Source organism: Moschus berezovskii, chromosome 27 (assembly GCF_049115385.1).
Source record: "Moschus berezovskii isolate FMDL1 chromosome 27, NW_MosBer_1.0, whole genome shotgun sequence".
Lineage (NCBI taxonomy): Eukaryota > Metazoa > Chordata > Mammalia > Artiodactyla > Moschidae > Moschus > Moschus berezovskii.
In genome coordinates this window covers 14,230,959-14,486,993 of record NC_142486.1, presented here as the reverse complement: position 1 = coordinate 14,486,993, position 256,035 = coordinate 14,230,959, and the positions used below count along the sequence as shown (strand labels likewise).

The following is a 256,035-nucleotide window of genomic DNA, read 5'->3' as shown; positions in this document are numbered from 1 at the left end:
AGACACCACATAAGAGAGCTTCATCAAGAACCACATAGCTGAGTGCAGTCAACTCCCAGAATGGTGAAAATGATAGTGTTACTGTCATCTTACTGAACTTGGGATGATTTGTTACACAGCAATAGATAACTGATGCACCGAGTGACCTTCAAATATATATAATATTGTGTGACTTTCCCACTTGACAGCATTCACTGTTTTAGAATTGAGTTTACATTTTATTGTGGTTTTTTTTTTTTTTTTGCCTCACTGTGTGGCTTGCAGGATCTTAGTTCCCTGACCAGGGATTGAACCCATGTCCTCAACAGTGAAAACCCAGAGTCCTAACCAAAGGACCACCAGGGAATTTCCTAGAATTGAGTTTAATGTAAAATCAAAACCAAATCCTAGCATACTCTGGCCCTGTCTTGCCACCTCTCTTCCCTCTTATTCATTGTGCTCCAGCCCTGTAAACACCAAGTGCATTCTCTCCTCAGGACCTTTACACATGCTCTTCTCTGCATGAAACAGACTTCGCATACCTCTCGCCATGGCTGGATCTTTCTCATCTTCCAGACCCCAGTTCAAGCATCACCTCTGCAGAGGATTTCTCTCTCACCCATCCTCCTTTTGGACACAGCACTTTGCTTAGTTCCCTCAGCAGATGCCACACTCAAAAAATAGCTCATTATTTGTTTATTTTAAAAAATTGTGTCTTCTCCCTCCCCCCCCCCCATTAGAACACAAGTGACACATGGCAGGGGTCTCACCTTGTTCATTCTCAGAACCTAGTAGAGTAATTGACACATAGTAGGTATGCAATAAAGGTATTCATCTTTAGAATGAATATCAAGGGAGGGAGATTTTGTGACTTACTTCCTTTATGTGGAAATCCAAGCAAAGTGTTGAAATGTTCCCTCTCACGGCATTCCCTAGTATTGAGTCTAGACTAATTAAAAGAGAATAATTCATTTTTTGCTGTCATCACTTTTTTGATTCATTCATTTACTCATTAAGCACAAGATTCCTTCTCTCAGAAGGAGGAGGTAAACAAACCATTAGTATTAAAGATATGATATAACATTAGGATGTGATACATCTATGAAGAAAAGTGAAGCAGGGCAAGGGGTTAGGGTGTGACTATTTGGGGGGACTGTTTTATTTAATTTATTTATTTAAAAAATTATCAAGTTATACTTTTAAAAATGTTAATTTATTTGGCTCTGCTGGGTCTTAGTTGCACAATGCGGGATATTTTAGTTACGGCATGCCGAATCATAGTTCCCTGACCAGGGATGGAATCTGCACCGCTAGCACTGGCAATGAAGAATCTTAACCACTGGACCACCAGGGAAATCCCCTAAGCTCTGTCTTTTAATCAAAGATGGAACTCTACCAAATGACTACATTTAGACACTTCCAAGTGTTATCTTGCATTGCCTTTTAAATGATTCAGATATCGTTTCTGTGTGTCTAAATGATTAAGCCTTCCAAGCACAATATGATCCAAAAGAGGACACAGTTTTACCCCAAAACACATTAAGTTGTATGTGTTAAATATATACAACTGTCTATATGTCAATCACACCTCAATAAAGTGGGTAGGGGGAATACAACTTTAAAGAAAATGAAACATGTTGTCATTTTTCTTAAACTTGAATTGTTACTGACTTACCTCAACCTCATTGGACTAGAATGAAAATGATCCTTTGTAACTCATTGGATGTTCTTAGACCCCAAAGTTCTTGTTAATCTGTTTTATTCTATCTCCAAGTGGAAAATCATTTTCCATTTCCACTTTAAGTTGCTCCCTGACATACTTAGTTAAGCTTCATTCTGGTTCACCAGAACAAAGGCATCCCGGGTTGCCCTGGAGTGAATGCTTTCATTGTCTGACTTTATTGTGTCCTATTTCCAAGGGGAAAATTCCAGAGGTGGTGAGGGAGCAGATTGTACTAGCTCATAGCTTTCCTCCCTAGCTAAATACTTGAGGAACAAACATGGATTGAGGGATATGAGAGATAAGCCAAAATAAGGCTTGGAATCCCTTCTGGTGCTAATATAGAAGTGGAGGAGAGGGGACTTGCTTGGTAGTCCAGTGACTAAGACTCTGAGCTCCCAATGCAGGAAGGGGGGGTGGGAGGGGGGTGGTGCAGGGTAGGTTCCAGCCGTGGTCAGGGAACTAGAGCCCACATACTGCAACTAAAGAACCTGCTTGCTGCAACTAAGACTCAGTACAGCCAAATTAGGGGGGAAAAAAGGGCTTGGAAGGGAGAGCAGTGAAGCAAGGGCTTGCACCTGCCCCTAACTTTCTGGAGGATTGCCCTAGTTCTCCCTCAAGCCCTCCTTCTTTATCTAACCTCCTTTCCCATCCTTCTCTTCCCACTTTTTTGGTATTCTGGGAACTGTAGGGAATAGATATTAATCTTATTCCCATAGGCAATATTTTAATGGAGGAGAGCCCAATAAACACTATTTATGATAAAAAAAAAAAAAACCTGTTCATCTCTTGAAATGTCCCCTTCTTCACCCTCTACTTTCTCCTTTCCTGATCTCTAGCCCCAGATTTCACTGAACCCCTCTAGATGCAACTGGCTTCCTTCGACTCTTTGGTTTTTTCAATGTGTTGTCTTGCATTTCAGTGCTTTTGTTTTTTAATTTTGCATCTAGAGGTAAAGGTTAGGTTTCATTTGAGCTGAGAGAAATTGTATAGAGAAGCAGACACATTATTTCAACCTTCAAGTAGCATTAATGTTGAAGATCTTTCTCATCTGTTCTCTGCCTGGCGGCCAGTGAATTCTTCTACAGATTTGTAGCATTTCTTTGTTTGTTTGTTTAAATAGTGGTATTTATGGACTTCCCTGGTGGCTCAGATGGTAAAGAATCTGCCCACAATGTAGGAGATGGGAGTTTGATCCCTGGGTTGGGAAGATCCCCTGGATAAGGGAATAGCAACCCACTCCAGTATTCTTGCCTGGAGAATCCCATGGACAGAGGACCCTGGCAGGCTATATTCTATGGGGTTGCAAAGAATTGGACACAACTGAGCAACTAACACTGGTGGCTTACTGGTTAAGAATCCACCTTGCAATGCAGGGGCACAGGTTCAATCCCTGGTCTGGGGAGATTCCTCATGGCTCTGGGTGACTAAGGTGGTGTGCCACAGCTATTGAGCCTGTGCTCTAGAGCCCACAAGCCACAAGTACTTAAGCCTGCCTGCCTTAGAGCCCGTGCTCTGCAACAAGAGAAGCCACCGCAATGAGAAGCCTGTGCACCACAACGAATAGTAGCCCCAGCCCGCTGAACTAGAGAAAGCCCACTCGCAGCAGTGAAGACCCAACGTGGCCAAAGATAAATAAATAAAAAAAAATTTTAAGTAGTGGTACTGGGACTTCCCTCATGGTCCAGTGGCTAAGACTCTGCTCTCCCCATGCAGGGGACCTGGGTTCAGTTCCTTGTCAGGGAACTAACTAGATCCCACATACTGCAGCTATACCTGGTGCAGCCAAATTAAACAAAACAAAACAAATATATATATATAGTGGTATTTATTTATTTTTGGCCATACCATGTGGCATGAGGGATCTTAGTTCCCTGACCAGGGGTTGAATCCATACCCCCAGAAGCTCAGAGTATTAATCACTGGAACACAAGGGAAGTCCCCCCAGAGTAGTAGCATTTGAATATTCTCTTTTACTTCAAGAAGAAAGTAACCTTTGTCCCCTCCTTTTTTTTTTTTTTAAGGGAATGAGCTCTTTTTAGATCGAAGTGCAAGGAAAAACACAGGTTGACACAAGGTGACACAAGTCCCTGCAGGAGAAGAGGGGTAGGCATGGGATCCCTCACGTGTGCAGAATCGTGCTCCGTGCAGAGAGTGAGCAGGAGGAGCACAGGCCCTGCACTAGGGAGGCGCCTGACCGGAGCCTTGCCTGCTCTTGGCTTTGGCCTCTCCCTGGGGGCTCTTCCTGGCCCACAGCTGTCCCCACCGACCCTCGGACAGATCTGGACAAATGTTGTCCTCTTTTACTCCTGTCCCGTGTGCCAACACTGTGTGGGGCTGAGGTTGACCTTGGCTTCACCCTGGAGTTGGGGGGCACCATGGAGGCCCCCACTTGGCACGGCCACCCTCCCCGAGCACTCTGTCAGGACTGGCAGGTGCCTCCTGGGTCAGACCCCCAGGGACCTTGGGCAGTCATTCTGGACGCCCTGGTCCCCACTGCCCACTCCAGCCCTCAGAGGAACCAAGGCAGGGCCTCACAGTCCCTGAGGCTGGCCTGTCCACTTCTGCCCTTCCTCGAGGAGCCTGGTCTCTCCTGATCCAACTGGGAATAGCAAAGGTGTTCGAAAAAGCGGGCCGAACCATCACAGCCTTTGCCCTCAATGGCAAACAGAGTGGAGAGTCTCTTGGTTGAGGAGCTGGCACTGCTCAAGGGTTTGCATAAGCAGGAAGTTGAGAAATCCTGCTTGCTGGAGGGAGTGTGGGAGGCAAAGGGGACTGACTGTCCCTTTAGGAGACAGTCTTCCATAGATGACCCCTTGTGGAACGACTGACCTAAGCCCTCCTCTTCTCTGTCTGCTTGGTGAATTAATTAGGCTCTTTGGAACTTGATTTCCTCATCTTTGAAATTAGGGATAAGGCCACAAGTTCCCCGAGATCCTTTTCTTTGTTTCTTTCCTCGTGGGATCTTAATTCCCCAAGCAGGGATTAAACCGGGCCCTTGTCAGTAACAATGTGACGTCCTAACCACTGGACCACCAGGGAATTCTCCAAGATCCTTTCCATCTTGGCCATTCTGTGAGATAATTAGTGAGACTGGTTTTCTAATAAGCAGACACTCAAAACAGTGCTGTGATCCTTAAGGTAGGCCTTAATGTATTCCTATAACCTTGTGTGTGTGTGTGTCTGTATGCTCAGTCGCTCAGTCTTATCTGACTTTGCGACCTCATGGACTGTGGCCCACCAGGCTCCTCTGTCCATGAGATTTTCCAGGTAAGAATGCTGGAGTGGGCTGCCATTTTCTACTCCAGGGGATCTTCCTGACCCAGGGATTGAACACATATCTCTTGGATCTCCTGCATTGGCAGGTGGATTCTTTCCTGCTGCACCACCTGGGAAGCCCCTATAACTTTGTAATCACCCCCAATAAGGGGGAAGTACTTGCAAAAAGGGACCTTCTTTCCCTTCTTCCCCTTCTTCCTCCCTTCCTTCCTTCTTGGCTTCCATGCTTTTTATAGCCTTAATAACCTTCTTCAATCATATGTCTTTTGACACTAGAGTTACCGTTTATAAACAGCCATTTGAGCCAGGTCTTGTGGATAAGGGAATATCAAATACGATGCTGTAACTTTGGCTGTGACAATTTCCCAGGGAGCGTGCTGCAAACTCTGAAATGCTGTCTGCGAGTCACTGGGCCACAGTTCAGACTTCTTGCCAAATTGAGAATCACACATGAAAAATATCTTTCCTGTCAAAGGAGTGAAGCACCGGGGCTTTCTCTGGATCCATTTATTTTCTCAGTTCTGGAATTTTTAACTGCAGATTTTGATGTCTGGTTTGGTTGTACTAGGCACTCCCACTGCTGTTTCCTTTAAAACTCCCTGATCGGTTCAGCTCCTGAGAGAAATCTTTGCTGTTTTATATGTCAAAATACATGGACTAATAATTGCAGAAACATGCTACATATTCCAGGTTACTTTAAAAATTAGACCAAAGCTTTATTTACCATTTACTTTTCAGCTTTCATGAAAGTGGTTAACCATCATTTAAAGAGAACAGTATTTTCTGACCTTTCCCCCATTTTCACAGGTTATGGGTTGCCTACATGGGCAAGGGTGAACATTACAGGCAGACGGCTTCTTGCCCAGAATGGCTAGGATACCATTTCTAACCATGTCACCGTGCAGATGTAGAACGAAAAGCCACTTGGCAGCGAGCTATATTGGGAATTCAGGCATCATGTGGGTGGCGGGATTTACAGGGCCTTTTCCTTTCAACCAGAAAATTCTACATTTCTGTGATGCTAACTCCTTCCCTACCTTCCACACATCATCTGTGGGCAGCTTCTGACATGACTCCTGATAACCCCACCTCTTGGTATTCACTCCCTTGGGTAATATCTTCCTTTGATGTGTGAGTTGAACCTTATGACTTAAAAAAAAATTTTTTTTAATTTATTATTTTTGGCTGCGTTGAGTCTTCGCTGCTGCACGGGCCACTCTCTAGTTGCAGTGCAAGGGCTTCTCACTGTAGTGGCTTTTCTTATTGCAGCTCCTGGGCTCTAGAGCACAGGCTCAGTAGTTGTGGCACATGGCCTTACTTGCTCCGGGGCATGTGGGATCCTCCCAGACCAGGGATCGAACCCTTATCTCCTGCATTGGCAGGAGGACTCTTTACCACTGAACCACCAGAGAAACCTGGAATTTTTAAAATATTTATTTATTTGATTGCCTCAGGTCTTAGTCGGGGCGTGTGGGATCTAGTTCCCTGACCAGGAATTGAACCTAGCCCCCTGCATTGGGAATATGAAGTCCCAGCCACAGGACCACCAGGGAAGTCTGCTGACAACTGGTTTCCAAGGAATAGAATGCACAGGGATGATCAGATGTCACTTCCATGATTAGGTTACTTATAACACTGGGTCTTCCATCTCACTACCACTTTCCTTTGGCACTCTTTTCCACTGGCACTCTCTTTTCCTCTCTCTTTCTTACCCAGATGAAGCAAGATGTCACCTGGAAAGACTCAGATAGTTCAGAGCTGAGGTTGACCTCTGGGCAGTAGTCATCAAGGAACTAAGGCTCCCAGTCCAACAACCAGTGAGCAGGTGAATCTTGCCAAAACCATGTGGTGGAGCTTTGAAGCAGCCCCTTCTCCAATTTAAGCTTCAGATAAGACTGCAGCCTTGGCTGAAACCTTGGTGCAGCCTTTCAAGAAACTCTGAGACAGAAGACCCATCTGGACTGTGGATTCCTGGAAATCCAGGTTCCTGACTGAGAGAAACTGTGGGAAACAATAACTATTGGGTTTTTGTTGTTGTTGTTGCTGCTGTTTTGTTTTTGGCTGCACCTGAGGCTTGCAGGATCTTAGTTCCCTGACCAAAGATCAAACCCATGCCCCCTGCATTGGCAGCACAGTCTCAGCCACTGGATCACCAAGGAAATCCCACTATTGCTGTTTTAAGTCACTAAAGGTTTGAGGTTTGGGTGCTAATTTGTGATGCAGCAGCAAATAACCAATACATCATTCAATATTGTCAAAAACCCTCACTCGCTTAACGTTTTATTGACCAGAACTCCTTTTAGTGTAGCAAGTGTTTTGCTTTTAGATTTTATTTGACTGAAATTTACTATCAAAGGGATTGGAATCAGCCATCTAGAAAGTGCCCCTCAGCTGTAAATTTCAGAGACAAATTCCTCGTTCCAAAAAACAAAACATTCTTTTTTTTTTCCATCCTTATGAAATAAGCAGGCTTAAGTGGCCACAGTTGCTGGCACAAGATTAACTGGCTTGCTGTGCAGATGGCTGCTGGTGTGAGCAGATTCAGGAGCAGGGTGTGCAGCTGTGACACCTACAAGCTCTTTTGAAACTTCACCCTCTGGAGAAACTCAGGATTCTCAGTGTCAGCCAGCCCTCTCCCACTCTGTGTGGACTCTGACTCACTTTACAATTTTCTCTTATTGTGGGTTCCTGTCCCATGGTTGGTTTAGCCGCTAAGTCATGTCCGACTCTTTGTGACCCCATGAACTGTAGCCCGCCAGGCTCTTGTGTTCATGGGATTTCCCAGGCAAGAATACTGGAGTGGGTTGCATGTCCTTCTTCCGAGGATCTTCCCCACCCAGGGATCAAACCTGGGCCTCCTGCATTGCAGGCAGATTCTTTACCAACTGAGCCATGAGGGAAGACCCATAGCATTTTTTAAAATTACGTATTTATTTACTTATTTGGCTGTGTCTGGTCTTAGTTGCACCACGTGGGATCTAGTTCCCTGACCAGGGATCAAACCCATTCTTTTGCATTGAAAACTCAGAGTCTTAGCCACAAGACCACCAGGGATGTCTCAGCATTGTTAGAGATTGCTCTGAGATTCCTTTCTTCTTTCTTTTTCTGAGAACGAATGCCTGAGTCCTCCCTTCCCTTCCTCCTTTGAGGACATTGAGGCAAAGACAGGTTAAGCGGCCCACCCTTGGCCAGATCCTGACTCCTCCCTCCATAGGCAGGGCACCCCTACCTTCACCGAGAAAGGAATTCCAAGCCTCTTTAGAATGCTGCTTTTGAACTGTGGTGTTGGAGAAGACTCTTGAGAGTCCCTTATACTGCAAGGAGATCCAACCAGTCCATTCTAGAGGAGATCAATCCTGGATGTTCATTGGAGGGACTGATGCTAAAGCTGAAGCTGCAATACTTTGGCCACCTCATGCGACGAGTTGACTCACTGGAAAAGACTCTGATGCTGGGAAAGGTTGGGGGCGGGAGGAGAAGGGGACGACGGAGAATGAGATGGCTGGATGGCATCACCGACTCTGTGGACATGAGTTTGAGTGTACTGCGGGAGTTGGTGATGGACAGGGAGGCCTGGCGTGCTGTGATTCATGGGGTCGCGGAGAGTCGGACACGAATGAGCGACTGAACTGAACTGAACTGAACTTAGAATGCTGATGTCGCTACCAGCACACCCTGAATCGTCTGACTTGAACGTTTCATGCTGCTCCCTAAATTCTCTATAGAGTTCCATGAAAGTGATATCGTCAGCTTTAAACTACTTTCTCTTCTTCCTTTTCTTTCCTTTAAATGAATTTATACTGGAATCTAGCAAGGCCTGGCATTCTGCAGTCCCTGGGCTCGCAGAGTCGGACACGACTGGGCAACTAAACAACAGCATAGTTGCTTTACAATGTTGTTTTAGTTTCTACTGTACCCAGTTATACATATACATACATCCCCTCTTTTTGGATTTACTTCCCGTTTAGGTCAATGGCACCCCACTCCGGTACTCTTGCCTGGAAAATCCCATGGGTGAAGGAGCCTGGTAGGCTGTGGTCCATGGGGTTGCTAAGAGTCGGACACGACTGAGCAACTTCACTTCACTAGGTCACCACAGAGCACTGAGTAGAGTTCCTTGAGCTACACAGTAGGTTCTCAGTTTTATTATTTTATACATAGTATCAATAGTGTATAAGTGTCAATCCCAATCTTCCAGTTCATCCTGCTCCTCTTTCCCCTCTTTCTAATTTCCCTATTTTCTGCTCCTTTCTCCCTCTCTTTATGTCATCTTATATATCATCTGCTGTAAGTAGAGACATGAAAAAGTTTGTTCTTTTAAAAAAAGGAGGCTCCTCTGTCCATGGGAATTCTCCATATATAGATATAAGATGGAAATAAACAATGAATTTCAGAATGCAGCCAAAATGAGGTAGCATGACATTTAAGGTTAGATCACAAAAGGTGGTGTCCTTTTCAATTTGTTTGCTACTGCTAAGTTGCTTCAGGCATGTCCAACTCTGTGCGACCCCATTGGAGTAGGTTGCAATTTTCTTCTCCAATGCATGAAAGTGAAAAGTGAAAGTGAAGTCACTCAGTCGTGTCCGGCTCTTAGCGACCCCATGGACTGCAGCCTACCAGGCTCCTCCGTCCATGGGATTTTCCAGGCAAGAGTACTGGAGTGGGGGGCCATTGCCTTCTCCGTTTTACTGGAACACTTATCCTGCAGCCATGAGCTGCCATAGGAGTGGTTTGAGGCCACCATGTTGCGGGGAAGTTCAAAGTAACCCACATGGAGTGACCTCATAGAGAGGTCATGAAATGACATGAAGAGGGAGAGTGAGAGGTACCAGCCAGTCCCTGCTGCTTCTTCCCCCTGCTGTTCCTCTTCTAAACGTTTTCTAACTTCAACCACATGGGGAGACACTGAGCCAACCAATCCGTCTCAGACTCCCAACCCATAAAAACTGTGAAATATAACAAAACGATTGTTGCTGTTCTAAGCCACTAAGTTTTGGGATAATTTGTGATGTAGCCATAGATAAGTAACAGTAACTTGCTCTCCCCCGTTTTAAGTCAAAGAGCTGAGATTTGAGCTGTCAGTGCCGCGAATAAAAAGACAACACACGCATACATGAAAACACTTTTTTTATCTTCAGGTATAGCTAGGAGGAGAACTGGTTATTACACACTCATCTGGCATTCACAATCCACAAGGCTAAATTATAATTTAGCATAACTTTGTTTGCACATGTTGATGAGGTCTGAGAGATTCAAATTACACAGCAAAGTCTGACTTTTTCTTTTAAAACATGACTGACTTCTCTCTAGCATGTGAATGACCAGAGTTCTTCTCAAAGACTAATTCCTAGAAGGGAAGGGCTGGTTGAAAAAAATGTAGATTCCTGAGTGCCACCCAGATCTCTGAATCTGATTCTCTTGGTGGTAGTGATCAGGAATCTGAATTTTTAACAACTCTCCAGGTGGTTCTGTTTTTAAGTTCTGTTTTTATTTTCTCTTTATTATTGTTATTATTTTTTAATTTGGCTGTGCCAGGTCTTAGTTGCAGCACACAGGATCTTTAGTGGCAACACATGGAACCTTCCGATTGCAGCCCATGAGATCTAGTTCCCTGACCAGGAATGGATCCTGGGCCTCCTGCATTGGGAGCACAGAATCTTAGCCACTGGACCACCAGGGAAGTCCCTCTCTAGGTGCTTCCAAAGCACATTAGAACTTGAAAACAGCTGCTCTGCGGCCAAAATCATTTAACTTGGAGAATATTCAAGGTAGGCCTTCCTAATGAGCCTCTCCAGGAAAATCATGCAATCACTAACCCTTCAATCAATGTAACTCCCTGAATTTGCCTGATTATAAGGATCACCTAGGGGATTTGACAAAGATATACACTCCTAGGTCTCTGCTGGGAATCTGAGAAGAAGCAAAGCCTAGGAATCTGAACTTTATATTAGTTGTTAAGGGAATTCCCTGGTGGTCCAGTGGTTAGGACTCCAAGCTTTCACTGCCAGGGGCACGTCTTCAATCCCTGGTCAGGGAGCTAAGATCTCACAAGACCTTCAGTGTGGTCTAAAAAATAAATAAATAAATAGTTGTTCAATGTTCTTCTAAGTAACTACACAAATTTATGTGTTTCATGGAGTTATTGAAATATAGATCAGCAAGATTTTGGATAGCATTTACCCAAAGTGATAATTTTAGTCTTCAAACAGCAGTGTATTTTAAGCCATCACTTCCGGAAGAATTATATTTCACTGAATGCTTTATTTTTCTTTTATCCATAGAGACGAGGATTAAGATGACAATAGGTAGCATTTGGGCTTCCCAGGCGGTGCTAGTGGTAAAAACCCCAACTTCCAATGCAGGTGGACATAAGAGATGTGGGTTCGATCCCTGGGTTGAGAAGATTAGCTGGAGGCGGGCACAGGCAACCCACTCCATTATTCTTGCCTGGAGAATCCCATGGACAGAAGAGCCTGGTGGGCTGCAGTCCATAGGGCCCACAGAAGTCGGATACAACTGAAGCAACCTAGCACATACACACCCGCTTAGTATTTTGGGGGCACTTACTATGTGCCAGGCACCATATATTTAATCCTCCCCAAACCTTTTGAGGCAGGTACCATTGCTATCCATATTTCGAATTTATTTTTTTGGCTGAGCTGCACAGCTTGTGGGATCCTAATCCCCCCACCAGGGATTGAACCCACACCCCCTGTAGTGGAAGTACTGTGTCTTAACCACTGGACCACTGGAGAAGTCCCACTATCCCTGTTTTATAGATGAAGATTCTGAGGCAGAGGGAGGTTATGTACCTTTTCAGGTACACCCAGCTTGATAAGTTAGAGCTATTATTCCAACCCATGTGTTTAACCCATGCAATACTGCCTCTCTGCCCTTATCCCAGACCAATTCACCTGATGTTCAGAATGTGCCTTTGGGGCTTTCCTGGTCATCCAGGGGTTGAGAATCTGCCTACCAGTTCAGGGAACATGCATTCAGTCCCTGGTCAGGGAACTAAGATCTCACATGCCACAGAGCAAATAAGCCAAAACTAATTAACTAAATAAAAATTTTAAAAATGTCTTTGTTCAATATGCTTTTGTGAAATGGATTTCTTATATAAAACAGAAGGTTTACCTTGTGCTGTGTGTGACTCATGGCCAAAAGATTGCTAGAAGCCTTGTTCCTAACACATAGAGGCCTCTTCTAAAAAAATATTTTCTATACCAGCAAGAAAATCTTGCCAATTTAAATTATGAGAGAAGGTAAAGCCTTTTGTAGGACTTCCCTGGTGGCTCAGATGGTAAAGAATCTGCCTGCAATGCGGGAGACCCAGGCTTGATCCCTGGGTTGGGAAGACTCCCTGGAGAAGGGAATGGCAATCCACTCCAGTATTCTTGCCTGGAGAATCCCAGTGGACAGAGGAGCCTGGCGGGCTACAGTCCATGGGGTCACAAAGAGTTGGACACGACTGAGCGACTAACACATTCACACTTTTAGTTAATTATTTTTGAATGATTTATTCTTGAGCTTCTTCTGAATTGTTGAGTGTCACAGAGCATCTTGGAAAGCCTCTAATTAGGAAGTTTTAAAATATAAAAAATGATGAACACTTATAGAGTTATTGTTGAAGGCAACTGTTTTTAAACTCCTAATCCTGAAACCAAGCAAAGGGCTTATGCAGAAAGCCAAAATGCCCATGGAAGTTTGCAGTAAAGTAAGGAATTACTGCAGTTACAGGGCATCAAGCAAGGACATGGGAACAAGCCTCAGATCCACTCCATCCTGGGCTTTGAGACTGGGAATTTTTTAAAGTGGGAAAACAAAGAGGCTGGAATTAATCATCATTTTGTGACATTTCTGTGACATTTTAAAAACTGATGTACAGTTGATCTACAGTATTGTGTCAGTTTCAGATGTATAGCAAAATGACTCAGTTATCTATATATATCAGGTTTTTATATATGTGTATATATATATATATATATATATATATCAGGTTATTTTCCACTGTAGGTTATTATGAGATACTGAATACAGACCCAGTGCTACACACAAATGCTTGTTACTTTTCTATTTCATGTATAGTAGTTTATATCTCTTAATCCCATACTCCTAATTTGTCCCTCTCCCATCTTTCCCCCTTTGGTAACCATGTTTGTTTCCTATGGCTGCGTGTGCTTCTATTTTGTATTTGTGTTATTTTTTATATTCTGTGTATAAGTGATATAATATGTATCTCTTTCTGTCTGACTTACTTCATTTAGTATATTCTCTAAATCCATCCACATGCTGCAAATGGCAGTGTTTCATTAATTTTTATGGCTGAGTAATATTCCTGTGTGTGGGTGACATCTTCTTAAACCAATCATCTGGTTTTTTTTTTAATCAATCATCTATTGATAGGCACTTGGGTTGTTTGTCTTGGCTATTGTAAACAGTGCTGTGATGGACATTGGTGTGCATGTATCTTTTTGAATTAAAGTTTTCATCATTTCTGGAAATATGCTTAGGAGTGGGATTGCTGGATCATATAGTAACTCTATTTTTAGTTTTTAAAGGAACCCTCCATACTGCTTTCCTTAGTGGCTACAGCAATTTTCTGTGAGATTTCTTTCATTCTTTCTTTTTAAGAAAAGTAAGCCTTTATTTCCTTGTTTCATAAATAAAGCTGGCTCAGTTGGTTGCTTTCTGTGACATTTCTTAACAGTATTTTTGGAAGTCAGGATATCTCTCGTTTGTGATTCTCTGGCCAAGTGGTCTGTGACTTGGGGGCCCATCAGGTTATCTTGTTCTGGAGAACCAACCCGAGTTTGTACATTAAGATGATATCTATAAGAGCAATTATAGCACATTAATGATGTTATTGACAATTGTCATTCTTATCATTGGGCTTTCCTGGTGGCTCAGATGGTAAGAAATCTGCCTTCAATGTGTGAGACCTGGGTTTGACCCCTGGGTCGGGAAGACCCCCTGAAGAAGGGGATGGCTGCCCACTCCAGTATTCTTGCCTGGAGAATTCCATGGACTGAGGAGCGTGGCAGTCTAAAGTCCATGGGTCACCAAGAGTCAGACATGACTGAGCCACTCACACTTTCATTCTTGTCATCTGACTCTGATGAGTGTTCAGTTAGCAGAGGATTGAGGTCAGAGGGGACAAGAAAGGGAATAAAGTTTTGGAGAGAGATTAGTCATAAACTCAGTAAGGGAACTCACTTTTAGAGGGGCTGGATTTCAATCCCACTAGGAATTTGGCAAGTTGGCATGAGTTTATTTATTATGTTTTCCTTTAAATTGAAAGCACGCACGTTGATTAGCTCAAATGTGTTCTCATCCTCATATAGTGTAGAAAACAAATGCAAGAATAGAAGTATGTGGAAACCTGTTGGTGGTCTGATGGTTAAGACTCCATGCTTCCACCACAGAAGACGAGGGTTCCATCCCTGGTCAAGGAACTAAGATCCCACATGAGGCATGATGCAGCCAAAAAAAAAAAAAGAAGAAGAAGAGAAAGTGTGGTGTGGTGTGTAAGGAGGGTCAGGTGCAACTTGTATTTGGCTTCACTGCTGACTGGAGTGTGGCTTATGAGAAATGAACTCATCTCTCTATGGGTGGCACATGATCCCCCTCGAAGAATCTCAGAAATTCTTAGAGAAGGACCCTGCAAAGCCAGGGCTTTCTGCAGTCACATAGATTGAGTATTCAAGGTGATAGGATGTGGGAGAATACAAGATATATAGGTTAACCCAGCAGGATGAAAAACTGGTCTTGAAATTGGCATGAAAATCAGGGAGATGTCCCAACCTGTCTCATGCTGGGACTATGGGGAAAACATTGATTAAGACACTGCAGGTCTCTATGGAGAGACTAGGTTTGGTGAGTGAGAGAATCGAAGAGTTAGAAGGACAGAAGGGTATTTCAGTTATTCTTACTTCATAATTTGTCACTTGAAAACTTTAGAGGCTTAACACAATAATCTCATTTTTTTTTTTTTTTTATGACTGGATTCAGTTAGGCGGTTTGCATGTGGGTCTCTGATGCTGTTGCTATGGCTGGGGCTGGAATTATTTTAAAGGCTTCTTTAGTCCCATGTCTGGTGACTGATGTCGGTGGTCAGTTGAGACCTGAGGCTGTTGGCCTCTCCGTGTGGCCTGGGCTTCCTCACAGCATGGTGACTGGCTTCAACCAGCAAGCACCTCAAGAAGACCACGAGAAGTGGTTTATGACCTGGTCTCAAAAGATACAGAGCATCATTTCTGCCACAGTTAGACTCTCCCTGATTTAAGGGGAAGGAACATAACCCCAAACTCTGGATGGGAGCAGGGCCAATATCACGTGGCAGAAGAGCCTGTTGGGTGGGAGATCTTTCTGCCGCCATCTTGGAAAATGCAATCTGCCATAACAGGGAAGAACAAAGGGCAGAATATAGGTGTTTACGATGTTAGAAACCTGGCCATTCAAAAGGAGCACAAGGACCACTCCTATGGGCAGTTGAGGTAGAATGGCAGCAAAGGTCATCACAGTTGAAGAAGATATGGGACAACTAGTCAGAGGAGTCGCATGGCCATCTCCAAGGACACTGACATCCTTGGGAAAACAGGGGACTTGAGAAGGTGTGCCAAGGGCAGAAAGGTCAGATGCTATGGTAAAGGCTTTCTTGAGTTTTTGCCTGTTGTTCCCAGGTGGTGAAAAAAAGTAATCTCTGGTGGGGAAAACTTCTCTTTTATTTGGAAAAAGATATTTGCTATAGGCTGGTAGCTTGTGCAAATATAGCTAACATTTTTTCATGCTGATACATTCATTTGTTCATTCCAAGTGTACACTTACTGCATACCTGCTCTGTGGTCAGGTCCTGTTTGAGATGCTGAATCAGTAGTTGACAAAGCAGAAGATCTCTGCCTTTGGGGGCATTATATTCTAGTGGGAGAGACAAACATAAAAAAGATTTTTTTAAAATAAGACATATTATATCATGTGTGTGTGCATATTAAGTCTCTTCAGTCATGTCCGACTCTGTGCGAACCTATGGGCTATAACCTGCCATGCTTCTCTGTCCATGAGATTCTCCAAGTGAGAATGTTGGAGTGAGTTGCCATGCCCTCCTCCAAGGGATCTTCCCAACCCAGGGATCGAACCCAAGTCTCTTAGGTCTCCTGCACTGGCAGGTGGGTTCTTTACCACTAGCACCACCTGGGAAGCCCACATATTATGTCATATAGTGGTAAATGCTAAGGAAAAAGAAATCTCAATTCTATGTCTGTGTATTAGCTCATAGCACAGGAGCTAAGAGCATGGATCAGGGAGCCAGCCTATTGGAGCTTGAATCCCAGTTCGGCAACTTATTAGCTATGTGATTTTTGGCAGTTTATTTAGCCTCTCTGAACCTCAGTTTCCTTATCTGTAAAACACAGATAACAATAGTTCTTACATCAAATGTTGCATCAGAATTACATACAGGTTAAGAACCTGAGAAGAAGATGGCAGGGGAGGGGCAAGTCGCCAGCAACAGGGTTCCTACTGGAGCTTTGGGGCCATGCTTAGACTGGGTGGTCAGGGTGGGGTTCATGGATCTTGGAAGCAAGGATCTCATAAGGGGGGCCTCAGGGTGCCCCAGGGCGGTGTCTGGGATGGCAGTGAGCAGATGGAATTTCAGCAGAGTTCAGCATTTAATCCTGGGTCCTGCCTACCACGGGGCTTCCCTAGTAGCTCAGCGGTACCCCGTGGCTCAGCGGTAAAGAATTAGCTTGCAATGCAGGAGACACAGGAGACATGGGTTGAATCTCTGGGTTGGAAGAGCCGCTGGAGGAGAGCATGGCAACCCACTCCAGTATTCTTGCCTGGAGAATCCCATGGACAGAAGAGTCTGGTGGGCTACAGTCCATAGTGTCTCAAAGAGTCAGACACGACTGAGGCAACTTAGCACAGCACCCCAGCCTACCCCATATCACAGGGCTATATTGTTTTTTAAAGTGAAGCGGGAGCAGGGAAAGACCCTGAAACTTGGTTACATGCAGAAAGTAGATGGAAGAGGAGGGTTGGTGAATAATCCATCCATTCTGGGGGAAAAAACAGAGCTTCCATGTCAAATTGAGAGATGCTTTCTCAGAAGGAAGCCACATCGCCTGGTGGAAAGGTGGGAACACGTAAACCAGATGGGCATAGGGACTAATTGAAGGTTTATCTCACAGTAATTGGGCCAGGTACTTAGCCCTCTGAGACTTACTTCTTTCTCATGGAAACTGTGGATAATGATACCACCTACCTTGCATGCTGCTGCTGCTGCTAAGTCACTTCAGTCGTGTCCGACTCTGTGTGACCCCATGGACGGAAGCCCACCAGGCTCCCCCGTCCCTGGGATTCTCCAGGCAAGAACACTGGAGTGGGTTGCCATTTCCTTCTCCAATGTGTGAAAGTGAAGTCGCTCAGTCGTGTCCGACCCTTAGCGACCCCACGGACTGCAGCCCACCAGGCTCCTCCATCCATGGGATTTTCTAGGCAAGAGTACTGGAGTGGCTTGCCATTGCCTTCTCCCCCTACCTTGCATAGAGCTTATGAAAATATATAATATGACATATCAAGAAGCCAACACAGTGCTGGGCATGTAGATGTGTGCATAGTGGATGGCATCTTTGGTGAGTCGGCAGGTCACCTGTGCACATAGCATGTTTTCTCCTCAACCAGTATTTATTTTATTTTTTAAAATATATTTTTTGATGTGGATGATTTTTAAAGTCTCTATTGAATTTGTTACAATATAGTTTCTGTTGTTTGTGTTCTGGTTTTTCAGCCATGAGGCATGTGGTGTTTTAGCTCTCCAGCCAGGGTTTGAACCCCGCCCCCTACATTGGAAGATGAAGTCTTAACCACTGGACCACCAGGGAAGTCCTTCATCCATTGTTTAAGAAAGAGCATTTCCTCTGTACCAGCAATAATGACATGATACCAGAATTCATTATCCCTTGAAAGAAAAATGACACATCCATCTGATCTCAATAGGATATTCACTGTGAGTGGGATTTTCCCAAAGGACACTGGGAGGCTTGGGATTTCACAGACTCTGCTATAAAAAGATTCCTGGGGAATCCCCTGGTGGTCCAGTGGCTAGGACTCTGTGCTTTTACTGATGAAGGCACAGGTTGGATCTTTGGTCGGGGAGCTAAGACCCAAAAGCTGCGGGGCACAACCAAAAAAAAAGATTTCTAGCCAGCTACTGCCACACCTAAAGGGTCCCTCGGTATCCTTGCTGTGACCTTTCTGAAAACTTGGACAGGCTGACCTAACAAGGGTGTCAACACAGCGCCAGGACCCTGTGAGATGATCCTGACTCCTGAGAGAGTCTTCAGTTCAAGAACTGTCCCAGGGCTTCCCTGGTGGCTCAGTGGTGAAAGATCTACCTGCCAATGCAGGAGACGGGTTTCATCCCTGATCCAGGATGATCCCACATGCCCCGGAGCAGCTAAGCCTGTGTACCACAGCTGTTGAACCTGTTCTCTAGAGCCCAGGAGCCACAGCTACTGAGCCCACGTGCCACAGCTGCTGAAGCCTGTGTGTTCTGGAGCCCATACTCTGCAGCGGGAGAGGCCACTGCAATTAGAAGCCCATGTACACCGACTAGAGAGTGGTCCCTGCTCGCTGCAACTAAGAGAAAACCCATGTGTAGCAACGAAGATCCAATGCAGCCCAAAATAAATAAAATTGTTTTAAAAATAAAAATAATAATAATAAAAAAACTTGGACAGGTATCCTTGTTGTGACCTTTCTCAAAACTTAGACAGAAAATATACAGTGTTGTAACCCAGCAGAGCAAGTCTGGGGTCATGAACAAGCCTGTAGAAATCTTTTTGGATTTCTGGTTCTGGTATGATGGATTTAGCCAACATAGAAAATACAGAAACACAAGATAAAGCCTTCTGAGAAAAAAAAGCTGAGGCCATTCCCTGATGGTCGAGTGGTTAGGACTCTGCCCAGGGCCTGGGTTTGATCCCTGTTGGGGAGCTAAAATCTCATAAGCCAAAAACAAAAACAAAAAAATAAATAGGAGAGCTTAGTAGAAAAAAAAAGAAAAAAAAGTTTAAATATATAGCTGAGCTCAGTAGGAAGACAGATTTCCAGGTATGGATGAAAAAGACCTTAAAACCAGCCCTAAGAATGAAGTGCTGCAGCTGTAGTGGCTGAAGGGCATATGGCATGGGATGCTGGCCCCAGAAATTGTGATGATAGAGACTCCTTCCAACCTGAGTCTGTCCTTTCATGAAAGAGAATTGAGGGTGGCTCTTTGGGAGCACAGAGGGGAAGAAGTTTCCAGAATGAGGTGGTATTTAAGCTGGTCCCATTCATTCAGTAACCCATTCATCAAATAACTCTTAAGCACATGTTATTGTGCCAGAACACAACACAACATGTGAGTGGTCAGTTGTGTCCGACTTTTTGCTACGCCATGGACTCTGTAGCCCGCCAGGATCCTCTTGTCCGTGGGATTTTCCAGGCACGAATACTGAAGTGGGTTGCCGTTTCCTTCTCCAGGGGATCTTTCTGACACCGGGATCGAACTCAAGTCTCCTTCGTCTCCTGCGTTGGCATGTGGATTCTTTTCCACTGGCGACACCTGGGAAGCCCACTGTTGTTCTAGGTACTACGTCCTACTGCTGGGAATACAGAAGACCCAGGTACCTTCCCCACAGAATTTACAGTTGGTAGAGGCAGACATTAAGTCAGCAATTATAACACAGAAGCTCTGTGTACACCTTTTAAAAACAAGTTTTACAGAGATATAATACTATAAAGTTCACCCTTTTAGAGTGGTTTTATTCATAGAGTTGTGCTTCCACCATTCTAGTTCCAGAATGTTAGATTACCCTAAAAAGAAACCTTGTGCCCATTAGCAATCACGTCACATTTTCCATCACCCCAGCTCTTGGCTACAAGTAATCTATTTTCTCTCTCTAAGGATTTGCCTGTTCTAGACATTTCATTTAAAAGGAATGATATAGGACTTTCCTAGTGGTCCAGTGGTTAAAAATCTGCCTGCCAATGCAAGGGACATAGTTTCAGTCCCTGGTCCAGGAAGGTTCCACACGCCACAGGGCAACTAAGCTTGTGTGCCACAACAAAGATCCAGTGAACCCAGTGAATAAATGCATAATTAAAATTTTAAAAATACATAAAAGGAATGATACAAAAATAAGCTTCAAGCATATATTGCACAACACAGGGACTATAGCCAATATTTAATAATAATTTTAAGTGGAGTATGTCCTTTAAAAATTGTCAATCACTATATTGCACACCTGTAACATATAATACTGCATTAGCAACTATGTGTACGTTCCTGCTCAGTTGCCTAGGTCGTGTCTGACTCTTTGTGACCCCAGAGACTGTAGCCTGCCAGGCTCCTCTGTCCATGGGATTTTCCAGGCAAGAATCCTGGAGTGGATTGCCAATTCCTCCTCCAGGGGATCTTCCTGATCCAGAGATTGAATCCGCATCTCCTGTGTCTCCTGCATTGCAGGCAGATTCTTTACCACTGTGCCACCTGGGAAGCCCATTAGCAACTATAATTTAAAATAAATAGAAGGAGTGATACAACATTAGGCTTTTATGTCTGGGTCTTTCACTTTGCATAATGTTTTCAAAGTTCATCCATATTGTAGCATATGTCAGTATTTCATTCTTTTTTGTGATTGAATACCAATGTCCCACTGTATACATATGATGCATTTTGTTTATTCATTTACCAGTTGATGGGCATTTTTGGCTATTATGAATAATGCTGCTGTGAACACTCATGGACAAGCTTTTGTGTGGACTTACATTTTCAGTTCTCTTGGGAATATATCCAGGAGTGGAGTTCCGGTGTCATATAGTAACTTGTAACTATGTTTAACATTTTGAGAAATTGCCAAACTGTTTTCTGCCAGGCTACACCCAGCAATGTATTGATATGGTTTCCATCTGTGTACAGTGTGGGTTCTTTATTTTTTTGGCTGCATTATGTGGCTTGCAGGATCTTAGTTTCTCAACCAAGAATGGAACCTGGGCCCTGGAAGTGGAGGCACAGAGTCCTAACCGTTGGATCACCGTGGAATTCCCTATATACAAGTTTTGAAGCTTACATTTTGGACTGGCACAAAGTGACCTCCCAGAGTTGTGCCCATCAAGCACAGAAGGTCAGTTACCACTTGGGACTATAGAAAGGTTGACGAACCACTTAAGAGGCAGAGGAGCTTCTTCTGTACAGAGACAAGGCCTCTTTCCAGTGAGCCTCCAACAATGACAGCCTCACCCAACTTCTTCCCACAGTAGCTTTCTCCTGCTGGGTCTGCCCAGCCATCCTTTCCTGCTTCTGGGAACAGCACTGTATTTTGGGGAGAACTGGTTTTCATAGACTCTCTTGTAGGACTGTTGGGGGCTAAAGTCTCCAGCACTCTTTCTTTCTAGCTACAGGCCTCGTGAGTGACCTGAGTCTGGTTGAGCTGTCTGAATTCTTCATCAGGATTTTATCTTATTTTATGTATTTATTTAACCTGTGCTGAGTCTTCGTTGTAGTGTGTGGGCTTCTCCAGTTGCACCGAGCAGGTTTAGTTGCCCTGCCATATGTGGGATATTTGAGTTCCTTGACCAGGGATCGTACCTGTGCCCCTGCATTGGAAGATGAATTCTTAACCAGAGAAGTCCCTCATCAGGATTTTCAAAGTTGAATTTAAGGGAGGAAAGGCAGTCCTTTCCTGGTAGAGGGAAAAAAAAGAAAGGTGCAAATGGAGAAACAGTGGGATTATTTTTATTCTACAGGCAGAAAACTGGCTTGAGAGAACAAAATTGACACATAGAGGTGAAAGTGGACAGAGAGAGTCTTGATGGGGTTTGAATCCCCAGCCTCATGAGCTGGGTTTGTGTCACCAGAGTCCCAATTATGACAATAGAAGTGGGAAAGTCTTCCAGGAGGAAAAAAAAAAATCTAAGTTGTGCATCAGTTAAGAGTATGAAAGCTCCAAGGTGAAGGTAGTAGAATGTGTATGAGGAATTCAAAGAAGTCTCTTCAGTTGTTTGGCAAAAAACACCATTAACAGGGGAAAAGGGCAAGCCAAAGTATTGGAAACAATATTGTCAATACACATATTGACAAAGATTTGTATCCAGAAAGTATAAACAATAGGAAAAAGACAACCTATTTTTTTAAAGAGCAAACAAGGCTTAAATAGGCACTTTGAAAAAGAGAAAAATCTACATAATCAGTAAGCATATGAAAGGTGCTCAGATTCATTGGTCTTCAGGGACAGACAATTTAAAAACCACCACGATCCCTCTAGAGAACCACATTTTCTAAAACTTAAAGCACTGAACTTGCTGAGGGTTGGTGAGGATGTGGAGTACCCAGAAGTCTCATTCTTTGCTAATAGTTTAAATTGGTACAACCACTTTGGAAAAGTTTTTAACAGTTTGGTGGCCCTGGTAAAGCTGCTACGAACATTCTGTAAATGTCTTTTGGTGGCTGTATGCACTCATGTCTATTGAGAATATATCCAGGAATGAAAGTAGAGTCGTGCAGTATTAGTAAATACTGCCTAGGTCAATTCAGTCAGTCTCCCTTCAAGAGAATCTGCTGCAAAGAGGCTAGATGGCCAGTAGCCTCCAGCTGACACTCCTTTGGTTTTTGTTTTGCTTTTTTTTTAAGTAAGTCTTTTTAAAAAAATTTATTATTATTACTTTGGATGCGCTGGGTCTTTGTTGCCGCACACGGGCTTTCCCTTGCTGCGGAGAGTGAGGGCTATTCTTCGCTTTTGAGCACAGGTTTCTCACTGTGGTGGCTGCTCCTGTGTGGAGCATGGGCTCTAGGTGCATGGGCTTCAGTAGTTTCAGCACATGGGCTCAGTAGTTGCGGCTTTCAGGTTCTAGAGCACAGGCTCAGTAGTTGTGCCACATGGGGCTTAGTTACTCTGTGGCCTGTGGAATCTTCCCTGACTAGGGATCAAACCCATGTTTCCTGCATTGGCAGGCAGATTCTTCCACTGTACCATCAGGGAAGTTCTCAAGCAATGCTTTACTGGGGCCCTTGCTACAGCAGTGGGGAGCAAGAACAAGCAACAGGTTCCCTTGCTCCACACCTTTGGATCCATCACAGCATTCATGCTGAGCCCGTGCTCTCCCCAGGCTGCTCCCAGCCAATGACTGTGCCTGGCAGGATCACTAGATCTGGGTCACTCCTGCCTTGTTCCCTGTCAGACTGGCTAAGACTGCAGAACTTTCACAGTGGTCAGACCTGCCCTGTGATCTGGAGGCTCTCCATGCCTGCTCTTCTTCCCTGTCCCTTTTATTCTTCAGAGACATCGCCTCCTGTAAATATCTCTTATCTGATTCCACCTTGGCATCACCTCTTCAGAGGACATGAATTAACCTATGCAATATTTACTAATACTGTCTGACTCTAATTCCACTCCTGGATGTATTCTCAATAGACAAGAGAGCAAACAGCCACCAAAAGACATTTACAAAATGTTTGTAGCAGCTTTATTCATTATAGCTAAAAACTGGCCAAATGTCCATCAACAGCGGACAGACTGGATAAATAAAATTGTAGTTAGTTGTATAACAGACTATTACACAGCTGTGTACAATAACATGGATAAACCTCTCAGACATAATGATGAGTCAAAGAAGCCAGATAGTCAACAGATCTCATTAAGTGAGCAGAGGAATCCTGAAGGAGGGGGGCTACCAGGAGAATGAGTGCATTCAGTTATATGAAAACCACCAGAGAGTTAGAGTGGTGATCTGTTTGAGGACTGTGGTAGGCAGCCTTTAAGATGATCCCAGTGGTCTGTCTCCTGGTATTCATGCCTTTGTGTAATGCCCTCCCATTCAGTGTAGACTGGACCTAGGGGCTTTTTTTCCCCCCAGTTTTAATGAGATATAATTGACATGTAGCACTGTGCTAAATTTAAGATATACAACATGATTTGATACATGTATATTTTGTGAAATGATTACCACAATAAGATTAGTTAATGCATCCACCACCGTATCTAATTACCTTTGCATGGGGGGAGGAAATGAGAACATTTAAGATTTAGCAACTCTCTAAGCAACTTTCACATATACAATACATATTATTAACTACAGATTCCATTCTGTACATTAGAGCTCCAGAACTAATTCACCTTATAATTGGAAGTTAATGCCCTTTGACCAACATCTCTCCATTTTCTCTACCTGCCAGCCCCTGCCAACCATCAATAAATGTTTCTATGATTTCAGCTTTTTTATTTTCCATGTGTGAGATTATATAGTACAGTTGACCCTTGAACAACACAGGTTTGAACTACACAGGTCCATTTGTATGTGGATTTTTTTCAATACACATATATACAGTTCTACACAATCCTCAGCTGGTTGAATCTGTGGTGGTGAAACCTCAGATGTGGAGGGCTAACTGTAAAGTTATGTGTGGATTTTTGACTTCGCAGTGGGGTCAGTGCCCCTAAACCCTGCCTTATTCAAGGGTCAACTGTAGTTGACTTTCTCTGATTTATTTCACTTAGCATAATGCCCTCAAGGTTTGTCCATGTTGTCTCAAACAGGAGCATTTCCTTCTTTTTTGCGGCTGAATAATATTCCATTGTGGATACATACCACATTTCCTTTATCTGTTCATTCATCCATGGACACTTAGGTTATATAAGTAATAGAATATGTAAAAGTGGTGGGCTGTCTCTTCTAAGAGTAGGTTACAAAGAAGACTGTGACTTTCGTTTCTCTCTCTCTTATCTCTTGCTCTAAGGAAGTTAGCAGCTTCTTATGGAGAAATGCAAGTGGCCAGAAACTCATGAATCCAATCAACAGCCATGTGAGTGGGCTTGAAAGAGGATTCTCCTGCCTTGAGATGCTTGCAGCCCCAGCGAACATCCTGATGGCATCCTTGTGAGAGACCCTGAGTCAGGGAATCCAGCTAAACAATTCCTGACCCACAGAAATTATGAGGAAATAAGAGGTATTTTCCTTTATTTTGGGCTTCCCTGGTAGCTCAGCTAGTAAAGAATCTGCCTGTGATGCAGGAGATCTGAGTTCGATCCCTGGGTCAGAAAAAACCCCTGGAGAAGGGAATGGCTACCTACTCCAGTATTCTTGCCTGGAGAATTTCATGGACAGAGGAGTCTGGCAGGCTACAGTCCATGGGGTTGCAAAGAGTAGGACACGACTGAGCGACTTTCACTTCACTTTAAGTTACTAAGTTTGGGGAAGTTTGTTACTGATCAATACATAATACAAGGACATCAGTTACTCAAAATCACTATATGAAACAAATCTCTTGGACAGTTCAGTTCAGTTCAGTTGCTCAGTCATGTCCAACTCTTTGCGACCCCATGGACTGTAGCATGCCAGGCCTCCCTGTCTATCACCAACTCCTGGAGTTTACTCAAATTCATGTCCATTGAGTCGGTGATGCCACCCAACCATCTTGTCCTCTGTCGTCCCCTTCTACTCCCACCTTCAATCTCTGCCAGCATCAGGGTCTTCTCAAATGAGTCAGCTCTTTGCATCAAGTGGCCAAAGTATTGAAGCTTCAACTTCAACATCAGTCCTTCCAGTGAAAATTCAGGACTGATTTCCTTTAGGATGAACTGGTTGAATCTCCTTGCAGTTACATCCAGGAAAAAACTAGCACTATCTAAGAACAATATGTTTCTTAGAGACAGTGGGAATAACATACATGTGTTTTTCTTTTAGTTTTGGCCACCAAGAAGCTCAGAGCCAGATTTGTGGCTCAGTTTTAATTATTATATGATAGTCTATCGCCTGCTTGTCTATGTTCTTACTCCTGGTCTTTCCTTATATTTTGAATAGGCTTTTTCTTCATTCTAATTTTTTAGTTCATTTTTATATTTTACTGTATTACATGAAGTCTGTTGTTGTCGTTCAGTAGCTCATGAATGCTGGTGACTTCCCCCACCCCTGCCATCTTGTTCTCAAGTTCTTAGTTCAGTTCAGTTCAGTTCAGTCGCACCTGTATGTAATTCTGACAATAACCTCTGATGTAGGAACTACTGTTTTCTATGTTTTCGGTTCAGTTCAGTTGCTCAGTCCTGTCTGACACTTTGGGACCCCATGGACTGCAGCACGCAGGCTTCCCTTCCCATCAGAAACTCCCAAAGCTTGCTCAAAATCATGTCCATAGAGTCAGTGACGCAATCCAACCATCTCATCCTCTGTCATCCCCTTCTTCTCCTGCCTTCAATCTTTCCCAGCAGCAGGGTCTTTTCTAATGAGTCAGTTCTTCGAATCAAAGTATTGGAGCTTCCGCTTCAGCATCAGTCCTTCTAGTGAATATTCAGGGTTGATTTTCTTTAGGATTGACTGGTTTGATCTCTTTGCAGTCCAAGGGACTCTCAAAAGTCTTCTCCAACACCACAGTTCAAAAGCATCAATTCTTCGGCTCTCAGACTTCTTTAGTTAAGCCATCTCAAATTCAGCTCACAGGGAAGTGAGGCATTCAGAAATAATTTTAAAAAATAGTTCAGCTTGCACTTGTTGAATACGAAGTGCGTGGAGGTGGTGATGGAGAACATCAGGGAACATAAGCGTGGCTCTAGAGCTTGGCTCTGGAGTTCTGGCCAAAGGCCAAGGTTAATTTGGATTGGGTGAGAAAATAACAAGTGATGACAAAAAAAGGCGGAAAGTATGGCCATTGACTAGCCCCCCAGGAGGTGGGGCCAAGGGCTTATCCAGTCACACACGTTCATATCTTTGAAATTTATCCCTCCCACCCAGTCCTATAGGACCCGCCCGCGCCACCCTACCCCTGCTCGCCCCTCCCACCCCTGCTCGCCCCTCCCCTCCAGCCCCAAAGCCCCGCCCTTCATCCATGGCCCCGCCCCTTCTTTGGCCCCGCCCGCTGCGCGCGCCGAGCCGCCTCTGGCTCCGCCCGCCGGCCGGCCTCTCGGGCGGTTGCGCGCTCCGCCCCCTCCCTCCGCGCCCGCGCGCGCCTTCCCTGCCCGGCCGGGCTCTCTCCTTTCGGGGCGGTTGGGCCGCGCGCCTGTGGGGGCGGGGCCCGGAGGAGGCGGTCGAGCCAATGGGGCGAGGCGGCGGTGGCGGCGGTGGCGGCGGCGGCGGAGGCGGTGGCGGTAGCGGCAGCGGCTGGGTCGGGCCCCGACGGGCGGCGGCGGCTGAGGTGGAGGCGGAGGGAGGCGGCGGCGGCGGTGAAGGAGGCGGCGGCGGCGGCGGCGGCGGCGGAGGGGGGAAGATGGCGGCGCCCGTCCTGCTGAGAGTGTCGGTGCCGCGTTGGGAGCGGGTGGCCCGGTATGCAGTGTGCGCCGCCGGGATCCTGCTCTCCATCTACGCCTACCACGTGGAGCGGGAGAAGGAGCGGGACCCCGAGCACCGGGCCCTCTGCGACCTGGGGCCCTGGGTGAAGTGCTCCGCCGCCCTTGCCTCCAGGTAGCCCGGCTGGGGGGAGCGGGCCGGGAGCGGCCGAGCGGGGCGAGGGCGGAGGCTGGGGGTGGGGAGCGCGCGGCGGGAGCTCGGGCCTGGGGGTGCGGCGGCGGGGACCGGGCCGCGAAGGGACCGACGGCGCCGCGAGCCGGGCCGGGGGCCGCGGCCGGGGCCGGCGGGGAGCGGCGGCCCGGGGTTGGGGGCGGCCGGAGTGCAGGCCGCCGGGGCTGAGGTGGCGGGGCCGCGAGACCGACGAGGAGGGAGGGATGAGGTGGCAGAGTGCAGCCGGGGAGGCCGGAGCGGACCGGGAGCGGTTGGGGAGGCTGCGAAGGAGCGAGTGGGGTTCACGGAGGGTGGGTCCCGGCGGGCTTGACAGATTTCCTGGTTCTTGCCCCGGGAGGCGGGTCGTGGGTGCGGGACCCTGCTCGAGGGAGCCGTGAGGTCAGTGTCCACCCCTCGTCCGGGGTCGCCGCTGCTGCCCTAGGCTGTGCGGCCGGCGTGGGCTCGGAGGTTGCATTTCCCAGTGTATTCCCGGTGCTAGGACAGGTGTTTCCGTGGTCAGGCCTCTTTGTACTCTGGAGCGCTGATGGGAATTTTGCAGACTTCTTGAGACAGTGACATTTGTGGGCAAACACGAATTTGACCCTACTCTGGAAGAAGATACCGGCACTCAACATATCTGATTTCTTGGATTCCCTCTCGTATATTTAAGGGTGCCCGGTGGCCTGAGTTTGGGTCTAGTCTCAGCTGAATTTCAGTAAAATATGTCATGTGTGATGACGATGTTTGGGGAGTAAGGCTGACTTTTAGACATTGTCGGTTATTATAATGAAATACCCACCGAAGATTAAAAATACATAGATTGCTAAACTGGCGGGATTGGTTTGTTTTACTGATAATCTTAGGTTTTTAAGCATGTTGTAGTTGATTTATCTGTTACACTTTATTTTCTGCGTTAGATTTTCCTAGGCAAATTACTTTGAAAAAAAGAGGAATTTATATCTTTAAAGGGGCGGCTCTTTTTTTTTTTTTTTGAGAAGGGTTCCTTTTTTAAAAAGTCGCAAAAGTAAAAGAAATTATTTTACAATTGCTAGGTTACACAGGTTGCACTGTTAATAAAGACATACTGTGCCTAATATTTTGAGTTTGTTAGCGGTAGTCACGTTTGAGCAGTTTCTTCCTCCTCTGTTGATCTGTAAATTACTAGGCAGACAGTCATGTATATAGCTCACTAGTTATTTTGACCTACATATTGGTGATTATATGAACAACCTAGCATTGGAGTTTCTGTCTTGTTACTATTTACAAGCTCCAGGCTGAGGATCTTTTCCCCTTAATGTTCTTAGTGAGCCAGGTACTCTTTCTCATCTGTAACTTTTTAGTAGGAAAATAGTTATCATTATTGCTACATTAGACACAATGTGTTTAAAATGTAGATACCAGTTAACAGTTAAAATACAACAAAGTGACAAAAAGTTTACATTTGTTGTTGAGTATTTTGAACCAAGTTAATAGACCTAACAGACTCTCAAATACCCTTTTGAGGACCGCTGAGTGTATGGGGTCACACAGAGTCGGACACGACTGAAGTGACTTAGCAGCAGCAGCAGCAGCAGAGTGTATTTTATGTAAACATTTGTATATTATTTTCACTATCCATTGGGAAGGACTTTTATACTTAGAGTACCTTGCACCCAAAGTTAGCTGAATAAATATATAATGAAAAGACTGTGCAGCAGTATATATCAGGTATTTGAAAAAAGAAGAAATAAAATAAGTTTTGATATTAGATTAATGTGGAATTTAAGGAGAATTATTGCCAGTTTTTAGCTTTTGGATACATTATAGTCTGTAATAAATTTTACTAGATCTTTTAAGTTTTGGGCATGGAAAGAGTGATTTATGTTATCCAGACTGTATGTTTAAGTTCTTAAAATTGGCTCTTCTTTTAAAAAGAGTGGTTTTGAGTCATGTAGTAAGTACAGATTTTAAATATTTTCCGTTATGTGTCCTGCGAGATACAGGTTTTTGTGCTTTGATTTCATTTTAATAAGGCACCATAAAATAATATAAATAGCATCAAGTGAGATTAAAAGTTTATGTGTAAGACTGAAAAATCTAGATCTCTTTATAATTTTAAATGTGAATTTAATATGTTGTGACTGAAACTAATATTTAATTGTGTAGCTGTGTACATAGACTATTTTAAATTTGCTCACCAAAGGAGGTAAGAAACAAGACATGCTAATAAGAGAAGTAAATAGCTTATTTGCCATGTATACAGTAAAATTCAATAAATTTATCTAGTTTGACCAACTTGTTGGTAAACTACTTGCAAAGCCATATATATATACTATATCTATTTATATACATTATATATGTGTGTATATATATATATATATATTCACAATGGAGATAGAGAAATTTGGAAATTTGCTTGAGTCTGATTTATAGATCAATTTTCTTTTGGAAATAGTAGTCTAAACCTAATTAAAAGTTTTTATTTTGTCAAAGTGAAAGAGGCTTTAAATAAAAGCAAATTATTGGAGGCCTCAAGTAGTAGCTCTTTTTATTTGACTTAAGTATTGATTGCCAGTTAGCAGTAATAGTAAAGAATGTGACTAATTTAGGAACAGAAAGTTTGAGCCCAGGTTTGAGTGAGTAGAATTGAAGATAAAGAATGAAAAAAATCAACCAGTAAAACAAATCCTGAGGAAAGTTCTTTGCCCAAACCCAACATTAACTCATGTAATTTTGGATTGCTGAAACTCACTTTATTCCCATTTCTCAATCCTTCAGTGTCCCAATCCAAGTAAATAGAGATTAATGAGAGAGTCTTGAGGGGTGTGTGTGTGTGTGTGAAGTCCTCTGTTATTTTGGGAGGCATCATTGTCTAAGGAAGTAGTTCCTCAATTTTTTGGATTTCAGAAGTATTCCCCTCCCCAAATTGGGAGGCTGCAAGAGAGGTGCCGGGCTTCTTCCTCGTGGTAAAGAATCCACCTGCTAATGCAGGAGACAAAAGAGATGCACTGTCTATTGTCACTGTCATTTTCAGTAAGGATATTTTAACTCAAATAATTAGAACCGAATCTCAGCGTGAAAGACCTTTAAATTGAATCAGTTAGCTTTGTTGAAAAATTTACTTTCTTTTTGCTTTTCCTCATTTACATTTAAATTACTAAAAAACATCATTGCAAGTCTGCACCAGCCTGCCAGCTCATCCCTGTCTAGTGCACTGAGCTCAGGTCCAAAGATTTTTGGTGGACTCCTAGCTCTTCACTTGTTAGACTGTGACCTCAAGCTAGTTGTCATCTTCATGGAGTCATAGTCACTTCTCCTGTTAAATGGGGATATTAAAACCTACTTTGCCAGATGAATGGTAGGATTAAAAAGGATACACGGAATGAATAAATGGATGATACTTGGAATAAAGTATGTACTCAATTAGTTACAGCTGTTATTGACTGGAGATGGAATGATTATTCTTTTTGCAGTGTCTCATCATAAATGTCTTTAAATAGTACAAGTTTCTTGCTTTAGGTGTAGTATTTATGTATTTTAAATGTAGATTGTTCTAGTATACTTTATTGCTGGAGTTTCCCAGGTGCCTCAGTGGTAAAGAATCCTGCCAGTGCAGGAGATAGGAGATGCTGGTTCGATCCCTGGGTTGGGAAGATCCCTTGGAGAAGAAAATAGCAACCCAGTATTATTGCCTAGAAAATCTCATGGACAGAGGAGCCTGGTGGGCTGCAGTCCATGAGATCACGAGGAGTTAGATACAACTTAACAACTGAGCATGCACACATGCACTTTATGGCATAGTATAAAGACTTTAGTATAAAAACTTAAAGTCCAGAGGTTTCCCTGGTAGTCTAATGGTTAAGACTTCGCCTTCCAGTGCAGGGGGCATGGGTTCAATCCCTTGATCAGGGAGCAAAGTCCCACATGCCTTGGGGTCAAAAAACCAAAGCTTGATACAGAAGCAGTATTGTAACAAATTCAATTAAGATTTTAAAAAATGGTCCATGTTAAAAAAAACACACAAAACTTAATAAAATCCATTTAAACAACTCCAAAGGTATGGCAAGAGACAAAATAATGTGCAGAATATTCTTTAAAGGTATTTCCTGTAAGTTGTATTAGACCCCTTCTTCTAAGAAGAGCTTTTATGTAAGACAGAAATAATCTTGAAAGATTAATAAGCTTGACAATTCATGTTCTCAGAAAGTTGCCTTACTTTGCAAAATGTTGAACTAGTACCCCCTCATATCTTAAAGATAGTACCATCTGTTTAGTACCCTCCTCTTTGAGATACATTTTTGGAATTAAATTAGAACCTAGAAATCTTTGCTGCCCCTAGCTTGGTCCAGCTGTACTCACAGGTTAAACGACTTGCCCAGGGTAACAGAGTTAGTGGCAGTTTGGGACTAGAAGACTAGCTTCCAGAGTACTTGTTTAGAGGGACCACCACCCACCACCTCCATTTTTAAAATTAGATTCTTATACAGATAATATGGGCTTCCCTGGTGGCCCAGACGGTAAAGAATCTGCCTGCAGTGCAGGAGACCCAGGTTTGATCTCTGGGTTGGGAAGATCATCTGGAGAAGGGAATGACAATCCACTCCAGTATTCTTGCCTGGAGAATTCCATGGACAGAGGAGCCTGGCAGGCTGCAGTCGGTGGGATTGCAAAGAGTCGGACATTACAGAGCAACTCAACTAACACACACATAAATAATATGTTCAATGCTTCAAACTTGAAAGATACTAAAGTATATACAATGGATCACCCCTTTCATAATCCTTCTCCCAGGTTTGTACTTCTCCCTTTCCTTAATCAGATATGAAACTTTATAGAGCCATCTTATGTGTATACCAGCATAAATATGACATTAGTCTCCCCGTTTTTTAAACATAAAGCTGCCGTATTCTGTGTTCTGATCTGTACTTTCCTCTTTGCTAGCATTCTTTCCATCACCCCTATACTTTTAAGTGCTTACATTCATGTTTGGTGGAATGTTAATAGTAACTGCTTCTATGTAAGAGAAAATTTGTTCTGCTAGTTAGTTTTGATCAAGATGAATTTAATAAATAAAACAGATTCTTATGTGACCATTGTTTCTTGGGTATGGAAATCTCAGGAGCAGTATGAACATCAGAGTGTAAGCGGAATAGATGTCACAAAGAGGTGAAACTGGATTGCCATATGGTTAGAGATAATTGTTAATACTTGGATAATGTTTACTGTGTGCTAGGCAGTGTTCTGAATGCTTTACATATGTTATTTAATTCTTGAAACTGTCCTGTGAGGCATTTTTATCACCATTTTACAGCTGAGAAGATTGAAGTACGCAGAAGGTAAATGAAACTTGATTTAGAAAATACAATGGCAGAGATCACATTTTTACCCAGGCAAGCTGGCTCTTTACCACTACTTTATTTTTAAATTTTTTGCTCTGCAGCTTGTGGGATCTTAGTTTCCCAGCCAGGAATCAAACTGGTGCTCCCTGCAGTGGGAGCTCAGTCTTAACTGGACTGTCAGGGAAGTCCCTCTTTACCTCTACTTTAAATTCCATTTGATCTGATAGTGATACAGTAATACCAATATGAGCCAAATTTTAAAAAACATACATGCATCCATGCTTTTTTTTCCGTCTGTGCCTAGTTTTGTGTTTTAGCTTTTACTTACTGAGAGTGATCTTTTTGGAAAAGCAAGGACATTACTGTGAAGGCATGATGTTCAAGAAGTAACTCCTTGGAGTGTTTGCTTTCTAAGCCTAAACTTGTAAAGATACGGCTGTTGTCACAACTAGTTAGTGAACAGATTCCTAGTGGGGTAAGGATCAGGAAGACCTAACAGAATAGCTGAGAGAAGAAACAGAAGGTGGATCTAGGTACCTGGAGGTATAGAGGGGAGGGGAAGAGTTTGAATTTGTACTAGGGTCGGGTAGTCCTTTCTGAGAGAGGTGTTGATTCACAAGGACTTGGAGACTAGAGAGTTGGGCCTAGGGTGTGGTGGAGGTAAATCTAAAATCTCCAGAACCAAGAATTTGAGAGAGATTCATTTCCTGGCTGGTTTGAAAGAATTCTAAATATGTGGAAAGGCAAAAATGGTGACCATTCTGTGGGGGAAACAAACAGTCATAGCCTCACATAACAGAAACTTACCTGGGTCAGGAAAGGACTGGAATCTAGAGGCTGGGCAGAAAAATGCACAGCCAGGCATTCTTGTAAGCCACGTGTTCTTGTAAACGTAGATAAGACTTAGAAGCACTGTGCCATGGGTTTCTCTTCTGTACTGTGTTTGTGCTAGATTGCACTAGATTTGTACCAGATTATTAATTTAAAGAATTCATTCCCCAGAATCCTAGTTTTATGGTAGTACAACATGGATTTCATAAGCATTTGAGTCACATTTTTAACATTGTAAACTTTAACACACTGCCTGGAGAGTCCCAGGGACGGGGGAGCCTGGTGGGCTGACGTCTATGGGGTCACACAGAGTCGGACACGACTGAGGTGACTTAGCAGCAGCAGCAGCAGCAGCAAGCATTGTTAACCAGGGCTTCCCTGGTAGCTCAGCTGGTAAAGAATCTCCTGCAGTGCAGGAAACCCCTGTTTGATGCCTGGGTTGGGGACATCTGCTGGAGAAGGGATAGGCTACCCACTCCAGTATTTTTGGTCTTCCCTGGTGGCTCAGACAGTAAAGAATCCTCCTATTTCCACCTGCAATGCGGGAGACCTGGGTTCAATCCCTGTTTTGGGAAAATCCCCTGGAGAAGGGAACGGTTTCCCACTCCAGTATTCCGGCCTGGAGAATTCCGTGGACAGAGTCTGGCAGACTATAGTCCATGGGATCGCAAAGAGTTGGGCACGACTGAGCAATTTCCACTTCACTTCAAACGATACACATTCAAATGTTATATCATGCTAAATTTTAACAAATTAAAGACGGCTGATTTGTACTGCCAGGTTATCTAGGTTAAAAAAAAAATCAGTCTTTAAAGGTTACATTCTATACAGTTGCATTTATATAACATTACGGAGGTAACAAAATTATAGAGATGAAGAATAGATGTTGCCAGGAGTTAGGAATAGGGGAAGGTGTGGTTAAGAAGGCAGCATGAGGGAACTTTGTGGGGAGGGAACAGTTGTGTGTCTCAACTGTTGTTACTCAAAGCTACAAGTGTCAAATGTGATAAAATTGCATAGAACACACACATGAATGTAAAAGTGGTGAAAATATTAATAAACTCTGTGGATTGTACCACGGTCAGTTTCCTTGTTGTGATCTTGCACTAGAAGTATGTAAGATATTACCATTGAAGGAAGTTAGGTGAAGGGTCCTTGGGACCTTCCTGTAGGTTTTTTTGCAAATTCCTGTGATTTATAACTATTTTTAAATGAAACATAAAAAAATAAAGAAAAGGCAATGTATTTAGGATATTTGAGGGAAAATAAACAGAAAAAAACTAAAATTATCCATAATGCCAACAGCCAGGTAACAATTCTTATAATGACATTTCTTGCTTTCTTTGTGCATGTACTTGAATTTCTAAAAATTCTGTTGATTGGAAAAATTGTAGCTTTATATTGTTCTTTTAAAAATTCAGACCAGTGCTTATCTGTTCATGTAAAAGTATAGGAGTAAATTTGCTCCTATAGACAGCTCTCATTGCATTGTGCAGCAACATGTGACTGCTTTGTATATATAATGTCTTGATGTCAGATTAGTATATATTTTAAGCTTCATGTTTTTTTTTTACCAAAATATTTGTGGTTACCACATATTCTCATTGATATTATTAGAGATTTAACTTAGAATTTTCCTACTTGGACTTCTGGACAGGTTTAATAAATCCTTAGAAAGCAATAATGTGCTATTTTTAAAAGAATGACAACTTATTTGTAACTGCTGATCTCTGTGAATCATGTTTTTTCCTTTTTTTTTTTTTGATACTGGGCAGTAAACAAAACAGATTTGTCCCAGTCTTCCAGAACTTAGAGTTTGTGTTCATCAGAAGAATTTCACTGTAAATATTATAAATTTGAGCTTTTCAAATACACTTGTAGAGTAAAATGCTGCTTTAATTTCTCAGATTGTAGGTCCATACAAAATTTCACTTAGAAGAGCATTCCTTTGATTAAAAAAAATTTTTTAAATCCCCTGGATTATGATCTATAAAGTTTCTTTTGTCATTAGCACCTGAAACTGTCAGCATTTCAAGGATGCTGTTGTCACTGTTGTGTGATTATTGACCTTTTGAAAGCAGCAGTGTATTTAGAAGTAAAATAATGAAATATCCACGACAAAATAGGAAGTAAGAGGAGTATATTCAACTCTTAGGAGTTTGGTTTATTTCCTCCTGTCCATTGTACTAGTAGTTACAGTCACAGACTAGAGCAGATGGATCTAGGTTGAAACCTTGGCTCCATGACTTGATCTCTCTTGTCGCAGTTTCTCCATAAAATGAGGATAATAAAGCATCTAACTCAAGATTATTGTAAAAATGAAGTGCACCAATGCACCAATAACCTGTAGACAGTCTTAGCTCAGTGTCTGGCAGAGAAGTAAGTGTATATAAAACTTAGCTATTATTTTAAAATGTGGTTGAGATCATACTGTATGTATTTGATGTCTATTTTCCTCATTTAACAAGTCACAACTCTTTTCTCATGTCATTAAAAATTCCACCTGTAAGGTAAATAGGAGAACATCAGGTGCCCTGTACCTCTGCCAGTATTGGGCATTCTCATTTTTTTACCCCTTTATCAATTTCATGTGTGAAAAATGTCATCTCATTGTTTTGACTTCCTTTTCCCCTCAAGTATAAGCAAGGTTTCATGGTTTTCACATTTGTTTTAACTGTTTGCATTTTATCTCCAGTCTTGCTTGTGTAGATCTAAGAATTTCTATATTGATTTAGATAATGCTTTCTATATTTAAAGTATATGAATAATTTATTATATTTGATAATATTTTTGCCATTTTCTATTTCATTAATTTTTGCAGTACTAGGGGTTTTTTAAAGTATATAAAATTTATTTTTCTTTGTAAGTTTTTCTTAGGTTTTAAGTTTGAAAGGGCATTTCTCATTCTGATATCAGATGAATATATATTTATAATTTCTTTTAGTTTTGAAAAAATTAATTTCTTAATCATCTAAAATGTAGCTTATCAGACTTTAGATGAGTCTGTAACCTAACTTTTGTGCAGACATGTTAATGGGCATTCATATTCCTTCTGGATATTGCCTGTTCATGTCTTTGACCATTTTTTTCCCTTCAGGGTTGTCTTTTTTTTTCTTCTTATTGATTAGCGGGAATTCTTCAGATATACAGTAGTTAATCCTTTGTTGTATACATTACACATATTTTTCAACTAATTTCTTCTCACTTGTCTTTTAATTTCATTTATGGTGTTTTTATTCATATAGAAGTTTACTTTTTATGTGATCCCATCTTTGATTTCTTTGTAGCTTTTGAGGTTTTTTTTTTTTTCCTTTAATCTTGTTTAACAAAATTTCTACCATCCCAAGATTTTTTTTTTAAACTCTCATGTGTTTGAAATTTGTTTTTTTATATCATATTTCACTCTTTCGGTTTGTGTGGAATTTACTTTTTGTCTGCTGTGGGGTAGAGATCTTTTTTCTAAATTGACAGGCTTTTCCTAATTGCACTTATTGACTTGTCCATGTTTGAAATGCTGCAAGAATTTCTTTATATACATAGGGCCTCTGCATTCGCTGTTCGGTTCCCCTGGTGTGTTTGTGTATGTTTCTGCAGAATGCTATTACACAGTCCCCCTTCCCCCTGCAACTTTATATACTGCAGTTTGATATCAGATAGAGCAAATATGCTCATTTTCGGTTTTTTCTTGGCTGTTATCATGCATTTACTGTTTCAAGTGAATTTTAAATTTTATTTAGATAAACTCTAAAAAAAATCCCATTGAAATTTTGATTAAAGTTGTACTGACTTTATAGGTGAATTTGGGAAGGAGACAGCCTTCACTAAAATCTTTTTATCAAGGAACAAACATATTTTGACTTTCTGCTTCTTCTGGAGTTGCTAATCTCAGGCACATTTAACCTAGATGCCCATTGTGTTTTGTTCTGTATGTGATTGATGTGGTACTAGAAATTGAGAAATTTTAGGATGGCATTCTGTTGGGATCCAGGAATATTAGAATTCTCTCCAGTCCACAGCCACAGTTTTCAAATCTATGGGATTCCTAAGGGAGAGATTTATATTAAGTATTTGTACTGGCAATAAAAACACCCAAATTTTGCCTCTTATTCTTGACTAGGACTTGAGCACCAAATCCCAAGACAGAAGACTCAAATGAGCCCCACTGCTTTTATGTGGAGTTTCTGTTTTTCTCAATTTAGTTTAGCTTCATTTGTTTGAAACTGACCCAGGCCATGAGATGAATGTCCTCCATCTCCCCAGTTTTCGAGCACAGCTTGGTCTTTCCCCTGTGATGTGGGCAAAGCTGGCCTGACTCATTCCTATCAGTGCTCAGGGCGTTGTAACCAGAGAGAGCCCATTTGCTCTGGCTGACTGCTGATCTGGCCTTGGCCTCTTGCCTCTGGCCTTTTCTGCCCAAGTAGGTTTAGCCCTGGCCTCTCCCTTGGAGTAGCAGAAGTCCTCTCTTGAAGGCGTCTCATGCTACTTCAGTCACATGGAAGACATGTAAAAGTGAGCCTGCACCTGTGTGCTGACCTTTGCATGGCGATTCTGCCCAGTGGTGCAGACCTAACACTCTCCAATCTTCTTCCTTCCTGAGAAGCAGGGAGAAGAGTGAGAGGGGCCTTCCTTTCCCACTTCTAAAGACAACACGAAAACTTAGAACCGTTCTCGGAAGCATTGGTTTTCTCTTGGTTGTTGCTTTTCCCCAATCAGCCAGAGAGAGGTGGACTAAAAACTGGCTTGCTGAGTATTGCGCATAACCCGTACGCTTTCTTCACTCCGCACCAACCTGCAGTGAGTGACTTATTACTCAGGAGACCTTCTCTTCCTTTGCTTAATGGTTCACCACACACTCTTGATAGTCCTCCCACCTCTTGGGTCCTTCTCAGTATTTTTTGTTTTTTTTTACTGGCTTATCCTTCTGGACCTGCCCGTTCAATGTTGGCATACCCGGGATCAGCCCCGCACCTTCTTGTCAGTCTTCTTTCCCCAAACAGTCATCTCCCTGTCCATGATTTCCCTGACAGGCGAATCCAAAATGTGTCTCTCACCTGGACCTCTCCTTTGAGCTCGAGATTGGCATATCTAATTGCCCACTGGACATCTCTGCCTGGATGTCGCAAAGGTACTATAAATTCACTGTGTCCAAGCTTTAATTCATATCTTTTCCCTGAAAATGCTGTTTTCTTATCTCAGTGAAAGGCATCCCCACCCAAAGTGGTGTGCAAGTCAGAAATCTGGCAGTTTCCCTTGGCTGTCTCTTTATTCCTCTCTTCCCCCAGCAAACCCCATCAGCTACCAAGTCCAGCTGACTTTTTAAAATCTTTGTTTTTTTTCCTGATTTTTAACCTTTTCAGTTTTGTTCTGATACATACAGAAAAATCATTGGTCTGTGCATCTTTCTTTGACATAGTGATTAAGAAGCATAAGCCTTGTAACAAACATTTAGGTCACTAAGTAGACAATTGTCAGCATCGCAGAAAGCCCTCCTGAAAATTCCTGCTTATGAACTATACTTCTGCTCCTTCACTAGAGTGGTCTCTGTCCTGATTTTGTATATATATATATATATATATATATATATATAATTTTATTTATTTATTTTTAGCGATGATGTCTCTTCATTGCTGTATGGGCTTTTCTCTAGTTGCAGCGAGCAGGGTTACTCTTCATTGTGGTGCGTGGGCTTCTCATTGTGGTGGCTTTTCTTGTTGCAGAGCACTGGCTCTCGGGTGCGTGGGCTTCGTGATGCAGCTCGTGGGCTCTAGAGCGCAAGCTCAGTAGTTGTGGTGCACAGGCTTAGTTGCTCTAAGGCATGTGGGATCTTCCTTGACCAGGGATTGAACCCATGTCTCCTGCATTGGTAGGCAGGTTCTTTACCACTGAGCCATCAGGGATGCCCTCTGCCCTGACTCTTATGATATCATAATCACTTTCTTACTTTTCTGCCTAAGTGAAGTGAAGTCGCTCAGTTGTGTCCAACTCTTTGCGACCCCATGGACACCAGGCTTCTCCGTCCATGGGATTTTCTAGGCAAGGTTGCACCCAAATTTGATAGTTTAGTTTTGCCTGCTTTTTCAACCTTATATAAATGGAACCATTTATTTTTTTACTTTACTCTGGCTGTTTCACTCAACATTATTTTGTGAGATTCATCTTTGTGTGATGGAGCTGTAGTTGGTTCGTCATTGTGGAATGTTCTCTTATACAAATATATCACAGTTGATTATTTTGCTCTTTTTTTCATATGAGTTGCACCGGTTTAGATTTCTATCAGCAGTGTATGAGAATTCCTATTATTCCACCTCTTTGCCAAGGCTTGGAATTGTCAATCTGTTCGTTAACCATTCTGGTTTATATATAATGGATTTTTGTTGTACTGTGAGGTATATGTCATATCCAATAAGTTGCAAAAATTTTAAATGTACACCTTGAAGAATATTTTACATATGCATGTACCATATTCACATGAAAATATAGAGCATTTCCATCACTCCAGAAAGTTTCTCATACTCCTTTGCTTACAGAATCTGTATTCTGATAAAACTGTTTTGACTTCTGCTGGTACAAATTTGTTTTGCCTGTTGTTGAACTTCATGTCAGTGGGCTCATAACAGTATGCACTCCTTTGTGTCACACTTCTTTTGCCCAGCATAATAATGTTTTTTGCAGTTTATCCAAGTTGTTGGTTTTATCAGTTATTCGTTTTTCATTGCTTAGTCCCATTTTTGGAGACGGCAATGGCACCCCACTCCAGTACTCTTGCCTGGAAAATCCCATGGATGGAGGAGCCTGGTAGGCTGCAGTCCATGGGGTCACTAAGAGCTGGACATGACTGAGCGACTTCACTTTCACTTTCATGCATTGGAGAAGGAAATGGCAACCCACTCCAGTGTTCTTGCCTGGAGAATCCCAGGGACGGGGGAGCCTGGTGGGCTGCCGTCTATGGGGTCACACAGAGTCGGACACGACTGAAGTGACTTAGCAGCAGCAGCAGTCCCATTTTATGATTATTGTTTTTTTATTGATTGTTGTTTCTAGGTTTGGCTATTGTGAATTAAGCTGCTGTGAACATTCTCACGCACATCTTTCTATATATACATACATACTCATTTCTCTTGAGTATATATTGAGGAGTGGATTTTGGGTCATCAGGCAGACATTTAATTTTATTAGAAACTGCAGAATAGTTTCCCAAAGTGGTTGTACTATTTAACACTCCTTGTTGGTTTTAATTTGCATTCCCCTGATTACTGCTGTGATTGAGCAGCCTTTCATTTATTTATTGACCGTCATCTTTTTGAAGGACTCACTAAAATCATTTGCCCATTTTCCTATCTGCTGTTCTGTCTTTTTCTTTTATGTATGTGTGTGTGTGTGTGTATTTTCGGTATATTGCAGGTATCATCTTCCACTCCTGGCTTGCCTTACCTTTTCGTTTTCTTAAAGGTATTTTTGGATTAACAAATTTTCAATTTTAATATAGTTAAGTACATCAGTCTTTTCCTTTATAATTAGAACTTTTTGTATCCAGGTGATGAAGATATATTTGCTATTGTTTTCTGTTAGGTTTTGCTATTCACAGATCAACAGTCTATGTGGGATTTTTTTAATGGTGTAAGATAGGGATCAATTTAGTTCTTTTCCTATATGAATATCCAATTACTATTGGGTTGACCAAAGTGTTTGGGCTTTTCCCATTACATTGTACAGAAAAACCTGAACAAGGTTTTTGGCCAACCCAGTATTATTGTGGCACTGCTTTTTAAAATGTCCGCTCTCCCCTGCTCTGTAGAGTCCCTTTGGTTGTGAGTCAGCTGGTTGTATAGACAGGGATTTGTCTGGGCCCTCCTATTCCATTTCTCTGTTTTGTCTGTCCTGAGTTGGTGATGGACAGGGAGGCCTGGCGTGCTGTGATTCATGGAGTTGCAAAGAGTTGGAAACGACTGAGCGACTGAACTGAACTGAACTGAACTGATGCCAGAATGCCATTGCATTAAGTAGTCTATATTTCAGTAGTTCTCCTGGGACCATATAGAGTCCCTGAGCCCCTTTAAGGGGTCTCTGAGGTCAAAACTGTTTTCATGGTCATAATAAGATGCTATTTGCTTATCCACTCACTGTCTCATGAGTGCGCAGTAGGTTTTCCAGAGAATGTGTGACGTGTGATATTGGAGTTGACTGAATAAAGGAGCAGATTTGAGAATCCAGCCATCTCCTATTAAGCTAGATGCTAAAGAGATTTATAGAAATGTAAAACAGAGTCACTCTTCTCACTAAATGTTTTGTTTTGGAAAACAGTTGTTTTTCATAAATTTATTTCTGTTAGCATGTGATAAGCTTCTTATTATTTTAAAATGAATTTTCTGTTTAGTTTCAAAGGTAAAATATAAACTCCCATAAACTAAAGCTCTTTAGAGTCTCAATAACTTGTAAGAGTATAAGACTAAAAAGTTTGAGAATTACTACTCTGAGCGACTGAACTGAACTGAACTGAACTGAACTCTAGTTTGATAAATCTTGATATGCAGTAGATAATTCTTGGTTATTTTGGGCTCCTTGCATTTGCATATACCTTTTAAAATTAGCTTGTAAGATTCCACAATGATATGTTTAGGTGCGATTGAAATCTTTATACCAATGAGTCTTCTAGTTCATGAATATTCTCTCTCCATGTGTTTTGATCTTCTTTTGTTTTTTTCCTCAATAATGTTTTATAGACTTCTAGAGGTATTGCATATCTTCCTAACAGAATTTTTGAAGAGAAAAAAGTAATTTAACAATAGGCATAAAATAAAAATCATCAGCATTATGCCATCGCTGGGCAATGTCTTTCTTTTTTTAGTGCTACATAAAATGATTGTATCTTTTTAGAAAAATTTTTATTGGTGTATACTTGATTTATAGTGTTGTGTTTCATATTGAAGGTATCTTGAAGTTCATAAAATATAATCTGTAAACCCATGTAATAACAATATCTCAAACAAGATTTTCAAAACTTGATTCTGAAGTTCATATGAAAGGACAAAAGTGGAATTTTTCATAAAAAGTATGGAAAAGCCAGTGTTCATGAAGAAGAGATTAATGCTATGAGAGTCTGTGTTGAAGCTGAAGTAATTAAGAGCACCAGAGTAGACAAGTTACACTGGATAGAGTTGAGAGGACTGAAGTGACCTCATTTCGAGAAATGTCAAATGTGATAAATATGAAAACAAATTTTTAATAAATAGCATTGGGTAAACTGAGTAGCCATTTGGGGGAAAAAAAAAAAAGCTAGCTTGTGATCTCACTCTAAAAGAGAAAAACCTTGGAGAAGGAAATGGCAACCCACTCCGGTTTCTTGTCTGGGAAATCCCATGGACAGAGGAGCCTGGTGGGCTACTGTCCATGGGATCACAAAAGAGTCAGACATGACTTAGCAACTAAACAACAACAAAACCACAAACAACTTGGTCTTCCTGCCTCTCAGAAAATAAACATTTTTTTTTTAATGAAAAAGAAAAACTTTTATTGAAATTCTATTCACAGGAAAGTACACATATTTAAAGGATCAACTCAACAAATTTTTATGAATGTATACACAAAGTACTCACTGCCTTGATCAAGATGTAGACTATCTCCAACACTTAGAAATTCTCTCTTGTGTTCTTCCCAGTTAATATGACCTCCCCTAGTGATAACCACTATTCTGACCTTTGTCCATAGATTAGTTTTGCCTGGTTTTGGTCTTCACATAAATTGAATCATATGGTAAGTCTTTTGGGTCTAGTTTCTTTTGCTTAACATTTAGGTATGAGATTTATTTATGTTGCACATAGCAACATAATGAAAGCATTTTTAATATGTATGATTGGCAAAGAGAAAAAAGTTCGATTGATTTAGCTAACATGTAGGGGAATAGCTACTTCCATTTTAGTAATAGTTCTTTTTTAGTATTGTGTTGAATTATATTGTGTTAATATGTCACACTTTATTCTACTGTTGATAGAAATTTTGGTTGTTTATATTTTGGGGGGTAAAACTGCTGAGAACATTCTTATGCCTGTTTGTGGGGAGAGCACAAGTGCTCATTTTCTGTTGGAATTGAGAGCAAATGCTGGGTCATAATGTATGTTTGATTTTAGTATGTATTGCCAAACAGTTCTCCCAAGTGACTCTACCAGCTTGTATCCACCAGCAAAGTATGAGAGTTCTGTTTGCCCTAAGTGTTGTGGAACACCAGAAACTACAAGGAAAAAAAGTTGATGGGTTTGCGTAGAGACAGACAAAACCCATGCAGGGCAGCAACTAACATAAACAAAATTAGAACTCCAAAGACACACCAGGAAAAAACCCGCCATGCATCATATTTAAGGAGCTTGTTGTTCAGTTGCTCAGTTGTGCTGACTCTTGGTGACCCCATGGACTGCAGCACACCAGGCTTCCCTGTCCTTCAGTGTCTCCTGGAGCTTACTCAAACTCATGTCCATTGAGTCAGTGATGCCATCCAACCATCTCATCCTCTGCTGTCCCCTTGTCCTCCTGCCTTCCATCTTTCCCAGCGTCATGATTTTTTCCAATGAGTCGGCTCTTCGCATCAGGTGGCCAAAGTATCAGAGCCTCAGCATCAGCATCAGTCCTTCCAATGAATATTCAGGACTAATTTCCTTTAGAATTGACTGGTTGGATCTCCTTGCAGTTCAGGGGACTCTCAAGAGTCTTCTCCAACACCACAGTTCAAAAGCATTATTTCTTCGGTACTCAGCCCTCTTTATGGTCCAGTTCTCACATCTGTTCATGACTACTGGAAAAAACATAACTTTGACTATATGGACCTTTGTCGGCCATGTAATGTCTCTGCTTTTTAATATGCTGTCTAGGTTGGTCATAGCTTTTCTTCCAAGGAGCAAGTGTCCTTTAATTTCATGGCTGCAGTCACCATCAACACTGATTTTGGAGCCCAAGAAAATAACATCTGTCACTGTTTCCATTGTTTCCCCATCTATTTGCCATGAAGTATCAGAACCAGATGCCATAATCTTAGTTTTTTGAATGTTGAGGTTTAAGAAGCTAATTTTCTTTTAAAAAAAACTGGGAGTCCATTTAAATCAATACAGAAAAGGCCAACAACTCAGTAGACAAATAGACACAGGACATTCAGGGGCTTCCCAGGTGGTAAAGGAGCTGCCTGCCAATGTACAGGATGCAGGAGATGCAGGTTCTATCCCTGGATCAGGAGGGTCCCTTGGAGAAGCAAATGGCAACCCAGTATTCTTGCCTGGAAAATCCCATGGACAGAGGAGCCTGGCAGCTTATAGTCCATAGAGCCACAGAGTTGCACACGACTTAGCAACTGAGTATTCATGCACAGGACGTTCAAAGATGGTTGAAAGTAAAAACAATTTTTAAACAGGAAATAATTCTCAGGTTCAGTCATAATAAGAGAAAAGCAAATGGAAAGTATATTGAAAGCATTTTTAATAAATATGATTGGCAAAAAGAAAAAAGTTTAGCTAACATATAGGGTAATAGCTACTTCCATATAGTAACAGTAGGATTTTAAACTATGGAGAGAAGATGGTATCCATTAAAATTAAGAATGCACATATCTCAAGAGTAGTATGGATAAGTTGTGATGTATTAAACAATGAAATATTGCAGAGAGCAAGAATGAATGAATTATAGGACTTCCCTGGCAGTTCAGTGGTTAAGATTCCATGCTTCCAATGCAGGTGGCATGGGTTCAATCCCTGGTCTGGGAATTAAGATCCCACATGCCATGTGGTCCAGCAAAAGAAAAAAAAGGAATGAATGAATTACGATTCACACATCATATAAATGATTCTCTCAAATATATTATTGAGTGGAAGCTGCTGCTGCTAAGTTGCTTCAGTCGTGTCCAACTCTGTGCGACCCCATAGATGGCAGCCCACCATGCTCCCCGACCCTGGGATTCTCCAGGCAAGAACACTGGAGTGGGTTGCCATTTCCTTCTCCAATGCATGAAAGTGAAGGCCCTCAGTCGTGTCCGGCTCTTAGCGACCCCATGGACTGCAGCCCACCAGGCTCCTCTGTCCATGGGATTTTCCAGGCAAGAGTACTGGAGGGGGGCTGCTGTTGCCTTCTCCGATTGAGTGGAAGAGCTCGACACAGAGGTTCAAAAGCAGACACAATCTACGGTGTTATAAATAAGGGTCGTGTTACCCTTGATGGAACTCACTGAAAGGGACACAGAAGGGCTCTGAGGGCTTGTAATGTCCTGTATCTTGATGTGGGTGCTGGTTACACAATTGTGTTTACATTGGGAAAATTCATCAAGCTATAAATCTAGGATTTGTATATTTTTCCTGAATGTATGCTATACTTTAATAATAATTTTTAAAAAGTGTATATACATAGTCATAAAGCACATGCCTTTGTTTTAGCAGGTCCCTTCTATGCTTATAAGTACACACATATGTAAACATACACGTTTGTGTATATGGGGATGAAATAGTGTGAACATATTCCCTGCTGTGTTTATAACAGCAACAATTTGGACAAAATCTATTTACCCATCAGTTGGGAGCTAGTAGTATAAGTAATGGTTATAGTCATACAGTGAATTACTAGTAGCTCTCAAAAGTTCTATGTGCACTCCTTTAGAAATATCTCTAAGATACATTAAATGAAGAGACCAAGGTGCATGAACACTATTTGTAGTTTGTTGTCATTTCCATGTGTGTATTTTTTAAGGCATGTACATACAGACTTATATAGAATATCTCTAGAAGGATAGAAAATATACATATATATGTATATAGACAGAAGAATATATGTGTGTGTGTATACTTTTTTTCCCCTCTTTGAGAAGTGGGTGAGTGGGGGACATGATGGGAAACACTCTCCCATTATTATTTTGTGACTTTTAAATTTAAAAATATTCAAATTGCCGCAAAATACACAAAGCATAAATTTTACCATCTTAACCATTAAGTATGCAGTTCAGTATTTACTGTAAAGTATATATACTTTGTTGTGCACTCAACCTCCAGAGCCTTTCGTATCCATTACTCTAAAATTTCGTATCCATTACTCTAAAATTTCCTACCTATTTCCTCTTCACCTTGATCCCTAGCTGTTACCATTCTACTTTTGTTTTTTCCTGTGACTTTGACTACTCTGGATGCCTCATAAAAGTAGAGTCATAAAGTATTGGTCTTTCTGCAATTGGCTTATTTCACTTAGCATAATATCCTCAAAGTTCATTTAAACTATTTTGTGACCTTTGAGTTCTGTACGTTGTTCATTTATTACTTAGTTTTAAGAGATCATTAAAATAAAAAGTTATGACCATATTGTTCAGAGATGGCTAATCAGATGGTAAAAAGTTGGTCCTGTGTATTACTCACCTAACCAACATTTAATACCGGTTTTGGCAGCAAAAGCACTTTGTGCGAAAGTGCTATTTGAAGCTTTATCTCACCTCTCGCTTCTCCTGTTTTCATCTGTAGGTGCCAGCCAAACTACAGCTCATGAGGTTCTGTCTCTTGACCATCAGCCTGCTCAGTAGTTTTTCCCCTGGGCTTACTGTCCAACTTTGATCTTCTCAAAAACTACCTCTTCACCCCAGGCACAGTCTGGTTCTGTGCCAAGGGAATTGCTTTCTCTTGGCAGCTTTCTCCCCTATTTCTGACCTATCTTAAAGGGGGTTTTCGTTCTGCTAGGTGTTAGTACTGCTTGAGATCATTAGTCTAGAGTAATATTGTTTCATTGGAACCTTTGACTGGGGGAATTGATGTGGAAATAGAGGAACAAGTTGAAATGGCTTTGAAGTTTATGGGAGGACCTTGTCCCGTTAAATAGAACAGAGGGGTCAGGCAGGTCCTAGGTGTAAGATATATGATTTGGGGAAATATTGGCTTGAGATGCTGGCCTGTGAAGCAGCAGGAGCTGTGACGTAGAAATGGGGATTTAGAAAATAAACTTATCATTGTAAATTTAGTGTTTGTGTATGTGTGTGTACATATATAATGAAAATAGAGAAAATGTATAGAATAAAAAGTATTCATAAAGAAAACAGAAAATGTATAGAATAAAAAGTATTCATAAAACAATTATTCTTAACATTGAATTAACTTCTGTTTTTTTTGTATGTGTGGTTACATACATATAAATGTACATATATAAATTCAAATTTCAAGATGTAGTTGAGATTTTGCATTTTGTATTCTGCTTGTGTGTGTATTCTATTCATGAATGAAGAAGTCCAAGGCCAGTTACATATGGTGCTTCTCTTGTATTAAGAGTCAGCAGCAAAAGAGGTCACGAATGAAACTGTGGGGCTTATTGAAATTACACATGGTAGTATCCTGCACAGATGGAGAAGGAAATGTGGCAAGCACAGGACTTTGGAAACTTGCCTGTATTTGAGGATTCAAGAATAAATCATAATCAGAGAAATAGAATTAAAAGAGTGTAGTGTCAAATTGAGAATGGAGCAAATTCTGAGAAAAAAATAAATTTTTTTTTTTAAAAGAAGGAGGGGGCTGGACGAAGACAAAGGCTTTAGGAAATTGTAGACTCGATAGTTGATATACCATATTTTTACCATATTTATTCTGTCCAGCATTGTATGGAATAAAAAGGACTGAATTTACTTTGCTACCTTAAGCAATTATAAAACTAGGCAATATATGAAATAACAGACAAACACAGGAATGTGATCACTGAAAGAAGGGAAACAAATCTAAGGAGCCTCTGTGGTTGCCCACTTTATTATCTGGAGGTAGTTTTTGGGCTGCAGAGCATGAGTGGGTAACCCAAATAGAGCCCAGTGATCTCACTGAGTTGAGAAGACAGAGAAGTTTGAAGGGACCAAGGCAGCTATAATTTGTGGGGCTGACAGGAGGAAGTGGCACAGAAAACACCAGAGATATACAGAGGTGTCCCCTTGAGTCTGGCTGAGTACTGATCTGCACATGCATGAGAGGAAATCATCTGAGGCCAGAGAAAGAACCGTGCTGGAAAAATGGTGAGCCGGAACTCATCCAGGTTGGGAATGTCTGTGTTCTCACTTGCCAGAGTATGCACAGGGCATTAAAAAGGTATTGCCTTGGTAATAGGGCTCTGTTCAGTTCAGTCACTCAGTCGTGTCCGACTGTGCGACCCCATGAATCACAGCACTCCAGGCCTCTCTGTCCATCATCAACTCCCAGAGTTTACCCAGACTTATGTCCATCGAGTCGGTGATGCCATCCAGCCATCTCATCCTCTGTCGTCCCCTTCTCCTGCCCCCAATCCCTCCCAGCATCAGGGTCTTTTCCAGTGAGTCAGTTCTTCGCATGAGGTGGCCAGAGTATTGGAGTTTCAGCTTCAGCATCAGTCCTTCCAAAGAACACCCAGGACTGATCTCCTTTAGGATGGACTGGTTGGATTTCCTCCAGTCCAAGGGACTCGCTAGCCTTAAATTAAAGGCTGCTCTGGACCCACTCCAACAGAGCACAAAAGCAAGACTTGGAGGATCCAACTGATTTCAAGAAACTTAGCTGTACACCAGAACGAAGTCAAGCACTATTTAAAGGAATATAGCAAAATCCAGCACCCAAAGCATAAAATTCACAATCGAATCAAGTTACCAGACATGCAAAGAACCAGAAACTGTGGGCTTCTCTACTTGCGATGCGCGGAGTTAGTTGTCCCATGACATGTGGGGTCTTGGTTCCCCAACCAGGGATCAATCCACATCCCCTGCATTGGAAGGTAGGTTCTTAACCACTGGACCACCAGGGAAGTCTCTGTGGTTTTTTTTGTTTTTTTTTTAAGAACAAAATTGAGACTGTGCTCTTTGTTTTCATTTAATTTTGAATTGTAAGCATTTTGACTTATAATAAAATATTTGAAAGCAGCTTTCGATGTGTGTGTAAAATTCCACTAAATGGCCAAAATGTAATTTGTTTCGTCCTAGATTGTTTCCCATGTAGGTTTTTTCAGTTTGTGGATTTAAATGCTATGATGAGCACCCTTGTACACTTTTATGTAAACCTTTACCTCATTGGTTATTTTTCTATAACCAACCATTTTCAGGCTATATTCCTGGAGGTAGAATTGTGAAATTTATTTCTAGACAATTATAGCAATTTATGTTCGCTCTGTAGCATGTAGGAATGCTGAATTAACGTCATCCTTGTCCACCTGTAATAGTAGTTAAACATTGCCTAAATGTTTAACATTAAGCATTAAAACAGTTTTTTTAATTGTAGGTAACTTCCACTCTGAAGGCTTATAAGGATACTGTTTCTCTGAAGTTCGAAAATTCTACCAGAATGTCTTTGTATTAAGTGTGGCCAGAAGACAAAATTGTACATTTATTTTTCCTTCTCCTTCCTCCTCTTTCTTTTCTTCCTTTCTCCATTCCTCAGCAGTATATTGTTTTCATTTCTTTGGTTATTGCTTCAGCCTCATTTGTTCCAGAAGATGAACTTTTCCATGTCTCTCTTGTTCACTATTGCTTCCTCACTGCCTGACTATATGATACCATATGCTCCATAAATCTGTGGAATAATGAACTCTTTTCCTTTCTACAGCTCTTATTGGTAAAAGTTGATCTGTATAATATTCCTAACTTTTAAATTTCATTGATCTGTTTTGTCCTTTCTACTAGAGTTGTGGGATAATTTGTCCATTTGTGTTATCATGTCACTAATTTTCATTTGGTAATACTTCATCTGCTGTTCACTGCTTCTGTTGCTGTTTCAAATTTGGCAAATCATGTTTTTCATCTCAGAAAATCTTTTCTGTGAAATTGTTCGTCATCTTAGATTATTCTCACTTCATGATTATTTACATATGCAGAATTCTCTCAAATTCTTCTAAAACATTAAATTTTTGCCTCAATTTATACCAGCTTTTTTAGACTCTTAGCTTTTTATATCTTTTTTTTTTTTATTACCTCTAGGGAATTTAAACCAGTAGGAAATAAAAGAAAATGGAGTATCCATTTGTTGATTAGTTTTGTCATTTGTTTCTTTACCTCACCCACTTCAACAGACAATTTAAATGTGGTATCACAAGATACTTAGTAGTAGAAATTTAGGCTCAAGGGTTATTAGCAAATAGTGCTATGTGGGACTATTCTAGAAAACACCTACTTCTTGAGCTATATTTTTGAAACCTCCAAAGGTAGAGAGCTGAATCAAAGAAACAGGTAATCAGAGTTTGAATACAAACTACCTATTTTTGAGAAGACCACAAATTCAGAACTTGAAAGAGTTGGAATTATTCCTCTCCTTAATTACATACACTTTGGAATTTGACCTTGGGAACTCAGAAATGAATAAATAAGAGTTCCTGTCCTCCAGGAGTCCATTGCCTGTGTCTTACATTAGACAAAATTGTGGTGGTGGTACCAGATGGTGAAGGAGCTCCATAGTTCCTGGTTTCTGTTTTCTTCTGAGAGAAGCCAGGAGACATGCAGAGTGAAAGAGGTTTCAGATTGCATTTTGGAGTAATAGACTTGAACCTGGGATGAGTGAAAAAATTACAAATTAAGATTAAAAAATTTTTTTCTTAGTATGAGTCCTCACATAAGGGTAGAAAATGATAGTAAAATTGACTCAAGGTAATTTGAAGGAGAATGGGACTGAGTAACAAGTGCTTGACAAACTCAGTTTTGTATATATAACTACTTGAATCCTTGTTACTTTGCATATTTAATGTGAAATTAATTGCTAAAGCCTCAAGTTAGAATGGAAGTTTAAAATGTTTTTCCTCATACCTGAAAACTATTCCTGGTAGCGCTATTTCTGATGATCTCAGGCATCCTCTTTCCCAATCCTGATAACTGTCTGCAAAGAATGGCTTTGCTTTCACATTACAGAATGACCCACAGTAGACTTCCTGGTGTTCAGTTTTGATTACTGGCAACATACACCACTGTGAACACTACTGGTTTTGTGGTTTGTTTTGTATTTTAATCGTGGTGGAAAGGTCTAATATTTTCATCAATATTAGGTAGGTTAATGATCTACCAATCTCTGAACCAGGTGTTTAATTAGTTTTCTAGTTCAAATTCACTTAAACTTCAGGGAGTCTGAGATTAAAATCAGAACACTTTGATATTTCCAAAGACAATTTTGTTCAAATTATTACGCTAAACTGGATAGGTTTTGTTCTTTGGAGAATCTTCCTTGTCCCACCCCCCACCCCCCCCACCCTGACATCAGAGACATCAGTTTCAATGGATTTTGGATTAAATATGAAAATGTGCTCTAGTCCATGCTTTCATTATTTATTGTAAAAACAGGCAAGCAATATGTCAGGACTAATAACTCCTCTGCTACCTGGGGTCCATGAGTACTTTGCACGTAAATACCCATAGCTGGTTAAAATATTTTCCTCTACCCATCAGATTTCAAGATATTTAAAAATTTAGGTTTACTTTAGGTGTTTGCAAAATCTCAATAAAGATATGTTCAGAATTTACGTGAATTTACTCTGTTGACACAGACTCAGGACACAAGTATTTATTCAAAGTGAGCCCAGTGTTTTGCAAACTGTGGTGAAGGAAGAGTGAGGTTTCCAGTCAATTATGGACCAATATTTGTGCAAAGTAAATTATTAAAAAATAGGTGAAAACAACAAAACAACAGATATGCTAAATACAAGCTCATGTAGTTTAATCCTCTTACAAAATTATATTTTAATGATTAATATAAGCAGTAAATAACAATACAAAGAGTTACAAAAAGTGTAAAAAACAAAAACTACCTGTACAGTCAATGTGGTGAATTTCTCTGTTATGTTCTTAATGTAATTTTGTAGTTGTAACTGAAAGAAGTTATGCAATAGCAATTAGTTATTCTAAATACCTAACATACACCTTGAACAAACACTGTTTGATCAATATTTAAAGTTTAAAAAAATTTTTTTATCTATTGTTTTTGTCTGAGCTGAGTCTTCATTGCTGCATGTAGGTTTTCTCTAGTTGTGGCCAGCAGGGGCTACTTTCTAGTTGTGGTACGTGGGCTTCTCGTTACAGTGGCTTCTCTTGTTGCAGAGCACAGACCCTAGGGTGAACAGGCTCAGTGGTTGGGGCACACGGGCTTAGTTGCCCCATGGCATGTGGGATCAACCCTTCCTGGGCCAGGGGTTGAACCCATGTTCTTACATTGGTAGGTGGATTCTTAACCACTGGACCACCAGAGAAGTCCAGTGTTTAAAGTTTTAATGTGATAAGCTCACTTCTTGCTTGTTAACTTATCTAGGTTGAAGACAGCACTACTTTCAGGTAACAACATATAGCTAATCTGCTGTGCTTTGATTTAACAATAGTAGAGAAACCATCGGAGAAGGCAATGGCAAGCCACTCCAGTACTCTTGCCTAGAAAATCCCATGGATGGAGGAGCCTGGTGGGCTGCGGTCCATGGGGTCGCTAAGGGTCTGACACGACTGAGCGACTTCACTTTCACTTTTCACTTTCACACATTGGAGAAGGAAATGGCAACCCACTCCAGTGTTCTTGCCTGGAGAATCCCAGGGACGGGGGAGACTGGTGGGCTTCTGTCTATGGGGTCACACAGAGTCGGACACGACTGCAGTGACTTAGCAGCAGCAGCAGCAGCAGCAGAGAAACCATCTTTACTGAGTTACAGTGTTGGGACTGGAAGAAGAGATACTGAAGGCAATGTCATCAAGCTCAGGATTTTCATTTAGAATTTCACCCAAAAACAAGTGCTATAGTCTCAGATGTATCCTTTACCATTCAAGAGTAGCCAATTCCAGTATGGTGAACAGTTAAATGTATTTAAATGAAAGAAATAGGTTTAGTTCTATTGCATTTACTATCTATGGATGCTATTGGGTTGGAAAATCAAATTTAAAAATTTCATTGGAAAGTGTGGATTGAGGCAGTATTTCCAAGCAAATATCTTTGATGTAATTGTTCATTTGTCTTTTAACAATTGTATTTAGTGTTTTAGTCTTGCAATCCAAAGTGCAAGAATAGGAAGCCTCTAAAACCAGCATTTATTAAGAAAATACTGAATATGTGCTTTTGTTAGCCTAATTCAGTGCTCTTTCTTTCAGAAAATTCTTTTGGCTCTGAGCTTATTTTTGTGTATTTTTGTAGGTGTTGTTCAGTCACTCAGTCATGTCTGACTCTTTGAGAGTCCATGGGCTGCAGCAAGCCAGGCTTCCCTGTCCTCCACTATCTCCCAGAGTTTGCTCAAGTTCACGTCCATTGAATCGGTGATGCTCTCTAACCATCTCATCCTCTGCTGCCCTCTTCTCCTTTTGCCTTCAATCTTTCCCAGCATCAGGGTCTTTTCCAATGAGTTGGCTCTTCGCCGACTTTGTGAGTGCTCCTTAAATTTTGATATTTTTGTTGCTCCATTAACTAGTATATCTCTGCAGTTAACACACATGATGATAACACTTTACCATCAGTTGCTGCTGCCAATTGATTATATGGGGCTTCCCTGGTGGCTCAGATGGGAGAGAATCCATCTACAACGCAGAAGACCTGGATTCAACCCCTGGGTTGGGAATATCTCCTGGAAAAGGGAATGGCTACATACTCTAGTATTCTGACCTGGAGAATTCCATGGACAGAGGAGCCTGGCAGTCCATGGGGTTGCTAAGAGTCGAACACAACTCAGTGACTTAAAGGCTACAGAACTGAACTCGGTATATAAGGGATCATACTCCTGAGTGAAAGCAGGCCTCTTTTGATCTACATCTGTTTGGAATCACTTCCTTTACCCTCATTTGCTTTGCAGATATGGGCACATTCAGAAAAGATGTGTCTTTTCCAGTAAAATGTTGCTGAAAAATCTACTGAAGCTTGTTTATCCACGTGTAAATTCGGTCAAAAATCATATAAATTTCACTTCTCTCATTTAGCTAATGATATTATAATTTAAAAAGCATGATTAAGAATAAACTGTTATAAAATTACCTAGTTATAAAAATGAGTAAACCTGTATATTTTCTCAGTTTTTTATAAATCTTTTAGGTAGTTGACAAAGTAACCTTAAAATATCACGTGAAACTTTGTTATACTGTGCTTCACTAGTGCATGTCATGCCAGATGCAATTCGTCACGTAAGTCTGATAACACTTGGATCTGTCTGTATTTTCTTCATCAAGACAGATCTGCTAATCATGTACTTTGATGTCATGCCAATGTCAAATGTCTATTAGAATTTCTGAGTGCTTACTTTCAGTTTCTAAACTGATCCCATCACAGACCCATAGCACTGATGTGTGATCCATGCTTTTGGAAGCAGTGGACCTCTAGCAGAGCTGTAGGCTTTGTGTGCACTGATACTTAAATCTGTAGGAAATAACCAGCCTCATTGCATCCTTTTAAAGATTTACTTGATACCCATTACATGGCATAGCAGAGCCTATTATGCACTGTATGTGCTTAGTTGCTCAGCTGTGTCTGACTCTTTGTGACTATATGGACTGTAGCCTGCCAGGCTCCTCTGTCCATGGGATTATCTAGACAAGAACACTGGAACAGGTAGCCATACCCTTCTTCAGGGGATTTTCCCGACCCAGGGATCGAGCCTGAGTCACCTGCATTGCAGGCAGATTCTTTACCAACTGAGCCACCAGGGAAGCCCTATTACACACTGTTGAGGTGTAGTTCCATAATGTAATATTAAGGCAAGAAACACTGTACTTTATATTTAGTGATTATTGTATTATAATTTTCAAATATTTGCAGTGCTTTCATGAAAAGATGTGCAGGCATCTTTTGTTTTAACTGGAATTTCAGAACCCTTAAAAGTACATATAAGCTGTTCTCTTGGCTGTGCTGGGTCTTCTTTGCTGCCCATGGGCTTTCTGTAACTGTGGTGTGTGGGCCTCTCATTGCGGTGGCTTCTCTTGATGCGGAGCATGGGCTCAGTAGTTGTGGCTCATGGGCTTAGTTGCCCCATGGCATGTGGGGTCTTCCCAGACCAGGGATCAAACCCAAGTATGCTTCATTAGCAGGCAGATTCTTAACCACTGGACCACCAGGGAAGTTCTGTGAGCTGTTTATAGGGCATGAATTTTCAGATGTAACTTCTTAATGTTGGTGGAGCTGTTTCTTCCCCAAGAAGCCATCAAGAACCACTGTGTGGTGTAACCTGTGGCTCTTCCCAAGATCACAGTGCTTACAGCTGACCCTTTTTAGTGCATACTTAACCCCCATGTTTCTGAACTGGCGGCGCCTCCGGCTGTGTTGTGATTTATGTAATCGGTAAGAATGTGTGATGAAATGGGTGAGAATAACCCACCGTTTTATTACAAGAATTTTCAAGCATTCAGAAAATGTTAAAAGAATTTTAGAGTGCCTTTATACCCACCACTTAGATTCTTCCATTAACATTTTACTATACTTGTATTTATTACATGCCTGTACAAATGTCTACACTTCTATCCAACCATCAGTAAAACCTTTCTCCTAAAAACTTACACATCATTAACTGGAATTCATTGTTTACAGTCTGTTTTCTTTTGAGCTAAGATACAGATACAATGAGATACACAGATTTCAAATGGATATTCTCTGAATTTTGACAAATGTATATGTCTATGTAAGTCAAATCTGTCAAGATATAGGACAGTTGTGTTCATTTAGCGGCTGTTTTGCCTCCAAGGGGAGATTTGACAGTTTCCGAAGTTATTTTTGGTTGTCCAAGCTGGGCGGCGTAGTGCTGACATCTAGTGGGTAGAGTCCACTCACAGTTCTTTGTCACTAGTGCCCCATTTAAGAAATCATGTCGAGCATTACCTCAACCCTGGAAAGTTTCATCGTCTCTGGCCAGTCAACCCCTTCCCTAACCCCCAACATTCCAGAGATAACCATTGGCATGGGTGTTTTTTTTTTTTTTTACTGTAGTTTTACTTGTTCTAGAATATCAATATATTTGGGACCAAACATTATATACTTCACGGCAGTCTTGCCTTAAAAAAGTAACACAAAACATTACCTATAACTCATCAAGGGAGGCAGTTTTCTCCCCCATTAACTATAAAAGAAATCTTTTGTAGGACTTCACATAAAGGATGCAGAGATATGTAGACAGTATTCTCAGCACCATGCCTGTAAGAAACAAATTACAGGTGTTCCCTCAGTATACACAGGGGATTGGCTCCAGGACCTACTATAGACTGTAAAACCTGCAGATGCTCAAGTCCCTCTGTCAGCCCTTTGCAGTCATGCTTCCACATCCTCGGATTCAACCAATCTCAGATCATGTGGTACTGTATGTATTTATTGAAAAAATGTCTGCGTATAAACCTGCATAATTTAAACCTATGTTGTTCAAAGGTCAGTTGTAAAGAGGAGTTCATATGACTGTTCCCTTCAGACATAATGCCAACATGAAACTCAGTGCAAGCAGCTTTACATAGAGACAATATTGTCCAAAGACATAGGTTTCTAATAGTCCGGTTTGATTTCAAATTAAAAACCTTAGATGAATGTTTGGGATGATCTTCAGATACTCCCCATAAAAGGTACTTTGTTCAGCCAGGATTTGACAAGACATGTACAGCATCCATTTCAAGGTATATACACACTGCAGATAACATGATGCCAGTTAAGGGGAAATCTACCAGCTTTGGAGAACCAGTAAGAAACTTGCCTCACATATAATGTTACCTATACATTATCTTCCTTGAAGGTCGTATTTGAGAATATCTGAAGGCAAAGAAAGGAGGTTTTAAAACCCAAATAACATAGTTGTTCCACTCTAACAAAAGCTCAGGTCTCCAAGTTAACTACCACTTTTTCATCCTTGGTGGCTCTGATGACTAACAGTTATGTTTATCAGTCACTGATTGATGAATTGATTCATTTATGTCAGAAGTCACTTGGTGATGTCTCATTGTCTCATGAATTTGAATGCCACGTATGTGCTGACATCTCCCAAATTCCTTAAACTATAAACTCATAAATGCCAACCTGACATCTCCACTTGGATATAAAAAAGGCAATTCAAACTTGATGTTTCCAGAACTGAAGTCTCTCTATGATTATTTCCCTAAAGCCTTCTCGTTCACATCTCAGAAAATAGCCTAAGCTATTTTTCCTAATAGCCTTGAGCTTTCCAGCAGCTCAAGTCAAAACCTTGGTATCACCTTAGACCCTTTTTATAGCACACTGCACATCCAACCAACTCTTTATTTATTCAATTAGGTCATGCCACATGGCTTGTGGGATCTTAGTTCCCCAACCAGGGCTGGAACCTGGACCCTTGGCAGTGACAATGTGGAGTCCTAACCGCTGGACCGCCAGGGAATTCCCTGAAGAACTCATTTTAGTGTGGGTCTTCTAGTGAACATGTTGAGGTTTTAGTCATCTGAGAAAGTATTTTCCCTTCATTTTCAAATAATATTTAGACTAGATATAGAATTGGAAATTGGCATTGTCTTTTAGCTTCCCTTTCTGTTGGTGTTATCAGTCAGTCTTAATGTTGCTGATTTAAGAGTAATGTGTCTGTTTCCCCCTCTTCTGTGGCTGCTTCTTTCATTTTTCTGGAGTTTTACTATAATATTCCTGCATGTGTTTTTCTTTAAATGTCCTGTTTGGAATTCAGCACCTCTTGAATCTGGCTTGGTATCCATCTTCAGTTTTGGAAGATTCTTAACAATTACCTATTACTTCCAATATTGTTTATGTCCCACTTTCTCCTCTGTCTCTGGTGACAGCAAAGTGGAAGGTTTGATCGTGGGAATGGACAGCTGACTTGGGGTTGCTGAGTGGGTAGTTGATGTGGTGGGATGATTCACCTATGTGGTGTCCAGGTCTCTTAAAAAGATGATAGGAGCTGGGGAGGAGAGAAAGACTATGAACCAGGAGCCAAAGCCTCCCTTGCTTATAAGGGTGTGAGAGTACAACCATCCGTATGATTATAAGGTTGGTGGGTGGAAATGGCTGGGCTTGTGTATTGAAACACAACTGCAAGGAGCAGGGAGTTTTGGAAGAGGGAAAGAGAAGCAAAGCCCTGAAAGCAAAAAGTAGAAGAAAGGAGCATATTTTCCTTCCTGGCTCTAACAAATGAATATGAGACAAAACGATGTCAGCATTTGAATGGGCTGTAAAGGATTTGTGTTGTCAGAGAAGAACTAAAGAAGGCAGAAGAGGGTCTTCTAAAAGTCAATGAACAGAATTTCAGAAGACATAATTTGAGAGGTTTGGGAGGTAGGGGAGAAGAATGAGAAATTAGAGTTTAATGGGAAGTACAGAGCAGTGTGAGATTCACGTGATGATTTAGAAAGTTTGACCTTCTGGCACTGACAGGTACAAGAGGCATAGTGAGAAGGGTCCTGAGAGTTTCTGAGATAAAGATGGACTATCACGTTTTTTCTCCTGATTATGAAGGCTTCCCCTTCAGTTATGGAGAAGTGAGATGGTTCTTAATATATCAGTTCTTCTGAGCTTTTTGGATAGGATGACTTAGCCAGGGCAGGCTTCCCAGTAGAGACTCAGTGTGCTAATATTTTCATATTTGGCTCACTGAGGCTGGAAATAGTAGCTTCTCAAGGCTTTTCAAGGTTTTGAGATTTTGAAACCCAAAGCCAGGCCCTTGACTTTGACCAGTGAAAGCCAGACCCTTGGCTATGACCAATGCACCAAGCTAAATACCAATTTGTGAGATGTCTGGCTGCCTCACGATTGGTATTTTTCTTTTTTTGCTTAGTCTTTACCCTCTGTTAAGCTGGACAATTTATCTTTACATTCTGTAACTGTATGATCTTCATCAGTAGTGACATTATTCTGGTTAAATACAAAGATTGGCTTTTTCTTCTTTTTACAGTAGGCCCTTGTTGGTTATCTGTTTTAAATATAGCAGTGTGAATGCGTCAATCCCAAATAATTTATTCCACACCCCACTTCCTCCTGGTAACCATAATTTCATTCTCTAAATCTGTGAGTGTGTTCCTAACTTGTAAATAAGTTCATTTATATTATATAATAAGTTCATATATTATATATGTATGTGTGTGTATATTTAGATTATAGTTTTTAGTATACAGTATATGTATACATATACTATATATACACATACATATATAGTATATGTATATATACATGCACATATATACATATATTTAGTATATAGTATATGTATACATATATGTATATTTAGATTACAGTATTTGTCTTTTCCTGTGGCTGACTTTTTCTTTAAGGGCCAGATAAGCAATTATTTTAGATTTTATGGGCCACATGATCTCTGTAGCAAGAGATAATACAGATGAGAGTGGTCATGTTCTAATTAAATTTTATTTACAAAAACAGGCAATGGGACTGAATTTGGCCCTTGGGTTGTAGTCTTCCAGCATTTGGTCAAATGAAACCTCTAAGGATATTTTTCCTTGGAACCATTGTAACTTTGACAGTACACTTTAGTAAATTTTTTGGGCCATGTGGTGTTCAAATTTTGTGAAAATCTATCTAGTAATTTTTGCAAATGTGGTAACAGACAAATGTTCAACTGCTTAGTTTTATTTATATGAATTTGCTGGGTGGTGATTGACAGCTGTACCTACCCGTTATTTTTAAGTCATTGTTAATCACTAGCTTAATTGCCAACTCTAGGAAGTATTTTTTACTCTATTTTGCTAATCTTTTCCTCACGATTTGATATTGAATATTGTATTTTCCGTCGATTCTGTCTTCCTGTTACTGCATTCTCCTGGTTCTCCTACCACTCTTGTCCATGTTCAGTCACCCTCATGGATTTCTTCTCTATATTCTTTTTTTTCTGACTACGCTCCCTGAGCTCTCTTACTTGTGGCTGTGGTTTTCAGAGCCACATTTCTAAACCCACATTTTAGACCAGTTTATAAACCTTCAGATTTTTACTTTGGGCTGCTTATTAACCATATTAATTATCTGTGTAACTCCGAGATACATGAAAACTCAGAATGTCAAAACTAAACGCAGCCCTCCATCGTTCTCACTGCTGTGTTTGTCTCACAAAGAGCCTCACCGTCTACCCAGTCATCCCGGCAACTTGGGAGTCGGTCATCTTTCCTCCATCATTCAGTCCATTATCAAATCCTCTCAATTGTGCTTCCTAACTAGCGTTTGGATCCACCCTCAGTGCTCTGAGTCCTAGTTCATAGCATATTTCCCCTAAATTATTATAGTGGTTTGCTAATTGGCCTTACTCTTTTCAATTCTGACTCCTTTGATCTTTGATTGGTGCTGTATTTGATAAAATTTGAGTAAGTGAATTTTAGATTTCCAGATAAACATAATGGATTTTCAGTTCAGTTCAGTTCAGTCGCTCAGTCGTGTCCGACTCTCTGCGACCCCATGAATCACAGCACGCCAGGCCCCCCTGTCCATCACAACTCCCAAACTCATGTCCACAGAGTCAGTGATGCCGTGCACGTTTTTATGTGTTTATCTCTATACCCTCAGAGAATTCCAAGGAAAGGAGAGTAAAGGAATAAAAGAAATTATATAAAAGCACAAGGACAGAAAGAATGGGAAAGTAGACGCAGCTCTAAGAACACTAGCAGCCAGGCATCTTCACCATGTCCTTACTAGCAATAGGAGACTGGAGGAATATTTTTTTTCTAAAGAAACATTTCTTTCCTAATATGTTTAGGAAACATTTATTCCTAATATGTTTAGGAAACATTTAAAAAAAAATTTCCCCAGTCTCCTACTGCTTGTAAGGATATGGTGAAGATGCTGGGCTGCCTGGCATGCTGCAGTCCATGAGGTTGCAGAGTTGGACACGACTTTGTGACTGAACAACAATGATTAACTCTGTATTTTATAACCCATCTATAGTAACATCTCATGTTAACAAAACCATACCCAATAATAGAAATTCCATGCTTCCCTGATGGCTCAGATGGTAAAGAGTTTCCCTTTTTATCGGAGACACTGGTTATATCCCTGGATAGGGAAGATCCCCTGGAGAAGGGAATGACTACCCACTCCAGTATTCTTGAGCTTCCCTGGTGGCTCAGACGATAAAGAATCCACCTGCAAGTCAGGAGACATGGTCCCTAAGTCAAGGAGACATGATCCCTAAGTCAAGAAGATCCCCTGGAGTAGGAAATGGCAACCCACTCCAGTATTCTTACCTGGAGAATTCCCATGGACAGAGGAGCCTGGTGGGCTACAGTCCATGGGGGTCACAAAGAGTCAGACATGACTGAGCAACTAAACAATAACAATCTTGAAATTAATGTGTTCTCCATTTGCATTATTTTTTAAAAATATTTTGGCTTTCTCTAGTTCCTCTACCTTTCTATACAAATTTTTGTCACTATAAAAAAATCTCACTGTTATTTTTATTAGAATTGAGTTGAATCTGCATTAATGTCTGAGCAGAATTAGTATCCTAACCATTTTGAGTCTTCCAGTCTTTCTCCATCTATGTAGGTCTTCTTTATATCATAACTTTCAGCATGTGAAAGTCGCTCAGTCATGTGTGATTCTTTGTGACCCCGTGGACTATATAGTCCATGGAATTCTCCAGGCCAGAATACTGGAGTGGGTAGCCTTTCTCTTCTCCAGGGGATCTTCCCAACCCAGGGATCCAACCCAGGTCTCCTGCATTGCAGGTGGATTCTTTACCAGATGAGCCACAAGGGAAGATCTTCTTTATTTTATCATAATTTTCAGCATACAGGTACTATTAATACACGTATGTTGTTAGATTTGTACCTATGTACTTTATTTTTGTGTATGTACTATTGTAAACAGTCATTTTAAATGTTTTATTTCCAATAATTAATCTCTAGTATATAGAAATATGGACTTCTTCTCAGTGAGTAAAGAACCTGCCTGCAATGCAGGAGATGCTGGAGGTAAGAGTTCAATTCCTGGGTCGGCAAGATCCCCTGGAGGAGGGCACAGCAACTCACTCCAGTATTCTTACTTGGAGAATCCCCATGGACGGAGGAGCCTGGCGGGTCATGATGTTATCCTTCATGTATTTTTCTGGATAGAATTTACTTTGTTTTGTTGAGGATCTTTGAGTCTGTTTTCAGGAGTGTAGTGGTTTTTTGGTTTGTTTGTTTTGATGTTATTGTCTGGCTTTGATATCACAGAATCCCCATGGACAGAGGAGCCTGGCAGGCTACAGTCCATCTGTCATAAAGTTGGACATGACTGAAATGACTGAGCACAGCGCAGCACAGCACAGTGTATAGAAATACAGTTGATTTTTTTTTTAATTTTGATCTTGTGTTGTATAACCTCATAAACTTACTCACCTGTTAATTCTAGGAATTTCCTTTAGTAGACTCCTGATATGGAAATAAAGGAAGACCACCCAAAAGAAAAAGTAGGGCATCAGCCACCATTTCTTGCATTTGGCACAGAATCAGAAGGAAACTAAAAGGAGAGCATGAAAACTTTTATAATGAACCTGAAGGGAAAACTTCAGGTTGCCTTAATTGAAAGTTGTTGGCATAGGGAAGCTGGAAGCGGGCCTAACTAGAAGTAGGGCATCCTGTGTGGTTGGTTGGAGGAGCTTATTTGACTTTGGAAGTGGGGGCAAAAGTTAGGGAAGCCAGCAGTTATTGATGAAGGCCTGGCTGTTTGGAATTAGTTGCTACGGAAGCTGCGGTTTGCCTTCCTGGACCTGTTGTTGCGGAGGGTGTGGGTCAAAGTTGTTTTTGGATGTGATCTTGCTGTTGTCCTTTTGTATATTCAGTCTCTCACTTGGGATTTTCTATGTAGACAATCACGTGGTCTTGCAAATAGAGTTTTATTTCTTCCTTTCTAATTGGTATGCCTTTATTTTCTTCCCTAATTGTACCAGCTAGGACTTCCAGTACAATGTTGAATAGGAGTGGTGAGAGCAGACATCTTTTTTTTTTTTTTCCCCTTTTGAGAGCAGATGTCTTTGATTTTGTTCCTCGTCTTAGGCAAAAATATTTAGTCTTTCCTTATTGAATGTGATGTTAGCTGTAGGTTTTATGTAGGTGACTTTTATTAGATAGAAGAAAATCCCTTCTCTTCCTAGTTTGTTAGGCATTTTAAAAATCACGAACACTGGTGGTCCAGTGTTCAAGACTCCACACTTCCAATGCAGGGCACAAGGGTTCCCTGTGCCCTGGTCGGGGAACTAAGACCCCTCATGTCACACAGCATGGCCAAAAAATAAGTAAAATAAGAATAATAAAATAATTGTTTAAAAAATCATGAATGGATGTTGTGTTTCATCAAGTGCATTGTCTGCATTTACTGAGATCATCATGTGGTTTTTCCCTTTAGTCTGTTAATATGATGAATCACACTGATAGATTTTTGAATGTTGAACTAGCTTTCCATTCTCACAATTCATCCCCCTTGGACATGATGTGTTATCCTTCATGTATTTTGCTGGATTGAATTTACAGTGTTTTGTTGAGGATCTTTGAGTCTGTTTTCAGGAGTGTAGTGGTTTTTTGGTTTGTTTGTTGTGACATTATTGTCTGGCTTTGATATCACGGTAATTCTGGTCTCATAAAACGATTGAGAAATGTTGCATCCTCTACTGTTTTCTGGAAGAGATTGTATAGAATTGGTGTTGATATAATATTGGTATTGTACATGGTAGAATTTCCATATATATATAGTGCAGCCATCTAGATGTGGAGAGTTAAGTTGTCAAATTTATAGGCATAGAGTTGTTTGTAGCATCATTTTAATGTCTGTACCTGTCTGTAGAGATACATGTGTGATACACAACAGTCACATAGTTGTGTCCAGCTCTTGCAACACCCTGAACTATGGCCGGCCAGGCCTCTGTCCGTGGAATTTTCTAGGCAATGATACTGAAGTGAGTTGCCATTTCTTCCTCCAGGGGATCTTCCCAATGCAGGGATCAAACCTGCATCTCTTGAATCTCCTGAATTGGCAGGCAGATTCTTTACCACTGAGCCATCTGGGAAGCCCCTATAATGATATATACCCTCTTTCATTTCTGATTTTGATGCTGTGTGTGTGTGTGTGTGTGTGGCCATGGCACACAAATTGTGGGATCTTAATTCCCCAGCAAGGGATGAAACCCAGGCCCTTGGCAGTGAAAGCACAGAGTCCTAACTACTGACCTGCCGGAGAATTCCTTGATACTGATATTTTTAATCTTCTCTCTCTTTCTTTTTCTCTTTGTCAAGTATAGCAAGAGATTTATCAATTTTATTGATCATTTCAAAGAACCAGCTGAGCCACAAGGGAAGACCAAGAATACTGGAGTGGGTAGCCTATCCCATCACCAGTGGATCTTCCTGACCTAGGAATCAAACCGGGGTCTCCTGCATTGCAGGTGGATTCTTTACCAACTGAGCTACCAGCTTTTTATTCCATTTATTGTTTTTCTGTATCAGTTTCATTGATTTCTGATCAAATCTCATTTTCCCCTTCCTTTTTTATTTTTATTTATTTATGGCTATGTTGGGTCTTAGTTAAAGACCTGGAGTCTTCATTGCGGCATGCATGATCTTTCATTGTGGTGCCCAGGGTATTTGTTGTGGACCATGGGCTTCTCTCTAATTGCAACTGTCAGGCTCTAAGGCTCTGTAGTTGCAGCAGGCATGTTTAGTTGCCCCACATCATGTGGGATCTTAGTTCCCTAATCAGCTATCAAATCCGAGTCCCCTGCATTGGAAGGTGGATTCTTAACCACTGGACCACCTGGGAAATCCCCTTTACCATTTTTTTAAATTAAAATTTTGTTTTGGTTTTGCTGGGTCTTCATTGCTGCACATAGGCTTTCTCAAGTTACGGTGAGAACTTGAGAACAGGGGCTGCTCTTTGTTGCAGTCCACGGGCTTCTTGTTGCATGGCCTCTCTTGTTGTGGAGCACAGGGTTTAGGCACAGGGGCTGCAGCACGTAGGCTCAGTAGTTGTAGCTCGAGGGCTCTAGAGCACGGGATCTGTAGTTGTGCGCACAGGCTAAGTTGTTCCTCGGCATGTGGAATCTTCCTGGACCAGGGATTGAACCCATGTCCTCTGCTTTGGCAGGTGGATTCCCATCCACTGTAACAGGAGGGAAGACCCCCAACATTGGATAATTTCTATTAATCTTTCAGCTCACTGAATCTTCCCCTTTGCCATCTTCATTCTGCTTTTGACCTCCTCTAGTGGATTTTTAATTGAAGATAGTGCATTGTTTAGTTAAATAATTTCAATTTAGTTTCTGTTTTGTAGTTATTCTTTTTCTTCTGAGAACTTCCATCTTTCCAGTCATTTCTCATTACCTTCACCTGTGGAACACAGATATAACTGTTCTAAATCTTTTTTTCTGATAATTCTGGTATCTAAGCAATTTTAGGATTGACTTTTTTTTCCTTTGAGAATTGATCAGTTTGGGGGTTTGGTTTTGTTTTTGGATTTTTTGTTCATCGTATGCCATGTGATTTTGAAAGGTATCTTCAGCTCATTGTATTTTGAACATTTTGCTTTTAGACTCTGGGTTCTGTTCAGATCTCCTGAGAATGCTGATTTTTGTTTTGTTTCAACAGATAATCAAGTTGTAGATTAAACCTACAAGTTTTGTCTCCTCTGTGGGTGATGGTTTCCATTTCACTTCCATTTTTAAAACCTTTGCCCTCACATGCCCCACCCAGTAGTCAGTTTGCCACTTGAGTGGTGGTTTAGGCAGTTTCGGTTTCAAAGACTTGGCTGGGCTTCTCTGATTCTGTTACATGCATGTGGAACTCAAGGGTGAGGCCGGGACTTTTGTAGTTGTTACACAGCATCAGGAACTCCTTTCTCTGACTCGCCCCTTGCTGGGATGTTCTTCCCAACCTCTGGTTCCAACCCCACCCCCTTAACCCCCCACTCCGTGTCTAATTCCTCTGGCTAGAAAGACAGGTTTTTCACAGAGCATTTTAACTCCCTCACTGTCTTAGAGTTCCATGTGGCAGATTTCACCCTCAGGGTAAAGTAATGAGAACAAAGAGGGAAAAAATGACAGGGATTCCCTTTCCATGCTTAAGAGTGTGGGGCCCCTTTTCTGATTTCTTCCAAGCCGAGACAAGTTTTCGGTCAGTTTGAGGTATGTGGACTGTCATCCCTGAGATTCAATTTCAGAACTCTTGCTCACTTTTAAGCAAGGCCAGGAGAGAAAAAAATAAATATGGGAGCAAACTGTGGTTGCCCCCACACTATTCAGCTCACATGGGTCTTTTTCTTCATCTTCTAGCCAGAAAGAGGGGCTCTGGGGCCATCTGCCACCCCTGGTCAATTCTGCAACTTGAACTACTCTTGGTTCAAAGGCAGATGGCAGAAGAGAAGAAAAACCCCAGAAAACTCCACAGTACTGATTGTTCAAGTTTCAACTTCTCCTCTCACCTGTCCCCTTGCAGGTTTTTACTTTTTAGAGTCCTCAGGTGGCTGGTTTTTGTATTCTTTCCAATTTTCAGTTGTAATCAGTGAAGGAGACAGGCTGTGGTGGGCATAATCTCTTTTGCCCAGCACTGAAATTGGCATTCATATTTTTAATGCCTGTCTAAAAGTGAACTAAAGGGTCCTCAGACGTTTGAGAAAAGTTCAGTATGGGAGACAGACAAACATAGACATCCATCAAAGAACTCAGAGGAAACAGAAGAGAAGGACTGGGACAAAAGGCAGGAATGTTACCCAAACAGAGGTATCTCCATGTGGAAATTTGAAGAACAGGGAATAATTCAAATATCTGTGTATGTGTTTGTATATAGAGAGAATTTTAAAATTGTTTTTAAAGAATATTGATATTGTTAAAAAGCAAGATGATCACACATTTATTGGTAACAGAAATTTAAATACCTAAGAAAAAAGCAAATAATTTCCAAAATGTCAGTAAAGCAAGTAAATAAAGGTAATCAGAAGTTTAAACTTGGGAGTATATTTTCCTGTTTAAATGTAAAGGCAGGTATATCCTTAATTCAGTTCTAGTTGTTTCAAAGAAGATATTTCGGGGACTGAAGTATAAATTGGTGTAACTTTTATGCACAACTTTTTGCTCAATAACAATACTTTTTAGGATGCTTCTGTCACCAGATCAAGTGATTTCTTTCTTTGTAGTTTAACTTATAGAAATAATGCAATATGCAGTCAGACATTTTGCACAATATGTTCATTTAATGGTTTTTATAACTGAGAGGCAGAAACAACCCACCAACTTTTACCAAAAAAGGATATTTTCAGTTAATTGTAAAACAAATATACCTATAAAATATAGAATATTTTACAATATTTAGGATCAAAATTTAAAAGTGTCAATAAAGTAAGCATATATTTATGGATGGAAAAATGCTTTATATAAATGCTATTTCAAAACAACTGCCTTGAAGAGAGAATGCCAGGTAGCAGAATGTCTTCTGTATAACATAGCTGTAAGCAGAAATTAAATACAACATTGTAAATCAACCATGCTTCAATAAATTTTGTTTTAAATGGTAAACCACTACATAATTATTCTCAACACTGTTATTTCTCACAACAGTCCCGTGAATTGGCTGCCATAATCATCTCCATTCTAAAAATGAGGGAATTCAGAGTCAAGGTTAAGTGACTCACCGAAAGTCATCAAACTTGTTGGTAGTAAAACCAAGTTTGTCCGACTCTGCAACTCTCACTCTTGGCACTGCTGTCTCTGGATGCCTGGCAGGAAGCAGGTCAGCAGTGGGTAGATGTTTCCTTTGTGTAAATTACATTTGTAGGATTATTTTAAAGCTGCTGTAAGACAACCTTATTTTTCTTAAAGATGCCCAACTTTTTGCCATATCCCTTCATAATGTCATAATGCCCCCAGCCAACTTTGGAAGTCACTTAGATTTTTCTGTGGGTTGCAGCTTATATAGATTGGTTGGTTGGTTGTTTTTTTCAGTAAAGTGTACTTCCCAGAGTTGTATAACATCAAAAAAATAGTTTAAAATGCTAAAATAAACTAATACCAATAGGCTTACATCATGCTTATAAGATCTAAAAGTAGAAAATTGTAGGTAAAATATACTTCATTAACCAAGCTGGAATTTAAGAGGGAGAACAAGCAAGAGTCCAGTTGTCTTGGGTATATTTATAAGCGAAAAATAATTTTTAAGTGAGGTATGTAAGCAGGCATCTCAGTGAAGTCTCCCTCAGAGTGAGGCAGATACTAGGGGAGCGCTTATATTCTCATATTCAGTCATTTCCTCTTACTCATTGTGTATTCCCGAATGTTTTGGTCATGATCATAGAGCTTTGGTGGATTTTCTGATGAAAGAGATTGTTTGCAGTAAAATTTATCATACGCTTTTTATGTATTGAGATTATATGATTTTTTTCTTTCATGCTACTAATGTATCACATTGACTGATTTGCATAAATTGAATCATCCCTGCATCCTGAATGTAAATTCCGCTTGATTCATGATGAATGGTCCTTTTAATATGCTGCTGACTTTGGTTTGCTAGTATTTTTTTTTTTTTAATTTATTTTGGTTGCTGCACTGAGTCTTAGTTGCAGCATGCGAGATCTTTTTAGTTGCAGCATGTGGGATCTAGTTCCCTGACCAGGGATCAAACCCAGTCCTTCTGCATTAGGAGCTCAGAGTCTTACCCACTGGACCACCAGGGAAGTCCCGGTTTGCTAGTATTTTATTGACAGTTTTTGCATCGATATTCATCAGAGTACTGACCTGTAATTTTCTGGTAGTGTCTTTCTTTTTGCTTTGGTATCAGGGTTGTGCTGATCTCATAAGATGAGTCTGGCCTCTTCACATATTTTGGAAGACCTCAGGGAAGATTGTTGCAAAGATAACCATTTTAAAGAGTACACTCAGGAACATGTAGTACACTTGCAGTGTTGCGCATCCATCACCTCATCTAGTGACAGAACATTTTAATTACCCACAAAGGAGATATTGTACTCGTTAAGCAGTCACTCCTCACTGCCCCCCTCCCCTAGCCTCTGGCAACCACTAGCCTACTTTCTGTCTCTATGGATCTGTCTGTCCTGAAACTCTCATATGGATGTGATCTTCTGTGTCTGGCATTTTTCACTTAGCATAATTATTCAAGGTTCACCCATGTTGTAGCATGCATCCGCACTTTATTCCTTTGTATGGATATACCATGTTTTGTGTATTGAGCTGTTTTTACCTTTTGGCTATTGTGAATAGTGCTGTTGTGAACAAGTATACTTGTACTTGCTTGAATACCTGTTTTCAGATATTTGGGGTATATACCTAGGAGTGGAATTGCTGAATCACATAGTAATTCCATGTTTCACTTTTTGAGGACAGAACAAATTGTTTTCCTCTGTGACTGCACCTTTTTATCCACCAGCAGTATACAAGAGTTCCCAAATCTCCACATCCTCACCAACATGTGTTAGTTTCTTCTTTAAAGAAAAAGTTACAGCCGTGGAATCTTTTAAAAATATAATTTATTATAAAAATAAACTGAAAATATAATTTATTGAAAGGTATAATATTTATTTTATTGAGGTATAATTGACATATCATTTTAGATGTACCATGCATTGACTTGATATTTGCATATATTGCAAAATGATCACCGTAATAAGTCCAGTTAACAACCACCGAACACAAGTATACAACCTTTTTTTTTCTTATGATGAGAACTTTGAAGAGCCACTTACCGCTACTTTCAGATATACAATACATTATTCTTAACTGTAGCCACCATACTGTACATTACACCCTCAGGGTTTATTCATTTTATAACTGGAAATTTGTGCCTTTTGACTCCCTTCACCAATTTTGCTCACTCCCTCCCTGAGGGAACCACCAATCTATTCTCTGTATCCATGAACTCAGTTTTTTGGTTCATTTGTTATTTGTTGTTTTAGATCTCACATATAAGTGAGATCATACAGTATCAACCTTTTTCTGACTTATTTCATTTAGCATAATGCCCTTAAGTTCTATCCATGTGGTTACACATAGCAAACTTTCATTCTTTGTTATGGCTGAATAACCTATTATATGCCACGTTTTCTTTACTCATTCACCCACTGATGGACATTTTAGTTTGTTTTCAGGTCTTGGCTGTTGTAAATAATGTTACAGTGAAGATAAGGGTACTGTCCTTTTCAGTTACTGTTTTTGTTTTCTTTGGATAAATACCCAGTCGTAGAACTGCAGGATCATGTGGTGGTTCTAGTTTTAGTTGTTTAGTAAAGCTCCATACTGTTTTCCATAGTGGCTACACCAAAAGCATTCCCACCAGCAATGTACAAGGGTTCTCTTTTCTCCACATCTTTACCAACACTCATTTCATATCTTTTTGATAGTAGCCATTCTAATAGGTGTGAGGAGATATCTCACTGTGGTTTATTTGCATTTCCCTATGACTAGTGATGTTGACTGGGAAGGCAATGGCAAGCCACTCCAGTGTTCTTGCCTGGAGAATCCCAGGGACGGGGGAGCCTGGTGGGCTGCCGTCTATGGGGTCACACAGAGTCGGACACGACTGAAGTGACTTAGCAGCAGCAGCAGCAGTGATGTTGAACACCTTCAAATACCTATTGGCCAACTGTGTCTTCTTTGGAAAAATGTCTGTTTAGTTCCTCTGATCAGATTGTCTGATTTTTTGCTATTGCACTGTATGAGTTCTTTATGTGTTTTGGGTATTAACCCCTCATCAGATACATGATTTGGAAATATCTTCTCCCACTCAGTAGGTTGCCTTTTCATTTTATTTAACGGTTCTTTTTGCCCTGCAGCAGCTGCTTAGTTTAATGTGGTCCCACTTGTTTATTTTTGCTTTTGTTGCCTTTGCTTTTGGTGTTAAATCAAAAAAATCATTGCCAGGACTAATGTCCGGGAAGTTACTGCATATGTTTTCTTCTAGAGTTTTACAGCTTCAGTTCTTATATTCAAGTCTTTAATCCATTTTGAGTTAATTTTCACGTGTGGTGTAAATAGTGGTCTAGTTTCATTCTTTTGATGTGGTTGTCCAGTTTTCCCAACATTATTTACTGAAAAGACTATTCTTTCTCCATTGTATATTCCTGGCTCTTTTATCATAAATTAATTGGCCATACATGTGTGGGTTTATTTCTGGGCCCTCTGTTCTGTACCATTGATCTCTGTGTCTCTTTTTATGCAACTGCCATACTGATTTGATTGCTGTAGCTTTCTGTATAGTTTAAAATCAAAGACTGTGATGCCTCCAGCTTTGTTTTTCTTTCTCAAGATTGCTTTGGCTATTCAGGGTCTTCTCTGATTCCCCGAAGACTTTAGGATTGTTTGTTCTATTTCTACTTTATCTCATCCCAGTTAATACAATTTTGTCTGATTTGTGATTTGGGTTTTTTTTTGGGGGGGGGGGGGAAACTGGTCAGAAGCAGTGATTCTCAAACTTTTTGATAGGAGAACCCCTTTATACTTTTAATAATTATTGAATACCCCTAAAAGGCCTTGTTTATATGGGTTATATCTGTATTTTGAATTTTGGTATTTACTGTATTAGAAGTTACAAACTGAGAAATTACTTAAATATGCATCCATTCATTGAAACATAATAAGCCCATTATATGTTAACAAAATATTATGAATAATAACTCCCCCCTACCCCACACACGCACACACACGATAGTGGAAAGACTTGCATAGTTTCTGTTATTGCAAGTCTCTTTAATGTCTGCTGTGAGGTAAGACTGTTGATTCTCACCTAAGGTCCTGAGATCTGCATGTAGCCTTTGGAAAACTCCCCTATACACTTGTGAGAGAATGATACTGAAGGAGGCAAATAATGTCTTAGATTTATCCTCAGTGACTGAGGATACCCACGTTGGAGAGCAATTGGTTTTAAGAGTTCTTGTTTCTGGCAAAACCAGGAGTGTTTAAAAACCTTTCAGCAGTTTCTTATCATATCTGAGGGAATGGTATTGGTTGTTTTGAACCCAAATACAAAATATTCAAGGAACTTACTATTTGGGTCAAAGATGAACCTTTTTTTTAGAGTCAAAGATTAAAGAGAAGTTACCAATTGCATAATCTCTTCTATTATGTTATCATACTGAAGCAAAATGAACAGCTATATGTGTAATACTTTCAGAAAACATTTCTTTTTGCTCAATTGGTTAATATTCCATCTTGTTCCATAAGGTCCTTGGGGCAACTCTGCAGATAAGTGGTGTAATAGAATTTTGAAAACAGATGGGACAAGGAGAAAATGGTTAGAAACTAAGACAAAGCCAACTGTAAAGTTAGCACATACACTTTTGTATAACTTTTAGAAGTGGGAGAAAACTACAGTATTTTCAAATGTTCCAACTTGAAAAGAAGACTCACTAAGGGTTTTTAATGACGCACACCATCCTTTGCAATTGTGCAGCATAGTATCTTTAATGAAAATCTGTTCTTAGCTTTCCAAGGAAAATAATTTTACATATTGCCAATCTACTTTGCTAGTTAGTTGACTTACTAACAGTTATTACATCAGCTTTATCAAAATGTAGTAAGCTAAACTCAGCATTATTAATCGTATTTGTATGTGTGCTCAGTCATGTCCAGCTCTTTGCAGCCCCATGGACTGTAGCCCAGCAGGCTCCTCTGCCCGTGGGATCCTCCAGAAAAGAATACTGGAGTGAATTGTCATTTCTTTCTCCAGGGGAATTTTAGTTACAGCATGTGAGATCTAGTTCCCTGATCAGGGATGGAACCTGGGCCCCCTGCATTGGGAGCATGGAGTCTTAATCACTGGACCAACAGGGAAGTTCCGGTAATTGCATTTTATAATGTTATGCAGGATAAAGGAAAGAGCACAGCACTGCAATCCAGGAGACCAGAGATCTAACTTCGGTTCCGAGGCTGGATTCCTACAAGCCTTGGCAGTCACGTACTTCTTGCTCGTGGGCAGAGAGAACAGGTTGCTGGAAAGGGCCTAACAATTTAATTTGGGAGGTGGAAGCACTCTATAGTGTTGAGGTGGTTTTTGTTTTTTTTTAATGAAAGGTACTTACATTCTCACTTCACACTACTAGAATTACTTCACGCTCCAGAATTGCTATACCACGATTACAATTTGTATACCAGGGTTGCTGCTGCTGCTGCTGCTGCTAAGTCGCTTCAGTCGTGTCCGACTCTGTGCGATCCCATAGATGGCAGCCCACCAGGCTCCGCCATCCCTGGGATTCTCCAGGCAAGAACACTGGAGTGGGTTGCCATTTCCTTCTCCAGTGTGTTACTCAGGTATTTGTATTGGTCAAAATTATACAGTTAAGATTCGTGCATTTATATACATTTTAACTTAAAAAAATTAAAAATAATCAAGTGGTTAGTGGGTAAAGGTGGCAATAAAACAAAGGCACAAATTTCAAAACTACGTGATAGGGACGTGAGGTTACTACCCAGCTCTGTTCACTTTGTGTACGTACATTTGAAGCTTTCCATGTTAAAATGGTTTTGTTTCAGCAGTTTTCTACTCTACCATATTAGAATGTCAAAGGATAGCATTTAGAATTGATAAATCAAGAAATAGCAATGTAAAGATATTCTTTAGAAATGTGGAAATAAATAAAAGGGGAAAATAATTAAAAGGCATCAAAGTGGTTTCCTATGGGGATCAGAGCTGAGTGTAGAGAGGGCTGGAGTAGGAAATATCTCAATTTTGTTTTATAAGACTTTCAGTGTTATTTGATTTTTAAACCTTATGCATATTTTCCTTGGATAAAATGGTATATTCATTCTGTGGATTACTGCATTGTTTTTGAGGAACATATCCACAGGATCATATGTGGATAGTTAGTATTAATTCTAAGCACAGACCAATACTTAGAATAAAAATTGTTTACTTATGATAATTTTGGCAGTATGCCCAGTTATTTCCATTGCCAAAGTTGATGATTTACATTTGAATTCCTACTTCGGATGCAGAGGGCTCCAGAGTTTGATTCCATAGTTTGTCCCTGCCCTCCTGCAATTTGTTCTTGACACCATAGTCAAGAGTGATCATTATAAAGCTTCTATTACTCTCCTGTTCAAAAGCCACTGAGTGGCTTCCCATGGCAGTTAGAATAGAATTCAAAGTCTTCATCATGGCCCACAGACAAGGCTGTAAGTTACATAAGTGATGGGACGGTGCCTTATCTTCTTGTCACTCTCCCTCCTCAGAGTCAGCTGGGTGGCCTTTCACACACTCTTGAGCTCTTGCCTGCCTCCAGGCCTTCATACTTGCCATTGCTCCTGAGACTGGCTGCTTCTCCTCATTCAGGAATTAATTCCTGAAAAAGGCCTCCCCTGACCATCTGGCTATAGTAGCTCCTCCCACCCTTTCTCCATGTAAAGCGGTGGCGCCGAGAGTGGTCCTCAGACCAGAAGCATGAGTATCACATGGGAACATTTTGTTTTGTTTGGAAATGCATCATAGACCTGCTGAAATAAAATCTGCATTTTAACAAAATCCTCTGGTATGCAGGGCAAATTTTTCAAAAGTTCTGATCTAAAATAACCACCCTTCTCAATTTTCCTGTTAATAGCTCATTTCTGAAGATAGCCTAATCATTTACCTGTCCATTACTTCTCCCTAAATGAAATAACAACAGTCTTCATGGTGTTCACTTATTTGTAAAATGGGGGCCATACTATCTCCCACCCTCATCATTATGAAGAGATTCACTATTTCTTGGACTACTGAAGTCATGCAACTAATAAAGAATCACTCATTTATCCTTATCTTCAGGTAGTTTGTCTTCAGAACTGAAGTTTAGGTTTCATTGAGCACTTTGCTACAGACTGAAAACACTTTCTTTTTGGTATTTTATAAAGCACTTCCATTCAGAGTGCTGACTTAAAAAAATGCACAACGTGAGAGTTGCAAGTTAAGTTTTCCTTGTGGCAAAGTGAGGACTGTAGCCTGGCAGACAGCATTTCAGATCAGCAGGGGAAAGGTCAGTATATACATGACCTTGGTTGGGGGCAGTCCTTGCAGTCAAGCACGTATTTTCTTGCAGGTTTCTTCTAGTCAGGAGCAGCAATTGTCACTGCGAAGGGTTTTAGTGCTTTTCTAGATATGAGGAGATACAGAAATTGGGTTCACAGAATCAGCTCCTGAACATATCTGACTATCTGAAAACCTGTCCTGTGGGGTACTGAAAATCAACTGCAGCAGCACAGGATTTAATCCTTGTAGAGGTAGACGGCAAGTGCCCATTTGGAGTTGACAAGGGTTAAAGTTATCGTTAAAGGTTTTTATCCAAACTAAGTGTTCGTCTACTATTTGTATCAAATTTTATTAAATCAGAATTTAGTAATTTTTTAATAAGAAGATTCTGAAAATGGAAAGTCAAATACAAAATTTTCAGTTAAACTAAAATAAAAACTGATGGGGCAAATAATGCATCAACTTTTAACTTGTGAGGTAAGATTCTAGGAAAAACTTTAGTTTTGGATAGTCTACATTTAAAGATAATGTTCCCAGGATATGTTTCTTCATGCATGTCCTGGGTCAGGAAAAGTTTCATTCTATGTACTTTGAGTGAAGAAATAGGACAGCTTACATCAGTGACTTTCAACTGGGGGTGATTTTTCCCCCAGGGGACATTTGGCAATGGCTGAAGACATTTTTGGTAGGTGCAGCTGGTGGAGAGTGGGGGTGTAGAGGCCAGGGACTTCTAAATACCATGTAGTGCCCCCCACTGAACAGCTGTCCACCACAAAGAATGATTTAGCCCAGAATGTCAGTGGTGCTGCTTCAAAGAGACCCTGGCTTAAATTCAAAGAGCCCTTCCTCTGCAAATACTAATGCTATCAGAAAAACAACACTTTGTTCAACCTTTTGGAAAAGAGACTATATAGAAACTGGCAATTTAGAGATTCAGATGGGTATGTGGGCAGGAAATGCTCAGATAGTTCTCATTTTTTAAAAAGAAGAAAACTCAAATATAGGGTTACTGGTTTTCTTTATTTTACAGATGGGGTCGAGGATTTGGTCTTTTGGGTTCCATTTTTGGAAAGGATGGTGTATTAAACCAGCCAAACAGTATCTTTGGACTTATATTTTATATACTACAGTTATTACTTGGTAAGTATTTATATGGCAATACCTAAATAAGTTTGTTTTGTTTTATTTCACTTAGTACTTTGTCTCTTTGCCCTAATGTGTCTTTATAGTAAATAAAAAGCAGATGTTGATGGTAGAACCACTAGTTTGTAACACATTTTTGTGTTGTGAAAACTTGGTTCACTAAGATTTTGATGACACTCAGCCTGAACTTGGTATCTGTTGGTATTTAATCAGGGATAGGAGCATCCCAGGATGCTCAGAAAAACAAGTCCCATTCAGGGAAATTATTACTCCAAACAATTTGCCTTGGAAACCTTGTTACCTTGTTATTTTGTATACTCTGTAGCTATTTTAAAATATATGCATTGAGAAAAGATTAATGCTAAATGATATTCAGTCATAATTCCATCACCTTTATATAGCCACTATTGCCATTGTTCCTTACTTTTTTTACTTAATTTTATGTGAACTCTCTTATACTGTCTATCCTCTTAAGTGCTTTGCTGTTGTGGATATCAAGGCTTCAGATTTTTTAATGTTCTAAATAATACTACAGTGATTAACTTTGTTTAAAGTTCTCTTCTCATACTCCCTTTTCTCTTTGAATTATTTCTACAAAACAGATATCTAAATGTAGGATGAATGAGTCAACATAGATTTTTGGGGGGTATTAATTTTAATAGGTAGAAACAAACTGATTTTCCCTCAGTTGTCAGGTTTTCCCAAAGCTTCAACCATCCTCATTTTTTTTTTCTATAAAATTTCTAATTCAGTAGTTACATATTAATTTTATTTTTAATTTTATAGTATTTTAATTTCCTTTTATTGCCAATTGAGTTATTGGGATCCTGATAACAGTACATTTCATATTTGTTACAAACATTTCACTCATTCTTTATTCTTGTTTCAGAAATATTGATTTTGTGAATTTTGATTATACAGAAGGTTTTATACTTTCAGAGTTAAATCCACCCATCTTTGTCCTTGCCTTTCAATTGTTAATATTTTATCCTGTTATCTGGCAGGTCTCCTTTCTAGCACCAATAGATTTATTCTAAGGCAAACTGTGCACCTAAATTTTTCTTAATAGCCCTATCAAGTTTGCCCTCTTCCGTATCTGTATATCCTGCAGAAATAAAAATCACACACAAGGATATTAATAGCAGTACAGTTTAAAATAGCAAAAAATTAGATAGCTTGTAAGGATTGAATAAATTAGGTTACAAGCACGCTAGAAAATACTATGTAGCCATTAAAGGGAAAAGTAGGTCTACAAACCCTGGAAGATCAAAACCTAGTTTAGCAATTAAAAAAAAAAAGCAAATTGTGGTATAATAAAGAGGATAAGTATATGTTTATATATGGGCAGGGTTGAGACTTTCACCTTTTATTCCATTTAATTGTTTGGGTTTCTAAAGAAGAATATAAAGTATAAGTTCACAATAAAATAAGCTAAGAAAAGCTTCTGACTATGTTAATTTTGGGAGATAGGGTTGAACATCTCCCAAATGTTATAATATTTAATTTGTTAATTTCATTATATACACATTTAAAATCGTGTATCGTATGTATTTTTTCTAGTCACATTTTAGGCATTCACGTGTATTGTTAGTGTTTGTGTCCTTACCACTGGAGGCACATTTGAACTCTCCAAACGTGGTTTTCCAGAGCACATCAGGTTCACTTCCTTCTAAGTTGTTCAAGATAGAGCCTTTTTTTTTTGGGCAGCGCTGTGCAGCTTTGTGGGATCTTAGTTCCCCAACCAGGAATTGAACCCAGGCCACCACAGTGGAGTCCTAACCACCGGACCGCCAGGGAAGTCCCATCCTATTAGCTCTTTAAATCTGCACAACAGTCTTAAGAGGCAGTCATGATTATTATCCCACTTTTACAGTTAAGGAAAAGAGTTGCAGAAAGAGAGTAAATAACTTGTCTATATCATTTTGAAATTAACTTTCATAGATAAAAATTAAGGTGCCAGCATTCATTTTTGAAGTTTGAGATGTTAGCATAAATAAGGTCACCCAACCGGGTGAGGGCCAGATAGGACATCATTTAGGCTTTGCTGACTATCACAGCTACTCAACTCTGCCACTCTAGTGCCAAAGCAGTCACGGTCATTACATATGTGAATGAGTGTGGCTGGGTTACGATAAATCTTTGTTTACAAAAGCAGGTGGCATAAGTAATTCAACGGTATCTTAGTCTGGAAGGAGCCTTGTTAAAGCATCAGGGATGTCACTGGCGGTCCAGTAGTTAAGACTCTGTATTCCCAGTGCAGGGGATGCAGGTTCAATCCCTGGTCAGGGAACTAAGATCCCACATGCCGCACAGTGTGGTCAAATAAATAAATAAATACTCCTCTGCTTTAAAAACAAATGATTATTTAAAAAATATGTACTCTATTAAGTGGTCTCTAGGCAAGCCGGTCCCCATGGCTAGGCTACAGCTCAGATGCAACTTCTCACCGTACTGGCAGTGTGCTCTCAGCTTCTTAATTAACTTCTTCAAACCACTACCACTTATTTATTTCTATCCTGTTTCTGTGATCCTTATCCATTAGTTGTTGGGTAGGAGGGTAGGTAGTTTAACATGCTCTGCTGTCTCCTCTTGTCCTTGAAAATAAATGCACATGTTCTCAATACTGTTGGCTACAGGAAATTACAAAACCAAACATGTGAAGATGTCAGACGATAGCATCAAGAGTTCAGGCAAGTCTTTGTCTTGAGAACTCAGGTTAGCACATATAACTGCCTTTTTTCTCCATCTGGTTTGATCCACGTGTGGCCAACTGGCCAAATGTGGTTTCCTTATGCCCCAGGGTGAGCCCTTTCTGAAATGTTTATCATGATTTTTTTTTCCCTTCAACAGCATGTTGATGTAATCATCTCCCATTATGGGAATTTTTGATAAATTTGATCTAAACACAGGAAAGCAAATTTTACTTTCCACAGGTGGGGAGCCTGCCTATAGTGAAAAGGGTCTGGATGGTCTCGCCAAATGTGTCCTGCTTGGAAGAGAAGGTTGTGGTCCTCACATTACTTTTTTTTTCTCCTCTTGTTACTTTATTCATTACAGGAGGTAGGGCTGTCAGTTTTACAAATCTGCTTCACTGCATAATGTGATTGCAAAAGTGCATATTTTCTTTACATACCTTAACTAAGGCTAGTTTATAAAATACGTAATATTTCATCCAGAATATTTACCAGTCAAAAATAGTGCAGCTATGGGATGGACATGTACACACTGCTATATTTTAAGTGGATGACCAACAAAGACCTACTGTATAGCACAGGGAACTCTGCTCAGTGTCATGCAGCAGCCTGGACGGGATGGGAGTTTGGGGAAGAATGTTGTTGTTGTTTAGTGACTAAGTCATGTCTGACTCTTTTGCAACCCCATGGACTGTAGGTCACCAGGCTCCTCTGTCTGTGGGATTTCCCAAGCAAGAATACTGGAGTAGGTTGCCATTTCTGCTCCAGGGGATCTTCCTAATCCAGGGATCAAACCTGCGTCTCCTGCATTGGCAGGTGGATTCTTTACCACTGAGCCACCAGGGAAGCCCTTGGGAGAGAATGTATACATGTATATGTATGGCTGAGTCCGTTTGCTATTCACCTGAAACTATCACAACATTACAACATTGTTAATCGGCTATACTCCAATACAAAATAAAAAAATTAAAAAAAAATAACACTGCAGCTATAAAACTTAAGAAAATAAACCTGTAGGTCTTGTTCTCAAATTTCAGAGTGTTTTGTCTTAAGATCAGTATTCCAACCCTGAAGCAAATCACAAATGTTAACCTTTGAACTCGGAAACTTGTTCTCCAGTGTCAAGGTCTGACTGAGCCAAGTGTCCCTTTCTCTTGCAGGTCTGACAGCAAGTGCAGTTGCAGCTTTAATCCTCATGACATCCTCCATCATGTCCGTAGTGGGGTCTTTGTACCTGGCCTACATCCTGTACTTTGTGCTGAAGGAGTTTTGCATCATCTGCGTCATTACATATGTGCTGAACTTCATTCTTCTTATCATCAACTACAAACGACTAGTTTACTTGAACGATGCCTGGAAACGGCAACTGCAGCCCAAGCAGGACTGACCGCCTGACGAACTCTTTAACTGACAGTCTGAAGTCCCTTTTCCATTAAGTTTATTTTGCAACAGTTTGGGTTTTTTTTTTTAATTATTATTATTATTATTATTCACAGCAGACACTTTCCCTAAGAATCTTAAACTGATTTTTTAAAATCCTGTAAATTAGAAGGGGCTCTAGCTATTTTCTGTGTCAATCTTCATTTTAAATATGGATACAAAAAAAAGGATACACCGAGCCAATCAAAGACAAGCTTTAACTTTACTTTGGAGATGTTTCTGAAATGGTAAAATGTAGCCCTAGCCCCTTCCCCTCAGTTGTAAAGTGAGCAACCATTGCTAGTAATTCTCTAATGTGTATAAATTCAGTTTCAGGTATAACAAATGTGATCATGACATGAAAATATTTTAGAATAGATACTGTATTCAATATTGCCATGTTTACAATATGTAATATGTTTTTTAGCCGATGGATTTAAACATGTAGATTCAACTAGAATCCATTTATGTGATATTTGTAAATAAAGGTAGAGATATTGGATCCAGCCCTGCAGAAACTTGCTGTACAGCTTAGTTGGAGTGTAGCGATGAGGAAGAATCATCTCAACGCTGACTGAAGATACAGTGAAAGTACTAAGTCCACACAGAGCATCTTGTGGAAAGGACCGGCAGCTGTGGGTCCAGCACTGACAGCAAAAATAATAGGGTGACTGGTTCCCTTTCATCTCCTTCCTTTGAAAGGAAGAAACTAAATTTGAACATTCAAGTCAAGCTTGTACCTAGTCATAAAACTGGATCAATTAGAAACTTACAGCGTGAGTCATGTGACCAGACTTTCAAGGCCTTCAGAACACTAAAGGTGGGAAAATGGGTAGATTTCTCTGGCAAAAAGCTGGAAATAGTACTATGGCATTTCATAGTCTCTTACAACAGGTGAATTTTCATGCAGATAATTTTCCTTCACATTAGTGCCAGTCAACCAAACAGTATTGGCTTGGAAAATCATCAGTATAAGCCCCAGTCACTCCAGAGTAGGATTACTCTTGGGTGGCTCCATAGTGTTTCTCCTGTTTGTTTCTTCACTAACTAACCGGACATCTAGTTTAATTGTTTTAGAGTCAGATATTAGATTTGTACACTTTAGGGCTGACATGCTGCTCAATTGGCTTAACTGGGAGGAGTACTAAAGGGAGAATCTCAAGGTGGAACATAGTACTCTTTCTAATAACTACCCCAATGCAGAGTCTTTGAAAGCGATTTGAATAAACCCAAATGAAACAGTGACAGTATGTTTCTCTGGTTAACATCTTCTATCAGAATGTTCAAAGTGCCTTCTGTCTTAAATCTCAAACCAAATATTTTGTGTGTTGAACTTGGGCAGAAGTGTCCTTCCTTCCTTTCTCAGCATGAAGTAGGAAACTTGCATTCTATAGGAAGGTTCTGTGTGATCTTTTCATTCCTTAGGTTGAGAAGGAGTAGCCATGGTTTTGCTTCTACTTCTGTTCATCGTTACGTTAAGAAACCGGTAACTATTGAGTGTTCTGTCTTCTTTTGTAGGGATGGACAGGCTCTGCTCTGTAAACCATAATGTGTAGAGTCATCAACTGTCCAGCAGTTTCCAACCAACTGTCATAATTGATGCAGTGTATTCTTCTAGCCCAAGGCAGGTATCAAATTGCATTGTAATGTACTTTTAACCAGTTTAAACCAGTTTTGTAAAAGATAGCTTAGTTCTGATTTCATCCAGGCTTATGTTTTTTCCCATGAATGTGAATATTTCAATGTCTGTTTTATTATGTATGTATTGTTCTTGTTTCTCTAAAGAACTCTAGAAAGCGTTGATTAGATGTCTGGTATTTATGGAGAAATGAGTTCTCTGGAGAACTGCACAATGAGCTCATCTGGCAGCAGAGCTTCCCCTCTACCCAGCAGATCAGCAGTTCACTGCTTCTCTTTTCTCCACTAGTCTGGAGACGGCTTCACCGTGATGACATCGTGGTATATAGATATATAAACTCTGGTCGTGCTAAACAAATTCCTTGTGTCCCCATTTAAAATTGTTCTTTGCCTTCCTCTGTATTGGTCAGCGGAGTAGAGTTAAAGCTTGTCTCGATGTTGCGTTCTTGCGAACGCCTGCAGTTCTTTCATGAGAAAACATCAGAGTGTTCAGCCAGACTCTTCATGTTTTTCCTTTGCTTTTCTAAGCCTTGGGGACACCACTGTTTCAGATGTAGGAAAATTGTTGCCACATTCCTACGACCCCAGAATTCATGTCCTTCTCACTGAGGGACGAACATGTGCTGCCTGAAATAACCACGTGGTGATGCCCATCTCTCTCTAAGCAAAGGACCCCCACCCTGGTGTGTGTGATTTGGTATTTTCCCCTGGGAAGAATTTAGGCTTCCCTCTACATCCTCAATTCTACCCTAGAAGAAGGGGAAAACCCCCTGTTATAAAAGTCTGAGGGTTATTATTTCAGACTGAATATTTAGACACTGCAACATTATTAGCTACCAGTGTTGAAGAACAGGTTGGGGAACATGTGAATTTCTGCTTCTCAGTTTTCAAAATGATTTTTAACAGATGGAGCCTCTTATTTACTTGACAGCCCTATCATTTGAAGAAATAAGAGAAGTTGTGGTTACATGATAAATTTTAGGAAAGCTCGGTGGTTTGAAGGGTTTCAATTTTTTTTTTCATTGCAGCTAGTTGCTATCAGTTGAGGGTCAACTTCTGGTAAAGTGTCAGGTTTAACTAGCTGTGTGCCCTGGGTGTATGTAGCCCCTCCTTAAATCCATGACTTTTAAAGATGTTGATCGCATTGACTATTTTCATTCAAAGAGACAAAGATCTCTCATTTGATACAAGAGATCTTTGGACCTCCTACATAGAATACAGGACCAAGACTACAATGAATTTAAAACTGTGAGTTGGCTTTAGTTTTCTTATACTTCATCTAAGACTATCAGCAGAAGTACAAAGTTGTCTTCAGCAAAGCTTGACATCAGTAACTGCTGACAGACCTTACCCTGGACATCAGTACTGGACAGCTGCCAACAAGAAACCCACTCTCATTTTTGGTAACCTATTTGGGAAAGAATACCTAATATTCGGTCTTCGTCCTCGTGTATTTTTGTGTATTTTTCCCCAGTGGGCAAGTACTGGCGAAACACTGCTATTTATATATTTTCGGCAGCACTTATGAGTCCTAATTAGTGAGAACTACCCTTCAATAAATCAAAAAGGTGGGGGTGGGAGTCCAGGTGACTTGGTTAAACTTTTTTTTTTTTTTACATATTAGCCCAGAAAAGGTGAACTGTTTTGTTATAAAGCTGTATTAAGCATGGCCTAAGTATTAGGTGTATGATCTGTATAGTATGTTCCATCCAAAAATATTTATTACTAGCGCTTTAAGCTCCAGAGTAAACATTCATCTAAAATGGAGTTCACTGGGCAGATTCCCCTTTAATATAGATAGGAATATTCTTTATCAGAGATTTAGGACACAGTTTTGCTAACTGGTAAAAACAAATGTAAATATGTAAGAATGTTTATTTGTTGCACATAACTTTTTTGGTATAAAATAAATGTAGAAGTTACCTGTGGAAGTTGTGCTGCCCTCATTCTTATTCTGCAGTGTTACATTTCAAAAAAGAAGCAGAAATGAATTCAGTCTTAGAAACGATTTTAAGTTTTGGTCACACTCTGAGGTCAGGACCTTAGTTCCCCAAACAGGGATCAAATCCGTGTCCCTTGCACTGGACCATCAGAAGTCCCCATAAATAATCCTTGCAATTAATACCATAGCCTCATTTCTATGGGTATAGAGTTGAAGTGGGCCTCTACACCTGTCTTTTTCTCTTAAATTATACGTAACTTATGGAAGACACAAGCAGAATTCTTAGTGATTCTAGTTCTTGGAATTCTGTGGGTTTATGATGTATGTGGTTGTCAAGAGTTAATGAAGATGATGTTACTGCTTACAGTTCTGTGAGCACATAGATTGTATTAATCAGCTGTTTCTCCACTGCTGTACTGTAGCTCACCTTGAATACTCACTCCTATAATCTCCTAAAAAGTTAATTTCTGCAAGAAGGATAATTTCATTGGAAATGCAGTTAGCCATATTTTATTGAATAGAACAAATGTGTCCTTTGTTAGGACCTTAGGACTTGAGAAAAGAATTTTACCCCTAATTTGTAAAACATTTAAGTGTGTCTGTCATGTTTCATTTTTTTTTATTGTTTGTCAGGTAAAGAATTTTATATATTATTCCTTGACATTAAACTGGAACATAACTAGATCACTTCACGGAACTTAGAAGTTTCAGTGGTAACAAAAGAAATATACAGCCCCTAAATTCCTAACTTATTTGAGTGGATGACACTCTCATTTCTTCATGGAGCTTGGAAAGGGAGGTTTAAAAAGGGCACGAGTTGAGACATGAAATCCCCTACAAGTGGATCAAACTCTGTATTAGGAACGATATTGATTTACGGTCTTCATTAAATTTGATGGGACGGTATTTTCCAAAGCTTTCAGCTTTAAATCAGGGTTGATGAACACTGAAACCTTACAAATAATGTACCTTACTTAATGGAGCCTGCGGAAGAGGGGCAGGAGGCCAGATTCCTAAGGAAAGACCGTCCTCGGGAGCAGAGCAGGTGGCGGCACCAGGTACGGAAGCCTGTCCTGTCTGCAGCCCGTCCATTCAGAGGCCGCATCTCCACCTTCAGTGGAGTCGGCTGCGATGGTCCAGTGGGCGTCTATACCCGTCTATCCCTTTCAGTCCAGAAAACACGACGGCTGCGCTGGTAACCGCAGAAGCACTGGTAACCTCTGAGCTCCCTTCCAGTTCCGACATTGCTCCGTTCTTACCTTTCTTCTGCTTCTCCGTCAGCTTAGCTCTGCTTCACAGACCCTGTGCCTCCTTCTTCATGCACAATACTACTTTCTGTGAATTTGCAGAAACTTCAGCCCTTCTGTGGAGTTCCTAGCAGTGGTTTTCTACTGTCACCCACTCAAGTCAAGGCTGGACCAAAGTGCAGGCCGCAGAGCTGGTTTGGTGGCAGCAGAGTTTGTAAGCAGCAACTCTGACTGGGGCATGAGTGCTGAGGCAGAGTTCCCCAGGACTCTGTGCTTGGTTAGGGCTATGGAGATGGAGAAGCTCTACACAGTCAGCAAAAACAAGACCAGGAGCGGACTGTGGCTCAGACCATGAACTCCTTATTGCTAAATTCAGACTTAAGTTGAAGAAAGTGGGGAAAACCACTAGACCATTCAGGTATAACCTAAATCAAGTCCCTTATGATTATACAGTGGAAGTGACAAATAGATTTAAGGGACTAGATTTGATAGAGTGCCTGATGAACTATGGACGGAGGTTCGTGACATTGTACAGGAGACAGGGATCAAGACCATCCCCAAGAAAAAGAAATGCAAAAAAGCAAAATGGCTGTCTGAGGAGGCCTTACAAATAGCTGTGAAAAGAAGAGAAGCAAAAAGGAGAGATATACCCATTTGAATGCAGAGTTCTAAAGAATAACAAAGAGAGATAAGAAAGCCTTCCTAAGTGATCAGTGCAAAAAAATAGAGGAAAGTGATAGAATGGCAAAGAATAGAGATCTCTTCAAGAAATTAGAGATACCAAGGGAACATTTCATGCAAAGATGGCCTCAATAAAGGACAGAAATGGTATGGACCTAACAAGCAGAAAATATTAAGCAGAGGTGGCAAAAATATACAGAACTATACAAAAGAGAGCTTCACGACCTAGATAATCACAATGTGTGATCACTCACCTAGAGCCAGACATCCTGGAATGTGATGACAAGTGGGCCTTAGGAAGCATCACTACGAACAAAGCTAGTGAAGGAGATGGAATTCCAGTTGAGCTATTTCAAATTTAAAAGATGATGCTGTGAAAGTGCTTCACTCAATATGCCAGCAAATTTGGAAAACTCAGCAGTGGCTACAGGACTGGAAAAGGTCAGTTTTCATTCTAATTCCAAAGAAAGGCTATGCCAAAGAATGCTCAAACTACCACAGAATTGCACTCATCTCACACGCTAGTAAAGTAATGCTCAAATTTCTCCAAGCCAGGCTTCAGCAATATGTGAACCATGAACTTCCAGACGTTCAAGCTGGATTTAAAAAAGGCAGAGGAACCAGAGATCAAATTGCCAACATCCCCTGGATCATCGAAAAAGCAAGAGAATTCCAGAAAAACATCTATTTCTGTTTTATTGACTATACCAAAGTGGCTGTGTGGATCACAATAAATTGTGGAAAATTCTTCAAGAGATGGGAATACCAGACCACCTGACCTGCCTCTTGAGAAACCTGTATGCAGGTTAGGAAGCAACAGTTAGAACTGGACATGGAACAACAGACTGGTTCCAAATCTGGATAGGAGTATGTCAAGGCTGTATATTGTCACCCTGTTTATTTAACTTATATGCAGAGTACATCATGAGAAATGCTGGGCTGGAGGAAGCACAAGCTGGAATCAAGATTGCTAGAAGAAATATCAATAACCTCATATGCAGATGACACCACCCTTATGGCAGAAAGTGAAGAAGAACTAAGGAGCCTCTTGATGAAAGTGAAAGAGGACAGTGAAAAAGTTGGCTTAAAGCTCAACATTCAGAAAACTAAGATCATGGCATCCAGTCCCATCACTTCATGGCAAATAGATGGGGAAACAGTGGCAGACTTTATTTTGGGGGGCTTCCCTGGTGGCTCAGAGGTTAAAGCATCTGCCTCCAATGCAGGAGACCTGGGTTCGATCCCTGGGTCAGGAAGATCCCCTGGAGAAGGAAATGGTAACCCACTCCAGTAATCTTGGCCTGGAGAATCCCATGAACGGAGAAGCCTGGTAGGCTACAGTCCACGGGGTCGCAAAGAGTCGGACACGACTGAGCGACTTTACTTTAAAATCACTGCAGATGGGGACTGCAGTCATGAAATTAAAAGTCTCTTGCTCCTTAGAAGGACAGTTATGACCAACCTAGACAGCATATTAAAAAGCAGAGATATTACTTTGGCAACAAAGGTCTGTCTAGTCAAGGCTATGTATAGATGTGAGAGTTGTACTATAAAAAGCTGAGCACTGAAGAATTGATGCTTTTGAACTGTGGTGTTGAAGACACTTGAGAGTCTCTTGGACTGCAAAGAGATCCAACCAGTCTGTCATAAAGGAGATCAGTCCTGAGTGTTCATTGGAGGACTGATGCTGAAGCTGAAACTCCAATACTTTGGCCACCTGATGCAAAGAACTGGCTCATTTGAAAAGACCTTGATGCTGGGAAAGACTGAAGGCAGGAGAAGAAGGAGATGACAGAGGATGAGACGGTTGGATGGCATCACCGACTCGATGGACATGAGTTTGAGTGAACTCCAGGAGTTGGTGATGGACAGGGAGGCCTGGCGTGCTGCGGTTCATGGGGTCACAAAGAGTCGGACACGACTGAGCAACTGAACTGAACTGAAGGCTACAAAAACAGCCCGAGACACTGAAAACAAACGCAGATGCTTCTCAGCAGTATAGATCACTCAGGTTACGGATGGTCACTTTTAAGCCAACTCTTTATTCTCATATGACAAAAGCCTTTATTATCTTTTTTATTATTATTATTATTGGTCATGCTGTGCGACATGTGGGATCTTAGTTTCTCAACCAGGGATCGAACTCAGGCCCCCTGCAATGGAAGTGCAGTCTTAACCACTGGACTGCCAGGGAAGGCCCTGCAGGTCTTTATTTTCACCTCTAATGTTCCCTTCTAGCAAATGACCACAAAATCCAGGTGAGAAGCCTCTAGGTCTGCCATGCACAGTGCAGGAAACACTTGCTCTGTGTGCGATGGAAATAGACCCCTTCCCTGGGGAGGAGGAGCTGACCGAGCCAGTGTCTGCAGAGAGGTAGTTCTCGCTTTAAACAGTGAACAGGCTGCTTCCCACACACTGTGACTTCACAGCTGACCGGTGGTACCTGGTTTCATTGGCAAGTTTCCAGTATCTCTCTCGCAACAGGAAAGCTGCACTCTTTGGTTGTCTTTGCCGAGTGAAGATCCCTTTTCTGTTCCCGATCATCCGACCTGGTACTAAAAACAAGGCAAAAGGTGTTTCAGATGACTTCTGATGGGGAAAATCAGAACCAGCCTGGAGCCAAGCTGGGCACTCAACAATGTTTTCATGCTTTAGAGCTGCTTGGCCTGCTGTGGACTTGGAAGGGGCTGCTTAATGGGTTAAAGACTTAAATACCAGTGCTCCCGGAAACACTACAGCTTTCATCCATTAGGGGAAGAATCCAAAATTGTTTATCTTTTCCTTGCAAGATAACGTTTAAGACATTTCGAGTACCCAACTGCCTGGTAACTGGAGCGGGGCTGGGACAAAGTTACCCTTGGAAGGGCTGGAGCCCTCTCTGAAAGGACTACTCTCCTAGTAGGAGCCAGAGTCTCGACCACTCACAGGCGCACAAGGAGGATCTACTAGTAGATGTTAAAGTCCTCCCAGGCAGACTTCCAGCTGGGTCCCCACCCCTGGAGGCAGGTCTGCCGGAGAGGGAGGTGGAAAGGGCAGCTATGCTCCCAGCAAATCTCTCCACCCCCAAGAGAAACCACCCCTTCTGTGAAATGGAAAGGTCTCTCCCACTGAACAGTTCAAGGCAACAATCATTTCTTCCATGAAAAGCAAATACCAGGCACCGTGCCAGGCACTTCAAGTGGAATCCCTATGTCAGCCTGCGAGGTGGTGGGCATTATCCCCACGTCACAGGCTTGTCAAAAGGTAGGTTCCTTGTCTAAGGTCACACAGCTAATTCCTTACTACACAAAGCCAGTGCCTCAACTCACAAAACTAGGCTTCCATCCAAGTTTGTTTCCAGGAGCCACTAATCTCATTTGCCAAGCAGAGTGGAGGCTCGTGTTCTCTTTCTTTCTCCTCTTTCACTCTTGCCATTCTGATTTTCTTTTTTTTTTTCTTATTTTGAATTTTTTGGCCATGCTGCGCAGCATGAGGAATCAGTTCTCCGACCTGAGTTCAAACCCACGCTCCCTGCATTGGGAGTGCAGTCTTAACCACTGGGCCACCAGGAAGCACATGCCCCCATTCTGATTTTTAATTGAACTTTAACCTTCCAAAAACCTGTCTTTGCCCAGAAGTAATAAAAGGTAATTCCCACTCTTATCAGTTCTTCCCTACCTCCCGCAGCTTGCTCTCCTCAATTTACAATGTATCAAGAAGCTAGTAACCTAGAGGAGTAAAAAGATACAGGAGACAGTCATTTGGAAGTTTCTCATTGTCCTCACTTGCTAAAGTACAGACCATGTTCACTCTGAAGGCTTTTAAACACTCCTACATTCAAAACCCTTTGACGATACTTACCTGTTTTTGATGAACCTGCCTTTCATAAAGAAATCATATAAAACAGACTGAAATGTCTTAGGTTTCTCAGGCTTTGTACCTTACCCTAGAATCATGAGTGTATCCCAGTAAATCCAGTGCAAGATCCATGTTTTCCTCATACTGTCATGAAACAGAAAAGCTGGCCACCTCTGCCTTGAGACGGTCACCTCTCCCATTTACTTCAGAAAATTATTTGCCTTACTTGCAGCACGCAAGTATTTGCTCAAAACAACTGACTTTTTCCTAGGAAATCCTCTGTGTAGCCTGCTTTGATGATATCAGCCTTCCCCTGCTTGTTTCCAGGGTTCTTAGAACCAAATATCCTGAACTAACACGCCCACCAGAAACAATGAGAAGGGGTACATCCCGTGCACCCAAATGCCACTTACACTGATCAGTCATGAAATCGGCAAAATTCCAGATGAGCTCGCCAACCACATATTCTTTGCGCTTTTGGTCCAGAACCACATGATACTGCTCGAGCAGGCCTTTCTGGTACTCTTCACTGAACATCAGCGGTGGGTCCTGGAATTCAAGGCAGAGAGAGGCTAGCAGTTAGAACCAGCAAAACTGTGAACATTAGATGCATATGAAGATCCATGGGATGATGACCAAAATATGTGTCCTTGTGGTGGGCTACAGTGCCTGCAGGACTTGCTGATACTGCTGAAGGGACTAGACACTGTGTGATGTAGCCCGGGGATGAAAAAAAAAATACCCTTAAATAGTAACTGCTTTATTTATAAACAGAATTTTTTTTTTTTTTTTTGGCTGCACCGAGTGGCTGGTGGAATCTTAATTCCTCAACCAGGAATTGAACCTGGACCCGCCGCAGGGAAAGCGCCAAGCGCCAAGTCCTAATCACTGGACCACCAGGGAATTCCCATTAAACAGAATTAAATATTTGCTTTAAGTTTTTCAACCCCTATTCCCCACTGCAGTCTTACAACTGAACTACACTAGGAATAAAAGTACGTCTCTGGATAATAAATTTAAAACCCAACGCTGGAGTAGCTGCCAATGCATAATTTGAGCACTGGTGTGACTCAGATTTAACTTCCCTCCAATTCCCCTGTATCTCATCTATGTAAGGAGCTGCCGTTTAGCCCACTGACTAGTCAACAAATCATTATTCAGCATCTGCTTATATGCCAGGCATTAGGGACAAAGAAACTAGAAAGATAGGGTCCCTGCCCTCATGGGCTTTCCAGCCTGGCAAGACACAAGCTCTAAGGGTAACAAGGGTGCAGTGGGAGCGTGTAGCCTCGGGGGTGGGTAGGAGGCAGTGAGCAGGGGCGAGACTGAGGCAGGGGCCACAGAAAGCTGCAGAGGCTGAGGCCTGCCAGGGGAGGAGGAGACAAGCAGAGGCCGCGTCTGCGGATGCCCTCTCCACGACGCGCTCACTCTGTCGTGTGCTAAGACGGAACAATCTGTGAGACGTTCTTAGAGCACAAGGTCTGTGCTTCCATCTCATGGGAATTCGTGCGGGGCGCTGAGTCTCTGATGCTCAAGGGTGCAGCACTGCAGTCATCTTACGAGGGAACCGACCCCTGTTGGCTTCGCTCCTCCTTCCCAACGAGAAGGATGAAAATGCTGTTATACAGGATGCACCGCACATACAACTGCGGAGTGCTTAGGAAGCCAAGGGAGACACAGTTTAATCTCCCTCCTGGAGCCCCTGGTCTGGTCAAGGAGAGCACCAAAGAGACCATGGTAGCTCACGGTGCTCCTCTGCCCAGGGAGGCGGGGTCCTCCTCGCCAAAGAGTGGACATCCGAGCGGAAGCGTGAACGTGGAGTCAGGTTCCACTAGCTGGCGATCATGGAGCTAAGAAGGGCTTCCTGAGCAGAAGCAAGAGGCCAGGCCAGCACAGGAGCCACCAAACAGAACAGACCAGGATCCAGGACTGAAGGCCTGGCAGAGGGCAGAGGACACGGACAGCCCGACCACAGATTAGGGCTTCGTCCTGTGGGGTCAGGGGAAGCCAGGGACAGGACTTTTGATTTGTTCCAGGGACCACTTGGGCAGCCTGTGGGAGGCTACCTGAGGAGCATGCACATGGAACAGAGGCTGAGTCCGGGGCGGCCGTGAGGAGGGGCAGTTTAGGGCAAGCCTGGTAAGCTGTGGGAGGTGGCCAGGACAAGGGAGGGACGGGGAAGGGGGCAGCTCTCTAGCCTGGGGCAGTGATGACTGACATCACTGTCCGAGAGAAGGAAAAAATAACCCCCATCTTTGATGCAACTTGCCTGGTGAAACCCTGCAATGGCATCTGCTCCATATTCGCTCTGAATTATCGGCTTCTGGTAGGCCTCATACCAGTTCTCAAACTGGGTTGCCAGTTGCAGCTGAATCACCTCCATGTGCCCATAGTCATGGTACCAGGAGTAGTAACTGTTCACACAGATGACGTCCACGTACGGCGCCTGCAAGAGAATGGGGGCGAGTCCACCAACCAGGAGAGTGGAGGGCTCACACTCGGGGGGTGCTTCTAGAGAAGGTAAGAGGGTGCGGAAAGCATGTTAGATGTGCACGTGTAGGAAATAATAGAAGGGACCTGAATGGAGCGAGTGAACGGAGCAAGTCTCTTGTTCTGGGCCGGCACCCCTGACCTGGCTGCAGCTGGGCTCTGGGGAGGGCGATGAGAGGCAGAGCTGGCACCACGCATGCCGGCCCCAGGGGAGCCCATCCAGACTGGGCTTCATCTCTAGGCTGTGCTCCTGTCACTAGTCATCCCCTTGGCCCAACTGAGGGCCGAAGGCAGTGTTTCTCCTCACAGAGCCTCCCGAGTCCCCTTTCTGAGCTACTGTCATGGGCCCTGAAGAGAAGGGACAGTTCCCTCCTAGGAGGGGAGCCCGGGTTGGGGGACAGCACCACTGCGAATCTGAGCAATGTGGTGCTCGGTGGACCGCAAAGCTCACCTGAACCCACACTCGCCTGCAGAGTCTGCAGTGGGACCCATGCGGTCTATCTCTCCCAAGGGACTGCAGCACCCTTCTGAACTTGGGGCAGAAAGATGAAGCTGGGAAGCGGTACCTCTCGGTGGGCACGTGGCCACAGCTCACACATCCCAGCGGGTGAGCCTGGCAACCTTCTGGGGGGACCAGCATGGGCTCCCTTGCCCACTAGAGCAGGAAGGGATGCCACTGAGACTGAGACGCCCAGGTCTGCCATGCCCCGCTGGTGTACCACCACAGTCATGTTCTTTGAAGAGATGGCACCGGAACACTGGGGCTGCAAACCATCCAGTCCATGTGCAAATGACAGTGCTCACATCTCACACTTGAACACAGTGTTTTCTTATCCTCTCTTTCCTGAGAGGATTTTGCTTTCTGGAGCACTTTTTAGTACTGGCCTCACTTCCCGAGTGAAGCATCTTGCTCCTGTGTTTTACAGCTTTTGTGCAACAACTCAACACAGTTTGTGAGGGGCAGCTGTGCCCAGGGACCGTGAGAGGAGCCATGGGGTCCAACCGGCTGGGTGAGCGTCTCCCTTCAATTTTCAGTCCCCCCGACACTGGATCTCAGCTGTGGTTCCCAAAGCTGACTGATGCCTGGAATCACTGAGGAGTTTTTTTAAAAACAGATTCCTACCCTGGACCTTAGTAAATCGGAATCTAAAATCCAAAGCTCCTTACTTTCAAAAAGCTTCCCTTTGTGGCTCCAACGATCAGCCAAGTTGGAGAAACACAAGTCAATGATTACTTTAAGCTCCTTTAAACCTCTGCCCTTTTCTGAGCCTATTAAACTGGGGGGCATAAAATTAAATCAAGGTGCAGAGAAACCGATGAATTGAAAATGAACTGAGAAGGAATTCAACCTCTCTACGCCTGACCTCCTTAGCTTCAAGAAGCTACACTGCCTGGCAAATCACTCCCGGGCAGTTCTCTTTAACCCAAAGGCCATCTGTGGAAATGGTCTGACTGGTTGTTCGTGGTCCCTCCCAGCAGGTCATGTCAGCAAGCATCAGGGCAGGACAAGAGGACAGGCAGAGGGAAGATGTGCAGAGACCCCCAGGCTCACCCCCAGGTCTGCATCATATTTGGTGTTGGTCACAAAGGTCACAGGCCGGGAGGGGTCCAAGGCTTTAGTGTGGGCAATCAGCGTCCTGTCCACGGAGGGCAGAAGACATGGTGCCGTCAGTCTGGGGAGGGCTCTCAGGTTCCCCTCCTGAATCCTCTCCTTCCCATCTTCCCAGACAAAAAACCCCAAGACACGGCTCTCGTCCCTGCCTCTAGGTTATTTCAGGTAAGCAAACGCGTTCCTTGAGATATCATGTTCCCTGACATCATTCTCTCTTCCTCCCTTCCCAGATCTTAGCCCCCCACCACTCCCCTAAAAGGGGCCATCCTCAAGAGATGAGAGGCACAGCTGAGATCTTTGAGCCGGGCACTGCCTAAAGCAAGTTTCCGCATCTCTGACAAAACTAGGATGTGGTGCAGGTTAGGATGAGTATTAATTTAACACATCACTAGGGAGCATGTCCTGGGAGGCAAGCTGTGAACTGGGCACAATTTTGAACAATGTTATAAAAAAACCCAAATGAACTCTTTGCCCAACCCAATCTCCAGCTGTGTGTCCAGAGCTCATCTTTGCCCAGGAAGGTCCACTACCCAGAGCCTCCATCGAGGACAGGGGGATGCAGGCAGTGTCTCCTAGGGAGTATTTCCATGGCCTCTGCTGCCTCCGCAGTAAGTGAAATAATTCCCCACTCCAGGCTACGCTACAACTGCAGGATGGTAAGAAAGAGAAGGAACTGAGGAACACACCAGGAGGCTGGCCCACTGTGGGGAGATGGCCCCTGTGTGAGGTTTCTGCCCACAGCAATGCCTGCGTGGTGGGGAAGTTATTGGTATGCAGTGAATGGACAGTGAACTTCAGCTGACCTGGTCCCGTCCAACAACGAAACTTTAAGACAGTCAGAATATGCACGTCTTTGAATATCTGTTCATAATTATATGCCTAGGACAGTCAGCTTTATAAAGCTTAACTCCCCTTTACAGGTGAACTCAGAAGCACTGCAAAGTGGTTTTGTGCAGTTATAACATATACTAAATTTCCCAGGAATGGAGACCCCATAAAAATCAAGGGAAGACCCAGGTGGCTTAGTGGTTAAGAACCCGCCTGCCAAGCGGAAGATGCGGGCTTGATCCCTGGGTCAGGAAGATCCCCAGGAGAAGGTAATAGCAACCCACTCCAGTATTCTTGCCTGGGAAATCCCAAGGACCGAGGAGCCTGGTGGGCTACAGTCCATGATGTTGCAAAGAGTCAGACACGACTTAGCAACTAAACAAGAACAGCAGAGCTTGGTTTTGACTGGACCTGTATCAGCCATGGCTCAGTGCCTTGGAAAAGAGCAGAACAGAAGGAAATGCTGCTCGCGGCACCAGAGTCGCCGGCTATGCTTTCCAGCCCTGTCATCAGCTTCTGTAGCTGTGCTTTCAGGGAGTTTCCCAGAACGTGCAAAGCGCCTGACTCCTTCAATGGCCCTTCTGGAGAGTCAGGCTCACACATTTATGTATTCTTTGACAAATGTCTCTTCCTTATGTCAGTCAGGCTACGTCACTATCTTGTTTAATCGGACGTTTTATGTATAAGTAGGTTAGGTTAACTCTGCATTTCAGTTCAGGTGTGTCAAGGAGACACTCGGCTGAAATCATAATCTGGGTGGGTGGGTACCTTGTCCCCTGAATTGACCATGGATGGATGCACCTGGGCTGGGAGCAGCCCACACCTACCCCAGGGCCCACCGCCGCTCTCCTGTGGCTGCCAGGCAGGGCTGAGCTGGGCCAGCAGGCTGCAGTCTCACCCGGGACCGGCCCAGGCAAGGCAGGAGCACTCACTTGAAGTAGTAACCAGCCGGTTTCAGGGAGGATGCGGGCTCGTTGGCCACGGACCACATTACAACGGCCGGGTGATTCTTGTCCCTGCGGATCATTTCCTCCATCACCTGCAGGTGGTGCTGCAGAGACACGTTGCTGAAGCTCTCGCTGCGGGCCAAGGGAGGAAAGGCAGCAGGTCAGTCCTATTTTCTTCCCTAAGGAAATGGCAACCCACTCCAGTGTTCCTGCCTGGAGAATCCCAGGGAACGGGGAGCCTGGTGGGCTTCCATCTATGGGGTCACACAGAGTCGGACACAACTGAAGTGACTTAGCAGCAGCAGCAGCAGCAGTAGAAACTCTGAGCTTCCCTGATGACTCAGTGGTAAACAACCCGCCTCCCAATGTAGGAAACGCAAGTTCGATCCCTGGGTCAGGAAGATCCCCTGAAGAAGGAAATGGCAACCCACTCTAGTATTCTGTCCTGGAGAATCCCACAGAACCTGCCGGGCTACAGTCCATGGGGTTGCAGAGTCACACATGACAGAGCGACAGCACGCACGCACAGGCAGCTGAGCTGGGGGTGCCGCGCAGTGCAGGCAGCGGGCACTCACGCCAACACGATGCCCACGCCGGGGCTCTCGTCGATGACCACGATCCCGTAGCGGTCACAGAGCTGCAGCACCTCCTCCGCGTAGGGGTAGTGGCTGGTGCGGAAGGCGTTGGCGCCCAGCCAGCGAAGCAGGTTGAAGTCCTTCACCAGCAGCGGCCAGTCAAAGCCCTTCCCTCGAATCTTGGGGACAGCAGAGACGGGTGAGCCCCTGCCCTCGACTCCATCCCAGACACGTTTCTTCCGAGAAGCAGGCCCCCCAGAGTCACCCCATCAGCCCTCTATCCAGGCCAAGCACAGCCAGTGGTATGGGGCGGTTTGCTCTGAGCTGCCCTTAGCCACTCCAGGGGCCACAGGGAAGGGGATGCCGAGAAACAGGGACCCAGGAGCCACTACTCACATCTGCATCCTCATGCTTGTTGACCCCGTGGAAATAGAACGGCTTCCCATTGATGAGGAACTGGCTCTCGGTGACGGCCACGGTGCGGATCCCCACCGGGAGGGTGTAGAAGTCAGACACGGGCCCCACGGCCGTCTGCGCCGTCAACTTCACCTGTGAAAGCCGAGCACTGGGCGTGACGCAATCTGACCGGCCTGAGCCCCATGCAGCCTGAGCTTCGCAGGACAGTGCCTGGCCAACCACGGCAGCCCACCTCTAGGACTGCAGGTGGAGACAGGCAGAAATTATATCTACCCTGAGCAAGAAGAAACTTTAACCCACACTGCCACTGCCCTGGGGCCTCCTCTTTCAACTCGGCCTCCCCACCAAGGGTTGAAAAAAAGCAGACTGGACACTCTTCAATCCAGTGGACCAGGAAGCTGAGGGGACCAGGCCTGCTGAAACTAGGGCTGCCGGATGGGGGCACACGGCCTCCCCCCGCCCAATCCTCACCATTACCTCCAACGAGTACAGGTAGGCAGGGTGCTCGTGCATCAGGTACGGCCACCAGAGGTGGGCACTGGGCACCTGCAGCTGGCCCTGGGCCCCTGCCCCCTTGGCCACGACTTTGCCTTCCTCATCCAGAAGACACACGTCGAGTTGGAAGTGGTCACTGCCCTGGACGACGATCTGGTAATTCACCAGCCCTACAGGCGAAGAGAGATCAGATGAGAGAGAAGTGGGTGGGGATATGACCTGGGGTCCTACAGGTGAGAGCACCCTGGGGAGGTGGACGGGACAGCCCGTCTCCAAGGGGATCTTTCCAAACAGGAAACCAAGCCACTCTGGGCCTGGCTGAGGGCAGATCCCGGCAGGAGCCTCACCAATGTCTTGGTCCACGTCGGTGGTGACGGTAATGTCATCGATGTAGGTGGTAGGCGTGGTGTAGAGGAGCACGGACCGATGCAGTCCCGCGTAGTTGAAGAAGTCAAACTTTGTGTCCTGGACAAAGTAACCCTTGGGGTACCTAGGATGGAGCAAGGGGACAGTGGCCTTGTCCCAAATCCTTCGATCTCAACTCACATGTGTCCCTGGCCTCCCAGAGCCAGGGCCTCACCTCTGCTGAAGCCACCCGTCCCCTGGTGGGAAGACCTCTGGGCAGGGTGGGGAGTGGGGGTGGGAGCGGGGGGTGTGCAAGCTGCTGCTCACTTGGAGGGGTCCGTCTTGTAGAGGATGGTCCCAGGCGGCAGGGTGTGGGGGGACAGCGTATTGTTGATGGCGATGGTGATGCGGCAGGAGGACAGGGGCCCGCTCTGGACCAGCTTGCTGACGTCAGCCTCGAAGGGGAGGTGGCCCCCCTCGTGCTCGACCACGTGAACCCCATTCACCCACTGCAGATACAGGGAGACAAGTGGGGGGCCCGACTGTTTCCAGCACACCCTCACACACAAGTGCAGGATGAGGGACGCGGGCGGAGTGGGGCGGGCTGAGGGTTCTGCCAGCTGCCACCGACCCCGGGAGTGGAAGAATGGGGCTCCAGTGGGATAGAGGAGACCGCCCTCCGCCACCCAGGGCACAAACGCCAGTGTGGGGCTTAAATGTGCCCCCGCCCCACCCCTGCAACCCCAAAGGCAGGCTGCCCCCCGCCCGGCCACCGCTCTGCCTGCCGGCCACTGCACTGACCACGATGGCGTAGTAGTGGGCGCTGCCGATCCTCAGCACCACTCTCATGCCCAGGTCCTCGGACCACCGCTGGGGCAGGGTGATCTCCCGTTCATACCACACCCAGCCGACAAAACTCCGCAGCTGCCCGTCCTGGCCCACGTCATTGAAGCTGGAGGGCACCGGCATGTCCAGGATAGGGCCCGACTGAGGAGACAAGAGCGGGAATCAGGTCCAGACCACCTGGGGAACTAAGGGGCCGGGTCCCCCAGCAATTCCGCCTGCAGGACAGAGCTGGACAAAATGACTTCTCACTGCCCTGGATGACGATGTGGTAATTCACCAGCCCTACAGGCAAAGAGAGATCAGATGAGAGAGAAGTGGGTGGGGGAGGTGACCTGGGGTCCTACAGGTGAGAGCACCCTGAGGAGGTGGACGGGAGAGCCCATCTCCAAGGGGATCTTTCCAAACAGGGAACCAGAGCCTTTTCTGGTGGCCCAGCAATAAGGAATCTGCTTTGCAATGCAGGGGATGCAGGTTCGATCCCTGGTCTGGGAAGATTCCACATGCTGCAGGGCAATTAAGCCCAAGCACCATAAAGACTGGATGCAGCCAAACATTCATTTGACTGCACGTTAAAATATTAAAAAAAAAAAGACTTCTCCCAGACCCCCCCAGATTCCAGACCACTCTACCAGCAACTCACCAATGTCTTTTATGGACTCTCTTAATTTTTACGACTCCATGAAGCAGACCCACTCACTCACTCACTCACTCGAGGGTGCACAGCTAACACCTACATGGTGCTCTAGGCGCTGGGAATAGAACACTGAACAAGGCCTCTGCTGTCAGTGAGCAGCTCTATGGAGAGGGTGTGGAGAGGGGCAGGGAGCTATTTTGGGGTCAGGGAAGGCCTTTGGGGGCCACGGCCCACAAGATACAACCTCTGGACATGCTGGCAGAACCTGAGCCCCACAGGGAACCCCTTGAACCTCTTGACCCTTCAACACCTCAGGAAGAAAGCAAGGCAGGAGCGGACAGTGGGCTCAGTGAGTCTGGAAGCAGCTTGGGGATGAGCTTCCTGAAGACACAGATGGGACACAGGAGCTCGGAGGAAGCAGGATTCCCTGCCCCTCACAGCTGTACGCCCAGTGGCTGGCCCAAGCCCTGCCACACAGTGGGGACCCAGTAAATACTGACTGAATGAATGGATAACTTTCTGATGACACCAACAGCTAGGATTTTTTAAGTGTCCGAGGTCTCCTGGGAGCAGAAGTTCTTTCTCAGGGCAGCGGGCACTCGGGTCTCCATGGAAAGTGGTGTGCCCACAGCCAGCCTGGGGCAAGAAGGATGTCCAGAAATCAGACCCTGACGAAGAGGAAGATGATCAACTGACTGCCCCAGGGAGGAAGGCTGGCCGGGGAGCAGGGGCCGCTTTCGGAGGAAACTGTGAGTGGGGCACGTGCCCGGCTCCCCCGCCCCTCTGATGAGGGCTGAGCCCAGACTGGAAAAAGAGGATGTGAGGAGGTGACTGCTGGATACTCACGGCCGACCCCCGCCCCAGTTCTCAGCCCACCCGACCCAAATCAGAGGGGACACCTAGCAGGGGGTGCTCGGCTGGATGCCAAGCCCCGTTCTCTACCTGAACCTTGGAACCCAGGGTCCTTCCTGCCACGGCAAAGGTGCGGGCCCCAAATGTCCAAAGACCCCCCTCCAGCCACGGGGCGGCCACCGGCCCTAGCTCGCGGCAGACACACCGCTCCGGCTCCGCCTCCCCTACCGAAGTCCGGCCCGCCCATTTCCTCCTGCCCGTCATTCTCCGGGGGGCCGACCCCACGGCCTCCCAGGGCCGTGCATCAGTTCCGAGGGCGCGAGGGCCGGCTCCCCACGCGCCCCACACCGGGCTTCCAGGAGCTCCCCGGCCCCGGCCCAGGTCCCGTCCCCCGAGCGCGCACCTCCCGCAGCGGCGCCCGGTACCACTGCTGCTCGAAGCCCTGGCGCCGGTTGTCGGAGAAGTCGGCGCGGAAGCGCCAGAGGCCGTCCAGCTCCTTGCGCTCCCGCGACCGGCTCTCCCGGGGATAGAGCATCCCGCCCTGCAGCAGCGCCAGCCCGCAGCCCCAGAGCAGAGGCCCGAGCACGGCCCAGGCGCCCGCCGGTCCCCGGAGCATGGCAGCAGTGCGGCCGCGAGCAGCCGGCTGCCGGGCGCCCCGGGCCGCGCGCTGATAACGGGGCGGGGCGGGGCCTGCGGTCACGTGTCCAGCCCCCGCGCCATCTTGGCCGGCCGGGACCCTCTCTCCGCGAGGCCCGCGCCCCGCAGGCCGCGCTCGGTGCTCCTTCCTGCCCGAGGGCGGCGGCGGCGGCGGGCCCGCGGGGAGCCCGGACCCGGAAGGGCGGAGGTCGCAGCTCGCAGGCTCCGCACCCGGGGTCGCCGCCCTCCTCCACCCTCGCGTCCCCAGCTGCTCGCGCCCAAGGCCGCGTGTCCAGGCCCGCGAGCCAGAGCCGGACCTGAGAGACTGCCGGGTTCCCCCCACACACCGATTCTTCAGGGAGACCGGGTGGAGACACCTCCACTCGCTTATGCCTGCGGGACACCGGTAAGCTCAAGCGAAGCCTGTATGCCTAGTGCCGTCCGGCCCGCAGGCGTGATCACCCGGCTCTTAGCCTTGACCCTGGACCTCCACCAGCAGTCCCCTGGTCCCCGAGCCCCGACCCAGGGGCCCTGCGCTCCTTGGTATTGCGGACGTACATATAATGAGTTGGGGTCTATGGTACCAGGATCCTAGCCTGGATTCTTTTGTTCCTACAATTACTTGATTTTTAAATTATATTAATTTTTGCTCTGATTTCATGTTCACCAAAGCAACCTTCTGGCTTGAACCTTGACACTGTAAACAAAGTAGATCCTGGGATAGTACAAATAAATAAATTGCAAGAATTGGCAAGGCCTAAAGATTTTTTTCCCCCTAAATGCTTACAATATAAAAATAAGAAAAAGATGCAAAAGTTTATACTGTATGATCCTAGTAGTAGTAAAATAAATCCACACAGCTGTAGATAGATGTGAAGTGTTGTCATCAGTGTTAGCGGTGATTTCCATTTTCTTCTTCATATATTCTGAGTTTTTGAAAATTTTTGTCATGAACATGCATTAATTTTGTAATCAGAATCAAAACAGTGGGAACTTGCTTGAAGTTCCAGTGGTTACGACTTCCTCTCCAATGCAAGGGGTTTGATCCCGGTCAGGGAGCTAGTATCCCACCTGCCTCTAGGCCAAAAACCAAAACATGAAACAGAATCAATAATGTAACAAATTCAATAAAGCCTTAACAATAAAAAATGGTCCACATTAAAAAAAAAAAAAGAAAGAAACCAGTGATCTTAAAACTAGCACGTTCTCACAAGTAAGTAACCTTGATCTGCGTCTGTGTGTGTGTGTGCACGGGCTCGGTTGCTCAGTCGTGTCCCCTTCTTTCTAACCCCACAGGCTATAGCCTGCCAGACTCCTCTCTCCATGGGACTTGTCAGTGAAGAATCTTGGAGTCTGTTGCCATATTCATCCAAGTGCATATTCCTGACTCAGGGATCAAACCCTGGTCTCTTGTGCCACCTGCTTCGGCAGCCTCCTGCTTCGGCAGGCAGACTCCTTCCCATTAGCACCACCAAGAAAGAAAACAATAACCATTTTAAAGCTCGCAAATGGGAACAAATAAGTCAAGGTTGTTCTGCTTCTATAAATTAGTAAATTGATTTTCCATTTGAGAGTCAACCTGTATATACTTAGTTGAAAGTTGATTTTCTACTGTTTGATGGAGTTCAGAGAACACTTAGTTCCCGAATGTGTGACCCTGACATCCAGACCCTGAAGGGTAAAGTCCATTGGCCAGTTTCCTTCCCCTTCATTTTGAAGCCATACATAAGCTGTATCTGGAGATGAAATTTTGGGAGTTGCCAGCAGTGAGAATGGATAGGTCAACAAAGAATGGAGGGCAGGTGGATAACAGATCCCAAGATTAGCCCTAAGACACCCTGTGTTATGAGTAGAGGGGACGGAGAGGAGGAATGAGCAGGTCACCGTCTCCCTGAGGATAAATGCAGACCCCTTAGTATAGTCTCTTGTGGTCTGACTGGTCCCCCTGATCCCTGGCTCTGAGTTCCAGAACACACCATGTTCCTGTTGCTTCTGGGCCCTGGCTTAGGACCTTCCCTCTGTCTGGAAGCCCTTCCGCCCTAACTAGTTAACTCTTCCCTCTTCCCCATCACTGTCTTCAGTGATCAATTCAGAGTTTTGTTTGTTTGATTGAATTTTAACCACACCATGTGGCTTGTGGAATGTTAGTTCCCCAACCAGGGATGGAAACGAGGCCCTCAACAGTGAAAGGGCAGCGTCAAACCATGAGATCATGAAGGAATTCTCTTTCCCAAATACCTTTATCTTCACATCTCTTGGCCTCTGGTTCATTCCCTTCACATACACCCAGGCCCCGAGTTCACTGAGCAGTTTGGTCCTTGGCTCAGGTCCCCTCTCCATCATACCTCCTGTCCCTATCAGTGGCCTTCCTATCCTGGGCCTTTGTTCTGTGACCACCTGACTTTATCTACCTTTCCATTACCTGTGGTGACTCATTTACTGGATCATGTTCTAGGTTCTTTTCATTTTCTGTTACCCCCGACTTCTGAGACTCCTCCCAGCCTACCATCTCCTCTAATTTTCATCATCCCCATTTACTCTTTTACCAGATCCAAGCTCAGTTTTTCTCTATCCTCGCCACCCCCTTTTTTTTTTTTAATGTTTGGTCGCACCTGGTGGCATGTGGTATCCTATTTCCCCAACCAGGGGTCGAACCTGTGCCCCCTGTATTGGAAGGCAGAGTCTTAATCATGGAACTGCCAGGGAAATCCCTGTCCTCCCCACTTTTCTGAATTGAGCTCTCCTCCCCCAGTTTTTCGGCCTGAAAGCCATTCTAAAACCACACCCTGACCCTCGCAGGGGTCCCCCACCATTCTCTAGCTTTTCTTCTGGAACCTCTCCACTCCTGTGTCCCCTTTTCTTTTCCTTAAGATTCACCCTTGGGAGAATCTTCTCCCCAGCCCCCAACCCTGACAGGAATGAAACCAGTTTCCTCTTTGCTGCTCACGAAGGTAGGCATACAGACTCTATCCTAAGGACTCGTCTACACAGGGAGAAAGGGGAGACCAAGCTAACAAATGCAGGGAAGTTACTGAGTTCCGTCTCTCATGGGCACTGGTCTCTAGTTACTTACTTTTTAATAGTTATTTGTTTGTTTTTTTGTTCCAGGTGACTATGCCAAAGCCTTTGACTGTGTGGATCACAATAAACTGAAAAATTCTGAAGGAGATCGGAATACCAGACCACCTGACCTGCCTCTTGACAAATCTGTATGCAGGTCAGGAAGCAATAGTTAGAACTAAACACGTAACAATAGACTGGTTCCAAATAGGAAAAGGAGTACGTCAAGGCTGTATATTGTCACTCTGCTTATTTAACTTATATGCAGAGTACATCATGAGAAATGCTGGGCTGGAGGAAGCACAAGCTGGAATCAAGATTGCCGGGAGAAATATCAATAACCTCATATATGCAGATGACACCACCCTTATGGCAGAAAGTGAAGAGGAACTAAAAAGCCTCTTGATGACAGTGAAATAGGAGAGTCAAAAAGTTCGCTTAAAGTTCAACATTCAGAAAACTAAGGTCATGGCAGCTGGTCCCTTCACTTCATGGCAAATATGGGGAAACAGTCTAAACAGTGGCTGACTTTATTTTTTGGGCTCCAAAATCACTGCAGATGGTGATTGCAGCCATGAAAATAAAAACACTTACTCCTTGTTTGGAAAGTTATGACCAACCTAGACAGTATATTAAAAAGCAGAGACATTACTTTGTCAACAAAGGTCCATCGGGTAAAGGCTATAGTTTTTCCAGTAGTCATGTATGGATGTGAGAGTTGGACTATCAAGAAAGCTGAATGGCAAAGAATTGATGCTTTTGAACTGTGGTGTTGGAGAAGACTCTTGAGAGTCACTTGGACTGCAGGGAGATCCAACCAGTGCATCCTCAAGGAGATCAGTCCTAGGTTTTCATTGGAAGGACTGATGCTGAAGCTGAAGCTCCAGTACTTTGGCCACCTGATGCGAAGAGCTGACTCATTTGAAAAGGCCCTGATGCTGGGAAAGATTGAGGGCAGGAGGAGAAGAGGACGACAGAGGATGAGATGGTTGGATGGCATCACTGACTCAATGGACATGGGTTTGGGTAGACTCCGGCAGTTGCTGATGGACAGGGAGGCATGGCGTGCTGTGGTTCATGGTGTCACAAAGAGTTGGACACTGAGCGACTGAACTGAACTGAACTGATCTTAGTTGTGGCATGTGATTTCTTCCTACTTGACTAGGGATATACGCACAACCCCCTGCATTGGAAGCATGAAGTCTTAGCCACCAGACCACCAGGGAAGTCCCCAAAACTTTCCTTTAAAGATCTGTGAGATGACTTGCCTGCGTTGGCCAGCAGATGGCTAATTCATCTGCTCTCCAGTGAACTGCTGAAAATCTGAAATGGTCTTGAGGGAGGGATTCTTCCTTGACAGGTAACTAAGGCCCCTTTCCCCCACCCCACCCGCCCAGGGCATTGCTTCCTGTCTACAAATTGCTAACTCCAGGCTTTTCCCCTTCACTCTAGTTTATCTATCAAGACAACTGACATGTGAACCAGCCTTCAAACTCAGCAAGATCCTAGTAAAGCCCACAGCAAGACTGGTGTTTCCCAGTTGCCTTTCACTTCACGCGTGGAATACTGGAGAGCCAGAGAAGCAGGCAGGATGTGCCTGAGAGAGATGTTGGAACTCCAAGTAGTGGGGGACCAGGGAAGGAGGATACACCCTTGTGTGGAGAGCTGATTGCCTCAGCCATTCCCTCCAGGACAAATGTGAGTTCCTCCACAAAGGCAGATTAAAGCCTGAAGCTCAAAGCTTACGCCGTTGGGCACCTCACTAGCTAGAGCCCCTTCTGAGGTCCTCAGGGGGATGGGAGCGGTTGATTGCATGGTACAGCAGATGCCTGTGGTGCCACGGGTCCCATCGTCTTTGGCAGCCTCTGATTCCGTCCATGCTGAGTTCCCTGAAAACGCAATTACCAATGACCAATTCCCTGAAAACAGAGGCTCACCGCCTACTGGCTCTGAATGGCTCAATTTTGCTTGTTCAATAGAGCTGAGAAGTGAATGAAATAGGTGTTAATAATCTAGAGACATCATCATTCAAAGAGAGATAGGAACCATTGCATAAGTGTTTCAGCCTTTCCTGCAATAGGAAGGAAACCTGGGAGACATTATGTACCATCAAGGTGTGACCTTGATTATGCACTTTGATATTAGCTTTTCATTCTTCTCTTTCTTCTTCTTCCTGCTACCATACTTCTGGGCACATTTGTGAAATCAGTGCCTGAGTGGAATAGGCCTTTGTCCTGGGACTTCTCTGATCGTCCAGTGGGGAAGACTCAGCCCTTCTACTACACAGGGTGCTGGTTCCATCCCTGGCTGAAGAACTAAGATTCTACATGCTTCACAGGGTGGCCAAAATAATAATAATAGGCCTTTGTCTTCAGCTCTGCTTTCAAGAAAACCCAACTGGAAGTGGCTCTGGGAAGTCAGCCCTTAGAACAGGATTCTGGAAGAAGACAGCCTTTGCAGTCATTTAGAAACAAGGGTCCTACTGTCACTCCAGTGGGGGGTGGTAGCTGCTGAGACTGGAATCACTAAGATTACCTGTTATGAATTGAGATAAGGTACAGGTGGAAGGGGAAATAATAGGCCAGGCAATAGAACTGGAATGAAATGTGAGTAAGGTTAATTTTAAGGACTGTAATTTTAACCTGGCTGGGTTTTAAGATCCCAGAGACACTTCAAGAAAAAGAATGACAGGCTATCTCCAGCCAACTAGCAGTCCAGTGTCCAGTGAAGCCAGAAGGCCTACTTGGCACTGTTTACAGAGACCTTCATCTCCTGCAGAAACTTGGCCCGGCATTTAACCATAAGCCGCCAGAGCTTATGATGTGAGTCCTATGAGGCTCATAGGGAAGGACTGAGAGCAGGTATGTAGCAGGAATGTGGACCTTGGAGTGGTTGAACCTGAACCTCTTGAACCCCAGCTTTACCTGAATCCTCTAACCAGTTAAAGAAGCCCCTACCTACCTTGAGAGTGGCCTCCTCTTGACAGAAACCACAGATGAAGATCTCACCTGAGGGGACTTCCCTGCTGGTCCAGTGGCCCAGACCCCATTCTCCCAATGTGGGAGATAGGAGTTCAATCCCTGGTCAGGAAACTAGATCCCACATGCTGCAACTAAGACCCATAGCAGACAAATACATAAATAACTTGGTTTAAGAGAAAGGGTCTCACCTGAGGAGGCTGCCTCACAGGACGTCCTGTAGATCGTAACCCCCCTCCCCTCTGGCCCCAGACCAATAATTGGGTCAGGTCTCAGTGCTGGATGATCAGGGAGGTACAAGCACTGCTCCGAGCAAAGAGCTCAATCATGGAGCATTGCAGGAGCTGCCGCACATGTCCTGACAGCCAGGGTGAGCGTGTGAAATGCAGAGCTCAGTGTATGAGACCAACATGTGGAGGTAAAGGTAGATAGGGTTTATTGAAAGAGGGTGGGGCTACTGGTCTGGGACTCAGGACATAATGTTCTGGAAAGATCTGGACTCAATCCTATGATACTGCTGGGAAGTTTCCTCTGATCTTGATTACAGTGGTGGTGAACTAAATGATGGGGGATGTTGGAACTGCCTTGGAGTATTAACAAAGGCCAAGTGGAAGCCCTGGCAGCACCCCAGTCCGCCCCGCATCCCACCCTCTTAGATAGTAAGCCAGAAGCAGTACTTCGCCCCCCCTGGAAGTGTGGAGTGGAGCCACCTTCCAAGACAGGGTGTGCAGGGCGCTGGTCACCACTGTGTCCTCCTCCAGTCCCCCTCCATGGCCCCTGCAAAGTTGTCACTAGTGGGTCCAGTGTCAGGAGCCTTCCAGGGGTGTGCCTGCTACTCACTGTGCCAGCCTGCTTACCCTCTACCCTGATGCCCAGGTGCAGGGCCAAGATTACCGCTTGCTACATTGTCACTGGATGTATGTGGGTTGTGGAGGAGAAACATTACAGGAAGGTACAGAGAAGTACAACTGCAAGCAGATAATTCCTGCTGGTTGATCCCCAGTCATAATGCAGGATCATTCCTTACCCGGAATAGCCTCAGTAATTGAGAATACGCTCTCATCATTATACATGGGCTTCCCTTGTGGCTCAGCTGGTAAAGAATCCGCCTGCAGTGCAGGAGACCTGGGCTCCATCCCTGGGTTGGGAAGATCCCCTGGTGAAGGGAAAGGCTACCCACTCCAGTATTCTGCCCTGGAGAATTCCATGTCCTGTAGAGTCCATGGGAGTCATAACGAGTCAGACACAACTGAGCGACTTTCACTTCAGTTTATCGTTATACATATGTATGTATATACACACACACCCTGTTTTCTTTTCCTTAAGGTATATGTAATAGAATTTATTCCAATGCCTGTGTCTATAGGGTACAAACCTGTGCCAGTACCTTAAACAGAGGTGGTATCTATTTTGTGAACTCACACCCTAGTGTATCAGCTCACACCTGAGCACTGCTGGTGCATCTTGTTCTGGAAGGTCTTGTACTTCCAAACAAAATAGTGTGCTAAATTGCTGTAAATAGAGTGGAATGGCCTGAAGAAACAGTGACAAGACTCCCCATCAGGCAAGGACTTGTTCTCACAGTGAGCCCTCCTCTGGCATGGACACTATTTGCCCTGCTATTGAATCACTAAATCCAGTGTCCAATGTTTGTCTCTCAGTCGTGTCCGACTCTTGTGACCCCACGGACTGTAGCCCGCCAGGCTCCTCTGTCCATGGGACTTCCCAGGCAAGAATACTGGAGTGGATTGCCATTTTCATCCAAGGGCATCTTCCTGATTCAGGGATCAAACTATTGTCTCTTGCATCTCCTGCTTTGGCAGGCAGATTCTTTCCCATTAGCACCACCATGAAAGAAACCAATAATCGTTTTGAAGGTTGCAAATGGGCACGGATTAGTAAAGGTTGATCTGCTTCTATAAATTAATAAATTGATTTTCCATTTGAGAGTCAACGTGTATATAGTTAGTTGAAAGTTGATTTTCTACTGTTTGATAAGAAAACACAGAAAACTTTGTTTCCGGACACATGACCCTGACAACCAGACCCTGAGGGGTGAAGACCATTGGCCAGTTTCCTTCCCCCTTCATTTTGAAGCCATGCATAAGCTGAATCAGGAGATGAAATTTTGGGAGTTGCCAGCAGTGAGAATGGATAGGTCACCAAAGAAAGGAGAGCAGGTGGATAACAGATCCCAAGATTAGCCCTAAGACACCCTGTGTTATGAGTAGAGGGGACGAAGAGGAGGAATGAGCAGGTCACCATCTCCTTGCGGATAAATTCAGACCCCTTAGTATAGTCTCTTGTGGTCTGACTGGTCCCCCTGATCCCTGGCTCTGAGTTCCAGAACACACCATGCTCCTGCTGCTTCTGGGCCCTGGCTTAGGACCTTCCCTCTGTCTGGAAGCCCTTCCACCCTGACTAGTTAACTCCCCTCTTCCCCATCACTCTTACTCTTCAGTGATCAAGTCAGAGTTTTGTTTGTTTGTTTGATTGAATTTTAGCCACACCATGTGGCTTGTGGAATCTTAGAACGCCAACCAGGGATGGAACTGAGGCCCTCAACAGTGAAAGGGCAGAGTCTCAACCATGAGATCATGAAGGAATTCTGTTTTTTCCCAAATACCTTTATCTTCACATCTCTTGGCCTCCGGTTCATTCCCTTCGCATACACACAGGCCCTGAGTTCACTGAGCAATTTGGTCCTTGGCTCAGGTCCCCTCTCCATCATACCTCCTGTCCCTATCAGTGGCCTTCCCATCCTGGGCCTTTGTTCTGTGACCACCTTGACTTTATCTACCTTTCCATTACCTGTTGTGACTCATTTACTGGATCATGTTCTAGGTTCTTTTCATTTTCTGTTACCCACGACTTCTGAGATTCCTCTCGGCCTACCATCTCCTCTAATTTTCATCATTCATATTTACTCTAAAGTTGCTCTTTTATCTTTTACAAGATCCAAACTCTTTCTTTATCCTCCCTTTTTGTTTTTAAACGTTTGGTCCCACCTCTCAGCATGTGGTATCTTAGTTCCCCAACCTGGCATTGAACCTGTGCCCCCTGCTTTGGAAGGCAGAGTTAACCACTAAACCACCAGGGAAATCCCTGTCCTTGCCACTTTTCTGAATTGAGTTCTCCAATGGCAAGCCACTCCAGTACTCTTGCCTAGAAAATCCCATGGATGGAGGAGCCTGGTAGGCTGCAGTCCATGGGGTCACTAAGGGTCGGACACGACTGAGCGACTTCACTTTCACTTTCACACACATTGGAGAAGGAAATGGCAACCCACTCCAGTGTTCTTGCCTGGAGAATCCCAGGGACGGGGGAGCCTGGTGGGCTGCCGTCTATGGGGTCACACAGAGTCAGACATGACTGAAGCGACGTAGCAGCAGCAGCTTCTAGTTTTTCAGCCTGAAAGCCATTCTAAAACCACACCCTGACCCTCGCAGGGGTCCCCCACCATTCTGTAGCTTTTCTTCTGGAACCTCTCCACTCCTGCCTCCCCTTTACTCTTCCTCAGTTGCTGCCACCACCCACTTCACCCTTAGGAGAAGCAGCGCCTCCCCAGCCGCTATCCGTGACGGGAATGACACCAGCTTCCGTTTTGCTGCTTGCGAAGGTGGGACACAGACTCTTCTCCTAAGGACTCATCTACACAGGGAGAAAGGGGAGACCAAGCTAACAAATGCAGAGAAGTTACTGAGTTCTATCTCTCATGGGCACTGGTCTGTAGTTGCTGCTTTTCTTTTGAAACTTTCTTCTGGTTACTTATTTTTTAATATTTATTTGCTTGTTTATTTGTTCCAGGCCTTAGTTGTGGCATGTGGGGTCTTCCTACTTGACTAGGAATCAAACCCACACCCCCTGCATTGGGAGCATGAAGTCTTAGCCACCAGACCACCAGGGAAGTCCCCAAACCTTTCCTTTAAAGATCTGTGAGATGACTTGCCTGCATTGGCCAGCAGATGGCTAATTCATCTGCTCTCCGGTGAACTGTTGAAAATCTGAAATGGTCTTGAGGGAGGGATTCTTCCTTGACAGGTAACTAAGGCCCCTTCCTCCCCCGCCCCAGCCGCCCAGGGCATTGCTTCCTGTCTACAAATTGCTAACTCCAGGCTTTTCCCCCTCACTCTAGTTTATCTAACAAGACAACGGACATGTGAACCAGCCTTCAAACTCAGCAAAATCCCAGGAAAGCCCACGGCAAGACTGGTGCTTCGCAGTTGCCTTTCACTTCACGCATGGAATACTGGAGAGCCAGAAGAGCATAGGATGTGCCTGAGAGAGACGTTGGAACTCCAAGTAGCGGGGGACCAGGGAAGGAGGATACACCCTTGTGTGGAGAGCTGACTGCCTCAGCCATTCCCTCCAGGACAAATGTGAGTTCCTCCACAAAGGCAGATGAAAGCCTGAAGCTCAAAGCTTACGCAGTTGGGCACCTCACTAGCTAGAGCCCCTTCTGAGGTCCTCAGGGGCATGGGAGCAGTTGATGACATGGTACAGCAGATGCCTCTGGTGCCCTGTGTCCCATCCCCTTTGGCAGCCTCTAATTTCTGTCCAAGCTGAGTTCCCTGAAGATGCAATTACCAATAACCAATCCCCTGAAAACAGAGGCTCTCCGCCTGCGGGCTCTGAATGATGGCTCAATTCTGTTTATTCAGTAGATCTGAGAAGTGGAGGTAAAATGGGTATTAATAATCTAGAGACATCATCATTCAAAGAGAGATAGGAACCATTGCATAAGTGTTTCAGCCTTTCCTGCAATAGGGACATTATGTAAGATCAAGGTGTGACCTTGATTATGCACTTTGATATTAGCTTTTCCTTCTTCTCTGTCTTCCTCTTCCTGCTACCATACTTTTGGGAACATTTTCCAAATCAGTGCCTGCATGGGATAGACCTTTGTCTTGTGGCTTCTCTGCTCGTCCAGTGGGGAAGACTCAGCCATTCCACTACACAGGGTGCGGGTTCCATCCCTGGTTGAAGAACTAAGATTCTACATGCTTCACAGGGTGGCCATAATAATAATAGGCCTTTGTCTTCAACTCTGTTTTCAAAAAACCAACTGGAAGTGTTGCAGAAACCATTACTCGAGAAACCAAGCACCACACCGGAGAGTTGGAGAACTCTGGTTTATGACGCCAGTGGGCCCAGAGGAGTTAACACTCCAAGCTCTGAGCCCTGAACAAAAGGACTAGAGAATTTTTAGACAGACTGTAGTAGGCAACACTAACTCTTAGTAGGCTGGTTAAAAGTAAGGGATTTCACGTGTATAGGAACAGTGATCCAGGTGGGAAGGGGGATGCCTGACCTGGACAGGCATGATTAAGCAGGTTTGCAGGGCCTGGGAAAATGCAAAGATCAAGACAAGAGTGAGTGAGATAAACTCCAGTTCCTAGTATTGCAAATCCCCACTTTCTGAAACTATGTGACCTATGTGATCTAAACTTAGCAAGGGGTAAGCTGAGCTACAGAGGCAGAAGGAAATGGAGGTTCTGTAAAATTTTAACTTTTCCTCTTCATTCCCCACTCTTGATGCTTCTTTCTATCACTTATTGTAGAAGGCGTCAGCTCATGTTTTTGATAGGACACTCAGAGGTCCCCATCGTTTAGGGGGCTATATTGAACTATTGCCATTTGTAACTTTATGGATTCAATCCGAAAGGTTATGAACTGGGTAATAGCATTGAGAATACAAGGGCCAAACAAGAGCGCTGCAAAGAGCATGAAGAGAGAACCTGTTAGAGGGAGAAGCCACGATGCCAGCTCCAGATATTGCTCTGATTACCCCAGGAATTAGCTAGTTTTTCTCTCCTTTTTATGATTTGTTCCCTTAGCTGTTGGGCCATGTCCCTGACTGTTTCTGATTGGTTTGCATAAAAGCAGCATTCTTCATTCAAGAAGAGGCAGAGTCTTCCCTTTTCAGCTGTCAGGAGGTCTGCTGCTAAGTCACTTCAGTCGTGTCCGACTCTGTGTGACCCCATAGATGGAAGCCCACCAGGCTCCCCCATCCCTGGGATTCTCCAGGCAAGAATACTGGAGTGGGTTGCCATTTCCTTCTCCTATTAGCCCTCTCCTATTCTGTAAAACCACCTCAGCCAGGGAGTCTAGTTGCTCCTGTAATGCCACTGAAGATTTGGCCATTCTCTCAATGTCGTCTGTGAAGTCTTTGAATAGTGTATGGTAAAAGGTGTTTGATGAAGCAGTTCCTTCTATTCCCATGCCTAGCCCAGCCGTGATTCCCAGATCAGCTAGTAGGGTTATAAACTGGATGGCTCTTTTTGACCACGTATATGCTACCAGAGGTACGGTGAGAGTCTGGTTGTTAGGGACAGTGTTCATCTGGGGAGTGAGGAAAGCTAAGGTGCAGATACCCATCTAATTGACAGGTAGACATAAGTAAGCATTTGTCCCACAAAGAAAAGGCCTTGATGGGGTGGCACCATCTGTTACAGCAAGGGACACCAAAAGGCTGCAAAGCAGCCTACACATACCAGATAACTGAACACTAGCAGAAGGTTTTTTCCCCATCTTTGGGTTGTCACAGCTATAGCAACTGAGCCTGTCGTGAAGTGGGGGTCAGCTATACTGTGGAGCAGTTTAGTTAGTAGGGAGAATTGATCATAAGAGACTTTTAATAAGAATGAGGCTTCCTACTACAGTGAGATAACAGACAGCTAACTGCAGCTTCTGACCCAAATCCCAGTCCTAGGGTGCAACTAAAGCTAATCCTATAGTGAAGAGCACAGAAATAATAGCAATCAGGGATAGAGTCCAGGGTTGACAATGAAAATCCATTGATATTTTGATAGCCAGATCCTCACGCTTCAGCCCTGCATTGAGCGAGCACCCAGCCAGCTGCCGGAGCGTGGCTGGAGCAAGGTTGAAGAATCCTCAAGCTTCTGCCGTGCATTGACCAGTCAGCTCCTGGAATGACTAGAGCAGGGCTCAGAGTCCTTGGAGGGTGAGGGTCGTTGTTTTTGGAACCAGACCTTGAGGGGGTTTTGGGGGTCCTGAACTGCTTTCCAGGTGTCCTCATTACAGGAAGCTGCTGCCTTCTTGACTCTGGTATGACGGATCCAAGGGATGACACCTATAACTCATCTCCTGGCTGATAGGGATGAACCCAGTTGCCCAGTGGAATGGGTGTCCTTTCTCAGGTTTCTCGGGCAATATGGTGGAAGACTTTCCCAGGGCCTGGAGGTGTTGGGACATCTCCAGGTCAGCTAGTTGTTGATGATCTCCCTTGGGCTTTTTTATCACTGGGGGTGGTCTCCTGTATAAGATCTCAAAGGGAAAATAGCCTGAGGACCTTGGGGTGCATTTATGGAGACCGATGAGAGTCCACAGAATAAGGCAGCTTGTTCTAGCATTGTCTGGGCGTTGGCCAGGGGATATTCTTGTTGTACTACTACTACTTGGAGAAACAAACTTAAGAAGACAGTTAAAGATATACGGCCCAAAAATTAATAGAAGTAGGAATGCTGCTGAGGCGCTAGCTGGGAGAACCAGGTCCAGACATTGGTTCATGACATTAGTGTTTCTCTAGGTATGAGAAGATGCAAGAATTTGGACTCATAAAAATTTTTATCTGAAAACATCTGACTATCTGAAGGCCTGTTTTTCTGGGTTTTCCCAGAGCACAGAGTGCCTTATTTTTTGTCTCCACCCTGAAGTCCTTTCAAGGGGGTGTTGAAGGTCAACCTCTTATAGTAGTCATGATTTAATCTTTGTAGAGGCAGCTGGCAAGGGCCAGCTTCCAGTCAGCAGGGCCCTTTCATAGCCATATATTTGACCATGTTTTGGGGCATTTCAAGGTCATTGTGTCTCACGGTGCTAGGAAGGCTCATTCCCAGATTTAACAAAGATTCCATTGACAGGCCACTCAATGTGTTGTCACTTGACGAGGCCTTGTAAGTAGCAAAAGTCTCTGGACCATACCTGTCTTACTAGCCTCTTGGTCCAGGAAAATATTTCCTCTTGTTGCTTCTTCCCACATCTAGAGATACATTATTACAATCATTGATCTCATATGGAACTGCATATCAGCATTTTATCACAGGCTCAGTGACATCTTCCGTGGCATAAGAAATAATCTTCTGAAGCAAGCTACATAGAAAATAGTATAGCTAGCAGTTATTAGTAAGGTCACAAGCAAGAATTTAAGTCAAGAACTTTCATTGCATATAGCCTGGTATACCCCAGGTCATCTGTCTCAGTTAAATGATTGTCACCAGGTGTTAATCTCCTGGTTGTACCTCATGGAGCATCTGAGCTTTGTCCAATGACTGGTTACTGAGATAAACTTTAGAAACCATCTTAAGAGTGTCCTTTTTAATAATTAAACCTTTTAGCAATATAACATAACAAGGAACTGTCTCAGAAGTGAGTCTTAGTAAGTACAGACCTTAATTAACAAAACTAGAACTTAATATTTAGTGAAACATAATGTTTTCTCTTTTTTAGAGAACTCATTCTGAGGGCATTAACACTAGCCAGGGAAGGCTTTAACCCATCAAATAAAAATGAGGTCTGTCAGGGAGCTGGGAAAAGCCATGCAGCCGTCTTGGATTTCCCATAGCCCTGGCTCTTCGATTTTTAGCTGTTGTTTATTTATTTTTAATTTCCTGATATAAGAGCAGACTATCACCTTGTTTTAAGGACATCAAGATAGCAAAAGTCTAACCATGAAGGATTATTTTTTGTAGAAGCAGAATGAGCTTTGTCTACATGTACCATAATGTTAAATAATGTTTATTTAGTTTACCAAGGTAATTTTTTCTTTTTTGGAGAACTCATTGTGAGGGCATTAACACTGTAGCCAAAGTTAACAAAAGATTTCAAAGGTAAATATAGAACAGATCAATTGAGAGGTTAAAAAAAAAACTTAAATCTATTATTAAAAGCAGTTCAACATCTGAATAAAGTATGTCCTCTTAACAGAGAGAAAGGCCGAATTTAAATTTTTGCACCAGCTTACTTTAAACTCATTTAGGTAAACTGAATTAAATTTATTTTAAACTTAGTCCTAACCATGCGCAAAATTTTTTTTCAGGTTCCACCTTCCAGAAACTTTTTAATCACTTGCTGTAACAGCTATCTGTAAGTCAGATCTACTTTCTTTTCCTTTTATAAAATGCAATTTTATTTTTTATGTCTTCTTTATTAAAAATATACATCCTACTTTCTTATTAGATAAGCAAATAAACATTAATACCAGGTATTTAATACTGAATATTTTCCAGTTCATAGGAATCTGAAATTTATTTAGTTAATTTTTCTTGTTTGTATTGTATTGTTTGATTCATAAGTGCTTACTTTTCTTTAGGCCAATTAAATTAGAACTCATTTACAACTTCAACAATATTATCAGAAAAAAGACATAAACTGAGACACATAAATCCAGACAGACAGACTGACAGAGATCTTATAGTTTTCTGTTTGAGATTTAAAATATCTCTTTGACCCCCCCTTTTTTTTTTCTTTGCTTGTAGTTCTAATTTTCCCAAAGCTAAGGTCTCAGGCAAAGCTGGCTTCGTATTTCAAGAACACGGAAACGGTTAACTTCAAGCTTTACCATGGGCAGGCCTTTTACAAGTTAGTTGTTTTTATTGTATATGCAAAAAAGAATTGGCTTTGTAGTTTCCAAAAAATTTCTCTCACTCCATTCAATTAGCAATCACACACTCACAATCATTCAGAGGCTATCACAATGCCTTCCTTCTCCTGAGTCCCCTAGGTTTCCTTGCTCCCTTCCTGGGAGCCCCACGGAGGTTATCATTCACAATGCCTCCCTTCCTCCCCAGTCCCCAGTTCTCCCTATCTGATGCTCCCTTCCTGGGAGCCCAAGGAGGTGATCAGTCTCCTCTTCTACCCGTTGGTGTACGTTCCTGCCTGGAGACTGACCCCGGAGCCTTACCTTATCCTGTGGCCATTCCTGGCGAGTTGGTCCGTCCCTCCAATGAGTCCAGTTGGGGCTCGGCCAAACAAAGTATCAGAACATGGGTCTGTAGAGAACCTGGAATACCATCAGGTGGCACACCTCCTGCTTCGTCTTGGGGTTCCTTCGCTCCCGTGCAGCCAAGCCACCAGTCTGGCAACTCAAGGGGCCGGTGTGGTTGGAATCTCACTGGGGCCTCCAGAAATGTTGCATAAACCACTATTCAAGAAACCAAGCACCACACTTGGAGGTTTGGAGAACCCAGGTTTATTATGCCAGCAGGCCCAGGGGAGTTAACACTCCAAACTCTGAGCCCCAAACAAAGGGATTAGAGTTTTTATAGACTGTAGTGGGCAACACTAGCTGTTAATAGGCTGGTTTAAACTAAGGGGTTTTGCGTGAGCAAGAACAGTGGTCAAGATGAGAAGGGGGATGCCTGACCTGGACAGGCTTGGTTAAGCAGGTTTGCAGGGGCTGGGCAATTACAAATAGCAGGACAAAGGTAAGTGAGATAAGCTCCAGTTCCTAGTATTGCAATTCCCCATTTTCTGAGACTACGTGACGTACGTGATCTAGATTGTGCAAGGAGCAAGCTGAATTATAGAAGCAGAAGGAGGAGCTTTTGTAAAATTATAACTTTTCCTCTTCGAAAGTGGCTCTGGGAAGTCAGCCTTCAGAACAGGATTCTGGAACAAGACAACCTTTGCAGTCATTTAGCAACAAGGGCCCTACTGTCACTGCAGTGAGTGGAGGGCGTAGCTGCTGAGGTGCCCTAACACTGGAATCACTTCATATTGAGATAAGCTACAGGTGGGAGGGGAAATAGTAGGCCAGGCAATAGAACTGGAATGAAATGTGAGTAAGGTTAATTTTAAGGACTGTAATTTTAAGCTGGCTGGGTTTGCTAAGATCCCAGAGACACTTCAAGAAAAAGAATGACAGGCTATCTCCAGTCAACTAGCAATCCAGGGCCCAGTGAAGCGAGAAGGCCTACTTGGTGCTGTTTACAGAGACCTTCAGCTCCTGCAGTTGTAGGAAGACTGTACTGAAAACTGGGCCCAGCATTTAACCATAAGCTGCCAGAGCTTATGATGTGAGTCCTATGAGGTTCATAGAGAAGGACTGAGAGCTGAGACATGGGATGTGGACCTTGGGATGGTTGAACCTGAACCTCTTGAACCCCAGCTTTACCTGAATCCTCTAACCAGTTAAAGAAGCCCTACCTGCCTTGCGAGTGGCCTCCTCTTGACAGAAACCACAGATGACAATCTCACCTGAGGAGACTTCCCTGCTGGTCCAGTGGCCCAGACCCCATTCTCCCAATGTGGGAGACAGGAGTTCGATCCCTGGTCAAGGAACTAGATCCCGCATGCTACAACTAGGACCCATAGCAGACAAATACATAAATAACTTGGATTAAGAGAAAGGATCTCACCTGAGGAGGCTGCCTCACAGGACGTCCTCCTCTAGATCGCAGTGCCCCTCCCCTCTGGCCCCAGACCAATAACTGGGTCAGGTCTCAGCACAGGATGAGCAGGGAGGTACAAACACTGCTCCGAGCAAAGAGCTCAATCAGGAGCATTGCAGGAGCCACCGCACGTGTCCTGACAGCAAGGGTGAGCATGTGAAATGCAGAGCTCAGTGTATGAGACCAACGTGTGGAGGTAAAGCTAGATAGGGAGGGTTTATTGAGAGAGCATGGGGCTACTGGTCTGGAACTCAGGACATAATGTTCTGGAAAGATCTGGACTCAGTCCTTTGATACTGCTGGGAAGTTTCCTCCAATCTTGATCACAATGGGGGTGAACTAAATGAGGGGGGATGTTGGAACTACCTTGGAGTATTGACAAAGGCCAAGTGGAAGCCCTGGCAGCACCCCAGTCCGCCCCGCATCCCACCCTCTTAGATAGTAAGCCAGAAGCAGTACTTCGCCCCCCCTGGAAGTGTGGAGTGGAGCCACCTTCCAAGACAGGGTGTGCAGGGCGCTGGTCAGCACTGTATCCCCCTCCAGTGCCCCTCCATGGCCCCTGCAAAGTTGTCACTAGTGGGTCCAGTGTCAGGAGCCTTCCAGGGGTGTGCCTGCTACTCACTGTGCCAGCCTGCTTACCCTCTACCCTGATGCCCAGGTGCAGGGCCAAGATGACCGCTTGCTACATTGTCACTGGATGTATGTGGGTTGTGGAGGAGAAACATCACAGGAAGGTACAGAGAAGTACAACTGCAAGCAGATAATTCATGCTTGTTGATCCCCAGTCATAATGCAGGATCATTCCTTACCCAGAATAGCCTCAGTAATTGAGAATACGCTCTCATCATTATACATGGGCTTCCCTTGTGGCTCAGCTGGTACAGAATCCGCCTGCAGTGCAGGAGACCTGGGCTCCATCCCTGGGTTGGGAAGATCCCCTGGTGAAGGGAAAGGCTACTCACTCCAGTATTCTGCCCTGGAGAATTCCATGTCCTGTAGAGTCCATGGGGTCACAAAGAGTCAGACACAACTGAGCGACTTTCACTTCAGTTTATCGTTATACATATGTGTGTATATACACACACACCCTGTTTTCTTTTCCTTAAGGTATATGTAATAGAATTTATTCCAATGCCTGTGTCTGTAGGGTACAAGCCTGTGCCAGTACCTTAAACAGAGGTGGTATCTATTTTGTGAACTCACACGCCAGTGTATCAGCTCCACCTTAGCATTGCTTGTGCATCTTGTTCTGGAAAGTCTGGTGCTTCCAAATAAAATAGTGTGCTAAATTGCTATCAATAAAGTGGAATGGCCTGAAGAAACAGTGACAAGACTCTCCATCAGGCAAGGACTTGTTCTCACAGTGAGTCCTCCTCTGGCATGGACACTATTTGCCCTGCTATTGAATCACTAAATCCAGTGTCCAGTGTTTGTCGCTCAGCCGTGTCCGACTCTTGTGACCCCACAGACTGTAGCCCGCCAGGCTCCTCTGTCCATGGGACTTCCCAGGCAAGAATACTGGAGTGGGTTGCCATTTTGATGCAAGTGCATCTCCCTCAACCCAGGGATCAAACCCTCGTCTCTTGCGTCTCCTGCTTTGGCAGGCAGATTCTTTCCCATGAGCACCACCAAGAAAGAAACCAGTAACTGATTTAAAGGTCACAAATAGCACAAATAGGTAAAGGCTGATCTGCTTCTATAAGTTAATAAACTGATTTTCCACTTGAGAGTCAACCTGTATATACTTAATTAGTTGAAAGTTGATTTTCTAGTTTGATAGAGATCAGATAAAAGTTGGTTTCTGAACGAGTGACCCTGACAACCAGACCCTGAAGGGTGAGGTCCATTGGCAAGTTTCCTTACCCCTTCATTATGCAGCTGTGCATAAGCTGAATCTGGAGATGAAATTTTGGGAGTTGCCAGTAGTGAGAATGGATGCGTCACCAAAAAACGGAGGGCAGGTGGATAACAGATCCCAAGATTAGCCCTAAGACACCCTGTGTTATGAGTAGAGGGGACGAAAAGGAGGAATGAGCAGGTCACCATCTCCTTGCGGAGGAATGCAGACCCCTTAGTATAGTCTCTTGTGGTCTGACTGGTCCCCCTGATCCCTGGCTCTGAGTTCCAGAACACACCATGCTCCTGCTGCTTCTGGGCCCTGGCTTAGAACCTTCCCTCTGTCTGGAAGCCCTTCCACCCTGACTAGTTAACTCTTCTCTCTTCCCCATCACTGTCTTCAGTGGTCAATTCAGAGTTTTGTTTGTTTGTTTGTTTTTTAGCCACACCATGTGTCTTTTGGAATCTTAGTTCCCCAACCAGGGATGGAACTGAGGCCCTCAACAGTGAAAGGGCAGAGACTCAACCACGAGATCATGAAGGAATTCTCTTATTTTTCCAGATACCTTTATCTTCACATCTCTTGGCCTCCGGTTCATTCCTTCCACATACACACAGGCCCCGAGTTCACTGAGCAGTTTGGTCCTTGGCTCAGGTCCCCTCTCCATCATACCTCCTGTCCCTATCAGTGGCCTTCCCATCCTGGGCCTTTGTTCTGTGACCACCTGACTTTATCTACCTTTCCATTACCTGTGGTGACTCATTTACTGGATCATGTTCTAGGTTCTTTTCATTTTCTGTTACCCCTGACTTCTGAGACTCCTCCCAGCCTACCATTTCCTCTAATTTTCATCATCCCCATTTGCTCTTTTACCAGATCCAAGCTCAGTTTTTCTCTATCCTCGCCACCCCCTTCTTTTTTTTTTTTTTTAATGTTTGGTCGCACCTGGTGGCATGTGGTATCTTATTTCCCCAACCAAGGGTCGAACCTGTGCCCCCTGCCTTGGAAGGCAAAGTCTTAACCACGGAACTGCCAGGGAAATCCCTGTCCTCCCAATTTCTCTAAATGAGCTCATCTCCTCCAGTTTTTCGGCCTGAAAGCCATTCTAAAACCACACCCTGACCCTCGCAGGGGTCCCCCACCATTCTGTAGCTTTTCTTCTGGAACCTCTCCACTCCTGTGTCCCCTTTTCTCTTCCTTAAGTTTCACCCTTGGGAGAATCTTCTCCTCCCCAGCCACCAGCACTGATGGGAATGACATCAGCTTCCTCTTTGCTGCTCGCGAAGGTGGGCACACAGACTCTTTCTATCCTAAGGACTTGTGTACACAGGGAGAAAGGGGAGACCAAGCTAACAACACAGGGAAGTTACTGAGCTCCATCTCTCATGGGCACTGGTCTGTAGTTGCTGCTTTTCTTTTGAAACTTTCCTCTACTTATTTGTTTTTTAATGTTTATTTGTTTGTTTAATTTGTGCCAGGTCTTAGTTGTGGCATGTGGGGTCTTCCTACTTGACTAGGAATCAAACCCACACCCCCTGCACTGGGAGCATCAAGTCTTATCCACCAGACCACCAGGGAAGTCCCCAAACCTTTCCTTTAAAGATCTGTCAGAGGACTTGCCTGCAGTGGCCAGCAGATGGCTAATTCATCTGCTTTCCGGTAAACTATTGAAAAATTTGAAATGCTCTTGAGGGAGAGATTCTTCCTTGACAGGTAACTAAGGCTGCCCCTCCCCCACCCAGGGCATTGCTTCCTGTCTACAGATTGCTAACTCCAGGCTTTTCCCCCTCACTCTAGTTTCTCTCACAAGACAACTGATATGTGAACCAGGCTTCAAACTCAGCAAGATCCCAGTAAAGCCCACAGCAAGACTGGTGCTTCGCAGTTGCCTTTTCACTTCATGCATGGAATACTGGAGAGCCAGAGGAGCAGGCAGGATGTGCCTGAGAGAGATGTTGGAACTCCAAGTATCGGGGGACCAGGGAAGGAGGATACACCCTTGTGTGGAGAGCTGACTGCCTCAGCCATTCCCTCCAGGACAAATGTGAGTTCCTCCACAAAGGCAGATTAAAGCCTGAAGCTAAAAGCTTAAGCTTTTCGGCACCTCACTATCTAGAGCCCCTTCTATAGTCCTCACAGGAATGGGAGCAGTTGATCACAGGGTAGCAGATGCCTCTGGTGCCGTGTCCCATCCCCTTTGGCAGCCTCTGATTTTAGTCCAAGCTTAGTTCCTTGAAAACACAATTACCATTCCGTGTGATCATTCACCTAGAGCCAGACATCCTGGAATGTGAAGTCAAGTGGGCCTTAGGAAGCATCACTACGAACGAAGCTAGTGGAGGTGATGGAATTCCAGTTGAGCTATTTCACATCCTAAAAGATGATGCTGTGAAAGTACTGCATTCAATATGCCAGCAAACTTCGGAAACTCAGTAGTGGCCACAGGACTAGAAAGGTCAGTTTTCTTTCCAATCCCAAAGAGAGGCAATTCCAAAGAATGCTCAAATTACTGCACAACTGCACTCATCTCACACACCAGTAAAGTAATGCTCAAAACTCTCCAAGCAAGGCTTCAGCAGTACGTGAACCAGGAACTTCCACATGTTCAACCAAGTTTTAGAAAAGGCATAGAGGAACCAGAGATCAAATTGTCAACATCTGATGGATCATGAAAAAGCAAGAGAATTCCTGAAAAATATCTTATTTCTGTTTTATTGAATATTCCAAAACCTTTGACTATGGATCACAACAAACTGTGGAAAACTCTGAAAGGGATGGGAATATCTGACCACCTGACCTGCTCTTGAGAAACCTGTTTGCAGGCCAGGAAGCAACAATTGGAACTGGACATGGAAAAACAGACTGGTTCCAAATGGGAAACAGAGTACGTCAAGGCTGTATATTGTCACCCTGCTTATTTAACTTATATGCAGAGTAAATCATGAGAAATGCTAGGCTGGAGGAAGCACAAGCTGAAATCAAGATTGCCACGAGAAATATCAATAACCTCAGATATGCAGATGACATCACCTTTATGGCAGAAAGTGAAGAAGAACTAAAGAGCCTCTTGATGAAAGTGAAAGCGGAGAGTGAAAAAGCTGGCTTAAAGCTCAACATTCAGAAAACTAAGATCATGGCCTCCAGTCCCATCACTTCATTGCAAACAGATGGGGAAACAGTCTAAACAGTGGCTGACTTTATTTTTCTGGACTCCAAATCAGAATTGATTTGAAGATGCAGATGGTGACTGCAGCCATGAAAATTAAAAGACACTTACTCCGTGGAAGGAATGTTTTGATGAACCTAGATAGCATATTAACAAGTAGAGACATTACTTTGCCAACAAAGGACTGTCTTGTCAAGGCTATGGTTTTTTCCAGTGGTCATGTACAGATGTGAGAGTTGGACTATAAAGAAAGCTGAGTGCAAAGAATTGATGCTTTTGAACTTGGAGAAGACTTTTTTTTTTTTGGAGAAGACTCTTGAGAGTCCCTTGGACTGCAAGGAGGTCAAACCAGTCCATCCTAAAGGAGATCAGTCCTGTGTGTCCATTGGAAGGACTGATGTTGAAGCGGAAACTCCAATACTTTGGCCACCTCATGCGAAGAGCTGACTCATTTGGAAAGACCCTAACGCTGGGAAAGATTGAAGGCAGGAGGAGCAGGGGACGACAGAGGATGAGATGGTTGGATGGCATCACCAACTGAATGGACATGAGTTTGGGTAACCTCCAGGAGTTGGTGATGGACAGGGAGGCCTGGAATCTTTGGTCCATGGGGTCGCAGAGTCGGACACAACTGAGCAACTGAACTGAACTGAAATCCCTGAAAACAGAGGCTCACCGCCTGCTGGCTCTGAATGGCTCAATTCTGCCTCTTCAATAGAGCTGAGAAGTAGAGGTGAAATGGGTGTTAATAATCTTGAGACATCGTAATTCAAAGAGAGATAGGAACCATTGCATAGTGTTTCAGCCTTTCCTGCAATAGGAAGGAAATCTGGGAGACATTATGTACGATCATGGTGTGACCTTGATTATGCACTTTGGTATTAGCTTTTCATTCTCTGTCTTCCTCTTCCTGCTACCATACTTCAGGGCACATTTTCCAACTCAGTGCCTCCATGGAATAGGTCTTTGTCCTGGGGCTTCTCTGCTGGTCTAGTGGGGAAGACTCAGCCCTTCCACTACACAGGGTGCGGGTTCCATCCCTGGTTAAAGAACTAAGATTCTACATGCTTCACAGGGTAGCCAAAATAATAATAATAGGCCTTTGTCTTTAGCTCTGCTTTCAAGAAAACCCAACTGGAAGTGGCTCTGGGAAGTCAGCCCTTAGAACAGGATTCTGGAACTAGACAAGCTTTCCAGTCATTCAGCAACAAGGGCCCTTCTGTCACTCCAGTGAGTGGAGGGTGTAGCTGCTGAAGTGCTGTGACACTGGAATCACTAAGATTACCTGTTATGAATTGAGATAAGGTACAGGTGGAAGGGGAAATAATAGGCCAGGCAATAGAACTGGAATGAAATGTGAGTAAGGTTAATTTTAAGGACTGTAATTTTAACCTGGCTGGGTTTGCTAAGATCCCAGGGACACTTCAAGAAAAAGAATGACAGGCTATCTCCAGCCAACTAGCAATCCAGGGCCCAGGGAAGCCAGAAGGCCTACTTGGCACTGTTTACAGAGACCTTCATCTCCTGCAGAAAACTGGGCCCAGCATTTAACCATAAGCTGCCAGAGCTTATGATGTGAGTCCTGTGAGGCTCATAGGGAAGGACTGAAAGCAGGGATTTTGCAGGGATGTGGACCTTGGGGTGGTTGAACCTGAACCTCTTGAACCCCAGCTTTACCTGAATCCTCTAACCAGTTAAAGAAGCCCTACTTGCCTTGAGAGTGGCCTCCTCTTGACAGAAACCATAGATGAAGATCTCACCTGAGGGGACTTCCCTGCTGATCCAGTGGCCCAGACCCCATTCTCCCAATGTGGGAGAATGGAGTTCAATCCCTGGTCAGGGAACTAGATCCCGCGTGCTGCAACTAAGACCCAGATCAGACAGATACATAAATAACTTGGTTTAAGAAAAAGGATCTCACCTGAGGAGGCTGCCTCACAGGACGTCCTCTAGATCGCAACCCCCCTGCCCTCTGGCCCCAGACCAATAATTGGGTCAGGTCTCAGTGCAGGATGAGCAGGGAGGTACAAGCACTGCTCTGAGCAAAGAGCTCAATCAGGAGCATTGCAGGAGGCGCCGCACATGTCCTGACAGCAAGGGCGATCGTGTGAAAGAGCAGAGCTCAGTCTGTGAGACCAAAGTGTGGGGGTAAGGCTAGATAGGGAAGGTTTATTGAGAGAGGGTGGGGCTACTGGTCTAGGACCCAGGACATAATGTTCTGGAAAGATCTGGACTCAATCCTATGACCCTTCTGGGAAGGTTCCTCCAATCTTGATCACAATGGGGGTGAACTAAATGAGGGGGGATGTTGGAACTGCCTTGCAGTATTAACAAAGGCCAAGTGGCAGCTCCCAATCTGCCCCGCATCCCGCCTTCTTAGATAGTAAACCAGAAGCAGCACTTCATCCCCCTGTAACTGCAGAGTGGAGCCACCTTCCAAGACAGGGTGTGCAGGGTGCTGGTCACCACTGTGTCCTCCTCCAGTGCCCCTCCATGGCCCCTGCAAAGTTGTCACTATTCGGTCCAATGTCAGGAGCCTTCCAGGGGTGTGCCTGCTACTCACTGTGCCAGCCTGCTTGCCCGCTACCCTGATGCCCAGGTGCAGGGCCAGAGATGACCGCTTGTTACACTGTCCCTGGGCGTACATGGGTTGTGGAGGAGAAACAAGGCCAGAAGTTACAGAGAAGTACAATTGCAAGCACATAATTCATGCTTTTCATACTGGTGATAATGCAGTATCATTCCTTACACAGAATAACCTCAGTAATTGAGAATACACTCTCATCATTATACATGGGCTTCCCTTGTGGCTCAGCTGGTAAAGAATCCGCCTGCAGTGCAGGAGACCTGGGTTCAAACCTTGGATTGGGAAGATCCCCTGGTGAAGGGAAAGGCTACCCAGTCCAGTATTCTGACTGGAGAATTCCATGGACTGCAGGGTCCATGGGGTCACAAAGAGTTGGACACAACTGAGCAACATTCACTTCACTTTATACATATATATGTATACACACACACGCCTCGTTTTCTTTTCCGGAAGGTATATGTAATAGAATTTATTCTAATTCCTGTGTCTGTAGGGTACAAACCTGTGCCAGTACGTTAAACAGAGGTGGTATCTATTTTGTGAACTCACACCCCAGTGTATCAGCTCTCACCTTAGCATTGCTGGTGCATCTTTTTCTGGAAAGTCTGGTGCTTCCAAAAAAAATAGTGTGTTAAATTGCTGTCAATAGAGTGGAATGGGCTGAAGAAACAGTGACAAAACTCCCATCAGGCAAGGACTTGTTCTCACAGTGAACTCTCCTCTGGCATGGACACCATTTGCCCTGCTATTAAATCATTAAATGCAATGTCCAGTGTTTGTTGCTTAGTCGTGTCCAACTTTTGTGACCCCATAGACGAGCCCGCCAGGCTTCTTGTCCATGGGATTTCCCAGGCAAGAATACTGGAGTGGGTTGCCATTTCCGTCTCCAAAGAATCTTCATTGCAGGCAGACTCTTTACTGTCTGACAACCAGGGAAGCCCATTAAATCACTATTGTGAAGTATTCCAACACATCCCAGAATCATCCATCATGGAGCATAGTCTTTCATCCCAAGTTCCCCTCCACAGCACAATTTATCAGAATTTTCTATGTTCTGGGTCACCAGATTCTTGCATCCCATTTACTCTCACCCTACTCCAAACAGGATTAACACTCCATGGAAACTATTTAGGTTGGCCAAAAAGTTTCTGTAACATCTTTCCAAAAAGCTTGAATGAAGCTTTTGGCCAACCCAGTACTTGGCATGATCATCAATTCTGTGTTCTTAGATCCAAATTCCCTTGCAGTCTTACTCTGGGTAACCTTTGGCTTGGTTGTTCAAGGAAAAGCGCTTACTTTTCCATGAAGCTACATCCTCTTCATTTTCCTCCAACCTCACTGGCCATTTCTCTGCTTTCTCTTCTGGCTCCCTCTCTTTTGTCCCATCTTCAGATGTTGGGAGTGTCTCAGGGTTCTCTGTTCTATAGCCTCACCCCACCAAATTAACTCATCCATTTCCGTGACTTAGTACACTATATGCCAAGAGAATCTTTTGAAACTTGTATCTCTTTATAATCTCTTCTCATATCATATGAGGGTTGGTCTATGTGAGATGAACAATGGCAGAATTGATGGTATGTTGCTTCCAAGACAAGGTCATTGTGTAACTTCTGCCTATTGCTGTTTCTTGGATCGCATGCTTCAGGGGAAGCAGCCTATAGAAGTGGCACAGGGTGAGAAGTGGAAGCCTCCTGCCAATAGCTGTGTGGGTAAACCATTCTCCAGCCCTCATTAAGCTTTCAGTTGACTTCCATTCCAGCTGACATCTTGACCACAACTTTATGAGATCCCAAACCATCATTACCCAGCTAAGCCACTCCCAATTTCCTGACCAACAGAAACCAGGAAACGATAAATGTTTGTTGTTGTAGGCTGCTAGATTTGTGGGTTTCTTGTTATGCAGCAGTAGAACACTTATACAATCCCCAAGTTCATATCTCCAGCATTTTCCACTCCACAGATCTCCAAATTCATATACTGAAGTACTAGCTCCATGATCAATTTCCCTGGTGGTTCAGTGGTAAAGAACCTACCTGCCAATGCAGGAGACTCGGGTTCAATCCCTGGGTCACAAAGATCCCCTGAAGAAGGGAATGGCAACCCCCTCCAGTATTCTTGCCTGGCAAATCCCATGGACAGAAGCCTGGCAGACTGTAGTTCATGGGATCTCAAAACAATGAGACATGACTTGGCGACTGAACAACTACCTGGTATCAACCCTGAAATATTAAAAGTGCCTCATTATTAATATGGACAAATCAAAACTCTTGATTCAGAAAACTTTACTACCACCAGCTTCTACTCCAGAAGAAATCTACGTCTCAAGAGCCACTCAGCTTCTCGGGCCAGAAACCTAGGAGTCGTTCTCGATTCCTTCCTTCCCCTCACCCTGCACAACCCAACCATCAGCTCTACTTCCAAAACTGATCTGTGTTTGCTCCTTTCCACCCCTATTGCTGCTCTGCTGGTCCAGACCACAGGCATCTTTCACTTGGACTATTGCTTCTTAACTGAGTTCCCTTCCTCCATGCTTACCCATCCCTCAGAGCAAGCAGAATGAAGGGTCTTTATAAAAATTACACCTTGTTATCTGGTTAAAATCTTCCAGTGACTTCCCAGTACACCTTGGAGTAAAATTCAGACTCCTTACCATGGCCCTCAAGAATCTGTGTGTCCCAGCCCTGCCACCTCTCACTCTTATTCACCATTTTCCAAACATCTGAGTCATTTTCCTGTTCCTCAAATGCTTCAAGCCCATTCCTGCTTTATGGACTTTGCATGCAATGCTCTCATAGTTTCTTCTACTCTGTGATCCAGGTCTTGGCTTAAATGTTACCTCCTCACTGAGTTCTCTTATACTTACTTTAAAGTTGAATTATAATAGGTAACCATGGTAATCTTTAGTGTTTTTCACCAAACATTTTTCTGGTACTGCCCTTTTCTAGACACTTGGTCCATGCCCCTTGAAAGTTAGGTGTGACCATATGACTATTTTTGCCAAATGAGCTTTATTGATTGATTGATTGATTCTTTTTTTTCTTTTTTTTTTGCTGTGGCATGTAGTTTCCAGACCAAGGAGCGAACCCCTGCCCCCTGCAGTGGAAGCATGGAGTCCGAACCACTGGGTTGCCAGGGAGTTCCCCCCAAGGAGATTTAGATAACAGAAAATTTAAGAGCCAGTGCCTGAACTGCCACATCCCTTATTCCTGCCTTGTGATCTTGGAAGCATGTGTCCAAATGGAACTTCCATTGGCCTAAATTCCTGAGTGACTTAGGGTGATAAATGCCTCTCTTCCAACTTCTGATGGATGTGTGGCATGATGAGATATAAACCTTTATTGTTTCTACCACAATGCATTACTTTATTCATCCTCATAATACCCTCTTAAGAAAGGCAGTGTCAAGTATAATGACCACAGTTTTATAGATGGGAACACAAAGACAAATGGAAGTAGTGACTTGCCAAGATCAGAGAAAAACCTGTAGCAAAATTAAGGAGTAGAACTTGTGTTTTTATAAATTCAAACTTTTCCAGTTTCTTCTCAATGATATGGCTCAAATTTAACTTTGGCATTACTTTACCTATAAATTAGCATATTTAGAATCATGCTAATGATTATAATCTAATTTTATTTGAGAAATGTGCACCATAAACCTGGCAATTTCTAATTGAATAAATATACAAAATGGCACAAAAAAAAATGCATGCTTATTACTGTTTCAAACAACTGAGATTGTTGTTAGTTATTCCAGCATAACTAGCCTGACTATCATGCCAGGTACTTACCTGGGTGTTTTACATGAATTAACTCATTCACTTCTCCAACAACTGAAATTCTCATGTTAGAATTAGAGTGACTGAGGCACAGAAAAGTTAAGTAAGGAACAGAGGTAGAATCTGACTCTGGTAAGAGATTTATGCTCTTAGTCACTCTGCTATACTACCTCCCAAAGACATTCAAACTCATGTTCAAACAAGGAATTGCAGAGTCATGGGTTTCATTACACATTCATACATATATAGAGAAGAGGGAACTGCCAGTTTTCATCCTTAGAATGTGTGTGTATTTTAGGAATACAGGGATGTCACTAGAAATATCAATTACTATTTTAGTGTCAGTACCAGGACAACAATTATCAAGTATAACAACCAATTAAAATAACAAATATTTTAGACGTTAAAGATTATTTTTACAAGATCTAAAGACAAGTCTGAGTGTCTGAAAAGAACCTTCCTCACCTTGTAGAAATAGTTGCAAGGACTTTTGTCCCAATTGTTTAAAACAAATTCTCTTGAGGTATAGTTTACAAATGATGAAGTACACACTTGTTCTAAGTGTACAGTTTGATAAGGCTTGACAAATGTGTATACCTGAATACCTGCCAGCACCATCAAAATACAGAACTTTTGGATATCCCTGGCTTTTCCACTGCAGGGGGCCCAGTTTTGATCCGTGGTCTGGAAACTAAGATCCAGCAAGCGATGTGGTGCAACCAAAGAAAAAAGAACTTTTCCACCACTCTGCCCAGTCTGTCTTGACTCCACCCCTGGCCTCAGGCAACCATTGATCAACACTGTGTCACCATAGAGTAGATCTGGCTTTTCTAGAGTTCCACATAAATAGAATGATACAGTGTGCTTTTTGTGTCTCATTTCTTTTGTTCAGTACCATGTTTTTGAGATACTCCATGCAATTGCACGTGTCAGTATCTCATCCCCCAGAACAGTTTTTAGTAACAGAAGATAGAATAAGTTTCAACTCTGGGCAGAACTTTCATGTTAGGTAGTTAGAATAGGAAAAAGGAGTTCAGAAGGGCAGTGGCTAAAAGACAAGGAAACTGCAATACTTTGGCCACCTCACGCGACGAGTTGACTCACTGGAAAAGACTCTGATGCTGGGAGGGATTGGGGGCGGGAGGAGAAGGGGACGACAGAGAATGAGATGGCTGGATGGCATCACCGACTCGATGGACATGAGTTTGAGTGAACTCCGGGAGTTGGTGATGGACAGGGAGGCCTGGCGTGCTGTGATTCATGGGGTCGCAAAGAGTCGGACACGACTGAGCGACTGAACTGAACTGAAAAGACAAGGAAGGGAAAAGCCCACAAAATTGGGCAAAGGAAGATCTGAGGACTGGAGTGAGGATCTCAGGTAGAACAAACAGAACTCCAGGCTGGCCCGATTTACATAGGGCAGGAGGGGAGGGAAAAAAAACCATATAAAAAGAGGAGCCAAAGGGCCAGGGGTTGGTCTCTCCCGTGCTCACACACACACGCACTCTCTCTCTCCTCTGTGTCTTTTGTGTTGGCATGCCCTCACGCCTCGAGGATGTATTTTCCTTTCATTTTCTAAATAAAACTGAGGTGTAACATGGAGCTGTAACACTGATCTGTCCAAGAGCCGAGAGCTGTAACACGGTCTGTCTGAGAGCTGAAACACATTCTGTCCGAGGGCTTTAACATCCGTCACTTCAAATTTTTGTGTGACGAGACAGAACCGAGGAAATTACACACTCTCCTGACATCTTTGGTGCCGTGGTTCAGATTTAACCTGGCTGAAACAACCTCAGCGTGGCCCCCGCAAGGAGGAGGCCAAGTACAGCAGGAGCCCAACTCGGTGAAAGCTCCTTTGGTGGGAGCTGAACACGAAGAAAACCCAGTGCAGGGGAAGTGACAAGCCCAGCGTGCTGGAAACCAGGACAGCTAATAACAAACTCAGCAGAAAGTTCATGTAGCTCAGTCTCAGATTCCAGAAGACCTCCAGTTAAGGTAGGAGGTCCTCGCTCCTATGGCTGGAGGGACATATGCCTAACAAAATCTGAATTCCTTTACAACCTCTCGTTTCTTGTTTCCTCAAACCCCCATGAACAGTCGAGCGGCAGTAGGCGCAATTGAGGGACTCCAGGTAGGCTACTCCTGGGTATGTCCCAAAGACACTATCTGCAGAGCCCCAGTAACTGTTACCCAAGCCAGTGGGAGTTCTTCTGTCCTTAATCTTATTTGTGCCAAGGATCAGGCCAATGAAAACTGTGAGCACAGGTCAGGTATTTAGCAGATTTTCTGACAGGCTATGAAGGGGATACATCAAAGGTAAGAGAAACCCCAGTAAGATGGTAGGCACTGAGAGAGGGCATCAGAGGGCAGACAGATACAAACCACAATCACAGAAAACTAACCAATCTAATCACATGGGCCAAAGCCTTGTATAACTCAATGAAACTAAGCCATGCTGTGTAGGGACACCCAAGACAGATGGGTCATGGTGGAGAGTTCTGACAAAATGTGGTCCACTGGAGAAGGGAATGGCAAGCCACTTCAGTGTTCTTGCCTTGGGAACCCCACGGACAGTATGAAAAGGCAAAAAAATGGGACACTGAAAGATTAACTCCCCAGGTCAGTAGGTGCCCAAAATGCTACTGGAGATCAATGGAGAAATAACTCCAGAAAGAATGAAGAGATGGAGCCAAAGCAAAAACAACACCCAGTTGTGGATGTGAGTGGTGATAGAAGCAAGGTCTGATGCTGTAAAGAGCAATATTGCGTAGGAACCTGGAATGTTAGGTCCATGAATCAAGGCAAAGTGGAAGTGGTCAAACAGGAGATAGCAAGAGTGAACATTGACATTTTAGGAATCAGCGAACCAAAATGGACTGGAATGGTTGAATTTAACTCAGATGACCATTATATCTACTACTGTGGGCAAGAATCCCTTAGAAGAAATGGAGTAGCCATCCTAGTCAACAAAAGAGTCTGAAATGCAGTACTTGGATCAATCTCAAAAATGACAGAATGATCTCTGTTCATTTCCAAGGCAAACCATTCAGTATCACAGTAATCAAAGTCTATGCCCTGACCAGTAACACTGAAGAAGCTGAAGTTGAACAGTTCTATGAAGACCTACAAGACCTTTTAGAACTAACACCCAAAAAAGATGTCCTTTTCATTATAGGGTACTGGAATGGAAAAGTAGGAAGTCAAGAAACACCTGGAGGAACAGGCAAATTTGGCTTTTGAGTATAGAATGAAGCAGGGCAAAGGCTAATAGAATTTTGCCAAGAGAATGCACTGGTCATAGCGAATACCCTCTTCCAACAACATAAGAGAAGAGTCTACACATGGACATCTCCAGATGGCCAACACCGAAATCAGATTGATTATATTATTTCCAGCCAAAGATGGAGAAGCTCTATACAGTCAGCAAAAACAAGACTGGGAGCTGACTGTGGCTCAGATCATGAACTCCGTATTGCCAAAAATCAGACTTCAGTTGAAGAAAGTAGGAAAAACCACTAGCCCATTCAGGTATGACCTAAATCAAATCCCTTATGATTATACAGTGCAAGTGAGAAATAGATTTAAGGGACTAGATCTAATAGAGTGCCTGATGAACTATGGACAGAGGTTCATGACATTTTACAGGAGACGGATCAAGACTGTCCCCAAGAAAAATGCAAAAAAAGCAAAATGGCTGTCTGAGGAGGCCTTACAAATAGCTGTGAAAAGAAGAGAAGTGAAAAGCAAAGGAGAAAAGGAAAGATACACCCATATGAATGCAGAGTTCCAAAGAATAGCAAGAAGAGATAAGAAAACCTTCCTCAGTGATCAGTGCAAAGAAATAGAGAAAAACAATAGAATGGGAAAGACTAAAGATCTATTCAAGAAAATGAGAGATACCAAGGAAACATTTCATGCAAAGATGGGCTCAATAAAGGACAGAAATGGTATGAACCTAACAGAAGCAGAAGATATTAAGGTGTCAAGAATACACAGAAGAAATATACAAAAAAGATCTTCATGACCCAAATGATCATGACGGTGTGATCACTCACCTAGAGCCAGACAGAATGAAGTCAAGTGGGCCTTAGGAAGCATCACTACGAACAAAGCTAGTGGCGGTGATGAAATTCCAGTTGAGCTATTTCAAATCCTAAAAGATGATGCTGTAAAAGTGATGCACTCAATATGCCAGCAAATTTGGAAAACTCAGCAGTGGCCACAGGACTGGCAAAGGTCAGTTTTCATTCCAGTCCCAAAGAAAGGCAATAACAAAGAATGCTCAAACTACTGCACAATCGCACTCATCTCACACACTAATAAAGTAATGCTCAAAATTCACCAAGCCAGGCTTCAACAATGCATAACTGTGAACTTCCAGATGTTCAAGCTGGATTTAGAAACGGCAGAAGAACCAGAGATCAAATTGCCAACATACATGGGATCATCAAAAAAGCAAGAGAGTTCCAGAAAAACATCTACTTTTGCTTTATTGACTATGCTAAAGCCTTTGACTGTGTGGATCACAATAAAGTGTGGAAAATTCTGAAAGAGGTGGGAATACCAGACCACTTATATGCAGAATACATCATGAGAAATGCTGGGCTGGATGAAGCACAAGCTGGAATCAAGATTGCTGGGAAAAATATCAATAACCTCAGATAGGCAGATGACACCACCCTTATGGCAGCAAGCTAAGAAGAACTAAAGAGCCTCTTGACAAAAGTGAAAGAGGAGAGTGAATAAGCTGGCTTAAAGCACAACATTCAGAAAACTAAGATCATGGCATCTGGTCCCATCACTTTATGGCAAATAGATGGGAAACAGTGGCAGACTTTATTTGGGGGGGCTCCAAAATCACTGCAGATGTGACTGCAGCCATGAAATTAAAAGACTCCTTGGAAGGAAAGTTATGACCAACCTAGACAGCGTATTAAAAAGCAGAGACATTACTTTGTCAACAAAGGTCTGTCTAGTTTTTCCAGTAGTCATGTATGGATTTGAGAGTTGGACTATAAAGAAAGCTGAGTGGTGAAGAATTGATGCTTTTGAACTGTGGTGTTAGAGAAGACTCTTGAGAGTCCCTTGGACTGCAAGGAGATCAAACCAGTCCATCCTAAAGGAAATCACTCCTGAGTGTTCATTGGAAGGACTGAGGTTGAAGCTGAAACCCCAGTTCTTTGGCCACCTGATGGAAAGAGCTGACTCATTTGAAAAGACCCTGATGCTGGGAAAGATTGAAGGCGAGAGGAGAAAGGGACGACAGAGGATGAGATGGTTGGATGACATCGCCGACTCAATGGACATGAGTTTGGATAAACTCCAGGATTTGTTGATGGACAGGGAGGCCTGGAGTGCTGTGGTCCATGGGGTCGCAAAGAGTTGTACACTACTGAGCGACTGAACTGAACTGAACTGAATGGAACTTTGTGGTGACACACCTCACCACTAGGCGGAGCTTGTTCTATAATTTTCTGTTCTAAACATTAAAAAGTCTTCTGGATAATGTGCTGTCAACAATGGTAAATGTAGGGAACTCCCTGGTGGTCCAGTTTTTAGGACTTGGCACTTTCACTGGCAGGTCCTGGCTTCAATCCCTGGTCAGGGAACTAAGATCCTGTGTGCATGTGTACATGCTATGTTGTTTCATTCATATCCAACTCTGCAACTCTCTGGACTGTGGCCCACCTGGCTCTTCTATCCATGGATTCTTCAGGCAGGAATACTGGAGTGGGTTTCCACGCCCTACTCCAGGGGATCTTCCTGACCCAGGAATCAAACCCATGTCTTATGTATCCTGCATTGGCAGGCAGGTTCTTTACCACTAAGAGACACCTGGGAAGCCCACAGGATCCTGCAAGCTGTGTCAGAAAAAAGAAAAATGGACAATGTAGTTTTGGGTGTGTTTCCCTGAGCAAGTCATTTCACCTTGCCTCTCATTCAGCTTTGTTTCCTCATCTGTAGCAGAGAACAAATAAGTTCACTTTACAGTCTTCCAGAGCCTGTAAGAATCTCTTAGCAGAAATTCTGCTGGGAGCAGGTGAGGTCCATGTCACCGTGGTTATGAAAGGAGGATTGGCTGCCAGACTCACAGTTTGGCTCATGCCAGGGCTCCAAGTCAGGGCCCTGACTGCAAATGTGGTTGACAGTGGCTATCCCAGGAGGAGGTTTTGTCCCATCTGGAAACAAAAGAGCTGGCATCTGAGCCAGACTTAGAAACATGACCCAGAGAACAGGAGAAAGAACTATGCAGCCTCCAATACAAGCCTGGGAAAGTATTTCTGGGGCCCAGGAGCAAGAATACCAGTATATAAGTTACAGGGAAGAACTGACTCCATGTTAGATCTGTTTCTTTTACTTTAACCTTTGCTTCTCATTGCTCTTGTTCAGTAAAAGGATACTGTCCATACAAAACAGCCTGCCTCAGGGAACCCAGCCCCTCTGCCAGAATGTTAAACCAAAACATCTTTGTTCAGGACCCTGTCCACCTATGGATGACTACAGGAAGGAAGGAATTAATTCATCCCCTCCCCAAGATTGGCCATTCTAGGACACAGCTGCAAGATTGATGGCCTTTTTACTTTAATCCTCCCCTCTCCCCACATTCTATAAAAGAACCTGGCATCCAGACTCAGAGAAAGATGGTTATCTTGAGACATTAGTCTGCCATCTTGTCAGTCAGCCAGCTTTGCTGGTAAAGTTGTATTCCTTGCCTTGACATCTCTCTCTGTTAACTGGACTTTTTGTGTGGTGAGTAGAGAGAGCTTGGACTCGGTAACAGAAGGGTGCTGAGGGATGGGAGAGATGCTTAGAAGAGTCGCTTAGGGCAGACTTACAGTCAAAGAGCATCATGACTCCATGCTTTAGACATACAATGAAGATGAAACACAAAGAGAAAAGATTCAGAAAGATCTAGTCAAGATGAAAATTAGCAAGACCTCTTTGTGAAGCAGACACAAGCAGAGGTGGTCAAAGGGGAGAGGCATGGACCTGGGCTGGGTCCAGAGAGGGGCTGGTGGCTGGGCGATTTTCTTTAGCTTTCATGTAGAGTCAGTTCAGTTCAGTCGCTCAGTTGTGTCCGACTCTTTGTGACCCCATGGACTGCAGCGCGCCAGGCCTCCCTGTCCATCACCATCTTCCGGAGTTTACTCAAACTCATGTCCATTGAGTCGGTGATGCCGTCCAACCATCTCATCCTCTGTCGCCCCCTTCTCTTCCCGCCTTCAATCCTTCCCAGCATCAGGGTCTTTTCAAATGAGTCAGCTCACGTGGAGTAACTGGGACTAAAAACAGCAGTGTGCACAGCCTCATGGAGAGTGCCTGGGGAAGATGAACAGGGAAAGGGACAGGGAAGTCGAAAAGGGGAAGGTGAACACTCTCCAGTCCCAGCAGCTCCATCTTGAGGAGACACCTGGGGAAAGTATCATGTGTGAGCCAAAGGTCAGGAGGCATGTGAGGAATGTGCTGATGGTAAAGTGAAAAGGGGAAACCACCTCAGTGCTCAAAGGAAAGGGTGAAATCAACACCTCTGTGTGGTAATTCACACAATGGGATACTCTCCAGCCATTGAAACGGACAGAGCAGAGCTGTACATGTCAGCGTGACTGGATCTGGCCAAAGCATGTGCCCAGCTGTGCCTGGCTTGCTAGGGCTGGGAGCAGGAGATGTCTCTCCTGGGGATGCCGATGGTAGTGCTTTGTTCTTCAGTCCACCCCAGGCATTCCTGAGAGGAAATAGACAGGGTTGTTCCGGACTGTGAGAAGTGTCAGGGTAGATCAGGGAGAGGTGAGAAGGTGACCTGAAGGTGCTTTTAAAAAAATTAATTAAATACACCTTTTTACTTATTTACTGCACTGGGTCTTAGTTTCAGCATTCAGGATCTAGTTCCCTGACCAGGGATTGAATGCCCCCGCCCCAGCCCCTGGCATTGGGACCATGGGATTCATTGGCCACTGGATCATCAGGAAAGTCCCAAGGGTGCTAAATTCTATCAGGTGCTTCAAGGAAGAAGTTACATGTCCCTTACTCCTCTGGTTTAGAACTAGCATCTGCCTTTTTCCTTTCCGTAGGCTGGGTTTTGAGGTCCCTAGGCTGGAATCAAGATTGCTGGGAGAAATATCAATAACCTCAGACATGCAGATGACACCACCCTTATGGCAGAAAGTGAAGAGGAACTCAAAGCCTCTTGATGAAAGTGAAAGAGGAGAGTGAAAAGTTCGGCTTGAAGCTCAACATTCAGAAAACAAAGATCATGGCATCTGGTCCCATCACTTCATGGGAAATAGATGGAAAAACAGTGGAGACAGTGTCAGACTTCATTTTTTTGGGCTCCAAAATCACTGTGGATGCTGATTGCAGCCATGAAATTAAAAGACACTTACTCCTTGGAAGGAAAGTTATGACTAACCTAGATAGCACATTAAAAAGCAGAGACATTACTTTGCCAGCCAAGGTCCATCTAGTCAAGGCTATGGTTTTTCCCGTGGTCATGTATGGATGTGAGAGTTGGACTGTGAAGAAGGCTGATCGCCAAAGAATTGATGCTTTTGAACTGTGGTGCTGGAGAAGACTCTTGAGAGTCCCTTGGACTGCAAGGAGATCCAACCAGTCCATTCTAAAGGAGATCAATCCTGGGTGTTCATTGGAAGGACTGATGCTAAAGCTGAAACTGCAATACTTTGGCCACCTCATGCGATGAGTTGACTCACTGGAAAAGACTCTGATGCTGGGAAGGATTGGGGGCGGGAGGAGAAGGGGACGACAGAGAATGAGATGGCTGGATGGCATCACCGACTCGATGGACATGAGTTTGAGTGAACTCCGGGAGTTGGTGATGGACAGGGAGGCCTGGTGTGCTGTGATTCATGGGGTCACAAAGAGTCGGACACAACTGAGTGACCTGACTGAACTGAGGCCTTCCTTTTCTGTAGGTGCTAATGGAAAGCAGGTATTGAGTCTTGAGAATGTTGCAAGAGAAAAAAAAATTTCAGGAATTTCCTCTTTCTATAGAAACAGAGGATAGACACCACTCCAGGTCATTTAAAATTGATTTAAAGGCTCTTATCTGAATAAAGTGTAGAATTGAGACTACTTATGAAATGTCATGAAGAAGGCAATGGCAACCCGCTCCAGTACTCTTGCCTGGTAAATCCCATGGGCGGAGGAGCCTGGTAGGCTGCAGTCCATGGGGTTGCTGAGAGTCAGATATGACTGAGCGACTTCACTTTCACTTTTCACTTTCATGCGTTGGAGAAGGAAATGGCAAACCACTCCAGTGTTCTTGCCTGGAGAATCCCAGGGATGGGGGAGCCTGGTGGGCGGCCAACCATGGGGTCCAACAGAGTCGGACACGACTGAAGAGACTTAGCAGCAGCAGCAGCATGAAATGTCAGGGCAGTGTGTAATTTCCTCAGTTCTGTCTCGTCACAACAAAAATTTGAAGCGATGGATGTTAAGCGAACGTGTCTCAGCTCTCAGACAGATCAGTGTTACAGCTCCGTTTTATTTATAAAATAAAAGGAAAATACATCCTTGTGGCGTGAGGGCATGCTGACCCAAAAGACGTGAAGAGGGGAGAGGGAGGGGAGGGAGAGAGCATGCACGCAAGCAGGTGAGAGAGACCCCCGGCCCTCTGGCTCCTCATTTTATGTTTTTTTCCTCCCCCTGGGCCTGCCCTATGTAAATTGGGCTAGCCAGGAGTGCTGTTTGTTCTACCCAAGGTCCTCACTCCAGTCCTTGGACCTTCCTTTGTTCTATTTCTGTGGGCTTTTCCCTTACTTGTCTTTTAGCCACTGCTCTTCTGGACTCCTTTTTCCTATTCTAACTACCTAACATTCCTCCCTCAAGAGATGGGAGGCCTAATTCTTTGGGAATATGGGCGTCGAGGTCTTTCTGGATGCTTCCTGCTGAACTGGCACAGCGAGGGGCATTGGGCCTCCCCCTCTTGCTAGTCTCAGGCCTCAGAGTCCTTCTTATAGCAGTATCCATCTAAGGAGGAGCAATATTTTCCATGGTCGGCTGTAATTTTATATATCCTTGTTGAACCAGCACTGCATGTTGTAGTTTGTTGACCTGGGCATAGACAAAATGGGTTAGACAATTGATAACACGTGGAGCAATCATAAGCAGCATCAATATGGCATAACAATGGCTAGTAGGGGCATTCAGTTCAATTCAGTCGCTCAGTCGTGTCCGACTCTTTGCGACCCCGTGAATCAATGCACGCCAGACCTCCCTGTCCATCACCAACTCCCAGAGTTCACTCAACCTCATGTCCATCGAGTCGGTGATGCCATCCAGCCATCTCATTCTCTGTCGTCCCCTTCTCCTCCCGCCCCCAATCCTTCCCAGCATCAGAGTCTTTTCCAGTGAGTCAACTCATTGCATGAGGTGGCCAAAGTATTGCAGTTTCAGCTTTAGCATCAGTCCTTCCAATGAACACCCAGGACTGATCTCCTTTAGAATGCACTGTTTGGATCTCCTTGGAGTCCAAGGGACTCTCAAGAGTCTTCTCCAACACCACAGTTCAAAAGCATCAATTCTTTGGCGATCAGCCTTCTTCACAGTCCAACTCTCACATCCATACATGACCACTGGAAAAACCACAGTCTTGACTAGACGGACCTTTGTTGGCAAAGTAATGTCTCTGCTTTTTAATATACTATCTAGGTTGGTCATAACTTTCCTTCCAAGGAGTAAGCATCTTTTAATTGCATGGATGCAATCAGCATCCACAGTGATTTTGGAGCCCAATAGGGGCATTAGCCAACTCCAAATTCCCATCGCCAGGATGGCTCAAGTCGCTCCTTGTTCAGGGATCAGAAGATCTATCTCCTGTCTGTTTTGGAGTACAACCCCTGCCACACTGTGTTGGTTCTTTAGAGCTGTCCTGAGAAATCTTATCCCCAGAAACTAGAGTGTTCATTAGAATGGCACTCATTTGTAGTTCTGAATAGGCATCTGAGATCTCCCAGGGGCTCACAGGTGTATTGAGTGTCCTCTTCTGTTTTCTTCCACGGCTTGAATTGTGAGTAGTGAATCTAGGAGTCGTGTCCTGGTACCTTGACTGCTGTGGGGGTAGAAAGTATTACAGGGTAGGGGCCCCTCCGTGTGGGCTGGAGTTGAGCCTTTGGGGACCCATCTTTCCAGACTTTAATTAGGACTTGAGTCCCTGGGGCATATAGCAGTGACACCTTAGAATCTTTTGGGTCCTGGTTGACACCCCACAAGCGTATATCCTGTTGGAATTGACCAATGGCCATGGTATAAGACTGGAGGGTCTGAGACTCTAGATCTAGGAAGAGGTCATTGACATAAAGAAAAGGTCCCCATAGAACATCTCAGAAGGACTAAGACCAACCTGTTCCTTAGAGACAATACTGGTGTGGAGGAAAGCTATTGGTAAAGCCTCCTTCCATCCCAGAGAGGTCTCCTGGGTTATCATTTTTATTGCTGATTTTAAGAATTGGTTGGCTCTTTCTACTTTTCCTGAAGACTGAGGCCTCCAGGCACAATGGAGATAATAAGTAATGCCCAAAGCTTTAGAGACCCCTTGAGTGACCCTAGAAGTAAATGATGTCCCATTGTTACTTTGTAATGACCTGGGCAGACCAAATCTCAGAATGATTTCATGGAGCAGTTTTTTTTACCACCTCCTCAGCCCTCTCAGTCCAGGTAGAAAAGCCTTCAATCCATCCTGTGAATGTATCTATCATGACTAATAGGTATTTATACCCTTGAGAAACTGGCATCTGGGTGAAGTCCATCTTCCAGTCCTCTCCTGGATAGGTCCCACGTCTTTGGGCAGGCTGGGCCAGCTGGAGTCTTCAAGCTCCTTCGGGGTTGTTTAATTGCCAAGTGGGACAAGAGGAGACCACTTGCCTTATAGTCGTTTGGAGGCCTGTTCCTCTGAAAGACCTTTCTAGTAATCTTTGGAGGGCCTTTCCCCCAATGAGTGGTGGCATGTAAGGAGTTAACCAACTTCCATTGGAGGTTCCCAGGCAGCAAAAGGAGTCCCTCCTTTTAGAACCACCCCATATGATCTTCTTGAAAGTCCTCACTCTTAGCTTTAAGAGTCTCACCTTCAGTTTATGACGGAGTTTCTGGCAAATCTGTCTGTGAAATTAAGGTGGCAGCCCCTATTAGGTCATGGTTCTGTAATGCTGCTCTCTTAGCTGCCTGATCAGCTGCTTGGTTCCCTCGTGCCACTTCTGTGCTCCCTTTTTGGTGTCCTTTACAGTGGCAGACTGAATCTCGGTGGGCAGATGGACTGCCTCCAAGAGTCTAAGGATTTGATCACCGTATTTGACTGGGGACCCTCGGGTGGTCAAGTGGCCTCTTTCTTTCCAAACAGCAGCATGCGCATGTAGCACCAGAAAGGCATACTTGGAGTCAGTGTAAACGGCTACTCTTTTTCCTTTTCCCAGGTCTAAAGCTCGAGTCAGGGCTATGAGCTCAGCTAATTGGGCTGAAGTACCTGGTGGCAAACGTTTAGACTCTATGGTCTCAAAATTGGAGACTGCTGCATATCTGGCTCTTCTTTTTCCACCCAAGACAAAGCAGCTTCCATCAGTGTACCAGATTTCCTCAGGATGGGTCAGAGGATCTTCCGACAATCCGTCTCGGGGTTTTTTCAAGTGGGCCAAGGTTTCTAGGCAAGAGTGAAAGGGGAGAGAGCCCTCGGGGGTAGGCAGGAGGGTGGCTGGGTTAAGAACCTCACAAGGGGGTATAGTGAGGCCTGGATTTTCCATCAGCATCACTTGATATCTGAGGATTCTTTGATCAGACACCCATAAATGGCCTCTCCCATTTAGAAGTTGTTTCACTCGGTGGCTGGTAAAAATAGTTTGCCCCCAAAAGAGAGTTTTAAAGCATCTTCTATCAGGACTGCAATAGCTGCAAGATTTTGAAGGCAGGGAGAAATTTCTTCCCAAACGGCCTGCAGGGCTTAACTCCCAAAGTGGCAAACATTATCCCTGGAAGCCCAATTGCCTTTGACGGGATGCCAACAGATGGACTTCTAGCAGGCACTGTGTGCCTTTCACCTGCCCTGGTGGGTTCACTGAGAGATGCTGGTGTTGCACATGTTGCAGGAAACACTCTTTGGCTAAATAGCCCACCTGTTGGAAGATGAAGGTCTGAATATCTAGAGGAACTGGATATTATACAGTGTTTCCCTTCCAAGGGCCAGCTATTTTCTGGTTGTCTCTCCAGAAGATTGTAGAGGCAACATTGTGGGCCCGGATGGGGATAAGGAAAAGAGCATGAAACAGGAGGGAAGAGGGCAGGGCACAACCTTTCAAAGAATGACATAGTGCAAGGGCATTAACATAAACTGATTAAAATCAGTTGGGTCCAAGATGATAAATCAAATTGAAGTAAACCTTAATCCCCAATGTGTAAGCTAAATGACACACCCAGAGGTGGCAGGACAGCTCCAAGACACTGTCAAAAGAAGAGTGGGTGGTTTCTTAATGTCTGGGATGATCCTTCCACTCATTAGCATATGAATTCACCCAGCTCACAAAACCTAGCCCAATCACATTCTAAGGCCTAAGCCCTTGCACTCTGCAATGGCCCACACCCTGCAGGGTGTACTTCTCTCTGAATCCTAACAAATCCATCTCTTACCTATTGCTGTGTCTCTAACTGAATTTTTGCAATCATTCATCAGAGCCTGAGCTTCATTAGGTCCTGAAGCCAGGCATCATGGGTTTTGGCTGGGCTCAAGTCCCAGGAGAAAGGAGCTGAAGGACAGGAGGAAAAAGCAGTGGGAAAAATGTCCCAAGGAATCCCCTTCATCAGTTCAGTTCAGTTCAGTTGCTCAGTCATGTCCAACTCTTTGCGACTCCATGGACTGCAGCATGCCAGGCCTCCCTGTCCATCACCATACCAACTCCTAAAGTATACCCAAACTCATGTCCATTGAGTCGGTGATCCCATCCAACCATCTCATCCTCTGTTGTCCCCTTCTCCTCTTGCCTTCAATCTCTCCCAGCATCAGGGCCTTTTAAAATGAATCAGCTCTTCCCATCAGATGGCCAAAGTACTGGAGTTTCAGCTTCAACGTCAGTCGTTCCAATGAACACTCAGGACTGGTCTCCTTTAGGATGGGTTGGTTTTATCTCCTTGCAGTCCAAGGGACTCTAAAGAGTCTTTTCTAACACCACAGTTCAAAAGCATCAATTCTTTGGCACTCAGCTTTCTTTATAGTCCAACTCTCACATACATACATGACTACTGGAAAATCTAGACAGACCTTTGTTGACAAAGTAATGTCTCTGCTTTTTAATATGCTGTCTAGGTTGGTCATTACTTTCCTTCCAAGGAGTAAGCATCTTTTAATTTCATGGCTGCAGTCAACATCTGCAGTGATTTTAGAGCCCAAAAAAATAAAGTCAGCCACTGTTTCCACTGTTTCCCCATCTATATGCCATGAAGTGATGGGACTGGATGCGATGATCTTAGTTTTCTGAATGTTGAGCTCTAAGCCAACTTTTTCACTCCCTCTCCCTTTCACGTTCATCGAGAGGCTCTTCTTCACTTCCTGTCATAAGGGTGGTGTCATCTGTGTATCTGAGATTATTGTTATTTCTACTGGCAATCTTGATTCCAGCTTATATCCACATATATCTTAAGGAAAAGAAAACGGTGTGTTTGTATATACATACGTATGTATAACGATAAAGTGAAGTGAAAGTCGCTCAGTCGTGTCTGACTCTTTGCAACCCCACAGACTCTACAGTCCATGAAATTGTCCAGGCCAGAATACAGGAGGCGGGTAGCCTTTCCTTTTGCCAGGGGATCTTCCCAACACAGAGATTGAACCCATGTCTCCTGCACTGTAGGTGGATTCTTTACCAGCTAAGCCACAAGGGAAGCCCATGTATAATAATGATAGACTTTTCTCAATTACTGAGGCTATTCTGTGTAAGGAATGATCCTGCATTATGACCAGGTATTAACAAAAATGAATTATCTGCTTGCAACTGTACTTCTCTGTAACTTCTGGCCTCGTTTCTCCTCCACAACCCATATACGCCCAGTGACAGTGTAGCAAGCGGTCATCTTGGCCCCGCACCTGGGCATCAGGGTGGCGGGCAAGCAGGCTGGCACAGTGAGTAGCAGGCACACCCCTGGAAGTCTCCTGACACTGGACCCACTAGTGACAACTTTGCAGGGGCCATGGAGGGGCACTGGAGGAGGACACAGTGCTGACCAGCACCCTGCACACTGTGTCTTGGAAGATGGCTCCACTCTATAGTTCCAGAGGGGGTGGAGTAATGCTTCTGGCTTACTATCTAAGAGGGTGAGATGTGGGGCGGATTGGGAGCTGCCAGGGCTTCCACTTGGCCTTCATCAATACTCCACGGCAGTTCCAACATCCCCCCTCATTTAGTTCACCACCATTGTGATCAAGATTGGAGGAACCTTCCCAGGAGTGTCATAAGATTGAGTCCAGATCTCCTTTCTAGAACATTATGTCCTGAGTCCCAGATCAGTAGCCCCACCCTCTCTCAATAAACCCTCTGTATCTAGCTTTACCTCCACACTTTGGTCTGACAGACTGAGCTCTGCTCTTTCACAGGCTCACCCTTTCTATCAGGACACATTCGGCAGCTCCTGTAATGCTCCATGATTGAGCTCTTTGCTTGGAGCGGTGCTTGTACTTCCCTGCTCATCCTGTGCTGACACCTGACCCAGTTATTGGTCTGGGGGCCAGAGGCGAGGAGGCTTGGGATATAGAGGAGGACTTCCTGTGAGGCAGACTCCTCAAGTGAGATCCTTTTCCTTAAAAAAATTTATTTATGTACTTCCCTGGTCTGGGTCTTAGTTGCAGATTGTGGGATCTACTTCCCTGACCAGGGATCAAACCCAGTTCTCCCACATTGGGAGCGTTAAGTCTTGGCCACTGGACCAGCAGGGAGGTCCCCTCAGATGAGAGCGTCATCTGTGGTTTCTGTCAAGAGGAGGCCACTCTCAAGGCAGGTAGGGCTTCTTTAACTGAAGTTAGAGGATTCAGGTAAAGCTGGGGTTCAAGAGGTTCATTTCAACCACCCCAAGGTCCACATCCCACATCTTATCTCTCAGTCCTTCCCTATGAGCCTCATAGGACTCACATCGTAAGCTCTGGTGGCTTATGGTTAAATGCTGGGCCCAGTTTTCAGTACTCTTCCTGCAACTGCAGGAGATGAAGGTCTCTGTAAACAGCGCCAAGTAGGCCTTCTGGCTTCACTGGGCCCTGGATTGCTAGTTGGCTGAACACAGCCTGTCATTCTTTTTATTGAAGTGTCTCTGGGAAGTTAGCAAGCCCAGCTACCTTTACAGTCCTTAAAATTACCCTTATTCATGTTTCATTCCAGTTCTATTGCTTGGCCTACTATTTCCCCTTCCACCTGTACCTTATCTCAACGCATAACATGTAATCTTCGTGATTCTAGTGTTACGGCACCTCAGGAGCTACGCCCTCCACTCACTGGAGTGACAGTAGGGCCCTTGTTGCTGAATGACTGCAAAGGCTGTCTTGTTCCAGAATCCTCTTCTAAGGGCTGACTTCCCAGAGCCACTTCCAGTTGGGTTTTCTTGAAAGCAGAGCTGAAGACAAAGGCCTATTATTATTATTATTATCTTGGCCACCCTGTGAGCATGTAGAATCTTAGTTCTTCAACCAGGGATGGAACCAGCACCCTCTGTAGTGGAAGGGCTGAGTCCTCCCCACTGGACGAGCAGAGAAGCCCCAGGACAAAGGCCTATTCCATGCAGGCACTGATTTCAAAAACATGCCCAGAAGTATGGTAGCAGGAAGAGAAAGAAAGAGAAGAATGAAAAGCTAATATCAAAGTGCATAATCAAGGTCACACCTTGATCGTACATAATGTCTCCCAGATTTCCTTCCTATTGCAGGAAAGGCTGAAACACTTATGCAATGGTTCCTATCTCTCTTTGAATGATGATATCTCAAGATTATTAACACCAATTTTACCTCCACTTCTCAGCTCCACTGAAGAAGGAGATTGAGCCATTCAGAGCCAAAGTAGGCCTTCTGTTTGCGGTGAGCCTCTGTTTTCAGGGGTTTCAGTTCAGTTCAGTTCAGTTGCTCAGTCATGTATGACATTTTGTGACCCCACGGACCAGAGCAAGCTAGGCCTGCCTGTCCATCACCAACTCCCAGAGTTCACCCAAACCCATGTCTTTTGAGTTGGTGATGCCATCCAACCATCTAATCCTCTGTTGTTCCCTTCTCCTCCTGCTTTCAATCTTTCCCAGGATCAGGGTCTTTTCAAATGAGTCAGCTCTTCGCATCAGGTGGCCAAAGGATTGGAGCTTCGGCTTCAACATCAGTCCTTCCAATGGACACTCAGGACTGATCTCCTTTAGGATGGACTGGTTATTATCTCCTTGCAGTCCAAAGGACTCTGAAGAGTCTTCTCCAACACCACATTTCAAAAGCATCAATTCTTTGGTGCTCAGCTTTCTTTATAGTCCAACTCTCACATCCATACATGACTATTGGAAAAACCATAGCCTTGACGAGACAGACCTTTGTTGGCAAAGTAATGTCTCTGCTTTTTAATATGCTGTCTAGATTGATCACAACTTTCCTTCCAAGCTGTAAGCATCTTTTAATTTGATGGCTGCAGTCACCATAGGCAGTGATTTTGGAGCCCCAAAAATAAAGTCAGCTATTGTTTAGACTGTTTTCCCATCATTTGCCATGAAGTGATGGGACCGGATGCCATGATCTTAGTTTTCTGAATGTTGAGCTTTAAGCCAGCTTTTTCACTCTCTGCTTTTACTTTCATTAAGAGGTTCTTTAGTTCTTCCTCACTTTCTGCCACAAATGTTGTGTCATCTGCATATCTGAGGTTATTGATGTTTCTCCCAGCAGTCTTGATTCCAGCTTGTGCTTCATCTAGCCCAGCGTTTCTCATGATATACTCTGCATATAAGTTAAATAAGCAGGGTAACAATATAGAACCTTGACGCACTCCTTTTCCTATTTGGAAACAGTCCTGTTGTTCCATGTCCTGTTCTAACTGTTGCTTCCTGTAATGCAAAGAGATTTCTCAAGAGGCAGGTCAGGTGGTCTGGTATGCCCATCTCTTGAAGAATTTTCCATAGTTTATTGTGATCCACACAGTCAAAGGCTTTGAGATAGTCAATAAAGCAGAAATAGATGTTTTCCTGGAACTCTCTTGCTTTTTTGTGATCCAGCGGATGTTCGCAATTTGACCTCTGGTACCTCTATGACTTTTCTAAAACCAGCTTGAACATCTGCAAGTTCAGGGTTCACATATTGCTGAAGCCTGGCTTGGAGAATTTTGAGCATTACTTTACTAGCCTGTGAGATGAGTGCAACTGTGTGGCAGTTTGAACATTTTTGTCATTGCCTTTCTTTGGGATTGGAATGAAAACTGACCTTTTCCAGTCCTCTGGCCACTGCTGAGTTTTCCAAATTTGCAGGCATACTGAGTGCAGCACTTTCACAGCATCATCTTTTAGGATTTGAAATAGCTCAACAGGAATTTCATCATCTCCACTAGCTGTTTGAAGTGATGCTTCCTAAGGCTGACTTGACTTCACATTCCAGGATGTCTGGCTGTAGGTGAGTGATCACATGGATTGGTCGCTGGTAATTGTATTTTCAGGGAACTCAGCTTGGACTGAAATCAGAGGCTGCCAAAGGGGATGGGACACGGGGCACCAGTGGCATCTGCAATACTGTGTGATCAACTGCTCCCATACCCCTGAGGACGTCAGAAGGGGCTCTAGCTAGTGAGGTGCCCAAAAGCCTAAGCTTTTAGCTTTAGGCTTTAATCTGCCTTTGTGGAGGAACTCACGTTTGTCCTGGACGGAACTGCTGAGGAAGCCAGCTCTCCACACAAGGTGTATCCTTCTTCCCTGGTCCCCCACTACTTGGAGTTCCAACGTCTCTCTCTGGCACATCCTATGCTCCTCTGGCTCTCCAGTATTCCATGCGTGAAGTGAAAGTCAAATGGGGAGCACCAGTCTTGCCGTGGGCTTTACTGGGATGTTGCTGAGATTTAAGGCTGGTTCACTTGTCAGTTGTCTTGTTAGATAAACAACAGTAAGGGGGAAAAGCCTGGAGTTGGCAATTTGTAAATGGGAAGCAATGCTCTGGGTGGGTGGGGGAGAAGCAGCCTTAGTTACCTGTCAAGGAAGAATCCCTCCCTCAAGACCATTTCAGATTTTCAGCAGTTCACCGGAGAGCAGATGAATTAGCCATCTGCCTGCCAATGCAGGCAACTCCTCTGACAGATCTTTAAAAGAAAGCTTTCGGGACTTCCCTGGTGGTACTGTGGCTAAGACTTGATGCTCCCAATGCAGGGAGTGTGGGTTTGATTCCTAGTCAAGGAGGAAGATCCCACATGCCACAAGTAAGACCTGGCACAAATAAACAAACAAGTGAATACTATAAAATAAGTAACTAGAGGAAAGTTTCAAAAGAGAAGCAGCAACTACAGACCAGTGCCCATGAGAGACGGAGCTCAGTAACTTCCCTGCGTTTGTTAGCTTGGTTTCCTCTTTCTCCCTGTGTACACAAGTCCTTAGGATAGAAGGAGTCTGTGTGCCCACCTTCGCGAGCAGCAAAGCGGAAGCTGGTTTCATTCCCGTCAGGGTTGGGGGCTTGTGAGAAGATTCTCCCAAGGGTGAAGTGGGTGGTGGCAGCAACTGAGGAAGAGTAAAGGGGAGGCAGGAGTGGAGAGGTTCCAGAAGAAAAGCTACAGAATGGAGGGGGACCCCTGCGAGGGTCAGGGTGTAGTTTTAGAATGGCTTTCAGGCTGAAAAACTGCGGAAGGAGAGCTCAGTTCAGAAAAATGGGGAGGACATGATTTCCCTGGTGGTTCTGTGGTTAAGATTCTGCCTTCCAAAGCAGGGGGCACAGGTTCAATCCCAGGATGGGGAACTAACCCACCACGTGCTGGGAGGTGAGACCTAAGATTAAAAAAAAAAAAAAATGGGGAGGATAGAAAAAAACTGAGCTTGGATCTGGTAAAAGAGCAACTTTAGAGTAAATGGGAATGATGAAAATTAGAAGAAATGGTAGGCCGGGAGGAATCTCAGAAGTCAGGGGTAACAGAAAATGAAAAGAACCTAGAACATGATCCAGTAAATGAGTCACAACAGGTAATGGAAAGGTAGATAAAGTCAAGGTGGTCACAGAACAAAGGCCCAGGATGGGAAGGCCACTGATAGGGACAGGAGGTATGATGGAGAGGGGACCTGAGCCAAGGACCAAACTGCTCAGTGAACTTGGGGCCTGTGTGTATGCGGAAGGAATGAACCGGAAGCCAAGAGATGTGAAGATAAAGGTATTTGGAAAAAAAGAGAATTCCTTCATGATCTCATGGTTGAGACTCTGCTCTTTCACTGTTGAGGGCCTCGGTTCCATCCCTGGTTGGGGAACTAAGATTCTTCCAGCCAAATGGTGTAGCTAAAGAACAAACAAACAAACAAAACTCTGAAATGATCCCTGAAGAATGAGAGTGATGGGGAAGAGGGGAGTTAACTAGTCAGGGTGGAAGGGCTTCCAAACAGAGGGAAGGTCCTAAGCCAGGGCCCAGAAGCAGCAGAAGCATGGTGTGTTCTGGAACTCAGAGCCAGGGATCAGGGGGACCAGTCAGACCACAAGAGACTATACTAAGGGGTCTGAATTTATCCGCAAGGAGATGGTGACCTGCTCATTCCTCCTCTTCGTCCCCTCTACCCATAACACAGGGTGTCTTAGGGCTAATCTTGGGATCTGTTATCCACCTACCCTCCTTTCTTTGGTGACCTATCCATTCTCATTGCTTGCAAGTCCCAAAATTTCATTTCCAGATTCAGTTTATACATGGCTGCAAAATGAAGGTGGAATGGAACTGGCCAATGGACTTCACGGTTCAGGGTCTGGTTGTCAGGGTCACGCATTCAGAAACCAAGTTTTCTCTGATCTCTACCAAACAGCAGAAAGTCAACTTTCAACTAATTATGTTCAGGTTGACTTTCAAATGGAAAATGATAAATTTATAGAAGCAGATCTACCTTATTTGTGCCCATTTGCGAACTTTAAAACGGTTATTGGTTTCTTTCTTGGTGGTGCTAATGGGAAAGAATCTGCCTGCTAATGCAGGAGGCGCAAGAGAGCATGGTTTGTATCCTGGGTCAGGAAGATGCACTTGGATAAAAATGGCAACCCACTCTAGTATTATTGCCTGGAAAATCCCATGGAGAGAGGAGTATGGCGGGCTATAGCATGTGGGGTTGCAAAGAGTTGGATAGGACTGAGCGTGTGTGTTTACACATGGAGACACACACACACACAGACACACATACAGAAGCAGATCAACTTTAGTTACTTGTGCCCATTTGCTAGTTTTAAGAAGATCATTGGTTTCTTTCTTTTTTTTAATGTGGACCATTTTTTATTGTGAAGGCTTTATTGAATTTGTTACATTATTGCTTCTGTTTCATGTTTTGGTTTTTCTGCCTAGAGACAGGTGGGATAATAACTCCCGGACCAGGGATCAAACCCACACCCCCTGCACTGGAGAGGAAGTCTTAACCACTGAAAATTCAGGCAAGTTCCCACTGTTTTCATTCTGATTATAATATTAATGCATGTTCATGATAGAAATTTTCAAAAACTCAGAATATATGCAGAAGAAAATGGAAATCACCTGTAACACTGATGATAACACTTCACGTCTATCTACAGCTGTGTGGATTTAGCAGCAGCAGCAGCAGCAGGATCGTACAGTATAAACTTTTGCATCTTACTTTTACTTATTTTTATATTGTAAGCATTTAGGGGGAAAAAAATCTTTAGGCCTTGCCAATTCTTGTAATAAATATTTATTTGTACTATCCTGGGTTCTACTTTGTTTACAGTGTCAAGATTCAAGCCAGAAGGTTGCTTTGGTGAACATGAAATCAGAGCAAAAATTAATATAATTTAAAAATCAAGTATTTGCACGCACAATTGAATCCAGGCCAGCATGCTGGTACCATAGACTGAATCTCCTTGTATCTTTATGTGTACGTCCGCAATGCCAAGGAGCGCAGGGCCCCTGGGTAGGGGCTCGGGGACCAGGGGACTGCTGGTGGGGGTCCAGGGTCAAGGCTAAGAGCCGGGTGATCACGCCTGCGGGCCGGACGGCACTAGGCATACAGGCTTCGCTTGAGCTTACCGGTGTCCCGCAGGCATAAGCGAGTGGAGGTGTCCCCACCCGGTCTCCCTGAAGAATCGGTGTGTGGGGGGAACCCGGCAGTCTCTCAGGTCCGGCTCTGGCTCGCGGGCCTGGACGAGCCGCCTTGGGCGCGAGCAGCTGGGGACGCGAGGGTGGAGGAGGGCGGTGACCCCGGGTGCGGAGCCTGCGAGCTGCGACCTCCGCTCTTCCGGTTCCGGGCTCCCCGCGGGCCCGCCGCCGCCGCCGCCCTCGGGCAGGAAGGAGCACCGAGCGCGGCCTGCGGGGCGCGGGCCTCGCGGGGAGGGGGGCCCGGCCGGCCAAGATGGCGCGGGGGCGGGACACGTGACCGCAGGCCCCGCCCCCGCCCCGTTATCAGCGCGCGGCCCGGGGCGCCCGGCAGCCGGCTGCTCGCGGCCGCACTACTGCCATGCTCCGGGGACCGGCGGGCGCCTGGACCGTGCTCGGGCCTCTGCTCTGGGGCTGCGGGCTGGCGCTGCTGCAGGGCGGGATGCTCTATCCCCGGGAGAGCCGGTCGCGGGAGCGCAAGGAGCTGGACGGCCTCTGGCGCTTCCGCGCCGACTTCTCCGACAACCGGCGCCAGGGCTTCGAGCAGCAGTGGTACCGGGCGCCGCTGCGGGAGGTGCGCGCTCGGGGGACGGGACCTGGGCCGGGGCCGGGGAGCTCCTGGAAGCCCGGTGTGGGGCGCGTGGGGAGCCGGCCCTCGCGCCCTCGGAACTGATGCACGGCCCTGGGGGGCCGTGGGGTCGGCCCCCTGGAGAATGACGGGCAGGAGGAAATGGGCGGGCCGGACTTCGGTAGGGGAGGCGGAGCCGGAGCGGTGTCCCTGCCGCGAGCTAGGGCCGGTGGCCGCCCCGTGGCTGGAGGGGGTCTTTGGACATTTGGGGCCCGCACCTTTGCCGTGGCAGGAAGGACCCTGGGTTCCAAGGTTCAGGTAGAGAACGGGGCTTGGCATCCAGCCGAGCACCCCCTGCTAGGTGTCCCCTCTGATTTGGGTCGGGTGGGCTGAGAACTGGGGCGAGGGTCGGCCGTGAGTATCCAGCAGTCACCTCCTCACATCCTCTTTTTCCAGTCTGGGCTCAGCCCTCATCAGAGGCAGCAAGGGGCGGGGGAGCCGGGCACGTACCCCACTCACAGTTTCCTCCGAAAGCGGCCCCTGCTCCCCGGCCAGCCTTCCTCCCTGGGGCAGTCAGTTGATCATCTTCCTCTTCGTCAGGGTCTGATTTCTGGACATCCTTCTTGCCCCAGGCTGGCTGTGGGCACACCACTTTCCATGGAGACCCGAGTGCCCGCTGCCCTGAGAAAGAACTTCTGCTCCGAGGAGACCTCGGACACTTAAAAAATCCTAGCTGTTGGTGTCATCAGAAAGTTATCCATTCATTCAGTCAGTATTTACTGGGTCCCCACTGTGTGGCAGGGCTTGGGCCAGCCACTGGGCGTACAGCTGTGAGGGGCAGGGAATCCTGCTTCCTCCGAGCTCCTGTGTCCCATCTGTGTCTTCAGGAAGCTCTTCCCCAAGCTGCTTCCAGACTCACTGAGCCCACTGTCCGCTCCTGCCTTGCCTTCTTCCTGAGGTGTTGAAGGGTCAAGAGGTTCAAGGGGTTCCCTGTGGGGCTCAGGTTCTCCAGCATGTCCAGAGGTTGTATCTTGTGGGCCGTGGCCCCCAAAGGCCTTCCCTGACCCCAAAATAGCTCCCTGCCCCTCTCCACACCCTCTCCATAGAGCTGCTCACTGACAGCAGAGGCCTTGTTCAGTGTTCTATTCCCAGCGCCTAGAGCACCATGTAGGTGTTAGCTGTGCACCCTCGAGTGAGTGAGTGAGTGGGTCTGCTTCATGGAGTCGTAAAAATTAAATGAATCCATAAAAGACATTGGTGAGTTGCTGGTAGAGTGGTCTGGAATCTGGGGGGTCTGGGAGAAGTCTTTTTTTTTTTTTTTAATATTTTAACGTGCAGTCAAATAAATATTTGGCTGCATCCAGACTTAGTTGTGGTGCTTGGGCTTAATTGCCCTGCAGCATGTGGAATCTTCCCAGACCAGGGATCGAACCTGTGTCCCCACAGATTCCTTATTGCTGGGCCACCAGAAAAGGCTCTGGTTCCCTTTTTGGATAGATCCCCTTGGTGATGGGCTCTCCCGTCCACCTCCTCAGGATGCTCTCACCTGTAGGACCCCAGGTCACCTCCCCCACCCACTTCTCTCTCATCTGATGTCTCTTTGCCTGTAGGGCTGGTGAATTACCAGATCGTCGTCCAGGGCAGTGAGAAGTCATTTTGTCCAGCTCTGTCCTGCAGGCGGAATTGCTGAGGGACCCGGCCCCTTAGTTCCCCAGGTGGTCTGGACCTGATTCCCTCTCTTGTCTCCTCAGTCGGGCCCTACCCTGGACATGCCGGTGCCCTCCAGCTTCAATGACGTGGGCCAGGACGGGCAGCTGCGGAGTTTTGTCGGCTGGGTGTGGTATGAACGGGAGATCACCCTGCCCCAGCGGTGGTCTGAGGACCTGGGCATGAGAGTGGTGCTGAGGATCGGCAGCGCCCACTACTACGCCATCGTGGTCAGTGCAGTGGCCGGCAGGCAGAGCGGTGGCCGGGCGGGGGGCAGCCTGCCTTTGGGGTTGCAGGGGTGGGGCGGGGGCACATTTAAGGCCCACACTGGCGTTTGCGCCCTGGGTGGCGGAGGGCAGTCTCCTCTATCCCACTGGAGCCCCATTCTTCCACTCCCGGGGTCGGTGGCAGCTGGCAGAACCCTCAGCCCGCCCCACTCCACCCGCGTCCCTCATCCTGCACTTGGTGTGAGGGTGTGCTGGAAACAGTCGGGCCCCCCACTTGTCTCCCTGTATCTGCAGTGGGTGAATGGGGTTCACGTGGTCGAGCACGAGGGGGGCCACCTCCCCTTCGAGGCTGACGTCAGCAAGCTGGTCCAGAGCGGGCCCCTGTCCTCCTGCCGCATCACCATCGCCATCAACAACACGCTGTCCCCCCACACCCTGCCGCCTGGGACCATCCTCTACAAGACGGACCCCTCCAAGTGAGCAGCAGCTTGCACACCCCCCGCTCCCACCCCCACTCCCCACCCTGCCCAGAGGTCTTCCCACCAGGGGACAGGGTGGCTTCAGCAGAGGTGAGGCCCTGGCTCTGGGAGGCCAGGGACACAGGTGAGTTGAGATCGAAGGATTCGGGACAAGGCCACTGTCCCCTTGCTCCGTCCTAGGTACCCCAAAGGTTACTTTGTCCAGGACACAAAGTTTGACTTCTTCAACTACGCGGGACTGCATCGGTCCGTGCTCCTCTACACCACGCCTACCACCTACATCGATGACATTACCGTCACCACCGACGTGGACCAAGACATTGGTGAGGCTCCTGCCGGGATCTGCCCTCAGCCAGGCCCAGAGTGGCTTGGTTCCCTGTTTGGAAAGATCCCCTTGGAGACGGGCTCTCCTGTCCACCTCCCCAGGGTGCTCGCACCTGTAGGATCCCAGGTCATATCCCCACCCACTTCTCTCTCATCTAATCTCCCTTCTCCTGTAGGGCTGGTGAATTACCAGATCGTCATCCAGGGCAGTGACCACTTCCAACTCGACGTGTGTCTTCTGGATGATGAAGGCAAAGTCGTGGCCAAGGGGGCAGGGGCCCAGGGCCAGCTGCAGGTGCCCAGTGCCCACCTCTGGTGGCCGTACCTGATGCACGAGCACCCTGCCTACCTGTACTCGTTGGAGGTAATGGTGAGGATTGGGCGGGGGGAGGCCGTTTGCCCCCATCCGGCAGCCCTAACTTCAACAGGCCTGGTCCCCTCAGCTTCCTGGTCCACTGGATTGAAGAGTGTCCAGTCTGCTTTTTTTCAACCCTTGGTGGGGAGGCCGAGTTGAAAGAGGAGGCCCCAGGGCAGTGGCAGTGTGGGTTAAAGTTTCTTCTTGCTCAGGGTAGATATAATTTCTGCCTGTCTCCACCTGCAGTCCTAGAGGTGGGCTGCCGTGGTTGGCCAGGCACTGTTCTGCGAAGCTCAGGCTGTATGGGGCACAGACCGGTCAAACTGTGTCACGCCCAGTGCTCGGCTTTCGCAGGTGAAGTTGACGGCGCAGACGGCCGTGGGGCCCGTGTCTGACTTCTACACCCTCCCGGTGGGGATCCGCACCGTGGCCGTCACCGAGAGCCAGTTCCTCATCAATGGGAAGCCGTTCTATTTCCAAGGGGTCAACAAGCATGAGGATGCAGATGTGAGTAGTGGCTCCTGGGTCCCTGTTTCTTGGCATCCCCTTCCCCGTGGCCCCTGGAGTGGCTGAGGGCAGCTCAGAGCAAACTGCCCCAAACCACTGGCTGTGCTTGGCCTGGATAGCGGGCTGATGGGGTGACTCCGGGGGCCCTGCTTCTTGGAAGAAACGTGTCTGGGATGGAATCGAGGGCAGGGGCTCACCCGTCTCTGCTGTCCCCAAGATTCGAGGGAAGGGCTTTGACTGGCCGCTGCTGGTGAAGGACTTCAACCTGCTTCGCTGGCTGGGCGCCAACGCCTTCCGCACCAGCCACTACCCCTACGCGGAGGAGGTGCTGCAGCTCTGTGACCGCTACGGGATCGTGGTCATCGACGAGAGCCCTGGCGTGGGCATCATGCTGGTGTGAGTGCCCACTGCTTGCACTATGTGGCACCCCCAGCTCGGCTGCCTGTGTGTGCGTGCTGTCACTCTGTCATGTGTGACTCTGCGACCCCATGGACTGTAGCCCAGCAGGTTCCTCTGTCTATGGGATTCTCCAGGACAGAATACTAGAGTGGGTTGCCATTTCCTTCTTCAGGGGATCTTCCTGACCCAGGGATCGAACTTGCGTTTCCTACATTGGGAGGCGGGTTGTTTACCACTGAGTCATCAGGGAAGCTCAGAGTTTCTACTGCTGCTGCTGCTGCTGCTAAGTCACTTCAGTTGTGTCCGACTCTGTGTGACCCCATAGATGGAAGCCCACCAGGCTCCCCGTTCCCTGGGATTCTCCAGGCAGGAACACTGGAGTGGGTTGCCATTTCCTTAGGGAAGGAAAATAGGACTGACCTGCTGCCTTTCCTCCCTTGGCCCGCAGCGAGAGCTTCAGCAACGTGTCTCTGCAGCACCACCTGCAGGTGATGGAGGAAATGATCCGCAGGGACAAGAATCACCCGGCCGTTGTAATGTGGTCCGTGGCCAACGAGCCCGCATCCTCCCTGAAACCGGCTGGTTACTACTTCAAGTGAGTGCTCCTGCCTTGCCTGGGCCGGTCCCGGGTGAGACTGCAGCCTGCTGGCCCAGCTCAGCCCTGCCTGGCAGCCACAGGAGAGCGGCGGTGGGCCCTGGGGTGGGTGTGGGCTGCTCCCAGCCCAGGTGCATCCATCCATGGTCAATTCAGGGGACAAGGTACCCACCCACCCAGATTATGATTTCAGCCGAGTGTCTCCTTGACACACCTGAACTGAAATGCAGAGTTAACCTAACCTACTTATACATAAAACGTCCGATTAAACAAAAAAGATAGTGATGTAGCCTGACTGACATAAGGAAGAGACATTTGTCAAAGAATACATAAATGTGTGAGCCTGACTCTCCAGAAGGGCCATTGAAGGAGTCAGGCGCTTTGCACGTTCTGGGAAACTCCCTGAAAGCACAGCTACAGAAGCTGATGACAGGGCTGGAAAGCATAGCCAGCGACTCTGGTGCCGCGAGCAGCATTTCCTTCTGTTCTGCTCTTTTCCAAGGCACTGAGCCATGGCTGATACAGGTCCAGTCAAAACCAAGCTCTGCTGTTCTTGTTTAGTTGCTAAGTCGTGTCTGACCCTTTGCAACCTCATGGACTGTAGCCCACCAGGCTCCTCGGTCCTTGGGATTTCCCAGGCAAGAATACTGGAGTGGGTTGCTATTACCTTCTCCTGGGGATGTTCCTGACCCAGGGATCAAGCCCGCATCTTCCGCTTGGCAGGCGGGTTCTTAACCACTAAGCCACCTGGGTCTTCCCTTGATTCTTACGGTGTCTCCATTCCTGGGAAATTTAGTGCATGTTATAACTGCACAAAACCACTTTGCAATGCTTCTGAGTTCACCTGTAAAGGGGAGTTAAGCTTTATAAAGCTGACTGTCCTAGGCATATAATTATGAACAGATATTCAAAGACGTGCATATTCTAACTATCTTAAAGTTTCCTATTTAAGTCTCTAGTGAGTGCCCAGTTCACAGCTTGCCTCCCAGACACGCTCCCTAGTGATGTGTTAAATTAATACTCATCCTAACCTGCACCACATCCTAGTTTTGTCAGAGGTGCAGAAACTTGCTTTCGGCAGTACCCAGCTCAAAGATCTCAGCTGTGCCTCTCATCTCTTGAGGATGGCCCCTTTTGGGGGAGTGGTGGGGGGCTAAGATCTGGGAAGGGAGGAAGAGAGAATGATGTCAGGGAACATGATATCTCAAGGAACGCGTTTGCTTACCTGAAATAACCTAGAGGCAGGGACGAGAGCCGTGTCTTGGGGTTTTTTTGTCTGGGAAGATGGGAAGGAGAGGATTCAGGAGGGGAACCTGAGAGCCCTCCCCAGACTGACGGCACCATGTCTTCTGCCCTCCGTGGACAGGACGCTGATTGCCCACACTAAAGCCTTGGACCCCTCCCGGCCCGTGACCTTTGTGACCAACACCAAATATGATGCAGACCTGGGGGTGAGCCTGGGGGTCTCTGCACATCTTCCCTCTGCCTGTCCTCTTGTCCTGCCCTGATGCTTGCTGACATGAGCTGCTGGGAGGGACCACGAACAACCAGTCTGACCATTTCCACAGATGGCCTTTGGGTTAAAGAGAACTGCCCGGGAGTGATTTGCCAGGCAGTGTAGCTTCTTGAAGCTAAGGAGGTCAGGCGTAGAGAGGTTGAATTCCTTCTCAGTTCATTTTCAATTCATCGGTTTCTCTGCACCTTGATTTCATTTTATGCCCCCCAGTTTAATAGGCTCAGAAAGGAGCAGAGGTTTAAGGGAGCTTAGGGTCTCATTGATTTGTGTTTCTCCCACTTGGCTGATTGTTGGAGCCAAAACGGGAAGCTTTTGAAAGTACAGAGGTTCGTATATTGAGATTCCGATTTACTAAGGTCCAGGGTAGGAATCTGTGTTTTTAAAAAACTCCTCAGTGATTCCAGGCATCAGTCAGCTTTGGGAACCACAGCTGAGATCCAGCGTTGGGGGGACTAAAAATTGAAGGGAGATGCTCACCTAGCTAGTTGGACCCCATGGCTCCTCTCATGGTCCCTGGGCACAGCAGCCCCTCACAAACTGTGTTGAGTTGTTACACAAAAGCTGTAAAACATGGGATCAAGAAGATGTTTCACTCGGGAAGTGAGGCCAGTACTAAAAAGTGCTCCAGAAAGCAAAATCCTCTTAGGAAAGAGAGGATAAGAAAACACTGTGTTCAAGTGTGAGATGTGAGCACTGTCATTTGCACATGGACTGGATGGTTTGCAGCCCCAGTGTTCCGGTGCCATCTCTTCAAAGAACATGACTGTGGTGGTACACCAGCGAGGCACGGCAGACCTGGGCGTCTCAGTCTCAGTGGCATCCCTTCCTGCTCTAGTGGGCAAGGGAGCCCGTGCTGGTCCCCCCAGAAGATTGCCAGGCTCACCCGCTGGGATGTGTGAGCTGTGGCCACGTGCCCACCGAGAGGTACCGCTTCCCAGCTTCATCTTTCTGCCCCAAGCTCAGAAGGGTGCTGCAGTCCCTTGGGAGAGATGGACCGCATGGGTCCCACTGCAGACTCTGCAGGCGAGTGTGGGTTCAGGTGAGCTTTGCGGTCCACCGAGCACCACATTGCTCAGATTCGCAGTGGTGCTGCCCCCCAACCCAGGCTCCCCTCCTAGGAGGAAACTGTCCCGTCTCTTCAGGGCCCATGACAGTAGCTCAGAAAGGGGACTCGGGAGGCTCTGTGAGGAGAAACACTGCCTTCGGCCCTCAGTTGGGCCAAGGGGATGACTAGTGACAGGAGCACAGCCTAGAGATGAAGCCCAGTCTGGATGGGCTCCCCTGGGGCCGGCGTGCGTGGTGCCAGCTCTGCCTCTCATCGCCCTCCCCAGAGCCCAGCTGCAGCCAGGTCAGGGGTGCCGGCCCAGAACGAGAGACTTGCTCCGTTCACTCGCTCCATTCAGGTCCCTTCTATTATTTCCTACACGTGCACATCTAACGCGCGTTCCGCACCCTCTTACCTCCTCTAGAAGCACCCCCCAAGTGTGAGCCCTCCACTCTCCTGGTTGGTGGACTCGCCCCCATGCTCTTGCAGGCGCCGTACGTGGACGTCATCTGTGTGAACAGTTACTACTCCTGGTACCGTGACTATGGGCACATGGAGGTGATTCAGCTGCAACTGGCAACCCAGTTCGAGAACTGGTATGAGGCCTACCAGAAGCCGATAATTCAGAGCGAGTACGGAGCAGATGCCATTGCAGGGTTTCACCAGGCAAGTTGCATCAAAGATGGGGGTTATTTTTTCCTTCTCTCGGACAGTGATGTCAGTCACCACTGCCCCAGGCTAGAGAGCTGCTCCCTTCCCCGTCCCTCCCTTGTCCTGGCCACCTCCCACAGCTTACCAGGCTTGCCCTAAACTGCCCCTCCTCAAGGCCGCCCCGGACTCAGCCTCTGTTCCATGTGCATGCTCCTCAGGTAGCCTCCCACAAGCTGCCCAAGTGGTCCCTGGAACAAATCGAAAGTCCTGTCCCTGGCTTCCCCTGACCCCACAGGACGAAGCCCTAATCTGTGGTCGGGCTGTCCGTGTCCTCTGCCCTCTGCCAGGCCTTCAGTCCTGGATCCTGGTCTGTTCTGTTTGGTGGCTCCTGTGCTGGCCTGGCCTCTTGCTTCTGCCCAGGAAGCCCTTCTTAGCTCCATGATCGCCAGCTAGTGGAACCTGACTCCGCGTTCACGCTTCCTCTCGGGTGTCCACTCTTTGGCGAGGAGGACCCCGCCTCCCTGGGCAGAGGAGCACCGTGAGCTTTCATGGTCTCTTTGGTGCTCTCCTTGACCAGACCGGGGGCTCCAGGAGGGAGATTAAACTGTGTCTCCCTTGGCTTCCTAAGCACTCCGCAGTTGTATTTGCGGTGCATCCTGTATAATAGCATTTTCATCCTTCTCGTTGGGAAGGAGGAGCGAAGCCAACAGGGGTTGGTTCCCTCGTAAGATGACTGCAGTGCTGCACCCTTGAGCGTCAGAGACTCAGCGCCCCGCACCAATTCCCATGAGATGGAAACGCAGACCTCGTGCTCTAAGAACGTCTCACAGATCGTTCCGTCTTAGCGCAGGACAGAATGAGCGCGTTGCGGAGACGGCGTCCGCAGACGCGGCCTCTGCTTGTCTCCTCCTCCCCTGGGAGGCCTCAGCCTCTGCAGCTTTCTGTGGCCCCTGCCTCAGTCTCGCCCCTGCTCACTGCCTCCTACCCGCCCCCGAGGCTACACGCTCCCGCTGCACCCTTGTTACCCTTAGAGCTTGTGTCTTGCCAGGCTGGAAAGCCCATGAGGGCAGGGACCCTATCTTTCTAGTTTCTTTGTCCCTAATGCCTGGCATATAAGCAGATGCTGAATATTGATTTGTTGACTAGTCAATGGGCTAAACAGCAGCTCCTTACCTAGATGAGATACAGGGGAATTGGAGGGAAGTTAAATCTGAGTCACACCAGTGCTCAAATTATGCATTGGCAGCTACTTCACCATTGGGTTTTTTTTTTTTATTTTTTTTTTCACCATTGGGTTTTAAATTTATTATCCAGAGACGTACTTTTATTCCTAGTGCAGTTCAGTTGAAAGACTGCAGTGGGGAATAGAGGTTGAAAAACTTAAAGCAAATATTTAATTCTGTTTAATGGGAATTCCCTGGTGGTCCAGTGACTAAGACTTGTGCTTTCACTGCAGAGGGTCCAGGTTCAATTCCTGGTTGAAAAATTAAGATTCCACCAGACACTCGGTGAAGCCCCCAAAAAAAAAATAAAAAAAATTCTGTTTATAAATAAAACAGTTACTAATTAAGAGTATTTTTTTTTTGAAAGTTATAGCACTATTTTAGCAAGAAAGATTTTTTTTTTTTTTTTTTTTTTGAACAGAGGAAAATTTATGCGTCGAACCTGGACTGGTCACTTATGATAATATACATGCTACAATTCCATTCTCCCCAATCATTCCACCTTCACCCTCTCCCACAGAGTCCCAAAGACTGTTCTAAATGCCTATGTCTCTTTTGCAGTCTCTTATACAGGGTTCAGGTTACCATTTTTCTAAATTCCATATATATGCGTTAATATACAGTATTGATGTTCTTCTTTCTGGCTTACTTCACTCTGTATAATTGGCTCCAATTTCATCCACCTCATTAAAACTGATTCAAATGCATTCTTTTTGATGGCTGAGAAATACTCCATTGTGTATATGTACCAAAGCTTTCTTATCCATTCATCTGCAGATGGACATCTAGGTTGCTTCCATGTCCTGGCTATTATAAACAGTGCTGCAATGAACATTGGAGTACATGTGTCTCTTTCAATTCTGGTTTCCTCGGTGTGTATGCCCAGGAGTGCGATCGCTGGATCATATGGCAGTTCTATTTCCAGTTTTCTGAGGAATCTCCACACTGTTCTCCATAGTGGCTGTACTAGTTTTGCTGGTTCTGACTGCTAACCTCTCTCTGCCTTGAATTCCAGGACCCACCGCTGATGTTCAGTGAAGAGTACCAGAAAGGCCTGCTCGAGCAGTATCATGCGGTTCTGGACCAAAAACGCAAAGAATATGTGGTTGGCGAGCTCATCTGGAATTTTGCGGATTTCATGACTGATCAGTGTAAGTGGCATTTGGGTGCACGGGATGTACCCCTTCTCATTGTTTCTGGTGGGCGTGTTAGTTCAGGGCATTTGGTTCTAAGAACCCTGGATACAAGCAGGGGAAGGCTGATATCATCAAACCAGGCTACACAGAAGATTTCCTAGGAAAAAGTCAGTTGTTTTGAGCACGCAGCTGATTACTTGCATGCTGCAAGTAAGGCAAATAATTTTCTGAAGTAAATGGTAGAGGTGACCGTCTCAAGGCAGAGGTGGCCAGCTTTTCTGTTTCATGACAGTATGAGGAGAACGTGGATCTTGCACTGGATTTACTGGGATACACACACTCATGATTCTAGGGTAAGGTACAAAGCCTGAGAAACTAAGACATTTCAGTCTGTTTTATATGATTTCTTTATGAAAGGCAGGTTCATCAAATACAGGTAAGTATCGTCAAAGGGTTTTGAATGTAGGAGTGTTTAAAAGCCTTCAGAGTGAACATGGTCTGTACTTTCTCAAGTGAGGACAATGAGAAACTTCCAAATGACTGTCTCCTGTATCTTTTTACTCCTCTAGGTTACTAGCTTCTTGATATATTGTAAATTGAGGAGAGCAAGCTGCGGGAGGTAGGGAAGAACTGATAAGAGTGGGAATTACCTTTTATTACTTCTGGGCAAAGACAGGTTTTTGGAAGGTTAAAGTTCAATTAAAATCAGAATGGGGGCGTGTGCTTCCTGGTGGCCCAGTGGCTAAGACTGCACTCCCAATGCAGGGAGCATGGGTTTGAACTCTGGTCAGAGAACTAAGATTCCTCATGATGCGCAGCATGGCCAAAAAATTCAAAATAAGAAAAAAAGGAAAAGAAAATCAGAATGGCAAGAGTGAAAGAGGAAAAAGAAAGAGAACACGAGCCTCCACTCTGCTTGGCAAATGAGATTAGTGGCTCCTGGAAACAAACTTGGATGGAAGCCTAGTTTTGTGAGTTGAGGCACTGGCTTTGTGTAGTAAGGAATTAGCTGTGTGACCTTAGACAAGGAACCTACCTTTTCACAAGCCTGTGATGTGGGGATAATGCCCACCACCTCGCAGGCTGACATAGGGATTCCACTTGAAGTGCCTGGCACGGTGCCTGGTATTTGCTTGTCTTGAAGTTTTCAGTGGGAGAGACCTTTCCATTTCACAGAAGGGGTGGTTTCTCTTGGGGGTGGAGAGATTTGCTGGGAGCATAGCTGCCTTTTCCACCTCCCTCTCCGGCAGACCTGCCTCCAGGGGTGGGGACCCAGCTGGAAGTCTGCCTGGGAGGACTTTAACATCTACTAGTAGATCCTCCTTGGGCGCCTGTGAGTGGTCGAGACTCTGGCTCCTACTAGGAGAGTAGTCCTTTCAGAGAGGGCTCCAGCCCTTGCAAGGGTAACTTTGTCCCAGCCCCGCTCCAGTTACCAGGCAGCTGGGTACCCAAAATGTCTTAAACGTTATCTTGCAAGGAAAAGATAAACAATTTTGGATTCTTCTCCTAACGGATGAAAGCTGTAGTGTTTCCGGGAGCATTAGTATTTAAGTCTTCAACCCATTAAGCAGCCACTTCCGAGTCCACAGCAGGCCGAGCAGCTCTAAAGCGTGAAAACATTGCTGAGTGCCCAGCTTGGCTCCAGGCTGGTTTTGATTTTCCCCATCAGAAGTCATCTGAAACACCTTTTGCCTTGTTTTTAGTACCATTGCGGATGATCGGGAACAGAAAAGGGATCTTCACTCGGCAAAGACAACCAAAGAGTGCAGCTTTCCTGTTGCGAGAGAGATACTGGAAACTTGCCAATGAAACCAGGTACCACCGGTCAGCTGTGAAGTCACAGTGTGTGGGAAGCAGCCTGTTCACTGTTTAAAGCGAGAACTACCTCTCTGCAGACACTGGCTCGGTCAGCTCCTCCTCCCCAGGGAAGGGGCCTACTTCCATCGCACACAGAGCAAGTGTTTCCTGCGCTGTGCATGGCAGACCTGGAAGCTTCTCACCTGGATTTTGTGGTCATTTGCTAGAAGGGAGCATTAGAGGTGAAAATAAAAGACTCGTAGGGCCTTCCCTGGCAGTCCAGTGGTTAAGACTCTGCACTTCCATTGCAGGGGGCCTGAGTTCAATCCCTGGTTGAGAAACTAAGATCCCACATGTTGCACAGCATGGCCAATAATAGTAATAAAGAAAATAAAGGCTTTTGTCATATGAGAATAAAGAGTTGGCTTAAAAGTGACCATCCGTAACCTGAGTGATCTATACTGCTAAGAAGCATCTGCATTGTTCAGTAGCCCTAACCAAGCCCAGAGTCCTGGGGAACTCTGCCTCAGCACTCATGCCCCAGTCAGAGTTGCTGCTTACAAACTCTGCTGCCACCAAACCAGCCCTGCGGCCTGCGCTTTGGGCCAGCCTTGACTTGAGTGGGTGACAGTAGGGAACCACTGCTAGGAGCTCCACAGAAGGGCTGAAGTTTCCACAAATTCACAGAAAGTAGTATTGTGCATGAAGAAGGAGGCACAGGGTCTGTGAAGTGGAGCTAAGCTGACGGAGAAGCAGAAGAAAGGTAAGAACGGAGCAATATCGGAACTGGAAGGGAGCTCAGAGGTTACCAGTGCTTCTGCGGTTACCAGCGCAGCCGTCGTGTTTTCTGGACTGAAAGGGATAGACAGGTGTAGAGGCCCACTGGACCATCGCAGCCGACTCCACTGAAGGTGGAGATGCGGCCTCTGAATGGACGGGCTGCAGACAGGACAGGCTTCCGTACCTGGTGCCACCACCTGCTCTGCTCCCGAGGACGGTCTTTCCTTAGGAATCTGGCCTCCTGCCCCTCTTCCGCAGGCTCCATTAAGTAAGGTACGTTATTTGTAAGGTTTCAGTGTTCATCAACCCTGATTTAAAGCTGAAAGCTTTGGAAAACACTGTCCCATCAAATTTAATGAAGACCGTAAATCAATATCGTTCCTAATACAGAGTTTGATCCACTTGTAGGGGATTTCATGTCTCAACTCGTGCCCTTTTTAAACCTCCCTTTCCAAGCTCCATGAAGAAATGAGAGTGTCATCCACTCAAATAAGTTAGGAATTTTAGGGGCTGTATATTTCTTTTGCTACCACTGAAACTTCTAAGTTCCTTGAAGTGATCTAGTTATGTTCCAGTTTAATGTCAAGGAATAATATATAAAATTCTTTACCTGACAGACAATTAAAAAAAAATGAAACATGACAGACACACTTAAATGTTTTACAAATTAGAGGTAAGATTCTTTTCTCAAGTCCTAAGGTCCTAACAAAGGACACATTTGTTCTATTCAATAAAATATGGCTAACTGCATTTCCAATGAAATTATCCTTCTTGCAGAAATTAACTTTTTAGGAGATTATAAGAGTGAGTATTCAAGGTGAGCTACAGTACAGCAGTGGAGAAACAGCTGATTAATACAATCTGTGTGCTCACAGAACTGTAAGCAGTAACATCATCTTCATTAACTCTCGACAACCACATACGTCATAAACCCACAGAATTCCAAGAACTAGAATCACTAAGAATTCTGCTTGTGTCTTCCATAAGTTACGTATAATTTAAGAGAAAAAGACAGGTGTAGAGGCCCACTTCAACTCTATACCCGTAGAAATGAGGCTATGGTATTAATTGCAAGGATCATTTATGGGGACTTCTGATGGTCCAGTGCAAGGGGCACGGGTTTGATCCCTGTTTGGGGAACTAAGGTCCTGACCTCAGAGTGTGACCAAAACTTAAAATGGTTTCTAAGACTGAATTCATTTCTGCTTCTTTTTTGAAATGTAACACTGCAGTATAAGAATGAGGGCAGCACAACTTCCACAGGTAGCTTCTACATTTATTTTATACCAAAAAAGTTATGTGCAACAAATAAATATTCTTACATATTTATATTTGTTTTTACCAGTTAGCAAAACTGTATCCTAAATCTCTGATAAAGAATATTCCTATCTATATTAAAGGGGAATCTGCCCAGTGAACTCCATTTTCAATGAATGTTTACTCTGGAGCTTAATGCTGCTGCTGTTGCTGCTAGGTCACTTCAGTCGTGTCCAACTCTGTGTGACCCCATAGATGGCCTCCTACCAGGCTCCCCCGACCCTGGGATTCTCCAGGCAAGAACACTGGAGTGGGTTGCCATTTCCTTCTCCAATGCATGAAAGTGAAAAGTGAAAGTGAAGTCACTCAGTCATGTCCGACTCTTAGCAACCTCATGGACTGCAGCCTGCCAGGCTCCTCCGTCCATGGGATTTTCCAGGCAAGAGTACTGGAGTGGGGTGCCATTGCCTTCTCCGGAGCTTAAAGCACTAGTAATAAATATTTTTGGCTGGAACATACTATACAGATCAAACACCTAATACTTAGGCCATGCTTAATACAGTTTCATAACAAAGCATTTCTCCTTTTCTCGGCTAATATGTAAAAAAAACAAAACAGTTTAACCAAGTCACCCAGACTCCCACCCCATCCTTTGATTTATTGAAGGATGAAGTGAAGTGAAGTGAAGTCGCTCAGTCGTGTCCGACTCTTTGCGACCCCTGGACTGTGGCCTACCAGGCTCCTCTGTCCTTGAGATTCTCCAGGCAAGAGTACTGGAGTGGGTTGCCATTTCCTTCTCCAGGGATCTTCCCAAACCAGGGATCAAACCTGGGTCTCCCGCATTGGAGACAGACGCTTTAACCTCTGAGTCACCAGGGAAGCCTTTATTGAAGGGTAGTTCTCACTAATTAGGACTCATAAGTGCTGCCGAAAATATATAAATAGCAGTGTTTCACCAGTACTTGCCCACTGGGGAAAAATACACAAAAATACACGAGGACGAACACTGAATATTAGGTATTCTTTCCCAAATAGGTTACCAAAAATGAGAGTGGGTTTCTTGTTGGCAGCTGTCCAGTACTGATGTCCAGGGTAAGGTCTATCAGCAGTTATTGATGTCAAGCTTTGCTGAAGACAACTTTGTACTTCTGCTGATAGTCTTAAACGAAGTATAAGAAAACTAAAGCCAACTCACAGTTTTAAATTCACTGTAGTCTTGGTCCTGTATTCTATGTAGGAGGTCCAAAGATCTCTTGTATCAAATGAGAGATCTTTGTCTCTGAATGAAAATAGTCAATGCTATCAACATCTTTAAAAGTCATGGATTTAAGGAGGGGCTACATACACCCAGGGCACACAGCTAGTTAAACCTGACACTTCACCAGAAGTTGACCCTCAACTGATAGCAACTAGCTGCAATGAAAAAAAAATTGAAACCCTTCAAACCACCGAGCTTTCCTAAAATTTATCATGTAACCACGACTTCTCTTATTTCTTCAAATGATAGGGCTGTCAAGTAAATAAGAGGCTCCATCTGTTAAAAATCATTTTGAAAACTGAGAAGCAGAAATTCACATGTTCCCCAACCTGTTCTTCAACACTGGTAGCTAATAATGTTGCAGTGTTTAAATATTCAGTCTGAAATAATCTTAATAACCCTCAGACTTCTATATCAGGGGTTTTTCCCCTTCTAGGGTAGAATTGAGGATGTAGAGGGAAGCCTAAATTCTTTCCAGGGAAAAATACCAAATCACACACACCAGGGTGGGGGTCCTTTGCTTAGAGAGATATGGGCATCACCACGTGGTTATTTCAGGCAGCACATGTTCATCCCTCAGTGAGAAGGACATGAATTCTGGGGTCATAGGAATGTGGCAACAATTTTTCTACATCTGAAACAGTGGTGTCCCCAAGGCTTAGAAAAGCAAAGGAAAAAATTGAAGGTTCTGGCTGAACGCTCTGATGTTTTCTCATGTAAGAATTGAAGGCTTTCGCAAGAATGCAACATCGAGACAAGCAATTAATAATGCTGAGTATAGCTTAATACATTTTGATAAAGCTGATGTAATAACTGTTAATAAGTCAACTAACTAGCAAAGTAGATTAGCAATATGTAAGATTATTTTAGGTCATATCTGAATGGTCTAGTGGTTTTCCCTACTTTCTTCAATTTAAGTCTGAATTTGGCAATAAGGAGTTCATGATCTGAGCCACAGTCAGCTCCTGGTCTTGTTTTTGCTAACTGTATACAGCTTCTCCATCTTTGGCTGCAAAGAATATAATCAATCTGATTTCGGTGTTGACCATCTGGTGATGTTCATGTCTAGAGTCTTCTCTTGTGCTGTTGGAAGAGGGTGTTTCCTATGACCAGTGCGTTCTCTTGACAAAACTCTATTAGCCTTTGCCCTGCTTCATTCCGTGCTCCAAGGCCAAATTTGCCTGTTACTCCAGGTGTTTCTTGACTTCCTACGTTTGCATTCCAGTCCCCTATAATGAAAAGGACATCTTTTTTGGGTGTTAGTTCTAAAAGGTCTTGTAGGTCTTCATAGAACCGTTCAACTTCGGCTTCTTCAGCATTACTGATTGGGGCACAATTGCACTCATCTCACATGCTAGTAAAGTCATGCTCAAAATTCTCCAAGCCAGGCTTCAGCAATATGTGAACCGTGAACTCCCAGATGTTCAAGCAGGTTTTAGAAAAGGCAGAGGCACCAGAGATCAAATTGCCAACATCTGCTGGATCATGGAGAAAGCAAGAGAGTTCCAGAAAAACATCTATTTCTGCTTCATTGACTATGCCAAAGCCTTTGACTGTGTAGATCACAATAAACTGTGGAACATTCTGAAAGAGATGGGAATACCAGACCACCTGACCTGCCTCTTGAGAAACCTGTATGCAGGTCAGGAAGCAACAGTTAGAACTGTACATGGAACAACAGACTGGTTCCAAATAGGAAAGGGAGTGCATCAAGGCTGTATATTGTCACCTTGCTTATTTAACTTATATGCAGAGTACATCATGAGGAACGCTGGGCTGGAAGAAGCAGAAGCTGGAATCAAGATTGCTGGGAGAAATATCAATAACCTCAGATATGCAGATGACACTACCCTTATGGCAGAAAGTGAAGAGGAACTCAAAGGCCTCTTGATGAAAGTAAAAGAGGAAAGTGAAAAGGTTGGCTTGAAGCTCAACATTCAGAAAACAAAGATCATGGCATCTGGTCCCATCACTTCATGGGAAATAGATGGAAAAACAGTGGAAACAGTGTCAGACTTTATTTTTTTGGGCTCCAAAATCACTGCAGATGCTGATTGCAGCCATGAAATTAAAAGACGCTTACTCCTTGGAAGGAAAGTTATGATCAACCTTGATAATATATTAAAAAGCAGAGACATTACTTTGCCAACAAAGGTCCGTCTAGCCAAGGCTATGGTTTTTCCCGTGTTCATGTATGGATGTGAGAGTTGGACTGTGAAGAAATCTGATTGCCGAAGAATTGATGCTTTTGAACTGTGGTGTTGGAGAAGACTCTTGAGAGTCCCTTGGACTGCAAGGAGATCCAACCAGTCCATTCTAAGGGAGATCGATCCTGGGTGTTCATTGGAAGGACTGATGCTAAAGCTGAAACTGCAATACTTTGGCCACCTCATGCGATGAGTTGACTCACTGGAAAAGACTCTGATGCTGGGAAGGGTTGGGGGCGGGAGGAGAAGGGGACAACTGAGAATTAGATGGCTGGATGGCATCGCCGACTCTGTGGACATGGGTTTGAGTGAACTCCGGGAGTTGGTGATGGACAGGGAGGCCTGGCGTGCTGTGATTCATGGGGTCGCGGAGAGTCGGACACGACTGAGCAACTGAACTGAACTGAAGATTATTTTCCTTGGAAAGCTAAGAACAGATTTTCATTAAGGACACTATGCTGCACAATCGCAAAGGATGGTGTGAGTCATTAAAAACCCTTAGTGAGTCTTCTTTTCAAGTTAGAACATTTGAAAATACTATAGTTTTCTCCCACTTCTAAAAGTTATACAAAAGTGTATGTGCTAACTTTACAGTTGGCTTTGTCTTAGTTTCTAACCATCTTCTCCTTGTCCCATCTGTTTTCAAAATTCTATTACACCACTTATCTGCAGAGTTGCCCCAAGGACCTTACGGAACAAGGTAGGATATTAACCAATTGAGCAAAAAGAAATGTTTTCTGAAATTACTACTTATACAGCTGTTTATTTTGCTTCAGTATGATAACATAAAAGAAGAGATTATGCAACTGATAACTTCTCTTTAATCTTTGACTCCAAAAAAAAAAGGTTCATCTTTGACCCAAACAGTCAGTTCCTTGAATATTTTGTATTTGGGTTCAAAACAACCAATACCATTCCCTAAGATATGATAAGAAATTGCTGAAAGGTTTTTAAACACTCCTGGTTTTGCCAGAAACAAGAACTCTTAAAACCAATTGCTCTCCAACATGAGTATCCTCAGTCACTGAGGATAAATCTAAGACATTATTTGCCTCCTTCAGTATCATTCTCTCACAAGTGTATAGGGGAGTTTTCCAAAGGCTACATGCAGATCTCAGGACCTTAGGTGAGAATCAACAGTCTTACCTCACAGCAGACCTTAAAGAGATTTGCAGTAACAGAAACTATGCAAGTCTTGAGGAACGCTGGGCTGGAAGAAGCACAAGCTGGAATCAAGATTGCTGGGAGAAATATCAATAACCTCAGATATGCAGATGACACCACCCTTATAGCAGAAAGTGAAGAGGAACTCAAAGGCCTCTTGATGAAAGTGAAAGAGGAGAGGGAAAAGGTTGGCTTGAAGCTCAACATTCAGAAAACGAACATCATGGCATCTGGCCCCATCACTTCTTGGGAAATAGATGGGGAAACAGTGGAAACCGTGTCAGACTTCATTTTTTTGGGCTCCAAAATCACTGCGGATGCTGATTGCAGTCATGAAATTAAAAGACGCTTACTCCTTGGAAGGAAAGTTATGACCAGCCTAGATAGCATATTAAAAAGCAGAGACATTACTTTGCCAGCCAAGGTCCATCTAGTCAAGGCTATGGTTTTTCCCATGGTCATGTATGGATGTGAGAGTTGGACTGTGAAGAAAGCTGATCGCCGAAGAATTGATGCTTTTGAACTGTGGTGCTGGAGAAGACTCTTGAGAGTCCCTTGGACTGCAAGGAGATCCAACCAGTCCATTCTAGAGGGGATCAATCCTGGGTGTTCATTGGAAGGACTGATGCTAAAGCTGAAACTGCAATACTTTGGCCACCTCATGCGATGAGTTGACTCACTGGAAAAGACTCTGATGCTGGGAGCAATTGGGAGTAGGAGGAGACGGGGACGACAGAGAATGAGGTGGCTGGATGGCACCACTGACTCGATGGACATGAGTTTGAGTGAACTCCGGGAGTTGGTGATGGACAGGGAGGCCTGGCGTGCTGTGGTTCATTGGGTCGCTAAGAGTCGGACACGACTGAGCGACCGAACTGAACTGAACTGATGCAAGTCTTTCCACTATTGTGTGTGTGCGTGGTGTGTGTGGGGGGGTGGATGGCGTATTATTCATAATATTTTGTTAATGTATAATGTGTTTACCAGAAAAACATAGCTATTTGTGCTTTATTGACTATTGCCAAAGCCTTTGACTGTGTGGATCACAATAAACTGGAACATTCTGAAAGAGATGGGAACACTAGACCACCTGACCTGCCTCTTGAGAAATCTGTATGCAGTTCAGGAAGCAACAGTTAGAACTGGACATAAAACAACAGACTGGTTGCAAATAGGAAAAGGAGTATGTCAAGGCTGTATATTGTCACCCTGCTTATTTAACTTAATGCAGAGTACATCATTAGAAACCCTGGGCTGGAGGAAGCACAAGCTGGAATCAAGACTGCCAGGAGAAATATCAATAACCTCAGATATGCAGATGACACCACCCTTATGGCAGAAAGTGAAAAAGAACTAAGGAGCCTCTTGATGAAAGTGAAAGAGGAGAGTGAAAAAGTTGGCTTAAAGCTCAACATTCAGAAAACTAAGATCATGGCATCTGGTCCCATCACTTCATGGCAAATAGATGGGGAAACAGTGAAAACAATGTATGACTTTATTTTTCTGGGCTCCAAAATCACTGCAGATGGTGATTGCAGCCATGAAATTAAAGGACGCTTACTCATTGGAAGGACAGTTATGACCAACCTAGACAGCATATTAAAAGCAGAGACATTACTTTGCCAACCAAGGTCCATCTAGTCAAGGCTATGGTTTTTCCAGTGGTCATATATGGATGTGAGAGTTGGACTATAAAGAAAGCTGAGCACCGAAGAATTGATGCTTTTGAACTGTGGTATTGGAGAAATCTCTTGAGAGTCTCTTGGACTGCAAGGAGATCCAACCAGTCCATTCTAAAGGAGATCAGTCCGGGGTGTTCATTGGAAGGACTGATGTTGAAGCTGAAACTCCAATACTTTGGCCACCTCATGCAAAGAGCTGACTCATTTGAAAAGACCCTGATGCTGGGAAAGACTGAGGACAGGAGAAGATGGGGACGACAGAGGATGAGATATTTGGATGGCTTCACCGACTCGATGGACATGGGTTTGGGTAGATTCCGGGAGCTGGTGATGGACAGGGAGGCCTGGCGTGCTGCGGTTCATGGGGTTGCAAAGAGTTTGACACGCCTGAGTGACTGAACTGAACTGAATGGGTTTATTATGTTTTAATGAATGAATGCATATTTAAATAATTTCTCAGTTTGTAACTTCTAATACAGTAAATACCAAAATACAGATATAACACTCATAAACAAACCCTTTTAGGTGTATTCAATAATTATTAAAAGTATAAAGGTGTTCTCCTATCAAAAAGTTTGAAAATCAGTGATTTTGACCAGTTCCCCCCCCAAAAAAAAAAACCCAAATCACAAATCAGACAAAATTTTATAAATGGGTGAGATAAAGTAGAAATAGAACAAACAATCCTAAAGTCTTCGGGGAATCAGAAAAGACCCTGAATAGCCAAAGCAATCTTGAGAAAGAAAAACAAAGCTGGAGGCATCACAGTCTTTGATTTTAAACTATACAGAAAGCTACAGCAATCAAATCAGTATGGCAGTTGCATAAAAAGAGACACAGAGATCAATGGAACAGAACAGAGGGCCCAGAAATAAACCCACACATGTATGGCCAATTAATTTATGATAAAAGAGCCAGGAATATACAATGGGGAAAGAATAGTCTCTTCAGTAAATGATGCTGGGAAAACTGGACAACCACATCAAAAGAATGAAACTAGACCACTATTTACACCACACGTGAAAATTAACTCAAAATGCATTAAAGACTTGAATGTAAGAACTGAAGCTGTAAAACTCTAGAAGAAAACATACGCAGTAAGTTCCCAGACACTAGTCCTGGCAATGATTTTTTGGATTTAACACCAAAAGGAAAGGCAACAAAAGCAAAAATAAGTGGGACCACAACAAACTAAGCAGCTGCTGCAGGGCAAAAAGAACCATCAAATAAAATGAAAAGGCAACCTACTGAATGGGAGAAGATATTTCCAAATCATGTATCTGATGAGGAGTTAATACCCAAAATACATAAAGAACCCATACAGTGCAACAGCAAAAAATCAGACAATCTGATTTTTAAAATGGGCAGAAGAACCAAGTAGACGTTTTTCCAAAGAAGACACAGTTGGCCAGTAGATATTTGAAGGTGTTCAACATCACTAGTCATCAGTTCAGTTCAGTTCAGTCGCTCGGTCGTGTCTGACTCTTTGCAACCCCACGAATCACAGCACACCAGGCCTCCCTGTCCATCACCAACTCACGGAGTTTAGTCAAACTCATGTCCATAGAGTCGACGATGCCATCAAGCCATCTCATTCTCTGTCGTCCCCTTCTCCTCCCGCCGCCAACCTTTCCCAGAATCAGAATCTTTTCCAATGAGTCAACTCGTCACATGAGGTGGCCAAAGTATTGCAGTTTCAGCTTTAGCATCAGTCCTTCCAATGAACACCCAGGATTGATCTCCTTTAGAATGGACTGGTTGGATCTCCTTGCAGTCCAAGGGACTCTCAAGAGTCTTCTCCAGCACCACAGTTCAAAGCATCAATTCTTTGGCGCTCAGCTTTCTTCACAGTCCAACTCTCACGTCCATACATGACCACAGGAAAAACCATAGCCTTGACTAGACAGACCTTGGTTGGCAAAGTAATGTCTCTGCTTTATAACATACTATCTAGGTTGGTGATAACTTTCCTTCCAAGGAGTAAGCGTCTTTTAATTTCATGGCTGCAATCAGCATCCGCAGTGATTTTGGAGCCCAAAAAAATGAAGTCTGACACTGTTTCCACTGTTTTTCCATCTATTTCCCATGAAGTGATGGGACCAGATGCCATGATCTTTTTGTTTTCTGAATGTTGAGCTTCAAGCCAACCTTTTCACTCTCCTCTTTCACTTTCATCAAGAGGCTTTTGAGTTCCTCTTCACTTTGCCATAAGGGTGGTGTCATCTGCATATCTGAGGTTATTGATATTTCTCCCGGCAATCTTGATTCCAGCTTGTGCTTCTTCCAGCCCAGCGTTCCTCATGATGTACTCTGCATATAAGTTAAATAAGCAGGGTGACAATATACAGCCTTGACATACTCCTTTTCCTATTTGGAACCAGTCTGTTGTTCCATGTACAGTTCTGACTGTTGCTTCCTGACCTGCATACAGGTTTCTCAAGAGGCAGGTCAGGTGGTCTGGTGTTCCCATCTCTTTCAGAATTTTCCAGTTTATTGTGATCCACACAGTCAAAGGCTTTGGCATAGTCAATGAAGCAGAAATAGATGTTTTTCTGGAACTCTCTTGCTTTCTCCATCTGCTGAGTGGGAGAAGATATTTGCCAGCAGATGTTGGCAATTTGATCTCTGGTGCCTCTGCCTTTTCTAAAACCTGCTTGAACATCTGGGAGTTCACGGTTCACATATTGCTGAAGCCTGGCTTGGAGAATTTTGAGCATGATTTTACTAGTGTGTTAGATGAGTACAATTGTGCAGTAGTTTGAGCATTCTTTGGCATTGCCTTTCTTTGGGATTGGAATGAAGACTGACCTTCTCCAGTCCTGTGGCCACTGATGAATTTTCCAAATTTGCTGGCACATTGAGTGCAGTTCTTTCACAGCATCATCTTTCAAGATTTGAAATAGCTCAACTGGAATTCCATCACCTCCACTAGCTTTGTTCCTAGTGATGCTTTCTAAGGCCCACTTGACTTCACATTCCAAGATGTCTGGCTCTAGGTCAGTGATCACATTACTGTGGCTCAGATCATGAACTCCTTATTGCCAAATTCAGACTTAAATTGAAGAAAGTAGGGAAAACCACTACACCATTCAGATATGACCTAAATCAAATCCCTTGTGATTATACAGTGGAAGTGAGAAATAGATTTAAGGGACTAGATCTGATAGAGTGCCTGATGAACTCTGGACGGAGGTTCGTGACATTGTACAGGAGACAGGGACCAAGACCATCCCCATGGAAAAGAAATGCAAAAAAGCAAAATGGCTGTCTGAGGAGGCCTCACAAATAGCTGTGAAAAGAAGAGAAGTGAAAAGCAAAGGAGAAAAGGAAAGATATAAGCATCTGAATGCAGAGTTCCAAAGAATAGCAAGGAGAGATAAGAAAGCCTTCCTCAGAGATCAATGCAGAGAAATAGAGGAAAACAACAGAATAGGAAAAACAAGAGATCTCTTCAAGAAAATTAGAGATTCCAAGGGAACTTTGCATGCAAAGATGGGCTCGATAAAGGACAGAAATGGTATGGACCTAACAGAAGCAGAAGATATTAAGAAGAGGTGGCAAGAATACACAGAAGAACTGTACAAAAAAGATCTTCACAACCAAGACAATCACGATAATGTGATCACTGACCTAGAGCCAGACATCTTGGAATGTGAAGTCAAGTGGGCCTTAGAAAGCATCACTACGAGCAAACTGGTATATGTAGAATCAATAAAACAATGCTATACAGTAGGACTTTACTACTGTATAGCATGGGGAACTATATTCAATAAATAAATTGAATATAGAGATAAATCATAATGGAAAATAATATGAAAAGGAATGTATATATATGTTGTATATATAGATGTACAGTCACTTTGCTGTACACAAAGTGTACACAACTATTAACACAAAATTAATACAACACTGTAATTCAACTATTTTTGTTTAGTTGCTAAGTCATGTCTGACTCTTTGCGACCCCATGGACTGTAGCCTGCCAGGCTCCTCTGTCCATGGGATTTCCCAGGCAAGAATATTGGAGTGGGTTGCCATTTCTTCCTCCAGGGGCTCTTCTCCGACTTGGGATCAAACTAGCCTCTCCCACACTGGCAGGCGGATCCTTTACCACTGTGCCATATGTCAATAAAAATAAATAAATAACAATATGACAGTGGAAGCAGAGGATCCAAGAGAGATTTGGCAATGTTACATTGCTGGCCTTGAAAATGGAGGAAGGGGCCACGAGCCAAGGGATGTATGTGGCCTCTAGAAACTAGAAAAGACAAGCAGATTCTCCTCTAGTCTCTGGAAGAAGCCTAGCCCTGCTGACATACAATTTTGCTTCCATAAAACCCACTTCAGACTTCTGATTTCAAGAACTGTAAGATAGTGTTATTTTGATTTAAGCTGTGATTTTTTTGGGTACTTTGTTACAGCAATAGGAATTCAATATAAGGTCACAGTGGGCTTTGGTGTAAACAGCTTCTGAGATTAAAAATAGACAAGAGGAAAGGATGTAGCCAGTTGGTAGCAGAACAGGAAGAGGCAGACCTAGGCAGTAAGTACAGAGTCTGGAGAAAAGCTGCACAAACCCTTGCTCTCCCTGAGCTGCTGCTGCTAAGTCACTTCAGTCGTGTCCAGCTCTGTGTGACCCAGCTAGGACAGGCCAATCCTTCTGGTCAGGTCAGATCACACGTGACCAGGCTCATGAGTGGGAAGCCCCATGAGGCTGAATGCAATTCAGTTAAGAATTTAACAGGACCATCTGGAAACAGAGTTCCCATTGAGGCTGAGGTGTCCCCCTTCAATGGAGACAGTAGATACAGATGGAGAGAGGTGTCACAGCAACTTCTGCCTCACTGTACTCCCATTCTCCCTCTGCCAAGTGCATTACAGTTATTTTAATCCTGTCTGTGGTCGGATGGACATAAAGCCCTCCTTCATTTTGAAAACTAGGTTTTAGGCATTCTCTAGATTAGCACTTTTTTTTTTAGTCCGACAATTTTGTCTGTCTGACCCCTCTGGGTTTATTTTTTATTTTTAAAAATTAAAATGTAGTTAATTTACAATACTGTGAAGGCGATGGCACCCCACTCTAGTACTCTTGCCTGGAAAATCCCATGGATGGAGGAGCCTGGAAGGCTGCAGTCCGTGGGGTCGCTAAGTCGGAAACGACTGAGCGACTTCACTTTCACACATTGGAGAAGGAAATGGCACCCCACTCCAGTGTTCTTGCCTGGAGAATCCCAGGGACGGGGGAGCCTGGTGGGCTGCCGTCTATGGGGTCGCACAGAGTCGGACATGTCTGAAGTAACTTAGCAGTAGGAGTGCTAGTTTCAGTTATACAGCAACGTGATTCAGATACACACACACACATGTATTTTTTTCAAATTTTCTTCCATTATAGGATATCGCATGCATGCTGTCGCTAAGTTGTGTCCGACTCTTTGTGACCCCATGGACTGTAGCCCACCAGGCTCCTCTATCCATGGGATTCTCCAGGCAAGAATACTGGAGTGAGTTGCCATGACCTCTTACAGAGTATTTTCCCGACTCAGGGATCAAACCCACAGCTCCTACACTGGCAGGTGGATTCTTTACCACTGAGCCACCTGGGAAGCCCATTATAGGATATGACAAGTTACCAAATATATAGTTTCCTGTACTATAAAATAAATCCTTCTTTTTTATCCATAAATCAGCATTTCTGACTCTTAAAAGTGTGTATAGGAATCACCTGGGTAGTTTGTTAAACTGCAGATTCTGAATCAGTAGATCAGGGCAGGCCCCAGGTGAGGTGGATGTTGCTGGTCTGAAGCAACTTTGTGTATGTAACAAGATTAAGATCAGTGCCTCTCAGACCTGAGCACACATCAGGATCACCTGAAGCACTTGTTAAAACAGATTGCTGGACCCCACCCAGAATGATTCAGTAGGTTTTGCTGGGGACTTCTCAGGTGACTCAGTGGTAAAGACTTTCCTGCCAAGCAGGAGATGTGAGTTCAGTCCCTGGGTCAGGAAGATCCCCTGCAGAAGGAAATGGCAACCCACCCCAGTATTCTTGCCTGGGAAATCTCATGGACAGAAGAGCCTGGCAGGCTACAGTCATGGGGTCACAAAAGAGACACAACTTAGCGACTGAAGAAGAACAAGTCTTGGTGGGGACTGAGAATTTGATTTTTAACAAGTTTGAAGGTGATGATGATAATAGTCAGGAACCCCGGCTTTGAGAAACACTGCTATAGAAGATGCTGTGACCCATAGCTTTGACCCTTTTTGGAATTTGGTGTAGTGTCCCCCAATGCCAGAGTTTTTGTTCTTTAATTTACAGAATCTTTTTGTTGCTCCCAGACTCACTTGGAGGACTTAGTCATACTTTATGTTTAGCTTGCTTATCTTTGTTAAGAAATGTCTGAAATTTATGTTTTATTATCAGGATTTTGGTGAGATTTGTGTATTAATACAAGAGATCTCTGCTGACTCCGGGACCCACTGTTATTGAACACTGACCACGTGCCAGACCTCACCTCAGGCTCTTTGCAGCCTCAACATGGCCATCCTTTCCCTTGACCACAGAATGGGCAGACCCCTCTGGCACCACCTGTCTGTGGGCCTCACCTCAAGGTCAGTGCTTGCAAATTTGTACATTACTCTCCAGGGTGGAGAAAGGCATCGTCTTTACCCATGGATGGAGCTCACCTAGTGCCAGGCATCACTCACTATCCGGATGACCAATTTTGCTACCAGATACACCATTCCCTTTAAGAAGGTACAGGGCACCCTGCAGTGCTGCCCGATGGTCCAGGGAAGGGTTGGGTTAACCCAGAGGAGAATGGGAGCAGGGGAGCCTAGGGAGGGCCCCAGAAGGAAGGGGATGGACGGGGGCTGACTGGGTGAGCCAAGCCGGTCAGGTCCCACCAGGGATCCAAGGAGGCCAGTGCTGCCTAGACACCCAAGGCTGGAAATCACTGTGAGGCGGCGACGGGGGCGGGGCCTGCGCGGGGTCGGTGACGGGGCGTGGCCTGTGTGGGTCGGTTACGGGGGCGGGGCCTGCGCAGGGCGCTGGAGATGCCGGTGAGACCCACTTGGGCCTTCCGCATTCGTGACTCTAGCTATGTCACCCGGTTCTTCCACCTCCCTGATGGCCTCTACTGCCCGCTCAGTAGACCCCCCCACCCGCCAGAGCCCGCCACTGAGGCAGACAGGCTGGGCAGGAAACACACAGCCTCCTCCAGGGTCCACTTTATTTGGGAGAGGCGTGGGGAGGGCTCTTGGCCTGATGTGCCCGGAGGAGAGCTCGCAGCTGGCCGATCTGCCAGTCGACGCTAGAGCGCGCGGTGCCTCCCAGGGCCTTGTACTGCTCCACGCTGTGTGCGTAGTCCCAAACGTGGCTCACGTCGCCCGAGAACAGGGGGCTGGCGGGGAAGGCGGAGGTGGGCCAGGACCTCTCGGGCCCCCCCTCCCAGCAGATGGGGGGAGGACAGGAAGGGGGACGCACCTGATGGTCTGCAGCTCCTGCAGTGACAGCTGATTGAGGGCGACCCCCTTGGTCTCGGCCATGAACACGGCTTTCCCGGAGGCCTCGTGGGCCTGGCGGAATGGCATCTGGGAGAGCCAGGGAGGAGGGCGGTGCTGACACAGCTTTCTCCACCCCTTGTTCTGTTGGGGTGCTGGCGCCCCCATGCCCCCCCAACTCCAGCCTGGGGAACATCCCTGTCCCCTGGCCCCAACACCCTGGCTGCCCCACACTCACCCCTTTGCGGACCAGGTAGTAGGCGAGGTCAGTGGCCAGCATGTCAGGACTCAGAGCCCGTCCCATGTTCTCATGGTGAATCTGGGGACAGCAGGGCAATCCGGCAGTGAATCCGGGGGCCCGCCCCAGGCCCACCCTGCTCAGTCAGGATGTCCCCTGCCTTGGGCAGACCCCCTCTCACCCACCCTGTCCTGCTCTCTGCTTGAGCCACCATTTCCTAACTATTGATAAGTGTTAGCTGTGTTACCAGGGTTGCCTCCTGATCTTTAGAATGCATCAGAATCACCTGCAGATTGATTAGACTATAGATCGTATGGTCTGTACCCTGAACTATATTTAGAAATGAAATTATATGAGGGGGATTTGCTTAAAAACAATGGTGGACGGGGTAGTGGGTAAAGATAGTTGCATCGAGAATGGCCATGAGCTGATTATTGTTTAAGCTGAATGCTGTTACTATGTAGGGGTTTGTTATGCATGCATGTGTGCACGCTCAGTCATGTCCGACTCCTTGTGACCCTTTGGACTGTAGCCCACCAGGCTTCTCTGTCCATGGGATTCTCCAGGCAAGAACACTGGAGTGGGTTGCCATTTCCTCCTCCAGGGGATCTTCCCAACCCAGGAATCGAAGCCAGGTCTCCTGCATTTGCCACTGTGCCACTGGGGAAGCCCAGGGGTCATCATACATCCTCTCCACTGTTGTATATTGAATTCTCTCATGCTGCTGCTGCTGCTGCTGCTAAGTCACTTCAATCATGTCTGACTCTGTGCAACCTCATAGACGGCAGCCCACTAGGCTCCTCTGTCCCTGGGATTCTCCAGGCAAGAACACTGGAGTGGGTTGCCATTTCCTTCTCCAATGCGTGAAAGTGAAGTCGCTCAGTCGTGCCTGACTCTTAGTGACCCCATGGACTGCAGCCTGCCAGGCTCCTCCACCATCCATGGGATTTTCCAGGCAAGAGTACTGGAGTGGGTTGCCATTGCCTTCTCCATGAGTTCTCCCATAGTAAGTGGTTAAAAAAGAAATCTGGTCGGGCCAGTTGAGGGGGCTCCTTGGATCTAACCCACTTCCATTCTCCTACAGCAGCTTAACTGTGTCTCTTCACTGTTCCCAGGGCAGGACCAAGCACATACCCCCTCCCTCTGCCCCAGGTCTTCCGAACCCACCCACCCCTGCCTCCTCTCAAGATCACCCTCCTGGCACACCACCCCCAAGTTTAAGAGCCTCAGGGAAAAGAGGTGTGTCTTGCCTGCAGCGTAGAGATGACGCCAGTGGCCACTTGGAGGACGGCGCTCATGGTGTCGGACACCTCAAACACGGCTTCTTTATCCTCCTGGGAGACACGTGGCAGGAAGTAAGGCCCCAGGAGCTGGGTCCCCACGGAGGCACCCCCACTGTGAACACATAGCACCTCGTACACCCCACATTGAGGGAGAGAAGAGAGTTCTCAGGGTCGTCAAGGGCTGGGTGTACACGATGGGAGGTGGCAATTCTATGAGGCCCCTGCCCGAATGAGCCAGGACCCTGAGAACTGGTGTGTGAGGTAGAACAGGTGGGTCCCAAACCTGTAAGTCCTTGTTGTAGGTACTTGGAAGTCCCTTGAGTGTCATCAGGAGCCCAGCACACTGCGGGGAAAGGGAGGACTTCGGAGCCTGTCCGGGACGTTCCCTCTGGACCCTCGGGTCAGCGCTTAGGCCGTGCCCCCTTCCCTGCCCGGCTCACCCGCCCAAACACTCGCCCCGCCTTGCTCCGGATCAGCTCCAGGCTGTCTGGATTTTTCTTCTGGGGCATCAGGCTGCTTCCGGTGCTGGAGACACAGATGTTGGAGCTGAAGGGTCTCCCACGCCACTTGGCTAGTCTGCTGGGCAGCTCTCCCCTGGGTGGGGGTGGGGAGGAAGCAAGCCCTCTGCAGAAGGGTGCAGAGCTGGGCAAGGGCAGGCACAGCCTCACCTGTAGGCATCTGAGAGCTGCACGAAGCTGAATTCCTTGGTGCCATAGAGGATGAGATCCTCAGCCATCCTACTAAGGTGGGTCATGCACAGCGAAGCCCAGAACAGGAACTCGGCTTGTGGGAGAAAAGAGAGAGCAAGCTGTCTGCTCACCAGGCCTGTCTCGCTGCTCACCCAGCCTGGAGAGGCTCCAGGTGGGCCATACAGGGGTGGCAGGAAGCATGGACTGCAGCCCAAAAGTCTCTTCTGTCCATGGGATTTCCCAGGTAAGAATACTGGAGTGGACTGCCATTTCCTCCTCCAGGGGGTCTTCCCGACCTAGGGATCGAACCCGCATCTCCTGCTTGGCTCCCAGGACTCACCCACAAAGTCTCGCTCACTGGTGGCATCCATGCTGTTGAGAGTGATGGCCCCAAAGTCCAGTTCTGGGTAAGGAGGGAAAGGGAAGGAAATTGGGCTGGGCTGGAGGGCTGGGACAGGCCTTCTCCCTTCCCTGAATCATGTTGCCCAGCCACCTCCCCCTGGACCCCTTCTCAGGGAGGCAGAGTAGGGAGGGGCAGGAGTTGGGGAGGTCTCTTGTACAGGCCCCACGAGGGAGGCGGGAGTCCTGAGTCTCCCCAGCACCACGCGCCCCTAGCATGGCCTCCCCAGACCACTCTAGCCTCGTATCCACAGAAACAAACCAGAGTTTCACCCGGACCCCTGCCCTCTCTAGGTGTGTGTCTGTGGGACCTGGCAGGTGCTGAGGGTGGTCTCCCAGGAAAGGAGGGGCAGGGTGCCTCACCTGCTCGGAGCAGTTCCCGGTCCACGCCCAGGGGGTTGCCTGCGATGGCCCCACTGCAGAGCGGGGTGGGGTACTGAGTGACCAGGGCTCCCGCAGGCAGGCCCTGGCCGTACACACATGCACACGCAGGCTGCGCGCTGGTTGCCAGGGCCAGAGCCTGGTCAGCTTGGGAGCCAGACACCTGTCCCCACAGGTGGGGAAACACAGCTGGCTGGCTCTCCAGAGAGCACTGGCTTTGCTGTGACATACTTGTTGTCCTCACCTTAGAGCTGAGGGCCCATGTATGGTCCCGTTCCCACCCTGGACAGGGAGGCTGATCGCCTGGCTTCCTGTCCCCCTTTGTCCTTCCTGGCTCCTCCTCTTCTGCTGAACCCCTAGGACCATGCTAACTAGGTGGCAGGAACCCCACCCCACCCTCTGAGCACTGGGCCCTGCTCACCTCCCCAGAGGCAGGACGTTGATCCGCTTCCGCACCTCCAGCAGCCTTTCGGAGTCTCTGGTCAGAGCCACGGCATGGCTGTGGAAGGCCAGGAGGCCAGAGGGTCAGGGCGGCCTGGCCCGGCCCCTCCCCTCTGCCACACCCCCTCATCACCTCCTGCATGGCATCTCCATCATGACCCCTCTGACCTCAGGATCCAGTGGCTCCAGCGGATTGGCTGAGCCCTTTGCAGGTGTGTGTACCCTGGGAAGAGGACATCACGTTCCCTACAGGGAAGAGCAAGGACAGGCTGTCTGAGGGGCTCTCAAGATTCAGGTGAGGCCTGCCTGTCATACTTGGGACCCTGCAGGCCTGGGCCCCTCTCAAGCAGCAGGGCAGGCTCGCCAAGGATCTGCCTTTTTGAGGGACCAAGTGACCTCCTGAAGACAAACATGGTGTCAGCGAAGGTTGGGACGCAGGTAGTGTGCTGGGCCATGGCTGTGGGGCCTCCAGAGGGTGAGTGTAGGACCAGAGGTAGATCACACCTTCAGCTCCCGCCTCTGCACCTTGGCAGCAGACCTGGGCAGGGGCCAGGGCAGGCAGGAAGGTGCATGGCCTGTCCCGCTGGCACCAAGTGGCTGAGTTTGTGAGTGTGAGAGGAGCCCAGAAAAGCTGGGAGCACTTTCATGTAGGCTGCACAGTAGCAGAGATGCTGTGGGTGATGGTTCTGGTTTGTTAATATTAATGGCTTTATTGAGATATCATTAATATACCAATCACCCATGTAAAGTGTACCATCACCCCAAGAGAGAAACCCTTACTCATCAGCAGCCACTCCCCATTCTCCCAGCACCTGTCTCCCACAGGATGACATTTCCGGGCCCTTGTTTTCCCCTAGTTGTGAAGTCAGTGAAACCGGGGTTACCGGGAGTGGGGACAAGGAAGGCTCAACACAAGTACACTCTTGTCAGCTGTCATGTCACAGAGCTTTGGGATGAGATCAGTGGGAGGCAGCCCTCCTCTCTCTCCTTTCCCTGCGGTGCTGGGCAGGGACAGGGGACCTGAGGTGCAGGTGGCTGAGAAGGGACTTTCTGGTGGCCCCAGCAAGCCAGCGCCCCTTCCTCAGGCTTCAGGGTACCTGCCTGGTGCCTTAGCCTCCAGTCTGTGAATCCACAAAGGGTGAGCTCCCCTCTCTATCAGGCTGGGCTGGCTGGGGGTAGGTGATGCTGAAAGAAATGGCCCTCTGCTGGCTGCTCTGCCTCACTTGACCCAGGAGTTCGGGGGCTCCCAGTACCCTAGAGCCTGGCCCCCCTGCCCTCTTCACCCCTGCCACTTAGGTCTGGCATTTAGGCTGCCCGTCTCAGGGGAGCAGAGACCTTGGCTGCCCTCCTGGCCCTTTCTGCCACCTGGTGACCCCGGGACTCACGCCTCTGCCCGATCCACCATGGTTCTGATGAGTTCGCAGAGGAGGGCTGAGAGCGTGGAGCAATTCTGCCGCATCCACAGCCTGAGGTCAGTGACCACCTGGGGGGAGGAGGAGCTGGCACTCAGGGACTCAGCCCTAACTCTGCTCCCTTGACCCCCCAAGGTTGGGAAGGCCCCGGGTCGGGGGGCAGGGAGGTGGCGGCACCTGGTCGTTCCGACTTCGCCCCGTGTGCAGCTTCCCCGCGGTTTCACCAATGAGCTCCTGGGGGTGGAGGGAGGCATGCGGTCAGGGTCTGCCTGCTCACAGCCCAGTGGGCTCAGCCCAGGCAGCTGCACTTCCTCCCTGCCCTGGGGTCCCCTGGATCTGCCCAGTCTCTGCCATCTCTGCTGATGCCTCCTGCTCTGAGGTCCCAGTGATGAGGCGAACAGAATGGTGGCGCTTATGCTCCAAGTGGCCCCGGGCAAGGCAGAAAAGGGAGGGGTAGGGGATGAGGCAGTGAGTGTCGCACCTTCAGACGCCGCTCGTTGGCCGTATGGATGTCCTCATCATTGGGGTTTAGTTTGAAGGTGCCCTGAGCCCACTCCTCAGCTACCTGCAGAGATGGCAGCAACACAGGGGGTCAGGAGGGCGGGTATCTGCAGCTGAGTCCTGGCAGCACTCTGCCCTTGCGAGCATCTCAGGTCCAGAGCACCTTTCTCAGGAGCCACGGGACCACAGGGACATTGAGGGATGAAGAGAGACGGTCAGCGCTGCACGTGGTTGAAGGGCACCTCTCTAGGCATCTGATCACTACGAGGGGAGATCCCAAGCCTGGCATCTCAGGATGTTACTGCAGCCTGTACTCAGGGATTTGGTGAAAGCCTGGGTCCACAGCAAGGGGTGTGCTCTGGGGTGGGCCTGGGGGTGTGGAGAGTACCTTGTCCAGGCCATGAAGTATCTGGTCCATCTCGGCTTTGGTGAGGAGCCCCGCCTTCTCCAGGCCCCGGCTGTAGGCTTTGCTGCCTTGCACGTCCGCCTCCCAGAGGTGCTGGTCGTACGTGATGGATGAGTTGAACTTTTCCATGATGGGGTCCACTGCGCCGACAAACCGGCCACCCCATAGCTTCCCGCTCTGCCAGAAGGGCAGAAGCGATTAATCTCTTCCCCTGTTGAGAACAATGCCTCCCACAAAGAGCCCTCAGGAGAGTTACCCAGTCTGATGGCAGTGGGAGCTAGTGGGCAGGGTTATTCTCACTGGACAGATAAGGAAACTGAGGCTCAGAGAGGGTCAGGAACTTGCCCAGAGTCAGTCAGGGAGTGAATGTGGGAACTTGACTGGTCACTGAAGTTAGGGTTCTTTCCCATCATGAGCCAGTACTCTGGGGAGATGGTGGCAGGCCACAGCAAAACTTCTAGGACCCCGCCTACCAGTGACCAAAGTGAGAAGTCACTCTAGAATCCAGCTCTGATGTACCAGGGGCAGTGACAATAATACCGGGTAACGTAAGTCACATTCTCACTGTGCACCAGGCACCGTTCTTGTTGCTTGGCACACACCAACTGCAACCCTATGAAGTGGGTACCCAAACTGTCCTCCTACAGAGAGGGGAAACTGAGGCCCAGAGAACCTCTGTACTTTGTCTTTCCTGAGCGTGGCAGAGCCAGGACTGCAGCCCCACAGCCGGAAGTCAGAGCCCTGCTCTAAACCCCACACTCACTTCACCAGGGCCTCTCCGCTGGCTCTGCTGTTCTGAACATTCGCTGCAGGGACAGGTGAGGAGGCACCCAAGGGGCCGTATCAGTCTCCAGTGAGCTGTCTCATGCCTGGGGAGGGGCCTAAGGTCCCAACCCCCACCTCACCTCTGGAAGGCACCCCCAATACACTCATCATCACTGGCCTTCTAGGAAGTCAGTAGCTGACCCTCTGAGTCCCAGGAGCCAAGGGTAGAGGGATGGGGCAGAGGGTGTAGGCCAGAGCATGGGACAGATCGGAGAGGAGGTGCAGAACCCCTGAGGGGCACACCCTAGTCTGCCAAGAATGGGAGGAGAGTGGTCCGGGGTGGAAGGGGGCATGTTACTTCACTGGCATCTTTTCTGTTGGGGGGGTGGTTTACAGTGGCCGCTGAGGACATATATTCTCCTCTGTCCCCCTGCAATGTCCCAGACTTCTGTTATCCACCTAACCATAGGCCTTTGTAAACCTCTTTAATCTCAGGGTTGCCCCTCTACACAATAGGAATAATAATAGTATTTATCTGGTGGGGTTGTTGTGAGTATTCAATTAGATTAAGCTAATTGCATACACAGCACAGTGCCTGGTACTCAGTAAATTCTAAATATTACTCAGGGAGGGGCTGAGGACTACCAGGGGTTAGGGTGTGCCTTAGGTCCACTCTTGTTATTCTGCATGTCCCCCTGGACCCTCCACCACCACCCCAGGCTGGGAGCTGACAGTTCAGTGCCCAGCAACCTCAGCTGCCACAGGACTCTGCCCTGCAGAGTCTCCCTGTGAGCTGAACCCGCCCCTCGCCCTCATGCTTCCCTGCCAAGCCCAGATCAGCAAAGCACCACGTGGGGCCCTGGTCCTGACCACTGGGGCCCGAGGGCCTCGGCCAGCCAGTCAGGATCCTGAGCCAGGCTGCCCTTCAGCTAGGCGTCACCTGGCATCCCCTCCCCCAGCAGGCCCCTGGACTCCCTTCATGGCTTGTTAGTAATAACAGCTATTTAACAACTGGGGCTGCAGCCAAACCAATTAGTGCCAACCCACAGGACAGCCTGGGGCAAGCAGAGGTCGCCCAGCACCCTGGTCTCCTGAAGGCAGCCCATTCTGCAGTGGAGCTTGGGTCCAAGCTCCTACGCCACTGGCAGGCTTAAAAGGACTCCAGGAGGATGTCACAATGAGATGCCACCACCTGTACACCAAGGGAGGGGCGAGGTGGCAGGAGAGGGCACTGCTATGAACCAGGGCACAACTGGATGTGAGGGGTGAGGGAACAGGGACATCGGTTGGCTGAGATGAAAGAGCAACAGCTATTATTATTTTTAATTTTGCCATGCATGCAGCTAGTGGGATCTTAGTTCCCTCAACGAGGGATTGAACCCTAGCCCTCAGCAGTGAAAGCCGGGAGTCCTAACCACTGGACCGCCCGGGAATTCCCAGCAATAGTCAATTTAGAACACACACAGGAAATACCAGTGTTATCCCTGTTAATGTCATTAGCCATGATTTATTAACACCTACTATTGCTTGGCCCTGTGCTAGGCATTTCCAGATGCCATTATACCCTCTATAAGGTTACCCCTATTTTACAAATGAGGAAATAGGCTCAGGGAGGTTGAGTGACTGCTTCAGAAACCAAGTCTGTTTGGCTGCAAAGCCCAGGCCCTGCCACAGGCCCTCTGCCATGACCCAGAAGCTAGCAGAACAGACAGTCTTAACCCATTTATTCAGTAAACAAACTGAGGCCCACAGAGGAAGTGACTTGCCAGCTAATGGGTCCCAGAGGGGTCTGGAACCCACACCTTGTGCTTCCCAGGCCCAGGGTTCCCTTCTCGGCATCGAGCAAACATCCCCTTTTACCTGAAAGTTTCAAAGCAATGACCTTACCATCTGGTACCTCACAGAGGAGGCAGACAGCTAATATTCTCCCCATAAGCCAGGTAAATCGAGGCCAGGGAAAGGGATCTGTGCCTCAGACTCCTGCCACCCAGTCAGGGAGAGAACCCAGGAGTCCTCTGGCTATGAGGGGGAGAGGCCAGTGGGACAGGAAGCCACCAGGTCCTGGAGCCACAGGGCACGATTCCCTGCCTCCTGGCTCTTAACAAACACAAGAGTCCTGTGGACTCGGCTGCACAGGGACAACTGCTAAGGCAGGGGAGGGACACAGGATGGGGAGGGGTGGGGTGGGGGTAGGGGGTGAGTGGGAGGGAAGAAAGGAATGAAGAGGTGAGGAGGCTGAGTGAGTGGGCGGCACCTTTCCCCGCCAGGCCTAGAGCTCTGTCAGGTCAGGTGAGGTCAGAGCCGCTTTTCCCAGGAGTGCGGGTTTGTCACAGGCTGGGGAGGGGTGAGGGACGGGGGAGAGCAGATGGTGGTGGAGACACCGGGAAGAAGGAACAAAATTCTCTTCCGGGCTCTGGCAGGTGCGCTAGGAGGTACCCACTGCCTGGAGCCAAAGAGGACAGTACTCCAGGGCGGCAGGCGCAGGTCACGACCCGGCTGGCTCCCAGGGCGCCCCTCGTCCCTATTTGGAGGCTTGGAGGACGGGCGTCCCCGAGGTCCCTCTCACCTCCGATGCCATGTTGGGCGGTTCCTTGTCCTCCGGGAGCCTAGGTCCTCCGGGTCTAAAAAACAAGGCGTGACTGACGACCTCCTAGGCCACCGGGCGGGGTCCCCCGGGCGGATCCTGCACCGGGTTGGGGCACCGCGCCTGGCCGAGGGCAGTCGGTGGAGGAGGCGGGCGTGGGCAGCGCCCAGCGCACTCTCCCAGGTCGTCTGCGCCCTCCGCTCCCGCCCGTCCTGCCAGTCCGGCCGCCGCACACTTACGCCGCCTGGCCGCGCCGCGAGTCTTGCCCAGCCACTGGGCCGGGCTTTTCTGGCTGGGAAATCGTCAACAGCGGCCCGGCGCTGTCCCCGCCTCCCATCGGCGGACGCACCAATCCCAGGCGGCCCCGCCAGGTGGGCGTTGCGTCCTCCCTCCAATCCTGGTTGTGGGAGGAGCCGTCTCCGGCGCGGATTTGGGCTGAGCGGCCCCAGTGAGAGGGTACGGGACTAGGAGGGTGGTGCCTGGGCGACAGTGCTCAAGGCTGCAGACTGTTCCGGGCCCTGGAGGGAGACCCGGGATGGTAGAGGTAAAGACTCTGGGCCGCGCCTGGCGGGCTCACAGGACAAGGAAGGTGAAAAGCCACGCCCGATTCTTCATTCATTCAACAAACTCGTACTTGGCACCTCCTATGTGATCAGTTCAGTTCAGTCGCTCAGTCGTGTCCGACTCTTTGCGACCCCATGAATCACAGCACGCCAGGCCTCCCTGTCCATCACCAGCTCCCGGAGTTCACTCAAACTCATGACCACCGAGTCGGTGATGCCATCCAGCCATCTCATCCTCTGTCGTCCCCTTCTCCTCCCGCCCCCAATCCCTCCCAGCATCAGAGTCTTTTCCAGTGAGTCAACTCGTCGCATGAGGTGGCCAAAGTATTGCAGTTTCAGTTTTAGCATCAGTCCTTCCAATGAACACCCAGGATTGATCTCCTTTAGAATGGACTGGTTGGATCTCCTTGCAGTCCAAGGGACTCTCAAGAGTCTTCTCCAGCACCACAGTTCAAAAGTATCAATTTTTCGGCGATCAGCTTTCTTCACAGTCCAACTCTCACATCCATACATGACCACGGGAAAAACCATAGCCTTGACTAGACGGACCTTGGTTGGCAAAGTACTGTCTCTGCTTTTTAATATGCTATCTAGGTTGGTCATAACTTTCCTTCCAAGGAGTAAGCGTTTTTTAATTTCATGGCTGCAATCAGCATCCGCAGTGATTTTGGAGCCCAAAAAAATAGTCTGACACTGTTTCCCCATCTATTTCCCATGAAGTGATGGGACCAGATGCCATGATCTTCCTCTTCTGAATGTTGAGCTTCAAGCAACCTTCTCACTCTCCTCTTTTTGTGATAGGTGCAGTTTATTAGACACTGAAGAAAAAGAAATGAGCATAAGAAATGATGCTTGCCTCAAGAAGTTCATAACAAAGCATGGACAAGGTGTGCAGCGGGGCACAGAGGACAGCGCAGAGTGGGGCGTTTATCTTGGAGTATTCAAGAAAGATTTCCTTGACATGATTAATTATTCAGCAGAAACAATAGCCTGGGTTCTAGGGATTAGGGGGCCTCGAACTTCTACTCTGGAAGTTCTACATTCTGGGGGAGATGTCCCCTGAGGTGGGTCTTGGAAGATGAGAGTTTGTTGTTCACCTGCGAAGTTCCACTCTTTGGGACCCCATGGACTGCAACACTCCGGACTGCAGCACTCCTGCCTCCACTATCTCCCGGAGTTTGCTCAAATTCCTGTTCATTGAGTCGTTAGCTCAGCGAAAAGGGGAGAGGTTAGAACATTCCCTTTAGGGGATGGGCAGCCTGGGCAAAGTTCGCGAGGCCAGAGGCCAGAAAGTGAAAGACCTGCTTGGAGAACATGAAACCATTAGTGGCTATAACAAAGGGTCAGGGGCTTGAGGATGGGGGTGGGGAGGAGAAGTGGGAAGTAGGTTGGGGCAAGTTTGTAAATGGCCTGGAAAGTCAACTGAGAAGTTTTGGACCAATAGCTGGAATACCTCGTGGGTTGAAGATTTTTAGCCCTCACTCAAGTGTGGGATTACTTGGAGTTCCTAGAATACATAAAGCTGTTGCAAGTTTTCCTAAATGCTCTTCGCTATGCCTGGAAAACCCTTCCCTCACTGTCTTGCTACTCTCTTTCATCCATCAATATTGGAGCCAGTGTTGGAAAGACTCCCCACTGATCGAGATGCCTAGCTCTGGGCTCCTGTATGCTTCCAGGAAAAGAGGGAGACTGGGAGGGAAAGGAAACATTCTTACATCATCACATCTCCTGAGCATCTTCAGAAATCCAAAGCACTGGCTCTTGCCCAAGGGAAGAAAAGGTTAAGGAAGAAATTTGGAGATAGCCTGAGGCATTTCCAGTATATAAATAGAACAACAAACAAAATGACAATGATAGCTAATACTTCTTGACTTCTAATTGTGTGCCAGGCTCTATCTATGCTGAACATATTATATAGTGATTATGTACTTAGATCCTCACAACCACCCTCTGTGGTCAATGCTATAATTATTCCCATTCTGCTGATGAGAATACTGAGACTGGGAGTTCCAAAACACCCAGCTAGGAAGTAGCAGAGCTGAGAATGACCTTCAGGAGTATGACCACAAAACCTGTGTTCTGTGTAGGCAGCAAGGACATCCATCTGGGGAGCCTTGACCCCAAGCAAATCTGTGTTCATTTTCTTTGCCAGCTTGGCGGTCCAGGACTGTTCAGAAAATGAATCATACCCATTTTCAGCTGAGAGCTAAGTGCTGTATGGAATTTACCTTCCTTGGGAGACTGAAGACTTTGTCTGGTCTCTCTCCCCTGAGGATGTCCAGGGGACATCCTTTTGGTACAGCAAAAGGGTCTAGGAAGAATTTAGTGTATGTAGAACAGGGAGAAATCCCTAATGTTGGCAGGAGACAGGCAAAGTTGGAGTTGACCAGAGAAGAGAGCCCTGGCTTGGACACTTCCTGACCACTCTGTGAGCTTCACTGTCCTCTCTGTGACTCGGGCTGATCACAGAGAACTTAATTCTGAGAACTCCTGAGAAAAGTGAATGAGACCATGCTAACACCATGCCTGGTACATATCCTGAAGGAGATTTAGTCAGGATTCGATGAGAGTACAAATGTGAAAGGCTCAGATCAGCTCTGTGGCAACTTGTAAGCATCAAGCAAATCTTAGTATTCTAGACCCTCCCTGGGTGACTTCACTTTAAAGACTTCCATTTCTACTTAAACCTTCAAATCTCTATCTGTGATTTTCTTCTGAGCTTTAAACCTGAAAGCTTTAATGTTCAACAGAATATTTCTCCTTGGAGGACATACATGAAGCTTTGCTCATGTTCTAGCCCTTTGTATGCTAAGTCACTTCAGTCGTGTCCGACTCTGTGTGACCCCATAGACGGAAGCCCACCAGGCTCCCCCTTCCCTGGGATTCTCTAGGCAAGAACACTGGAGTGGGTTGCCATTTCCTTCTCCAAGCCCTTTGTATATCCAGTACTTAATACCTCTGCCTAAAAAGTTAGCTGTTAAGGAAAAAAAAAACAAAACACTATTTTCTAGGATAATGTGCTTTTGGGGGGGAACAGCAGAGACTCCATAGGCAGCCTCAAGTTAGGAAAGTTGCCGGGAGGTTCTGAGTGGGGACAGGCCAGGCAGGAATTTCAGCTATGTTGCCTGGGTTACCTTTTCATGCAGGCTTCTTGTGGGCAGCCTTCCCTTGGGGTTGGGCCTCTCTCCTGACTACTTGGCTGTCCCCATGGGATAGATTGGGTGGCTGCACATGGCCCACAAAGTCTTAGGGGAGCATCTGTCAGAGAAACAAGTTTAGCCATCTTATCATGGGGCCCTCAGAGGCACTCACCTCTTCTGTGGAAGCCCATCCTTGAAGCCTTGGACTTGTGTGTGTTCTTCCCTGCGCCCAGTTCAAACACCCCTGGCTTTGGGACGCCTCTCCACCTCATTACTCATCCCCTCCTCTGTTCCATAGCGTCTAAACACAGGGTATCGTAGTTATTGATGTCCAGAGCTCGTTCCCAACTCGGCTGGCAGCCAGCCAGGGCACGAGGTGTGTATCATTCCTATTTGTATAATCACTACCCAGTGGGCCATCAGTCCATGTTTGTTGAGTGAATAACACAACGGGGAATCTCCATATGAATTAGGCCACCTGGGTTTAGGTTGGCATTTTATTTACTTGTTGATTTTTAAAGTAAATTAATTGTTTTAAAAATACTTTTGTAGGGAGTTCCCTGGTGGTCCGGTGGTTAGGACTCAGTGCTTTCATTGCTGTGGCCCTGGGTTCAATCTTCAGTAAGGGAACTAAGATTCCGCAAGCCATGTGGCTTGGCCAAAAAAATTTTATTTTCTATTTTGTAGTTTTAAAATAACATGTAAAAAAAATAAAAATAAATAACACGTATATTGAAAAACATTTTAAAAATTGCAAATGTGTAAAGTTAAATGTTAAAAATTCCACTCCCCTTCCAATGCAGGTGTCACAGGCAAATACCAGTAAAAACCATTTTAACAACTTCATTGATATATAATCCAAATATCTTACAATTCACCTATTTAAAGTGTACACTTCATTTTTTTTTTAGTAAATTCACAGGAATGTGCAACCATTACCACAATCTAACTTTAGGACATTTTTGTATCTCTCCAAAGAAACTCAGTACCCATCAGTTTCCCATCACCACCTCTACCCGCTCCCAACCCTAAGCAGCAACTACTAATCCACTTCCTCTCTAAAGGTTTTTTTTTTTCTTTTTGCCTATTCTTGGACATATCATATAAATGGAATCATATGATATGCTGTCTTTTGTGTCTGGCTTCTTTCACTTAGCATGTGTTTGAGGGTCATTCATGTCGTAGCATGTATAAGTACTCCATTCTTTTTTATTGCTAAATAGTATTCCATTGTAGTAATACTGCATGTTGCATTTATCCAGTCATTAATCACTATTAACAATTTAATACACTTCATGTATTTGTTCAGATTTGCCTGGGTTTAAATCCCTACAGGCCTAGATGAGTGACTCTGGGTAAATTATAATCTCTCCAAGCTTGGCTCAGTTTCCTCAGTAGTAAAATGTGGATAACAAAGGAAACTACCTAATAGAGTGTCATGACTGTGCCGTCACAGTAATTATTATTTGTTGAGCACTTAGTGTGTGCTAGGCACTTTAGATATCTAACAGATCCATGATTTACACATTAGGGAATTAAGGTTAGAAGTTAAGTAAACTCCCAAGGTTAAATGGCCCCTAAGAAAGTGATGGAGGTAAATAGAATCACAGGCTGCCTGGAAAGCCTGCACTGTTTACTGTTAAAATCGTGGAATAGCAAAGCACTTATCAAGAACCTTGAAAAGAGAATGTTTAGTAAATGATAATTGTTATAACTATAAAAAAGTGGGAAAAAATTAGCAATTGACTCCTTGTCTAAAGACACCAACCTCAAACTTCCCTGGTAGTCCAGGGGCTAAAACTCCATGTTCCCAGTGCAGAGGGCTCTTGTTCCATCCCTAGTTTGGAAACTGCTGCTGCTGCTGCTGCTGCTAAGTCGCTTCAGTCGTGTCCGACTCTGTGCGACCCCATAGACGACAGCCCACCAGGCTCCCCCATTCCTGGGATTCTCCAGGCAAGAACACTGGAGTGGGTTGCCATTTCCTTCTCCCACATTTCGCAAAAATCACCCAGAGAAGTCGAATGAATGAATAAATAAAATTTTAAAACATAGCATCTTAAAAAAACAAAAGACACCTGTCATTCGCATTTTTGGCATATTTCCTTTCAGTCTTAAAGGAATATTTCAAACATACCGAAAATCCAGAAGATAATAGACACTGACGGTTCTGTTGATGTCTTTTTTTAAGAACACAAAACTTAGTAGATTAGGTGGTTCTAGCACCAATACTCTTAAGATATTTTTCCACCATGTTTATTTTTCTTTAAATTACTAGTCATACCAGATCATTTTCCATCTTTAAAAAATCCTATCTTGAGCATTTCCCCAGCATATAAATTATGCTACATGATTTCTCATGTTACATATACTGTATGGATGAAACAAAATTGATCAATTCCTCATTGCTGAGCATTTACGCTCTGTCTCAGCAACATTATCATTACACATCGATCTTTTTTCAAGTATTTGATAATTCTCTTTGGGCAAATTCCTAGAAAGGCCGAAAGGTCGGAGACTGTACTTCTCATTAAGGTTCTTTACACTTCCCTGCTAAGTAACTCCGATGAATGGGAAATGGAGGGAGGCTAAGGTTTGGTTTTTTTTCCCCCCATCTTTTAGAACGTTTTATTCAAATATAACACACATACAGAAAAGTGCACCCATGCATGCAGCTCATTGGATTTTCAGAAACGGAACGGAACACACCGCGTACCCAGCACCCAGGTCCTGAAATAGTGCGTTTCCAGCAGCCTCAGGCCGCCTCGCCCCTCGCCATCGCTACTATCCGAGGGGTCTTTAACGCCGTAGAGACGTGCTAATCCGATTACGTCTTTGGAAACTTACTAAATTAATACTACTTCTATACAACCCAACGAAAACGTGAGTTTACTGTTCTCGCAAAAGCTTAACATTCTGATCCCGAGCCAGGCAAGAGCATAGGGATTCAAATGGCTAGAGGGACCCGCCCCACTCGCGGCCCCGCGGCGGTCGTCCAGGCTCCCGGCGTGCATCGCGGCGATCCCGGCGTGCATCGCGGCGCGCGGAGCCGGCTCCAGGGCGTTCGGCGCGGAGCGAGGAGCCGCGTTGCGGCGGCCTGGAGCTCGGCGTGTGCTGGTGACCAGCGGAGAAGAGGCGGAGGCGATATGGAAGTGTAAGTGGTTCGCGGGCGTGTAGCCGGCTTTGGGCCGACGCTCGCAGCTCGGGACTTCTCGGCCCTGGGAGCCGGGAGACGTGGGCCTGGGGCGACCTCTCGTCGCGGCGCGCCGGGAGGAAGGGGCTCTCGCTCTGGCCCGCTGACCTTCGCGCCCACTCCCACCTCGTGCCCAGGTCGCGGGGCCGCGTGCCAGTTGGCCCAGCTGCCTTTAAGTGCCTGTTCCCTCCCTCATCCACTCACTCTTGTTGCAGGGGTCACCGTGGGGAGCCAGGCTCAGTGTCGGAACCGGGACTTAGGTATAAAGCCCTGGGTCCGGCCTGGAGGTACCAGGAGGAAAGATGGGTAAATCCTGGGGTGGAGCTTTGTTTAGGGGCCGTGGGCTCCTGGGGAGGCCTTACTCAGAAGTGCTCTCCGAGTTCGATGGGAAGTTTGTGTGTTTAGCCCTGTGTGTGTGTGTATGTGTGTGTGTGTCGAGGGTAAAAGCCATTCTAACAATTTTAACTCCGCATAGCCTTTTCCGTGTCTGCTCATTGTTCCGCGTGCAAATGGAAGTTTTTGCGCCTATTGTGTAATGAATTTTTCCATGGTTGACGTTAATTTATTTTGTTGTTTAGTCGCTCAGTCGTATCCGACTCTTTGCAACGCCATGGACTGCAGCACGCCAGGTTTCCCTGCCCTTCACCATCTCCCAGCGTTTGCTCATACTCATGTCCATTGAGTCGGTGATGCTGTCCTACCACTTCGTCCTCTGTCGTCCCCTTCTGCCTTCAGTCTTTTTCAGTATCAAGATCTTTTCGAAAGACTCGGCTCTTCACATCAAGTTGCCTGAAGTATTGGAGCGTCAGCTTCAGCATCAGTCCTTTCAATGAATATTCAGGGTTGATTTCCTTTACGTTAGCTTATAGTCATCCCCATATTGTGTTTTCTTTGGCACTGATACTTATATTTTCCTTATGTTTTTGTGCCTCATGTTTAATGTCTACATGTACTAGTGTTTTTCAGGCTTAAAAAAAAACACAGTAGGTATAAGTAAATGAAAGCTTCCTAAAACAATACCATACACTCTGATGCTCTCTTCTCTTTTATTAAAATAGAATGTTAACCCACTGAATTGATTTTGCAATCCACTAATGGGGTTTAATATGAAACTTGAAAAAACATGCACGTATATTACACTAGTCCAAGCCATTATCAGTTTTTCCCTCTTCACTAAGCATTTCCTGTCAGCATACAAACCTGTTTTAATTTATCTGTCTTAAAAAAAGATCCCTTGTCTTACTAAACTCTGCCAGTGGATGGAGGCAATCCTGGTCCCCTTGCTGTGACTCAGTTGGGAAGCCAAGGCAGGCATGGACAGGTGAAAAGGGCTGGATGGTGACCTGGAGTAATTTATGAGTCAGTAACACGGAGACTTCATTTCACACATACACATTTTTAAAAATACTAAAGGTATGGCCAGACCAGGGGGCAGGGGCTGTAATTCTCATACACTACTGATGATAGTATAACTCGATTCAGTTCTTTTAAAGACTCACCTGTATCAAGAGCCATAAGAATGGCCATGCAGTGGTGGGACCACATGCCATGATCTTAGATTTTTGAACGTTGAGTTTTAAGTCAGCTTTTTCACTCTCCTCTTTCAGCTTCCTCAAGAGACTCTTCAGCTCTTCTTCGCTTTCGGCCATAAGGGTGGTGTCTGCATATCTGAGTTTATTGATATTTCTCCCAGCAATCTTGATTCCAGCTTGTACTTCATCCAGCTTGGCATTTCGCAGGATGTACTCTGCATATAAGTTAAATAAGCAGGGTGACAATATACAACCTTGATGTATTCCTTTCCCAATTTTGAACCACATTTCCCAATTTTGAACCAGTCTGTTGTTCCATGTCCAGTTCCAACTGTTGCTTCTTGACCTGCATACAGGTTTTTCAGGAGGCAGGTAAGGTGGTCTGGTATTTCCATCTCTTTAAGAATTTTCCACAGTTTGTTATGATCCACACAAAGGCTTTAGGATAGTCAAGCAGATGTTTTTTGAATTCTCTTGCTTTTTCTATGATCCAGTGGATGTTGGCAATTTGATCTCTGGTCCTTCTGCCTTTTCTAAATCCAGCTTGAACATCTTGGAGTTCTGGGTTCACATACTGTTGAAGCCTAACTTGGAGAATTTTGAGCGTTACTTTGCTAGCATGTAAAATGAGTGTAATTGTGCATTAGTTTGAACATTCTTTGGCATTGCCCTTCTTTGGGATTGGAATGAAAACTGACCTTTTCCAGTTCTGTGGCCACTGCTGACTTTTCCAGATTAACACTTGGTATGCATATGAAAGAGAATGCCAAAGAATGCTCAAACTACCGCACAATTGCACTCATCTCACACGCTAGTTAAGTCATGCTCAAAATTCTCCAAGCTAGGCTTCAGCAATATGTGAATCGTGAACTTCCAGATGTTCAAGCAGGTTTTAGAAAAGGCAGAGGCACCAGAGATCAAATTGCCAACATCCGCTGGATTATGGAGAAAGCAAGAGAGTTCCAGAAAAACATCTATTTCTGCTTCATTGACTATGCCAAGGCCTTTGACTGTGTCGATCACAATAAACTGTGGAACATTCTGAAAGAGATGGGAATACCAGACCACCTGACCTGCCTGTTGAGAAACCTGTATGCAGGTCAGGAAGCAACAGTTAGAACTGGCCATGGAACAACAGACTGGTTCCAAATATGAAAAAGGAGTACGTCAAGGTTGTATATTGTCACCCTGCTTAACTTATATGCAGAGCACATCATGAGGAACGCTGGGCTGGAAGAAGCACAAGCTGGAATCAAGATTGCTGGGAGAAATATCAATAACCTCAGATATGCAGATGACACCACCCTTATGGCAGAAGTGAAGAGGAACTCAAAGGCCTCTTGATGAAAGTGAAAGAGGAGAGTGAAAAGGTTGGCTTGAAGCTCAACATCCAGAAAACAAAGATCATGGCATCTGGTCCCATCACTTCTTGGGAAATAGATGGGGAAACAGTGGAAACCGTGTCAGACTTTGTTTTTTTGGGCTCCAAAATCACTGTGGATGCTGATTGCAGCCATGAAATTAAAAGACGCTTACTCCTTGGAAGGAAAGTTATGACCAGCCTAGATACCGTATTGAGGAGCAGAGACATTACTTTGCCAACCAAGGTCCGTCTAGTCAAGGCTATGGTTTTTCCCGTGGTCATGTATGGATGTGAGAGTTGGACTGTGAAAAAAGCTGATAGCCGAAGAATTGATGCTTTTGAACTGTGGTATTGGAGAAGACTCTTGAGAGTCCCTTGGACTGCAAGGAGATCCAACCAGTCCATTCTAAAGGAGATCAATCCTGGGTGTTCACTGGAAGGACTTATGCTAAAGCTGAAACTGCAATACTTTGGCCACCTCATGCGATGAGTTGACTCACTGGAAAAGACTCTGATGCTGGGAGCGATTGCGGGTAGGAGGAGACGGGGACGACAGAGAATGAGGTGGCTGGATGGCATCACCGACTCGATGGACATGGGTTTGAGTGAACTCCGTGAGTTGGTGTTGGACAGGGAGGCCTGGCGTGCTGTGGTTCATGGGGTCTCTATGAGTCGGACACGACTGAGCGACTGAACTGAACTGATGCATATGAATAAAGGTAAAAGTTGCTGAGTAGAAAAAAATCGCTTGTCTGCCCCACATCTTGTCTACCTGTGGCTCCTTTTCTGCTTCCTGTCACCAGAAAACTTCTTAGAAGTGTCGTTTACTCTGTTTCTTTCCATCATTCTTTGAGTTTCCATCCTCACTGGTCTACAGAAATGGGTCTTATGTAGGTTTACCTATCTTGTCAAACCCAGAAGTTGATTTTCTGACCTCAGCTTTCTCTTCATCCCTTAGCAGTAATTGATACAGAAACTCTTGGCTTTGTGACATGCTTTCCTGGATTTCCTCCTCCCTCAAGGACTATTAGTCTGTCTTCTTTCCTGGAACCCCCTTCCTTGCTTGGCTTCTAAATGTTGAAGCATTTTAGGGCTCAGTCCTGGGACCCTTTCTCTCCATCCTCTCTCCCCTGGTCATTTTACCCATCTATATGAAAATGATTCCCTAGAATATATTTCTAGCCCTTCTCTCTTAGCCATACACTTGTCTTGACCAGAAATCGAGCCCTGTTTCCTCACCGCTAAATCCAGTCCATCAGCCACTCCTGTCATCTCCAGCTTCAGAATGAATTTTGAATGCAGTAACTTTTCACTGTCCCCACTGCTAATTTTGTTGTCAGTCTTCTCTGGTTCGGATTAAACAATAGCCTTTGGTTTTCACTCTTGCCCTGCCCCCGCCATTCTGTTTCCACACAGCAGCCAAAGTGAATTAAAATAATAGATCAAATCACTCTCTGTGTAAAAATCCTTCATTGGTTTTGTGTTGTGCTTAGAGGATATCCGCATTTCTTAGTAGGACCACAAGACCCTGTTTAACCTCACGCACTCCCCAGCGTGGTCTCTAGTCATATACCCTCCCCTGAACACACACACTTTCCACTGGTAGGCAAGTAATTAGAGTAACCCTTCAAGCCCTTTACTACCTCCCGACCTTTGCATTGCTATTCTTCTTTACCACTTCTTCCTGGTATACTTTTCCTCCTGTTCTGCCCATTTCTTACCTCTTTGACAGCTCAGGTTGAGTATCCTTTTTCAGTGTTTTTTCCCTTTGGTAAATCTGAAGTCAGTCCTGTTTTTGTCTCTTATAGAGCCTTGGTTTATTTTCCCCTTATAATTACAAGTTATCATAATAGGTGTATGTTTACTTGTCTAGTGCTTTGTCTTCCTCGTGAGAGTGTAGGTGCCATGAAGGCAGGGACCAGTGTCTGTTCACCTAGTGCTTAGTTCTGCACCTGGCACACAGTAGGCCTTCGACAAATATAGTTGGCCTTCTGTATTTACTAGTTTTGTATCTGTGGGTTTCACATCCACGGATACAGAGGACTAGCTGTACTTGTTGAGTGAAGTAATAGTACTTCATTAGTTTAAGAAGTTACATTAATTAAAATAAATATAAATTAATTAGCTAGTTTCTTGATTACTTAGCATCTCAATTTTCTGATTTTCCTAAGTGAAATGATTTCAGTCAAGAAGTTTTTCTCCTGTAGTAACCTGCCCACTTCTTCCAAGAAGTCATTGATCAGTCAGGAATTTTGTGGCTAGCAGTTTTGGGAAAATGAGGTTTTCTGAGGTAGACGTGTGGTTTGGGGGTGGTAGGGCCCCTGGAATGGGATGATCTGAAAGCCTAACTTCAGGTCTTACCTGGTCTCCAGCATGAGGTGTGATCTCTGACAGTGGGGTCCTCAGGATCTTCAGGAGACCCCTGGGTTACTGAGAGTGCAAATGTATTATACCTCTGCCAGGAATTCCTAGGACCTGCAGTGAGGAGGCATGGATGGAAGACTCCCGAGAGTTTTTACCACTTTTTTCCCTAACAACCTAGTGTATGTGAATGATACATGTAATATACACTAGAAGTTTTATAAGGTTAAGAAATATTTATGCCTTATTTGGTTGAAAGGTAGAGTTTAAAAATAAAAACATTTTCACCATCACATCAGATAAAAGGATACCAAATATTCATAGCAAGATTAAGTATTTGTATACATAAGGTATTTGTTGTTTGATTGACTTTGTCTAATGCCTCTGGGTTATTTATATGCCTGGAAAACTTTGTTCATCCTTTTGTTCTTGAACTTAATACATGTAATTAGGGGAAATGGACTTTGTTCTGTATCATCTTTTTGAAAGAGTCAGAATTTCCTTCATCTTTCAACTGGAAATACTGATGTTTAAAGACATTAGCTAAGAGGTCCTACAGCAGGTCAGGAACAGGGCTGCAAAGAGGATAATTTGTTTGCTAGCTCCCAAGTACATGCTACACTTTAACTTGTTCATTGACTTTGAAGGTTGCTCAGTTTTCTTGGAGCAGAGTTTAGTTTTTCTGAACAGGACTTGAGTCAGTAACATAGATTAAACATAGGAGAATTTGAGCAATTCCATTCGTCATTGTGTTCGTAAGAGTTAACTGTGTGACAGTTACTAGGCACTGTTTGCTTGGACTTCTTTGTGCGTGTGTGCCTCTAAGGAACACCTGTCAATAGATCATTTTGTTCTGTTTATTCAGAATTTGGTTTTCCAGAGTAGTTGTTTATGTCCATTAAATTGATTCAGCAAGTTAAGCAGATTTTACAGGTTAAATTTCAAATAGCAAGTCAGCTAAGGAGCTTAAGTGACTGCCCTCTTGTAAGTATAGATTCACACAGTCTTTAAAATTCACTTGGAATATTTGCTTTAAACATAAGTAATAACAAAGATCATGGCATCTGGTCCCATCACTTCATGGGAAATAGATGGGGAAACAGTGTCAGACTTTATTTTTTTGGGCTCCAGAATCACTGCAGATGCTAATTGCAGCCAGGAAATTAAAAGATGCTTACTCCTTGGAAGGAAAGTTATGACCAACCTAGATAGCATATTAAAAAGCAGAGACAGTACTTTGCCAACCAAGGTCCGTCTAGTCAAGGCTATGGTTTTTCCCATGGTCATGTATGAATGTGAGAGTTGGACTGTGAAGAAAGCTGATCGCCAAAGAACTGATACTTTTGAACTGTGGTGCTGGAGAAGACTCTTGAGAGTCCCTTGGACTGCAAGGAGATCCAACCAGTCCATTCTAAAGGAGATCAATCCTGGGTGTTCATTGGAAGGACTGATGCTAAAGCTGAAGCTGCAATACTTTGGCCACCTCATGCAACGAGTTGACTCACTGGAAAAGAGTCTGATGCTGGGAGGGATTGGGGGTAGGAGGAGATGGGGACGACAGAGAATGAGATGGCTGGATGGCATCACTGACTCGATGGACATGAGTTTGAGTGAACTCCGTGAGTTGGTGATGGACAGGGAGGCCTGGCATGCTGTGATTCATGGGGTCGCAAAGAGTCGGACACGACTGAGTGACTGAACTGAACTGAACTGACTGAATATCAGTACTATTCTAAGTCCTACAAGAGAGTATGAAGGAAAAAAAAATTGGAAGAGAGGGTCCTTAATTAAAGTTATACTGATGTCTTTTTTTAAAAACCTGGAATTTTTTAGTTTTACATCTCCATTTTTCTCAAGTTTTTACCTTGAGAAATGTTAAACCCATGTAGCAGTTGCAAAAAGAGCATCACAAGTACCTGTATGTCCTTTTTCACACACACCCACACACTCTCTCTCTCTACTGAACTATTTGAGAATTATAGCTGTGTCATGTTATCAGTCTTAAAAAGGCATTTTCTTATGTATCTGCAATACCACCATCATACTTGGGGAATTTAGTGCTGATATAACCACTATTATTAAAATGCAATCTAATTAAAATTTCATCAGTTGTCTTAATAATGTTTCAGCTAGATTTAGGATTAGGATCCAGTCAAGAATCACACATTGCCTTTGTTGCCAGGGTTCTTTAACCTCCTTCACTCTAAGACAGTTTCCTAGCCTCTTTTTGTGACATTGGTATCAGGACAAATGATAGTGATATTTGAAGAATCTGGGCCAGTGGATCTGAAGAAGGCTCCTCAGGTTGCATTTGTCTGATTATATCCTCCTAACTAGGTTTAAATTGACTGTTTTTGACTGGATTGCTGTAAGGCGCGTTTCTTCTCAGTGCATCACATCACATCATCATTGGTGCTGTTGAGTTAGATAACTTGATTAAGATGTTTCTCAAATCTCACCATATCCTGTTCTCAGCAGCCTGCCAGTTAATGGTGGTTACAGTAACTTCTTCAGGATAAAAACTGCATTAAAAAATAATTTCCCCAATACACACAATTCATTTAGGACTTAGTAGAAACAGACACTATATTCATTGATTCCCCCCCGCCCCCACACCAATCGGCATGTGAAACTTCCCTGACCGGGGATCAAACTTGTGCCTCCTACAGTAAAATTGCAGAGTTTTAACCGTGGACTACCAGGGAAGCCTGATATTTTATTGAATGAAGGAATGTCTAGAATTATTTGCATTTACTCCATTAGTATTTAGCTGGGTTAAAAAAATTAATATTTTCCTAATAAAAGATCAGTGGATAAATCAGCTGTGCCCACCAGAGTGCAAGATGCAGTTAGATCCGTTGTTCTCCTGGCCCCAAAACACAGGTTCATTACAATACACCTGGAAGGGAGCACCTGTCCTTTGTATATTGACTCTAGAAAAGGCAGGAGATGTTCTTAGGATTCTCTCAGTTAACAGCATGGACTTGGGTAGTGGGGCAATACTTGAACAGCCAGGACAGATTTCCCAGGGCCTGGCATAGTCTGCAATGACCGAGGAGGGGCTGGCACTTGGAGATGAACTTGTCACGGTGGTACCTGGGATAGATCCATTGGCCTTGAGAAAGAATAGCATTTGTAATTCTTTACCACCCTGTTCCAGGAAGGGTTGTTTTGGTACCCCTGAATGTTACAGCACACAGGGAGTTGTAATTCAATTTCAAGCAAAGATCATAGGAAGGCTCTTGGGCTGACTTCCTGATTAAATAGTCAAGGATGACATGTGGCTTGATTTGTCATATCCAATTTTAAATGAACCATGTCATGGCCCCTAATTATGCATTATCCTTCCTGTGTGAGTTTCCTTTTAAATATATTCTTTGTGACCTAAATGCCACTTTGGTCATTTGCGCAAAGCCTCGCCTGATGAAAGCCTGGCTCTCCTTTGAATGCCTGGTAACCTTTGGTAAGCCTTGTGCTGATTTGATTACGGTGCTGACAGCACTGTGTGATGACCTAAGGTCTCGGCTGAATGCTGTGTCAACCTCTTGCTTGTTTTGCTTTATTTATTGACTGGGGAAACCGCCCATGTTTTTGAAATTTTGTGTCCTCATTTTCACCTTACAGCCCCTCTCCTAGTTTAAGAACAGACAGTAATCTTTGTTGCACATTATATCAAGTACAAACTCCTTGGTGAATTGATTCTGTATTACTGATTTCCATCCAGTTGTATTTTTTGCAATCCCATAGTTATTGTCCACTTCAGTTAGTTTTTTCTTTTTTACTGTGTGCCCTTGAGCACGGTTTATAATCTTTGCACCTGTTTCATCATCTATGAGGAAGGAATCATAATAGCTTCTACATCACAGGCTTTTTAATGAGAATAAAAGTGAAATGATGTCTTACAACTTTCCTTTAAGGCAATCCTAGTAAACCACAGACTGTTAAACTTTTAAAATTTGTTGTTTTCCTTTTATCCTCAGAACAGCTTTTTGAAGTAGGAAGAAGTGGTGGTGGTAGCACAGGTAGAAGTGATAATAGATGGTGTTTATTGAGTAACTGAGTACTTACTGTGTTTCAGGTATTTCACATGTTTCAGTTCAGTCCTGTAAAAATCTTATGAGGTTGGTACTATAATTGCCGCGTTATAGATGAGGAAATGTAAGCATAGAAGGGCTCAATAACTTGCCCAAATTCATATATCTAATAGAGGATGGAGCTGGATTTAGAATCCAGGCTACACTTCTGAGTACTAGTTTTATCCTCACTTTTTGATTTATATGGGGGTGCTTAGGGGGGTGGTAATTAACTCATTAAAACTCATGTAACTGGTAGAGCTGGAACATGAACCCAGATTTGTCTGATTTCAAAACTGTGTTTTTTGGAAGTTGAAGTAGAGTTGATTTACAGTGTTTCAGGTATTCAGCTGTACATACATATGTATTCTTTTTCAGATTCTTTTCCATTATAGATTATTACAAGATATTGAATATAGTTCCCTGTGCTATACAGTAGGTCAAAACTGAATTCTTAATTGTTGCTAATAAAACTGCATTCTTATTATAGACCATTAAGAACAATATGTACTTTTTGATGCGATACTATAGAATGGATCAGTGATTATTTAATACAAGTCAAACTTCTGTGCTCATTCATACATGAAAGTGACATTTTTCCTTGATTGACTGTTGCACAGGGGTCAGGGTTTTGACCACTGCTCTACACGTGAACTCTGCCTGTTGAGTTGACAGTGAAGATAAACACCTTGGGAGTTTTATGCCTGTCTGGCAGGATTCCTGACATTGTTGGGATTTCCAGGAGTGATGTTAGTGTTAAGGGTCTCATTTCTGGTGGTGCAGCAGGAAAACTTAGCTGCCCCGAATGTGGATAGCTGGTGGAAGGCAGAGGCGCTGGAGAGAGGATGTGGCTGTGGGAAGAGGGGCACTCTGTTTCTCCAGCTAATGCTCGCACCCTCTGTTTATTGCCGTCCCCCTACTCCTGTGGTTTGGCCCACGGGTTCTTCCTACTACTAACTTCCTCTAGATGTCTGACTTCTCTTTAACTTCTGTCTACTTGGACCATGGATAAGTAGAATATTTTAGTAACGTACCAGATGATAGATTTGTGCTATACCTCAGTTTTAAAGAGAATTTGCTCTGATTTTGTGTATCTCCAGCTAAACCAGTGAGATTTAGGACATTTCTCAATTTGGGGATGTAGTCCCCAAGTTTCTGAACTGGACTACTGAATCTTAACAGAGGGATTATTTTATATATTTCATTCCCACAGAGGTATCGGAACCCAGACTAATGGCAGTTTACTTTGTTTTGCAGGAAGGATGCCAATGCTGCGTTGCTCAGTAACTATGAGGTAAATTGCTTTGGACTGTTGTGTTTTCCTCTCTGATTGTTTGCCCTCTGCTTCTGAAGCCTGTTGAAATAGTTTTGGTTAGAAATGACTGAATTCACTTGGATTTGCCATTTAAAATAAGAGAGATGGCACCATCTGGTGGACTTTGGAGTACTCTTAGCTTGGTAAATCACACACAGTAATTCAGGAAAGCCGAGAAGACTTTAGTTCATGTAGGCAACCATCTCCAAATGCCAGAGATTTTAGATCTTCATTTGTGATGCCTTCATAGGATGGAAACATCTATTTTGGAACTGTTCTGTTTGTAAAAATTTTCTGTTAAAAAATGTATGCCTTTTCCAAATTAACACTCTTTAGCTATAAAATTCTTTTGTAAGTTATTATTTTGATCCTCATAATGGTCTCATAGGTATTAACACCTTCATTTTGGAAGGGAGAGTTTAGTTGACTCACCATTATGAGTAATTGCCTTGAGAACCCCATGAACAGTAACAAAGGGCAAAATGATAGGATACTGAATGAGGAATTCCCCAGGTCGGTAGGTGCCCAGTATGCTACTGGAGATCAGTGGAGAAATAACTCTAGAAGGAATAAAGGGATGGAGCAAAAGCAAAACCAGTACCCAGTTGTGGATGTGACCGGTGATAGAAGCAAGGTCCGGTGCTGTAAAGAGCAATATTGCATAGGAACCTGGAATGTTAGGTCCATGAATCAAGGCAAATTGAAAGTGGTCAAACAGGAGATGGCAAGAGTGAACATAGACATTCTAGGAATCAGTGAATTAAAATGGACTGGAATGGGTGAATTTAACTCAGATGACCATTATATCTACTACTGTGGGCAGGAATCCCTTAGAAGAAATGGAGTAGCAATCATGGTCAACAAAAGAGTCCGAAATGCAGTACTTGGATGCAATCTTAAAATGATAGAATGATTTCTGTTCGTTTCCAAGGCAAACCATTCAATATTACAGTAATCCAGGCCTATGCCCCAACCAGTAACGCTGAAGAAGCCGAAGTTGAACGGTTCTATGAAGACCTACAAGACCTTTTAGAACTAACACCCAAAAAAGATGTCCTTTTCATTATAGGGGACTGGAATGCAAAAGTAGGAAGTCAAGAAACACCTGGAGTAACAGGCAAATTTGGCCTTGGAGCACGGAATGAAGCAGGGCAAAGGCTAATAGAGTTTTGTCAAGAGAACGCACTGGTCATAGGAAACACCCTCTTCCAGCAACACAAGAGAAGACTCTACACATGGACATCACCAGATGGTCAACACTGAAATCAGATTGATTATATTCTTTGCAGCCAAAGATGGAGAAGCTGTATACAGTTAGCAAAAACAAGACCAGGAGCTGACTATGGCTCAGATCGTGAACTCGTTATTGCCAAATTCAGACTTAAATTGAAGAAAGTAGGGAAAACCACTAGACCATTCAGATATGACCTAAATCAAATCCCTTATGATTATACAGTGGAAGTGAGAAATAGATTTAAGGGACTAGATCTGATAGATAGAGTGCCTGATGAACTCTGGATGGAGGTTCGTGACATTGAACAGGAGATAGGGACCAAGACCATCCCCAAGGAAAAGAAATGCAAAAAAGCAAAATGGCTGTTTGAGGAGGCCTTACAAATAGCTGTGAAAAGAAGAGAAGCGAAAAGCAAAGGAGAAAAGGAAAGATATAAGCATCTGAATGCAGAGTTCCAAAGAATAGCAAGGAGAGATAAGAAAGCCTTCCTCAGTGATCAATACAAAGAAATAGAGGAAACCAACAGAATAGGAAAAACAAGAAGAGATCTCTTCAAGAAAATTAGAGATTCCAAGGGAACATTTCATGCAAAGATGGGCTCGATAAAGGACAGAAATGGTATGGACCTAACAGAAGCAGAAGATATTAAGAAGAGGTGGCAGGAATACACAGAAGAACTGTACAAAAAAGATCTTCATGACCAAGATAGTCACGATAACGTGATCACTGACCTAGAGCCAGACATCTTGGAATGTGAAGTCAAGTGGGCCTTAGAAAGCATCACTACGAACAAAGCTAGTGGAGGTGATGGAATTCCAGTTGAGCTATTTCAAATCTTGAAAGATGATGCTGTGAAAGTGCTGCACTCAATATGCCAGCACATTTGGAAAACTCAGCAGTGGCCACAGGACTGGAAAAGGTCAGTCTTCATTCCAATCCCAAAGAAAGGCAATGCCAAAGAATGCTCAAACTACTGCACAGTTGCACTCATCTCACACGCTAGTAAAGTCATGCTCAAAATTCTCCAAGCCAGGCTTCAGCAATATGTGAACCGTGAACTCCCAGATGTTCAAGCAGGTTTTAGAAAAGGCAGAGGCACCAGAGATCAAATTGCCAACATCCGCTGGATCATGGAGAAAGCAAGAGAGTTCCAGAAAAACATCTATTTCTGCTTCATTGACTATGCCAAAGCCTTTGACTGTGTGGACCACAATAAACTGTGGAAAATTCTGAAAGAGATGGGAATACCAGACCACCTGACCTGCCTGTTGAGAAACCTGTATGCAGGTCAGGAAGCAACAGTTAGAACTGGACATGGAACAACAGACTGGTTCCAAATAGGAAAAGGAGTACGTCAAGGCTGTATATTGTCACCCTGCTTATTTAACTTATATGCAGAGTACATCATGAGGAACGCTGGGCTGGAAGAAGCACAAGCTGGAATCAAGATTGCCGGGAGAAATATCAATAACCTCAGATATGCAGATGACACTACCCTTATGGCAGAAAGTGAAGAGGAACTCAAAAGCCTCTTGATGAAAGTGAAAGAGGAGAGTGAAAAAGTTGGCTTGAAGCTCAACATTCAGAAAACAAAGATCATGGCATCTGGTCCCATCACTTCATGGGAAATAGATGGAAAAACAGTGGAGACAGTGTCAGACTTTATTTTTTTGGGCTCCAAAATCACTGCAGATGGTGATTGCAGCCATGAAATTAAAAGACGCTTACTCCTTGGAAGGAAAGTTATGACCAACCTTAATAGTATATTAAAAAGCAGAGACAGTACTTTGCCAACCAAGGTCTGTCTAGTCAAGGCTATGGTTTTTCCCATAGTCATGTATAGATGTGAGAGTTGGACTGTGAAGAAAGCCGATCGCCAAAGAATTGATGCTTTTGAACTGTGGTGCTGGAGAAGACTCTTGAGAGTCCCTTGGACTGCAAGGAGATCCAACCAGTCCATTCTAAGGGAGATCGATCCTGGGTGTTCATTGGAAGGACTGATGCTAAAGCTGAAACTGCAGTACTTTGCCCACCTCATGCGACTAGTTGACTCAGTGGAAAAGACTCTGATGCTGGGAAAGGTTGTGGGTGGGAGGAGACGGGGACGACAGAGAATGAGATGGCTGGATGGCATCACCAACTCTGTGGACATGGGTTTGAGTGAACTCCAGGAGTTGGTGATGGACAGGGAGACCTGGCGTGCTGTGATTCATGGGGTCGCAGAGAGTCGGACTCGAGTGAGCGACTGAACTGAACTGAACTGAACATTTGGAATTGGGGGCTTGAGGGTTGGGTTGCTGGGGAAAGAAAGGAAGGAAGGAAAAAGGTTGGTGAGAGAGGAGATAGACCATTGTTTCTGCCTACTTTCTATTATACCTGGGTGTTGTTTGGTAATAGCAAAACCATCTGATAGGTTAACTCTGGGCATAGAAAGAACAATTCATATATTCATCAACTTTTCTTATGTCAGGGTCTAAACTCCGGAAGACTTAGAGGAGATTTAAGTCTTTATTGTATGATATATGTAGAAGGTAGTAGAATTAACACAGTGGGCCAATATTCTTTCCTTCCTAAAGGTTCATCTTAAATGGGTTCTAGTCATCACAGGAAGGAGATGGTCAAACCATTGGCTTTTAGAAATCTTCTCATCCAGTTAGGCCTCTGGACAAGGTGTTTAGTGTTTTATCCATTTGCGAACGTTGCATTAATGGGGTCTCAAGCCACTATTTCTGAAAGGACCGACAGGCAGGGGACGATTGCATTGTATCTAGTCATTACTATGTCTGTGATAGTATACTTCTCACAATTTTCTGGTATAATCTCTAAAATAGGAGAGAGATTTCCTCTCCTGACCCTTCTTAGCACTAATACACATGTGTTTCTTCCTTGTGGGAAAAGTTTACTTCTAAAGTTCTATAGCATTTCTGTCCCTCCCCCCCTTTTTTTTGGTAAACCACTTTTATTACTTGCCTCATCATTTTTCTTTTCCAGAAATAAAATAGATTTTCATATTGGAGAAGAAGCAAGATCTTTTTTTTTTTAATCGTTTTCAGAAAATTTTTTAAAATTCAGGTACCATCAAATATGTTATATTAGTTTCAGGCGTATGATATAATGATTTGATATTTATGTATATTGCAAGATGATTTCCATAATAAGTAATTAATAAACATCATAGTTATATAATTCTTTTTTCTTGTGATGAGAACTTTTTAAGATTTACTCTCTTAGCAACTTTCAAATATGCAATACAGTATTAACTAGAGTTGCCATGCTGTACATTATATCCCCATGGTTTATTTATTTTATTATTGGAAGTTTGTGACTTCTGACCATTTTCATCTATTTTGTCACCCTCCCTACTGTCTCTTGCATCCATCTATTCTTTATGTCTATGAGCTTGATTTTTGGTTTTGTGTTGTTTTTAAGATTCTACTTGTAAGTAAGATCATAGAGTATTTATCTTTCTCTGCTTTATTTTACTAGCATAATGCCTTCAAATTCTATTCATGTTGCAGTTGGCAAGATTCCATTTTTTATGACTGAATAATATTCCTCTGTGTGCATGTATGTATATGTGTGTGCATATAAATGTATATATATATGCACACACACATGCCACATTTTCTTTATCCATTCATCTGTAAATGGACACTTTAGGTTATTTCCTTACCTTGGGTATTATAAATAATGCTTCATATATCCTTTCAAATTAGTGTTTCTGTTTTCTTTGGATAGTTATCCAGAAGTGGAATTACTGAATCGTATGGTAGTTCTAGTTTTAATTTTTTGATAATCCTTCACTATTTTCCATAGTGGCTGCACCAGTGAACATTCCCAGCCATTGTATGCAAGGGCTTCCTTTTCTTCATATTCTCACCAGTACTTTTTTTTGACCTTTTGATAATAACCGTTGTAACAGATGTGAGGTGATAATCTCATTGTGGTTTTGATTTGCATTTCCCTGATGATTAGTGATGTTGAACATCTTTTCATGTACCTGTTGGCCATCTGGATGTATTCTTTGGGGAAATGCCCATTTTTAAATTGGATTATTTGTTTTTTTGCTTTTGAGTTGTATGAATTTACATATTTTGGATATTAACCCCTTATCAGCTACATAATTTGCAGAAATTTTCTCCCATTCAGTAGGCTGCATTTTGTTGATGATTTCCTTTGCTGCGCAGCAGCTTTTTAGTTTGATATAGTCCCACTTGTTTATTGTTGCCTTTGTTGCCTTAGCTTTTGGTGTTGAGTCCAAAAATTCATTGCCAAGACCAGTGTCAAGTAGCTTGCTGCCTGTGTTTTCTTCTGGGAGTTTTACGGTTTCAGATCTTCCATCAAGTCTTTAACCCATTTTGAGTTAATTTTTGTGTATGGTATATGTAGTGATCTAGTTCCATTCTTTTCCATATGGCTGTCCATTTTTCCCAACACCATTTATTGAGACTGTCCTTTCCCCACTGTATATTCTTGACTCTTTTTTCATAAATTAATTAACTGTATGTGTGGATTTATATCTGGACTCTATTCTGTTCCATTGATCTCTGCATCTCTTTTAGGCCAATACTTGATTACTATAGCTTTGTAATATAGTTTGAATCTGGGAGTGTGATGCTTCTAGCTTTGTTGTTCTTTTTCAAGATGGCTTTCACCATTCTGGGTCTTTTGTGGTCCATACAAATTTTAGGGTTGTTCTATTTCTGTGAAATGTGCAATTGGAATTTTGATAGGAATTACAGTGAATCTGGTTTGCTTAGGGTAGTACAAACACTTTAACAATATTCTTCCCATCCACGAGCATTTATTTGTGTCTTGACTTTTTCTTTCATCAGTGTCTTATAGTTTCCACTGGACAGGTCTTTTGCCTCATTGGTTAAATTTTTTCCGAGGTGTTTTGTCTTTTTTGTTGCAATTATAATGATTAGAATTGATGTTGGCCTTGTATCTTGCAACTTTACTGAACTCATTTCTTAGTTCTAACAGTTTTTTGGTGGAGTCTTTAGGAGTTTCTGTAAATAATACCATGTAATGTGCAAATAGTGACAGTTTTACTTCTTTACGTCCCTTTGGATGCCTTTTATTTCTTATCTTGACTGATTGCCCTATCTAGGTCTTCCAGTACTAAGTTAAATAAAAGAGGCAAGAGTGGGCATCCTTATCTTATTCCTGATCTTAGAGGAGAAGCTTTTAGCTTTGCACTGTTGTGTACAATATTAGCTCCGGGCTTGTCATGTATGGCCTTTACTGTGTTGAGGTATGTTCCCACTATACCCACTTTGTTTAGAGTTTTATGGTTTATATTGATAGGAAACGCTTGAAATAGTTTATGTAAACAAATGAATTTATACTGTTTGACTTAGATAAAAGAACATCTTTAAAAAGTCAAATGCTTTTTGGATTCATTTGCTCTAATGCAAGAGTTTGGGGGAGGGTTTATGAGAAGAAAGAGATGTTCTATTTATCCTTCAAGATCATTGACCTTGGAATAGATACATTTCTCAAATTTATTTATGAAAATTTTTTGTATATCTCTTCCTAGGTGTTCCAGTTACTAACTGATCTGAAAGAGCAGCGTAAAGAAAGTGGAAAGAATAAACACAGTTCTGGGCAACAGAACTTGAATACTATCACATATGAAGTAAGTCTAGGTTTCCAGAGGGTCTGTCCAAACTACTTTTGAAGGGGGTTGGTTTATCTTGCTACTGACTGGCCACTGAATCATGACTATCTGTTACCTGATTTGAGTAGTTTTACTGTAACTCAGTTTTATTCTGTTTATAGAAGTGGAAAGAGTTTGGGTAATTGCAAGTGTTGAGCAACTGCAAAGTTCAGAGGGGGGAGTAATAAAAAACCTGTCCTCACTTCTAATACCAATTGCAAGTCAGAGCGCCCCAAGAGAACCCTCAGGTTCAATAATTCACTGAAAGTACTCATAGAACTTGCTAAAAGCTATTATATTCACAGTTACAGGTTATCACAAGGAAAAGATAACAGATTAAAATTGGCCTAGGGATGAAGCAGTTGGGGCAGGTGCCAGGAGAAATATCATAGGCAGAGCTTCCATTGTTCTCTAATGTGGAGTTAGAACATACTTCTCTGAAGTCAGTGTGTGTTAATACACTCAGAACATTTTCAACCAAGGAAGCTTCTCCAAGTTTTGGTCCAGTTTTTATTGGGACTCCATTACCTAGGCATGATTGAGTGATTGATTGCCTGTGTAGTTCATGTCAGTCTCCAGGTCAGTTGATTCTGCATGACCCAGAGGCCCTACTCTCAATCTTATTGTTAAGACTATCTAGTAGGATGTCAGGCTCCCAGACAAACATACTCCTATTAGGTGTAATGTTCCAAGCATATGAAGACTACCTCCTGGAAGCAGAGGGCAAAGGCCAGATCATCTATTTTGGCAAAGACAAATTCTTTATTACAGAGGAAGTGATACTTTTTTATGATAGAAAACTTAGAAAGAACCAAAATGTATAAAGAAAGTATTAAAAGTAATTTATAATCTTACTATCTGATAGTTTGTTGCATTCTCTCCCATTCTTATGCTTTGTTCTTAAAAAAGAGCATTTAAGCTGTTATATGTTTGATTTTGTATCTGTCATTTAAATTTATTTTTCCTTGTTATTTATTTGCTTTCAGTTTTCATTTTGTTTTATAAAGATTTGGATTTAACTATCTTTTAATTTATCTTTTCAAAGACATTAAAAAACTTGCCTTAAGTCATCATAATCTCTTTTAAGGAAAATAAGGGATTTAACACTTTTGTCACCATTGCTTCCCATCTGATTTTGTTCATTTGATTATGTGTTTATAATCCTAGAATCATTTATCAATTGTGTTCTTTTACTTTATATAGTTCATCTCTTTTAACGTCTATAGTTCATTCAGAGCTATTTGTCTTATGCTTGCTTTTTCCTTTTTTTCTGTAGACATTAAAGTACATATCAAAAACACCATGCAGGCACCAGAGTCCTGAGATTGTGAGAGAATTTCTGACAGCAATGAAAAGTCACAAGTTGACCAAGTAAGTAAAAATAATCTTAAGTGGGAAAAGACTGACACATAATGAAAATGATGGCTTGCAAAAGTCATCCTTTGCAACTGTGTGTTTATATTTAGTTGGGTTTTGAATTATAATCAATACACAGTGCTCTTTTACAGTAGGATCCTAGGGTTGTATATGAGACAACTGAGACTTACACTCTGGGATCCTTTTAGAGCCAGAAATAGAACACAGTGGGCTTTTTAATCTCAAAAAATCTCCCCCAAATCTGTCCCTTAACCTCTTCTCAACATTCAGACTAAATTGGTTGAAAAATGGGATTTATAAATTATGAGCTTTTGATCAAGTTGGTGAATTAAGTCATTTGACATTTGTGTTTGTGGGGCAAAAATGGCTTGATGATATTCTGTCTGCTCTTCTTGTGCCCAGTTACTTTCTTGATGACTTTCCTGAATAAGTTAGGTTTGTAGAAATTAAAAGCATTATTAGCAATTAGAGCAAGAGTTTCCATGAGAAAAAAATAGCCCTAGTCTTTTAGAATTAATAACACAGCTGATAAATCCAAAAAAGGCATTTGTCATTCCTTCAAAACAATCAGAAATTTTCTTTTGGAGGATACATTTGGTATTGTTTCAGGCACACAGCTGATGCATTGTCAGTAAACTAGTGCCCTTCTCCCTTGTTTCTCTTCTCTATGAAGACAAATTTTTTCAAATGTGTGCCTGTATGTGTTTGTTTATTTATAGTTTTACTTTTGTGATAAACATAACATAGAATGACCATTTCAACCATTTTTAAGTCTAAAGTTCATTTATGTTAAGTATAGTATTCACACTGTTGTGCAGTCAATATCCAGAACTTTTTAATCTTATAAAACAAACTATACCAATTAAACAACTCCCCGTTTCCTACTTAACCTAGCCCCTGACACCACCGTTCTGTTTGTATGAATTTGACTACTCTAATACCTCGGATAAATAGAATCATACAGTATATGTCTTTTTACAAAATCTGAATATTTTAAAATATTGTGGTATTTTTATTTTAACCATTTTTTAAAAAACATTTGTTTGTTTATTTTTGGCTGTGCTGGGTCTTTGTTGCTGTGCACAGGCTTTTTTCCAGTAGCAGTGAGCAGGGCCTGCTTTCTAGTTGTGGTGTGTGGGCTCCTCATTGCAGTAGTTCTCTTGTTGCTCTAGGTGCATGGGCTCAGTAATTGGGGCACATGTGCTTAGTTGCCCTGAGACTTGTGGAATGTTTCTGCTCCATGGATCAAACCCATGTCCTCTGCATCGACAGGTGGATTCTTAACCAATGGATCACCAGGGAAGCCCTATTTTTAACCATTTATAAGTGTGCAGTTTAGTGGCATTAGATAGAATCAGTTTTACAATCATCTCTGCCATCCATTCAAAGGATAGTTTTTCATCATGCAAAACTCTAACTGTATACCCATTAAACAGTGACTCCCCATCCTCCCTTCTCCCTCTGGTAACCACCAGTCTGCTTTGTATCTCTGACTTTGGCTACTTTAAGTACTTCATAGGAGAATTATACAGTATTTGTTCTTTTGTGACTGGCTTATTTCATTTATAATGTCTTCAGAGTTCATTAATGTTGTAGTGTGTGTCATGTTTGCCTTCCTTTTAAAGGCTGCATACTATTCCATCTTGTGTATACATGACATTTTGTTTATTCATTTATCCATTAGTGTATATATATTTAGGTGGTGTCTGCGTTTTGGCTGTTATGCAAAATGGTACTGCTGTGAACACAAGTATACAAATACCTCTTGCAGATTCAGCATTCAGTTCTTTTGAGTATATACCCAGAAACCAAATTGCTAGATCTTAGGATAATTCTGTTTTTCATTTTTTGAGAAACTACCATACTGTTTTCTATAGTGGCTGCTCCATTTTACATTCCCACTGGCAATGCACAGGTTCTTATTTCTTCACATCCTCATCAGCACTATTGCTGCTGCTGCTCAATCACATCAGTCGTGTCCGACTCTGTGCGACCCCATAGATGGGAGCCCACCAGGCTCCGCTGTCCCTGGGATTCTCCAGGCAAGAACACTGGAGTGGGTTGCCATTTCCTTCTCCACATCAACACTATTGGGTAGGCCAAAAAGTTAATTCCAGTTTTTCGTAAGATGTTATTGGAGACCCTGAGCGAACTTTTTGGCCAATCCAATACATATTTTAAAGAAGGTTAAGAGGAAAAAAATAGTCCTTTATGTTTACTTAGAATTTTACTGTTTCTTTTGCTCATCATTCATTCCTGTTCATGTTTACTTTTTAAGCATTTACTTCAGCCTTGCCTGGAGAATCCCAGGGACAGAGGAGCCTGCTGGGCTGCTGTCTATGGCGTCGTACAGAGTCGGACACGACTGAAGCGACCTAGCAGCAGCAAAGAACTTCTACCAGCACTTCTTTTAGAACAGGCCTGCTGGCTACAATTTTCATAGTTTTGTTTCAAATGGGAATGTTATATTCTTTGATTTTGGAAGGATAGTTTCATGGGGTCGAGTGATCTTTTCTTTCAGCTCTTGAAAGATGTTAGTTTAAAAAAGAAGTCGTGTGACTGCTTTCAATACTTTTCTTTATATTTTGTCTTTGAATGATGTGATTTTTTTTTTTAAGTTTATCTTTGCTGAACTTCTTGGTTATGTAAACTTTTATTTCTTACCCCAGTTCATGAAGTTTTGGGCCATTATTTCTTTAAACATTGTTTTCTGCCCCAGTCTCTTCCTCCTTTCATTCCAGAACTCCAAAGATGCAACTGTTAGAACTCTGATAATTTTTCTGCGTATTCCCAAGGCTTTGTTTTTATTGTTGTTGTTTTTTAAAGACAAAGTAAGTTTTAAACTGAAGTGTGGCTGATGCACAATGTTGTGTTACTTTCAGGTGTACAGCGTGTTGATTCAGTTATCCATATATATAGATACGTTCTTTTTAGATTCTTTTTCATTACATGTTATTGCAAGATACTGAGTATAGATCCCTGTGCTGTATAAGAGGTCCTTGTTGTTTATTTGTTTTGTATATAGTGAATGTGTATCTTTTAACCCCAAACTCCTAATTTATCCCTCCCTTCCTTTGGTGATCATAAGTTTGTCTTCTGAGTCCGTGAGTCTTTTCCTGTTTTGTAAATAAGTTTATTTGGGGCCTTTTTTTTTAAGATTCCACATATGATATAATATATTTGTCTTTGACTTACTTCACTTAGTGTGATAATCTCTAAGTCCATCCATGTTGTTGCAAATGGTATTATTTCATTTTTGTTTATGGCTGAGTAATATTCCATATTGTATTTGTGTGTGTGTTTACACACCATATCTTCATTAACCATTCGTCTCTTGATGGTCACGTAGTCCCTTTTGGGACTCCCAAAATGTATATGTTGGTTCATTTCATGGTGTTCCACTGACCCCTTAGGCTCTATTCACTTCTCTTTAATCCTTTATTCTGTTAAGTTTACTGATTCTTTGTTTGGCCTGTTCAGATCTGCCTTTGAATCCCTCTAGTCATTTTCATGTTAGCTATTGTGCTTTGCAGCTCCAGAATTTCTTTTTGTTTCTTTCTATCTCTTTATTGATATTTCCATTTTGTTCATACATTGTTTTCTTGATTTTCTCCACGTCTTTTAATTCTTAGAGCATCTTTAATGTTTTATTTATTTTTGAGATGGTTGTTTTAAAGCCTTTGTCTCATAGACTTTCTATCAGGTTTTTTTCAGAGACATTTTCTGTTAATTTATGTATTTGCATGGGCTATACTTCTTGTTTACCTTGTGAGTTCTTTGTTGAAAACTGGATATTTGATCTAATAAAATCGTGGCTCAAAATTAGATTTTCTTCCTTTCCCTAGGCTTTCTGACTTTTGTTTAGTGTTTACTGTTTTTGCATTGTAGTGGGCTGTTTCTGTGCTGAGAGTCAGCTTGAGGTATAAACTCAGGGTATTCTCAGGTCTTTTCTGAGTGTGCCCCTTTCCCGAGACATGCACAGTCTCTCTCTGATTTTCCCAACATATGAGCTTTAGGGGAAAAGAAAAGAAAAAAGGTGGAGGAGGGAATGAACACCGGATTTGTAAACTCCTTCTTGACCCTCTAGTGCCTACTTTTCATTTAAGGTTGTTTCCTGAGACACATGCGGAGATGGCAATGGCAAGCCACTCCAGTACTCTTGCCTAGAAAATCGCATGGACAGAGGAGCCTGGTGGGCTGCAGTCCATGGGGTCACTACTAGTTGGACACGACTGAGCGACTTCACTTTCACTTTTCACTTTCACACATCGGAGAAGGAAATGGCAACCCACTCCAGTGTTCTTGCCTGGAGAATCCCAGGGACGGCGGAGCCTGGTCGGCTGCCGTCTATGGGGTCGCACAGAGTCGGACACGACTGAAGCGACTTAGCAGCAGCAGCAGCAGCAGCAGCCGAGACACATGAACATGCCAGGGTTCTAACAGACACCCTTGCAAAAGCTCCAGGTAGTGTTGTTCTGAAAACAACCAGTAGAGGGGGCTGCAGGCTCCTTTCACTGTAGCTGGGTCTGGCTCCTCTGGAAGCATGCAAACGATTTGCAGCCCATTGGAATTCATCTGGCCTCAGTGCCTTATGACTCAGGGGGCTGCTTGCCACGTACTATCAAGACCTGGATCACTTGTGCTAGCCAGTGCATTTTAAGACAGGAATCACGTGTGTAACAGAAACTGCTGAAATACTCTTTAATTCTTTTTTCTGAATAGCCCCTGCTAGAGTTTTTCTCTTATCCTTTTCTCAGGAAGAGGAGATTCAAGATAATAGCCCCTAAGTGACCCTGTTCTGGTAATACAAACTGGAGCTCCATTAATTTGCTTGAAAACCTCCACTGCTAAAGTTCTTGAGTGTTTGATAGGAACCATGTTTTATTTGACTCTGGGTGTCAAAGTCCAAGAGTTATCTGGAGGCAGCAAAGCTCAGAGTAGATAGATGGGTGCAGGTTTCACTAGCATCTGGATTGTGGTTACTCTGCTTAGAGAGCCTGGAATCTCTCCCCTTGTCTCCCCACTGTCCCAACAGTTGTCTCTCTCTGAAACGTCTCCTGCAAGTCAGTGCTACTCTAGCTCTTTGTTTTTCAACTCCTATTTATCTCATGCCAGGTTTGTCTTAGTCATTAGCTGTTCAAAGATGAATAGCTACAATGTAAGTGCTGTGGCAGTTGGGACATAGCAGAGACACTGAAGTGTCAGAATTTGAGTGTATCATTTTGCCTGTGGGAGGTGACACTGGGTGTTCATATAAGGTAATAGCCAGATATAAGTGAGCACATGCTTTCTAAGCAGAGGGAACATGATATGCTAGGGCCTGGAATCAGGAAGTAGTTCCTGTGTAATGTTTGCAGTTTCATTTAATTGGAATATGAGTGCTTAGGGGACATGAAGGCATTTGAACCTAGAGAGACTGACAAACAGCAGATTTCAGTGGGTTCTGAAGGTTGAACTAAAAAAGTTTAAAAACTGTGCAGACAGTGGGAAGATTAGAAACAGGATAATGAGATGACCAGATTTTATCTTTTAAAAAAGATTTTTCTCTTTTAAAAGGTACTTTATTTTTAAGAATGAAGATAGACTGAAAAAGTGGCAGATGCTTGAGGACAGAGACCTTTGCCCTTTAGCCAAGAAGAATTGAAGTGACTTGTAGAAATGGTGATCTGGGCTGGGGACAGATGCCTTGAAAGAAATAGAATCAGTAATTCTTCATGTCTTATGGGCAGTGGGTGAGAGGGAAGAGTCGTGGTTGATTCTGGCCTGTGTGTTTGGCTCTTCACCAAGATGAGAAGTATGGAGAGAAGAACTGGTTTGTTGGGAAAGGTGGTCAGATTGCTTTGGGATAGGTTGAGTTTGAGGTATGTCTGGGGTGTGTAGGTGGCAGTTGGTTCCAGAGGTCTGGAGATCAGCTCTCACTGCATGAAGACATGAATTTCTTGGTTCTAACCTTAACAGCAGATGAGATTGTGAGGTTTGGATGAAGAACTCAGTAAGGATGAAAGACGGCACCACAGGAATGCCACAGAGGCAAGCGGAAGAGGAAACCTGGAAGGAAATGAGGGAATGGAAAGATAGGTGAATCGGGGAAGAGTGGTGTGTGGAAGCTGCAAGGGTGGATAGTTTTAAGGAGGGAGTGTTTAAGTGGCAGTGTTGGCTGCCACGGAGACAGGGAAGGGCAGGGCAGAGAAGCCCTCTAGAGTGATCAGTGTGGAGCTCTCTGGGCCCTTAAATGAGAACGGTTTTGGTGATCATTTGGGGCAGGAGCTAAAGTGCAGTGAATTAAATGAGGGAGAGAAAGTAGAGACGATAAAAATGAGCCTCTGAAATCAGGGGGAATGTTTGGAACCCCCATCCCCAGAAATGGTGACTGCAGTTCGTGTGGTCCTGTGACTTAACTTCAGTTGGGCTCAGCTCCTGGGGTGCAGAGCAGGGACTTGCTTGGTTGGTCTGACTGCCTGACGTGCCTTTATGCACCAGGGGCTGCCACCGTCCCCGCTGTGCCCGCTGCTTATCCTGGCTCCTCGTGGATCTGCCTGTGGCCTAGTGTGTGACTGTTGGCCCTTTAGGGTCCACAGTCCCCGTGGCTTAGTGCCGGTGAGAGGAGGGTATCATTTGGGGGCCAGATGTGATACTGAGGCTATTGCTGGCAGTGTTCCTCCTCCACTGCCAGAGTCCTCCCCGTGCTGCTCAGCTTGCAGTCCTGAAGGGAACCTGAGTCCTTGTAATTCAGCAGAAGGGAAGTTTTTCCATGGGTGGCTCAGAGGGTGGTTCCACCATCTGGTGAGGAACCAAGGCCACCTCTGTGCCAGCAAAAACATCACATAGCTTCTTATAATATAACTTCTTTAATCACGTTAACCTGCAGTTGCGGTTTAGACACATGTTGTTGGGGTATCTTTTTGGTGCCCAAACATTAAGTCACTTTTTAAACTTAATAAGGAATCGTATATGTTGTGGTGGCAGTACCTCCCTGAAGGTTGATGTGAGGGATGTACCAGGTACCTGTTCATAAAATGAATGTGGCTGAAGCAGCCCTCAGGATCTTCCTTTAGTTCCTTTGGAGTTATACTGTACCATACTGGAGTAATACTGTACCGTACTGGTCTTTGTTTTTAGTAATAAAACATGACATTACGTTTGCACAGGACTTTGATCTTCTAATTAAAGTCATCAAATTATTCTGATTAATCTTTCATCTCCTGTAAGTCTTTGATTTATATTTATTTATATTACTTGTTATGAATGAAACACATGCGTTGTCTGCCCTTTCCTTTCCACCCTTTGCCCTAATCCCACCCTTGACCCTAATCTAATGTTCCCTCCCAGCAGTCTCCATTGACTATGGTGCAGGACAGAAAGCAGTCAGACCCATTTCCTTCTCTCCTTGTACTTCTGCTTGTCATTTCTTAAAATTTATTTATTTCTGGCTGCACTGGGTCTTCATTGCTTCATGGGCTGTCTCTAGTTGTGGTGAGTGGGGGCTCCTCTCTAGGTGCTTGGGCTTCTCATTTCACAGAGCACGGGCTTAGTTGCCCTGCATCATGTAGAATCTCTCTAGACCACAGCTCAAACCTGTGTACCCCTCATTGACTGGGCAGATTTTTAACCACTGGACTGTCAGGGAAGTTCCCTTTGTCATCTTTTACTTAGTCTTTCACAAGGATACTCTGAGACGTGCTCTGTGCCCTGAGCACCGACTCCACTACTTCTGCTTTGGATCTCCTTAGACAGAAGTGGAGAGTGCCTTTAGACCCTCTTCAGAGACCGTCTCCATATACATGAACCAAACCCAGATTTGCTTTGGTGCCAGAAAAACTGAGCTTTGTCTGATATCAAAGCATGTCAACATAAACCATTCTGAAAACAGTTCAAAATATGAGGACAACAAGGAGAATGCCTTTCAAAGGCCTGGTGACTTTAGAGCAATATTAATTTAGAGCCAAAATTTTAGAGTTTTCAAACCACAAACTGGTTACCATTTATTGTCAGAGTGCCTGGTGTGGCCACTCATGGCTCCCAAGAATTCCTAAGCTGGGTTAATGGGGTCATATTGTGAATGCCTCCCTCCAAAATGACTTGAGTCCAGTGAAAGCTCATTAGGGCCAAGAATATTTTGGGGTCCTTAATCTTTTAATTTTTGTTTTCCAAAATTGGATTTTGCTTTATCTTATAATTTCAGTTTACCTAAATTTTGTGCTTTCTACATGTTTTATTTGGCTGTTGTGGAACTTGTGCTGTTTGTCTCTAGCTGTACTGTGGTGCATCAATCTTGTGGGCTTTTTATACTACAAGTGTAGACCAAAGACTATTTGGAAGATTTGAATAAAGTGATGGTAATTGCTTTACAAAGAAAAAGGAATTTCCTCCATGGTTACTTCCCAGTCCTCACAGTACAGTTGTCACCTTAGCTATTGTTCCACTGAACTGCCTGACCAGGCCACCAGTGCCCTCCTTTTTGGCAAATCCAGTGACTTCTGTACCATCAGCCTACTTTCCTCTCTTCAGCATTTGACATTGTTGATAACACCCTTTGTCCTGAACTTTTCCTTTTTCCTTTGCGGCCTTCTCTCCCAGCCCCGTGAGTAGAGGTGCTTTACGGGGTCTGCCGTGGGTCTTCATTTCCTCTGCAGCTGGACTGTGATATCCTCTGGACTGTGATATCTACTCTCCTGGTTTCACATACTCTTTCATAATAAAGCCAGCTCTGATCTTTTTCTCTAGTTCTAGACCAAACTAGAAGTGCTGCTGCTGCTGCGTCACTTCAGTTGTGTCCGACTCTGTGTGACCCCATAGACAGAAGCCCACCAGGCTCCCCCGTCCCTGGGATTCTCCAGGCAAGAACACTGGAGTGGGTTGCCATTTCCTTCTCCAATGTGTGAAAGTGAAAAGTGAAAGTGAAGTCGCTCAGTCGTGTCCGACCCTTAGCGACCCCACGGACTGCAGCCTACCAGGCTCCTCCATCCATGGGATTTTCTAGGCAATAGTGGCTTGCCATTGCCTTCTCCGAAACTAGAACTAAGACTAGAGAAACTGTTGGGTGAGTTCTTCATTGTGGCTCCAAAAGTACCACAAACTCAAATTCAGATTTCAGTTAATACAGTATTTCCAAACAGGCTAAATACCTGACAGTAAACCTTAGCTCTCCCCTTTCTTTCACTCCCCAAATCCCCAGCCTAGGCAGTCGTCAAGGCCTGTTGACTGTACCTGAGGGTGACCAGAGCAGGTCAAGACTCTCATTGCCATCCCTGCTGTTGCTGCCGCCACCACCTAAGTACACAGCTTTGTTTTCTCTCATCCGGGAGTATTATGTACAGTGTCTCTGCCTCCATTTTTCCAGGCTTTCCAGACCCAGCAAGTCCCCTCCTTTCCTCGGTTGCTCTCCAGTGTCTCTAGAGTAACATCTTGGTAGTGCAGGCCCTTTGTGGTCTTGTCCCAGTTGACTCTTTCAACCTGAGTCCCACAGCCTCTCTTGCAGCCATTTCCCAAAACTCCATGAATGTTTGTTCTCCTGGATGTTTATATGTGCTGTTCGTGCCCTGACTGTCCATTCCTCTCATCCTTTTCGCCTAGAAAATCCTTAAGGGCCCAGTGCAAGAGTCTTCTCCTCTCTGAAAAAGAAAGAGCATTGTCATATCCGACTCTTGCGATACCAGGGACTGTAGCCCGCCAGGATCCTCTGTCCATGGGATTCTCCAGACAAGAATACTGGAGTGGGCTGCCATGCCCTCCTTCAAAGCTAGAATGCCTGTCTCGGGGCTTATGAGGGTTAGAACTTGACTGCACTGCCTTAATCCTGACTGCCGTTTATGGGGAAATGACTGTGTGAGTCGTCTTTATGAACACTGAATACTTTTAGAAGCAGATGGTCCAGGACATAAGCTTGGATAGCAGAATCTCAGCTTTGCCATTTACTAGCTGTGCAGCCATGGACAAATTATTTATTTACCGTCTCAGCTTCAAGTCTGAGGGTTAAATGTACTTGCCATATAGAAAGTAATCAATAAGTGGTTGCCACTCTCGCTCTAAATGGTAAAATTCTTGTCCCTTGTAACCTCCTCATGAGACAGGTAAGTACTGTAGTCATTCCTGTTTGACAGGTGATGAAACCAAGGCTTAGGGAGAACTGGGTAACTACTGCTTCCCCAGACACCTGGCTCTGGAAATTGTGGCTTCATCACTTTATTCCAGAATATGTTTATTGAATTGAATTCAAAAGAGGAAGCTGTAGAGCTCCAGGGTCAGAGAGAAAAATGTAGAAATTGTCACCTGCACAGGGGTGGCAATCATTGAAGTCACTTTTTTACAAGTCCTTTTTTTTGGGCTCCAAAATCACTGCAGATGCTGATTGCAGCCATGAAATTAAAAGACGCTTACTCCTTGGAAGGAAAGTTATGACCAACCTTGATAGTATATTAAAAAGCAGAGACATTACTTTGCCAACCAAGGTCCGTCTAGTCAAGGCAATGGTTTTTCCCGTGGTCATGTATGGATGTGAGAGTTGGACTGTGAAGAAGGCTGATCGCCGAAGAATCGATGCTTTTGAACTGTGGTGTTGGAGAAGACTCTTGAGAGTCCCTTATACTGCAAGGAGATCCAACCAGTCCATTCTAAAGGAGATCAATCCTGGGTGTTCATTGGAGGGACTGATGCTAAAGCTGAAACTCCAATACTTTGGCCACCTCATGCGACGAGTTGACTCACTGGAAAAGACTCTGATGCTGGGAAAGGTTGGGGGCGGGAGGAGAAGGGGACGACGGAGAATGAGATGGCTGGATGGCATCACTGACTCTGTGGACATGAGTTTGAGTGTACTCCGGGAGTTGGTGATGGACAGGGAGGCCTGGCGTGCTGTGATTCATGGGGTCGCGGAGAGTCGGACACGACTGAGCGACTGAACTGAACTGAACTGAACTGACCTTTTTAAAAAAAAAATTATTTATTTTTAGTTGACAGATACTTACACTGTTGTGTTGGTTTCTGCAGCACAGCAGCGTGGATCAGCCATAGGTATACATATGCCCCTCCCTCTTGAGCCTGCATCCCACAGGTTCTGTCATTTTTGAGAGCACATACATTTCAGCCACCCCTACAGCAATGAGCTCTATTTTGTCTTGTGGCAGATAACTGGGTGTCTTCATTGTGAATCCTTTTTTAAAATTTGCTTTTATTTGTCTTCTTTTCCCAACTGGATTATAAGCGCTTTGAGGGCAGAAAACTTTGTCCTATACTACCCTGAATTACCTCCTGTCTCCTTGGAGTCTTTGGTGTTGTTTACTAAGATAACAGGTCAAGTCTGAGTAACATTTAGTCTTAACCTCAAAAAGGAGTTTTCACCCATTTGTAAGTGATGAACAACCAAGATGATTTTTTTAATCTTTACTTTCTATAATTTGAATTAAGATTTCCCAAATACAGTGTATTATAACTGCAGCTGTACTGTCTATGTTACATTTCTTATAACCCAAGCTTCTGGACCCTTTAGGATTCTAATCCATGTTTGTGCCCTTGAGTAAGAGTCACGGATCCAGGACTCTCCTATTCTCATTCTTTCACTTTACAGTTGAAGAAACTGAGGGCCATGTTCCAAGTTGTTCTTCCATGTGTTATCTGACAAAGTGTCTCTAAACTGCTTGGTGAAGACTCAAAATCCTTAGGAGTGTAAGAGTTTTGAAGGCTCTGTACTTTTCTTTTGACAGAGCTGAAAAGCTTCAGCTGCTGAATCACAGGCCTGTGACTGCTGTTGAGATCCAGCTGGTGAGTGAAGGAGGGTTGAACTTGGACGGGTTAGTTTCTGCGCCTGAGATGTAAAATGGGTTCTAAAGGCTGACCTCAGACAAGCCAGAAACTGTCATTACTTGAAAAGACTGCTAGACCATCCATTTTATAAGTGAAAGGAAACCTCAGCAATTTGATCCTAGTTACTATGGACTTAGGGAAAAGGAAAGACTGGAGAAACGTCATTCCTTCTGTAGGATTTGGGGTCTGACTTGGCCACTGTTTGTCTCCTCCATGTCCTACACCGTTCCGGCCATCACTTCTCTTGTAGGGTTAGATTCAGTGTGGCTCTGGTGGAGTTTCTCCTCCCCGTTGCCTCCCCCCGCCACACACTTTTGACCTCCTCTTCCTGTATTTCTTCTCTCGGTGAATGGAGCATGTGTGCGCTTTCCCGCAGGCTCACCTCTCACCTCCTGGCCCAGTGTCCCAGGCTGGATGCCTGGGAGTCACTCGTTTCCCTTTAGCTCCTAGTCAGTCAGTCCCTGCTTCTCTTCCTTCTCCCGCCTCTTGCTCTTTCTTCGCCCTTGCTCTGCTGCAGTGATTGCTGTCGTTATTTCTCTGCTCAGCTCTTACAGTTGTCTTCTCACTGTTTTCCTACCTCCAGTCCAGCCACTGCCCACCCGTCTTCCATCCCACAATCATAGTTTGCTTTGTAAAACCACACATTCAGTGGAACCTCAATACTTACAGAGTCTAAACTGCAAGCACAGCGTTAAGTTTTTGGATTGGGGAAGCCAGAGTAGGGCTTCCCAGGTGGCTCAGTGGTAAAGAAGCTGCCTGCCAGTGCAGGAGACACAAGAGATGTGGGTTCAATCCCTGGGTCGGGAAGATACCCTGAAGGAGGAAATGGCAGCCCACTCCAATATTCTTGCCTGAAAAATCCCATGGAAAGAGGAGCCTGGCAGGCTACAGTCCATCGGGTCACAAAGAATCAGACGCCGCTGAGTGACTGAGCACACACACACACACACACACACACACACACACAGACACACACACACACACACAGACACACACACACACACACACACACACAGACACACACAGACACACACACAGACACACACACACACACACACAGACACACACACACACACACACAGACACACACACACAGACACACACAGACACAGACACACACACACACACACACACACACACACACACACACACACACACACACACACACACACACACACACACACACACACACACACACACACACACACACACACACACACACACACACACACACACACACACACACACGGCGGCAGAGGTGATATGAGGAGACTGTGAAGTGGCCCAGGATTTCTGTTAAGCTCTTAAATATTAGGCAGGCCATTCAATTGCGAGTAAAAAACTTTGGCTGGAGAATTAATAAAATGAAAATAAAGCAATTTTCAAAGTCACTTTTAGAAGTATTTAGCTCTTTGTCAAATTTCCTTTAGAAAAATGTGGAAGAAAATGACGGAAAATACCTCTGATATTTAAGAGTTGCTTAAAAAGAACAAAATCAAACCCTTTTTAAGAGAGTCCTGGAATATTTACTTTTTGACTGAAAGTTTTATTGTCCTCTCAGCATTTTGTTTCTACCCTTTAAAATGCGCCCAAAATTAAATTAGAAGAATTCCTTCTAATTTAAAGGGTGCCTTTTAGGGGGAACTGGTCTTCAGGCTAAATAGAGATACTTTTTTTTTTTAATACCCTCAGTTATTCTGATGCATTCGACTGTATTGGAAATTCAGCTTAGAAAAGAGAAAAAACAAAACAGCAAGAAAATAATCCCCATCCCTCTGGGTTAAAGATCACATGTCATGTCTTCTCCAGCTTTAATCAGCAACATATGTTATTCATGGCTTAATGACAGATGGAGAGAAGAGATGAGGAGGATTAACGTGACCTCATCCTGGAGCCTGCAGAAGGCTCTCAGTACTTGGTAGGATTAGCTGCTATTAAGATGGCCTGCTCTGTGCCAGACTCAGTGCCAGAAGCTTTGTGTGTATCACCTTTAATGCCCTCACCGTAGTCTCGGCTAGTGAGTGCCCGAGTGGTCTGTCTGATTCAGAAGGCCTGTTCTTCCGCTAAGCCCTGTGCTGCTGCATGGTGAGGAGAAAGGTCTCTGACGTCTCCTCAGACTGTGTTTATCCTCTTCTCCTCCTTTCCGCAGGTAGACAGACCTTGTTAAAAGCTGTCTATGTTGTTTCCCAGCATTTTTTGGCCAGATTTTTCCCAGCCAGGGATCTGGCCATAAAGGGTAGCAAATCATTTACCAAGGTGTGTAGCAATGTCTCTTCTCACCAGAAAGGGATAAGAAATGAGGTTTTCCCTAGATGGGAAGGTGCAGAGAACTTGAGTATTTCCCCATGTTAGCTTTACAGCCGTGTGTTTTCCCTAGGTCCAGAAGTAATCCCAGCATCCAGCATCTGTCAGGATTCAGTGTTGGAGGTTGAAAGCTTCTATTTTTTGGTTATCCTGGTTAATCCTTCAGCCAATGGTTTGTTGTGATCCTCAGATCCACAGCTGACTGCCTGCTGTCTGTGAGGAAATGGGGAGGCCACCAGCTCTGAGACTTCTGCCCTGCCCTTTTGTGTCTTCACTTGGGACCGCTTGTGAGCTCTGGCCTAACGACAGAACTGGGAACTCCCGGACCTCACAGGCCACGGTCCTAATCGGCGCTGCCTTCAGTGCCTGTTGTAATTTAGTGATTATAAAAAGGCTTGAATCATAGAGTTTCCTGCCTTGTGAAACAATGAAATGTATGTCCTTTTTTGGTCCTTATTATAGTCATTACTTTCATTTTACTTTAGAGAAAATGGAAATTTATAGAGGTAAAGTGAACTGTCTGGGTCAAATAGCTAGAAGTGCCTGTTGTTATTAGATTTTTAGTTGTTTTGAGCAGAGTAGGAGGTTAGGCTTGGCATCTTAGAGTGAGAAACATTTTTGGAGTACAGCAGCCCAGTCTGACAGCCCCTGGTAACTAATATCTTCACGTATGATAAAAAATTTATCGTTTATGTTGACTCCCCTCAAATACTTTTTTTTTTTTAAGTTTCATTTGCCCGTATATTCTGAACAACTTGAACCCTTTGATATTTTGGAATGTTGAGACACTGCTTTGCGTTTCTTTATTTGAGCTCTGTTACTTCTGTGTTGGAGAGAAAAGTTGAAGAGTAGTGTTATTATTTTTGACTCTAGCGATCCAAGAGGGGTTAGTAAGTTTTTAGTTTCTGCAAGTTTCTTTTTTGTGTATATTTCATTTTGCTTAATACAGCTCATATTTTCTTCTGTGACTGGGAAAGAAAATTTCCTGACTATAATTGTTCCTGAGAGTTGTTTGCTAATAAAAGCATCTGCTGTTGGCAAATTTGGCCAGAAGTTAGTAAAGCTTGTCAGCCCTGTTGCCAAGAACACACCTAGCTGAAACCAGATCTGTCAGACCCAGAGGCTGGATGCAGGAAGGTGGCCTGTGGAAATCCTCCCTGTTTGGTTTTCTAAAAAGACCCCTCAGAGCTCATAAAACCAAACTGTTTCAAATCAGTGGACTCTGGTGTGCCATCCAGTGTCTCCAAGAGAGAAGTTGATGCAAACCTCCTACTGGAGGCCATGGAGTTCTAGAAGGAGCTGGGATTCAAAGTCTGGAGAGACCTTGCCCTGCTTGCTGTGAGATCAGGTTTCCTTGTGGTGCTGAGCCTCCTGTGCTTGTCTGTTGATTGTCCTCGCTTTACGTGCAGCAGCCTTGAGAGGCTCTGGTGCAGTGATTGTGAGGAGGAGCGCTGATGATGGGAGGTTGTCACTGGTCTCACAACAGTCTCTTTCACATTCCTCACCTGAGGCAGGAAACAGTTCATCAGCAACTATGTGTGCCAGTGATTCATAAGCTGGGAGACATTGTTCTCCCTAATAGAGATCATTTTTCCCTCAAGATTAAATGATCCAATCAGGTATATCTCTCCTTCCTTCCCCTTCATTCTTTGGAGGCAGTGCATGTTAGAATATTTCCTTTTACAGACTGTAATTTACATGGCTGATTTTAAAAGTGGGCTTTTGAGGATTTTTTCTTTTTCAGTAGAAAATTTATATGGAGCCTTTGAATCTTTATAAAGTGTGGTTGTTTTACTTCGCAGCATAATGGTAAGTAGCTCCATTGGTTCACTCTGGATCTTTTTTTTTTTCTCACTCTGAATCTTTATTCTAGAACACCCAGTGTTACTCTCTAGTTGTGGAAACATTTTTCCACAACTGAGGTGAATGAAAAGGCTAGTGGTTAGCTAGAACTTTGGGCATGTCACCTGGCTTCTTTAACTTCTGCACTGTTTGTGCAGCTAGGCAGTCAGACTGAAGTCTTTTTGAGGATTGTAAGCCTAGCTTGTCATCATACTGTACGTAAATCTGCCAGGATTTCTTTCTGGAACTCCTTTTGGTCTTAGTTGCCAGATTTCAGAGACTGTTACTGGGAAATGCCATAGGACAGGACCCTGGACACCTTTAGTTGAGAAGGCTGTTTTGACAGATGGTTAATGCCTGCAAGTGAGCGTGGTTAAGTAACTGGACTGCTTGCATGATGCTTTTACAAGATGGTTGATGACATTGTGTTTGTGTTTGTTAACACTGAGGATTAGAGACTAGGCTTGAAAGTGTCAATCTCATCTGTGCGTTCAGATGTCCAGGACCATTTCAGAAACTGGGCTATAAATGGATCTTTGATGGGGTGGTGGGAGATTGTTTCCCAGCCGTCACTCCCCAGTCTCCTGTTCTGCATCCCCAGGAGATGACCATGACCCATGGCATGTGTTAGATTGTAGGAGTCAGAGATGGACAGGTCTGGCTTGGGATTCTAGATCTGCCCTTTGCTGAGCTTGTCATGAGGTTTAAAAGAGAAAATGGGTGTGAAGTGCAAGACGCAGTGCCAGGCCCAGGAGCTGTTGTCAGTGGGGATAGTAGTAAGGATTAGAAAAAGTAAACAAACCATTTGGCACATAGTGGACAGTCATCAACTGAGCTGCTGATACAGCACATAAGTTAACAGATGTGCTGTGGTGATACACCAAAGTGTGTATAAAATGCCATTTTACTCAGGTGCGTTTGCTTTGAATATGTAGCGTATTTTCATGTGTATGTGGATGGGTAGAGAACTGTTAGGGTTTGCTTTTTCTTTAAGAAAATCTGCTAACCTGCAACTTGCATTTTTCACTGACTCGTGTGGAGCAGCCACATCGGCTTACCCTGGAATTTGAGCAGACTCAATTTGAGCATAACTCCTGGGGAGTGATGGCGGAAAGGGCCTGGAGACCCAGGGCAGCTCAGGAGCCAGACCCTGAGCTCTGTGCTGAGGGGTTGGGCTGAGACCAGGAACAACATGGGGAGGGGAGGATTGGGGTGGGCCCAAGCTGTGAGGCTCCTTGTAGGTCCTGGAGGGTTTTATTTCTTTCTGCAGATGGTGGAGGAGAGTGAGGAACGGCTGACAGAGGAGCAGATCGAAGCTCTGCTCCACACCGTCACAAGCATCCTCCCTGCAGGGCCAGAGGCTGAGCAGCAGCAGAATACCAGCGACGACGTGGCGATGGACGAGGAGGACCCCGCGTAGAAGAACACAGCTGGCCCTAGTGTCTCCTGAAGTTGAAGGCCCAGCAGCCGTTTCCCAGGCATTCAGAGGATTGTTTATTTGATTTTACCTTCTATCCCAACAGGCCTGATTTCCCGGTTAGTTGGGTAAACCACAAAAATAATCTTAAAAGAAATCCTTGTGCCTCTGGGAGAACAAACATGGTGAACTGGCTGAGATTGTCAGGGCAGAGAGCTGAAGAGAGGAGTGAGTCAAAAAAGACAATGACTGTGGAACTCTCAGTGGTAAAAATATTTCTTCTGTGGCCTTTGCCATGGTTGTGGGAAGGTCTCTGTACACAGCTGGTAAAATACTTGCCTTGGCTTTGATGGGCTGTATCCTAATTGATTTCATCTGCTTCCCTTGGAGCTTCCCAGGCAGGGATGCAGAGCACTGCTGGAATGAGAGCTGACTTAGGAGAATCCTGTTAGATGGCTGAAAACTCGTGAAGCAGCAAATAGTTGCTGTAAGTTAAAATGAGCCACTGAGCTTGGCTCACCTTAGAGGAATCTTTTTCTTAAGAACAATAGACGTAAGAAGAGATTGGCCTAGGAACTTGGCGGTCCAGTGGCTTAAGACTTCACATTCCCAATGTACGGGACCCAGGTTCTATCCCTGGTCAGGGAACTAGGTCCCACATGCTGCAACTCAAAAAAAAAAAAAAAAAGATTCCTGCATGCTACAATGAAGATCGAAGATACCATGTCCAAATAAATATTTTTAAAATAACTAAATAAAAGAACGGCCTGGACAACTCTTCATCAGGTCTAAAGGCCCCTTTCCTCTACTGGCATGGGCTTTGTTTAGCGGTTTCACTAGTTAGTCTTCATTTTTAGGACACTAGCTTACTGCAGTTGAAAAGAGGCACTCCGGTATTCTTGCCTGGAGAATCCCAGGGACAGAGGAGCCTGGTGGGCTGCTGTCTATGGGGTCGCACAGAGTCGGGCACGACTGAAACAACTTAGCAACAGCAGACTGAATGACCACGTGTCACCTGCCTTTCTGAACACCTTCAGTTTTCTGTGCGCCTGTCGCAGCCAGGTGAGCTTCATTTGCACAGGGCGCAAATGGTTTGCATCTTTTAAAAAGGGCAGTTCTCTGGCAGTCCAGTGGTTAAGATTCAGTGCTTTCATTGCAGGGGTGTCGGTTTCATCTGTCGTAAGGACTAAGATCCCATGTGCTGCAAGCTGTGGCACCCCTTCCCCCCAAACAAAAGAAACCCTAAATAGGGCACAATTACGTAGCTCTTTTTGTGGATGAAGTATGAAGAACTGCTGCTGCTGCTGCTAAGTCACTTCAGTCGTATCTGAATCTGTGTGACCCCATAGATGGAAGCCCACCAGGCTCCCCCATCCCTGGGATTCTCCAGGCAAGAACACCGGAGCGGGCTGCCATTTCCTTCTCCAATGTGTGAAAGTGAAGTCGCTCAGTCATGTCCGACCCTTAGCGACCCCACAGACTGCAGCCTACCAGGCTCCTCCATCCATGGGATTTTCTAGACAAGAGTACTGGAGTGGCTTGCCATTGCCTTCTCTGATGAAGAACTAGAGGCTGGTTTTTTAATTTAAAATATTAGAATAATTACCATGCAAGGAACTTGTTAATATTCAGGCTATGGAGAGTTTAGTAGCCCCAGACATATGGTTGCCTTAGATCCTGGGAGTATTGCTAAAAATTAATTCCCCGTATTCACTCTGCTCTCTCTTTGGAGAAGAAAATGACCATAGACATTTTTCAAATTGGTACTCATTTTGTTGTAAGATCACATATTTTCAGTGCTTCTGTTAATTGGATTACCTCCCACCTCTTACAAGCCCCAGGTTGTTTCAGCCCCCCCCCCAGTAGGCAGTTATGTTTACCTTAACGTTATCATCTAAGGATCAGTTGAGATCTGCTTACAGGCAACATTGAAATTAACAGGACATTTATTTTTAAATCTCTCTTGAGTATCAGGAATTTTACCAGGAGCTGTTGATTTGTCAAGGCATACAGGTGCTTATATCCTTGTTTCATTTTGATCTTGAGTGCATTTGATACTTTTTCAATGGTTTCCAGGTGACTACCAACTTACACTATTTTAAAAAATCTTAGAAGAGTTTATTTTACCATGGGTAGTAAGAAATAAAATGAAATCTGACTTAAAAACTAATACATATGTATTAATTTTGTTTTTTTCATAAGTTGAGTCTATTTAGATCTAAGTTTTGTGTTGGATTTCAAGAAAATTTTAAGTTTCTTTATTTGGGACCCAAATTTAGCCTCTGATTAAGTCAAACAGGATCTAGAAGATTGAACCTTGATAAGAAATATGGACTGTGTAATATTCCTGTTGCATTAATAATCAATTTTAGAAATAAAAATTTGCACAAGAAACTTAACCAGGATCATCTGGGAAGGAGAGCTGGGAGTCTGTGAAACTTGCTTTTCACTTTATATCCTTCTGTATGGCTTCAGTTTTTTACTTTGTGGCTGTTTTATCCTTTAAAAGGAAAAAAAGTTTGTGCTTATTTGCATGTTGTCCTTGGCCTCTGAAAGTTATTAAAGGTATAGTCCATAATTAAATTATGTCCCAAAACATATAGAGACTGACACCCAATTCAGTCACTCTGGGAGTCACAGCACTGAGGGAAGTTGATCTTTTAAGAAAGTACTACTGAGCCCTTGAAAGATGAAGTTGACTCACAGATAGAGGTTTAGCCAAATATTGGTTTAGCCAAAAAGTTCATTCAGGGTTTTCCATAAGACATTATGGAACAAGCTTTTTGGCCAACCCAATAAGACTCTAATGCTGGGAAGGATTGGGGGCGGGAGGAGATGGGGACGACAGAGAATGAGATGGCTGGATGGCATCACCAACTCAATTAACATGAGTTTGAGTGAACTCCAGGAGTTGGTGATGGACAGGGAGGCCTGGTGTGCTGTGATTCATGGGGTTGCAAAGAGTCAGACACGACTGAGCGACTGAACTGAACTGAATAATTGCCTTGCCTCTTTTTGCTTAAAAGGTACTCACTACCACCTCAGAGAACTTGCCATTTATTCAAGGCTTGTTTATAAAATAATGGGTATTGTTTTCCTAATCAGTCATTGTATGTGCACACCAGCTCTCATGAGATTATACCCTAGTAAGAGATGAGAGAATTAATCCTCCAGTATATTCTTTGCTAAATCATCACTGTTTTTAAAAAGCAAGAAGAATAAAAATCCAAGCATTTAACCCTAGCTTTCTAGGTCATTCACAATCTGGTTCCCAGTAAAATTTCCAGTTTTTGTAGTCTTGTGTACAACCCTCCATTCCAGCTAAGTGGATCCACCCATTCATTAACTCAGCATATTTTTGAGTGACTATGATGCAAGGCTTCGGGCTGGGCAGTGAGGTTATGATGTGACTCTGTCATCCTGAGCCCCTGCCTTCAGAAAGCTTTATGTTCTAGAGGAGAAGATGATAAATAACCAGTTTCACAATTCATTATTTTGTTATAACAGTGGTTCAAATTAGAAACAAGAATGAGCTAAGAGAGCAGAGCACATAACAGAGAACCTGACCTACCTAATCTGGTAGGATCAGGAAAGGTTCTCTGAGAAAGTAATGCTTAGACTTGAAGGATGAGTAAGTTAGTGAAAGAAAGAACAATCCTTGAAAATATTCTTTGTTTCCCCATCTCTGCTGTTGTTTATACTATGCCGTCTGCTTATGCTATACCTCTTCTTCCAGGACCCAAATTCTAACTCAAGGTTTGGGCTCATATCTGCCATTTTCCAGAAGGCCCTCCCTGAGCTCTTGCATGTTGATAATAGTATGTGCTTTTTATATATGAAAATGAGTTTTGCTGGATACAAAGTATTTTGAGTCACATTTTATTTCCCTTGGATTTAAGATACTCAGTTACTCTATTATTTTCTTCTGGCATCAAGCATTGGTGTTAAAAAACCTGACAATATCCTCCTTTTGTTTCTCATATAAGCCACTTGCTTTATTTCCACCCCCCCTAGATGCATAAAGGATTTTTTCTCTCCTGAAAGTCTGGTGAATTTACTAGAATGTGTCTTGATATTGTTTGTTTTAGTTTTAGATATTTTTTCCTCAATTTGAGAACATTCCTAGAAGTTTTTACAGATTTTCTTGATTTTATACCAGGATATGTATACCTTGATTTTTTTAAAATATATTTTCTTGATTGTTTATATTTTGTTCACTTGCTTCAGAAACTTCTATATTCTGTATCAATTCTCCTTTGCTAATCTGCCATATTGTCATTTTCATTCAAATCATTTTACTGTTTTCTGTGATTTCTTTAAAAATTTTCCTCTTGTTTTCTTAAAGGCATTTTGAAATTGCATTTATTTGGTCTTGTGTTTCTTCTAATTTAGTCTTACTCTTTTCCCCTTTTACTTCTAAGTGTTACTTTGAGTAAAGTAAAACTCGTATGAGTTTTTCTAATTTCTTTTACCGTGTTTCTTTCATGTCATGTATAATTTTCTTATTAATATTTAGCTGGTTTTAAAATAGTTGGTTCTTTTGAACTGTGGTGCTGGAGAAGACTCTTGAGAGTCCCTTGTACTGCAAGGAGATCCAACCAGTCCATTCTAAAGGAGATCAATCCTGGGTGTTCATCGGAAGGACTGATGCTGAAGCTGAAACTGCAATACTTTGGCCACCTCATGCGACGAGTTGACTCACTGGAAAAGACTCTGATGCTGGGAAAGGTTGGGGGCGGGAGGAGAAGGGGACGACAGAGAATGAGATGGCTGGATGGCATCACCGACTCTGTGGACATGAGTTTGAGTGAACTCCGGGAGTTGGTGATGGACAGGGAGGCCTGGCGTGCTGTGATTCACGGGGTCGCAGAGAGTCAGACACGACTGAGCGACTGAACTGAACCGAAAATAGTTGATTGTAATTAGAGCTGTTTGGTATGCATGTATTTCCGGTATGGTCTCATCTTACAGAAATGTTATACTTCTCTTTTTTTAAATAATAACTTTGAATGAGATTTGACCTTAGTAATTTTCTGCTGTTTATTTTTATATGAAATTAGTTTCCTGGAACTTTTAGAAGGAGTTGTATGGTTCAGGATGGTTTTCCTAACCTCACAGGGCTCCTTCTTTTGTTGTTTTCATAAAATATTCAAAAATATGATGCCTTGCCGACCCTCTTCCCCTCCCACACTTTTATTTACACCAAGGGTTGGCAGAAGCCTCCTATTTTTTTATAAATAAGGTTTTATTAGAACACAGCCCTGCTCATTCATTTATGTATGTTGGTGGCTACTCTCAGGCCAAACCTGCAAAATTGAGAAGTTGCACCATGCACCCCATAGCCTACAAGCCCCACATGTTACTGCCGAGCCTGTTAAGACTGACTTAGACCTCTTCTTTCTTTGTTGCTCCCGTTCTGCTCAATTTTGACTCTGTCCCACATGTGTCTTCTCAGTGTGGGGCGCTGTCAAGCAAGCCCTCACCAGTCAGTTTAGAGTTCCAAGGGACGTCATACTGTTTCAGACCTGAGTACCCTGTATGTTTAAAACATGATGGTAAAATATACATATAAAGCTTATCATTTTAACAACCCAGTATATTAACAGTGTTGTGCAGCCATCACCACCATTTAGTTTGAGAACAGTTTTTATTACCTCAGACTAAAACTCACCATTAAGCAATACACCCCACTCCCCTTCTTTCTGCAGCCCCTGGTGACCTCTGTTCTACTTTCTGTCTCTGTGAAATTGCCTATTCTGAGTACTTAGTGCAAGTGGAGTCATAAAATATTTGTCTTTCAGTGTCTGCCTTATTCCACCAAGCATAGTGTTTACTATATCCATGCTGTAGCAGGTATCAGAATTTCATCCCTTTTTATGGCTGAATATTCCATTGTATGTGTATATCATATTTTGTTGATCCATTTTATTTATTGATGGACACTTCAGTTGTTCCTGCCTCTGAACATTGGTGTACAAGTATCTGAATCCCTGCTTTCAATTCTTTTGAGTATAAATGCAGGAGTAGATTTGCTGGATATTTGCCATTTCTATGGCAGTTCAATTTTTAACTTTATGAAGAACTGTCACAGTGACTTTTCCATCTTTCCACAGTGGCAGCACCATTTCGTGTTCCTTCCAGCTATGCCCTTGGATTACAGTTTCTCCACATCCTTGGCCAACATACATGTTTTTCTGTTTTGCTTTTAACGATAGCTCTCCTAATAGGTTTTAAGTGGTATCTCATTATAATTTTGACTTGCATTTCCTCAATGATTAGTGATGTTGAGTATCTTCTCATGAACTTATTGAACACTTGTATTTCTTCTTTGGAGATGTCTATTTGAGTGCTTTGAATTGCATTTGTTGTTGTTGAGTTGTGGAAGTTTAGTTCTTTATTTTGAATATTAACTCCTTGTCATATGTATGCTTTGCAAATATTTACTCTCATTTGTGGGTTTTTTCACTCTCTTGATAGTGTCCTTTGATTATTTTCCCTTTAATAAATATTTTGGAGAAGGCAATGGCAGCCCACTCCAGTACTCTTGCCTGGAAAATCCCAGGGACAGAGGAGCCTGGTGGGCTTCCGTCTATGGGGTCGCACAGAGTCGGACACAACTGAAGTGACTTAGCAATAAATAATTTGTGTAGAGATACTTTAAAGTTGGGCTTAAGTGGCTCAGTAGTAAAGAATCTGTCTGCCAATGCAGGAGACGTGAGTTTGATCCCTGAATCAGGAAGATCCCCTGGAGAAGAAAAGGGCAACCCACTCCACTATTTTTGCCTGGAGAATGTCATGGACAGAGGAGCCTGGTGGGCTACAGTCCACAGGGTCGTAAAAGAGTCAGACATGGTTTAGTTGACTAAACAGCAACAACAGCATCTTTAAGATTATATGGCTATCTTGTTCTTCATCAAACTTTCACTCATTAACTTAAGCATCTATTGATGATTCTCTCATGAATCAATGGCTGCTGTTTCTGTTCATCACCGGTGTTCCCGATACTGCCCTAGGTGCTTACCATGCATTATTCCCTATGTCACAGATGAGGGAACTAAAGCTGAAGAGGTGAAACAACGCTGGAAGGGCTCCTAGTGAGAGTAGAAATGGGAGTAGACTGGACTGAACTAAAGCTTATGTGCTGGAGCTTGGGAAGCAAGTGTTAGCTAAAGACTTGGGACTCTAGGCATCAGGTCTGTTGAGCAAGCCTGTTTCTGATGTTTCTTCCTTTTGCTTGAACACCCGCAACCTCGAGACAGGGTAGGACAGGCATACTTCAGGGCTGTGGGTTGTGACCTGCTGGGTGTGTTCTGCAGTGAGGAGCCAATTTCCCGATGGAGTGCCAGCTACTCAGGCTGATCCCCTGCTTGCAGCTTTATGGGTCACTGTGTATCCGCAGTGTTCTGCAGGTGTGGTTGGGTCAGCAGCTGGATTCATAGAATCAGAAGGCCCAAGTTGTTGGTTCAGTGGTAAGGGTGGAGGGTCTTAGTAAGCTAGCAGTTCTGAGGTAAACATTCCCATTCTTTCCTCCTCTGGGGCCTTAGCTGGGAGGAGCAGAACATAGGGAGGGTGGGGTCCTGGGCAGGGAGCCAGAGCCCTGAGTCATAGGAAGACCATGGAGTCAGGGCCAGGGCACAGCATGCTTAGCCAGAAAACCTGGAGGGAAGCCATGGTTTGAGTGCCAGGAGGAGGGAGAAGTCACCAGAAGCAGGCGAGGCCACAGGAGGGATTTCAGTCAGAAATGGAGCCACGGATGAGCTCCACTGGGTTAGGACACATAAGGTTGGTAGCGGAGGTGCTGCACCTGTGTCTGCAGGTCTCCACCATGGGAGGCTGACTGTCCAGGGCTGACACCACCTAAGCCTGGCAGATGATCGTGGGGATGCGCGAGGCAGGTGTGCGCTGCAGTCCTGGGTGCCCTACTGGCTCAGGCTTCGTGATGGACAGTCACCTCTCCAGCAGGCTCATACTCAGGTCCATCACCTGGGATTCACCCTTTGTTCTGTCAGTTGGGGTCACCTTGCCTAGCTCCTCGTCTCGGCCAGGAGCTAGACCCTCTTGGATGAAAACTGCATTCTTCAAGAACTGGTTTTTGCCCTCCTTTGAGTGACCTGGCCCTGGCTCTTGGGAGCCATGCTGGTGAGTGGCTGGCTATCAGGAGTACCAGCTTTGGGCCGGATGAATCCATGCTCTACCATTTACCCATTGTAGGACTTTGTGAAATTACTTAACTTCCTTGTGCCTTGATTTCTTCATTTATGAAATGTGAGTAATCAGAGTAACCTGGAATAGTAGTGGGGGGGTGGCTATCAAATGAAATCATGTTCACAGAGTGCTAATGCATTCCTGACATAAATCAGTGTCCAGCAAATGTTAGCTGTCTGAGTTTATCTGTCTTGCTTCATTTCTGACTTTGTACCCCAAGCTCTTCCTGGCTCTCCTGTAGTCCTTAGTGTTAGCCTTTGGATTCTCTCAGCACGATGGCTGTTGATTCCTGTGTCCCGTCCTAGAACTTGCCCTACTCTGACACCTGTGAGAATGGAGGCCTGAAATAAAGTACCCTGTTTATCAGAGATCTACTTCAAGACACCCTAAGAGCAAAGCATGCCCCTGTCTCTCTGCTTAACCCAATTCCAAATGCAAGTTTTGAGAAGAAAAATTTCTGTTAATGTATTGTGATGTAACAAAGTACCTCAAAACTTGGTGGCTTAAATAACCGTTTTATTTTGATCATAATTTTGTGAGTCAGGAGAGGGTTTGGTTGGGTGGTTCTGATCTCTGCTGGAAGCAGCTACAGCTGAAAGATTTCTTTGCAGGACAGCTTCTTCATGCTTGTAATGAGCATGTCCACATACTTTCTCATCGTCCAGGGTCTTCAGGATGTTTGGGTTGCAGACAGCATGGCTGTCCCAGGGCAGTCAGATTTCTCACATGGCAAATGCCCTAGAGCAAGCATTCCAAGAGGGTGGCCTCGATGGAAGCTGCACGGCCTCTTATGAACTACACTCAGAGTTTGAGAAGGTCATTGCTGCTGCATTCTTTTGATTGAACAAATATCCAAGGCCAGATCAGATTCCAGGGAAGAGGAAGTAGATTCCACCACTCAGTGGGAGTCTTCCCTGATAGCTGGTAAAGAATCCGCCTGCAATGAGGGAGGGGATTCCATCTCTGGGTTGGGTCGATCCCCTGGAGAAGGGAAAGGCTACCCACTCCAGTATTCTGGTCTGGAGAATTCCATGGAGTGTATAGTCCATGGGGTCGCAAAGAGTCGGACACGAAGAATAAGTGATTTTCACTTTCTCAGTGGGAGGAGTAGAGTTAGGGTTAGGGATGCAAACAGTCTTGAATCTACCACAGCACATGATGAGTGGATGCTGACTCCCACCTGGTGCTCTGCTGCAGTGGGGTCAGGGAAGTGGAGTTTTTAGGATGTCTTGTCTCTGCAGGCTAGATGGAAGATGGGGCCCAGGAAGGAGGATGGGACCTTTCAGTCCCATTCAGTCATGCTTGTCATGCTTTGGTGATCAGATTCTGTGAGTTGGCCAAAAGGTTTCTTTGATTTTTTTTTTTTTTTTTTTTCTGTATGATGGCTCTAGTAACAGTTGTCTTTAACTTCATTTGAAACGATTTTGTTAGGTTATATTATTACACCTGTCATACTTATGTGCATTAAAAATTCATCAAAATTAGTACATTTTTGCATAGCTGTTTTAATATTGAAGGTGGAAGAAAAAGGCAAGATTTTCAGCATGTTGTGCTTTATTATTTCAAGAGAGAGAAAAACACAGCTGAAACACAAAAAAAGACTTGTGCAGTATATGGAGAAGGTGGTGTGAATGATCAAACATGTCAAAAGTGGTTCGTGAAGTTTCAGGCTGGAGATCTCTCACTGGGTGATGCTCCACAGCTGGGTAGAGCAGTTGAAGTTGATACTGATCAAGTCAAGACATTAATAGAACAGTCAGCATTATCCCACTTGAGAGATAGCTGACATGCTCAAAATATTCAAATCAAGCATTGAAAATCACTTTCACCAGCTTGTTTGTGTTAATCGCTTTGATAAATTTGGGTTCTACATAAATGAAGCAGAAAAAACCTTGACCATGTTTCCACATGCGATTCTACTGAAACATAACAAAAACTTTCTATTTTTAAAATAAATCTTGATGGGCAATGAAAAGTAGACACCGTACAATAACGTGGAACAGAAGAGATTGTGGGAAAGCAAAATGAACCACCACCAACCTCACCAGAGGCCAGTCTTCATCCAAAGAATTGATGTTGGAAGATGGTGGGATTGGAAAGGAGTCCTCTATTATGAGCTCCTTCCGTAAAACCAAACAATTATTTCCACCAAGTGCTGCTCCCAATTAGACCCACTGAAAGCAGCAATCAACAAAAAGTGTCCAAAATTAGTCAACAGAAAGCCCACAATCTTCCATCAAGGTAATGTAAAACTCCGTGTTTCCTAGATGACCAGGCAAAAACTGGTCAGCTTGGCTAGGAAGTTCTGATTCATCTGCAGTGTTCACCAGACATTGCACCTTTGGAATTCCATTTATTTTGGTCTTTTCAAAATTATCTTAATGGCAAAAAAAAATTTCAGTTCCCTAGAGTAAAAGGCACCTGTAACAGTTCTTTGCTCAAAAAGATAAAAAGTTTGGGAAAGGTGGAATTACGAAGTTGCCGGGAAAATGGCAGCAGGTTATGGAACAAAACAATATGTTATTCAGTAAAGTTCTTGGTGAAAGTGAAAAGTGTGTCTTATTTTTACTTAAAAACCAAAGGAACTTTTTGACCAACCCAGTTTAACAAGTTTCCCTTCATCCTTGGTGTCAGCATTCTTGGGTCCAAACAGGAATGGGGAGCAGTCAGTCCCTCAATCTATCCTGTCCTCCGGGTCAAAGCTTAAGTTCTGTTTTTTTTTTTTTTTTTAACTAAAACAGTGAAAGCTACAGTTTGTAACAGCATATGGACATTTATGTGTAACTGAAAAAAAGTTTTATGATGTAATTTTTATTATGTTCTATGTTGTCTCATAATTTTCTAGTCTGTTCCTTTTAAATAGATATTGTGCCTCCACTCAATTAATCTCATGATTCACTGATTTACCAGTTTGAAAAGCATTGCTGAAAATTCTTCTCTATTTTCTCATAGGGACTGAAAACAAAAGAAGAAAAAAAGTAGGAAAAAAAGTTCATAAGAACATTCCCCAAGACAATTTGAGGAAGCTACCTAAAAGCATTGCCTGTTAACCTCTATCTCATTCACATCCAATTTACTTGTTTAGATCACTCACAAAAATGTTTATCATACCAAGTTGCTTTTCTTTCCGACAAATTTTGTAACAAAGATAACATGAACTTACCTGACCAGTAAACTCAAGGAGAATAAAAGTTGTATGCCTGCATTGTTTTCAGTGTTGATAGCTCTAAAGATATGCTTGTTTTACTTAAAAACTCCAAACTTGCTTTAATACACTAAAATTAATCTTAAATCATGTAAACCTGGAAAGTGCTGGGTCCAGTCTCTGTTATATTTAAACTGGTATAAATGCTTTGTGTTGTTTTTGGTTTGGTTTGGTTTGGTTTGGTTGACTGTGATTTGTGGCATGTGAGATCTTAGTTCCCAGACCAGGGATCAACTCCCATCCCCCCAGCCCAACCCCTCGCAGTGAAAGCTTGAAGTCTTAACCATTGACCACCAGGAAAGTCCCATTGCTTGTTTGTTTTTGAGCCAATTAAATAGAGCTCTTCTGGAAATCAATTTTAGCAATACCATCAGCAGGTAGGAAATGAAAAAAACACATCTATAACACACATGTATATACACACACACAGAGAGACAAGTGAAAATACAGATAGAAGGAAACAGGGACCGTTTAGGTTTGTTTTAAATTTCAGCTGTATCTCAGATCAAACTCAAAAGAATAGTTAGATCCAAACTGTGTTTCTGGCATACTGTAAGGATGCTTTTAGAGCTCTTTATGAAGTCAGTTTGCGTTTTAGAAGCTTACGCAAACCAATCAAAAAATGCATTACATTGGATTCCTAAGAATTTGGACTCCTCTCTTTCAGGAGTGCTCCTTAAGGTGAACTTTTTTAAAACAAAGATTCCCACTTTTGAACAGGATGGATGAATTCCCAAAACCCTTCAACAGACAGAAATACCAAAAATCTAAGGCAATTGCTATTTAAATCTTTGCTTCTTGTTGTTTATTTGCTCCGGTTAACTTAGAAACAGTAACTAGGGGTTTTACATTTGGATCCTCAGATGACAGTTCAGTTTTAAAGGGGCTGGTTTTCACAGAGGAAAGATGGAAGAAGGCATCAGGGGTGGGGCCGGAGTACAAGGTGGAGTCCTGAGACAGAAGAGCCAAAGAAGATACACAAGGTGGCCCTAAGACACAGAACCTAGAGGGAGGGTAACATAAGAAGTAGGTTTCAGAAGTCATTTTGTTCTTTTTTTTAATCTAGTTTTTTGGTTGTGTCTGCCAATTTAGAAACAGTACCTTGCTGAGAAGCAATTTTAGAGTATTGAGTGTATTTGAAAGCTTATCGGTACTAACAAATAAATACACCATTTGTTGTAATTTTAAAATCACAGTCCTCCAATGTGATCTTAAGAATGAGTTTAGGAAGACTGAAAATTCCTCATAATGGCCATGGTAATTCTGAGTTACCTTTAGGTGTTTCAGCACTTCGTTAAAAATGCACATGTGGGGAACCTGTAGTTTTTAACATGAAACTAACTGGAGTCCCCAAAGGAGGGCTGCCCTCAGTGCATTTAGATGGTCAGGGTCTTATTTTCTTAAGTTCACCTAGAATTCTAAGAAAGTTGCTGCAGTCCTGGCCCAGATTCCAAAAGGAATAAAACAAACTCTTAGATCCCACTTAGCTTGGTCCTCAAAAGAGAACCTCACTACCATGCTCCAGAAAATAACTTAATACTCACTAATGAAGAAGCCTTGATCCAGAAAGAACAAAACCTTTCCAGATCCCAAATGAAGTCCAGGAGCTCAAAGTGCAAAAAGAGCGTAGCTTAGAACCCAAAATGAGACTCCAGACTGAAAGCAGGTGCTGACCACAGAACCAATGAGCATAAAGGACTTTGCAGGCACCTCATTCAGTTCTGGGAGCCATCATCTCTCACGTCCACCTCCTTTGGATCCCACTTCTGACACCAAGTGTGTCAACTTTAGTAATAAAATAGCCAGCTATTTTAGCAGCAAAAGTGAGTATTTACTGATAGCAGAGGAATTCCAATTTGGTATAAGTGTATGACAACACATCATAGGCAAATCCAGAGCACAAGGAAAAGGAACTTGCTTTTATGGGGGAAAGGAGGGAGTTGAGATGGGCTGTGATGACCAAAAAGTCCATTGGAAGAAGCTGGGAACCCAAAGTATGGTGGCTTCTCATTGGTTGGGCTTCTACAGTCTGATTAGCTGGGCCATCGTGGAGTGGAAAGATGTTTTCCTCCCCCTGATGGCGTGCTGTGATTCATGGGGTCGCAAAGAGTCGGACACGACTGAGCGACTGAACTGAACTGAACTGATGGATAGTAATGTAGAGACACATTCCTGTCAGAGATGTAGGTGAGGTCTCTTCCTGTCTGCTGTAACTGATGACGCATCGTGTTCATGAGAGCTCCCCGTACAGGCCTGTCCCAATTCCAATTTAGCAGAGTTTGTTGTTTGTTTGTTTTTTAACAAAAAGTCTTTATTATAAATTCATAACAGCTTTATTCATAAATAGACAATAAAAATAAGCCAAATCTATCAACGAATTTGGATAAACATTGTAATATGTCCGTACAATGGAATATTGTACAGCCATAAAATGAACGGACTACCAGTACTCACAACATTATGGATAAAAACATGTTGAGCAGAAGCTAAGCACAAAAGTGTATACGTTTTGTGATTCTATTCATATAACATTCTGGAAAAGGCAAAACTGTACTGAGAAAGTAGATCAGTGGTTCCCTGGGCCAGGAGTGGGAGGGGGGCACGAGGAAGTTTGGGGAATGGTAGGAATGTTCTCTATTTTAATGGTAGTGGACGTTCTACAGGTATATACATTTGTCATATGAGTCGGACACAACTGAGCAACTAAGCATGCATTCATCAAGTCACACTGAACTATATACACTTAAAATATATGCAGTTTATTGTATGTATGTGCTAAGTCACTTCAGTTGTGTTCGACTCTTTGTGACACTATGGACTAGAGCCTGCCAGGCTCCTCTATTCTTGGGATTCTCCAGGCAAGAATACTGGAGTGGGTTGTCGTGCCCTCCTTCAGGGGATCTTCCCAACCCAGGGATCTTTACCACTAGCACCACCTGGGTGTGTATACCATACCTCAATAAAGGTTTTGAGATACACCATTTTTTTTTTTAAGATGGGTCAGTAGGAGACCCCCTAGCCAGATAGCCTAGTTTTTTTTAAGTCAGACATACATGTTTTTATGTGAAATCTCGTCTTTTAAGACATTAGTACCTAATTCAGAACTTAATTATGCCACACAAGCCAAACAAATGAATCCTCAGGCTACATTTGGCTCACAGGCAGCCAGTTTGTAGTTCGAGCCTTAAAATCTGCCTTGAACTTAGCCAGTAAAGCTGTGAGCTGGAACTACAGAGTGACTTTTCCTGGGTGTGGCTCTGGCATGTTGCTCTTGACCCTCCTTGAAAGAGGTGATGGGTAGTGAAATGTAGTGGGTCTGAGGAACTGAGTTTTTAAGAATTAATTTCACAAACCACATTATAATGATCACACCTAGAGTATTTAACATTGATCTAATTCTACTAACATATCCACATTTCCCCAGAATTGTCCTGAAAACGTCCTTCTTAGCCTCCCCCCCAATTCAGTTTGTAATTAAAGATTATGCAGTGCATTTACTTATCATTTCTCTTCAGTTGCCTTTAATTTAGAGTAGTTCCCAGTCTTTTTAGACTCTCATGAAATTTTTTTGAAGAGTCTGGATAGCTGTTCTGCAGATTGTCCATTTGGATTTGTCTGGTTTTTGCAACTGCAGTATGGGATTCAGGTTAATTATTTTTGGCAGAAATTGTGCATAGGTGATGTCATGTTCTTATTAGACTCATGCTGTCATTTTGACCATTTGTGATGTTAAGTTTTATCACTTGTTTACATAGTGTTTGCCAGGTTTCTCTGCTGTAAAGGTCATCCCCCCCCCTTTATAATTAATAAGTCATCTGTGGGGAAATTCTTTGATCTGTGCTGAAAAACCAACAAGCTTTTGCCCTGTGGTTTTGGCTCCATTGATGATTCTTTCCTGAATCAATTGTTATCATGTAGGATGTAAACGGACATCAGTGTTTAAAACAGTCCCTGAGCAATTTTATAATTTTATGTATTTACTTATTTTTACTGTACTGGGTCTTTGTTGCTAGGTGGGCTTTTCTCTAATTGCAGCGAGCAGGGGTTACTCTCTAGCTGTGATATGCAAGCTTCTCATTGTGGTGGCTTCTCTTGTTGCAGAGCAGAGGCTTTTGCGCATGTGGGCTTCATTCGTTGCAGTTCCTGCGCTGTACAGCACAGGCTCAATAGTGGTGGTGCCTGGGCTTAGTTGTTCTGAGGTATGTGGGCTCCTCTTAGATCAGGGATCAAACCCATGTCTTCTGCACCGACAGGGATATTCTTTACGAGTGAACCACCACGGAAGCCCTCCTCCTTATATAAAAAATAAGTGATTTTATTAAAGTGTAGCCAGTGTTGGGAATTGCTAGACCAGTGCTTCTCATTCTGTGCGTAGTTTCCCTGGAGATCTTGTTATAAAGCAAATTTGGATTCAGTTAAACTGAAGTAGAGGTAAGAGCATTTCTAACAAATTTCCAGGTGCTGCTAGTCCACATGGGTCACATGTTAAATGTCAAGGGTTAGTCTAGAGTTCAGAAAACACCTGCAATTCATTCTGGATACAGTGCCTTTTCCCCCTAATTTAGTTCTGCCCAGCGTGTCAGTCAAGATTCTCAGTTACAAATAGCAAAACACCTTCTCGCTTGTCTGCGCAGAAAAGGTATTTATGAATCAGCATTGGGGAACTCTCAGAACCCCTTGGCGCTGAGCTAGCTCCCAGGAACAGTGCCCAGACACGTTGCAGAGCTGACCTCATGAGGGAACCAGTTTTCCCACTGCTGGGCACTGAGCCCATCAGCACTGATGCCAGGCATGCATACCAATTGTGACCAGTACTGCCACCAGCACCAATGCCACACTGATGCCTGAAACTCAAGCCCACAGCTATTATTGGCTGTCAAAGCTAGATGTCAGTTGTCACCCTCGCAAACAAACAGATTCCACACAGAGCACACTTTCTCATGTTTTATTTCTAAAGTTTCATTCGAGTGGGTGGGATTGCTGGAGACTTGGTCACATGTCCATTCCTTAGCTGCAAGGGAGGCAGGAAAATCACATTTCCTGGCTTCTCTCTTGGGAGATGGGGAAAAGGCAGAGTTCATAAAGCAAAGATGCTCTAAAGAAGCAGCTTCAAAACATGGCAAGTGTCCAACACACAGTTACTTGAAAGAATAAATATTGTAAGTGCTGAAAAATCTACAAAAAATAAGAGTAATGCTAGAGACATTCTCTCTGATGTAGAAAATACATTGTGAAACTGTGATAATGTGTGATACCAGAAAAAATAGATAAATATTTGGGGTGACTTGTCATATTTACATATATATGTGTGTGTGTGTGTACTGGGGGAAAGGACTGAGATCCAGGCCTTTACATCAATGTTAGCCAAAGCTAGTCAGGATGACCGAGCTCAAAGTTAGCGTGGGAGGGCATCAGTCAAGGGCTTGGATAGAAGGAAGCATGCACCAATGGAAGGTCCTCGCTGCAAGAGTCTACCTCAAGTATGTTCTCATCTATGATTTTTAAAAATTGTACATTATTAAGGCCAAAGGGAACTATCAGAATGTCACTAGTGATGGGACCTCCCCAACAGCTTAGTGGTTAAGGCTTTGTCTTCCACTGCAGGGGATACAGGTTCAATTCCTGGTGGGGGAGCTAAGAGCCCATGTGCCTCCAAATCATAGAACAGAAGCAACACTGTGACAAATTCAATAAAGGTTTTAAAAATGGTCCATGTGAAAAAAAATTTTTTTAAAAGCCTGTTACTAGTGATTCTGAGTGACAGTTTTCTTTCCATATTAATACTTTGCATTCTAAAATGCTTATAATAAATAGGTTTTCTTTTTTAATCGTTGGAAAAAATTAAGCTAGAAGAACGGGAAGAAAGATAAGAAAGGTGAGAAGAGAGGGAGGGAAGAAGAGAAAGAAAGAGAGGAGGGGAGAGGAATTGAGGCAGGGGAGGAAGGAATAACTGAAATTGATTTGCAGCTGGAAAGCTGGTGGCTTTCCTTGGGCTAAATTTTCCAGAAGAGCAATCTGAGCAGTGCAATACACTCTGAGTGGCGTCTCTCTCTCTTCCCCCTCACCCGCTCCTGGGCTCTTGGATCTGCAGAGCGCCACAAGCAGCATCCAGGCCAGTTTTGTGTTCGGTATCCCCTTGAACTGACTTCTGCTCTAAGCTTCTGTGTTGCAGTATTGGCTTCACCCAGAGCTTTGGATGGACTATTCCAATCCCAGTTCTGAGACTGGAGAACTATGCTGATGGGAGAGTCCTTTGATGTGGAGCAGGTTGGAGTAAGACAAAGGGTAGCAGGATCTGCTGATGTTTCCGTGGAAGCCTTGAGCTGCCTCTGGCTGAAGCTGGGACCAACCTCGAGAGCTGGTTTGAAGTGGAAGGGGGAGTGAGAGGGCTTGACCTTTATCCTCCTATGTCAATCAGTCCTTAGACATGGGCTGCCTGATGTGAGGATGTGACCTTGGGCAAAGTGGCTCTCCTCAGTGAGGCTCTTCTTGACTGTGGCTGAGGCTTATCTGTGAGGGTCACTCTGAGGTAACATGTGCTTCGTTCCTGAAAGGGGATCTTCATTTCCTTTGGGGGATCCCAGCGTCTACCATGAATTTATAGAATAGTGTGTTGATATGGAGCTGGGCAGGCTTCCCGGGTAGTGCTAGTGGTAAAGAACCCACCTGTCAACCCGCAGGAGACATAAGAGACATGGGTTTGATCCCTGGGTCAGGAAGATCCCCTGGAGAAGGGTGTGGCAACCAACACCAGTATTCTTGCCTGGAGAATCCCATGGACAGAGGAGCCTGGCGGACTACAGTCCATGGGGTCACAAAGAGTTGGACACGACTGAAGCAACTTAGCATGCACATATGAAGTTTGGCAACAATGGGATAAGAAGATACTAGAAGAAGCAGTGGGAAAGAAGGCAGGGAATAGTGTCTTGTTGTGTGGGGACTGGTTCTGTCCTCTTCTGTCTTCACACACAGTCCGGGCCTGCAGTTTTCTTAAATGTTCTGTTCTGAGGCACCTGTGCTCAAAAGCCTTTGGTATGTTTGGGACTCCAGGTCTGTTTCGCATCTGGCCTCCACTTGAAGGTACTCTTTTGGGTGTGCTGTTTCATCCTGGAACCACCACCAGGGGACATTACAGACCCCCTTGGCTCGCAGGATCCAGGCTGAAGATGAAACACTGCCTCTTCTCATCTTACTTCTGAAAAAAAGAAAAAAGAAAGGAAATATATTTTATGGGATTATCCTTTTGAAAACAAAAGACACAGAACCATGATGTGACAGTTGGATCTCCCTCAAGAAAGAACATGCCCTTTGAGACTTCCCTGGTGGTCCAGTAGCTAAGATGTGCTTCTAATGCAGGGGGCCCTGGTTCGATCCCTGACCAGGGAATTAGATCCCAGGTGCCACACTAAGGATCCCACATGTTGCAACAGAAATCGAAGATCCTGAATGTCATAGCTAAGAACTGGTGCAATCAAATAAGTATTAAAAAAAGAAATGTGTCTTTTAGCTGCCAGGTGTACAGATAGCTGGCAGCCTTCAGCTCTTTGCATCTCATGATTTGCCTCAGCCTTCACGCTGGGTCCAGTGTCTGACTGGGCAGCCCCAGACCATGACTGTGTATGACAGGGATACTAAGACCTGGGTATTTTTGCTAAATCTAAGATTCCTCTATGAGCTGTCTTTGCTCCCTCTCAAGAAAGTGAAAGGCTAACCCACAGAACGGAAGGAAATATTTGCAAATCTTATGTCTGATAAGTGACTTGTCTGTAGAACACATAAAGGACTCTTGCCATGGAATCCTAATAAAAGCAAACAATCCAATTAAAAAATAGACAAAGGATCTGAACAGACTTCTCCAAGGAAGAAATACAAATGGTCAAAGGGCACATGAAAAGATGTTGACCATCACTAACCATCAAAGATTTGCAAACTGAAAGCATAGTGAGATACCACTTCATATGCATGAGTGTTGAGGATGTGGAGAAAGTGGGAACCTCAGGGTGTGGGTGGCGGTGTGAAATGGTGCAGCCACAGCAAAAACATCCTGGCAGGTCCTGACATGACTAAACATTGAGTCACCATGTGACCCAGCAGTTCCACTCCCAGGTTCATCCCCAAGAGAAATGAAAACATACGTCTACACAAAAACTTGTACACGAGTGGTCACAGCAGCACTAGTCACAATAGCCAAAAGGTGGAAACAACCCAAATGTCAATCGAAGACCCAGGTGGGAAGCCCGAAATGAGGGAACAGTTCCAAGTAGCTAACTGCTGAGTGCTTCCCAAAATTGGGAAGAGAGAAAACGGAGATGGGAAAGTTCTTGAACATTTCTGCTGTGCATAGGTTCTGGATTTGTTGGATGTTTAAAGTCCCTTCTTTGAAGCTTTGGGTACTTGAATGAGTTCTCTGAGGCATTCTTTTTCTCAATCACTAGGTGTGGAGCAAACACACCTCTCCCAGAAAATTCTCTCCAAAAAATTTCCTCCTTAAATCCAGTTGCCAACTTTTTCTACCTTTGATGGGGCAAGGAGTTAAGACATTATTTTTCAGAGACCTGATAAATTCTGCATTTGGTCTAATCCAGGGTTTTTCAGCCTCAGAATCACAAACACTTTGGTTGGATAATTCTTCACTGTGGGTTCTGTCCTATTCTCTGTATGATGTTTAGCAGCATCCTTGGCACCAACTTGGTGGTTAACACCCTTCCCTTCCCCAGTTGGCAAGCCAAAACATCTCCAGACAGTTTTCACTGCCACATGTCCCCTGGGGGTGTTGATGGCAAAATCACTCCAGGTTAAGAACCACTGACCCCGCCCCCTTGCCACTCAAAGTGTGGACCATGGACCATTAGCTTAAGCATCATCTGAGAACTTGCTAGAAATGTAAATTACCAGGTTCCACTCTAGACAAGCTGAATCAGACTTTACACTTGAACAAGATGTATGTGTGGTTTGTGTGCTCATTAAAATGAGAAGCCCGGTTTAGTACACTGCGGTATGTGGGATCTTTCTTCCTCCACGAGGGATCGAACCCATACCCCCTATAGTGGAAGCATGGAGTCTTAACTACTGGACCACCAGGGAAGTCCTGAAAAAGACAAAGGTACCAAGGCCATGGCCTGACCTTACTGGCACCATATTCTCTTGCATTAGTCCTTCACTTATGGCTTGTGTTAGAATCTCCACAACCTTCCTCAAACTGCATGGACCCAAGCCCCAGATTTTCTGATTCTTTGGGTTCAGATCGGCCATCCAGGATCTATGAATTTTGAACCACCTCTCCAGGTGATGTGCTGTCAGTTAAGATTCCCTGGTCTACCTTTACTGGATGCTGAGTTCCTTCCTTCCAAATCAGTTATTCAAGTTGCAGAATCTCTTGAGATAGGCACTTCCTTAGTGGTCCAATGGTTAAGACTTGTGCTTCCAATGCACGGGTGTGGGTTTGATCCCTGGTCCAGGAACTAAGATCCTATATGCCGTGCGGCATGGCCAAAAAAAGTCTCTTGAGATAGAATAATTGGCTGCCAAGTGAGGCCTGGCCATGTTTCAGAAGCAGAGGGGAAATAGGATCATGCTTGGATTCTGGAGTGGATTCTTCTCAGGCCTCCAGGCCTGGGGAGTGTGGTCTCTGGAAGTGGTCAGTTGCTGTATCCCCCTCTGCCCAGAGGACCCAGGGAGCTGCTCCTTCTGTCATCACACCCTGCATTGCACACACCCCTGCGGAAACTCTGGCCACCAAACTCAGGCATAGCGTTCCTTCCAAGAATACCCAGCCTTTCTCAATTTCTTCTGTGTCCTCAGACAAGAAAGGCTGGAAAAAGTGACAGGGCAGGCTTTCTTGGAAAGCAATCTGGCCTGCATCAGCATTAATGAGTAAAATGTGTCCTTGTGTGGCTATTCCCCAACAGACAGCACATTCCTAAGCTATTTTAACTCATCGGTTCAGAAAGTCTTGAGTCCCCATCTTCAGTCCTGGATCCTTTTTCTCCTAGAGAATCAGACCAAGACATCATTGACTAAAGGGTTCGATTAATCTCAGAGAACATCTCCCTTCGTGTTATTTGGTCACTAAGTTGTGTCCAACTCTGCAACACCATGGACTGCAGCACTCCAGGCTCCCTTGTTCTTCACTATCTTGCAGAGTTTGCTCAAATTCATGTCCGTTGAGTCGGTGATGCTATCTAACCATCTCATCCTCTGCCACCCCCTTCTCCTTTGGCCCTCAATCTTTCCCAGCATCAGGGTCTTTTCCAATGAGTCAGCTCTTAGCATCAGGAGGCTGAGGTATTAGAGCTTCAGTCCTTCCAATGAATATTCAGGGTTGATTTACTTTAAGATTGACTGGTTGAATATCTCCCTATCGATCACCTATCTATCTATAGATCTCTTATCATCATATAGATCGATAGTTGTAGAGATTTTTATATTACAAAGTGGTAAAAAGATTCAACTGAGGAAATGTTAAAGATCTTATTGGCTTTATTTAATGATTCATGAATCGGGCAGCATCCCACCTGGTAGACATAAAGGAGCTCCCAGGAGCTGTACAAAACAGAAGACTTCCTGGCAGAAGGAACAGGGGTAAGGAAGTTAAACTAGCAAAGAGTGGATTGGTTGTGACAAGGTGACCTTTCTTTAGGGAAGAGTAAGAGTCCTCACTACTGCTGACCAGGTAAGTCCTCGTTGACTGATTTAAGACTCCATTTCCAAGAGAGGTCAAAACTAGAATTAAGTCTCAATTAGGTGACATGGGGCTTAGCCTAAGTGACTCCATTTTGGACCTGTTGTCTTGTCTTGTTTTTAGCAAAAGTAATATAACCTTGATTTAGAAAGTGTTTGGAACATGATACAATTTTTAAAAGCCTATTAAAATGTAGTGGCCAGAACCTTCTTGGAGCTGTCAAAGTTACATAGAAAAGGCCAAGAATAGGCTGCCTTTCAGAACATAAGAAAACTTGACTATCTTTTTTTTTTTTTGGCTCATTTTATATTTTGAATTTTTTGCCCATGTTGCACAGCATGTAGGATCCTAGTTCCCCACCAGGAATTGAACCCGTGCCACCTGCATTGGAAACACAGAGTGTTAACCACTGGACCACCAGGGAAGTCCCTCAACTATCTCTGTTATGCTTCTCAGAGCCGTAGAAGTGGACCATACAACACTTCAGGCCCTGTCCCAAAGAATACATTTTTCCTAGTCAACTGGGTCTTTTATCGTCCTAAAAAAGTTAGTTATTTTCCTTCACAAATAAACATGCAGTTGACTAGTTTCAGTGTGATAAACACCTGACTTGAAGCTAAAGAGTCACTAATTTTAGCTTAGCTAATCATCCCCACTTTTATCTCAACTCAAGTTCGTGAGATCTTTGTTTCTTATCACTGATCGATAATGTCATTTGTATTGTATTTTCTATTCAATTAAATATTTAAATAATGACATCAATTGCTATTCTGATACTGAAGACAACTGGTGATGCTGAAATGGAACTCTTGGCAGCTATATAGCAACCCCAGGAATTAGCCTGAAATCATCCAGAGTCAGCTGAGAGATACAAGTGCAAATTCAGTCTTTGAAAGTTGCATTCAGTCTGTCAGAATATAGTGTATGAAACAAACGAAAATGTAGACTAAGACTTGAAATTAGCAAGATTGTGGACTGTCTGTCTAAATATATATATATATATATGACATACCCTTTCCCTGCAGCACAGTATCTTCAAAATTCTTCCCTTCAATCTCCTGAAAACTCAGAACCTTATTCTCCTGTCATTATAACAACCCCTACCTTGTGGTGAATAGGGCCTTTACCAAGAAAGGTAGAAGTGCTGAAGATATTCAGTATTTCTTTTGAAGTTCCATTTGGTGCTTGCATCTTATTTGGGGGACCTCCTCTTGACATCTTGACCTATGCAACACTTGCCAGTTGGGCCTATAACAACACAAGAGCGATCATCCGGGTGATCTTAGTGAACAAATATGGTAATTAAATTCTAACTAAAGTTTGGCATCCACATATAAAAATAAGACACGTATTTAGAATAGATAAATCCTGCATAAAAAGAGGATGAGACTGTTCACCTCTGATTAACTACCCCAAGAGAGGCAGCAAAATTCTTGCAGAAGACGGGAATAAAGAGTGCTGGTCTGTGCTCGAAAGGGGCATCAGACTGCAGTCCAAACTGTGAGCCTGTTAAGTCCAGGTGCTGAGGCTTGCTCATCTGGAATCTATTTGAGATCACCCATTTTCAG

The 256,035-nt window shown here is 44.4% G+C and overlaps 5 protein-coding genes and 1 long non-coding RNA gene across 13 annotated transcripts; 3 read left to right on the top strand and 3 right to left on the bottom strand.

Moving 5' to 3' along the window:
- The first annotated feature begins 27,041 nt into the window (after positions 1-27,041).
- Positions 27,042-88,552, top strand: VKORC1L1 (vitamin K epoxide reductase complex subunit 1L1). Of its 2 annotated transcripts, XM_088833211.1 has the most exons (4): positions 27,092-27,406; positions 76,416-76,525; positions 79,462-79,530; positions 80,382-88,552. In XM_088833211.1, the coding sequence occupies exons 1-4, from the start codon at positions 27,213-27,215 to the stop codon at positions 80,606-80,608; spliced, it is 600 nt and encodes a 199-aa protein (XP_088689337.1). In that variant the 5' UTR covers positions 27,092-27,212; the 3' UTR covers positions 80,609-88,552. The 2 variants fall into 2 exon arrangements, with proteins under 2 accessions (XP_055265933.2, XP_088689337.1); XM_055409958.2 differs by lacking the exon at positions 79,462-79,530 and having other exon boundaries at positions 27,042-27,406.
- LOC129545584 (beta-glucuronidase) lies at positions 88,171-100,782 on the bottom strand. 3 transcript variants are annotated; one of them, XM_088833209.1, is made up of 13 exons: positions 100,430-100,782; positions 98,496-98,681; positions 98,022-98,203; positions 97,697-97,839; positions 97,332-97,519; positions 96,834-96,986; positions 96,438-96,616; positions 95,848-95,994; positions 94,028-94,112; positions 92,255-92,431; positions 90,399-90,534; positions 88,592-88,703; positions 88,171-88,301 (listed from the first exon to the last, which is right to left on the bottom strand). In XM_088833209.1, the coding sequence occupies exons 1-13, from the start codon at positions 100,640-100,642 to the stop codon at positions 88,268-88,270; spliced, it is 1,935 nt and encodes a 644-aa protein (XP_088689335.1). In that variant the 5' UTR covers positions 100,643-100,782; the 3' UTR covers positions 88,171-88,267. The 3 variants fall into 3 exon arrangements, with proteins under 3 accessions (XP_088689335.1, XP_055265930.2, XP_055265931.2); XM_055409955.2 differs by having other exon boundaries at positions 88,171-88,703; XM_055409956.2 differs by lacking the exon at positions 100,430-100,782 and adding an exon at positions 100,117-100,305 and having other exon boundaries at positions 88,171-88,703.
- A 102-nt stretch (positions 100,783-100,884) lies between these two features.
- LOC129545583 (beta-glucuronidase-like) lies at positions 100,885-164,694 on the top strand. Of its 4 annotated transcripts, XM_088833207.1 has the most exons (18): positions 100,885-101,068; positions 103,771-105,082; positions 105,175-105,420; positions 110,508-110,741; positions 110,836-111,079; positions 115,756-115,802; positions 150,968-151,053; positions 154,049-154,234; positions 154,526-154,707; positions 154,891-155,033; positions 155,211-155,398; positions 155,744-155,896; positions 156,114-156,292; positions 156,744-156,890; positions 158,257-158,341; positions 159,941-160,117; positions 162,341-162,476; positions 164,165-164,694. In XM_088833207.1, exons 8-18 carry the CDS (start codon positions 154,067-154,069, stop codon positions 164,332-164,334), a joined length of 1,728 nt encoding a protein of 575 aa, XP_088689333.1. In that variant the 5' UTR covers positions 100,885-101,068; positions 103,771-105,082; positions 105,175-105,420; positions 110,508-110,741; positions 110,836-111,079; positions 115,756-115,802; positions 150,968-151,053; positions 154,049-154,066; the 3' UTR covers positions 164,335-164,694. The 4 variants fall into 4 exon arrangements, with proteins under 4 accessions (XP_088689333.1, XP_088689334.1, XP_055265926.2 ...); XM_088833208.1 differs by lacking the exon at positions 110,508-110,741; XM_055409951.2 differs by lacking the exons at positions 100,885-101,068; positions 103,771-105,082; positions 105,175-105,420; ... (2 more) ...; positions 115,756-115,802; positions 150,968-151,053 and adding an exon at positions 151,967-152,303 and having other exon boundaries at positions 164,165-164,276; positions 164,570-164,694.
- Positions 138,956-151,211, bottom strand: LOC148773640 (uncharacterized). The gene is made up of 2 exons (XR_016036635.1): positions 145,949-151,211; positions 138,956-139,544 (listed from the first exon to the last, which is right to left on the bottom strand). It is a non-coding gene; the product is annotated as an uncharacterized LOC148773640 (long non-coding RNA).
- A 14,047-nt stretch (positions 164,695-178,741) lies between the features above and the next one.
- Positions 178,742-189,490, bottom strand: ASL (argininosuccinate lyase). Its single transcript, XM_055409957.2, has 17 exons — positions 189,444-189,490; positions 189,187-189,241; positions 185,838-186,032; positions 185,430-185,513; positions 185,126-185,182; positions 184,922-185,019; positions 183,705-183,782; positions 183,517-183,594; positions 183,078-183,130; positions 182,656-182,718; positions 182,295-182,409; positions 182,067-182,151; positions 181,910-181,969; positions 181,594-181,677; positions 180,344-180,424; positions 180,089-180,195; positions 178,742-180,005 (listed from the first exon to the last, which is right to left on the bottom strand). The coding sequence occupies exons 2-17, from the start codon at positions 189,196-189,198 to the stop codon at positions 179,834-179,836; spliced, it is 1,422 nt and encodes a 473-aa protein (XP_055265932.2). The 5' UTR covers positions 189,199-189,241; positions 189,444-189,490; the 3' UTR covers positions 178,742-179,833.
- Positions 189,491-195,933: 6,443 nt separating this feature from the next.
- On the top strand, positions 195,934-243,307 carry CRCP (CGRP receptor component). 2 transcript variants are annotated; one of them, XR_016036634.1, is made up of 7 exons: positions 195,934-196,058; positions 206,684-206,720; positions 213,518-213,616; positions 214,914-215,008; positions 226,714-226,771; positions 232,230-233,261; positions 233,767-243,307. XR_016036634.1 is itself a non-coding variant. In XM_055409966.2 (6 exons), exons 1-6 carry the CDS (start codon positions 196,051-196,053, stop codon positions 232,377-232,379), a joined length of 447 nt encoding a protein of 148 aa, XP_055265941.2. In that variant the 5' UTR covers positions 195,934-196,050; the 3' UTR covers positions 232,380-243,307. The 2 variants fall into 2 exon arrangements, 1 of the variants encoding a protein (XP_055265941.2); XM_055409966.2 differs by having other exon boundaries at positions 232,230-243,307.
- Positions 243,308-256,035: the final 12,728 nt, after the last annotated feature.

Coding starts and splice junctions, on each gene's coding strand:
- CRCP (XM_055409966.2), top strand. Junction 206,721..213,517: donor CGTTGCTCAGTAACTATGAG/GTAAATTGCTTT, acceptor ATCTCTTCCTAG/GTGTTCCAGTTACTAACTGA. Junction 215,009..226,713: donor AAAAGTCACAAGTTGACCAA/GTAAGTAAAAAT, acceptor TTCTTTTGACAG/AGCTGAAAAGCTTCAGCTGC.
- LOC129545584 (XM_055409955.2), bottom strand. CDS start 100,642: ATGCTCCGGGGACCGGCGGGCGCCTGGGCCGTGCTCGGGCCTCTGCTC. Junction 92,432..94,027: donor AATATGATGCAGACCTGGGG/GTGAGCCTGGGG, acceptor ATTCTCTTGCAG/GCGCCGTACGTGGACGTCAT. Junction 88,704..90,398: donor CGATTTCATGACTGATCAGT/GTAAGTGGCATT, acceptor CCTTGTTTTTAG/TACCAGGTCGGATGATCGGG.
- ASL (XM_055409957.2), bottom strand. Junction 185,020..185,125: donor GGCGAAGTCGGAACGACCAG/GTGCCGCCACCT, acceptor TCCTCCCCCCAG/GTGGTCACTGACCTCAGGCT. Junction 182,719..183,077: donor CCGGGAACTGCTCCGAGCAG/GTGAGGCACCCT, acceptor CTCCTTACCCAG/AACTGGACTTTGGGGCCATC.
- LOC129545583 (XM_055409950.2), top strand. CDS start 152,091: ATGCTCCGGGGACCGGCGGGCGCCTGGACCGTGCTCGGGCCTCTGCTC. Junction 154,708..154,890: donor TACAAGACGGACCCCTCCAA/GTGAGCAGCAGC, acceptor GCTCCGTCCTAG/GTACCCCAAAGGTTACTTTG. Junction 160,118..162,340: donor CCATTGCAGGGTTTCACCAG/GCAAGTTGCATC, acceptor CTTGAATTCCAG/GACCCACCGCTGATGTTCAG.
- VKORC1L1 (XM_055409958.2), top strand. CDS start 27,042: ATGGGGCGAGGCGGCGGTGGCGGCGGTGGCGGCGGCGGCGGAGGCGGT. Junction 27,407..76,415: donor TCCGCCGCCCTTGCCTCCAG/GTAGCCCGGCTG, acceptor TTTATTTTACAG/ATGGGGTCGAGGATTTGGTC. Junction 76,526..80,381: donor TATACTACAGTTATTACTTG/GTAAGTATTTAT, acceptor TTTCTCTTGCAG/GTCTGACAGCAAGTGCAGTT.